A 288,358-nucleotide genomic window follows, 5' to 3' on the forward strand; every position below is an offset into this window, starting at 1 on the left:
ACTAGGGGACATAGGTTTAAGGTGAGAGGGGCAAAGTTTAGAGGGGATGTGCGAGGCAAGCTCTTTACACAGAGGGTGGTGAATGCCTGGAACCTGCTGCCGGGCGAGGTGGTGGAAGCAGGTACGATAATGACGTTTAAGAGGCATCTTGACAAATACATGACTAGGATGGGAATAGAGGGATACGGTCCCCGGAAGTGCAGAAGATTTTAGTTTAGGCAGGCATCAAGATCGGCGCAGGCTTGGATGGCTGACTGGCCTGTTCCTGTGCTGTTCTTTGTTCTTTGTCTGTTTTGCTGTGGACCTCATGTATTGGCTTGTGTTTATACAGGTCTCTAGCACTTTCCTTGCTGCTGTTGCCCTGTTGTCTGTTTGCTTGTGTCCGACTGTTGCTGCTGGCTGTACCTTTGGAGCCAGAATTCCTGCATAAGCGGGCCCAGTGGTTTTGACACTGCATGCCTTGCACAGGTCTCGAAATGCATGGCAATTTCGCTATGAGTGGGAACAACCACACTTACCACACAGCTTGCTTACTCTTTTCAACCTGATTATGATGCAGATACTTTTGGCTGTGCCTAGTGCTTGCAGGTGCTGTTGTCCAGCTATAATGGCCGTAATTTTATGCCCCCCAAAAAAGCAGGCTGGTGGTGGGGGTGGGGCATAAAATGGAGGAGCCCTTCTCGACCCACCCCTGCCTTCAATGTCAATTTATGTGGGGCAGCGGCAGCGAGAAATGGCCCACCTGCCCCAGGCCAATCAAGGCTCATACGTGGTCAATTATCTTCCACTTAAGGGCCTCTGCCTGTTACCATGGCTATTTTATGTTTGGCTGGCGGGCAGCTGGGGTCTCAGCAAACCCGCCTGATAATACTGGGTGGCCTTCTGCGGGGGGGGGGGGGGCCTCATGATCGGGCACCCTGTGCCCCCTGGAGGGCAGCCGCCAAAGCCCCAACCGCTCACAATGCACAACATGCCCCCTGCCCCCTAACCCCTCCACTTGTCTTGCCGGGGCCTGACTGATGGTCCCCAGTGAGGCCCTAAAAACTTACCTTTTCTCCGGGGTCGTCTGTCATCGTCCTCCTACAGCTGGGTGTAGTCCCAGCAGTGGCCACTGCTCCTGGTGGCGCTGTTAGGACTAAGAGCTGCCAGTCCGCTGATTGGCCAGCAGCTCCAATAGGCGGGACCTCCTGCCTCAATGAGGTGCAAGTCTTGCCCAAAACCAATTAAGGGCCTGAGGAACGTAAAATCCGGTCTGGATTCCCAGGCCCGGCAGAGGCGGGCTCACCACTGACTTTTCGGCTGGTGGACACGCTCCCCCCCCCACCCCCCCGGTTTAAGTATGGCCAATGGCTTCGCATTTCCTGCCATCTTCCAGAAGTGCATCAATGCTGTGAGCTTTCTTTTTCCCCAAGAGGTCTTTCTGGAATGCTTCAATGGGTGTTGATACGATCACTAGCCCCATTATTCAGTCTGACAGCTCAGCTTCTGAGAAGTCACATTTGTTGTCCTTACTTCGGTATCTGCTGATGAGCTGGTCTATTGAGTCCTGTGGCTGTTGCCTGTAGGACATCAATTCCAGGCAGTGAATTTTAAAATTCACTTTTAATCTGAGTTGATCTTCTAGCACTTTCCATATCTTTGTGGGATCTTTCTGGTCCTGTTCAGATAATCCAGACGTGTTTATTCTGCGCCATCTCTCATTTCCAATTGCAATAATTATTTTTACAGCTTGCTTTTCTGGTTCTGTAATTATTTGGTCAGTAAAGCAAAATTGCTTTCTCTGGTGGAATAGTTTGAACTCAGATAGGATATCCAAGGCTTTCCAGTTCATGCTGGGAAATAATTTGGTATCCATTTTTCTGCTGCTTTTTTGCTTTAAATCTTGCTTTAAGACCTGGTTCTGTGACTGTACTGTATTGCCTTTAAGAGCCTCTCTTGGCTGATTTGATAGACAAACAGTCAAGCTGCTGCTGTCAATCTTCCATCACTAAGCCTGCCCTGTTTACACAGCTGTGCAAGAGGTATTTCAAGTGCTTTTTTCATGTTTATTTCATTTCATCTTAGTTTGTTCAGTTTGCTTACCCACTGTTTTTTTTTCATGTTTGGACTTGCTGCTGTTCAACCTTCAGTCCGTTAACACCCTATTTGTACTAATGCTTTGTCTTTCGACACACCATTAACATATTGTTTGCCTTTGCTCCATGACCTTTTGGTCAGCTATGTGGCCTTGTCCAATCTACACCTTCTCCTTTGTTATCTCTTGCCCCACCCCGCCTCACTTGCTTATAACCTTTGATATTTCTAATACTTGCTAGTTCCGAAGAAGGATCACTGACCCGAAACGTTAACTCTGCTTCTCTTTCCACAGATGCTGCCAGACCTGCTGAGCGGTTCCAGCATTTCTTGCTTTTTTTGCTAGTTTGTTTCTACAGCCGTTCAATGGGCAATTCTGCACAGTTGAGTAGATTGAGTGTTTTTAAAACTCTGGTTGAGTGAAGTCTCTTCAGGTTCGAATGATTTAATGGGGTTTCTATTTATAGCTGTAGCCGCGAGCTGTGTGAATGGAGGATTCCTGCACTTGTTGCTGTATTGCGCTTCCTGTAATGGTATCTACCACGATCAGCCTAACAAAGGGATTGGGTCTTCCCCATGTTTTTTTACTCACCCAGGGAGCCTTTGAGAGACAAAAGAAATCAATCTTTTGAGGACTTCAAGGCTTCTTGCTTTTTTTTTTAAAACGGGGGTTCCTGTACCGACGGCAGACTGACTCACCCAATCACAGTGATTGATTTGCATCATGCTGTTCAAAGCTCTGCCTTTTGCAGCTGAAGGTGAGTTTTTTTTCTTTATACTGTTTAGGCCAGTGTTTCTTTTAACTTTCTCTCTTCCAGCTGTAGGTATTTTTTAAAGCTGTTTTCCTGTGGTCTTCAAACTTGGATTCTGTCTTCTCACCACAGTTGCCTCCATGCAATGAGAAGCTTCTTTTATGTCATCTGATGCAACATAAAATGAGATGCGCGGAGTTCAGGTAGTTGAAGATCTCTAAACAGATTTATTAAACAGCTAACAACTATATACATTACAGAGCTATCTATTTGCAGGTCTTGCCTCTTGGTGTTATAGTTACAAAGTGGGACTAGCATGTAGTCACATGATTACATACTGGTACATGGCTCATTAGCATACTAAGATCTTAAAAGTACATTACTCTTAAAGGCAACCACACAACAAACCACACGCAGCAAACTGGCAGCTGATTTTTCATCGCGCCCAATATTAGTTTACAGAACAATATTTTAAACACTTTTTGAAGGAACGTTATATGCTAGCCTTTCACTTCTAGACGTTTTATGACTCCTCCATTAACAAGGAAGCCATACATAACATTGCTAAAATACTGTGCTATTTTATTCCCCATTCTCCTTGTGGGCTCTTTACAATGTGTTGCATTCCACACTGAGGAGGCAGGACGGAAACTTGCTTCCAGCCCTCTGCCAATACACTGTGACCATCTGTTGGAAGGTGCTTGAGAGTAACTCACAGGGACTCTCTCTTCCAGTTTTACTTCCTTCCTGTGGAGAAGCTCTTTTTACAATGGTGCTGCCAATTTAATGATGAAGGAATCATGGGCATAAGCATGCACCTAACCATACTGAAACTTCCTGATATAACATGGTTTTGTACAGCCCCTAAATAGAGGATAACTAAGATCAATTAGCTGTTCTTATTTCTCTCCTTATTCTGTTTTGCATGATACTACATTAATATAATCTATTATTCAAACTAAATGCCAAGAAATTCTCCACAGAAGGTATCACTACTTGGATTGGATTCACAGGTAGGATAGTGGAGGCAACAATCTTGGAATCATTTAAGGAACAGTTGGATAATATAATGGGGGACTGTAGAGCTTTCTGGATGGAAGAACTAAGATGGGCCAAATGGCCGTTCCCATCCATATGTATCCTGTGGTTCTGGGGGACAGCTTGTGTATCGAGTGAAATTGCAACCATTGTGCTGGGAAATGGCAATACACAAATTCATTGTTTTGGGTCTTTTAATTTTTACTTTTCTTGTATCTAGTATTTTGTTTATTTAATAAAAACAATTTGCATATTCTATTAATTGATATACACCTTTATTTTACACAATTATATAGCATGATAAAAGATCCTACGTTTTTAAACATTTACAACAAATCCCTTTACAACTGCACATGAAAAATAGACATGAACAGAACACAGGCCTTTTAAGCAGGCACAGACACCACCTGCTATTACTTACAAAAGTCAAATAGTACAACCAGCAGTACAGGCTTTGTTCCTTTAGTAAAACAGTGAGGTAGATATATTTTAAAGATAAAGCCGAACAAAGTATTAAGAACAGAAAATTTACAATCTTAATTGAATTGTTTCTCCAACAGTAATATATTATACAAACATCCAAAGTTACAGAAGGTATATACCCTCTGAAATTCAGAAGTACAGAGCTGCCAACGGTCACACTTATTCATCAGAATGAACCTACCATAATGTTTAAAGTAATCCAACTGCTACCGATTGTTTCAGAAATCCTTCCAACACAACGGTTAGAATCACTAGAATCCTTGAGCCAATGGGAAAGTGAGAAAGCAAAGACAAAAAGGTGTTGTAGGGCATTACATTCAATGATGTTCTTTATGCATCATTATGTTGTAAGGGCAAAATGTATTTTTATATATATATATGTATATAATTCTATTACACAAAAGATTTTACATGCACCTTAAAAGTAGGCTAACACACACTTTGAAAGCATCAAATAGAAGGCATAAAGTCATCCCCTTTGAGGCAGTCAGCCTAACTCCTAAACATTTTAAATTTCTATCATGAAAAGAGAAAAATATCCTTGTAGGGTATGTTTCCAGCTAATTTGGAAAACAGATGAGAAAGCAAAATAATATCACAGTGGCAGCTGCCTGAAAAATGCTAACTGTAATCACCACCTAACATCAAGCCATCAAAAAATGTCATTTTAAAAACTAGTCAGTAGGACATGCCAGGGGCTACTTTATTTTGTGATTTTAGAGAAAATAAGCAAGAGAAATATATTAATGGTGTTACTACATTCTTTACACCCTTTATTCAACTTGCTAGCATGGGTTTAATATAGACTTTTTAGAAAATTAGCAAATTGTGAAATTGCCCTGGTGTGTGGAAAGAAAAGAGAATTAAAGTGCTAAATTGTTTATTCATAGACACTTTTCTCAGAAATGTACTGAATAAGGGAATAAAAATTAGTTTTTTTAATAGCAATCTGTGTCTCTGCTTTAGTGAAATACGTTGGTCACTTTGTCACTTGATTTTTTCAGTGTCATTACATCCACAAATGATTGTGTGCACAATAGATTTTACTAATTTTAATCAACAATTTTGTTGGTACTTTTTAAAAAATCATCTTTGGAATCAGATCTACTTCTAAAGTACTTCAGACAGTTACCAGCCTTGAAAAAAGTGCACATATTTAGTACAATATCTTCAGCTGTCAACAGTTGTCAGAACTAAAGTTAAAATATGACCTTAGTATCTTATCAAAATATATAAGTGGGCCTTCCCAATTACTTTCAATAGGACTGTCTCTGGTTAAACAAATCAACGTCTATTACCCGAACAGAATTTCTGAGGGGAATGAGTAAAAAGCTGGTAGCAAAGTAGGAAAAATTACATTATAAAATTCAATGAAAAATTCACAGTTAGCAAAATTAATACACATTTATATAAAATGAATTTAATTTATGTAACTTTAACAATAAAGGGTAAATTCAGCAATCCTGAGTCCTAGTGGGAAAACCACCTTCAAAAGGGAGTGCAGGTCAGAGATCGGGCTACAATGTCGTAGCTGGCATAGATTATCCCACCAGAACTCACTTTGAGCTTAGCTCCCCACCGGTTGCATGGGATCACTGATTATCCCCTTAGAACACTTACACAGAAATTCAGAATACAATAAAAAATATAGCTTATATGTTACTAAAATACTCTGTACTCTGCTCTGGAGAGTTCTATAAATGTTTATATACAAGGAATACATTATTAATTCATGATGTAAAATACATTCAACTGTACAGTATGCAATAATCAGTACCGTGAAGAACACAGTTTGCTGAGTTGCACAAAATTGGACATTCATGATATGGGACAACTTCAACAGTCACACCTGCTTTTAAAAATACATACAAATAAAGCCAGGAAAGGAATTCAGAGTGTGTTTAAAATGTCCCGCTTGTGTCTTAAAATATTAACTGCTGCCAGATACTTGAAAAATAATCAATTTATTTCTTCAAAAAATACCTGTCCCAAGTCATTTGAGAAAAACAGCAGAAAGTTTGGTTTAGTCTACATTCTTAATTTTAGATCAATTTCCTTCAAAACAAGATTTCCTTAACTAATCTGTTAATTTTCCTGGAAATCTGGTGTCATGGTTAGCAGAATATTATAATAGGGGACTCATAGGTTTTTTCATATATGGTACATTTACAATGTTTCTCTGGAATCTGTTTAACTCATATAGGTTTGCGCTTTGTGTGGTTTGTTTCTGTTATCGGGGATTATGTTTTTGTCTTCTGCTAATTAATACATGGTATTGTCATTTCGACACTCAGCAAGTTGCTGGTGTTTACATAAAATCCAGAAAAAATTAAATAGCTGCATTCTAGAAATAAAGCAGCACTGAAAAAAATATCTGGCACAAATTTCACATAAGGAACCCATAAATGGTTAGCAAGTTCCCAACTCAGGGTAATTAGTAGTTTTGTCACATATAGTGTTATGCGCTTGAGAAAAGTCAGTTTGCCTAAAGTATAAAGCAACTTAGATGAATTCTTGCCTTAGAAATACATCTCAGCTTTCAAAGGCAACTGAAGATCTTCCTTTTATCTTCAGGATACTAACATCAACAATTAGTCACTTTGAACTTTGCCTCTGTACTCCATTTCCTCACAGCTATTTCCCTTAGGGTTAGGCTGTACTGCTGCTTGAACAGGGCGTGCTTTGTGTGCTGCCAATGCTGTGAGCAGTGCTGCTGTTTTCTGATGCTGGAGGAGATGTGGGGACTTGCTGCCTCCCAGCTGTTTCACCTGCAGAAGATAAACAATTGTCAATTTGTTGACTAATTCACCAAATAGATGCAAAGACTCTCGATAGATTTAGCCATGCATCTGTGGGACAATTAACAAGTGAACAGAAGTAAAATCTCTTTTCTTGAAAAGGATCATCATTATGCATAGCAAGATTAGTTCATTAATGGTTAGTATGTGAGATATAAAGTTTAATGCTTTATGTTCATAATCATCTCCTGTATATAATTCCTTCCTCTGCAGTACCAGCCAATACTTCACAGTATTAAAAATTTCTAAATGGACATAGTTATCAAAAGCCATGATGCTCTTTTTTCCCATCCCATTAGTAGAGGTGCTTTTGTTTAATCAGACTCCCCTTTCAAGGCCTCTTTGTTCTGAAACTCACTGCCAAGTAAAAAATAAATAATTCGTCACAGATTCATGCGAAAATCATAACAGGCCACGGTCTCCCGCTGTTAGCCCAGATTGGTAACTTAATTCCACAGTTAACCATTTCCAGAGCCACATTATGCAAATAGTTAGGAGGAAAAATGGCTTTCAGGACTTAACTGGACTCTTTGGGCTGAATTTTATTCTCTGGTGGCGGGTGGAAAAATGATAGCCCGCACGCCGCCATGAACTACCTTGCAGTGACTAAAGATAATACGCTGGTTGGGCCTGTGTGCAGACACTGGTGCCATTTTTGAAAGGCAGCCAGACCTGCCGCTAAATTTAAATATTTAAAACCATACCCCTGCCAGTATACTGCAAATAAAAAAATATTGCCCCTTCCCCCCCAATAACACTTACAGATAATAGTTGTCCTCTCCCCCCATCCAAAGACTTCCATGCAAGATTTGACCTACACCCGCACCAAACTGTTCAAAGTGCACAGGTCACCCCTCTGCCCCCTCCGCTACAGTATTAATGTACATTTGACCCCGTAACCCTCCCCATCACGACACTGAAAATCCTAAGTACCTCCATTCCCCAACTCGGTGGTGCCAGCTTTACCTGGACGGGAAAGTGAAGGCGCGTGAGTGCCGGCTGCTGCTCGGAAGTTACTGGGCAGCAGGTAAGATCACTGTTCCGATGAAGGGTCACTGACCCGAAAGATCACTGGCAATTTTATTTAAAAGTATTCATTTTCTTAATTTACATATTCAAAGTCAGGTCCCGTTGCTGAGCAGCAAGGGAACCACCATAGAGCCTCGCTGTTGTCAGGAAGATCGGGCCTGGCATGCCCGGCATTGGGCTCCATGGCAGCCACTGCCAGTACGGCCACCCCCACCACAGATCCCGATGTTGGGACCTCAACAAAATCCAGCCATATAACTGTAAGAATCAGTTCACCATTCAATAAGGGATAAATTCAGAGTCTGCATCTCAATATATGAAAATAACTGAGTGCTACTAGAATGTCTCCAAAAACAGCAATAAACTGCAGGAATATATATTTACGAACCATTCTATTAAAAGTCGAGATCAACTTTGGAAAAGCCTGGTTAGCAGACCGAACATGGTGGGGTGTACAGACCAGTGAGAGCCTTTAAAAATAATCTGCACACTTTTAAACTGAAACAAATCCAGCTGCCAGCAGTAAACTGCTTTTGTTTTGTCAGTATCTGACTGAGGCATATGCTTATATATTACAATTCCCTGTCCAGGAAATCTAACTGATATTTTTCCATCTGCTTCAATATGATTTGAGTTTGCTTTGTTAGTTTATTTTAATCAGGGCATGTTGAAAAATTTGATAGTCTACAATTTTTCAAGGATTTAATCAATATTTTCTTCCACTAGCGAATGATGAATAACCAGTGCTAACAATTATCACAGGGGGAAAAAAAACACATATGTAGGGACAAATTAACACCAAAACCTGAAGGTAGATGCAGATAATAGGCATGAAACAGATATTTGCTATCTTACGCTAATATAATGGGCTGGATTTTAAGAGCTCGCCAAAAAATGGCAGCCCATGAGCTGCAAGCCAAAGAGCTGCCGCGATCTTAAGTGCGCGGCTCATTTCAATAGCCAGGGTGGCCCGCCTCAATCACGTGGTGGGGACAGGCTGTCCGTTGCCAGAAATGGCGTCAGCAGCCAGTGCACAGGCACTGGTGCATTCTTAAAGGGCAGCCAGCCCTGCTGGCATATTTAAAATTTTAAAGAAAGATCCCCCAAAACTAAATAAATAATTTCTTATGCCCCTTTCCCACAGCCCTCCCAATAACGATTATAATAACTATTTGCCCTTTCCCCCCAAAACACATACCTTTTACATCTGACCTTCCTCACCAAACTGCACAAAGTTTAAGGTTCAACCCTTCCCACCATCCCCTACACAAATTATGTGTATTTGACCCATTCACCCACCCCACACTGATAAACCTACCTCCTCCCCCCTCCCCACCAGTGTGGCCCCTCGTTTCCCTGGATGGGAATTTGAAGGCACGGGAGTGCTGGCCGCCGCACTGAAGATCGTGGCGGACCCTCAAGATCTCAGGTAATTGTATTTAAATTTTTAATTTTATTGATTTGCAGATTTAAATTGTGTTCCTGCCACCCAGCGGTGCGGGTGGGGGAGCCACCCCGGAGCCTTGTCGCCGCCAGGAGGATTGGGCTGGGTCCTGCCGTCGATGAGGTCCGTGCTGGGCCTCATCCGGAGCCATCTTCAGGCCCCCACCCACCCCCTGCCATGGATCATGATGTCGAGGGCTTCTTAAAATCCAGCCCAATGAATCGGAAGCATTTCACAAATGAGGTTCCAAGTAATGCAGGAAGCTGAACACTAATCTTAAAGATTTAGGTGCAAGTTGTTCACATTTTTGAGATGAACACATCTGGATCTTTGGTCATAATTCATAACACGCACAGAGAGATGGAGGAAAACATGAATTAAGTGGAATAATATGCACTCAATGAGTTATACTCAACGACAGTGAACTGAGTTTCCACCTCCAGGGCTGAATAATAGTAATTCAGACAGCTGTTGTATCTTTTGCTGAATTTCAATGGATGTTTAAAAGGCAATGGGCTATGTTCAGTACAACTGCATTACAGTGGAATATTTTGCTATTTCCAGCCTCCAGTACTTTGAGCTTTGCAAGTAAGTGAAAGTGATAACTAGCTATCGTCATTCTCTTTTTCAGGGAAACAAATATTTTTCCTCTGGTGCAGGTTTATACAAGCCTGACTGTTCTCTATAACTTAAGAAATATTTCTGACCTACAGTTGCACAGCTGTTTTGTGAAATTAGTGTCAAGAGAGATGCCACAGTTCATAACTTTTTAACAAGTAACTTAGTTTTGTTGTATGCTCTAAGCAGAATGTGGACTTGCACAGCAATGTCAACAATGTGACCTGCCAGCTGCTTGATCATTTCCCTGAATACAAATTAACGAACAGTTCATTGTTTCCAGTCATCCTTGACAAATACGGACTTGTGCACGTATCTTGTACAAAGGAACACTATTGAATTAATTGATTGCCCCTATTGTTATGAGGCTTCCTAGCTCCTTCATCCATTCATTTTTAAGTTAGAGATCCAGTTTTACCAGCTGCACCTTGAACTGGTACACAAGAGACAATTGGCCATTTTTTGTACTATTCACAGGGCCTTGGATAGTTCAGAAATAAAACAAAATCAACTTCCTTCCATGTAGATAATCAAATACTCAACCTTTCCTCAGGAAATGAATATAGCAAATTCATCAATACCAAAACAAGCCTAACTCCAGGCACTGGGAAGTAAGAGCAAATGAACAGAATCTACAGTACAGAGACACAACCATTCTTACCCAACCGTTTCACTTTAATGATGTGGTGAAAACGATATCTTAGAATGGGGGAGGCAGTGGCGTAATGTTACTAGACTAGTAATCCAGAGTCCAGGCTAATGCTCTGGGGACATGGGTTCAAATCCCACCACAGGCTAATAAATCTGGAGTTAAAAGCTAGTCTCCATGAAACCACTGTTGATTGTTGTAAAATCCCATCTGGTTCATGAATGTCCCTTAGGGAAGGAAATCTGCTGCCCTTACCTGGTCTGGCCTACATGTGACTCCAGACCCACAGCAATGACTCTTAAAATGGCCTATCAAGCCATTCAGTATGGCTGAGCAAACCACTAAGTTCAAGAGCAATTAGGGATGGGCAATAAATGCTGGCCTAGCCAGTGACACCCATATCCTACAAATAAAAACAGGGATGAATACCTAATTATCGCTTCACTAACTTCCTAAAGCAATGGCTTACTTATGTGCAACACATTAAGCAACTGAATGAAATATTCTTGAATCTTAGAACTTTACAGCATGGGAGGCAGCCATTCAACTCACTGTGATCTACTTACTCCATTCCTCCAGTCTTTTCCCATAGCTTTAAAATTTTGATTTTCCCCTAGTCATGCAGGCCCCCGCTGGTCAAGAATGAGGTACACATTATTTCGCCACGTGAACCTTAATACTTAAAATTGTTGCTGGAAAGAAAAGAGGGCCTATCACAAGGAATTGCCAGGCCCCTCGCCGGAAAGACCTTTTAGCATTCTAGCAGACAGTGTTGGAACAAAGGAACCAGGTCCCTGCCTCCCAATACACAGAAGACGTGGTCAGACCAGTTTTGTCATGTGACTAACTGGCTGTTGGGTTTTTTGAATTTGAACTTGCCACAGAGTTATAAAACTCAGAAAGCTCTTTACTCCTGACTGAGAACATCTCTCTCCTGTCTAGGGAAGGGAGTGTAGATAGTCTCGGTCATGTCGTTATCAAAAAGGAGGAGCTTTTGGGCGTCTTGCAAAGCATTAAGGTAGATATGTCCCCAGGGCCTGATGGGATCTACCCCAGAATACTGAGGGAGGCAAGGGAAGAAATTGCTGGGACCTTGACAGAAATCTTTGTATCCTCATTGGCTACAGGTGAGGTTCCAAAGGACTGGAGAATAGCCAATGTTGTTCCTTTGCTTAAGAAGGGTGGCAAGGATAATCCAGGAAATTATAGGCCGGTGAGCCTTACGTCAGTGGTAGGGAAACTATTAGAGAGGATTCTTCGGGACAGGATTTACTCCCATTTGGAAACAAACGAACTTATTAGTGAGAGGCAGCATGGTTTTGTGAAGGGGAGGTCATGTCTCACTAACTTGATTGAGTTTTTTGAGGAAGTGACGAAGAGGATTGATGAAGGAAGGGCAGTGGATGTTGTCTATATGGACTTCAGTAAAGCCTTTGGCAAGGTCCCTCATGGCAGACTGGTACAAAAGGTGAAGTCACACGGGATCAGAGGTGAGCTGGCAAGATGGATACAGAACTGGCTCGGTCATAGAAGACAGAGGGTAGCAGTGGAAGGGTGCTTTTCTGAATGGAGGGATGTGACTAGTGGTGTTCCGCAGGGATCAGTGCTGGGACCTTTGCTCTTTGTAGTATAAATAAATGATTTGGAGGAAAATGTAGCTGGTCTGATTAGTAAGTTTGCGGACGACACAAAGGTTGGTGGAGTTGCGGATAGTGATGAGGATTGTCAGAGGATACAGCAGGATATAGATCGGTTGGAGACTTGGGCGGAGAAATGGCAGATGGAGTTTAATCCGGACAAATGTGAGGTAATGCATTTTGGAAGGTCTAATGCAGGTGGAAAGCATACAGTAAATGGCAGAACCCTTAGGAGTATTGACAGGCAGACAGATCTGGGTGTACAGGTCCACAGGTCACTGAAAATGGCAACGCAGGTGGATAAGGTAGTCAAGAAGGCATACGGCATGCTTGCCTTCATCGGTCGGCGCATAGAGTATAAAAATTGGCAAGTCATGCTGCAGCTGTACAGAACTTTAGTTAGGCCACACTTAGAATACTGCGTGCAATTCTGGTCACCACATTACCAGAAGGATGTGGAGGCTTTGGAGAGGGTACAGAAGAGGTTTACCAGGATGTTGCCTGGTCTGGAGGGTATTAGCTATGAGGAGAGGTTGGATAAACTCGGATTGTTTTCACTGGAACGACGGAGGTGGAGGGGCGACATGATAGAGGTTTACAAAGTTATGAGCGGCATGGACAGAGTGGATAGTCAGAAGCTTTTTCCCAGGGTGGAAGAGTCAGTTACTAGGGGACATAGGTTTAAGGTGCGAGGGGCAACGTTTAGAGGGGATGTGCGAGGCAAGTTCTTTACACAGAGGGTGGTGAGTGCCTGGAACTTGCTGCCGCGGGAGGTGGTGGAAGCAGGTACGATAGCGACGTTTAAGAGGCATCTTGACAAATACATGAATAGGATGGGAATAGAGGGTTACGGTCCCTGGAAGTGCAGAAGGTTTTAGTTTAGGCAGGCATCAAGATCGGCGCAGGCTTGGAGGGCCGAATGGCCTGTTCCTGTGCTGTACTGTTCTTTGTTCTGTCTGCTCCCATCTCTTTCTCACTGAACTGAAGCCCCATTGAAGACACATGAACCCCAAGAGAGAAAAGTCTCCTACAGTGAACAAGGTTTAAGAAGAATACTGGGCCCCAATGAAAAGCAAGATTACCTACAAAAGGACTCCAGCGAGCTCGAAGCGCAGTAACAAGAAACTCTTCTAATATTGCCTCAAGCTTCTCTACTTTTATTTTTTCTTCTGCTCTTTGCTGTCTCTATTTGCATGTGCGTATCGCGTATGCTTGCTAGCGTGGGGTACGGCATGTATCCGTAGGCGTTAACCGAATTAGAGTTTAAATTTTAATAAATTTCACTTTTCTTCTTTAAACTTAAGAAGGCCTGTTTGTGCTTATTTCTTTGCCTTGTAATTGGAAAGTGGTGAACAAGAATTCACGAAGTGGGAGCTCAAAACACCAGTGTGTTTAAAAACAAAACCCAGTTACAATAAGACCAGGTGAAGGCTGAAAAAGACCCCTCGACATCTTTCTCACCTGGTCGTAACAGAAATTTGGGTGCTAACGTCCAGAATTTTACCCACAGACAAACAAGAGAAATTGGAAGTAGGAAGCCAAATTGTTCCCAATCAAAAAAGAGCAAGATTAATACAGGTTTTCTTGTGGTTGTGTGACTGAATACTGACATGTCTGCAACTGAAGCTAGCAGCTCTCCAAACCAGGGTGAAGTAACTTGGGATAAGTTAAAAGCACTGTCTATGGAGGAGTTAAGAAAAATGGCTGAGCAGTGTGGGATCACTGTACGTGGCAAGGCTAGGAAGTCTGAACTCCTAAGGCTAGTGGCCCACCATTTTTCCCTTGAATCTGAAGAAGCAGAAGCAGTGTTAGAAGCAGAATCCGACAGGGTATTGTTGACAAAGATACAAATGGAACAGGGGAAACTTGAATTTGAGGAAAGAGCGAGGGAGAAAGAGAGAAGTTTCCAGAAGGAACGTGAAGAAGCAGAAAGACACGAGAGAGAAAGAGAGAAAGAATATTCCAGAAAGAATGCAAAGAGAGTTGAGGTGACTTGAGTTAACTAAGGGGCGACAGAGTAACCCCAGTGACAGCATGGCCAATATGGATTAGCAGAATTCAGGGCTGGGTACAAAAATGCTAAAACTCGCTCAATTAATTCCAAAATTCAATGAAGAAGATGTGGATGCGTTTTTTGTGTCCTTTGAGAAACTGGCAAGGCAGCTAAAATGGCCAACTGAGACCTGGTCTCTTTTACTACAAAGCAAGCTAACTGCAAAAGCCCATGAGGTGACTTGAGTTAACTAAGGGGCACCAGAGTAACCCCAGTGACAGCATGGCCAATATGGATTAGCAGAATTCAGGGCTGGATACAAAAATGCTAAAACTCGCTCAATTAATTCCAAAATTCAATGAGGAAGATGTGGAAGAGTTTTTTGTGTCCTTTGAGAAACTGGCAAGGCAGCTAAAATGGCCAGCTGAGACCAGGTCTCTTTTACTACAAAGCAAGCTAACTGGAAAAGCACATGAGGTTTATTCCTTGTTGCCCGATGAGAGTTTATCAAATTATGAACGAACCAAAAATGCTATCCTCTAGGCGTATGAATTAGTAGCCGAAGCCTACCACCAAAAGTTTAGAACCCTCAAAAAGCAAGTTAATCAAACTTATCCAGAGTTTGAAAGAAGTAAGTAGCTGGCTTTTGACCAGTGTTGGAGGGCTCTAAAAATACAGCTCTGCTCTGAGACTCTCAGAGAAGAAATTCTGATAAAGGAATTTAAAAACTCTCTTCCATTCTCAATGAAGACCCATGTAGAGGAGCAGCGGGTTCAGGAAGCCCGGCAAGTGGCCGTTCTGGCAGATGAGTTTGCTTTAATTTATAAGTTGGTTTCCCAGGGGAGAATCTTTCAAAATCATCCCCACAAATCCGAAAAGGACGAAGGGTGGGAAGGTGGTATCCACCCAGGCAGTCCTGGGAGAGAAAGGAAAGCAAGAGACACAGGGGGCCCTCCTCCAGCCAAAAAGGAAGGTGCTGCGAGCAAGAGTGAGACCCGGAGACCTGTGTGCTTCCATTATAATAAAGCAGGGCATTTAAAAGCTGACTGCTGGAAACTAACGGGGTTAGTCAGGGCACACCCGCTCAGCTAAGACAGGGACCTGATGCAAAGCACAGCAGAACAAGCTGTGGCTTTAACAGCAGTGAGAGTGCAACCTAGGAAGCTTGCTACAGCTAGTGCAGGAAAGGTTAATAGGATTCCTGAAGGTTATCAGGGCTTTTGTCTGAAGGGAAAGTAACCCCATATCCCTTGAGTGGGGCAAGCAAGGCCATAGTGATTCTCAGGGACACAGGGGCCACTAGATCCCTCTTAGTGGAAAAAGGCCTGACCTTTCCCCCAGAGAGTGGAGTGAACACCAAAATGGTGGTGAATGGTATTGGAGGGCAGTGTATGCCTGTACCTGTATACCTGGAGTGCAATCTAGTTTCGGGACCGGTGACCATAGGAATTATCCCTAGTTTGCCTGTGGACAGGGTTGACCTGCTCCTAGGTAATGATCTAGCAGGGGTGAAGGTGGTAGCCCCTCCAGTAGTGAAAGAGAGACCACAGGAGGTCAGAGAGACAGGCTGTGGCAAGAGACGGTTCCCTGCAGTTTCCCTGAATGTGTAGTGGGTCAGGCCATGATCAAACCAGCTCCTCTAGAGAAAACTGCATTGCCACTTCAGGCAAATGACCATGAGGTCTACCTGCCTGGCCAAGACTTTCTTTGGAAAGTTAGGAGATCCAGGGAATGAATTGAATGGATTTTCCCCAGCTGAGGCTCAGTGAGCCGACCCAGTATTGCGAGAGTTAGCACAGGTTGCCCGGTCAGAAAGTGAAGCTGAGGGAGTCCCTGACTGTTACTGTTTAAAGAATGAGGCACTGATTAGGAAATGGAGTTCTCCTCACAGACCTGAGGGCAAGGAATGGACAGTAGTTCACCAGATAGTGGTGCCATAGAGGTATTGGGGAGAAATATTGAAAAGGGCCCACGAGACTACAGTGGCTGTACGTGCCGGTATACGGAAGACCAAAGCCCGCAAAAGACAGCAGTTTGTCTAAGCAAAACTCCGCAAAGATGTGGTGGAGTATTGCAGGAGTTGCCACATGTGCCAGGTTGAGGAGGAAACCCCAACCTACAGTGAAATCTACACCCCTAAGTCCTGTACCGGTGATAGGAGGACCCTCCAACCGAGGGCTGGTGAAGTGTAAGGGACCCTTGTCGATAACAAAAGGGGACAGGCAAGCACATGGCTGGCAAAAGTTTAGAAAGAGAAGGGGAAAAAGTGACCAAGAGGGCAGGTTAATGGACGTCCAGGAAGAATCCTGGATGGAAACTCCTACTGTCCGGTCAGCCAACCCCGAAAAATGTGAAATATTAGACCCCACATCCTCCTATGTAAATGCAGACTCTAGAATCACCCCACCAGAGTTGCTAACAGCATTTACAGGAACGTGCAGAGACAAAGAGAGACCTCTAGGGGGAACAGAAACAGTGAGGGTAATGCCTCACCTAGTCGAAGTGCCACAGGAGAGTGCAGTCAATTTTCAACACCTGCAGGAAGAAGTGTCCCAAAGAACAAAGGGGAGATTAACAAAGAATCCTCCCCCACAGTCAGAGAAAAAGGAATCACCCATCCCCTGAAGTCAAAAGTCTTGCATAACTCAGAGAATTCAGGATAGACCGGCACACTACTAACTCTCCTGGAAAAAAAAAATGACCTCAACAGGAACAAAGACCCTAGGCAGTCATGGCAATGGGCAAACTGAAGAAAAGTTTCCCCAAAGAACCACATGCGAACTGGGATGCCAAAAAGGGGCAATTAAAGCAGCACTGGCACCCACAAAAGACAACTTTAATAGGCTTTAAGATTGATGAATGAATGGAAATGAATGAGAGAAATGCATGGTTTTTCTTTCTGTATCTTATATTTCTCTCAAACCTTTTCATAAAATGTGCCGTTTCCTTTTCAAATCGCATTTCATTCCCCTGGGTGTGGAGGTGTCATGCAGGCCCCTACCTGCCAAGAATGAGGTACACATTATTTCGCCTCATGAACATTAAAACTTACAATTGTTGCTGGGAAGAAAAGAAGGCCTATCACAAAGAATTGCCAGGCCCCTCGCCAGAAAGACCTTTTAGCATGTAGCAGACAGTGCTGGAGTAAAGGAACCAGTTCCTGCCTCCCCAATACACAGAAGACGTGGTTAGACCAGTTTAGTCACGTGACTAACTGGCTGTTGGGTTTTTTGAATTTGAACTTGCCACAGAGTTTTAAAACTCAAAGCTCTTTACTCCTGGACTGAGAACATCTCTCTCCTGTCTGCTCCCATCGCTTTCTCAGGGAACTGAAGACCCATTGAAGACACATGAACCCCAAGAAAGAAAAGTCTCCTACAGTGAACAAGGTTTAAGAAGAATACCGGGCCCCAACGAAAAGCAAGACCACCTACAAAAGGACTACAGTGAGCTCAAAGCACTGTAACAAGAAATTCTTTGATATTGCCTCAAACCTCTCTACTTTATTTTTTCTTCCGCTCTTTTCTGTCTCTATTTGCATGTGCGTATCACATATGCATGCTGGTGTGAGGCACAGTGTGTATCTGTAGTTTAAGTTTTAATAAATTTCACTTTTCTTCTTGAAACCTAAGAAGGCCAGTTGGTGCTCAATTCTTTGCCTTATGATTGGAAAGTGGTGAACAGGAATTTACGAAGGGGGAGCTCAAAACACCAGTGTGTTTAAAAACAAAACCCTGTTCCAATAAGACCAGGTGAAGGCTGAAAGAGACCCCTAGACACCTTTCTTACCTGGTCGTAACACCCTGTAACAGCTAAGGCTAAGGGAGTAAACCCTAACAGAAAATCCGGAGCGGAACCCCGTAGGCGGTCATGTGTCACCTTTGGCATGTTTCCGGCAGTTCCTGCAGCCATACTGGTGCCAAACATCGTGTCCTGCACTCCTTTGGACCCCACCAGAAAGGCCGAGAGGGGGGTTTTGACGACTGGGCAACTCTCAACCTCCATAAATTTGCCCAGGCATGCGCCATGGAGAGGTCACTCCATAGTTGCCTCACAGCGACTGAAACAACACGGAAGGCAGATTTTGCTTATACAACTGGCATTCCTAACAAAGCTCAGTGTAATAAAAATAATTCTCCTAACCTCTTGTTTTGTTCTTTTGGTGTTGATTGTAAATTTACGCTCATCAACTGTTATCACAGCATTCAATAGAACTACTTTTTCCTGATTTACCTCACCAAAACCCTTCACCATTTTGAACACTTTATCATCTTATACTTTGAACAAAAATGATTGTAGATAAAAGCACACCAATAATTGGTGAGTTTTATGAAGAGATGTGCTTAGAAAATTGTTCAAGTCAATATAGGGCCTCCAGTCTTCAAAAATATTTACCAATGGAGTACTTATAAATATAAAATGGAACTAAATTATGCAGTGACAGAATGAATAAGCTATACTAAGTACTTGAAAATTGTTTTTCTTAACACTTCTTGCTGAGCAATAATGTAAGTCACTGTTGGATTCAAATACTATGAAAGATCTCTCTTAAAACTGGAAACATTTTTATGATACAGATCTTGCCATTTCCTAGAGAGCTTACACAGCTCAGAAGGGAGTACAGTCCACCAATGGAACTTGTAGTAATACAAAAAAAAAATCGTGGATTTATATTTGGTTTGTGAGAGGCAAAATAGTGTTAATATTTCCACAGTTTAGATCTCTATTGCTATGATCTATCACCATAGTTCTACCAGGTGGGAATGTCAATATCATGGGGCTTCTCCATAACTGCCATCAAATCAGCCAACAGGAGCTGAATTTCTGTTGGCTTGTCTGTACTTTTTTGTTCTTCACCCACCCCTAACTCTTTTAAGAGCTCTTTTTTTTTAATGCTCATCAAGGTGGGGCACATCAGTGCTGAGCAATAGAAACTTTTGGGTACCCAACAGGATATCATTTACTCCCAGTCACGTAAAGCATAGCACGGTGTATATATGCCTCAAACTCAGGAAATTACCTCCTATTATACAAGTGAGAATTTTTCTATTATTCAAACCACACTCAGACTACTGGTGAAATGAGATTGCTAACGGTTGAATTATATGCTGTTTTGTGCAGTGGGCTTACACCCACTAGAAACTAGATACAAAGTGTATGATATTAAAGAGCTTACATCCATCAGAGTTGAAAATTTAACCCAATCAGCTGGGTTCAAACCCAAATCCCAAAGGCAAAAGAAACTGTCCTAACGCAATGCCCAGTCCCCTATGAACTATTTGACTGTGTAAGTCAGACAGGTACGGATACGTTTCTACTTGTGACTCTTCATAAATAAAATAAAGAAGTACAATGCTTTGTAATAATGAATTTTGATATATAGAAAAAGGGAACAGTTTAAAAAATTACTACCGTACTTTTTTAAGTTTGGCTTCAGTAAAGAAAAACTTAGGAATGGAAGTCATTTTGTCTGTGAAATCAGATTCGTACCACCATGAACGAGTGAAAAATCAGCATCAATTCCTCTACCACTGAAGTGGTTTGGGTAGATTACTTGATTTGCTTAAGAATTCTATGAATATATAAGAAAACAAGAAACAGGAGTAGAAATAGACCATGTGGCCCATCAAGCCTGCTCTGCCATTCAATACGATCAAGGCTGATCTTGGGCTTCAATTCCACTTTCCTGCCCACTCCCCATATCCCTTGATTCCCTGCGAGACCAAAAATCTATCTATCCCAGTCTTAAATGTATTCAATGATGGAGCATCCATAACCCTCTGGGGTAGAGAATTCCAAAGATTCACACCCTTTGAGTGAAGTAATTCCTCCTCATCTCAGTCCTGAATGATTGACCCCTTATCCTGAGACTGTGTCCCCGTGTTCTAGATTCCCTGACCAGTGGGAACAATCTCTCAGCTTCTTCCCTATCCAGCCCTTTCAGAATCTTGTATCTCTCAATTAGATCGCCTCTCATTCTTCTAAACTCCAGCGAATATAGGCCCAATTTACTCAGTCTCTCATCATAGGACAACCCCCTCATCACAGGGACCAATTTAGTAAATCTTCGCTGCACCGCCTCCAATACAAGTATACCCTTCCTTAAATGTGGAGACCAAAACTGCATACAGTGTTCCAGGTGTGGTCTCACCAAAGCCCTGTACAATTTTAGTAAGACTTCTTTATTCCTGTACTCCAATCCTTTTGCAAGTCCAACATGCCATTTGTCTTCCTAATAGCCTGCTCTTCTTCTTCTTTGGCCTCCTTGTCTCGCCTGGAGGTGGTCAGCGGTTTGTGAAGCAGCGCCTGGAGTGGCTATAAAGGCCAATTCTAGAGTGACAGACTCTTCCACAGGTGCTACAGATTGGTTGTCGGGGCTGTTGCACAGTTAGCTCTCCCCTTGCGCTTCTGTCTCTTTTCCTGCCAACTGCTAAGTCTCTTCGACCCGCCACACTTTAGCCCCGCACTTATGGCTGTCCGCTAGCTCTAGCAATCGCTGGCAACTGACTCCCACGACTTGTGATCAATGTCACAGGACTTCATGTTGCGTTTGCAGACGTCTTTAAAGCGGAGACATGGACGGCCGGTGGGTCTGATACCTGTGACGTGCTCGCTGTACAATGTGTCCTTTTCTTGAGGCTGATGGTTAGGCCAAATTCGGTGCAGGCAGCCGCAATCCTGTCCATGAGTCTCTGCAGACACTCTTCAGTGTGAGATGTTAATGCAGCATCGTCAGCAAAGAGGAGTTCCCTGATGAGGACTTTCCGTACTTTGGTCTTCGCTCTTAGATGGGCAAGGTTGAACAACCTGCCACCTGATCTTGTGCGGAGGGAAATTCCTTCTTCTGAAGACTTGAACGCATGTGAGAGCAGCAGGGAGAAGAAGATCCCAAACAGTGTAGGTGCGAGATCACTGCCCTGTTTCACGCCACTCAGGATAGGAAAGGGGTCTGATGAGCCACCATGCTGAATTGTGCCTTTCATATTGTCATGGAATGAGGTGATGATACTTAGTAGCTTTGGTGGACATCCGATCTTTGCTAGTAGTCTGAAGAGACCACGTCTGCTGACGAGGTCAAAGGCTTTGGTGAGATCTATGAAAGCAATGTAGAGGGGCATCTGTTGTTCACGGCATTTCTCCTGCAGCTGGCGAAGGGAGAACAGCATGTCAATGGTGGATCTCTCTGCTCGAAAGCCACACTGTGCCTCAGGGTAGACACGCTCAGCCAGCTTCTGGACCCTGTTGAAAGCGACTCGAGCGAAGACCTTCCCCACTATGCTGAGCAGGGATATTCCACGGTAGTTGTTGCAGTCACCGCGGTCATCCTTGTTCTTATAGAGGGTGATGATTTTGGCATCGCGCATGTCCTGTGGTACTGCTCCCTCGTCCCAGCACAGGCAAAGCAGTTCGTACAGTGCTGAAAGTATAGCAGGCTTGGCATTCTTGATTAGTTCAGGGGTAATGCCGTCCTTCCCAGGGGCTTTTCCGCTGGCGAGAGAATCAATGGCATCACTGAGTTCCGATTTTGTTGGCTGTACGTCCAGCTCATCCATGACTGGCAGAGACTGGGCTGCATTGAGGGCGGTCTCAGTGACAACATTTTCCCTGGAGTACAGTTCTAGGTAGGAATGCAGACTGGTTTCAATCTCACTTTGAAGAGCTGGAACCTGTCACAGCTGCTAAGCGCATTGCACTGCTGAACTACAAGAAAGCGCCCAGCGAGTTAACATCCGTAGCACTTAAAGCAGCCAGAGCACTGCACAAAGAACAGCCAGGCGCTGCGCAAATGACTACTGGCAACACCTATGCAGTCATATTCAGCTGGCCTCTGACACTGGAAATATCAGAGGAATGTATGATGGCATTAAGAGAGTTTTTGGGCCAACCATCAAGAAGATCGCCCCCCTCAAATCTAAATCAGGGGACACAATCACTGACCAACGCAAGCAAATGGACCGCTGGGTGGAGCACTACCAATAGCCTGCTGCACCTGCATGTTAACGTTGTGCGTTCCTTGTACGAGTACCCCAAGTTTCACACCTTTTAAAAAAATACTCTGCTTTTCTATTTTTAACGACCAAAGTGAACAACTTCACACTTCCCTACATTATACTCCATTTGCCATCTTGTTGCCCACTCACTTAACCTGTCTATATCACTTTGCAGCCTTTCTACGTCCTCCCCGCAGCTTACCTTTCCACCGAGCTTTGTATCATCAGCAAACTTAGATAGATTACTCTCTATCTCTTCATCCAAGTCATTAATATAGAGTGTAAATGGCTGAGGCCCCAGCACTGATCCTTGCGGCACCCCACTATTCACTGCCTACCAACTTGAAAATGTCCCATTTATACCCACACTCTGCTTCCTGTCTGTTAACCAACCCTCTATCCACGCTAATATAATACCCCCAAAACTATGAGCCCTTTTCTTGCCTATTAGTCTTTTCTGCAGCACCTTATCGAATGCCTTTTGGAAATCCAGTATTACTACATCTAATGGTTCCCCTTTATCTACCCTGCTATTTACGTCCTCAAAAAACTCTAATAAATTTGTCAAACAGGATCTCCCTTTATTAAAACCATGCTGACTTGCTCTAATCATACAATGCTTTTCCAAGTTAAGACTTCTTCAATAATAGTTTCCAGCATCTTCCCAATAACTGATGTTAGTCTAACTGGCGTATAGTTCCCTGTTTTGCCTCAACCTCCTTTCTTGAAAAGCGGAGTAACATTTGCCAACTTCCAATCTGATGGGACCATTCCAGAATCTAAGGAATTCTGGAAAATGATGGCCAGTGTCTCTGCAGTAATGTGATTAAGTGCTGCACTGAACTGATGCATTTCCATGTAATCTTTTGAAATTCAATAAAAAAAATCCCATTCCTGATATTACTTTAGATATTCACACTAGAAATATTTAGTAATACATCTGTTTTATGTCTGCCAATCTTGTGAGAATCAAGAGCTCTGTTTGTTTTGTATTTTAATTTCCTATTTCCAACTTTTTCATGTTTATGTGGGTATTAATCTATAGCTTAATACTAAGTTGACAAAACTCAACAAGCGCTGGTAGAATTGGTGCAGTTAGACTAATGCTTCAGGTTAAAACAGAGATGAATTAACAGCGATATGGTTCACCATATTGTCAACATGTCTAATTTCTTTTGCAGACTTTATGCAGTAGCATTTGACTTCAACTATGGGCCAGTATCTCACTTCATAAATCATTTAAACAATTTTCCCCATACTATGTACAGAAGTTTATCATCTGGCAATGATTCTTATATAATACAGTCCATCCTACCTACTCTTCATTCGCCACTCGATTTTGACAGTCCCACTACATTAAACTACTTGTATTTTCAGGCAACCTTCAACAATTTTAAAACTTAAATGGTTTTATTAATGTGCTATGGCTTTTTCCTGATATTAAATTATTCCTTTAGTTATTTATTTCTACATATTCAAGAAATTCTAACAATATACTTTCTACTCAATGATTTGGATTCATTCAAACTATGAATATATATTTTTGCAAATTTAGAAAAAGGGATCAAAACTGTGATTTGCATGCTCATTAATACTTTAACCTCAGCAGGCTTCTATTAATCTTTCCCAATCCAAGCGGATGAAGCTGCTGCAAGGCTATAAGTAAGTAAAGTACTTGACAAGATACATACCTGTGTGGGAATAAATGTACCACAAAGCTCCAGTCAGAAGTGCACCAATCACAAATGCTGCAAATGCAATTCCCACAACTGTTGGGGTATCCAGACCATAAATGATATCTGAAATATAAAAACATATGATACAGATTTGCATGTTTATACAGTGTAGAAAATAAAATAGGATATCTTCTGATAGGATTATCATTTAACAAAAAGATATTGTCACTTGAGGGGGCGCTACCATGGCAATTTATATAGTGTTTAACGCAATATATATATGTCAATTGTTGCGCAATTAACTTGTTTCCAGCCTTGATTTAATTTTCTTGCAGTGTGCTGAATATTTCAATCATCTTCAAACACTTGGATGACTTACAGGGAAGATGGAGAATTAAGCTTTTCTGTTTGCTTTGGTCAGCAAATCTAGTTCAGTTTGGCTTATTATTTGTGCCTTATTTTCTTGACCATAATAATTCCATCTCACCTAGTTATGGGCATTAAAGGAATTACTTTGCTACTTGTTTAAAAAGCTGAGTTTAGCAAGGAATGTCATATTCCACTCAGCACAGAATCACTATACTATTTAAAAGTCTTCTTTGGTCAGTTCTGGTTGCTATTTCAAGGCAAACAAATCAGTAATTAAGACTAGTTAAGGTTATTTGCCCCACTCTTTCTGTATTATCTATCATGCACAAAACCTTTGGTCAGCCTGAATCAGTCAAAATGGGCTGATGCTTTGATCTTCACCCAATATATTGGGGGACAGTTTTACTTACCAACATGCTGTGAACAGGGGGGTGGGGTGCGCAGGTGGGTCTCAAAAGCACACAAAAAACCTGGAAATCTGCTATGGCGTTTTAACTCCACAGTGTGCGTCTTCTGTCGCTGACATATTCCCCTTTTGGAAATTAGCCTGATTGACTGGGGGTGAAGAGGTTGGGGTGGGGTGGGATGGGGAGAGGTGTGGAATGTCAAATTCCTGACTCCGGGATAGGAGATACAGGGTGTTGATGGTGGGTGAGGCTACTGGCTCACAAGGAATGCAGTTAAGGCACTTACCTCCTCCCAGAGGACCACGAAACCCAACTTGTAAAGCAAATTAAATCTGAGGCTTCTGGCTTCATTAACATATTTAAAATGCCAAACCGCGTCCTAGGAGTGGATTGGCTGCCCGTTCCTCAACCTGCCTCGGTAAAACCTGGAAGTCGGCGGGGTTGAGCCAGCTTCCCGACAGGCTCGGAATTTTTTCCCATTTAACCCCCCACCCCAACCCAATCCCACCTGCTCAAGCAAATTAAAATTCCTCCCATTACCTCAGCTGACAATATTAACTAGTCTTGGCAGCAGAGCATAGGCAAGAAAGGTTTGTGGTTTGAATTTGGGCTGGTACTGTACTTAGAAAAACAAAAGAAAGTTTTGTATTTCTGAATACAGGGATGAGGGGACAGGTGAGAGAGAAAAGAAAAAAATGAATGAAATTCATGGACTTATTCTCTGTTACTGAGTTTCTTAACCAAACATTGCATGTAAAATCATTTTTAAAAGATCACATATACAAGTGTTTAAATGGCTGATTTATGTACATTTAAAAATATAAATATTGCTTTGTTAAAATAGTTTGTAACTTAGAATATGCATGTTTCAGAAGTAATTTTCTGGCTTCTGTAATGGAATACAGATTGATGATATCTTATTACACAGGTTCCTGAAAAAGTGCCTGGAGCTTTTAGCAGTTAACTTTTCTCCATATAATATCAATTTGATGGGCTTCCTGGCTTCTAAGTATAGTGAACTGATTTAATTCAATAAAATTATGTCAAAAATATATTTTTTTAATTGCAAACTTGCTTCTCCTATGTTATACATCATTTTTTTGGAAAAAGCTACACCTAAAATAAAACCAGTCACTACAGTGCAAATTCACATTCGCAGGACTTATTCAAAAGAAATAATTTAACAAAAGGATTTTTTGACAGCAAACTACAAATCATACCAAATCAAATTGAATCACTAGAAAACTCGTATTCATATAAACATATCGATTGTAAAGCTAAAACGTTTAATCATCTAACTTACAAGGCCGTGGTATCTCTGCAGGAATCTGACTGTCAGGTTTCACTGAAAAGGACAAAAATAAATATATCAATAGAAATATTAATCGAAACATTTGCTTTTCATGAGCTAAGAGGTATAACACAGTATTAAAGTATATAATTCTATGAAGGAGTAAAGAACAAGTGACTCAGTGGCATAGCATGCTGGTGTACTTATGTACTGTGCCACATTGGGTTTGGTCTGAATTTTTCCTACATTTCCATGTAATTGCTTAAGCACAGTTAGAGCGGTTTCAACAGATGCCTGGAAGAAAAGCTGCCTGTTTTTCCTTGTGATTGCAGAATAGTGTGGGGAGTGAGGGACTTTTAACACATCTGTACTGTAAACAATAAGTGTTAGTTACATTTCAAGACATTGCATTTCTGTTCCCCTTGATTTGACCATTTGTGCACAGCATAGTGTATGGATGGATTTGAGTGATAGGGTTAGTTTAAGATGCTGTTGCATCTTACACCTTACACCTTCAGGAAGGGAGTTTAACTAAATTGAGTTGCTGAGATCACAATGTTCTCCCAATCTATTTAATTTTTCAACTAAACCACAGGAATCTACCATTTATTTATAAATATTTGCACACTGTATAATCACAGGACTGTAACGTGCATTTGATGGACTTCTCTCTTCCTTTCCCCTTTTTACTCTCTGAATAGGACAAACACATAAGTAAGTACTTCAGCAAAATGTTTTCCATATTGAAAGGATGGCTTGTTTTACTCAGAAAACAAAGGATAAACAAAGTCCATGTGTTATGAAAACATGTTGTTTATAAAGGGGTGGGGTTATTCATTCCAGATGATGCACTTTGTGTTTCATTGTAACAGTATGCTAACAAAAAATAAACTTTGTGGGCTACAGAATTGCCTTCATGGGACATTGCAGGATAAGATTCGTGCAGAAAAGTTATGGATGAGCTGAAGTTTAGGAGGGTTGAGGATGGGAGGCTTGCCAGGAAAGTTTTGAAAACTGGGCGGTCAATCTGATCCAGTCAGTGTCCCACCACACAGCTATGGTTAAAGTTACCCCCAAAGAGGGTATGGGGGGTCAGAAGCTCAGCTGAGGTCGTGAATGGTAAGCTTCAGGATGCTAGAGAGTGGAGTTGGCAGCAAGGTTATGGAGTTTGTGGAGGGGAAAGGACAGTCGTGTTGTTCTTCCCAGTGCTTATTTAGAGCAAAGCACGACTCATCTAAGGCTGGATGTCAGACAAGCAGTCTGACAGCATAGAAGCAGTGGAGGTATTGAAAGAGGTAGTGAAGAGGTACAACGGGTGGTGTCAGCATACATTTGGAAGTTAATCCTTTTTCTGTGGATGATATTGCCAAAGAAGAAGAAGAGAATGTCAAAAGGATGGGCCCTTGGGGGTTCCGATAGAGCGTGGGAAGAGAAACCATTGATAGAGATGTTCTGGCTATGCTCAGCTAGGTAACAGTGGAACCAAGCAAGGAATAAACTGGTTCACTCTAATGATGTAATTGGGCTTCCAACTGCAGACAATTTATGACTTTGCTACCGAAGACCCAGGTCATAGTGATTTTTTACTTTAAAACTGGGTCTTCACAGACTTTACTGAAAACCACTGCTCTTTGATATCCATATGACTATTTTTTTATGGAACAGATTTACACAATAACATTCATATGTCCATGTAGTTATAACCATTAATCTTCACTTCATTGGTCCTTTTAAGAAAAGCATGCGATGTCACCACAAACTAATGAAGTCCAAATGTAAATGAAAAAACAAATCGACACTGCAAACCAAAATGGTCGAATTTTCACTGAGGGGTAACACCACAGGCCAATCATTTTTCTTGTGGAAAAATCCTCTCCACTCCTTCTTCTACGTGTTAATAAATATTAAGCTAAATAACAAACTGATTAGCGTTTAATTTGTACAAAGGCAAATTTGCCACTCTGGATGGTTTATACGCATTAAATAAGCAATTGTGTTAAAATAGGTGCAGTTAATGTTAAAAGCATAAATTAGTTCAACCACAGAAGAGCCGGAAATAACTAAAGACAATAAGGTGGATGATTTATCTTACTGAAATTCCCTTAATGTTATTAGAATAATGAAGTAACTGTCATGTCCCCCATCAGCCAAATCCTATTTCACACCTCTGTTTCTTTCATCAAAAAATTGTGATCACCAAGAGACAACTGTGCAAGTCTGTGTCCAGTTGGTTGGAGGCAGGTTGAGCGTACAAAGGTTCATTTTATTCTTGGGACGCGGGTCATGCTAACAAGACCACATTTGTTTGTCCATTTCTACGTGCCATCAAAAGGAAGAGAGAATCAAATAATGTACTTCTGCCAGCTCCAGACTCAAAGGACTGGATTTTATCTGGCCTTTGGAGACAGGCTGGGAGGTGGGGTGGGGCAGACAGAATGATGTGGGGTGGCTTGCCATTAAGGGCCTCTAAGAGCCGCCTCCCACCTCCACAGGCATTTAGTCAGAGAGGCCTGCCCCTGCATGGAGACACCGCCAGGTTTTCTCCTAGTGAGCTCGGGGTGGGGTGGGTGTGGGGGCCTTCTACTCAACCACTCTGTGGCCAATGGAGGCCCCCCCCCACCCCCGTCCCTCAGTAATGAAACTGTTCCCCTCTCACTGGGGCCTGCCGGCATGGCCCAGCAAGCCTGACTCCAATCACCTGTATTCTGGGGCCTCCTCCATGGCTGCTGCTCCAGATCGTCTGCAGCACCAGGCGTGGCCACTACTCCCAGTTGCGCTGCTGGGACTGCTGAGCTACTGGCCCTCTGATTGGCCAGCAGCTCTTTGGGCTGGATCTTGACCCTTCAAGGGGATGGCATTTCCGACAGCGGGCAGTTAATTGCCTGCCTACTGTTGAATTCAGCTGTGGGTCTGATGAAGGGCCGAGGTGAGGTCACCACCCCTGTCTTCCGGCCTGTTGCGGGACCAGCGTCGCCAAAATAAAATCCAACCAAATTGTTCTACTCTCCCTGCTGCAGTGTATGTGGAGACAGTTTAGGTTATTTGCCTATGTTTGCCGACAACTTGCACAAAATTAAGCTGTACGTGTTAGAAAAGACCATCAGACCCATCAATGCTCACCTCATCTGACTTAGCATTCATCAGTTAGAACAAAGGGCTGAAAAATGCACAGAATCGCAGAACACAATATTCAAAACACTGGTAAAAGTCCTGCAAAATCTTTAATCTCATAATAAAAGTGGAATTTGACTTAATAATTCACCATAAACCAATGGACCAATTGCTAACATTGGAGAATGCAATCTCTACACTGGTAAATTTCCTTTCCTCTGGCACGTCCCTCTTCCCTCAAAACCACTATCATTGTCAGATGGAGTTTAATCCGGACAAATGTGAGGTAATGCATTTGGAAGGTCTAATGCAGGTGAGAAGTATACAGTAAATGGCAGAACCCTTAGGAGTATTGACAGGCAGAGAGATCTGGGTGTACAGGTCCACAGGTCACTGAAAGTGGCAACGCAAGTGCATAAGGTAGTCAAGAAGGCATACGGCATGCTTGCCTTCATCGGTCGGGGCATAGAGTATAAAAATTGGCAAGTCATGTTGCAGCTGTACATAACCTTAGTTAGGCCACACTTAGAATATTGCGTGCAATTCTGGTCGCCACACTACCAGAAGGACGTGGAGGCTTTGGAGAGGGTACAGAGGAGGTTTACCAGGATGTTGCCTGGTCTGGAGGGCATTAGCTATGAGGAGAGGTTGGAAAAACTCGGATTGTTTTCACTGGAACGACGGAGGAGGAGGGGTGACATGATAGAGGTTTACAAAGTTATGAGCGGCATAGACAGAGTGGATAGTCAGAAGCTTTTTCCCAGGGTGGAAGAGTCAGTTACTAGGGGACATAGATTTAAGGTGCGAGGGGCAAAGTTTAGAGGGGATGTGCGAGGCAAGTTTTTTTTTTACACAGAGGGTGGTGAGTGCCTGGAACTTGCTGCCAGGGGAGGTGGTGGAAGCAGATACGATAGCGACGTTTAAGAGACATCTTGACAAATATATGAATAGGAAGGGAATAGAGGGATATGGGCCCCGGAAGTGCAGAAGGTGTTAGTTTAGGCAGGCATCAAGATCGGCGCAGGCTTGGAGGGCCGAATGGCCTGTTCCTGTGCTGTACTGTTCTTTGTTCCTCAGAAAAAATACTCTTGACCCATCCATCCTCGCCACCTATTACCTTACGTCTAACTTCTGTTCCATCTCAAAGCTCCTTGAACAAATCCTCACCTCTCTTTTGTGCCCGTCACTCCCAAAACTCCATTTTCAAATCCCTCCTTTCCAGTTTCTGTTCATTGCACAGCAAGACAACTCAAACTAGTAACAAGTGACACTCTCTATGACTGTGATCATGCTGTATTATCCTTTCTGAGTCTTCCTCAACCTCTCAACATGGTAAGCCATTATCCAGCTCCAGATCTACAAAGTTCCACTTCTGACTATCCAGATGTAGCCAGCAAATCTCCACCAATGATTTCTCATACCTACCCTCCCTCTACCCCCCATCATAACCTATTGACTACTGCAAGTATCTACCATTGTGACTTCCTGTTCCTTGTCTATATGGGGTTAGCTTCCAGATTTATGAGGGTGACACCCAACTCTACCTCAGCACTACTTCTTTCGATTGATGCTGTCTGACTGCCCTTCTAACATCATGTCTAGGATGCGTAAGTAATTCCTTCAGCTGAGTATTGGAAAGATCAAAGCCCTCCCTGAAAATTCACTCAAGATGCACAAACTTGTGTAACCTTGATATCATAGTTGACCCTGACCTGAACTTCAAACCTCAGATTCCATCACCAAGACCACTTATTTTCGCCTCAAACCTTACATAAGCCCCATCCCCAATGAAAACCTTATATAAGCTTTTACCACCTACAGACTCAATTACACCAATGCTTTCTTTGCTGGCCTTCTATCGTCCAACATCCATACACTCTAAATTGTTCCACACCAAGACCCACTCACCATCTTCCATGTTGTTCTCCAATGCCTCCCTGCCCAAGATATATCCAATTTAAAACTCTCAACGTCATCTTTAAATCATTCCATGGCCTTATTCCTGCCTACCTTTATAATCTTCTCAAGCCTTACATTGTGTCCTGCACCTTTTGATCTTCTGACTCTAGCCTCGATGCTTCCCGTCTCCTTCTGCCTCACCATAGTGACATACTCTTCTGTCACCTCAGCCCTACTCAATGGAATTCTCTCCCAAATTCTCTGACCTCCTTTTAAAACCTTCTGAGAACCAATTTTTCAGTCACTTCTCCTACCTGGTCTGCACTGCTTTGCATTTGTTCATTGTTATTTTTCTTGGGATGTTTTGTATGTTAAGGGTGTTATGCAAATGCAAATTGTTGTTGTCAGAAACTATATTCTAACGGTGACCACCTATGCTTATTCACACAAAATTAGGACAACTGAAGAATGGCTTCCACTTAACAACAAGTTACGAATTGTTAAACTACATTACCTCTCTTTTTACCAGAGGGACTACTATGCTTAGATTGATGAAAATAATTACCTAAATCATGGTTCTTATCCCTTAATAGTGCAAAGCCACAAAGAACAGCAAAAATGACTTTCCTACTAGTCAATTCAATTATCTGGTTAAATGCACAAGCAAATAATAATAGAAGATCTAAAAGCATATCTGGGCATAATTCCAGCATAGGGCAAGGACAGGACAAGTTTTTTACTGAACAATTTAATTTCTGTAGATTAGTTTCTTACATCCTTAGCACATTACGCAGGAAACAGAAAATGCCTACGACAATCTGCATTTATATAACCCCTTTAATGTAGTAAAATATTCCTAGGTGCTTCACAGGAGCAGAATCAGACAAAAATTGACACGGAGCCAAAGAAGCTTTCATGACAGGTGACTAAAGGCTTGGTCAGAGGAAGGTTTTAAGGAGGAGAGGGAAGTGAAGAGGTGCAGAGGTTTAGGGAGGGAAGCTGAGTTCAGGGCCATGACAGCTGAAGCTACAGCTGCCAATAGTGGGGCTAAAGGCATGGGGGATGCATAAGGGGCCAGAGCTGAAGAAATGCAATTTCTGATTACATAATTCAATGTACACTACTGATTACGTGAACAAATGGACAGGTATTGTATGCTACACATATACATTATGTTCAGAGTTTTAGATTAGATTAGATTAGATTAGAGATACAGCACTGAAACAGGCCCTTCGGCCCACCGAGTCTGTGCCAAACATCAACCACCCATTTATACTAATCCTACACTAATCCCATATTCCAACCAAACATCCCCACCTGTCCCTATATTTCCCTACCACCTACCTATACTAGTGACAATTTATCATGGCCAAGTGGTCTTACCTTGTGTGTTAGGTAGATTCATTTTTCCACGAATAACAGCCAGTGGCTTGGTAAAGGATTGTCTGTTTCTCATCATAGCCATTATTATTTGCAAATTCACATTTATACAGGCTTCATCAGGAGGAATGCACTGCAGCAACAGCAGATAAACAAATCAAGTGAGGTCAAGGATGTGCAAGCCTAACAGCTGTAATGCTGATGTGTTATCAGCAATGCTGAGGTGTTATCAGCAATGCTGAGGTCAGGTTACATTTTAGTAACTAATATGAGTTAAATGTTTTAATCACTGAAATTTGTGAATTGATATATTTGATGCCAATGAATAACTTTTTGATGTTAATGTGTGGCAAGTGATCTACCTGAAATGTTTCCATAACATGAACCTAAATTTATTTCCTTCTATAAAAATAGTAAGCAATTTGTCCGTGAAATATGTTAACTGCACACTTTACATATGTGTTTAGTTAATATTTTTGGTGTATATTTTTATTGTAAAATAGGAATTTAATAAATCACAACATAACCTAAAACAAATCCAGTAAACTTTCTTGTAACACAATGCACACTGTATAACAAATGCATAATTAGCAAAGTTTAAAAACTGATGGAAAAAGAATACTAATTGTAAAAGCACAAAAGACACTGCAGAGATTAAAACATATTTTCCAAACTTTCAGGAAATACATGAATCAGTCTGGTGGTCCAAATTAATCATTTTACCAGTGCCCATCAGCAAACCTATAGTAATTTGTTTAGGTAAAGAGAGTGTTATTTTCAACTGCATAAGTGCCCTAAAACTGTCTAACTTAGGTGTTACGAACCCAGATGCGCAAATTTGATTATTCTGACACTCTAAAGAAACATCTAACTTATGTTAATAGCCTTCATTGTGCACTCTGCTATAACGTATTACATCTCAATTTCTTCAGTTGAGATAATTTTGTATTTAGAAATATGACAAACCTTAGGAAGATTAGGAAATCCTTGGCTTTTAGCATCCTTTTTGATGCACAATGTAATTTCACAGTGAAGAAAAACTAAGGACATGTTGTATACTGGCTTAAACACAAAGCTGAACCTCTTTTTTTCCATTTCTGCATGAGGCACTAGGAAATCAAGCTTCTGGGAATTGTAGAATTTCACAGAATCCTCCTTCGGACAAATGTTTTCAATAATGGTGTAGTCTGAATAGGCAACAGGGTCCGATGATGGAGAAATGTAACAGGTCTGGATAACAAAACTAATTTCTGGATCAGATTTGGTTACAGACACCTAAATCCATGTGATGGAAGAAAATAATAATTTCTCATTAGAATCTTTTTAAATCACACTACAACTTCTTTAAATTGGCAACAGTCAGCCTTAAAGGGCAAGAAAATTCTATAGGGAAAATTTTTTCTCCCTCTTTGTTGAAAAAGACCCACCCTTATTCTATTTCACTCTTTTGCAGAAACATAAGTTTGATTGTCATCATGGAGACCCTTCAGGTGAATATCCCTCACTGCTTGGCTGCTGCTACATTGTTACTGTTGGGGAGAGTTCATGGAGCACCTCTCTCGTGAATAACAGGGCCCAATTTCAGATCAAAAATATAATGCTTTACGCAAAGGGCCAGTGTGTGTGGAATGAAAGCATCTCGCCATCATGTCTAAATCAGAAAACGACTGTTATACTTTCTTAATACTACTGTAAAATTGACAGAATAATGTGGATGACACAAGTTCTTTTGTTGTGATGTCAGAAAGAAATACACAAATGCATCTAGAGATGGCAGCTGGTTTTGTGAAGGTGCAGCTAGCCATTATTTTGGTGCTACTGTCTGATCAGCAACTAGTTTGTTTGATTAGTTCACCATGTCTTTAACATGCTGCTGATGTTAGTGAACTTGTAGATTCATGTCAGACATTTAGAATGATTTTAGTTGTGGTCACCTGTCCAGATCAAACGTCTCAATAGACAACCAAGAGATTGCTGTTCATACATTACTTGAGCAATAATAATTAATATTGATAGCCTGACTATTAAGAACTTTGGAAGCCCAGAAGAACTGCATAAGAGGTACAAGTTTTCCCTGTGTCACTAATTTCTTTTTTGTTTACCTATATCCATGTTGAGATGGTGAACAGGGGCTCTGTGGGGAGAATTGCTTGCATAATATTTAATCAGAGATTCGGTTACAAAGATTTTAAACTTTGTTTTTTTGAACTGTTTAGTGTAGTAAAGGTTTAATGTCATTAAATTCTATATAAATTTGACTTTTTCTGGTCTGAATGCAACAGTCTGACAATGTGCTATTTACCGCTTTTTAAAATGGACAGGAGAATGTGGTGGGCAACCCACGTGATCTCCTGTGCAAAATGTTTTGGTAAGCTGGTAACTGCAGTCCTGCACCATATTATGCCATGCATTAGGATGCAAGTTTTAGTTCATTGGTGATATAGGTTCCCTTATGGAAATTGTGGTTTGACCATTGGGAGAAAGTATGGATTATATGTGTCCTTTTGGCTCTCATTCTCCACTCCTAGAAGCAATGCATAGTCATTCTATCTACAAACACACACCGAAACAACAGAAATTGGCACATTACAATTACAGTAATTAAATTACCTCTTCAGTTTGTGGGGAAAGGGTATCCATTTAAATACAGCATTATCAACAGATCATTAAGCAACTGAGGGCTGAATTTTACATTCCTGCCGCTGTAATCGGCGGCGAGGGAAAACAATGGTGGCCCGCCTTTGCAGTCCGCATGTTGAGGAGCCGCTGCTATCCCAAGTGCGGCAGCTCATTTAAATAGACATGGAGGAGACAGGCTGTCTGTCCCCAGCAATGATGTTAGCTGCCTGTGCGCACGCACTGATGCCATTTTTGAGCCCTACTGTTAAATTTAAAGGTACAGTTAATAAAATTAAATACATTAATTTTACCCCTCTCCCAACCCCCGCAATAATGATAAAATTAATTACTTGTCCTCTCTCCCCCCACAAAACACTTACATTGTCCACCTGACCTTCCCCCCCCCAAACAAAGTGCATAAACTTTAATCTAAAACCCTTCCCACCATCCCCTACAACATTGATGTCACTTTGAACCTGTCCCCTCCCCCACACTAATAAACTTACCTCCTCCCTGCTCCTCACCAGTGTTGTGCCTCGTTTCCCGGACGGGGATCCGAAGGCGTGGGAGTGCCAGCCAGCAGCAGGAAGATCGCACTGGAGCAGAAGGTGGGAACGTAAGTATAATTAATGCATTAATTTTAATTTATTGGCATATGTAAATGGGGGCCCCATCGTCGAGCGGCTGAGGGGACCGCCAAGAGGCCTCGCCGCCGCCGGCAATATCGGGCTGGGCCTTCCAGGTGTCGGGGTGTGTTGCGGCCCTCTCCCGGAGGCATTTTCTGGCTCCCCAGTCACGAACCCCGATGTCGGAGGATCTGTAAAATTCAGTCCTGAATGTTCAGTCATTGCATTAATTTTGTCAAATATGGACATGGGTGTAATTTGGAATGTACATTTCACACCAATAAACAGCTCTGCGAAAGAGTAGGAACGTACATAGTCTATAAACAGAGTATTTTATTAGCAGGATAATGTAACATTTGTGGGATAAATCACTAGTTTACAGGTACTATTATAACACTGGAATGAAATAATGGTCAGTGTCATGCTTAGAAGAATCCCTTTGGTCAAACCCCCAATATAGTTTTTGGACTTATTATCCCTACAATTTTCCTTGTCAAACCAAAGAAATTTAAACCACAAACTAACCATCTGTTCACTCGAATCCATGCACCACTGCCAAAAAAAGAACTGCAACAGTTCAACTAAAACCACAGCCTACACAATTCTTCAGCTCATTTACAAGCGTGCCAAAATCATTACCTCAACAAATAATGGCCGATTCTCCGAAACAGTGTGCACTCCTTGTGAGGGAGTGCGGAATAGATCTGTGTTGTACAGCTCCATGTTCAAAGTTGCATTGTTGAGATGAGTCAGAGAAGGGAAACCAGAATGGGAAGGTATTTCAGATTTTTTGCTAGGTGTGAAGTATGTACAGTTAAACTGAAACAAAAAGGAAGTTATTACTGAAATATCCATGCAAGCTGCCAACAACAATTAAACTGTTTCTACAAATTCTAGGACACCACAGACTCTGGGGTAATTTAGCAACCAAGGAAAATTGATTAAAATGTTCAATTAATCAAATAATCAACTTTGAAAATTCCACAAAATTATAACTGCTACAACTTCTTTAATGTCCCAAGACTGGGAAAATTAAACAATTTTCATCACTATTCAGGGAACCCTGCTGAAAGTCCATGCATGCAGGTCAAGCAAGGATAGGATCAGTCTTGTAATAGGTAGGATTTTGCATTTTGGGTTGGGACCCTGATGTCAGAGTCAAATGGGGGTGCCAACCCTGCACTGTATTGGGAGCAGACACCCCACAGTGATTTTGCCTGAATTAGTCCTTAGTAGCCAGAGGGCACACTCGCCATCCAATTAAGGATGGCGAGCAGGCTCTTGAAGCTGGAGGGCCAATAGGAGGCCCTCCAGCAAGAAAGGAGCAGCAGCCTGTTGTTGCAGGTAAGGGAAAGCAAGGCTGCATCCACCCTGAGGCACCCTCTCAGCAACTTAATTTTTTTTTTACAGCAAAACATGGCCACAGCTGCTGGGCCACCATTGTGGAGAACCCCTCTAAAGGGCGGCTGCAGCCACAGCAAAATTATGCACCCGCCTTCCTCCATTCTCGCCCCCATATCGGGTCGAAAATCCTCCCAAAGGCTCCACAGTTGAATAGTCTACAACACTCAATGTTCAGGTGCACAAATTAAGAAAACCCATTTGAGTGAGGTACCTCTGAAAGTGCACCCTGGTATGAAAGGTAAGTGGATGAAAAATTGAATATGGAGTTCATTTCAAAAAGCTATGTATTAACTCGTAAAAAGGTTATGCTTGTAATAAATTACTCACAACTGATAGTTTGAAAATAATTAAACAAATTATCACTACATATTTTAATAAATATGGAAATTGTCTTATCATTATCATACTATCAATGGAAAAAGAGAAAGAAAATAACCTATTAGATTTTTATTTCATTCTTCATTAACAGACTATTTATGATAGTAATGGCTGCTGAAAACCAAAACTGTAATATTAGTCCTCAATCTGCACAATAAACAGGGGCTGTCTAAAGTTAGAACAAATTCAATGGTCAGCAGTTCAAGGATTAACTGTAATATGAATTTTTATTTGTAGGAATGCGAATTTGAGAAGGCTGTTGGCCTTGCAAATATGCACATTTCTATGAACTCTAACCTGTTCTGCTTATACAAAGTGCTTCAGAATGTAAATAAAAAAATACTATGCACATTGCACAGAGTACCAGAACAGTTTTAGGTCTGTTTCCAATTGGGTCATCGCCATCTCCAGGGAAGCCGTTGTCTCCTGATTCTTCATTATCACTGTACCATCCGCTTCCTTCAATAGGGTCCTCTAGTTGCATCAGGATCTATCAGCCAGGGAAAATTTCAATGGTTTAGCAAAATCATTTTGTATTAGTTTATCTTCCAAAGCACCACTTATAATCACCAAGTTCAGGAAAATGTCTTCCTTTTTCTATAATCTGTTTCAGTCTCAAATTCGTACACTCTCTGTTCATCCAACACCATTCTATTAATTATTTCATGCACATGCCAATCTTCCGTCAGTGGCCACTCTGTCATTATGTCCCTGCCATTTATAACTTGTTCCATCAGTCTTTTTGCCATGCCAACTCCTAAGATCCATGCTTTAAGTCCTCTGGGAATGGGCTGGGGGCAGTGGGTGGGTCTATCATCTTCCCACCTCCATGCCATCTTGCTAGCAGCAGGGAAGGTGGCGGACGCCCCTCCTGCCCATAAGCCAATTAAAGGCCTCTTCCTTCTGCCGCTGGCATTTTAGCCTGGCGACCTCTCAGCAGGATCAGGGGGTGTGGATCCTCCTGGCAGTAATGGCCTGCCCTCACCAAGAACACCTCCCCCAACCTCCCAGATCACTGGGACCTGCCTGACTGGGGTCTGGGGGTGCCAGACCCCACTTACCAGCTTGTGAGGCACTGTCCATCAATCACGCCCGCTTCTTCCAGGTGCAGTCCCAGCAGTGTCCACCGCTCCCAGCGGCACTGCTGAGCTGCTGGCCCTTTGATTTGCCGGCAGCTCCTGGGGACAGGCAGTTGCCCCGTTGGTAGCTAATTAAGTGGCCGCCACTGGCAAGGTGCAGTTCTGGGGTCCTGCAGACCGCCTGTCAGCGGGACCTCCACCAATAATGACTAAATCCAGCCCAGCATCTTTAGTAATCCTCCCCACTTCCATTTATCCTCTTTTTGCCTCCCATTCTGTGTCCATTATTACCCACCATGAAAAGTATTGAGATGCCACTTCATGTGCAGAATGCCGGAAAAATTGTTTTTCACCCGTCTCTCTTTGTTTCTATTTTACTTCTCTCTCTGTTTTCTCACTCAATGAACTTCTAATACTTTCTTTCATCCTCTATGCATCCATTTGTTTCAGACTCTTATACAGTATCTCTGGCATTCTCTTTCTGAGCTGACCTGGAACAACTGGAAAGAAGAACAATAGGGCTGAATTTTCCCAGCACTTTGGAGATGGGCTGCAAGGATGGAGTGCTGGCAATATGGTGGGGGAAGGCATCAGGAAGGGAGCTCGATATCTTCCCGCTGCCATGGCCTATTGCCACTGGCAGGAACCTCAGCATGACGGCCGCCCACTGAGACAATTAATTGCCCAATTAAGGGCCACCTCCCAATCCCACCAGCATTTTACCAGTGTCAGGATGGGCTGCTGCTGTGTGGTGGGAGCAGGTAAACACTGGAAACCTTCCAGCGGATTCCTGGGGGCCCACCTTGCTGGACGCTCCTTGGCGGCAATGACCACCGCCCCCGTACTTAAGGTGCTGCTGCTGGAATAACCTCCCCCACCCAAGGTGATGCTGCCAGAAAAACCTCCCCACACACCAATCACTGGGCCCTGCCTGCCTGGCCTTGGCTTCCCCAAAAAAATACTCGCCTGTCTTCGAGGACACCTCGGCATTGAGGTGCCCTCTCCTTCGTGATGCAGCCTCAGCAGTGGTCACTGCTAGCAGTGGCGATGCCGAGACTGCTGAGCTGCCGGCCCTCTGAATGGGCTGGCTGCTCTGAGGGGCGGGCTGCCATCCTCAATTGGACGGTAGCGGCTTGTTGGTTGGCCACCGCTGGCAAAATGCCGGCCCAGGGTCCCGCCACAGTGGGGTCGGCGCCCCCTTTTGGCCCCGGCATAGGGACTTGATCCTTCTTCCGCAAAATTCAGCACATAGTTTTACCATGTAATGTAGTAATTGCTGAAAATAGAGACATATTGTCGAAGCTTTTTGTCTTGCACTCATCAGGACAATATGCAAGAATAACCAATGTAAGGGAAAACAACAACTTATATTGCATGAGAAGACAGTGCTGATTGGTTGGCAAGTGAACTCTGATTGGTAGAGGCGTTGCCTTGGAGAATGCAGTAGTTTACGGTGACTGACAGTTAACTGCCAAGCTTTGTTTAAAATTTAAACCAGGGAGCTTGACTCTGATTGGCCAAGGCGTTGCCCTGAGGAATGAACCAGCAAATGGCTGTCACTTATTTTGTTCAGCTGAAACAGTTTTGCTCACAATTGTTCACAGTTCTTCTCACTAATAACATCTATGTAGCATATCATTTGAAAAAACAGAAAACTAACATCCAATACATTGGTGAATATACAAAACTGAAGTAAGATTTTTTAAATAATGTTTCCCCAAGCACAAATATTGAACAGTTTTATCTTCAGTGGGAGTTAATAGCCCACTGGTGGATATTTGGAAGAAGAAGATGGGAAATGAATTAAGCTTCAATCATTTGAAACAAATTTAAAATAGGCACATTATCTATTGTTTTACTTACCGAGTTCAAATAAATGGTGGAACCATCTGTAGCAGAGTATTTAGAAGTCTCACAGCTAGTGAGTGAAGACTCCAAGATGTAATGTGTAGAGTTTTCCTTTGCTTTGCATTTTGGATCCAATAGAGAAACTTGCATTATTGCAGACGCATCAATCTACAGGAAAAGGTCACAATACATATGAAAAATACACAATATTCTTGTTGTGTGTTGAAGTTGTAATAATTCCTCCCCCTCCGATTAAACATGTCCATATTATGAATATAATCCAATCCATTTGCACTGGTGTTAGAACAATGGATGCTTTGCACCTGACAATTCATAAATGTTTGATTCTTATAGTATTAGCAGTTCGAGTCTAGTATTGTGGTGTGGTTGATGGGATTGTACAGGGGAATACGGACATCACTAATGTAGCAAGCAGTGAATTCTGGAAGACAACATAACTCTTCTGGCCACAGATAAGACAAAGTTGCAAATGTCATGGTGAACATGATTTTTTTAAAAATGATACTTCCCGAAACGAACTCATTCATTTGAGACAGAGAAGCTGAAAATCAAACTTTTTTTTTAAGCAAACATATAGTACCTATTTAAAAAATGTCATGGGAAGCAGCAGTAATTTATTTCAAGGTGCATGCTCAAATATAACAGCTGCACTAACCATTTTGTGTTTCGGCAGCAAAGAACAAAGTCAGACCTATAATTAGTTAGGATAGCCAAAGACTGTGCCTGAAAATCTACAAACACATCGCAAATGGCAGAAACAATATGCGGCACAGTGGTGCAGTGGTTAGCACCGCAGCCTCACAGCAACCCAGGTTCAGTTCTGGGTACTGCCTGTGTGGAGTTTGCAAGTTCTCCCGTGTGGGTTTCTGCCGGGTGCTCCGGTTTTCTCCCACCTCCGAAGACTTGCAGGTTGATAGGTAAATTGACCATTGTAAATTGCTCCTAGTGTAGGTAGGTGGTAGGAGAATGGTGGGGATGTGGTAGTGAATATGGGGTTAATGTAGGATTAGCATAAATGGGTAGTTGTTGGTCGGCACAGACTCGGTGGACCGAAGGGCCTGTTTCAGTGCTGTATCTCTAAATAAATAAACAAACCTGCAAGCTGTTCTTTTCAATTGCAGCTATCATTCTTTCATCCATACATTGAACAGATAGGACCACATTGTCAATAGTCTGAATCTCTTCCGGTTCAGGTAATCCATTTCTCATCAGTTTTTCAAATGTACTATCCTGGGATCTTTGTGGCAGCTTGTGAGCTGTGTCCACTCTGTCATAATCGTCTCGGTCAAAGGGAAATGGGAATCGAAAGGCTTCTGAAAATCCAGGAAATGGCTGATCAGATGATTGCAATGGCTCTCTCAGAATTGAAAGTTCTGGTGGAAGAAAAGATTCCATCTCCTCTTCTTCAGCTATGGGGGAAAAGAGGAAGGAGTCAATAAACAGTCTTGACTTAAAAGTTTTCACTTTCAAGATCTAATTTACTGCAAAATTATAACTATAATAAAACTGCATCTTCTTATTTCACTCAGAGCACTCCATTGAACACCAAAAATATTTGGTATTCTATAGAATGCTCTGAGTGAAATAAGATTTGCCTCATTTGATTTTTTTAAATAACCGTGTGCCAATTTTCAAATGACTAATAAGCAGTGCCGCCTCTTAATAAATAAAGATTCTGCACAGTTGGAACATAACACTATTGTCCTATTTAATATCATAGTATGAAACAGTAACAATAGCATTACTGTACTATTACAATGCATTTCATAGCGCAAAAATGCAATTTGAACAATGCAGGCTTTCTCCAGTGTTTCTGGTAGACTGGAATGAACCTATGTGGGTTTGCATCACATATGTAGATTGAAATTAAAGAATTCAACATTTAGAATTATTTTAATATCATACTTCAGTCTACTTTAACCCATTCATCTTTCAATTTCATTTTACATAATTGGGTTTTTAAATGGGATTTCAGAAAACCAGTTTCCCTTTTATTCTTCAATGAGAACAGAAAGTGCCAGGAATACTCAGCGGGTTTGGCAACATCTGTGTAGAGAGAAACAGAGTAACGTTTCAGGTCTCTCTACACAGATGCTGCCAGACCTGCTGAGTATTTCTGGCACTTTCCGTTTCAGAGTTCCAGCATCCACAGTATTTTGTTCTTCTTTTATTCTTCTCCTTTTCCTAAGTTAGTCTGTTACTGTATCTGCCCAAGATAGGAGCATGAGATGGTCCAACTTAGGAAATTTTCCTTGAATGGTACCAATGGTGCCTTAGGCAACCTATCAATAAGCTGTGACAAAGAATTGCTAGCTTTCCTCTCCAGATGACTTGGCCAAGAAAAAGGCCAAGTACATGAGTCAGTTACATACGGGATCCAAATTTAAGTCTTCCAGCTAAATGCCAAAGTTCTAATGTTACCAAACCAGCAACAACTATATTTTCACATATAGAAATTCCACTATTTCACAGAATGGCACTTCTAGCATCCATGAAAGCATTCACTGGTGCCGTCAATAATAAAAGAAATACAAATTAGCAAGTTCTGTGCATTCATACTGCCCTGCAGTTATCATGGAGCAAAAAATAAATTGTTTCTCATTTTATTACAAGGTCTCTTGTGCTGGTTTTCAAATGAAAAGCAAGTCTTTGGCAGTTGTATTCTAATTTTTCTGCAAGTACTTCCTGTAGTAGACTTGCACTTGCAATATATTTTCAGTTGTAATACAGGTGAACAAGCTGATAATACCACTATGGAGACTGGGATTGTTGACATAATTTCCTATTGAGCAATTCCTGTGGAGCAAGATTTTGTGCAAGGTGTGAGGTGCTGCGGAAATCAATCAATCACTATGTTTTAAAAAAAAACTGAGCCTCTAACATTGGAATGTTTACAAGCACCAATTCTTTCTGCCTTATTGGTCCTTTATTGATCACTGACTGCTAAAAAAACACATTTTACAATGGAGTAGGTTGTTTTATAGACTTTTCAGTTCTTTCAGGGCACACTTTCTCCAATGCTTCTTCAACAGAGCCTTCCAAATCTGCGACCTCTACCACCTAGAAGCATGGGAGCACTATCACCTCCAATTTCCCTCCAAGCCCCACATCATTCTGACTTTGACCTATATTGCTGTTCCTTCATCACTGCTGGGCCAAAATCCAGGATCTCCTTAGTGTTGTGGGAGCACCTTCACCAGACAGACTGCAGTGGTTCAAGAAGGTGGTCTACCACCACCTTCTAAAGGCAACTAGGGATGGGCAATAAATAAATGCCAGCCTTGCCAGTATCCCGAGAATAAATAAAAAGCTAGAACGTTCAAGGATGGTGCATCATCTCTTAATAAGAAGCAATGTTTGCTTCCACACCTTTTAGGCTTGTTCCTTCTGCTCTCAAGTCCTGATTCCTTCCCCACTTGACCTGTTTATGTAATATTGCCAATAGCCTAGGCATCCTCACTGTAGTGTTGCACAGAAAACGGTCCAACTGCATATGTGCCACTCTTGATATAGGAAGGGTACACTCCCTACCAGCCACATGTGTTATAGACACAAGGTGAAAGAGAGTGTAGAATGTGTACTTTGACAGAAAGAAGCAATTAACAGAAGAAAAATGGCGGCAGGAAGAAAAAAAGCTGGACAACAAGATGAGAATGGACGGGAGAACAGTAAAAGAAAATGCAAAGTCTTAGGCTGAGAAATTTGGCTCCTTAGCACCTAGTTTTTTGGTACTATGAGTGCCATTTTGACACCAAAATGGCATCCATGGCGTGTGTGCACACACTCCTGGTGCGAGCCATGCTGGTTGCCATTTTGATGAGGGCGTTAACGAATGTGCAGGGAGCATCCAGCCATAGTATGCAGAATAGGCAGATCATGACGCCAATCAGTGTGCAGTGCAAACTTGATGCCAGTGTTGCAATTTTGGAGCTCAACACTCCAGCTAATGCCATCTCTTAAACACACGCTCAACAGTAGGAAAGACTTAACAGCAGGAAGGAGCCCACCAACCCCCCAATCACTGCTATTTAAAGGGATCATCGACTACTTTCAGATTAGTCGCTGATCGATTTCTACTGGTTGTTGCTGAGACTGTAGAAGTGTTTGGCGGGCTTCTACATGTCATATGTCTAAAGTTGCTGAAGTCTACAGGGAGTGGTAGGGTAGGTACAGAAGGAATTTGTCCTGACTTCAAGGATTCTGCATAAATCATTTGCTCCAAGACACAGGTGCAGTGGTGTGCATTCTTTCTGGACTACAACATGATGTAAACAATGAGCAGAGGCGACACACAGAGCAGGACAGGCTGCTGGGAGAGAGAGGAGGGGGGTGAAGGGCTCTCAACAGGAGACCACATCAGCTCAGGGTGTTTAGGAAGCAATTCTCCTACCTGAAGCTCAGCAAGGAACAGTGTGTCATATGCTTGTGCTTCAGTAAGATCATTCTCACTGAAATCTGCCACCTGTTGCAGCTACAACTGCAACCTCAGAGCAGAGCGAGGACTGCGTTGCCAGTGGATGTGAAGGTGACTGTGGCTATTAACCTTCATGTATCGGACTCCTTCCAGGCTGGAGCAGGCTATCTTTGCCAGTTTGCCGTCCATTGTTACATAAGGGAGGTCACTGAGGTTCTATATTTGAAGAGAGCTGAACACATTTCATTCCCTGACAGAGAGATGCAGGCGGAGCGATCATGCAGCTTCATGAGGATTGCAGGCCTCCCCATGGTGGAGGATGCCATTGACTGTATGCATGTCAATTTGTGGGCGCCACATGCTAACTCTGAGATGTACTACAACTAAAAGGCGTATCATTCCCTCAATGTGCTACTAGTGCGCGACTATATAGCATATCATACTTGCCAATGCCTGGTACCTTGGCAACAGTAATGATGCCTTCTGTGGCAGTCCACTGTACCATCTGCATTTGAGCCACCATGACAAGCCCAGAGGGTGCTACTGGGCAAAAGAGATATCCTTTGATAACATGGCTCATGACTCCAGTGTGCAACCCACACACTCATGAGCAGCATGCACATAATGAAATAAAATCAAAAAGTGCTGGAAATACTCAGCAGGTCTGGCAGCATCTGTCGAGAGAGAAGCAAAGTTAATGTTTCAGGTCAGTGACCTTTCATCGGAACTGGCAAAGGTTAGAAATGGAATAGGTTTTAAGCAAATAAAGTGGGTGGTGGGGCAAAAGAAAACAAATGGGAAGGTGTTGGTAGGACAGAGGGTCAGAGAATAACTGGCAAGGAGGTCATGGGGCAAAGGCCAAGACAGAGTGTGTAATTGCTGTGTTGAAATACAAAGTGTTAGTGCAGAGAGGGTGTTAAAATGACAGAATAATGAAAGCTCTAGCCAAAAGCAAAACATGAAAAAAGTGGGCAGGCACATGGTTAAAAAAAAGTGTAATGATGAAACCAACTAAAATGAAATAAAAATAAAAAATACAAAGTAAAACTAAAATAAAAAGGTAAAACTTAAAAAAGTGGGGGGGGGGGGGGGGGCCAGTCATGCTCTGAAATTATTGAACTCAATGTTCAATCCGGCAGGCTGTAGTGTGCCTAATCGGTAAATGAGGTGCTGTTCCTCAAGCTTGCATGGATGTTCACTGGAACACTGCAATAATTCCAGGACAGAGATGTGGGTATGACAGCAGGGGTGTGTGTTGAAATGGCAAGTGACAGGAAGCTCAGGGTCATGTTTTTGGACTAAGTGGAGGTGTTCCACAAGTGGTCACACAATCTGTATGTCCGGCCCATTTCCCGTACCTCTGCTCTCACCCATTCCCCTTCCTCTCAGAACCGCGACAGGGTTCCCCTTGTCCTCACTTTCCATCCCACTAGCCTCCACATCCAAAGGATCATCCTCTGCCATTTCCGCCACGTCCAGCATGATGCCACCACCAAATGCAACTTCCCCTTCCCTTCGCTGTTAACATTCCGAAGGGATCGTTCCCTCCGACATCCTGGTCCACTCCTCCATTACCCCCACCACCTCGTCCCCTTCCCACAACATCTTCCCATGCAATCACAGGAGGTCTAATACCTGCCCCTTTACCTCCTCTCTCCTCACTATCCAAGGCCCCAAACACTCCTTTCAGGTGTAGCAGTGATTTACTTGAACTTCTTTCAATGTAGTATACTGTATTCGCTGCTCACAATACGGTCTCCTCTACATTGGGGAGACCGAACACAGATTGGGTGACCGCTTTGCAGAACACCTCCACTCAGTCCGAAAACATGACCCCGAGCTTCCTGTTGCTTGCCATTTCAACATACCCCCCTGCTCTCATGCCCACATCTCTGTCCTGGGATTGCTGCAGTGTTCCAATGAACATCAACGCAAGCGTGAGGAACAGCACCTCATTTACCGATTAGGCTACAGCCTACCGAACTGAACATTGAGTTCATTAATTTCAGAGCATGATGGGCCCCCCTTATTTTTTCAGTTTTACCTTTTTTTTAGTTTTACTTTATATTTTTTATTGCAGTTTGTTTCATCATTACGCTTTTTTTTCATGTTTTGCTTTTGGCTAGGGCTTCATTATTCGGTCATATAACACCCTTTCTGCACACCATTTCACCACACCATTAAAACACTCTTTGTCTTTGCCTTTGCCCATGACCTCCTTGTCAGTTATTCTCAGTGACCCTCTGTCCTATCAACACCTTCCCATTTGTTCTTTTTTGCCCCACCCCCACTTTATTTGCTTAAATCCTATTCCATTTCTAACCTTTGCCTGTTCTGATGAAAGGTCACAGAGCTGAAATGTTAACTTTGCTTTTCCCTCAACAGATGCTGCCAGACCTGCTGAGTATTTCCAGCACTTTTTGGTTTTATTTCAGATTTCCAGCATCTGCAGTATTTTGCTTTTATTTATGCATATAACGAAAGCCAGGCTACTACAAGAAATGTAGGGTGCTGAAACAATGCATCCGTTGCCTGGACCGCTCTGAAAGAAGCCTGCAGTGCATGATAAAGTCCGAGTCAAGATTCACGGCAGTCTGCTTTATGCTTCTCAACCTCACCATCATGAGGGCACTGCCCCTACCATTAGCTATATGGCAACCAGCTCAGCAGTAGGCGGAAGGGAGGAGGTAACTTACACAGCCCCTTTCTGGTCAAGCTGTCTGTGAATGACTCATCTAACTACGATACCAGTCAAAGCAACCCCAACTCCCCATTCACCAAGTCCCACAACTTATCTTCCCCTATGTTACTGACCATTACAGTATCCGCTGGGCACAATGCAAAAATAAAAGCCAACACAAAATAAACATTTCAAATCAAATTTATAAATCAAACCATGCTATATTGCATACAAACGTCAACTGATCACCCATATGCATTTCCTTAGTGCCTTTCTTCCGTGTCCCTTTGCCTGTTCTCGTGTTCCTATACACTGCTGCAGCATGGCTGTTGTCTTTCAGTAGAGGAAACTGCAGATGGCCTTGGAGGATAACCTTGAGCAGCTCTGGGCCTAAAAATCCCAGCTTCGGACTGAACCATCTTGGCTATTTTTTAATTCGTTTGTGGGATGTGGGGGTCACTGGCTAGTCCAACATTTGTTGCCCATCCTTAATTGCCCTTGAACTGAGTAGCTTACCCAGGCCAATTCAGAGGGCAGTTAAGAGTCAACCACATTGTTGTGGGCCTGGTGTCATATGTAGACCAGACCAGGTAAGGATAGCAGATTTTCTTCCCTAAAGGACATTAGTGAACCAGATGGATTTTTACAACAATCAACAACAGCTTCATGCTCCTCATTAGACTAGCTTTTAATTCCACATTTTAGTAATTGATTTCAAATTTTACCTTCTGCTGTTGTGGGATTTGAACCCAAGTCCCCAGAGCATTAGCCTGGGCTCTGGATTACTAGTACAGTGACATTACCACTATGCCACCACCTCCCCATGGGTGGCAACAGTCTGGGCTGGCTGTTTGGCAAGCAATAGCAAGGATCCTGGCTAAATGGCAATGGTGGGAGCATGAATGCTGTCATCCTGAGAGAGGACAGCAGGGTCATACCTCACGGAATCACCGCCATGCCCCTGGGGCGGTGCCTCAGCAATTCTAGTAATCTGTTAGAGGACAGGTTATTGGATTGCTGTGACATCCTGCAAGCCCCTTTGAACATTGGTATCCTTAGCAAAATTGGCAGCAGTCTGAGCTTGCATGGCAGAAAGCTGACCTTAAGTCTGAGCCATCACTGCAGACAGTGGGTGGCTTCTGCTTGTGCTGTAATAGAAGCTGAGACATCAGTGCTGCATCAGGGTTGGGTCCACAAGCATGCTAATGGAGTTAGCCATCACTTCCATGCTGGAAAGGAAGGCCTTCAAGCTTTGCGCAACTCCTTGTGCCAAGTTGGTGTCCTTTCTCTTGGACATTGCTCACAGGCCTTCTGGCTGGACTGCCAATGCACCAAGCATTTCGTTGTGTATACTCATCAGCTTTCTTCTGTAGTTCGCCCATCAAAGTCCTCATTTCTATCCTCTGCAACTGAACTCTTATATGACCTCACCCTCCAGCAAGCAGGCACCTGTGCTACTCTTGTCCCCTGCCCTGACTTCAGGCCACTTGTGCCCAGTGTCTCACTATGTGCACAGCTCGTTTCTATGGTATCCTCTATATTATACACACTGCCAGTTATCTTTTCTGGTGGCAGCGAGTAATGGTGTTTCTTTTCGATCAGTGTTTTGTTGCTCCTGCACTACTGCCTGGCAAGCTTGTGGTTCTTGTATGTCTGAAAGGAGAAAAGCACAAGGGTAGGTTTGTGGTGAGGTGGCTCACACTACCTTCTCAAGGGCGATTAGGGATGGGCAACAAATGCTGGCCTTGCCGTCAACACTCATATTCCATGAACAAATTTAAAAAAAGGACAGGGAGAACTGGGGGGGGGCGAGGGCAAGCAAGAGCTGGATGTTTACACCATCTGCAGTTTGTAAATCAGAAGAGATTGAGGGATGAGGGGCAAGTGGGATGTGAGAAGAGAATTAGAACGAGGATGCCATCATCATTGTGGGCATCAGCCACATTTCAATGACCGTGACCACCATCTCCTCCATCAGGGTAAGGACATGCTGCCGTGCCTGTCCCCCGCCAGTGAGTTCCTTCTGCCTCAGTTTATGTGTAACTTGTCCTGCAAGAGAAGTGGGTAAGTGTAGCGTGATCTACTTGGGTGATGTACCTGGCCTGGTTGAATAACTGGCAGTGTATGCAAGCTGTGAGATGTGAGGCTGGATTTTAAGTAGGCGGCAAGGTTTCCACCACCAGGACCAAAAGTGTGGGTGATGAGGGGGAAATGTGACCCCCGCATCAGCTGGCAGTGGGATGAGGGCCGCAGTTTGTTGGCAGCAGCCAATTAAGTGCCTGCTGCTGGGGCTGCTATCCCCATTAAGGATGTCGGCCAACCCCCAAGAGCTGCCAGCCCAGTCAGTGGCGGCCACTGCTGGGGCTGCACCTGGAGGATGATGGAACGTCGATGGCTGTGCGCCCTCAAAGTTAGGTAAGTGGGATCTGGGAGCCATCGGTGCCAGTCAGACAGGCCCTGGTGCGGTTGGGGGGTGGGGGTGTGGGGGGGGTTGTGGAGGGCAGGTGACACCATTCATCCCAGGGGTCCCCTCTATAGGCCCAAAGAGGAGGCCCCCACCCTGTTGTGGCTGGCCCCCAGCAGCTGGTAAGATGCCAGCAAAGGCAAAAGAGGCTCTTAATTGGCCACTTAAGTGGGTCATTGGGCTCTGGGCGGATGGGTGTCTGCCACCTCTCCCATTGCTGGCAAAATGGCATGGCAGTGGGAAGACGATGGGCACGCACCAGACACCTTCCCTCACCATTTTGTCAGCCTTCCCACCTCCCAGCCCGTCCCCAATGGGCTGGTAAAATTCAGTCCGAGGAGTCAGGCTAACAGCAGTCTAAGTGCTTCAGTGTGAGTTGAAACTATGAATGTCAGGTTGGTGTGATCGATAGAGATTGCAGGTGAGTTATGGAGGTGTGGTGCATTGAGCAGTTTGAGAGATTAGTGGTGAAAATGGTGGGATAAGGCATTTGAAGATGAATTCACTCACTTTGACCATTCATGTGAGGCCATTGAACTTCTTGCGGCACTGCACCCAAGTCCTCAGGGCTTGACTGCTGCCACTCACTGCCACGGATATCTGCTCCTATTGTCTGTCTGAAGGACCTTCTGGACCCCTATAGATAGAGGACTTCTCTCCAGCTCCTTCACCAAGGCGTCCAGTTAATGTTCCTTCTAAGATGCGCGGGTGCACAGCAATCAGGAATGTGCCATGCAGAGAACTAACAGACCATGCACACGCAATGTTCTATTTAAGATGTGTTCATGCGCAGCTGCTCGTCAATCCTAAAGGGGCCGCACAGTGCAGCAAGCTGGCCGTGTACAGGAAACAAAAGTTAGCAGGAACGTTGTATTCAGTGTGACGTCAGAGAACCTTGGAGCACACTCTCAACTGTCATGACATAATTCATTCTTCTTTCCGCTCAGACTCTCCTCCACAAACAGCTCCAGCACCTGCTCCAGCAAGAATACGCACCCCTGCTCCCTTTAAGAGGTGCAAACTATCGTCCTGAAATGCTAACTCTTTTTCACTCCCCACGGATGCTGCCAGGCCTGCTGAGTATTTCCAGCTTTTTCTGTCTTTACTTTAGCTTTAAGTGGTGCTAGCCTCACACAAAATTGGGCCCCCTGCTCAGCTGCTGGCCACTTAATAGCATGTTTAGTGTTGGTTACATTCAGTGATTGTGCAAATTAGCAGGCAATATGAAGTTAGCATGCTGCCTGCACGGACGCAATGAGTACAGGTTAATACCACATCATGGGCCAGACTTTTGTGGCCCCCGCAGGTGTGGACTGGAGGTGTGTGGGGGGTGGGGGGGGGAGGGGTGTAAAATTGAGTGGGAGGTGGGAGGGGGGGTGCCAGGCCAATTAATTGCCACTTAAGGACCTCCTCCCGCTGCTGCTGGAAAATTACCAGCAGCAGGTGACGGTTCAGTAGCTCAGAAAGCTGCGGGCTGAGGGGGGAGGGGGCCTCCTGATCGGACACCCTTTGCCCAAGGGTCCCCCGCAACACAAGCCATTCCCACTAGAGCACCTCCTCTCCCCCCTACACCCCTCCTCCCCCCAACCGCCTCGCCGGGACCCAACCAATTGTCCCTGGCGAGGCCCCACACACTTACCTGTATTCCGGGGCCTTGTCCATGTTGGCCTGCTGATTGGCTGGCAGCTCTTGGATGCGAGACTTCCTGCCTCAGAGGGGCCAATTAAGGGCCTGGGCCACGTAAAATTACAGTGTGGCTTCCAGGCCTGGCGGAGGTGGGCTCGCCACTGACATTTTTACGCTGGTGGGCGGGGCTTCTGACCCGACATAAAATTCTGGCCATGATTCCCGCCCCTCCCCCCGTCTGTTTTCGGGGGTTATTGATTTTAGCCCCCTTAGTTTGGTTTTGCTCTTTGCAACTCCACAACCCCATTAATTTTTGTTGTAGTGGTTAAAGCCACATGTTGTTTTAGCACAAGTAACCTTGGTTCCTCAATCAGCCTCTCTTGCAGCCTTTCCCCTACCTGATTCTTCACTCATGTTATGAGGAAATGACAGGGAGTATTTGTTCGAGGCCAGCATGCAGTCAAATTATTTGTATGTTAACGAGAGGTGGGTTCTAAGGGGCAAATGCAGAGGCTTGTTATATGAATGCATTGTGCAAGCAGTATATAGGTATGAGCTAGGTAACAGAGTAGCTCATAATAAAATAGTGATGAGTGCCAGCCCACACTGAAAGATAATGATTTCAGACTTGGGGAACTAAGTATTGCCAATTTTGGAAGTGACATCAGCTTCAAGGACTCCCAGGACATATCAAATGCAGAGTGAAGCTACATCTCTGAACCCAACATGTTGTGCATTTGAAATCCAACCTCAGGAATGGCAACACAAATGCATCAGTTTGAATGTTCCACTGTTTAGATCAGCCATGAGCAAGACTACAACTGACTTATGCCAATTATTCTATTATATCGCAGTTTCATGCCGTAAATCCATACTTACAGAGAACTGAGTTGAAAGTGTCCAAGAACCTACTAAGAATCAGGATGAAATTGTCCAAATTCATTTCATTTAGAATTCCCACAGCAAGAGAGCAGAGACTTTTACATGACCAGTTTCTGCTGAGCGTGAACCCATTTTCCAGACGTTATAAAACAGTGTGCACAGTCTCCTCCTTCCTCCTCCAAAATAACTTTCTGAACAAGGAAACATCATGCTAACACTCTCGCAATTATGTTACAACCTGGGTCTTTTAAGAAGTCTGATTTTTAGTTACTTCCAGAGACAATCAGGGGAATGTGATGACCAATTTAAAAAAAAACAGCTTCACTCCTTTTAATTAACTATTTAGTCCCACAGGGATAATTTACTCATATAGCATGATAAGTGTCAGATGAACTATGTGTTTCAACAAGTTGACCTACAATTTAAGTTTATAAGGCTCTAATATAAGCAACAGAATTTTGAGTATCTTCAGCAGCCGGTCATATTCTGGCCAACATTTGTTGCAGCACATCAGTGCCTCTTGCCAACTTAATGTTGATTTTCTGTTGAGAGGCAAAGATCATTTTTTTCATGTTGCTATGGTTAGAAGCGACTTGTCTTCTTCTTTGTGAAGGGTTTGCACCTGTTAGTCAACCACTTGTTCCACAGATATTTGAATAGCCGATTTCCCCCGTAGCAGCTGCAATGCGTCTCTTGTCTCCATAAAGAATTTCTGAAACACTTCCAGCACTTCAGTTTCAAAAAAACCACAAATTTTATGTATCTTCAACTTTTAAAAAATGTACAACTGTTTAACTAGGTAATTCCAAGCTATCAAACACGGCCGAGAAATTATCAAAATAACCTTGCATACAAACTGATAGAGTTGCAGGTTCATCACAGCTGTAGTTTCCTTCTCCATTCTTCTCGTTCCCCTCAACCACGGTCAACAGAATTGACAATCTAACTTCACTTAGAAACCATTAAGAATCACTTTACCTACTTACTGTTTGGGTCTCTGCAGAATACTTGCTTCTAGGCTTTTGTCAGTTGCAGTACATATGCAACCAATGGGTCAGGAGTTATTTTGTCATTTGATTTTCCCTCTTGCCTTGTGTAAGAGTGCCTTGTCTTCAATCCATGCCTCCACAAAAGATTTAAGTTTGGAAACTCACAATGCAGGGAGGTAGGCATAAACTTGCATCCTACTAACATTCACAACTGCTCCAATAATGAAACAGCCTACAGCAGGACCTGGACAACATCTGGGCTTTGCTGACAAGTGGCAGGTACCATTTGTACCACATGTGTCAGGCAATAACCACCTCCAAGAAGAAAAAGCACAACCTTTAACGACACCACCAACCACCAATGAGTCTTCCCCACCAACATCCTAGAGGTAACCATTGTCCAACAGCTTGACTGGAACAGTCATATCAACACTGTGACAGCTGGAGCAATGCAGTGGCTGGCTACCCTACAACAAGTGGCTCCTGACCACCTCAATGCCTCACCACTATCTTCAAAGTTCATCAGGAGTGTGAATGAAAACTTACCTGGATGGGTGCAGCCACAACTATACTCAAGAAGCTCAACATCATCCAAGACAGTACATCGCTTGATTGATGCCTGTTACTGAACTAACAACATGTGGAGATAAAGTAAATGTTGCTGGTTCTATCTATTTGGATGCTTGGTCCCTCCATGCAGAAAGTTAGGCATACGCTCTTTCATCATATATACAAAGGAAAACTGAGTGCTCCTTACTGCAGGATCTGGACTTGCATTTACAGTGAAGTGCACTGAGCCACTTATATATAACTAAACTTACATAGAACAGTACAGCACAGTACAGGCCCTTCGGCCCACGATGTTGTGCCGAACCTTTAACCTACTCTAAGATCAAACTACCTACCTACCTTCATTCTACTATCATCCATGTACCTATCCAAGAGTTGCTTAAATGTCCCGAATGTATCTGCTTCTACTACCACCGCTGGCAGCGCATTTCACGCACCCACCACTCTCTGATATCTCCCCGAAACCTTCCTCCAATCACCTTAAAATTATGCCCCCTGGTGATAGCCCTTTCCGCCCTGGGAAAAAGTCTCTGGCTATCCACTCTATCTATGCCTCTCATCATCTTGTACCCCTCTATCAAGTCACCTCTCATCCTTCTTCGCTCCAATGAGAAAAGCCCTAGCTCCCTCAATCTTTCTTCGTAAGACATGCCCTCCAGTCCAGGCAGCATCCTGGTAAATCGCCTCTGCACCCTCTCTAAAGCTTCCACATCCTTCCTATAATGAGGCGATCAGAACTGAACACAATATTCCAAGTGTGGTCGAACCAGGGCCTTATAGAGCTGCAGCATAACCTCGCGGCTCTTAAACTCAATCCCCGTTAATGAAAGCCAACACACCATACGCCTTCTTAACAACCCTATCGACTTGGGTGGCAACTTTGAGTGATCTATGGACATGGACCCCAAGATCCCTCTGTTCCTCCACACTACCAAGAATCCTGTCTTTAAGCCTGTATTCTGCATTCAAATTTGACCTTCCAAAATGAATCACTTCACACTTTTCCAGGTTGAACTCCATCTGCCACTTCTCAGCCCAGCTCTGCATCCTGTCAATGTCTCGTTGCAACCTACAACAGCCTTCCACACTATCCACAACTCCAGCAACCTTCGTGTCATCGGCAAACTTCCTAACCCAGCCTTCCACTTCCTCATCCAAGTCATTTATAAAAATCACAAAGAGCAGAGGTCCCAGAACAGATCCCTGCGGAACACCACTGGTCACCGAGCTCCATGCTGAATACTTTCCATCTACTACCACCCTCTGTCTTCTATGGGCCAGCCAATTTTGTATCCAGACAGCTAACTTTCCCTGTATCCCATGCCTTCTTACTTTCTGAATGAGCCTACCATGGGGAACCTTATCAAACGCCTTGCTAAAATCCATATACACCACATCCACTGCTCTTCCTTCATCAATGTGTTTTGTCACATCTTCAAAGAATTCAATAAGGCTTGTGAGGCATGACCTGCCCCTCACAAAGCCATGCTGACTGTTTCTAATCAAACCATGCTTTTCCAAATAATCATAAATCCTGTCTCTGAGAATCCTCTCCAATAATTTGCCCACTACCAAAGTAAGACTGACTGGTCTATAATTCCCAGGGTTATCCCTATTCCCTTTCTTGAACAAGGGAATAACATTTGCCACCCTCCAATCATCCGGTACTACTCCAGTGGACAGTGAGGACGCAAAGATCATCGTCAATGATAATGAAAATTTTCCTTAAGCTTTTTGCTCCATTTTTGTGGTTTATAGGGCCTCTAATTCACCTGATTATTACTGTGCAGAAGCACCTGGAGAGTCTGCTGTAGGGGACTCTAGGCACAGGGTCATTGCACCTCCCATTCAGAAGGCTACTTTAATAGTTTCCATGGTCTGTATATTTCTAATTGATTTTCAAAGTAACAGTTTAGTACATTGTTGAAACCAAGCTGCATCAATACTTGAATTGGAAGAATGGAATGGAAGGAATTTATAGGGAATCACTTTAGGCACTTCTATATTTAACGTACACGGTCCACGATGAACAGCAATTTCCATGCAGAAGTCCCTTTTCGTATGTTTAATGTTGCCACTGCTTGCAGAAAAGTCTTAAGAGGAAACACATAAATGGAGGTAATAAAAACAAGAAACGCTTGAAACACCCAGCAGGTCCGGCAGCATCCGTGGAGAGAGAAGCAAAGTCAACACCCCAGGTCAGTGACCCCCCCACCAGGACTCATCATTCTGAAGAAGGGTCACCGACCCGAAACGCCAACTCCGCCCCTCCCCCCACAGACGCCGCCGGACCCACTGAGCACCTCCAGCATTTCTTGTTTTTATTTCAGATTTCCAGCATCTGCAGTATTTTGCTTTTATTACATAAATGGAAGACTCTGATCCCATCAGGTCTTCAGAAGTTATCCAACCTTATGTGTCTGGCATCCTCAATATTAAAGTGCCGAATCACTTTTACAAGAGTATAAAAATACTGCTCCTGCAGGCTTATCTCTTTTATAATTTGAGGAAGTAGTTAGCAAATGAATACTTTGTAGTGGTTTATAAAACAATTACAGATGGCCCCTTGTTTTATGAATGCTTCATCTGATGAAGAGACAGCATTGACTGTTCCACAATAGTTAATGGCTGTGCATTCCATCACTATCAAACTAGTCTTTATTGATAAGATAGAAAATTTAGTGCTGTAACTGAAACACTAGTACATTTAAACTCCACCGCGCACTCCTCCTTTAAGATTCTCCTTAAAATTTACCTTTGACTAAGCTTTCAGTCACTTGGTCTAATATCTCCTTCTTTGGCTTTGTGCCAATGCCAGTCTTATTACTCTTGCAAGGCACCTTGGAGATATTCTTCTTTGTTAAGCCGCAATATAAATGCAAGATGATAATTTGTAGGGTTCCAGTAGTTATCAAAGAAAATTATATGAATCAAATTTTAAGAACGGTTTTGTTAATAAACTTCTAAATGTAAGTTGTGTTTGTCCTCATTAAAGTATCTTTGCAAATTTCATGTTTAAATAATTAAGGAATCAGTTCACTATTCCAACCCATTCTGCTTCCATTCAGTGTGCAATTGTGGGCAGCTCACCCCATGCGTGTGGCAACCCATATAAGGGAGCACAATTTTTGGTTCAAAACTGTGCACTTTGTATTTGGCAGATTATTGATAGAATTGCAACATTAGTTGTTCTAATCATCAACAATGTCAATTGAAAGCTCCTGCTGAAGCAAGTTACTTCAGTATTGCTAAAGTATACAATTATATTTCATTATAAATATTAGATTAATCTAATATGTACATAGAAGAGCTGTCTAGGAGTGATTACAAGGCAGTAATCCAAACGAGGGATCTAGAGGACATTAACTCATGGCAGCAAAACTCTAGGAACTTTAACTATCTGAACACATAAAATTACAGGCTTGAAATTATTCTCAGATACTCATCGTTCATAACATAACAGTGCACTGAGGTTTATTTGATTTCTGACCGATTTTCATGCCAGCAGCAGCTTCTCAGTGTGGGCGCTGTTAGTGTACACCATCTTTTTAATGCATCATGACATTCACATGAGAGGATTAGTTAATGTGTCGGTATTGCAGTACGTTTAAAACTGATAGTAGGAGAGGGTGAGTGAGAGGGAGAATTAGAAAAAGGAAGTAGTATAGCATCGGAAACTGGGAGGTAGAAATGCAAATGAAAATAACAATTAATCAATTGCAATTTAGCTTCTCTGAAAAGCACTGCACGAATACGACATTTTTAAAAAGATGAAGGGGAAATACTTGATTAGGCCCAATATTGGGCGCAGGGATAGTGATGTGTGACTACCCTGTACCCAGTCCTGTTGAGGCAGGTGGCATACAAACTTAGTGCAGCCTGCTCATCAACATGATTGCAGCATTCAGCTCAGTGTGAAATGCAGAGAGCCCAGGTGCACGCATAAGAGAGTTTATTTCACAAACTCATCAATGTGGAAGAATATCCACTAACTATTAAATTTTTACAGGTTTGTTTTGAATGCTCACGGACAACATTACTACTAGTTCATTCCAACTTGCTTCGATACGTGTTTATATATTGCGAACATTTATTTTTTGTTGGTAAGGTTCCAGGTGCTCAGAATACAATTCATGGTACATACACTCATTAACACCTACCAGCTTCCTGAAGCCTTAAATGAACTCGGTTAGCAACTGAGGCTTTTGTATATGAAGTGATTGGACTGTGACCACGTTCTTGAGCCCAGCGTATAAGATCAATATGGGTGGATGTCAGATCAGACGATGTCTTTTTCACAACAATCATAGATGCTTCTGTGTCTCGACTAAAGTTGATGCTGTCCCTATCAGAGACCTTGATGTAATGGAAACAAATGTTAATATAAAGTTAATCAAATTAATTAAGGGTGATTACTTCACCTTTTGGCATTTGTATGAATTTATTCCAGAGTTCCATACAATTAAAATTAAATGTCACAGGAATTCAAGTCTTTATTTCAAAATTAATTCAACTTAACAGCAGAGCTCCACATGCAGAGACAAACCACTTTTATCATCAGCTGGAGCAAATGCTTATATGTTATAAATCCACTTTCAGATTTCCAGAATGTGGTAATTGAAATATCATTGAAAAAAATCCTATTTTATCTACAGTTTTAGTTTTGTTTAATATTATTTTACAGACTAATAGTTTGCTACCATAACAAAGGCATTACAAACTCACTGGCTCAAACATATGTATTCTCAGGGTTGTAAGAATTGAAGTAATTACAATGACCAAAGCAACATTTGTAGGCACTTTAGTGTAGTCCCAATCTTAGCTCATTCCCTAATAAACAGAGTATTTGGCATTGTTCTCACTATGGTTCTTCATCCCCAAAAGACACCAGATAGCATCTCTACAGCTGTGCAGATAGGATGTGAACTGTACCAAATATCACAATGGCAGTGTGAAGTAAAATGAGCAATAAGTTTACTGCACTTAAACATGGTTGCATGTAGTAATCCAAAATTATATGTTTTCAACCAAATATACTTCACTGTAGTCAATCTACATGTTTTAACAATCCAGAGCTTTGAGATTACAAGCCAAATCACAAGTAATGTACTGCCTTTCAAAAAAAAAATAGACATATTGGTTTACATTCTGCTTGGCGTCATTTAAAACTGTACTTACACTATTTGGTAATTTTACACAAAATGGCAGTACTGCACCACAGTTAATGTGAACAAACCCATCTTCATAGAGTCATAGAGAGAAACAGCAACAAAACCATCCCTTCGGCCCACCGAGTCTTTGCCGACCATCAACCACCCATTTATACTAATCCTACATTAATCCCATATTCACTACCACATCCCCACCTTCCCTCAATTCACCTACCACCTACCTACACTAGGGGCAATTTACAATGGCCAATTTACCTATCAACCTGCAAGTCTTTGGCTGTGGGAGGAAACCGGAGCACCCGGCGGAAACCCACGCGGTCACAGGGAGAACTTACAAACTCCACACAGGCAGTACCCAGAATCTGTACTTGCAAACCTTCCAATGACAGAAACATCAAAATTTAAATTACAGTATGCTATTTATAATATTATCACTAGAATTTAGGTTCCCAGAAACAAAGATGATTTGGGAAGGGTACCGCTTATCTATTGATGGGGAAACCATGGACAATCTTTTGCACACAAAGTCAGGACGCACCCTAATTATTATTTCACTTCTAAGGTCAAGTTGGTCCTAACTATCTGAAATCTGTGTGGAATTTATATAAAAATCCCAAAGTCCTCTATTAATGAAGTCCTGGTGTCACTACATTTTAAAACTGAGTTTAGGATTTGGACTATAATGGTCCAGGTAAAGGCAAAGGTCCTGGACTAAATTAAGGTACTAGTATAATAGTTTACAAATGTTATAACATTTTATAAGAACAATCTTATTATCTTGAGAGCCTAGCCCATCTACCCACTAATCTGCGAAAGAAAAGAATAATTAGCACCTCAGAGTTAACACTGTTCATGAGGAAATGATACTACCTTCTCAACATTACTTATACTTGTACAAGGAATGCAGAAAGTTAGCATGCAGGTGCAGTAAGCAATTAGGAAGGCAAATGGCAGGTTGGCCTTTATTGCAAGGGGAGTGGAGTACAGGAATAAAGTCTTTCTACAATTGTACGGGGTTTTGGTAAGACCACATCTTGAGTAGTGTGTGCAGTTTTGGTCTCCACATTTAAGAAAGGATATACTTGCACTGGAGGCAGCACGGCGAAGGTTCACTAAATTGGTCCCTATGATGACAGGCTAAGCAAATAGATTAGATTAGATTAGAGATACAGCACTGAAACAGGCCCTTCGGCCCACCGAGTCTGTGCCGAACATCAACCACCCATTTATACTAATCCTACACTAATCCCATATTCCTACCAAACATCCCCACCTGTCCCTATATTTCCCTACCACCTACCTATACTGGGGGCAATTTATAATGGCCAATTTACCTATCAACCTGCAAGTCTTTTGGCTTGTGGGAGGAAACCGGAGCACCCGGAGAAAACCCACGCAGACACAGGGAGAACTTGCAAACTCCACACAGGCAGTACCCGGAATCGAACCCGGGTCCCTGGAGCTGTGAGGCTAGGGCCTATATTCTCTGCAGTTTAGAAGAATGAAAGGCGAGCTCATTGAAACTGACAAGATTCTGAAGGGGCTGGATAGGATAGACACTGGGAGGTCGGGGAATCTAAAACACAAGGGAGGTGGTGGCGTAGTGGTGTTGTCACTGGACTAGTAACCCAGAGACCCAGGGTATTGCTCTGGGGACATGGGTTTAAATCCCACCATGGCAGAAGGTGGAATTTGAATTCAATTAATAAATCAGGAATTCAACGCTAGTCTAATGGTGCACATGAAACCATTGTCGATTGTTGTAAAACCCATCTGGTTCACTAATGCCCCCTAGGGAAAGAAATCTGCCGTCTTTGACTGGTCTGGCCTACATGTGATTCCAGACCCACAGCAATGTGGTTGACTCTTAAATGACTTCTGGCTACTTAGTTGTATCTAACCACTACAGAGTCGATAAGGAATGAAACTAGACAGACCACCCGGCATTGACCTAAGCACCAGAAATTATAATGGCAAACCTGACCCCGAAAAGTTCTCCTTACTAACATCTGGGGGCTTGTGCCAAAGTTGGGAGAGATGTCCCACAGACTAGTCAAGCAACAACCTGACATAGTCATACTCACCAAAACATACCTTACAATGTCCCAGACACTACCATCACCATCCCTGGGTATGTCCTGTCCCACTGGCAGGACAGATCCAGCAGAGATGGTGGCATCGTGGTATACAGTCGGGAGGGAGTTGCCCTGGGAGTCCTCAACATCCACTCCAGACCCCATGAAGTCTCATGGCATCAGATCAAACATCGGCAAGGAAACCTCCTGCTGATTAGCACCTACCACCTCCCCCCAACCACCAATCCACCTCCCCCCACCAGCTGATGAATCAGTACTTCTCCATGTTGAGAAGCACTGAGGGTGGCAAGGATGCAGAATGTACTCTGGGTGGGGGAACCTCAATGTCTACCACCAAGAGTGGCTCAGTAGCACCACTGCTGGCTGAGTCCTAAAGGACATAGCTGCTAGACTGGGTCTACAGCAGGTGGTGTGGGAACCAACAAGAGGGAAAAACCTACATGACCTTGTTCTCACCAATCTGCCTGCTGCAGATGCATCTGCAGAAAGACAGCAGAAGTGACCACCGCACAGTTCTTGTGGAGACAAAGTCCTATCTTCACACTGAAGATACCCACCATCATTTTGTGTGGCACTACCACCGTGCTAAATGGGATAGATTTCAAACAGATCTAGCAATGCAAAACTGGGCAACCATGAGGCACTGTGGGCCATCAGCAGCAGCAGAATTGTACTCAACCACAATCTGTAACCTCATGGCCCGGCATATCCCCCACTCTACCATAACTATCAAGCCAGGAGACCAACCCTGGTTCAATGAAGAGTGTAGGAGGGCATGCCAGGAGCAGCACCAGGCATACCTCAAAATGAGGTGTCAACCTGGTGAAGCTATAACCCAGGACTACTTGCATGCTAAGCATGAGATAGACAGAGCTAAGCGATCCCTAACCAACGGATCAGATCTAAGCTCTGCAGTCTTGCCACATCCAGTCATGAATGGTGGACAATAAAACAACTAATTGGAGGAGGTGGCTCCACAACTATCCCCATCCTCAATGCAAAAGATAAGGCTGAATCATTTGCAACAATCTTCAGCCAGAAGTGCCGAGTGGATGATCCATCACGGCCTCCTCCTGAAGTCCCCAGCATCACAGATGCCAGTCTTCAGCCAATTCGAATCACTTTGCGTGATATCAAGAAACGACTGAAAGCACTGGATACTGCAAAGGCTATGGGACCTGACAACATCCTGGCAATAGTACTGAAGACCTGTGCTCCAGAACTTGCAGCACCCCTAGCCAAGCTGTTCCAGTACAGCTACAACACTGGTATCAACCAGGCAATATGGAAAATTGCCCAGGTATGTCTTGTGCAAGTCCAACCAGGCCAATTACTGCCCCATCAGTCTACTTCCAATCATCAGTAAAATGATGGAAGATGTTGTCAACAGTGCTTTCAAGTGGCACTTGCTTAGCAATAACCTGCTCAGTTTGGGTTCCGCCAGGGCCACTCAGCTCGACCTCATTACAGCCTTGGTTCAAACATAAATGACAGAGCTGAACTCAAGAGGTGAGGAGAGGTGAGAGTGACTGCCCTTGACATCAAGGCAGCATCTGACCGGCTATGGCATCAAGGAGCCCTAGCACAACTGGAGTCAATGGGAATCAGGGGGAAAACTCACCGATGGCTGGAGTCATACCTAGCGCAAAGGAAGATGATTGTGGTTGTTGGAGGTCAATCATCTCAGCTCCAGGACATCACTGCAGGAGTTCCTCAGGGTGGTGTCGTAGGCCCAATCACTTCAGCTGCTTCATCAATATCCTTCCTTCTATCATAAGGTCAGATGTGGGGATGTTCGCTGATGATTGCACAATGTTCAGCACCATACCCTGTAGAAATGCAGCAAGACCTGGACAATATCTAAGCCTGGGCTAATAAGTGGCAAGTAACATTCGCAGCGCACACGTGCCAGGCAATCACCATCTCCAACAAGAGAGAACCTAACCATCTTCCCTTGACATTCAATGGCATTACCATCGCTGAATCCCCCACTATCAACATCCTGGGGTTACCATTGACCAGAAACTGAACTGGAGTAGCCATATAAATAACGTGGCTACAACAGCAGGTCAGAAGCTAGGAATCCTGCGGCAAGTAACTCACCTCCTGACTTCCCAAAGCCAGTCCATCACAAGGCACAAGTCAGGAGAGTGATGGAATACTCTGCACTTGCCTGGATGGGTGCAGCTCCAACAACACTCAAGATGCTCAACACCATCCAGGACAAAGCAGCCAGCTTGAGTGGCGCCCAATCCACAAACATTCACTCCTTCCACCACCAACACAGTGGCAGCAGGGTGTACCATCTACAAGATGCACTGCAGCAATGCACCAAGGCTCCTTCGATAGCACCTTCCAAACCCGCGACCTCTACCACCTCAAAGGACAAGGGCGGCAGATGCATGGGAACACCACCACCTGCAAGTTCCCCTCCAAGTCACACACCATCCTGACTTGGAAGTATATCACTGTTACTTCACTATCGCTGGATCAAAATCCTGGAACTCCCTTCCTAACAGCACTGTGTGAGTACCTACCCCACATGGACTGCTGTGGTTCAAGAAGGCAGCTCACCACCACCTTCTCAAGGGCAATTAGGGATGGGCAATAAATGCTGGCCTAGCCAGCGACGCCCATATCCCATGAACGAATTAAAAAATAGATAAGGGTCCAATCATTTAGGACTGGGATGAGGAGAAATTACTTCACTCAAAGGGTTGTGAATCTTTGAAATTCTCTACTCCAGAGGTTTGTGGAAGCTCCATCGTTGAATACAGTTAAGGCTAGGATCGACGATCTTTGGTCTCTCAGGGAATCAAGGGATATGGCAAGTGGGCGGGAAAGTGGAGTTGAAGCCTAAGATCAGCCATGATTGTATTGAATGACGGAGCAGGCTCAATGGGCCATTTGGTCTACTCCTGCTCCTATTCCCTGTGTTCATGTGTTACTGAATTAATACCAATAAATATTTGTTAAAATTAACTTCTTATGAGGATCTATTACATCTATATCGCACACTTCTCTGCACAACGTGACATTCTGCTGTCACACTGTTGTCACAGTTTGTATGCCAACTTTTCCATTATGAATTCCTGAGCCCATATTTCTAATGATTATCACCAATATAATTTTGCCACTCTAATTGTTCAATGTGGCCACAAGGTTCCCTGAAACTGTTCAAATTGTTTTTTGATTTTTTTCTATCTGCCATCCACCCCCCCCCATCCCTCCACCAGTAATGTACTCTATAATGTCCAAAACAAAGCTTTAAACAAAATAACAAAAATTGCTAGCACTCTCCCCTCTAATTTGGAAGGTTTTTGTTTCAAGTCCCACTCCAGAGACTCGATCACAAAAATCTAAACTGACACTCCAGTGCAGCACTGAGGGGTTGCTGCACTGAGGTGCTGTCTTTCAGACGACAGGTTAAACCAAGGCCCCATCTGCTCTCTCCGGTGTACGTGACCATCCTGTGGCACTATTTCAAAGACGAGTCGGGAGTTATCCCCAGTGTCCTGACCAATATTTATCCCTCAATTAACAGCACTAAAAAAAAAACCTGATTATCACATTGTCACATTGTTGTTTGTGGAAGCTTGCTGTGTGCAAATTGGCTGCTGCGTTTCCTACATTACAACAGTGACTGCACTTCAAATGCACTCCATTGGCTGTACAGTGCTTCAGGACATCCTGAGGTCATGAAAGGCACTATATAAATGCAAGCTCTTTCTTGTTTACTTCACAAATTAAGCCATTGAATTGTCCTTTTGGTTTTTATTACCCTCATTACAGTTTTTATTTGAAAGCCTCAGCTTCTCCCAAAAGCCTTTACTTGGTCTTGATACTGGCGCCCTAAGTTGTGACTCTGTGAGCTGAGTTTGGACTGTGCAGTCGACCTTATTTTCCAGAATGCATTAATACCAATCATCTGTAATGATGGATAAAAATACAAAAGTTTTTAACACTTTCTGTTCAGTCATATTTTTTCAAATAATAGTGAAAGACAAGAGGACAAATTTCAAAAACCAGTAAAATTTACACTGAATTACTTTCTTGAGCAGAAATAGATTACAGCAGGGTGGCACAGTGGTTAGCACTGCAGCCTCACAGCTCCAGCAACCCAGGTTCAGTTCTGGGTACTGTCTGTGTGGAGTTTGCAAGTTCTTTCTGTGACCACATGGGTTTCCACCAGGTGCTCTGGTTTCCTCCCACAGCCAAAGACTTGCAGGTTAATAGGTAAATTGGCCATTGTAAATTGCCCCTAGTGTAGGTAAGTGGTAGGTGAATTGAAGAAAGGAGGGGATATGGGATTAATGTAGGATTAGTATTAGGATGTAGGATTAGTATTAGGGTGGTTGATAGTCAGCACAGAATCAGAGGGCCAAAGGGCCTGTTTCAGTGCTGTATCACCCTATGACTCTAAACTGTGTCCATGTGTATGAAAGTGCAAACAAAAAGTAGTGTTCCTTAAACTATAGAAAGTTTATTCCGTTGAGATGGAGAGAAATTGCAGTGAGAAAGACACAAAGGGCTGGATTTTACATTGGGGGGTGGGGACGGGCAGTCTGACCCGGCCATGTCAATGAGCTGCTGCATTTAATATTGCGGCGGCTCCACGGAGGAAAGCCTGTGCGTGCGGGCCGCCACTTTTCTACGGCCGCCGCCCAAAGAGAGAGAAAGGCAGACAGTTTCTTTCCTCATTCTAATTTTTGTTTGAAAAGGCTTGAATTTTTAAAGCACTGGGACAAAGTAAAGATCTCTAGCTGGGAGCTGGTGCAGGCATTATTGTTTAAATGACCTCCTCCAGTGCTATAAAATTCTGATTCTATACCAGGTGTGACCTATTGGACCACTAACATGCAGTCGACTGTAGTGGAAAAAGTCAGCCTCATGATCTCTGAATCAGAGCTTTGATTTTTAGTTTTCGCAGTGGCAGAAAATGGATGGTAGTGGTCAGATATCAAGTACAGGCTGGATGTATAATGGACGACCGATATTCTACTGGCCACTTCCGACCACTATCGAAACTGAAATTCAGCCTGCATGTTTCTAAACTCAGTCAGGTTATCTGCTGCAGGCACATTATGGGAGAGGGAAAGGGGCAAGAGTTTATATACCCTCTCAGTTGGGGAAATGGTGTGTGACACTGGATCACAAAAGCAGGAGGCAAGAAACCAATTTACAAATTGGAGGGAGGGATTTAGAGGTCATATTGAAATAACAGAGGACTTGGTGCTGTGAAATAATTTTTTATTAATTTTATTTTGGTTGCGGAAGGCAAGCAACTGTGGATCATTTTCATCATAACATCATGGAAATGTGCTGATGATGTGCATTGATACTGTTTACGACTGTATTATGCATTTGTTTTTCTGCATTGAGTGTCTCGTTAAGAAAGCACTTTTGCCAGCCTTCAAAGTTCCCTCAAGAAACCTACACTCAAGATATCACTATTTTAGCCAAGATCTAAATTTACACTGTTCTACGTTTTCTTGCACCAGAAGTTTCTTCAGTTCTCTTCTGAATAAGCTACAGCACATCTGCAGTGCAAAGTTTGCCACAATTTAAATAAATTGTTCAAAAGATGGTTTACTATAGCAAACTGGTAAACACTGAGAAGCTGGTGGTACATTCAGAGAAATGTGCCTGAGAAAATCTGTTATATAATCAAAGTGATCATGCTCTCGAGTTATGTACTAATGATAATCACAATGAAGAACAACATGACAGGTTATGGGCAATACTGTGGTGACAGGTGATGTGAGGTTAACATAGGTTCAAGTTTCTAATCTGAGCTGTGTAGAGTCCTTCTAGGAGGTAGGGAGGATCATAAGGAAGGGAGTCAAACCTGGGTGAAATGATAACTTCTGGTAGCTGGCTGGTGGGAGTGGGGGGTCTGCCTTCTTGGCTACCGGGATGTTATGGTTAGAAAGGGGATAACTTATATTAAAATAAAATACATGTAAAATATAATACATTATTGTCATTGTTAGTATATAAATCTTGCAAAGATTTGGAATCTGAGGTAATAATGAACTTTCATTAAAAGTTGCACATTTTTGTAAGTCAACAGAATACATTTTTAGAAAAATCATTTATATTTCCCTGTTTCTTCAAAGCAATTTTACAATTGGCTTTGAAGATTACATTAATTTTACAGCACAGTTATCGAGTAAAAGAGAGAGGGAAAGAGGCATACACACACAACGTGAGTAATGAAAGTAGGCAGGAAGGAAGAGGTTACAGTGTGAATTCCGACTTACAAATGTAAATTATTTGTATATCATTTTCTGTTTGAAGACGAATGTGTTTATAGTTTCCAACAGTAAAATGTTTTCTAAAACTATCACCAGTTGATAGCATTTGGTAAAATAAATCTGACCATGGGAATATCATGCCAAGCTTTCTCGGATGTTCAGTAGTCTATCCATTTTTAGACAAGAATACACACATTATATAAATTTCATGGTCCAAATGTTTTCTGTTGAAATGTCTGATCATTTCACAGGCATAATGCAGTGTATCTCAGCTAAATTCCCCATTTGTTCCTCATTCTGTTCCCCCTTATTGTGACCAAATTTTAATCCTTTCCCACTGAAAATTCCCACGAATTCATCAATAATCCACTGACACTGCCACTACTATGGTTGTAGTGTTTTTAGGGGCATTGTTTTTTTGTTCTGCTTTTCTGTACTTCGGGAAAAATAATCATGCTTAATTACTCAATTTGACCGTGGATTTCTTCTTAGAAACCTGTAAAGTACCACACTGTCATATTTCGTGGCATGCAATGTCCATCCACCAACTCTCACTAATTTTCGTCAGGCATTAACTCTGCTGATTTTTTGACTCTCATAATTAGCTATGAATTCACACCCCACAGGTTTCTTTTTTGTATTTGCATCTTTGTTGGAATGTTTTGACAAACATTATGTTCAATACCTCTAAATATGCATTTTTAGTTTCATTTGCTAAAGTTTTAAAAACTTTTTTTTTACAAAATAGCATTGCATTAATGTAGGAGTTATTTAATTTCCATCTACGTTAGATTTTGTCAAATGGTCAATTTCATGTATGTTACAAAGAGAACAATTTACGTTTGCTAAATTGTGACTCAAAATCAAGTTTGCCTGATTTCCTCTTCTGCATGATCTTACTGATTTCATGCTGTGGACTGACAACTGAACAAACACTTATTTCAGAACTGCATTGTCATGACGAATGAGCACATGCCCCATTCCAATTCTAAAAGGCATTTTACTCATGTCAGGGTTCATGCATCTCATATCAACTAAAGCTATGCTTTGATATCAAGTTGTTGAATGAATCATTGCTAAAACTTTTCTGAAACAAAGTTATTTGTAAATAATTATTCAAAGAGAGATAATCAATGTTTAGTAAATAATCTTTTATACAAAGGAAGATGTGAAATTGGAGAATGAATAATTATAAAACCTTATAAAATATATATTTAAAATATATATTTCAAAATGTCTTCAGGGTACCTGGCTTTTTGCTTGAACAAGTTAAAATAGGTGTCATTCAGGCTGTTAGTTTTGATAACGGGCTGAATTTTACTAGCCCTCCGACACGGGGGTCCTGGCGGGGAGGGAGGGGCCGGAATATTGTTCCGGGAGAGGCCCGCCTTGACCCCCGACGCCGAGAAGGCCCCGCTGCATTTTACCGGTGTGAGGCCTTGGTGTGAACCCCCCCCTCCCCGCTGTACGGCGGCGGAGCCTTCATTTGCGTATTAAAATGAATTCAAATGCATGTTAATGAACTTACCTGGACTGGGCGGTTGTCCCACTCTTATATTCCGGCCATCGGCTGGAGGTCCCGTGCCTTCAGATCCCCGTTTGGGGAACCGAGGCAAGACACTGGTGGGGACAGGGGAGGAGTGTAATTTTCAGGTGGGGGGAGCGGAGAAAACTGATTCCATTGGCTGAGGGGATGGTGGGAAGAGGTTGAAGGGCAAAGATCATAAAGTTTGGGGGTGAAAGGTCGGGACCGGCAAAAATTGTTTTCGGGGTGGGGGTGGGGGGGTGGGGAGGGAAATAAATTTATTGTTTGATGATGTGGGGGTGTGGGTGTGGATGAGGGTCTTTAATGTAAAATTTACCGGTTTTATTTAAATTAAAGCTAATGTTCCCTTTAAACATTCAAATGATCTGTTAGGGCCACCCCTTTACGTCATCAGGGCGGCTGCTCCACCCCTTCCTCCCTTTAGATGAGCCCCAGTGCAAAATATCGCAGGGGCTCAGCAGCGCACCAGTCGTACATGCGCGCGCCCTTTTTCAAGCTCATCGCTGAGAACAGCAGTAAGCTCATAAAATTCAGCCCCAGATGTCTGTCTTGTAATGGCAAAGGTTTTTTTAAAAAAAAGCAGAGACTTATCCTGCATCATAAACTAAAGCTCTTGTCAGCTTGCACAACTATGAATAGTGGTAGTGAGAACACAAGGTGTTCTCATCTGTCAGCTGAAGACAATGGCAAATTTGAAAGTGACGCACATAGTGGATACTATTGTGGAAAACAGAACTTATGAATGAGGGAGGCTTAATGACTACTTGAACCTTTAAATCTCCAATTGAAAAAAATTATATATTCCATAATGCTCGACTGAATATTGTGTTTGTTTGTTTTATGTGATAATATTTGCACCTATGTTTCTACACCCTGCAGGTGCATAAAATCAAGTTTCACTATACATTACCTAATCCAACTAATGTAAAATAAGATGCTGTAATCTGTCCAGAGCTTGCATTCATTTTTCGTGCATAGGAGAAAATGGATGCATCCAGGTCTTTCTTCTGGCATTTGCTTTTTTAAATTCCGTTTGTCCAATGGGAGATAGACTTTCACAATAAATCACATTTTCTTTTTACAGATTGTAGCCAAAAATTGAACATTTTTGATATTTTAAAAAATCATCTGGGCTATCATACAGTAGTAGGAATAATGTGCTGTAAATACCAGAATTTGCAATTTAGCATAAAAATCTAGGCTTAGGGTCCAGTGCAATAATGACCGAATGCTTCGCTGTTGGAGGTGCCATCTTTCAGACCAGATGTTAAACCGAGGCCTTGTCTGCTCTCTCAGGTGGACATAAAAGATGCTTTGGCACTATTTTGAAGAAGAGCAGGGGAGTTTTCCCCGGTGGCCTTGACAATATTTATCCCATAATCAAAATTACAAAAACAGATTATCTGCTTATTATCACACTGTTGCTTCTGGGTGTTTGCTGTGTGCAAATTATCTGCTGCACTTCCTATATTACAACAGTGACAACATGTCAAAAAGTAGTTCAATGGCTGTAAAGTGTCTTAGGATATCCCAAGGTCATGAAAAGCACTGTATAAAGAAACTGTATAAAATCTGTATACAAATCTTTCTTTATTATTTGCTCAAAGCTAAGCTAGACTTGGTAATCCAGAAGTGAAAAACTGCGCATTCTATTGTATATTTTTTTTTATTCATTCATGGGTGTGGGTGACGCTGGCCAAGCCAGCATTTATTGCCCATCCCTAATTGCCCTTGACAAATGCAAATAACAAATTTTCTGGTTAAATAAAATAATTAATTTAAGTACCACTTTTAAAAATGGACACAATTGAAAAGAGGATGCAAAATTCAACTCCATAGCACCTGTATTTTCAGTGCTACAGGTGCCATTTTGGGTGCAAAATGGCATTGGCACCATGTACACATTTCCAGTGTGGTCTGCGCTGGACGCCATTTTGGCAAGGGCATTAGCACAGGTATTATGAGTATGCACTGGAAGTATGTAAAGTAAGTAAGCAGATTTTGAAGTTAGTCAGCATGTAACGCTGACTAACGAGACTAGCCGTGCCATTTTCGATTTCGCTGCTCCACCCAACACCCTCTCTTAAACATACAAGGCTGAACATGCATTCAGCAACAGGAAGAACCACCCTCCACCAGCGCAATTTACTTCAACGACTTTCATATTCGCTTCTGATTGATTTCTACTGGCTACTGCTGAGTTTGTAGAAGTGATGTGAGTTTTTGACGATTGTTTAAAGTTGGTGAAGTCTGCAGGGAGTGGTGTTGCATGTGGTGAAGGCCTTGTTTCTGACATGAAGGGTTCTGCTCAGACCACTAGTTCCCAATCATGGGTGCTGCAGTTACTATCCCCTTGGCCATGCAGCATGTCAGGGAGATTGAACAGTGGCAACACAGAGGTGGGTAAATTGCTCGCATTGTGAGGAGGAGAGAAGGGCTCTCAGCAGGAGGCCTTATCGACCCAGGGTCTTCAGGCAACAATTTGCTTACCTTAACCTCACCAAGGAATAATTTTTGTGACATCTCTGTTTTACAAAAGAGGTGCTCACTGAAATCTGTCAGTGATGCTGGCAGACCTGCAGCCTCATATAAGGGTACGGACAGCACTGCCAGTGTCTGTGAAGGTGACCGTGGCCATGAACTGCTTCGCGTTGGGATCCTTCCAGGCTGCAGCAGGCGACATCTGTAATATCTCCCAGCTTGCCATCCACTGCAATACAAGACTGATGCTCTGTAGGCCAGGTGAGGGGAGTACATCAGATTTTCTCTGACCAGACAGGAGCAGCAGGAGTATGCATGTGGCTTCGCCAGGCTGGTGGGCTTCCCCATGGTGCACTCATGCGAGCTTCAAGACTTTGTATCCCCTCCTCAGGCCTGAGGCCACAATAGCATGCTTAGCATTAGAACAAGCAGGCAGCACCAAATTTGTGTGCTGCCTTCACTGGAACATATGGGCACTGGTTAACTGCGCAAGACAATTCTTGCGCCCATTTTCGGGCCTTAGCCAGAAAGATTGCAGCAGCTTATTTGCACACAGCAAGTTTCCCCCAAACAGCAATGCGATAGTGACCAGATCATTTATTTTTTATTCACTCGTGGGAAGAGCCTATTGCTGGCAAGGATAGCATTTATTGCCCAGCCCTAATTCCCTTGAGAAGGTGGTGGTGAACCACTCCAGTTCACGTGGTGTAGGTACACCCACAGTGCTGAAAGGTAGGGAATTCCAGGATTTTGATCCAGTGAGGATGAAGGAACAGCGATATATTTCCAAGTCAGGATGGTGTGTGACTTGGAGAAGAATTTGAGGGGGTTGTATTCTCATTTTTCTGTTACCCTTTATCTTTTAGGTGGTAGAGGTGGGAGATGCTATTGAAGAAGCCTTGGCGAGTTGCTGCAGTGCAACTTGTAGGTGATACAACACTGTAGCCACTGTCCGCTGGTGGTGGAGAGAGTCAATGTTAGGGTGGTGGATAGGGTGCCAATAAAGTGACTGCTTTGTCCTGCGATCATATTGAGGTTCTTGAGTGTTGTTGCAGCAGCACTCATCTCACTAAGTAGACAGCATTCCATCATACTCTTGACTTGTGCCTTGTAAATGGTGGAAAGGCTTTGGGGAGTCAGTTGCCACAGAATACCTAACCTGCTCTTGTAGCCATAGTATTTATGTGTCTGCTTTAGTGATGTTGATTGAGGAATAAATATTGGCCAGGGCACTGGGAATAACTCCCCTGCCCTTTGAACTAGTGCCATACAGTCTTTTACATCCATCTGAGAGAGCAGATGGGGCCTCTGTTTAATGTTTCATCTGAAAGACAGCACCTCCGACAGTGCACCACTACATTGGAGTGTCAGCTTAGGTGTTTGTGTTCAAGTCTCTGGGGACATTACTTGTTATTAGCATTCAATTCCATGATCCTATAAAGAAACAAAAAGGTATCTCTTCAAATTTAGCTTTAGGATGAAAGGAAAAATTCTCATTGATGTCAGTACCAGAAAAGCTCTTAAGTATGATAATACTGTAATAAGATGGTCCAAAAGAGTAGCTCTAAAACAGCAATTTACATTTTGAAAGTAATCTGATAATTAGGCTGACATACATGAAATAAATTTAAGTAAAAGAGATAATGTGAGCTTATTCCACAATTATTGCCTATACACGTTGTATAATTTTTTCTTTCATCTTTAGTTAGCTTTTACTTTTTAATAAAATGACTCAATTTATCTTTAATCTAGTGAAAAGAGTTGAGCCAAATAGGACTAATTATACTTTTCCATTTTGGTATCAGTTTTTTTACAGCATTTTTCTAATATTTACATTGAATCAATGCTAGAATGATATTTGAAAGTGCGATACTAAAACAGCACAAAGGAAAATAAGTGCAACTGTGATAAACGTAGCACACACTCACATATTGGGCTGAATTTTACTAGCCCCTCGACGTTGAGGGTTGTGGCGGGGGGGGCCCGTAAAATACTTGCGAGAGTGGCCCAACACAACCTCCAACGCCGAGAAGGTCCCACCGTATATTACTGGTGGCGGTGAGGCCTCAGTGCGGAGGCCTTCATTTGAATATCAAAATTAATTTTTAAAAATGCAGATGAACCTACCTGGTCCCGGCGGCTGTCCCACGGCGAAATTATGGGTGCCGGCCGGAGCTCGTGAGCCTTCAGAACTCCGTACCGAGTTCCGAGGCGAGACGCTGGTGGGGAGGGGAGAGGACTGAAATTATCAGGGCGGTGGGGGGGGAGCAGGGGAACAGGGAAAACTTTTTTTATTGGCTGGGGGGATGGTGGGAAGGAGTTGAAGTGCAATGTTGACCAAGTTCGGGGAATAAGGTTTTTTCTAGTGGGAAAGGCCCAAAAATAAAGTCATTGGGGGGATGGTAGAGAGGATTCCAGCTTTTTTTTATTTTATTAAAATCAATATGAAATCAATTTTTCTTTAAAAATGTAAATTCAACTGAAGGGCTTGATGGCGCTGGATGCCATTGCCCGGGACCGTGCAGTCGCCCTCTTTATGTCAGCATGGGCGGCCACTGTGCCCCCTCCATTTAAATAAGCTCCTGCGCGAAATAACGCGGGGGCTCAGCGGCAGCGCTTCCATGTCAGAAGGCTGCTGAGTTCAAAGCGCGCTGCCGCAATGTGCGGCACGCCAATAAAATTCAGCTCATTACCTTCTCACCATATTATTCTGGAACATAAAAACAATGCAGACTTGTTACTTGCCAGGAAAATTATTTATGGATCAATTTACTTAAATTGCTTCCAATGCCTTTAATGGATCATTGATATACACGGAACTAAATGAGCTGTATTTTACATTCCCGCTGCCGAAATCAGCAGTGGATATAAACAATGGAGGTCCGCACATCATTAAACGCGGCGGCTCATTTAAATGGTATGGGCGGACCGCCCACCCCAATAATGTGCCTTTGCGCAGCCGCTAACGCCATTTTTAAAGGGCTTCGAGCCCTACAATGCAATTTAAATATTTAAAGAAATACTGATTTTTAAAAATTAAATAGTGATCCTGACCCTCTCCCACCCCCCCACAGAAAGCATAGAGGTAATTACCTGTCCTCCCCCACAGCCCCCCCAAAACACTTACCTTGTGCTCCCGACCTACCCCCCCCAAAGTTTATCAACTTTAAACTTTACCCCTTCCCACCACCCCCTGGACAAATGAAATTATTTTGACGTTGCTCTCTCCTCTCCTGCACTGAGAAACTTGCCTGCTCCCCTCTCCCCACCAGTGTTCCGCCTTAGATTCACGGACGGGGATCCAAAGGCACGGGAGTGCCGGCCACCGGCACCAATATTGCGCCGGGACGGATGGTGGGAGTGGGTAAGTAATCAATTTGTTTATTTAAATAAATTAAAATATGTGAATTATGCTCCTGTCGCCGAGCGGCGGGGAGCCCGCCACGAGTCCTCGCCACCACCGGCAATATCGGGCCGGACCTTCCCAGCATCGAGGCCCATGATGGACCTCTGCTGGGGGGGGGGGGGGGGGGGGGGGGCTGTTAAATGCAGCCCAATATGTCTCACAACTGCAGTATGTAACAAAATGGGGGAAAAAATTGTTCTTGAAGATAGTAACATGGGGCACTGAACTGTTCCTAAATCTGAAAGAGCCCCTGGCTTGTGGTTAAAAAAAAACTTGTCGAATAAAGAAATTTAAGCATGCATCAACAAGAATGGAAAGCTGTGGGGAACTGAGAAAAGAAACAACATTATTTGCCCTTGAGTGCAAAACTCAATAAGCTGTAGAGTTATGTTTTGAAGATTTCATGCAAGTATAGAACTCATCAGCCAACAACCTGAGGACAACAACTGCTCAGGACTAACAGAAAAATGCATTCTCAATATTTCATGTCTCATATTACACTCTTCAGTGCCCTAACCTGTTTTGCTAAGTAAAGTTGAGGAAGATAAAGCTTTTGCAAAGAATTAACTTCTTTCTATTATGAACTGTAATCATCAACCAAAAAGTATCAAACGTTTCTCACATTTTTTCAAGTAATTCTTACATGTCAAAAAGGAGAAACAAACTTTGACAAATCAAAGCTTTTCATAAGCTTTTGAAAGTTCACTTCATTATAGTAATTTAACATTTTTAGAAGTCATCTGTTAATTCATCACTACTTTAAATAATTTCTCACAGGCTAATTTAATGCCAAACCCAGTTTTATTAATTTGATTTTGTTTAAGAAGAATTCATTCACTGCATTTAATGCTCAAATACTTACAACCACTTCTAGCTTTCCATTGACATCATGTGAGTTGATTACCCAATTGACTGCTTTCTCACACTTGAGGATCAGCAAAATATTTCTGGAAAGCATGGTGTCTGCATGCACTGGTCGTATGTCAATAATTATGTCCACCTTGAAAATCCTGCTATGGAAGAGTGTAAAAAAAGTTAAGTGAACGCGCCAGAAATTTTACTTATCCTGAACCATTTCCAACTGAACGTGTCTCTAGTGTCTGGCCAGTTGATTAAAAAGTTGGATTTAATCCCAGACAATAGAACATGTGCAAAACAGCCTACAATGCAATATGCATTATAAAATGATTCACAATAACATTCACTTAAAATACTACACATATTTTCCAGTAGTATTTGAAGGATCAAATTTTGAGGAGGGTGGAATTTGACCATAAACACATTTATCTTAACTACAATTTACCTTGCAATGAAAAACACATTATTTTTGTCTTTTGATCTGGCTGAATACCAGTCACAATTTGGGTTAACTCTTCTATTTACTCGACCTGGTCCATGCATCTGACTGAGAGGTCAGTCAACCTGCTCCTAAGCCTGTGCAACTAATACCAAGGGAAGCAAAAATGATTGCAGCTGATCTTCTGTTCTCTGCTTGGCACATCTAAAAAGTGCCCTGGCAACTTTGTGGGTGGAATTTAATTGACTCCCCCGGAGATGGACTAGGAGGAGGGGTAGCCCACTGAATTGTGATCGAAGTCGGTGGGGGGTGGGGTGGGGGGGGGTGCCTGTTGGCTTCCCCTCGCACTGCGATTAGGTTGGGGGTAGAAAGATCGCCTTCCACCCAGAGGTCATTTGAGGCACTTGTGGCCGATCAGTAGCCACTTAAGGGCCTCCGCCATGCGGGGAGGTTGTTCAGTGAAACAAAGCGACCTGCCTGCAGGTTTGGGTGCGTGGTGGGGGGCACCCTCAGTGGGAAATCGGTGGCGCACGGAGAGCCCCCAGTGGCAAAGGCTGCACCTCCGGTAACAAACCCCATTCCCCGCCCTCATCGTCCACCCTTTCCCCCGCCACATCACTGGGGGATGGTCCCAGTGGACCACTGCCAGACTGGTCCCAGTGACCCTGCCTCACTCACCTCTGGTCTGGGGCTCCAGCGCTGGGCCTGGTCTCAAGCTTCCTGTCGTACCAGTAGCGCTGCCAACACTACTGAGCTTCCAGCCCCCTGACTGGTTGGCAGCTCTTGGAGGCGGGATCCCCGTCCTTAAAGGGACAGGGATACCGGCGCTGGGCATTTGTGCCAGAGCGCCGATGAATCATGCCATTTCGTGGGGTGGGGGGGGGGGGACGGTGGCTCTGAAAGGCTGAGGCGGGGTTCCCCTCGTCTTTTCAGCCCCTTGTCAAGTGCCCTGCCGGCATGCCTAAATTCAGCCCAATTACTTGGGTCATAGCTGATCACCATATTGAGGACTGAAGTCAGCATTTTAGACCATATGTAAACAAAAACAGAATCACACAAGTGTTATATCCAATATTCTGCTTTTACTGCAGGTTTAAACATGTGGGAGGCTGAAAAAGGGTTATTAAAATGGGAATCCACAAGAGAAGTTTTAGAAGTCTGTTGCATATGCAATATAACAAAGTGAGCTTGTTAAAGTGTGTGCCAAATGAAACTTTGGCAATGGATGCACGGCATTGACGCAGTGCTTTTGCTGAGAGGTGCTTGCCAGGTGATCTGGAAACTTATTCTGCCTTCTAATCATAGAAATTTGATTCTGTAATTTGGTGCGACAGAGTCCGATGATAGGGCCAGGAAATTTATTGGTATTAATTTTGTCCTGGAGACTGAGAATCAGCATAGCAAAGGATCAAAGGAGCATTTCCATGGAAAATACAATGGAAGAGAAATAATGCCTTAATTATGCACATAAATAAGAGGGCTTGCAGAGACAGTATTTGTACTGGAAAGTATAATTACCGTAGCTGGTGACTGAACTGTTCTAGGTTAAAACGGCTTATTCAAACTACGCAACTAATGAAAATAGAGGTATTCTTATTTTGCCATATCTACATTTTCAGTGCCATTTACTTTGTAACAGTGATCTTTTCTTTAGAAATGCAATATTCATGTTTACAGCAAATGTGAATCTGATAACATCAAATTTAATGCTTGACAAATTGAAAAGTTTCTTTTGGAAAATTTAGGGGCAGGGAAGAGGGAATCATGGGAATTAGCGTATCCTAGTTTAGATGATATATTCGTCATCATGAACTGTTCACTGAAGCTGGAAGGGCTAGTTCCAAGAATCGTGCAATGCAACACGTAGGTGCCCTATTGAATAATGGTCATCAGGAAGTTGTCTGGAAGTATGTTAGTTTTGTCCAAGTAATGAAAGTTTAACCAAGACTAGACAATATATAGTTTAAAAACCTGATTGCAACAGGTCAAAAATGTTAAGTGAGTTTACAAATACAGTATGTTTAAGTGATGGCAAAATAGGTTGCAGTGTTATTTTTCAAGCTTTAAATAATCTATTTATAAAAATGAATTAGTTCATTTTCTTTTTCCGTTCTACAAAATAAGAACTGAGTGCTTTAATAAGGAAATAATGGATACCTGGAGTTACTATGCTTTACATGTCTTCATAAATTCTGAGATTATTTACAGTTTCAAGTGTAACCCCTGGTTGGGAAAATGATAATATTATATAAAAAATGTTTTACTTAAATGCAGTTTTTAAATTTTGGGACATTTGTGACTCTTAACATCACTCCAGATCCTAGGCATTGTCATTTATGTTTACAGGACATATTAGGTGTTATCACACTGCAATGCATGTGACGCCCACATCCCACGAATGAATAAAAAAAGTCAGCATATTCAAGAACAGAAGGCAAATAAAAATATTCATTTACCTGTAAGGACTAGAACTTGGAGATTCAAGTTCAATGACATGAACCTCCTTTTCTTCTGTTGGGTCAGATTGTATACAGCCCTGTGCAGATTGTGTCTTAAGATATGCTGCAAGATAATTCTGGGATAGAAAGTTCTTTTCTATGATGCATGTTGGTGGCAACAGAGGATCTAAGAGAGGTCAGAAATATTGTCTATGATTTTCTTAAAATCGCTATAGTTATGTTTGTTAAAATGTCAATTTTTTTACTAAATGTTATGAAAAATGTTTCAGATACACATTTGGAGGTAATAAAAATTAAACCATTTGGAAAAAAAATCAAAACATTTATTATTCTGCACACGAATAACGACATAACTTAAGTCACATTCCTGGCTATGTGTAATCCAAGTGGTTAATATAGTTTGGACTACTGGGCACAAGCATTCTTCGTTATAAAGTATGATTGACCCACCTTCACCCACTTTAATGTAGATGTTATTAGCCTTATTCAGCTCAGTGAAAGAAGTCACAGACCCATATTTTTTCTGGGTCCACTGCAGTAAATGTTTGCTGTCTTGGGGCAGAGAATGCTCTTCCAATGATCTTGAGGTAAAGTTTACTGTTGGAAACTGAACAGTAGAATTCTTAGATACCTGAAGGAAGAAGAACAAAAACAATTCTTAAAGCTACTTCTGTTAATCAAATCAGAATGCGTAAGTTTTTACATTATGAGTGGCAGGTGATATTGTTGGGTTTTATTTACTGTTAATGCATTCAATGTGTACTAAATGGGTTGCTTTTATATAGCATCTTCCACAACCTTAGGATGTCCCAAAGCACTTTACAGCCAATGAGGTACTGTTGTAATGTAGGAAATGCAGAACTGAACAGAAAAACAACTACAAATGATGGTGCTGAAGCAGCATTAACTCCTTTAAGCACTATAAATAAAGCTCAATACTTGAATTGAGCTGTGAAGGCCAAATATTGAGTGCTAATAAAGAGATCAGGTGTAGAAATGTAAGGCATTGTGAATGGCATAAAGGAATGGGAAATGTGCTCTATGCGTAGAAAAGTAATGGGAAGTTTGTTACAAAAATTTAGAGGTACAGTATTTAAGGAAATGTAACAGCATAGATAGAACATTTGTTGACAGATGGGAACAAATGCCTAGTGTTAATGGGTGATGTTCAGATTGGGGAAGGGTTTGAAATTGGTATATACTACTGATTAGTGCTGAGTCCACTTTTATTCTAAATACATACATAAAGGTGGAATTTCTTATGGGGGCATAATTGGGAAGTTAAGCCCGAGTTTATACCCGGTCATGCGCTCATTTTGTGAATGTCGGTTTACACTTAAATTTCCTGTCATTCTCACTAACACATGCCAGAGCATAAAAATTGACTTAAGCAAGTGGAAATCAGCATAAATAACTTGGGCCCAAAGGAAGTGTGGGGCCCACACCATATATTCCTTCTTTAAGCGCAAAAATTAAAGTTTTATCTAACCATCATGTACATTAATCACAGCATGGTGGAAGCTTTTCAATTTTTAATGTGATTGATGACATTAAAAATGCATTCTAAGAAACAGAATATACAGAGCAGGCCTGAGTGGGGGTAAATCAAAGCCCAAAGGCTGAACTCTAAGTTTGCTATGCATATTTCGCGTGTTAGCCCATAACCCTCCGTACAATATCCAAATAACAGAAATCTGCTCCTAATCTGAAAAATATATGTGTGTGCCACTCCTTATAAAATATAATGCTTCAGATTTTATGGCAAAAATAATGGTGAGGTTATCAGCATTCACGTTTAAGAAAAAATTGGACATCAACTTCCAGCAACTGTACATCTGTAGTTAAACATGGAAATCAGGAAGTTACTGTCCGAGTTACCCTCTATGCTTGAGAAGTTGCGCTCCAACAGTACCTCACTGAAACTCAGCATTGAAACACATGAAAGGTGTGAAGTTTCTGTAATTAATTGATAGGTACTCACTAAACTTGCCAGAAAATAATAGGGCTTGTCTATTTCAGTGTAAGTATTTTTTTTTAATGGCACATTAAGTCTTAATAACTGCCAAACCTCTCAGGCACTGAAAATTAACTTTTATAAGTGTGGAGTCTCATTCCTTTCAATTTTAATTGTTGTTGGAGTTTGAAAAAAAAAATTCCTGTCTCATCTCTCCTCTTAATCGCATATATCTTTCCCTCTCTATTCTTCTTTTTGTACATGATTTGGCAAGAATGAACTATTCTAACTTACACTATCTTGTTCAGACTCTGCATCCCTCAGTAAGAATTTTTCAATCTGATCAGTTAAGGAGATATACAGTTGCTTTCCCTGTTCAGACAGGTCCCAGATACTCTGTACAGTTTGCCACACCAAAATGGATTTCTAATCACCGCCAAGTTCCACTGCAAAAGCCTATAGAAAATCTGTTACGTGTAAATGTAATGAACAGCTGCCCACAAAATCTGTGCCCATATTTTCCCTATTGTCAAGCAGCCACGGCTATTACCTCCTGATCTGAAAAGCATATTTATTTAGTTATAATGTTTAAAATGAGAAAATAATTGAGAAATATAAACAACTGTGCATTAGTGAATGAACGTAGTACAACTGTTACGTTAAAATATAACAATGATTAAAATTTGGCAGCAGACATTAGTATATTTTATTTGATAAACAACATGTGCCCAGGAATCTGCATTTTGATATGTCTACATCTGGTCTAGACAGTCTAGCTGAAATTCTTTTTTCCCTGCAAAACAACACATTGAGTTGTAGAAGATAGAGAATAAGCTTGTAATAGAATTCATTTCATCTACTTATCACTATTCTTTTCACAAGTCACCTCTCTAAACATTGTGCAACTTGTACTTTTTCCGTCTCTAGTTCCCTCAGTCGCAGTGCACTGTTTTCATGGTACTGTATTTTTTTCCCCACTAGTTTCATAAAATGTACATACCGCTACACAAATTTAATGCAGATGAATTGGAGTTCGACATTCCATTTATTGGTGCCAAAAAATTAGAAAGTGGAGACAACAAGCTGTTTAACCTTTAGACATTATCCTTAGGAACTCTGTCTATGTTAATGTGATTGCAATAAAACAAAATAATAAATGCAAGATTCAGTATAGTACAAAGTAAAATAAATCATATCAAGGCGCATTATGGTAATAACAACTTTATATAGCATCTTTAATAAAACGTCTGACGGCGTTCTCAAACAAACTTTGACACCAAACACTTGAGATATTAGGACCGAAAGCTTAGATAAAGAGGTAGGTTTTAAGGAGGAAATCTAGAGAGATGGAGAAGTTTAGGCAGGAAATTCCAGAGTTTAGGGCCTAAACAGCTGAATGCACAGCCACCAATGGTGGGGTGAAGGGAGTCAGAGTGCATGAGAGGCCAGAAGTAGAGGACTGCAGAGCTCTCGGAGGGTTGTAGGGTTGGAGGAGGTTACAGAGATAGAGAGGGGTGAGGCAATGGAGGAACACCAACTGAAGATTTGTAAACAGTTTGGGACATAGTAACAGGAGTAGGCCATTCAGCCCCTCGAACCTGTTCCACCATTCAATTAGATCATGGCTGATCTGTACCCCAACCCCATTTAGCTCTCCTTGATGCCTTTAACCATTGATCTCAGTCTTGAAAGTTGCAATTGAACCAGCATCCACAGTATTTTGGGGTAAGAGATTTCTAGGAAAGCTGCAGATGAATTACTCAAACTAACAATATGAGATTAAGTTACAGTGGATGTTATCTATATGGACTTTAGTAAAGCCTTTGACAAGGTCCCGCATGGCAGACGGATACAAAAGGTGAAGTCACACGGGATCAGAGGTGAGCTGGCAAGATGGATACAGAACTGGCTCGGTCATAGAAGACAGAGGGTAGCAGTGGATGGGTGTTTTTCTGAATGGACGGACGCGACGAGTGGTGTTCCGCAGGGATCAGTGCTGGGACCTTTGCTGTTTGTAGTATATATAAATGATTTGGAGGAAAATGTAGCTGGTCTGATTAATAAGTTTGCGGACGACACAAAGGTTGGTGGAGTTGCGGATAATGATGAGGATTGTCAGAGGATACAGCAGGATATAGATCGGTTGGAGACTTGGGCGGAGAAATGGCAGATGGAGTTTAATCCAGACAAATGTGAGGTAATGCATTTTGGAAGGTCTAATGCAGGTGGGAGGTATACAGTAAATGGCAGAACCCTTAGGAGTATTGACAGGCAGAGAGATCTGGGCATACAGGTTCACAGGTCACTGAAAGTGGCAACGCAGGTGGATAAGGTGGTCAAGAAGGCATACGGCATGCTTGCCTTCATCGGTCCGGGCATAGAGTATAAAAATTGGCAAGTCATGTTGCAGCTGTACAGAACCTTAGTTAGGCCACACTTAGAATATTGCGTGCAATTCTGGTCGCCACACTACCAGAAGGACGTGGAGGCATTGGAGAGGGTAAAGAGGAGGTTTACCAGGATGTTGCCTGGTCTGGAGGGCATTAGCTATGAGGAGAGGTTGGAAAAACTTGGATTGTTTTCACCGGAACGACGGAGGTGGAGGGGCAACATGATAGAGGTTTACAAAGTTATGAGCAGCATGGACAGGGTGGATAGTCAGAAGCTTTTTCCCAGGGTGGAAGAGTCAGTTACTAGGGGACATAGGTTTAAGATGTGAGGGGCAAAATGTAGACGGGATGTGCGAGGCAAGTTTTTTTACACAGAGGGTGGTGAGTGCCTGGAACTTGCTGCCAGGGGAGGTGGTGGAAGCAGATACGATAGCGACGTTTAAGAGACATCTTGACAAATACATGAATAGGAAGGGAATAGAGGGATATGGGCCCCGGAAGTGCAGGAGGTGTTAGTTTAGGCAGGCATCAAGATCGGCGCAGGCTTGGAGGGCCGAATGGCCTGTTCCTGTGCTGTACTGCTCTTTGTTCATACAAACATACATACAAATTAGAAGCAGGAGTTGGTCACTCGGCCCCTCGAGCCTGCTCTGCCATTCAATAAGATCATGGCTGATCAAGTTAGAAAACACGTCAGATAATAGATGTTAATTTCACCACTCATGACGTCATCGTGCATCGCAGTCTTTCAGTCTGCTGGTCTGCGTCCAAACTCAAGATAGCTGAAACAATATTACAAATTCTTTCTTCTTTCTTTTGGGCCTCCTTATCTCGAGAGACAATGGATACGCGCCTGGAGGTGGTCAGTGGTTTGTGAAGCAGCGCCTGGAGTGACTATAAAGGCCAATTCTGGAGTGACAGGCTCTTCCACAGGTGCTGCAGAGAAATTTGTTTGTTGGGGCTGTTGCACAGTTGGCTCTCCCCTTGCGCCTCTGTCTTTTTTCCTGCCAACTACTAAGTCTCTTCGACTCGCCACAATTTAGCCCTGTCTTTATGGCTGCCCGCCAGCTCTGGCGAATGCTGGCAACTGACTCCCACGACTTGTGATCAATGTCACACGATTTCATGTCGCGTTTGCAGACGTCTTTATAACGGAGACATGGACGGCCGGTGGGTCTGATACCAGTGGCGAGCTCGCTGTACAATGTGTCTTTGGGGATCCTGCCATCTTCCATGCGGCTCACATGGCCAAGCCATCTCAAGCGCCGCTGACTCAGTAGTGTGTATAAGCTGGGGATGTTGGCCGCTTCAAGGACTTCTGTGTTGGAGATATAGTCCTGCCACCTGATGCCAAGTATTCTCCGAAGGCAGCGAAGATGGAATGAATTGAGACGTCGCTCTTGGCTGGCATACGTTGTCCAGGCCTCGCTGCCGTAGAGCAAGGTACTGAGGACACAGGCCTGATACACTCGGACTTTTGTGTTCCGTGTAAGTGCGCCATTTTCCCACACTCTCTTGGCCAGTCTGAACATAGCAGTGGAAGCCTTACCCATGCGCTTGTTGATTTCTGCATCTAGAGACAGGTTACTGGTGATAGTTGAGCCTAGGTAGGTGAACTCTTGAACCACTTCCAGAGCGTGGTCGCCAATATTGATGGATGGAGCATTTCTGACATCCTGCCCCATGATGTTCGTTTTCTTGAGGCTGATGGTTAGGCCAAATTCATTGCAGGCAGACGCAAACCTGTCGATGAGACTCTGCAGGCATTCTTCAGTGTGAGATGTTAAAGCAGCATCGTCAGCAAAGAGGAGTTCTCTGATGAGGACTTTCCGTACTTTGGACTTCGCTCTTAGACGGGCAAGGTTGAACAACCTGCCCCCTGATCTTGTGTGGAGGAAAATTCCTTCTTCAGAGGATTTGAACGCATGTGAAAGCAGCAGGGAGAAGAAAATATTACAAATGATGTCCAGCAAAGTAGGTGGAACATTACCTACCCATTTAGTTATACTGCACTAACACTTCTGCTTTGATTCATATCATGCACTAATCTTCCTCAGCATAAAAGTGATAATGGCAACCATTTTAACATATTGCCAACCACCATCTATTAAGATGTGCGCAGTAGGTAGCTTCTACATAAAATAATAGCTCATCTACCTGAGTTCCACAGATTTAAACAAAAAATATTTATGTGTCAAAAGGTAGATAATGTATTTCATTTATGTGATTAATGTTAGACACAGAAATGGCAATTAAGCTTGTTAATATATTAAAACCCATGAACTCAATGAAGCCATATTTCTCAAAAAAAAACTTCCCAATACACAAAGAATCTGGAATGGTTTGTGTTTTGTGAATTAGCACATATATTAGAGCTTCAGAGTTACGTTAAAAGTTCTAGTTATGATTTTAGCACCATGAAAATAGTTCCACAAAGGGTTGTGCTTTATGGCATTAGTACTCCATCTTATGTTTATCTTTAATCCAAGTGTTAAAGAAAGTAAGCTTGAACTCAATATACCGTGACTAGATTGGCATCCATTCTAAACACAAATTCCGTTTTGATGGTTAGATGATTCACTGTGGTTTCCTAATGTATCAAATCTTACCCAGTATAGTTACAACTGCACATTAGTACCAGAGACCAAATTCCACAATCCCAGTGGGAAAACCACGTTTGAAGGGAGTGTGGGTCGAAGATGGGTTCCAACTAACTTAGCCTTGATCTTGGTTTCGTGGTTCCTACCGGAAGAGCAGAATTATGAAATTTACCCCCCCCCATGTGCTATACAATGGAAAAAAAACAAATGCATATATTACCTAATTATTGCAGGTTTTCCATAAGTTAAAATCAAGAAAAAAACCACCCAGGTGATTATCTTTTGCCAAATTCAGTAAAAACAAAAGAAAGCCATACATAAGGGGTGGCACATTGGTTAGCACCACAGCCTCACAGCTCCAGTGACCCAGGTTTGGTTCTGGGTATTGCCTGTGTGGAGTTTGCAAGTTCTCCCTGTGACCGCGCTGGTTTCCTCCCACATGCCAAAGACTTGCACGTTGATAGGTAAATTGGCCATTGTAAAAAAAAAAAATTGACCCCAGTGTCGGTAGGTAGTAGGAGAATTGAGGGAAGGTGGGGATGTGAGAGGGAAAATGGGATTAAAGTAAGATTAGTATAAATGGGTGGTTGATGGTCGGCATGGACTCAGTGAGCCAAAGGGCCTGTTTTGGTGCTGTATCACTCTATGACTTGTATTTATATAGCATCAGCACATCTCACAGGAATCACTAAAATGTTTCACAGACAATGGCCTGGATATTAATCTGAAGACAGCTTCCAAGTGGTGACGGTTGTTGGTGGGGCGGAAACAGCGTGGGCAAAATCCGAAGTCAAGTCGGGTCGAAAGCTGAAATCGCAAATGAACTGAAGCAATTCATTTTGACTTCCGGGTTTTGCAAAGCCAAGGAATGCAGCGGGCATGATGTGCAACCATGTAACGCAATCTCAGCTATATTTAAAGGGACCGTGTACAGATGAAAATTGGAGGTATTCACGATGGATGGTTTGCAAAGAGCAAGAGCAACACTCACATTCAATGATGCATCACTAGAATTACTGTTGGATGCAGTCAAGAGGAGGAGGGATATAATTTTCCCCAGCAATGGGAGGAAGGAACCAGTTGCTCTCACCAAGAAGATATAGTTGGAAGTAGCTGAGGAGCTAAGCAGAAAGCAAGCTGTGCTCAGGTCTTGGTTGCAATATAGGAAGCAGTTTAACAACCTTACCAGGTCAGGAAAAGTCAGGCTTTAAGCCCCTGCTCCCTTTCCCTTTGTCTTGCCAAGGAAACTCCATTTCAACACTCCTTACAGCCACGCAATGTTAAGCAGCACCCAGCATTCACTTTCTACGTACTTCACCACCTCTTCACTTATCCATCTACCACTGCAACTCACCCCAATCCTTATGCAATATGATTCATCTGTCTCATAGTCACCCTCACCAAATGCAATGCATCAATCAGGTGAATACCTGACCTCCCCTTACTCAGGTTTGTTTTATCGCCCCTTGTAGGAGAAGAGGAGCGCAAAATGCAAGGAACGTGGAGAGGACTGGAGGTGGGCCTCCACAAATAGCCCAGCTAACAAACGGCAAGGAGGTGACCCTGGAGATAAGTGGCACGTCTTCGCCCCTTTCAGTCGGAGATGGAGAGGCAGGGACTTGAAGATAACTAGTGACAGAATAACAAATATCTCTGACACACATGTGCTGCCTTTGTTTCATCACCAAATGAGCAAAGAAAAGACCAATTACGGTGATTGTAAAGATTGTGGGCTGCATTTCAAGAGTCTGCTGCCAGGGCACCGTGTCACGGAGCTGCTGCGATTTCAAACACGGTGGCTCATTTGCATGGTCACAGCGCCCAACCCCCGCGATGACATAGAGGGGGTGGGCAAGCTGCCGCAGGCAATGGCATCCAGTGCCAATGCGCAGGCGCCATTTTTAAAGGGCTTACTGCCCTCAATGAACATTTAAAAATTAAAGGGACACATAAGTAGATTTTCCACAAAACAGATTTCGATGAACTTAAAGTGCATTTTCCTACCCCCGTTAATGGCATTTAGCCATTCGTGGCCTTCCTCCACCCACCCCCCCCAGAATTTGATATTGACAATTTGACCTTCACCCCCCGCCCCACAGTTCAGCAACTTTGCCCTTTACCCCTTCCCAACATCCCCCCCCCGACCAATCCGCATCGTTGTTACCCAGCTTTCCCCCTACCACACAGAGAAAAATCCTCCTCCCCCTCTCCACAGGTGTCGTGCCATGTTTCCCCGAACTGGGATTGTTGGCTGCCCGAATGAAGATCGGTGCTGCGATTAAGGAGGCGATAGGATCCTCATTAAATCAGGTATGTTAATTAGTTTACATATTGAAATAGGGGTCCCGTCGCCAAGTGGCGGGGCAGCCGCCACGAGGCGTCACCACCGTCGAGATTGGCACGGAGTCTGTCGCAGTCTGTGGGGCCACCCTCCGCCAACGTTCCCGACAGCGGAGGGGCTTTAAAATCTAGCCCTGTGACTTTGCCATGACTGAATCACATATTCTTTCATCTTTCAGGGCCTTCATGTGCACAGCAAGTGTCGTAGGAAATGCCTGAGGACAATTCCTCACAGGACCTCATTACTTGTGAGGGTATACCATCATAGGACGTACAGACATGCACAATGCAAATACTCACAATTTGGTAGGTTAAGTTAGACAGTTAATAAGGTTTTCACCTGGTGATTCACAACTCGCAAGGAAGCATGAGCAGGGTGGCAGGGACAGTTATAGCCATTGGAGAATGGCCGCCTCCATGAAACTTCAAGCACAGCTCTAAAATGAGTACAAGGAGGCCATGACCATGGTCTTGCAGATATATGCTGCCTTAAAGAGGAGGACAGATACTCTATCCATGGCCTTATAATGCATCACTGGTCTGCAGCAGAATACTAGAGTGATGTGGCGCTGGACCAGGAGAGGGATGATGGTGAAAAGCGACGTAGAAGTAGGGTTTCCAGTAAAAACACTCCCACTTCTAACCCCCGGAACCTGACCTGTTGCCTTGTCTCCTGAAGACAGAGTTTGCCCCTGCACAGGTGAAGGTGCAGCAGTCTCAGAAAGGGCCCTCGGAGGCTCCAAAACTGAGAGGCATAGGCCAAAAGCATCGCAACAGTCAGGGCAGGGATCTGAGCAGCCTGTCTCTGCCGCCGCTGAAACCAGGCGGAATGCATCACGTACAAGTGGTAGGAAGCGCAAGTTGAAGAAACTAATTCACCAAGGGTGTGCACTTTATGTTTGACACAATGTTATATTAATTTCCATTTTTTTGCCAGATAAAATTTATTGATAAGCATCACTTCCACGTCCTGCTCCTTCCTTCATCCCACGCTTTCATTAGTTTCATGAAAAATGTCAGTATATGATGGGACCCATCGGACAAATGTGCAATGGGTGGATGAGCGATTTAAGGTCTGTTAAGTGCAAGGGGAGGTGGTGTGGGGATGGTCTTGGTAGACCACAGGATTTGATTTCTTATATTTTACACCAGACATTAGGACATGCCTGGCAGCAATGTTAAGTGGTTAGTCTGGTGATAGGCATTCTACCTTCATCGTCCTCCTTGTCTTCTACATTCCTCTCATGCCAAGATGAGTGATGAGCCCGTTCATCCTCTTCCACCTTCAATCCTCTCTACCGCACAATGTTGTGCAGGATGCAGCATATTTTGGCCGGGTTACAATCGAGATTAACAGAACCCAATTAGTTTAACTCGCCACCTCCCCACCAACCCACCTGTTCTTGGGGATTAAAATTCCAAAGTTTCCAATGACATCTGCAATATAGTTAAAATTAAGAGAGACAATACAGATATAGCATTCTAAATGGTGTAAAGTTAATGTTAATGGCATTACTTCATTAGGCTACAGAGTGCTGCAAATCATTAAGACAGACATTCAAAACACACTTCATACCCAGTGTTCATGTTTGAATTCAGGCTAGGAAGAGATGAAAAAGATCTACCTCCAACTATAAGCAGTTATTGCACAAGTTTGTTTGATAGCAATGAGGACTCTGCATTCCCAAAGACTTAATTTGGCTCAGATATATTAATATCTACAGCTATACACACTGGTCAGGATTTTGAGCCCCCACCAGGGCCTGGAGCGGAGGTGGGTGGGAGGTAGAAATAGCCCTGCCAGCTGGCTTGCCGGTTCCCTGCCTCCTTCTCACCTCCGGGACACTCACTAACACACGGTGAGCAGGTGACACAGCTCATTAAGGGCCAGTTGACCTCCAAGTTCCAGCAGGCAGCTGGGTCAGTTTAGGTGCTTGGAGGCAGTCTCGAGGTGGGGCCAGCACTCCAGGCAGGCCTAGAGGCCCTCCCTTCCTGCCTGGGAGCAGGAGCAGACACGGGTTCCCCCTCCCCCCAAGCTTTGAAGGCCCAAGCACTGTCCTTAATTGGATGGCAAGCCCGACCTCTGGTCATTGATTGGCCGCCTGGGGGAAAATCACATTGATCAACTGTTTCCCACCCAATGCGGGCTACTGACCCACATTTCAACCTGACTGTGGGGTTCAGAAGCCCGCAGGGAAAATCCTTCCCACTATGTTTAGCAAAGGCACCAATCCTGTGATTAAGATGAATCACTCACACCACATGATTTCCTACAGATAGGTTGCCATGATAATCTGTACCATGTTTGCTGTCAATGCTTCGCTGCAATTAGTTAGCAAGAGTTGTAACTCAGTTGAAGAAAAACGACTTGCATTTACTTGCTTCTACATCCGCAGTTGTTGGGGAGGTGGTGATGTAGTGATAATGTCACTGGACTAGTAATCTAGATGCCTCAGCTAATGCTCTGGGGACATGGGTTTGAATCCCACCATGGCAGATTGTGAAATTTTAATTCAATTAATAAATCTGGTATTTAAAAAAAAGCTAGTCTAATGGTGACCATGAAACCATTGTCGACTGTTGTAAAAAACCCATATGGTTCACTAATGTCCTTTAGGGAAGGAAATCTGCTGGCCTACATGTGACTCCAGACCCACAGCAATGTGGTTGACTCCTAACTGCCTTCTGAAGTGGCCTAGCATGCCACTTGGTTGTCAAGGGCAATTAGGATGGGCAACAAATGCTGACCTAGCCAGCAACATCCACATCCCATGAAAGAATAAAGAAAAAAAAGTTAATTACAAAGAACTTTACATCCAATGAGTTACTTTTTACGTGTAGCCTCTGCTGTTGTGCACCACACTGTCCCAGAAACAGCAATGAGGTAAATTATTTATTTTTAGAGGTGCTGATTGAGAGTAAATGTTGGTCATGGCACTTGAGTATACATGCAACATGTTAATCTTATCAATCTGGTTTTAGTTACTTTTCAGGATTTCAAATAAATAATACAAGATCTACCTAAAAAGCCAGCATCAAATATTAAGCTGCTTAAAATTATTGAACATTAGACAATAGTTATTATACAAATGTTGCAAAAATGCAGAATGAAATTGCTATTAAATCATTATTAGCAATAAACTAAGTTAACAAATGCCATTGATATTCCATTTATCTATTTTACATTATCAATAAGATATGGGAGACAATAATACTAGACTAAACAGATATTAATTATTGTTGAACTCAACACAAAAGATACAGTCCCAGAAAAATGTATCCATTGTTATGTGGACATCAGAGACCAATTTTTAAAAAAAATTCTTTCACAGGATGTGGGCATCACTGGCCAGGCCAGCATTTAATGCCTATCCCTAATTGCCCTTGAGAAGGTGGTGGTGAGCTGTCTTCTTGAACCACTAAAGTCCATGTGGTGTAGGTACACCCAGAGTGCTGTTAGGATGGGAGTTCCAGGATTTTGACTCAGATAGTGAAGGAACGGCAATATACTTCCAAGTCAGGATGGTGTGTGGCTTGGAGGGGATCTTGCAGGCGGTTGTGTTCCATGCATCTGCTGCCCTTGTCCTTCTAGGTGATAGAGGTCGCAGGTTTGGAAAGTGCTGACGATACAGCCTTGGTGGTGGAGGGAGTGAATGTGGAAGGTGGTGGATGGGGTGCCAATCAAGCTGGCTGTTTTCTCCTGGACGGTGTTGAGTTTCATGTTTCTGGAGCTGCATCCAGGCAAGTGCAGAGTATTCCATCATACTCCTGACTTGCAGATGGTGGACAGGCTTTGGAGAGTCAGGAGGTGAATTACTTGCCGCAGAATTCCCAGCCTCTGACTTGCTCTTGTAGCCACAGTACTTACATGGCTGGTCCAGTTTAGTTTCTGGTCAATGGTAACTCCCAGGATGTTGATGGTGGGGGATTCAGCAATGGTAATGCTATTGAATGTCAAGGGGAGATGGTTGGATTTTCTCTTGGTGCAGATGGTCATTGCCTGGCACTTGTGTGACACGAATGTTACCTGCCACTTATCAGCCCAAGCCTGAATGTTGTCCGAGTCTTGTTGCATGTGGACATGGACTGCTTCAGTATCTGAGGAGTCGCGAATGGTACTGAATATTGTTCAATCATCAGTGAACATCCCCACTTCTGATCTTATGATTGAAGGAAGGTCATCGATGAAGCAGCTGAAAATGTTTGGGCCGAGGACATTACCCTGAGGAACTCCTGCAGTGATGTCCTGGGACTGAGATAATTGACCTCCAAAAAGCACAACCATCTGCCTTTGTGCTAGGTATGACTCCAACCAGTGGTGAGTTCTCCCCCTGATTCCACTGACTCCAGTTTTGCTAGGGTACCTTGATGCCAGACTCGGTCAAATGCTGCTTTGATGTCAAGGGCAGTCACTCTCACCTCACCTGCAGTTCAGCTCTTTTGTCCATGTTTGAACCAAGGCTGTAATGAGGTCAGGAGCTGAGTGGCCCTGGTTGAACCTAAACTTAGCGTCAGTGAGCAGGTTATTGCTAAGCAAGTGCCGCTTGATAGCACTGTTGACGACAACTTCCATCACTTTACTGATGGCCGGGTTGGAATTGTCCTGCTTTTTATGTACAGAATATACCTGGGAAATTTTCCACATTGTGGGGTAGATGCCAGTGTTGTAACTGTACTGAAACAGTTTGGCTAGGGGTGCGGCTAGTTCTGGAGCACAAGTCTTCAGTACTATTGCCGGAATGTTATCAGGGCTCATTGCCTTTGCCGTATCCAGTGCCTTCAGCCGGTTCTTGATATCATGTGGAGTGAATTGAATTGGCTGAAGACTGGCATCTGTGATGCTGGGGACCTCAGGAAGAGGCAGAGATGGATCATCCACTCGGCACTTCCGGCTGAAGATGGTTGCAAATGCTTAAGCCTTGTCTTTTGCACTAATGTGCTGGGCTTCCCCATCACTGAGGATGGGGAGATTTGTGGAGCCTCCTCCTGTCAGTTGTTTAATTGTTCAACGCCAACTGGATATGGCAGGACTGATCTGATCTGATCCGTTGGTTGTGGGATTGCTTAGCTCTGTCTATTGCATGCTGCTTCTGCTGTTTGATGTTCATGTAATCCTGTGTTGGAGCTTCAACAGGTTGACACCTCATTTTTAGGTATGCCCGGTGCTGCTCCTGGCATGCCCTCCTGCACTCTTCATTGAACCAGGATTGATCCCTGGCTTGATGGTAATGGTAGCGTGGGGGATATGCCAGGCCATGAGGTTACAGATTGTGATTGAATACAATTCTGCTGCTGCTAATGGCCCACAGCACCTCATTGATGCCCAGTTTTGAGTTGCTAGAGCTGTTTGAAATCTATCCCATTTAGCATGGTAGTAATGCTACACAGCAGTGAGGGTGTCCTCAATGTGAAGACGGGACTTCGCCTCCACCAGAACTGTGTGGTGGTCACTCCTACCAATACTGTCAAAAATGCATCTGCGACAAGAAGATTGGCGAGGACGAGGTTTTTCCCTTTTGTTGGTTCCCTCACCAAACCCATTCTAGCAGCTATGTCCTTTAGAACTCAGCCAGCTCGGTCAGTGGTGGTGATACCGAGTCACTCTGGTGATGGACATTGAGGTTCCCCACCCAGAGTACATTCTGTGCTCTTGCCACCCTCAGTGCTTCCTCCAAGTCGTGTTCAACATGGAGGCGTATTGATTCATCAGCTGAGGCAGGGTGGGGTTGGGGGGGGGCGGGGGTGACAGTAGGAGGTTTCCTTGCCCATCTTTGACTTGATGCCATAAGACTTCATGAGGTCTAGAGGTGATGTTGAGGACTCCCAGGGCAACGCCCTCCTGACTGTATACCACTGTGCCGCCAGCTCTCGGGGGTCTGTCCTGTTGGTGGGACAGGACATACCCAGGGATGGCGATGGTAGTGTCTGGGACATTGTCTGTAAGGTATGATTCCATGAGTATGACTATGTCAGAGTGTTGCTTGACTAATTTGTGGGACAGCTCTCCCAATTTTGGCACAAGCTATGTTAGTAAGGAGGACTTTGCAGGATCAACAGGACTAAAATTGATTTAATAGAAAAGTAATTATTTCAACTTTAATTTACTAATAAAGGTACTTGGCAATATATTTACTCTGCGTTTCAATGAAAATATGTGGTTCACCTAAAGCTGGTCTGAACAATTTGGCAAATTTCTAACAATTAATTGTCAGTGACCATTTAGTTTTGCCAGCTAATCCTAAATGCTTCTTTTGTCGTTTAGAAGCATTTCTGCACTTAACAGTCTGACAACAACTTTGATTGAATAAATATACATTCAAAGCAAAGTTGTTTTATTTTTGAAATAATTGTCATAATTTCTAAGATATATCAAAAAACAGGTGTAATTTAAAAAACATCAAAAACGCAAGGTAAAAGGGTCAAATTCCTCAATTCAGGGCATGATTAAGTTGAAAAGAATAAAATGTAAGGTAAACCAGAAAATAGCAATTCGGCAATGTCAGATTAATTGCTAAACATGACAGTATTTAAGCTTTTGTGCTATTCAGTACAATAATTATTTGTTTTTAAGGAAAAACAAGAGTCATTTGTTGAAACATCTGGAGATGTTTAATTAGTTTACTTTTATTTGACACTGTAAACTTGAGTCATAAATTCAGTAAAACTTCTGTTCATTTTTTCTATAAAATGGGTAACCGACTGTCACAGCAGATGAAAAGTTCACTCATTTAACTCACTAGCATTGCCAATGGCTGCATCTTAAAAATGTAGGCTTTATACAACAACGTGGAAAAACAAAACAATTTTAATCAGAGCATGCTAAGTAATTTTGAGTTACCACCCCACATTTTTCCACAATGACACACTGGAAACATGACGAACCATAACTTTATATGTATAAAAGTTTTAGCAAATGCAACTCTGTCACTGGCACTGGTGTCTTTACAGTGGCACCCACTGATAGAAAGTTAGGCAGGAGAGGGTAAAATAAAGGTCTATGGAATGATTTTTGCTTCAAGTACTCCCCTATCAAGTAGAAAAGAATATTAGGCGAAATAAATGTTTTTTTATTGTAAAACATGGCAATTTGCTTACTAGCATAAAGGTGGGCAACTTGAATCTCCTTCTCTACTAAGTGGCTTGGATGTTCATGGCAGACTCCCTGTAGATCTCAGAGATACAGCACTGAAACAGGCCCATTGGCCCACCGAGTCCGCAGCGACCATCAACTACCCATTTATACTAATCCTACATTAATCCCATTTTCCCTCTCACATCCCCACTTTTTCCTCAATTCTCCTATCTACACTAGGGGCAATTTTTTTTACAATGGCCAATTTACCTATCAACCCCTTTGGCATGTGGGAGGAAACCAGAGCACCCAAAGGAAACCCACGCAGTCACAGGGAGAACTTGCAAACTCCACAGAGGCAGTACCCAGAACTGAACCCAGGTTGCTGGAGCTGTGAGGCTGCGGTGCTAACCATTGCGCCACCGTGCCGTGATTGTATTAGAAATAGTGGGAATGTGAAACCAACCTGAGAGTCATTCCTGTCCCCAGAAACCACATCATCCACCGGAATGGCTTTAGCTTGGAACATGGACTGCAGCAGTTCAAGAAGGCAGCTCACCACCACCTTATCAAGGGCAATTAGGGATGGGCAATAAAGGCTGGCCTAGCCAGTGACACACGCATGCCATGAATGATTAATGAATAATAATAGCTGCAGGTAACAACATGGTTTATCGGGTTCAGAAGCAGCTCCTAGGTTAGTATGATGTTGTACTCCCACTCTTAACAAAGCTACCTCAGGTTGCTTCCTATCAATGATATAATTGACATGGCAGCAAAAGGAAAAGATACAATGAGAGAGCCTCCTAAAAAGAAAATTAAGAATTAAAAAAAAAAATGTACAAAACAAAATGGTGTCTCTGCAGTCCAAGGGCATGGTCAATCTGGCTTCAAGGACCATGAAGAACGGAAAAGAGAGGGTTTTTTTAACCTGTTCTCCCTGTAGGCCAAGATGTCCACAGAGTTTGAAGTACAAAAAGTACTCTCAAAAAACCTTCCTTCCCTTTAACAAAAGAAAAAGGCTGGGCTGAATTCTATTGGGATTAGCCGTACTTGTAGATGCTTTTAGCTTTTTTTGATCTTTACTCTGTAGCATCCAAAGAAGCTTTCCTACGCTTGTTCCTTGAATATTGAATGAATTTCTAGGCAGAGGCAAAAACCATGGAATAATTTAAGAAATGGTTGAATGCCATGATGGGCTGAAGGGAACTGTTGGGTCTTTGTAAATGGATAGTTCATATGGAACAAATAAGATCTCTCAACTAGGTTAATCTTTGAAGCTTGTGGCATTTCCAATTTCTGAGTGGTGTTCACGACAGATAGATTTCTTCAGGTCTCTATATCACATCTGCATCTGCCTGCCTCTTTTGCAGGTGGTATTGAAGTTGCTCACTTGATCTATCTAATAAGATGTTTGATCAATCAGAGATCAAGGGGGGAATTTTATCCTGGCAACGGGGATCTCGATGTCCAGAGAAACCGATGCTGAGATCCCCCCATCGCCTCTTTTCCAGAAGGCCCACCAAATTTAGTGGCAATTAGGCACTTGAGTGGGCAGCAGCGAGCCTTTCATAAGATGGGTCCTCAACAGGCCCCCGCCCTTCCCGATGCTGGGTCCCTCGTTCAGGCACTGTGCCTTTTAACGAGACCCCACCCACCCCGCTCCCCACGGAACCAGGAAGCAGCCTGCACCGTTTATCATGCTGTGCTTCCCAGGTGGCAACAGAGCCGCCTGCCGCACAGCTAATTGTGGCTATGGTGGATGAGGCCCCTACTTAGGGGTTAATTGCCCAGTTAAGGGCCTCAATTGGCAGTGGGGTGGGAAGGCCATTCACAGGCTAAATTTCGGCAGAGGCGGGATGGTAGCAGGAACCCCCTCACCCCGGCCAATGTTCTCTTACCTATTTGGGAGAAAATACATTTTTGCTGAAGGTATAAACCTTCTGCAGACTTTACCAAAATTATATCTGCCTCAGGCTCTATACATATGGAGACTTCTGGTTTAATGATAAAGTGTATGTCATAAGCTTTTAGCGGCACAGGCAAAGTAATTTTGCTTTATGATTAGTACTTCTGAGGTATTGCCTGTGAGAAGACACCAGGGTATTACATAGAACATAGAACAGTACAGCACAGGCCCTTCGGCCCACGATGTTGTGCCGAACCTTTAACCTACTCTAAGATCAAACTAACTACCTATTATTTGCTACTTTTTATAGATTATTGAGAGTTCTCAATTCCTGATCAGTACAGATCCAATTTCCCTGCCTCCTTTTAAAAATGCCACTGGGAGGTTAGTAAGATTTGTCTAAAGCACTTACCCATACAATCCCCTGAATCATTTTCAACACTTTAATTTTTTTCTCTTCCCAGCATACCTCCAGAGCCTGGGGCTTGACTTTTTTCTCCAGGCTTGCAACTCCATTTGTTCAACTGGCCTTTCTACCCCCACCACCGTCCCCCCCACTCTCACAGGTGATGTGTGCTTTTAAAAAAAATTCTTTGCAACACCTGCAAAGAAAAGCCTACAGGACTGGTCTGAGGGTTTCACGAAAGCTGTACTAGGCCCAATGGAAAGTGCACATAACAGCCTTGAAGTGATTTTTCTCTATTTCACTACGAGGAAGTGGGTTCAATTTGGAAACTGATCAATTCATTATGTATGCCAAATTAATCATCAGCTTTCAACTGCTCAATACACCCAGATTTATACTCATGGCAACTTTCCAATTTCTTTATCTTCCAGGTCTCTGAGCTTTGGGGTGGATGAAAGACAAATTGCCTCTGCACTTCTAGCTTCTTTGATCCTAGACCATACATATCAACTCTACTGGAAAGCAAGATAAAATACTTGCAAGTCCTCCAGGCGGGCAAGCTGTGAAAAAGGAAAGAAAACACAGAATATGAGAGACAAAGAACACTAAGGAAAAAAGAGGAAATGAGAAAAGAATGCATTATCATCATTTGTCTGGCTTCCGTGGCTCATGTGACAAATGCAGCTTGCTGCTCTTAGCCAAGGATGTATTTTGGGCTTAAGTGGATGCTTGATATATATGCTTGCAACCAAAAACCTACAATCACCGTTCTGTCACAGCAGTGGTACTCCAACACTCTACAGTCACATACTATCTATTAAAAACGTATCTGTTCATCAATAGTCAGTTCTTTCTAAAACAGAAAACAGGTACAAGACATAAGGCACAATACATGCAAAGGGGTAAAATATACATTGACGATAAATTTGTTTCTCAAAGTAACGGTAACAAAACATTACCTTCATTAAAATTTAAAAAGAAAACTATCTTCTTCCTCTTGAAGAAAGGAAAAATTCATAAACCATTCATTTATTAAAAATGCCAGAATACAGATCATGTAAAAATGCAGAATTGGATTACATGGTGGCCAACAAGATTAAGGTGGTGCACAGCTCTGCATCTTTCTCAAATCAAGAAAAGATTTGCCAAATATTTATTCGAAAAGCAATCCTAATTTAAAGCTATCAATTTTGAGAATACTACTTCCAAGTGTGATGCTGACATAAAATACAGCAGTTGAAACTACAAGAACTCACCCTGAAGAGTTGTAAAAATTAACTTTTTTTTTTAAAAAGTGGACAATTTGCTAAAAAATGGCCGAAGGTCAAAAGACATAACTTGTATATTCAAACAGTCTGGCAAAGTCAAAAGAATACATTCAACGCAAAGAGGTGTCATTTACACCCATCCTGAACCCATCAAGAGATATTTTTGAATTGAATGGGTTCTTGAGAAACAAAGAAGGGGTGAAGGAGCCACATCCTGGGCCATTGTCGGTCACCCCAGTGAAGATCTATGTCTCCCAATAGAGGCAAAGGTGTAAAACCATTTTTGACCCTTAAAAGGCTCTTTGGAGAGAGAGGGAGACCCAGGAAAAAACATCAGCAAAAGCTTGTCCAGCTAAGAACTGGGAGAAAAATCCAACAAGCCAAGAAGGAAGGTGCCCTGTTGTGAAAGCTACATTTTCAACCTGTGCAGCAGTGAATTGGAAGTGATCCTCTGTCTTCAAACTGAACTTTCCACCAACAGAGAAATCTATTCACCCCAGGCCGACAACCAAAGAGAACTTAACCTCAGAGAGAATTCAACAGGTTTACCGTGAACCCCGAAACCCGATCTCACTTAAAAACATTTGCCCCTTTTCCTCTCTATGTGTCTCTTCTTGGGTGTGTGTGCAAGTGAATGCGTGAGTGGATGCAGTTGAGACAATTTCAGGATAAAGGCATATTGCTCAATAAATAATTAATCTTCTGTTTTAAACCTACAAGAAAATCTGTCACTATCTATTTGATAAATAAAACACAACGGGGTTAAAACCCCTAATAAAAAAACACTTGCTGCGGTCAGGTAGGAGTTGAGCAGTGGGAACCACACACACCCCTCATCACATGGCCATAACACAAGAATTGTAAGTTGTGTTATGATGCTTGAAGGAGTAGTAGCTGTAAATCAGGAAGCCAATAAACAAAGCTTAGTCAAATCAAATATGATCTTTCTTAGGAGATTCTGCATTTGGTGTACAACAGTTTGCAGCTGTAGAGTGCTAAACTGTATAGCCCACAAAAAGGGGCACCAGACTGGCTGAACAGCTGGGATTCACCATGTCTGAGAAGAAAAAGAACTCAGAACCTGAACCAGTCCAACCAGCTCAGAACAAGTATGGCTCCACCTCGTAAGCTCGGCGGGATAATCAGCGTGCAGAGTCAATGCAGACAAATCGCAGAGCGGATGACAATGACATAATCTGTGTCACTAACCTTTCGGAGAACACACGAGAGACTGACCTGCAGGAACTATTCAGAACTTTTGGCTCCATTTCTAGGATCTACCTGGCTAAGGACAAGAACATTGGCCAGTCTAAGGATTTTGCCTTTCCACCATCATGAAGATGCTGCCAGAGCCATTGCTGGGGTTTTAGGCTTTGGTTACAATAATGTAATCCTGAATATGGAATAGGCTAGACCGTCAAGCAGTCGAGAGGTCATTGATAAGTTGAACTAACACAGCAACTTCCAGTTATAGTCTAGTTGTTAATGTCACCAAATAAAGTTTCTGGACCAGCAAAAAAAAAGGGTACAAGGATCACAATACACAATTAACCTGGGGCCACTGATTACAGGCCGATAGCATGCTAAATTCGTACTGCCTGCTCATCTGAATGATTGCTGCGTGCAACCTGTGTTATTTATGCTGTTCACTGGCAAGTCAAATCCCATGGACCTGGATACAGTGCCGCAATGAGCTCACAAGTGGTCAAGATCAGTGAATGCATCTTCAAATGTCATATCCTACCAATTGCACCACTATCCTCGAGACACTGCTCAAATCACCACAACCCATCACTTACCTAACAACAATCTCGACTCATAATTAACATTCATAGCTTCACCTCAACCCCACAAACTAAGCACTGCTGGAAACCACGTCTCACAGCTTTCACACTCTGCCAGCTATTCAACCACGACAGCCAATTCAGCTACATGGATTGCCCCACACTCAGTGACACACTTTCCTCCCCTTGCAGGACAAGGTAGCACACAACCAGAGGCAGCAGGAGCTAACTGGAGGGGGACAGGTGAACCTGCAAGTCCTAACCACCACGAAGGAGACAGCATCCGCCATTATTGAGATGCCCGCTGCTGAGGCCATGGCCAACAGTGGGGCTGGAACCATCAACAATGACGGTAATCCTCATACCTAAACATCCTTCTCACACCCACCTTCCCTTTGTCTCTCACTCTCTTCTGATTTGCAAGCTGCAGATGGTGCAAAGACGTGTCTCTTACTTTCTCCCCCTCCCCACACCACAACCTTACCCTTGTGTCTTTTTCCTTTCAGATACCCAAGAGGTACAACCTGGCCAGACAGTAGAGGAACACCGAGAAGAGAGTGATGAAGACGACAGAGCACTGTCACCAGAATTCATACATGCAGCGCCAATTCAGAAACTGACACTGCGTGTATCTTACAGGACAGTGTCATGCTAGGCCCTCACCTGCCAAGAATGAGGCACATCAATTTTGTCATGAACATTGATTTTTAACTGTTGTTGGAGCGAGGAAATGACTTGTTAAACAGATCAGCCGTGGCTGGAAAAAAACATTTACATGCTAACAGACATCGAAGGTGAGGAAGCGCATTCCAAGGCCTGCTAAGGAGGATACAATCCACAAGAGCCAGGACTGGTTAGACCAGTTGGTCACATGACTACCTGGCTGTTCCATGGTTTTCTTTTGAACTGGCCACAGAGAGTTTGAACTCAGAAAGACTTCTTGCTCCTGGACTGAGAAAGTCTCTCCTGTCTGTTCCCATCTCTTTCTCACAAGCCTCTGAAACCACTGAAGACACAAGAACCCCAAGAGAGAAAAGTCTCCTACAGCGAACAAGGTTTAAGAAGAATACTGGGCCCCAACGAAAAGCAAAAACGACCAACAATGAAGGACTCTACAGTGAGCTCAAAGAACCGTACGAACATATAAATTAGGAGCAGGAGTAGGCCACTCGATCCCTCGAGGCTGCTCCACCATTCAATAAGTTCATGGCTGAACTGATTACTCCACATTTCCACCTACCCCCGATAACCTTCCACCCCCTTGCTTATACAAATCAAAACAAAAACTCAACAAAACTCGTAACAAAACTCTTCAGATATTGCCTCAAACTTTTCACTTTATTTTTTCTTCTGCTCTTTTCTGTCTCTATTTGCATATGTGTATCGCGTATGCATGCTAGCGTGGATGCGTCGTGTATCTGTAGGTGAATTAGAATTTAAGTTCAAGTTTAATAAATTTCAACTTTTCTTCTTTAAACCTAAGGAAACCTGTTTGTGCAGGTTTCTTTGCCTTATAATTGGAAAGCGGTGAACAAGGAGAAAATTAAACCCTGCTACGGTAAGACCAGGTGAAGGCTGATCCTCTGCAGTGGGTCTGGAGGCAGGGAGAGCAAATAATCGGGTGGGATGGTGGCGTGGGTGGACCCGGCCACCTTCCTGCCTCAGTTGAAATTGAATCCGGGGCAGGAAGGCCTGTGAACAGCCTTCCCACCCCACCACCAATTAAGGCTTTTAAGTGGGCAATTAATGGTCAATTAAGGGCCTCATCCTGCCGCCGCAGCAATTAGCCGAGCAGCGGGCGGACCTGTGGCTGCATGGGGATGCACGGCAGGAAAATCCATGTGGGCTCGGTTGTGGGTGGGGGTGGGCATGGCCCTTCGTTAAAAGGCACAGTGCCTGAATGAGGGATTCAGTATCAGGAAGGGGAGGGATCGCTGAGAGCTGCCGACCCCCCCCTTCACACCCCTCCCCCGCGAGATCCCTCCTGTCCTGACCTACCTGTGGCCTGCATCCAGCGCCACTCCTGGGCCTCAGGCAGATGCTTCACAGCCAGCAGCCACCACCTCCGAGGTGGCGCTGCTCAGTTAAAGAGCTGCCAGCCTCAGAGAGCTGGTCCTTAATCCTGTGGAAGGCCTGCCGCTGTCCAGTTAAGTGCCTAATTGGCACTTGATTCAGCGGGTCTCCCAGAAAAGGGGTGACAAGGGTTCTTGGCGTCGCTTTTGCCCGACGTCGAGAACCCCGTTGCCCGGATAAAATCCTGGCCATGGAGTCTCACAAGCTTATGTATAATGAAGTATTAGTTAGTTTTAAGTAATAGCTATTCCTAAACTCATACATAACATGCGAAAAGCAGACTTTTATTTGCGTGGGTGTTTTGCATAATCAGTATGCATGTCCGAAACATAATATGTTTAATATAAATTTTGACTCACTTAAACAGATCTGTTATTCATTCTAAGACCACACTGAACTGATTCCAGCTACTTCCAACTTGTTTGGAGTACAAGCTTATGGCTTCAACTAAGTAGTAATTCTCAGTTAACACTGCAGTTTAAATAATACTAAAACTTTATACAGGTAATTTCTATAATATATTTATCTTGTTCCATGGTGTAACTGACATCTGGATCCATTTAAAATACAATGGGAAAGTTCACCTTCTGATTTGCAGATAAATGCTATGCAGCAGAAACAAACAACACTTGTTTTTCAGCAAGTTTTGTCAATTGGCCAAAAATCTGGTGTGAAGCATTAGAGCTCAGTGGTTTAATGGTGTAGACACAGTTTAATGAAGGCCAACATACTGTAACCTTGTGCCAACAAAACTAGAGTCTGGCAAATTGAAAAGAACAGGGGAGTATTTTAAAGCTGTAGATAATGAAACAGTCCATGCCATATGCAGTAAGACCTGGACAACATCCTGGCTGAGCCAATAAGTGGCAAGTAAAATTCCCACCACACAAGTGGTAGGCCATGACCATTTCCAACAAGAGAGAATTTAACCGTCTCCCCTTGATATTCAATGGCATTACTATTGCTGAACCCCTCACCATCAACATCCCGCGGGTTGCCATTTACTAGAAACTCTACTGGACTAGCCAACTAAATGCCACAGCTACTTCAGCAGGTCAAAGGTTGAACTTTCTGCACAAAGTGGCCCAGCTCCTGACTCTCCAAATCCTCGCCAGCATCTAAAAGACATAAGTCAGGATTGTGATGGAATACTCTCCACTTGCCTGGATGGGTACAGCTGCAATAACACTCAAGAAGCTCGACATCATCCAGGACAAAGCAGACCATCTGATCGAGCGTCAATCCATCACCTTAAGCATCCACTTCCTCCACCACCAGTGTACCATGGCTACAGTGTGTACTATCCACGGGATGCACTGTAACTTGCCAAGGCTTCTTGGACAGCACCTCCCAAACCCGATACCTCGATCATCTTGAAGGACATGGACGGCAGGGGGATGTTCCCCTCCAAGTCATGCATCATTCTAACTTGGACATACATCTCTGTTCCTTCATTGTTGCAGGGCCACAATCCTGAAACTCCTTGCACATCAGCATTGTGAAAATACTTACATGCCTTGGACTGCAGCAGTTCAAGAAGGCCCACCACCACTTTCTCAAGAGCAGTTGGGAATGGTCAATAAATGCTGGCCTTGCTAGCGACACCAGAAAATGAATTTCAAGAAAAAAATCCGTATGAAGGATTTTTTAAAACAAAAATAATACATGGAAAATTTATTGCAAAAAATTCCCCAATACTTACTATGATTTGATTTCATAATAATTCGGCGTTATATTAAAATGGTTGCTGCTTAGCTTCAGTTCTATAAACCATCAACTATGCTCATCAATTATTAAGGCCTCTGTTGTATTGGCATCACTATGTTGTATTGAGTTATTTTTTAAATAGAAACAGCAAACATTTATAGCATTGAAGAAGGCCTTTCGGCCCGTCATGTCTGTGTCAGCCATAAAAGAGCAATCCAGCCTAATCCGACTTTCTAGCTCTTGATCTGTAGCCCTGTAGGTCACAGCACTTCAAGTACATATCCAAGTACTTTTTTTAAATGCCTCTACCACCCTTTCAGGGAGTGTGCTCCAGACCCCCACCACCCTCTGGCTGAAAGAATTTCTCCTCAACTCCCCTCTAATCCTTCCACCAATTACTTTAAATCTATGTCCCCTGGTTATTGACCTCTCTGCTAAGGGAAATCATCATCATTTTGGCTGTGTTCATCCACTATAGGATGTAGCCCTCCTCATGCCTTTTCTATTTATCTCTATCCCTTGTTGTTCTTGCCCATGTGGTTCCCATGGTATTATATCATCTTTCCATCTTCTTCTCAGTCTCCCTCTTTTTCCTGTTTTTGGCTGCCACTCCAATAGCCTTTTTGTCCACCTGTTATCATTTGTTCGAGCAACATGCCCAGCCCATCTCCATTTGGCTTCTTTAATAGGTCCTTTCAATCTACTCTACCTAGGCCCCTCAATTTTATACATCTCAGTTAAATCTCTCCTCAGTAAAGAAAAAAGTCCCCAGCCTAGCCAATCTTATCTCAGTTAAAATTCTCCATTCCTAGCAACACACTTGTAAATCTCCTCTGCAACCTCTCTAGTACGATCACATCCTTCCTGTAATGCGATGACCTAATGCTGTGGCCTAACTAGTGTTTTATACAGTTCCAGCATAACCTCCCTGCTCTTTTATTCTATGCCTCTGCTAGTAAAGGAAAATATCCTGTATTCCTTCTTAACTACTTTATCTACCTGTCCTACTACCTTCAGGAATCTGTGGACATGCACTCCAAGGTCCCTTTGTTCCTCTATAGTTCTCAGTATCCTACTATATATTGTGTATTCCCTTGCCTTGTTTGCTCTCCTCGAATGCATTACCTCACACTTCTCCGAGCTGAATTCTATTTACCACTTTTCTGCCCACCTGTCCAATTCATTGTTATTTTCCTGCAGTTTACAGCTTTCCCTCTCACTATGAACCAGACTGCCAATTTATGCGTCATCTGCACACTTCTTAATTATGCCTCCTACATTTAAGTCTATATACACACCATGAAAAGCAAGGGACCCAGTACTGAGCTCTGCGGAACTCCACTGCAAACAGCTATCCAGTCACAAAAACACCTGTTGACTATTAACTTTTGTTTCCTGCCACTGAGCCAATTTTGGATCCAACTTGTCATTTAGCCTTAGATCCCATAAGCTCTTACTTTTCTGACCAGTCAGCTATGTAGGACCTTGTCAAAAGCCTTGCTAAGATCCATACAACAAACGAGCTATCTTCGTCGACCACTTTGTTACTTTCCCAAAAAATTCAATCAAGCTAGTCAGACATGACCTTCCCGTAACAAATCCATGCTGACTGTCTGACTGTCCCTGATTAATTTGTGCCTTTCTAAATGACAATTTGGCCTCTCCCTCAGAATTCTTTCTAATAATTTGCACACCACTGAGATTAGGCCAACTGGACTGTAATTACTTGGTCTATCCTTTTCTCCTGTTTTAAACAACAATGTTAGCAGTTCTCTGGTACCATGCCTGTAGCCAGAGTGGATTGGAAGATGATGGTCAGAACCTCCACTATTTCCTACCTTGCTTCCCTTAGCAGCCTGGGATACATTTCATCTGGGTCTGGCGATTTATCCACTTTCAAAGATGGATATTTCCTCTCTCTCTATGTTTATACCATCCAATATTAAATGCTCTTCCTACTTAATTACAATGTCTGCATGAAAAATATGTTGGTTTGCAAATCATTTTATATTAAGTAGAATCAGTCACATTATCCTTGGGTGCCTAAACACTGCATGAAATGGCACCACCAAGCAACTACTACTGCAGAGATATTTGTGGCGATTGCTACACGTTACAATGCAACTTTTCCAGAGAAGTGTGGAATAGAGACAGCTTAGGCAGAGTCATCACAGCAACAGAAGACAAAATTATTTGCAAACCCATATTTTTCATGTGAAAACATCACTAAATCTAAGGTCTCTCATACATGAGATCAGATAATTGTTTTATAAATTCTACCAATATTCTCCCCTCCTTCCTGAAGGTGTTAATTCCTTCCTTACTTCGATACGCTTCCATGGCCGCCAGTCCCTTGACCTAATCTAAGTGAATATTATTCACATGTGAACCTTTACAGTGAATATAGACAGGCCATTTAACAGAGGAGGACATCATAGCCAAACCAGACTCAGCCTGAGTGGGACACTAGGCAAATTGATAAGAGTAAGCACATAGGCGCTGCCAAAAGCTGAGCAATATGGCCTCAGTTTTACTGATATTGAACTGCAAGAAGTTTCAACTCATCCAGGATTTTATATTGGGCATGCAGTTATATAATGCATCAGCTATTGATAGCATTGTCAGAAAATTAGAATTAGGTGATGGAGTATAGCTGGAAATGGCCTGTGCCTGCAGTTAATGGCCTTTGAGGTAATGTGTAGATAATGATAGGTAGGGGACAAAAGTTGAAAACCCAAGGTGTGCCAAAGACCATGTGAGCATGCAAGGAGTACAGCAAAGTGCAGGACTGGAAAAGACTGTAGTCCATCTGTCTGGTCACAAAAAGTACTAAGTCAATTGCCTACTCACTCAAATACCTCAGCTAATTTACCCTTAAGATTTTCCTACGCTGCCTGCCTCCCTGGATAGTCTATTCCAAATATTCTGCATCAAGTAGTTAAATCTATACTGAAAGAAGGCACACAGACAGTTGAGGATCCGATAGAGATCAAGGAAGGTGCGGAAGAGGAGAGGATGTAAGCTGCATTGTAGTCACAGGGGATCTCATTGGTAAAATAACAACTTGAACTCATATAACGCCTTTAACAGAATAAAGCAGCCCAAGGCACTTCACAGGACCAGTATAAAGCAAAATTTGACACCGAGCCACATAAGGAGATATTAGGGCAAATGGGAAAAAGCTTGGTCAAGAAGGTAGGTTTTAAGGGATATTTTCAAAGGAGGTGAGAAAGTAGAGAGCCAGAGGTGTTTAAGCAGGGATTTCCAGAGCTTTAGGCCGAGGCAGCTGAAGGCATGCCATCAATGGTGAAGCAATTAAAAATGGGGATGCTCAAGAGACCAGAATTTGATGAGTGCAGATATCGAGGAGGGTTGTGGGAGATTATAGAAATAGGGAGAGGCAAAGCCACAAAGGAACTTTAAAACAAGGATGAGAATTTTAAAATCGAGGCATTGCATGACCAGGAGCCAGTGTAGATTAGCAAGCACAGAGGTGATGGGTGAACAGGACTAGGCGTAAGTAAGGACACAGGTAGCAGAGTTTTGGATAACCTCAAGTTTATGAAGGGTAGAATGCAGGAGGTCGGCCACGAATATGTTGGAATAGTCAAGTCTAGAGGTAACAAAGGCACGGATGAGGGTTTCCACATCAGCTAAGCTAAGGTAGGAGCGGAGCTGGGCAATGTTACGGAGGTGGAAATAGACAATCTTCGGTGATGGTGTGGATATGCGGTTGGAAGCTCATCTTGGGGTCAGATATGATACTGAAGTTGAGAGGTCTGGTTCAATCTTAGACAGCTGCCAGGGAGAGGGATGGAGTTGGTAGCTAGGGAATGGAGTTTGTAGCAGTGATCGAAGACAATGGCTTCATTCTTCCCACTGTTAGTTGGTGCAAATTTCTGCTCATCCAGTACTGGATGTCAGACAAGCAGTCTGATAATTTAGCAATAGTCGAGAAAGGTGGTGGTGAAGTGGAGTTGGGTGTCATCAGCATTCATGTGAAAACTAATGCTGTGTTTCGGATGTGGTTACTGAGGAACAGCATGTAAATGATAAATAGAAGGAGGCCAAGGATAGATTCTTGAAGGTAACTGTGCAACAGCAGGAAGGGAAGCAACTGCAAGTGATACTCTGGCTATGAATAGATAGATAAGAATGGAACCAAGCCAGTGCAGTCCCACCCAGCTGGACAACTGTGGAGAGGCATTGGAAGAGGATGGTGTGGTCAACTGTGTCAAAGGCTCAGGCAGATTGAGAAGCATGAGGAGGGATATTTTACCTTTGTCACAGTCACATCGGATGTCATTGGTGACTTTGTTAAGAGCAGTTTCAGTACTGTGGCAGAGGTGGAAACCTGATTGGAGGGATTCAAAAATGGAGTTCTGAAAAAGTTGGGTGCAGATTTGGAAGGTGACAACACTATCAAGGTACCTTCGACCAGTGGGATCATGGTGCTATGTATTAATTAGAAACTGGATTGGAAACACTTGAACAGGGAATGGAGAGACAGCTAAGTATATTTTACATTGCAATCAAATGTTCAAGTTTTTTGAAAAAAAGGGGAAGGTTAGAGTTAAGGTAATCATTTTACAAGGATAGGAAAGGTCAAGAGCAACAAGGATAAATGCCACCGTCAGCCCAAGGACTGAGATAGACTTTGCATGTAATCCTACAAATATGACGATAAGGATGCCAGCTGCTTCTGAATGCCAAGTAAGCATTTCTCTGTCTGTGAGACTAGTACTGAAACTGTCTAGAACCTGGCTCCAATTGAGGAGATATACTGAGGAAGGTTCTATTTAGAAATTTTCCATGTTTACAAAAGGCTCATAAAGTCTGAAAATGCAGCCTATTACCTAGCTCTTCTGGCTCTGTTTTGTGTGTTCTCATCAGCTGGTTGTCTGGAAAGAGCAGAGATACAGTCCTTTCAGACTCAGGTGTTCCACTTCTGAGAAAACTAAAGAGGGATTGGAAACCAGTATTCTGTACTAGTATAACGTGCTTACTACCTAGAAACTTTTTTTTGTGAGTCTTACAAATGTCTAACTGAAAGGACTAGTCTTCTATATCTGTGATTCCTTGCCAGGCCTTTGGGCATACTGCCTGAATGATTGTGGGCAACATGTCTGCCTTGAATTTTCCTTTTTGAGAAGCTTGTCCAGAATATGTTGCAAGTCCTGCCCATTTGTGAACACAAAACAGCATGACTAGGGACGTTTTTAATACTGACTTGCTGAACTAAATCTATAATACAACATAAAAAACATCCTTCTTAATACACTGCACTGAGACTGTAGGCAGTACCATGCCAAGATGACCACTGGCAAAATAATTTAAATCTCCTTGATTAGGTTGCAGAGAAGGAAAGTAACAGAAAGCTTTGGGACATTCTTGAGAAAACAGGTATAGCACTGGGTGTGAATGACATTTCAGAGTCTTGGAGTGCTGTGGCTTTCACTAACTGAAGGAAACCGGTTTTAGTTTATGACGTAGGCAATCTAGAGCACTTGATTCATAAAGGGTTCCCATATATCATCCATGGTCTGTTGAGCTTGTCTGTATTTGGTGAACCTTTCCCCTATTTGATCCCCAAATAGCTCGCTATCAAATGAGAATTTCTGCAAGCTATCATAGTTGAAGCTCAGATATCTATATTTCAAACTCAGTGAGGGGAAACATAGTTACCTGAGGCAGTATAGACTTCTTACAATAATGTAATTTCATATTTGATGCTATAAAACTATACTTAATGAAGTTGCTAAATTAAATGAGGATCTGCAAAATTTAGGCCTGGACATTTTTCTGTGCAAAGTGAGGCTATGGTTATTAAGAATTATTTTTGTATCTTTGGCACCCTATTTCAGCATGTAGCTGGATGCAGAATAGAGCCCATTACAGCTTCCCAAACCTCTGAAGAGCACCTTGTCAACTTGGCAGCATTCTTGTTTCTCGAAGTCATAAGGCTGCAGGTTCCGGTCTCACTTCTGGACTTGAGAACATAGTCTGGACTTACACTTCAATGCAGTACTATCTTTGCGCAGACATGAGATCCTACAGCATTTTTTACAGAAGAGCAGATCATTCCCATTGTCGTTGCCAACATTACCCCCTCAACCAACACCAGCAAAAACAGATTAACTGGGCATTTATCTTGTCATGTACACGAAATGTGCAGCGATAAAAAAAAAACAAATTGAAGAGTTCTAAAAAATTGACTTTTCCTTTTAAAAAGTGGACAATGTGCTGCAAAATGGCTGCCAGAGGTTGGCTGACTTGGCCTGTATATTCAAAGTGTCTCAATGTCGGTTAAGGACAAAAGGATACATTCCAAACTAAGAAGCGTCAATTACACCAATCCTGAAATCATCAAGTGACATTCCTGAATTGAATGGGTTCTTCTGAAACAAAGGTGTGAAGTAGCCACATCCTGGGCCTTTGTGTGGTCACAACAGGGAGGGTGCCATGCGTCTCCTAACAGGTGCTAATGTAAGAGATTTTTACCGTAAAAGGTAGCTCTCTGGGGGTAAGAGAGAGAGATCACAAGAACATCACAGAAAAGAAGTCCAGCCAATAGCTGTAGAAAGGCTATCCAAAACAAGAAAGGAGCCCTGCTGTGAATTCTACACTTCAACTTGCTGCAGCAGAGAAACAAAGTGACCGCTGCTTCCAGTCTGAAGTCTTAACCACCAGAAAAATACAAACACCCAGGTCTGCAACTTTAAAAGAGAAACTGTTGGATCCCATTAGTTACACAAAGAGAGACGAAGTCTGACTGTAGCTTTAAGAAACTTTATTGCAGTACTTCTTGGTTACATTATCAGCAAAACAAACAACAACAACACCTGGGCTCTTCTCTCCTCTCCTGCCTGAGCAGGGAAATCAAGCCTTTCTTATAGTTCTTCATACAAATCAGTGACACCTCCTTTATGTTCCCAATTGGTTTACAAACTTTGCAGTTTCTTGGTGTCATGGCCTGATTGGGGTACTGCCTTGTCACCTTCTCCTCTGGCAGTTTCTCATCCCCCCTATCTCCTTGGACCGTTAGGCTGATTGCTATACAATGGGGTACTATGAAGCAGCTTGCAGCTGTCCTGTTACATTTTGCTTGTTAGTCTACTTCTACTGATAAGCTGTCTGTGCAGCCCTGAAACTATGAAGTCAATTCTGATAAGCTGTCTCTGCAGCTCCGAGGTTAGTTTGTTAGTTTATTATTTCACCTTAAATGTCCCCATATTATTCTGTCCCCACAGTCCCCCCTTTGATTCTTCAAACACTTTTAAGAATCATTCCCTTGATCCCACCTAGGTGCCTTTAATGGTCTCTACTTGTCTAGAAACAGCCCTCAACACCCGGAGGGGTCACACTCAATATGTTGCCTGCTTGTGCCACAGAAGGGGCCTGCAGGAGCTCTGTAAAGGCATAAGTTTTGCTGGGGCTTCAGTTTCTTGTTTACAACAACACTTAATAAGCAAAAATGTAAAATACAGAATTACAATCATCACTAAAAAGAAGCAATTAATAATTAGCAGCAATTAATAATTCGGCGTTCAATCACGGGTCGCTCGTTTTACGTGAGAGGCGTGTATCCAGGCTTTCTTTCCTTCACCTTTAACTGCTGACTGGGTGGTCAGTAGCACTTGGAAAGGTCCCGCCCACTTGGCGCCCAAAGGTTCTTTGTGTATTTTCTTCACGTAGACCCAGACTCCCGGGACGATGTCGTGCCCTCCTTCTGGTGGGTCACCCCAAGCTGCTGATACCTGTGATGCGACGGGTTTCTCGGTGTCCCTTTGTCTCCAGATGCTGCTTGTTTAGTTTAGTTTAGAAATACAGCACTGAAACAGGCTCTTCGGCCCACTGTGTCTGTGCCGAACATCAACCACCCATTTATACTAATCCTACACTAATTCCGCATTCCTACCACAACCCCACCTGTCCCTACATTTCCCTACCACCTACTAGGGGCAATTGCTAATGGCCAATTTACCTATCAACCTGCAAGTCTTTGGCATGTGGGAGGAAACCGGAGCACCCAGAGGAAACCCACGCAGACACAGGGAGAACTTGCAAACTCCACACAGGCAGTACCCAGAATTGAACCCGGGTCGCTGGAGCTGTGAGGCTGCGGTGCTAACCACTACACCACTGTGCCGCCCCTTCACATACCTTCATCCCTGCTTCTATCCTGGTCCATTTTTCCTCTTTGGAACATTCACTCTGCATCACTTGTAGGTCTTGTGTCAGATGGGACGTATTCAGTTTACATATTTGCGTCCGTGCGTCCGGGGGATCACCTTGCGAGGCGGCTTCCTTGGCTGCCTTGTCGGCTAGGGCATTCCCCTTTGCCTCTATGGTGTTGTCTTTTGTATGGGCTTTACATTTCAAAATGGATACCTTTTGTGGCAATTGCATCGCCTCCAGTAAGTCTCGGACCTCTTTCCCATTTCGAATAGGTGTACCAGCAGCAGTGAGAAATCCTCTTTTGCGCCAGAGCTGACCAAAGTCGTGAGCGACTCCAAAAGCATACCGTGAGTCTGTGTAAATATTAGCTGTCTTCCCCTCTGCTATTCGACATGCTTCCGACAGGGCTCACAGTTCAGCTTGTTGGGCCGACGTCCCTGAAGGCAGGCATCCCACTTCCACAACTTCATGTAGGGTTGTAACTGCCCATCCTGCTTTCCGTGTACCGTTGTCAACAAAGGAGGATCCGTCTGTAAAAAGGATTAAATCTGGGTTGAGCAATGCTTCCTCTGCCGCTAGGGTTACCTCCTCTGTTTCCTCCATAATCTCCACGCAATCATGTTCTTCTTCCTCCATCTCTTCAGGCCACGGGTGCATATTCGCTGGATTTACCGGGCTGGCCCGGACGATGTGGAGATTGGGAGCCTCTAGGACTGTTGTCCATCGGGTCCATCTGGCTGCTGTCACTTGGGATACTCTGTTCATAGATAGCAATGTGTGGACTGTGTGCGGACCCTTAATGGTTAACTTTTGATCGAACACCAAACCTGCAGTAGACATTACTGCTTGGCATGTAGTTTCCATAGCTCTTAAACAACTGCCCCATCCTAGGGCGATGGTGTCCAGTCTTTTCGAATAGTATCCAATAGGTCTCTGTTTGTCCCCGTGCTCCTGTGTCAGTATGGCAGTCATATATCCCTCTTTTTTGTGTACAAACAGGGTAAACGGTTTCCCGTTGTCGGGGATTCCCAGGGCTGGTTTTCGAAAGCTTCTTGTTGTTGTTTGGTTAGGGTAACTGATTCTTTAGAGGCCCGCTTTTCCTTCAAGAGATTGGTTCATGGTTGAGCCAGCTGTGTGTAGGAGTCAATCCAGTTTCTGTTGAAGTTACACAAACCCAAAAAGGACCTAAGCTCCTGGATAGTGGTGGGCAGTTTGACAGCTCGAATGGCGGCGGTCCTGTCCTGGGTGAGTTCTCTCTTTCCTTTCGAAATCTTTTGTCCCAGGTACACGACCTCTCCTTCTGCTATCTGTGCTTTGTCGATACTGGCCTTGTGTCCTCTCTGATGAAGGTGGTCCAGCAAGGTACGCAGATCTTGTTCGTGCTGTTCTTCTGTATCAGAGGCTAACAGAATGTTGTCCACGTACTGGATGACCGTGGAGTACATGGAAGGTAACTCCCTCAAATGGTTTTGTAGGGCCATATGAAATACCGTAGGGCTGTTGTGGAAACCCTGTGGCAACCGTGTCCAGGTGTACTGTTGTTGTTGTACAGTAAAGGCGAACCACGGTTGGACTTCGGGTGCCAGTGGCACCGACCAAAATCCGTTGGCCATATCGATAACAGAGAACCATTCGTATTCCGGCTTGAGGGCATTAAATACCGTAGAGGGGTCAGCTACCAGAGGGGCCATTTGATCAATACACTGGTTAGCCTTTCTATAGTCGACAGTAAGCCGCCAGGTCCCGTTTGGCTTCCGTACTGGCCACACAGGGCTGTTTGAGGTACTGTGTGTTTTAATCAGCACACCTCGCTCCTCTAGCTGTCTAATTACGGGTAGGATTCCTGCAACAGATGTTTGACTGATGGGGTATTGCCTAGTACAGGGCGGAGCGTATCCCGTAAACGTTGCCGGTTCCATGTGAAGTAGCCCACAATCGTTCTTATCCTGGGCCCATATTGGGTGCTCCCTCAGCTGCTCTTTCTTCAAACTTCTGATAGACCAAGTTACCTGGCCGCCTTCGAAATGCAACGAGGAGTTCAGCTGAGTGAGAACGTCCATACCGAGAAGGGCTTGGTCCACCGGACCTACCCAGACCGGTGTTATCAATTCGTGCAGACCAAGACCGATGCGTATGGGCTGGGTCCTCTAAATGGTCCCATGGCCCCCAGCTGCGTAAGCTCTTTTAGTCTTACTGTCCATCGGTAGGGAGCTTTTTGTCGCATCGAGTAAGGAGGACATCTCCTTCTGTTGCTGGGATGTCAACCGTTTGAACTTCTCAAAGAGGTTGTTGGCATCAGGGGAGCGAGCTGGTTTGGGTGCCAGGTTGCGTCCTTGGCATCCTCTGCCTCGTCCTCTCGCTCTACACGCCTTAGCCCAATGGCCTTCCTTCCCGCAGTAATAACAGGGGCCGGGTCGCCTATCTTGCTCTTTGTCAGGCTCTTTTGGTCCGTCTGCACAGCTCGAAGCTTGACTCCCATATCCCTGTCCAGCTGAGCACATCTGTCAATTAACTCAGAGTATTTCACTCTTACTGCGTCCCAATCCGGTAGGGTGGCCTTCAGTATTTTAGACAATTCTGGCTTTAGTCCAGCAACAAAAGCGGTTTTTAAGGGTCCAAAATTGGTGTCGTCCAGCTCCTCTGGAGCAGGGTCTACTATCCCTGAGTATTCCACCCAGGTAGACCTAAACCTCTCTTCGTACTCCCGCACTTCCTCCGAGTTCTTCTGCTGACAGGCTGCAACTTTGCCCCAGTCCGTTTTTGCAGGACAAAACTCTCGCAACCACTTGTTAATCGCAGTCCATCCGGTGTCAAGTAATTGACCATCTTCACCCAAAGCAATTTGGACCTCTCTCCTTAGCTTTCGGCTCGCTCGTCCGGGCACCATTACGGTCAGAATCTGTACCCCGTCCCATGGATGGAGATCATAAATTCCCTTCAATCGTTCCAGCTGCTCCCACATTTTCAGACCCCCTTTCTTCGGGTCGGGCAATCTTGTGGACCACTTGCCGATTTTCTCAGGGGAAGCCGGGACATGTGTCTAGTACGTGTTGTACTCGGCCGTGGTGACCTCGCTACCGTCCACAGTCTTCTTTTCCGTCTTGACCTTAACGCGTTTCTGTTTAAGGGGAGCTAGTCGCGGAAACGGTAACCCATCATCATTGTCACTTTCTTCACTGGAAGACTCGGCTAGACCTGCTTCACGCAGTTGGATCTTCCGTTGTTCCGTTTCTAACAACTTCAAACTCGGATACAAGTTAGTTGGAGGTAGCCGGCGGGGTTTGCAGAGCTGTCCCGCTTCCTTCGGTTGGGTCGTCTGCTGGTCTTGTAGTTGTTTTTTAAGCTCTTTAATTTCAATCTCTAGCCTTTCCTTTTCAGATTGTTTTTCAGCGTCTAGCTTTTCCTTTGCAAGCTTTTCAATTTTCAGTTGTTCGCAGACCGCCTTCAGTTGATCCTTTGCACTCGTTAGGTCGCGATCACATTGAGCTTGTCGCACAATCTCATTACGCTGCCGAATCTGGCCCATTACGGCTAGGGACCATTGGGTCCATTCTTTATCCTTTAAACGGGTTGTTTTTCCCCAGACTCTCTTTATATCTTCCAGGGACCACTGTCCCATGGAGGTGCCATATTTTTGCCCAATTTCGGTGTACGTTTTAGCCAGATTAAACTGTTGCTCTGCATATTCTTTCAACTGCCAAAGTATTTCATCTTTGGGAATGTCAGGTGGGGCCCGCCCACCTTTGACGGTAGTTGGTAACTGTCGGTTGCCTTCGTCTGTCATTTTATCCATTCAGGTAGGGAAGTAGGTCTTGAGCCGTCAGGCTTTTCGCGCCAAGTAGGTACTTCGTCAAATACCGCCAAGTTAGACGTCTATAAAGGGAGTCTCGAGCCGCACAAGAAAGGGTATTTCCGTCAAATACCGCCAAGTTCGGGATCGTGTGGCAGGGAACCGAAATTTAGACAACGACCAAGGACTTTTAACATAAAGAGGAGTCCTTACCTCTGGGGCGCCGATAGGTCCGATCTCTGTGGCTTCAGTCTTAATCCTCCAGCGATCCTGCCGACTATGCCAAGTTGTTGGATCCCATTAGTTACACAAAGAGAGACGAAGTCTGACTGTAGCTTTAAGAAACTTTATTGCAGTACTTCTTGGTTACATCATCAGCAAAGCAAACAACAACAACACCTGGGCTCTTCTCTCCTCTCCTGCCTGAGCAGGGAAATCAAGCCTTTCTTATAGTTCTTCATACAAATCAGTGACACCCCCTTTATGTTCCCAATTGGTTTACAAACTTTGCAGTTTCTTGGTGTCATGGCCTGATTGGGGTACTGCCTTGTCACCTTCTCCTCTGGCAGTTTCTCATCCCCCCTATCTCCTTGGACCATTAGGCTGATTGCTATACAATGGGCTACTATGAAGCAGCTTGCAGCTGTCCTGTTAGTTTTTGCTTGTTAGTCTACGTCTACTGATAAGCTGTCTGTGCAGCCCTGAAACTATGAAGTCAATTCTGATAAGCTGTCTCTGCAGCTCCAAGGTTAGTTTGTTAGTAGTACATGATTGATTAATTATTTCACCTTAAATGTCCCCATATTATTCTGTCCCCACAGAAACTGTCCGCCAAGAAGATTCAACACCTACCTCACTTCAAACCACTTACTCTTTTCCTCTCTATCTATTCTCGTGTGTATGCGTAATGTGCGTGTATGTGAGAGAGAAAGAATGCAGGCATGGGTGCGGTTCCGGCCATTTCGGGAATGAATATTGTTCAATAAATAGTTAATCTTCTGTTATAAACCTACCAGAAAACCTGTCACTGCCTGTTTATTTTACAAATAAAACAAAAGGGGTTAAAAACCTAGTAACAAAAACACTTGCTGAGGTGAACAGTGGAAATAAGCCACGCCATCACCTACCTGGTCATAACAATCTCATTCCTGTTTGAGGGACATTTCAGTGTACAAAATAGTATTGTATTGAAGTGTTTTATGACATTCAAGATATGATGAGGTGCTATATAATTAAGCTTGGCATTTCCATTTCCCACATCATCTGGCTTCATGTAACTTGAGTATGTGAACAATTTTGTCTCCCAAACTTATTCACATAGAAGCCTTGCGGCTAATAGAAAAATGAGAGTTTCATTTGATCAGTTTGCATCGGATTTAAATCCAGGACCTGAAAATGAAAGGACACCAATTCCCCAAAGGGTACCTCATAGGTACCAATCCTGGCTTGAACCCTACAAAATCATGGACTCAGCTTTGAGACTGGTAAACATCTCAGAATTAAGCCATTGCAAATTGCGGGATTGGATTTTCTCAGTAATTCTTTATTATGCCCAAAGGGATTATATTGTTATAACACAATAATGGTATACCTCACAGTCTCAGTCACAAAGCTTAGAGGATAGCTTGAAATTAGTGAAGTAAAGAAAATAAAAATATCACAACAGGTAAAAATCACTCAATTAATCCTTTGAAAAGAAAACTGGAAAACCAATCTTGTCCATGCTTACTTTGAAAACAATGGAGATCATTTTTTTCCCCCAAGTACAGACCAGCAGCACCAGACTTTGCACAGGACAGAATTTTGGAAAATTGTGGCTGGACTGCCCAATATCAGCTGGCAATGAGCAAGGTACCCACCACTTGTACATACTCCAAAAGTGACCCCACGTAGAAAATTTTGCAGGAGTTCAATCACCTTAACCTGACACCAAAAGTTATTTTTGGCTCTTGTGGAACTAAAGGCAAAATCATTTCTATTTAAACATGCCAAACTATTTGTAATAGTATAAGCATGTTTTTCTATTCATTGTTCTGCATCATACTAGCATCTATTTTCTTCCAGGGACTTGTTTACTGTCATGTGCAATGATTTACTGTGCTTGCTTTAAAAGTCCATCTTCATGACAATTGCAGCCATATTTAGAGGAATCTTTCCACTTACATGGAACAAACGTTGTACTCCCGGTGCCAGCCTTTCTGCCTTTATAATCCACATCACAGGTCTAGGGGAATTCAGCACAAAGACCAAAGGCTTCTGATGGACATCAACAGAGAAAATGGGTCTCAAATTCAGTGTCACCTTTGGGGAAGAAATGAAAAAGTACCATCACCTATTTTGCCCAAAAAATTGCACAAACTATACATTCTTTCATGTAGGCATTCTTTACACAGTTTTCTGCTGCTTTCATTACTAATGCCATAATGTACTTTTAGTGAACCAGAATTGCTATATGTTGCCTTCCGACTAATTGTTAATTATCTTTTTAAATTGTTAATAGTCAAACACAGTTAGACCCGCATTTATGTAAGATCAATGATATTTGCAAACAGTACCGTCTATTACAGAAATTTTAGGAAATAAAAAACTTCAAGCCACTTAGCGGTAATATTTTGAGGATGTTTTTCTGCTCTCTGTTAAAGGGTTACATTGTACTTCAGTGAAAAGATATTTCTGGCTCAGTTACTTCAACTAGGAGTCAGAATAATGCAGAGGGTGTTTATGTAAATTAAGCATCATAGCTCACTAGTAACTTCCTTACACATATATTCTATAACCTGTAATAAAGATAAATTAATTTAAAAAGCCTATAATGCAGCTTGCATATTTAAGAACACAACTTGCATTTACATAGAGGCTTTAATGCAGAAAAACATACCAAAATGCTTCACAGGGGTGTAATCAGACAAAAATGGATGTCCAGGAAAAGGAGATAGTAGGATGAGTGACCAGAATTTTGGGTTTCAGGGAGGGCCTTTAAAAGGATGAGATGAACCTGTACGCAGCTGGGTTTAAGGAGGGAGTGTAGGACCTCGATGGCTGAAGGCACAGACTCAATTTGTGGGTTGAAGGTAGAGAAGATGCACGAAAGACTAGAGTCAGAAGAACAGAGAAGTTCAGATTGCGACGGGGTGGGGAGTTGTACTGTTGGAGTAGGCTACAGAGATAGGGAGGCTTCAAGAACAGAAGAGATAAATGAGCAGAACTTGGTGTGGAATAGGATACGGGCAGCTGAGTTTTGGATAGTCTGAATAATGGAGAATGGGAGGCTGCCCAGGAGCACTGAAATAGTTAAGTATGGAGGTGATAAACAGAAGCTTAAGAGTTTCAGCAACAGATGAGCTGATTCAGTGATGGAGGTGGAAGTGAGTGAAGCTCAGAAAAATCCAGCAGCAGGCTTTTAAGAGAATGGAAATAGTTTTGTAAGTTTTGTTTTTTCATACTTAAATACAGCTGTGTCATTTTATACACTGTTTCCTCAAACAAATAAGTTATTAAAAATATACTATTTCCGCCCTGTTTTTAAAAAAAATCTTAAGACAGTTGTACAATGGTTTTTTCACACAATTGTAGATGGATGAACTAGGCAAATCTTATTGCAAAAACATCCTATTTAAATTTTAATCACATTTGGTAAACCACATTTAAATGATCAAGAATGTCAGATTCAGTATTATATTTCTAATGAAGTTTATTGTGAACTAATTTTTCCTTCTCATCGGGTTGCCTCAACACTTCACACCATTTCTTTTGGGCCTCCTTATCTCGAGAGACAATGGATACGCGCCTGGAGGTGGTCAGTGGTTTGTGAAGCAGCGCCTGGAGTGGCTATAAAGGCCAATTCTGGAGTGACAGGCTCTTCCACAGGTGCTGCAGAGAAATTTGTTTGTTGGGGCTGTTGCACAGTTGGCTCTCCCCTTGCGCCTCTGTCTTCTTCACACCATAGACAAAGCAAAATGAATGTCACTGCTCCAAGATTTCCTGCCATGGCCAACACAATTCTTTCACCAGGTTTACTGCTCTATAAAGAAGTTTCCTACCTTGATGACCAACTCACCAGGTAGGGAACACATTATGTGGCAATAGTGAATGTGAACTGCATTCTATCATTCTGTGGTACAGTCGTGTGCAGCACCAAGAATGCATTCTTAACATATAAAGCCAGCTTTATTTAAATGCTGTTGTTGAAAATGGTAATTGAATAATTATATTTAGAAGTTTTAACTTGTAATTATGATATTAATATACAATAACTATGATGTGTCACTGGCAAATGTCTAAGTTTTTGAACTAACAACCACATTCAGGAAAGCTTTGCTCTCAAACTAATATGTTGAAAACTCTATACTATAGCGCTGGTCATCTGGCACAGGCTGCATTGTTCTGCTGCTTTTAGTTTTCAAAGGCCTCCCAAAGGGAACTGTCTGAAAAGCCTCCATTCATCCAGACAAGGTCTGTCATCTCAGATAACCATTTTCACTGCCAGTTAAATGGTATTTTAGTGAATCAGAGAAGAGTGCATTATGCACTGCAAATTAAGACACACAACAAAATCAAGTTCTGTAGTGCCTACACCCCTATCAGGCACTCCCCTAATATGATGTTTTTGTTTACTTGATCATAAAGTTACAACCATTTAGATGAAACAGTTTCAGATCACAATACTGTCACCTTAAATTACATGTTCACAAGGAATAGAACTGCTGTAGGTATTACAGGGTGCGCTTATTGGGGAAATTAAGAGATCATGACATAAAAAGGCCCTATAAAAATGTTTACTTGCTCTGTTATTTAACAGAAGGGAAAGCAGCATTAATAACCTTGCTTAAATGTAGTGTATCACATTACTCTATAAAGGCATCAAAATTAGTGCCAATCACTTAAGGATTTGTGGCAATTTTCTGTTATTTCCTACTCTCAGTATAGATTCTGTTTGTCTATTCTACTCAGATAATGGCAACAAAACCAGAAGAAACTTTTCTTCAGAGGCCCCATAATAGATATATTTGATGTCAATAGGCCAAAGACAGCTGCACAAGTTTCTGTTTCCCAGGAGACGATGGTTTCATGGAAGGCTGAGAATTGCCACAGCAACCGGACTATAAAAACAATTCTCTGATTCAGGCCTCCAGATTCTGTTAAAGCAATTTGTATAGTATCACAAAGCAGAACAGAAATGTTGAAAATGATCAAAGTAAAAAAGGCTATTAAAATGTCATTTTGTTTCTACCTTAAAGGTGACAAGTCACAACCTGGAATTCAGTTACAACAGATGAAAGCAAGTGCAACCAATCTGTAAACTGACTGAACTGTTTCCACCGAGTCTAGTGATAAACCCCTTGGTAGATTATTCATAACAACTATTCCAAATTTACATTAATCGGCCAGCATGGAAACATTCTTGGTTATATCAAGTTTCACTGCAACATAAGCTGTCTACACTTCAACAGCTGTTGTATGCTGAACGACAAAAACTTATTTTCAGACAAATATTCCTTAGGAACTATAAAGAATTAAAATGTTTTAGTCATGTGGTAATGATACAAAATATCTTGCAAGTGTAAATGGTAAGGTAAATTGATATATGTATCAAAAATGGTAAAACATATTTTCCTAACAATGTAATATTATAGTTTAAAGGTATCTGACAAAGTTGGTTCATGATACCAACAGGAATACTGCAAATTAAAGTTTAGAGTGAAATTTTACTCTAAGGATTTAAACCCATTACAATACATCATTTATACATAGGTATACAGAATAATCTAATTTTACAATCTGAAGGTTTGCTGCAGCCCTGACACAAACTGTAATTTATTGTTCTTTACTTCCAAATATATGTGGTGGCATGTTTGAAAGTCCAGATTTTCAAACTCACATTGTTTAACCTATTTTGATAGATTTTCTTGCTGCTTCAGGATCTGGTTTCTTTTCATCTTCCTTCCAGCATTGTGCCTGCTCTCCTTTTCTAATGTCTCATTTCCTTGCAGTCCCCTGAGACAACTCCTCCAGTCTTTTCCCTCCCCCAAATGGGTCTCCTTTCTTTAGCTGCTAACGGTCCTTTCTGGGTAGATGGACAGATTGAGGAAAGGCATCCTATAACAAAGGCACTGGATTGAATTTGTAACTAATTGGAAACTTGATTTTCCTAAACTCCAAATGTCACAAATGTTTTTCAATAAAATAATTCAATACAATTGATAAAAATAGAGGAGAGAAGTGTGGCCACGAACAGAGGATGGAGCAGCTGTGGACAACAAAGGACTTTATAAGAGGCTATTTGGCTTATCGGGGAATTTGACCGCAATATCTATTTACTAAGGGTGGTTGTGGGGAGGAAGTTCTGTGTGTGCTTTAAAGGTTACTGTCAGGCAGGAATTATTCCTAGTCTATTGCCTGGTGCTTCACTTCAACCTTATTTTATTGTTGTCTTTCCTTATGGGCTTTCCTGGTCCGACGCAGCAATGCACCTGTTCGTTAAATGAGTGGAACAGTTAATAAACGTGTCAGTTGGTTTCTCTGCAGGATTGTTCCTTCTTTTACTATCCTTTCTCGTTACTCAATGGTCACTTCCACAATTAATTCATTTCATTTGCTGGAAAAAAATGTTTTGGGCTTTTACTCATTCAGCCTTTCTACGTACAACTGTTTATCTGTGCTTTGTTTTGAGGTTGTCAGCTGGTGAATTTTTAATGGTTCGTTTGCTTTCATGATCACTGTTTCAATGCTATTCGATGGGGAGCATTTTCCGATCATTTTAATCTTTTAAAACTTTCTCACTTGCATAAATTTTGGATACATGAGACTGCAAAAAGGAGATAGCTTGGAATTTCTGATTGAGTAGGAATGCAAAATTGGGTGCTTCAAGTAATGTTACATTTACACAGCCACCTTTAGGCACAGTTCCCTACAATCTTGAGACCACTCTCTATTTGGAATTATATAGTTAATAATGAGTTTCCTAATTTTCTTTGTTGTCACAATGTTTAACTGCATCTTATGTTCAAATTGGTGTGTAAAGAGAAAGATTACCTCTGGCATGGTAATAAATGTTACTCACTAATATTTTTCTTAAAGGAGAAATACATTTTATTCAAAGTACGGACCATTTTTTAATAGAATATAATGATAAACATGACTAGATTTGACACTTTTGAAACAAAGATTTCCTGCTAACATGGAGATCTTCAAGCAAGGTCTTCCTCCTGGGTTAGTCAGTGATACCAATTATAGTCCATCCAATTTAGGGTTGCCAGCTCTGGTTAGACATATTACAGGAGGTTTCATCACATGATCCCCAGCCTCCAACCCCCATGCTAACGGCATAGGTCGCTGACACGTCTACCTTCACAACGCTTTATCTTTCCATGCCAACTTGGAAGGGGCTAAACTCTTGTTACTCAACTGGATGAATCTTGATTGTCAAGCAGTCTTTTATCCCCATTTTCAATATTTTTATAAGTAATAAACAAACGCAACTCAAAGAAGTTATCAGAACTACTTCCAGATAATAATGTCACGTCCTAAATAATTTACCTTAGTCAATGAACTATTCAGCAGTTTTCAGCCAGATAATTGTTTTTTTTTTTAAAAAGAATTTACTGAATTAGCATTAACTAACTTTGATGGACTTCTGTTACACAAATCAACGACTCGGTAAGGTTTCAAAAAGATACATATGAATCACTATCACAGTTTGAGTGAATTATGCTTGTTTGTGAACTGGAGCTGCAAGCACTGACATTAAGAAAAAAAACTCCCAGCAAGCCTTCTTAAATTTTACATGGTCACTTATTATTTTAACGATTCTGTTGTCACAAAATACAGGTTTCAGAATTTAATATCAACAACAATATAAAGCAAGAAGTTATTATAGGATGTGCTTTTTGTCAATTTGTTGCTAAAATCATGTATCTTTGTATCGGTAAAGTAATGCACGTGAACAACAGCTTATCAACAGTATTCAAATTTGTACTTTAACATTACTTATATCAAATCTTTACCTATATGGAAACTCTTCTATTTAGGTCACCTTTTAACTTGTTAGGCAACTGTTCATACTCTGCACATCCCAGTAGTAGCAACCCTTCCTAGGGTCATGCAATACCAGACACAACGTCAGACTGGTACTCAAGAGTTGTTTTTTGACAGTGCACTGTTAACTTCATGGATTGGCCTAGCAGCAAGGAGGAGATTCGCCCTGGGAAACTCCATTCAGGTAAAGCTTTGAGGGGTAACTTTCTAACTTGCTGCCCTTGGCAAAGAGCCTCACCCAACAGGAGTGAATATTGTGTTACGCCAACGTGCTTTGTTGAATGATAATTTTCTTTAATCCACTGACTGGAGATTGGAATTTTTTTTTTTAAAAAGACAAGCTGCCAGCAATGTCATCCTTTCAGCTTAAGATGATCACCTAGTTTGCTACACTGTATCCTACATTGCAAAGGACTGTGAGGAGAGAGACGAAATGTCTGCTCAGTCTCCAGCAAGAACCAAGACCCAGGAAGTTTAAAGGAACTACCTGTTCTCTCAGCAAGCAGAGAAATACTGCTAACTCCTATGTTTGAATCACTGAGTGACTGTCATGTGACAAGCCCCTCCCCATCTGTGGTTTTTACGCTGGTGTTTTTCTCTGCAGCAGAGGAGAAGCAACTGGACTTTGATATGAGCATACCCTAAGTGGGGGTCCCTCTCTTTCTCCATTCTAGCTTGAATGCTTGTTGAATGTCCACCATTGCATACTCCGGCTACAATCAGAAACTCCATTGGAGGAAATCATCTGCATCACTAACTCCAAGAGACTCACCGAACCAGTCATCTACCTCTTCAAACTAAAAGCCTTAGGATCACTGAATTCAGCTAGAAGCCAGCCAAATCACCAAACTTCACAGACTGTATACATTTTTTTAATGGACTTTAACTCAACTAATCTTCCTTTCCCCATTCTGTAACCTATTCGTGTGTGTGTGAATCTCCAGAGTGTATGTGTGCATGAAAGCTGGCACATTGTTTATTATTTTTATTAGTTCAGTTTAGGTACAATAAAGTTAACTCAAGAAAACCTGTCTGATTGGTTCTTGTTATGATCATAGCAAGTGGGTAATCAAATACCTATTAAATTGGCCAGTACATCCACTTTAAGAAAGAATTAAACCTGTTGTGATAAAACAAGGAGAGGGAAAAGAAGGAAGCCCTTTGATCCCTCCTCACTTGACTGTAACAATTGGAAATTCTGGCACAAGAAAATAATTTACCACTAAAAATTAAAATGTGCATCCAAATTTCCATTACACAGTCCCAGAGAGGAAGGCTCACTATCTGAAGCACAAAAATCACAAAAATACTCCATAGATATTTTGAAAAATTAACAAATAATTTTTGAAGATATATATTTTGAATTAAAAATGGAGAAGTTCTTGGAATAAAAATAAATCATCTTAGACTTTCCTTTTCCATTGAATGCACAAAGTTAGTGAAATTATTTTATTACTAATTATATGTTGAAGTCATTTCCTTAAGTTTCCTAATTAATAATTCCTTGTATGGGAAGGTATTTTTTGCCAGTTTCTAGTAAATTCAGGTTAAGTGTCAAAAAGACGATGGGCTGGATTCTGTAGAGGCCTCGATGTTGGGATCTGTGGCGAGGGGGCATGATAGCCCCAGATGAGGCCCGCCACGGACCTTGATGCCGGCAGGGCCCGGCCTGAGACTGCCAGTGGTGGCTAGGCTTCATGGCAGCCCCCCTGCCGCTCGGCAACGGGACCGCCATAACATATTGTTATGATCCTGTAGTTTTTTGGGGGGAAATATGTGGTGCATCTTTAAGATAGCAAAGGATCTGTACTGCTTTAAGAATAAGCAGGTCTCGGGAGTTACCGAGAAGGTGCATTCTCGTTACCTTGGATACTGCCATTCGGAGACTGCGATTCAAAGGGTACATTCTCGTTGCCTTGGTATAGCCACTGGGACTGAGCATCGAGAGATACATTTGTTACAGTTCAATTTTGAATTGCCTTATAAGGCAAACAGACTGTTCTAACAGAGGACACAGACAGGCAGCTGGTGTTGGCACCTGAAAGAAGAGCTCTCAGCCATTTAAACTGAAGGAAGAGAATTTAGTCTGTTTATTTATTATCTCTCAAAATTCTAAAAAGTCAAGCCAAACAGAGATCTCTGATAAATTTAAACTGAAGGAAGGGAAGTTAGACTGTGACAATCTTTTATCCCTCAAAAATTCTAAAGCTAAATTGATTAATTTAAAAAGTGTTTGCAAGTCGTTAATTGTTGAAATTCATCACTGGAGAAGAAAAGCATCACTTACTGCTGGAATTAGACTGCAGACTGTTCTACTGCTGAAAAATCTTTTTTCCCCAATCGGAAGGATATGAGGACTTCAAACAACATTGGACTGTAAATTTGCAAGGACTCTAATTTTTTCTATTTTAAATGTTGTTTATATCTTCATAGTGCTTAAGAATTTAGTTTTTCTAATTAAACAGTTAATTTGTTGATTTAAAGCCACCTGGTTTGGTTAGCCTCATTCGGGGGTTACTACATGGTACAATTTGGCTGGGTTTTTCTTTAATTTGGAAAGTTTTAAATGATATGTTAGGCGATCTGTGGAGGGACGGGATTGAATTAACAGTGCGCTGGTCCCACTACAATTAGAATTGTATAGTTTGATTGGGGTGTTGACTGGAGCAGTCGGTCATAACAATATTTAAATAAATTAAACTACCCGAATTAATGAGTCTCCTATTGCCTCCTGAAGTCCCACCACGATCTTCACCCCGGCGGCCAGCATGGCCGCGCATTTGGATCCCCTTCCGAGGAAACGTGGCGCAACATGGTGGGGAGTGGGGGGGGAAGGAGGTGATGGGGTCAAATGGACTTCATGGGTGTAGAGAATGGTGGGAAGGGTTATTGTTTAAAGTTTGTGAAGTTTGCGGGGTGGGGTGGGGGGGGTGGGGAAGGTCAGATTGTGAAGGTAAGTGTTTTGGGGGGGAGGGCAAATAATCAATTTAGTTGATATTGGGGGGGGTGGAAGAGGAGCTAAAGAAATGTATTTATTTATTTTATTTCAATTTCACTTTAAATACTTAAATGTTCCAATAGGGCTGACAACCCTTTAAAAATGGTGTCAGCGCCTGCACACAGGCAGCTGATGACATTGCCGGGGACGGACAGCCAACCCTCTCCACATGATTGGTGGGGGGGGGGGGGGGGGGCGGCCCGCCCCAGCTGTTTAAAAGAGCTGCCGCACTTAGAATCGCGGCAGCTCTTTGGCGTGCGGCCCACGTAGGGGGGCCACTATATTTTCATGGCGGGCTTATGAAATTCAGCCCGATGTGGCCTGTTCTATGTAGATTACAGATATCTTGCTCATATCCATAGTTACAAGGGAAAAATGTGAGGCAGCTTCATATTTAATAGCAAAAAATAACTTCACTGGCAACTGTCATAGCATTTTGCATGTATACAAAATAAAGTAAAATGTTTAAATTTTAAAAAATAAGGAATGGCAATAGAATATTTGATTTGTAAATATATCCCCTGATAATGCTTCAAACATTAAATGTGTCCTATTGTAAAAACCTGTCACGCTTTTCTGACCGACTCAAAACACCAAGACTTATTTAATTCTCTCTGAACATATCTCTCAAGATTGGTAATTACTGCTGGCTTTGTATCAGACAAATGTTTAACTCATAAGAGCTTCCTCTCTCTGCTACCTTCGTGGAGGCAGCAACCCATTTAAAACAAACAGGTTAATTAATGCTTCTTTTAAAAAGGTAGACCAACAGACATTTTATGAACACATTATACATTGGTCTGTTAACGTCACCAGTAATTTCCAGGCTAAAATTCTTTCCAAATCCTTTCAGCGGTCACTTTTCTTCAGCCCCTGAATAATTTTGTGGGAGATACACTAATATTATCACAGTTGTTATGACCGAGGCAGGAGCAGTGCACTGTTTATTCTAGTCCCACGTCTCCACAGGTCACAACATATATTTAAGTTTTCCCACTTATCGATACAATCATATACTCTATTTTTCCCAGAATAAAACACACCAAACCAAGTTTCTTTAATAAACAACAAAATTATCAATTAATTATAAAAGTCTTAACCAGTAACAAAGTAAAACATACACACACACATTGATATTTTAAAGTTCCCTTTTTTTTTTTAGCTTAGCCACACACATACACACATGTTAACTGGAAAAATAAAAGGAATTTTTGTTTTAGAGATCTGTTACAAAAAAAAAGACAAAAAAAACCCCACTTAGGCTGAATACTTGCTCATACTTGTTTTGTTTTGGTTTGGCATCCCAAATGTATATAGACAGCTGTCACTGGGATCTGTCTAGAACAGTTCTTTCCAGGAGATGTTGAAGATCAGTTTGGGTAGGCTTTCCAAGAAATGCAGCAACAGATGTTTAGGATAGGCCTTACAGCAGAAATGCGGCAACAGGGGTTTCAGTTCCCACACATTCGACATGCAGGGTTTCTTCAAATACAGCAGGAAAGAGGAGACAGACACACTGGATATGCAGGGTTTCTTTCCAAGACAGAGAAAAAGATGAGCTGTGTTTCCTTGGCAGGCAAAACCAACTGTCTTCCAAACAGTTCACCCTCCAACTCACTGTCCAAAGTGAAACCAAACACTGTCACAAGAATAAAGCCTCCTGACCCCTATAAATCTTGACTTGTCATTTCGCTGTAAACATCAGGCTGCACTTTACATTTCTTCCACCAAAATCGGTAGCGGACGTAAACAATGGCAGTCCGCCTGTGCGGACCGCATGTTGCGGAGCAGCACTCCTTCAAATGGCAGGAGCGGACCACCCTCCCCGATGACATGGAGGGGGTGGCTGTCCATCCCCGGCAGTGGTGTAAGTAGCCTTTGCACAGGTGCTGACACCATTTTTAAAGGGCTTCGAGTGATTTAAAATTGATTCAGAAAAGTTAAATTAATATTTCTAGCCCCTCTCTCACCACCCCTCCAATAACCATAGAATTCATTCCTTGCACTCTTCCCCCTCAAAATACCTTGTGCACCTGACCTTCCCCTTCCCCCCCAACACTTCAAAAACTGTGAACTTTACACCTTCCCACCATCCCCTAAACCAATCTGCTGGGACCACTGTTGTTTGTGATATACATTAATGATTTGGAGGAAAGTATAGGTGGACTGATTAGCAAATTTGCAGACGACACTAAGATTGGTGGAGTAGCAGATAGTGAAGGGGACTGTCAGAGAATACAGCAGAATATAGATAGATTGGAGAGTTGGGCAGAGAAATGGCAGATGGAGTTCAATCAGGGCAAATGCGAGGTGATGCATTTTGGAAGATCCAATTCAAGAGTGAACTATACAGTAAATGGAAAAGTCCTGGGGAAAATTGATGTCCAGAGAGATTTGGGTGTTCAGGTCCACTGTTCCCTGAAGGTGGCAACGCAGGTAAATAGAGTGGTCAAGAAGGCATACGGCATGCTTTCCTTCATCGGACGGGGCATTGAGTACAAGAGTTGGCAGGTCATGTTACAGTTGTATAGGACTTTGGTTCGGCCACATTTGGAATACTGCGTACAGTTCTGGTCGCCACATTATCAAAAGGATGTGGATGCTTTGGGAAGGGTGCAGAGGAGGTTCACCAGGATGTTGCCTGGTATGGAGGGCGCTAGCTATGAAGAGAGGTTGAGTAGATTAGGATTATTTTCATTAGAAAGACGGAGGTTGAGGGGGGACCTGATTGAGGTGTACAAAATCATGAGAGGTATAGACAGGGTGGATAGCAAGAAGCTTTTTCCCAGAGTGGGGGTTTCAATTACTAGAGGACACGAGTTCAAAGTGAAAGGGGAAAAGTTTAGGGGGAATATGCGTGGAAAGTTCTTTACGCAGAGGGTGGTGGGCACCTGGAACGCATTGCCAGCGGAGGTGGTAGATGCGGGCACGATGGAGTCTTTTAAGATGTATCTAGACAGATACATGAATGGGCAGGAAGAAAAGAGATACAGAAGCTTAGAAAATAGGCGACATGTTTAGAGAGAGGATCTGGATCGGCGCAGGCTTGGAGGGCCGAAGGGCCTGTTCCTGTGCTGTAATTATCTTTGTTCTTTGTTCTTTGTTCAATCAGATGCTTTTGACCCTACTCCCCTGCCTCCTGCACTGAAAAACTAACCTGCTCCCCCCTCCCCACCAGTGTTCCGCCTCGGATCCCCGGACAGGGATGCAAAGGTGTGGGGTTGCCGGCCACCCGCAGCAATATCGCTGAGCGGATGGTGGGAGTGGGTATGCAATTTATGCGTTCATTAACATTATTTTGAAAATGTAAATTCGCCTTCCGTTGGGGGGGGGGGGGGGGGGCGCCATGAGGCCTCGCTGCTACCAGCAATATTGGGCCGGGTCTTCCAGCCATTGAGGCTTTATCCGGCCTCCCCACCATCCCCCCACCCCCACTCCGCCACCACCCTCAACGTTGGGAGAGCTGTAAAATTCAGCTTCTCCAAGTTAAAACAACAAGCTCCCTGCTGGTATTTTATCTGAAAACAGGTGCCTTTCAGTAAGGGCTTGTTTACAAGCCAAGTCCAGGAAACCTTCTGATGACCGCTTTTAAAAAAACTCAAAGTTCAGCATCTTTTCAAGCTTCCAGATGAATCAATGTCCATAATTCAACTACAAGTCCTTAAAAATATATTTTACAAAAAATAGAAGCACTCTTGTAACACAGTTCACCATAAGTAGTATAGCTATATTAATTTTAGTTCAATTAAAATTCTGTCACATAGGTTCAATTCATACTTCAAACGCGGTGTTAAATATCAGGAAATTCAAATACAACCTCTTCTAAAAAGATACAAAAACTTGTACTTTTATACAGTTATTAAAATATTAACAACTTTGCATGATAGTGAAAATATATAAGCATTAGAGATTAGATTACAGCACTTAAACAGGCCCTTCGGCCCACCGAGTCTGTGCCGAACATCAACCACCCATTTATACGAATCCTACACTAATCCCATTTTCCTACCAAACATCCCCACCTGTCCCTATATTTCCCTACCACCTACCTATACTAGTGACAATTTATAATGGCCAATTTACCTATCAACCTGCAAGTCTTTTGGCTTGTGGGAGGAAACCGGAGCACCCGGAGAAAACAGACACAGGGAGAACTTGCAAACTCCACACAGGCAGTACCCGGAATCGAACCCGGGTCCCTGGAGCTGTGAGGCTGCGGTGCTAACCACTGCGCCGCCCTATTGTGAAGGTTTGGCAAGATATGTGCTTTCCATTCAAGTTTTCTAAGGAACAGAAAGTTATTAAACTCTGGAAGTACACACTTAACATAAAAAGCCTTCTTATATACAGTTTACCGACTGACTCTTTCTCAAACGAAAGTATAGTTCCAGAATAGCCATTCAGGTGCCATTCTTCGAGATCATCATTATATTATTATTAAGCAAGGTTAACTGTTAAATTTACATTTAGTAAGTATTTAATGGTCTTTCTAACTTGTTCAACTCTATTGACAATTTTTCCAAAGTACAACGATGATTCAAATTTACAAAACACCTGGGGCCAAGTTTTCAAACGGCTGTGGAGGCAGGACCGGAGGTGGATGGGTCCGCAATTTCCCCCTTTGGTCCCACCTCCGGGCCATTTTCATTACAGAAGGATTGGTGGTGGTGGTGACAGCTACCCGCCCACAAGCAGTGGGTAGCCTATTTGGCCAATTAACAGGCCAGCTGGCAAGCATGCACCCCACTGAAGCTGAAACACAGCCAAGGGATGAAGGCAGCCCACTGACGACAGGCTGGGGTGGGAGCAAGCTCCTTTCAGCTAGGGAATACCCCTCCTCCACTCTTGCCCCTGTCATAGCCATTGGGCCACAGCTGCGGCTGCTGGTCGTCCTCTGGAGGGGTCGCCCCTCCATGATGACAGCTTGGCAGCCATGGCCTTTTTAATGTTAAAATCTCTTTAGAGGGCACCTCCATCTTGAGGCACCCTCCCTCTCTTACCTATAATCAGCAGCACTTACCTCTGACGGTGCGGCTGCTGATCTATCAGTGAAGAAGGGCTTCCTATTGGCTCTGCAGCCTCAGGTGCCTGCCCGTCATCCTTAATTTTACAGCAAGTGCGCATCCTGACCACTAACTGGCCTGCTCGCCAAAAATTATGTCAGGTGTCAGGCACCTGGGATCGGGACCTGGAAATGCACTTGAGGTCAGGGTCCTGACCCCAAAACAAAATTCAGTCTCTGGTGTCTTTTCATCAGCATTTTTTTCAACTGCTATTTAAATGCAGTCATCTCTTCGGCACTACTTTGGATATACTAGAGCTAAACTAAATGAAGATCAATTCTCTACCCTGAGAATGAAAGTTACAAGGGAGAATAACAGTCGTTTTTGTTCACCAACATTCAAATTTCATTTCCTTAAGGGCCTGGGAGCAGGGCAAAACTGTCAGCATTAAAAAAAAAAATTTCAACATTGATCTTCCATGTTATCTTCTAAAAGAGCTGTTCAGGAAGAGATTGGAAGTGCGATTTTGCAATATGGTGTGACCAGTAGGGACCACATTTAGGAAACTGTAGGCAAACTGTATCTAATCTTCCAAACACTTCCACAGAAAGTCAGGAAGTGCACACCTGCAATTACCAAAGATAGATAACCTGAAAGCACCAGATCATAGAGCCATCCTTATGTTAATTTTGGCAAATGTTACAAACAATAATGCTGATAGGTTTTCCTAAAATTCTTTTTTCCATTTTCCATATCAAATATACACTACTCAGAATTAGTTATACTTGATCAAAATAGCCACCCATTTACCTATGAGTACCAAAGTCATATCTCAACAGATAGTCCTTACAATTATCGCTAACTATCCCAAAAGATAAAAAATAACCTGTTCTCTCCTTTTCCCCTCCTCAGAAACAATGCACATTTGCAACATATGGCTGCACAATGCTTTTACATTCACATGCACAGGTACAAATGAGCAATATATACGAGAGTTATTTTCCTGGAATGGCTGTATGTACTTCCAAAACACATGATATTTAATGAAAGTTACAAGGGAGATAATGCCTCTTTTTTTGTTAACTTTCAGATTTCAGTTGTGGACAAACTGCATTCATTAAAACTGGAATTCCCTCACATGATTTTCAAACCCAAAAATTTGTTTAAAAACTGTTTATTGATTCCAATGTAGAATTCCAAGTAGAAAAGTAGAATTCGGAAGTTCGGATACATTTCACAGAAACCAAGTATAAGAAATACATGGTGATATGCCTGTGATGATTTCCACATTAAATCTCATGTTTATATCCGAAGTAGCAAGATCTTCTGATGGTTCAAATACATACTTAATCTTAAATGATATATCCAATAAGTAACACGCCTGCCCTGAAGAATTACCTGAAGACTGCAAATTTGAAAACACCCATAAGTTCATAACATTCTGTTCAATTATACAAATGGTTTTAGACTGTTCTGACAAAGGGCCATCAACCTGAAATGTTAACTCTATTTTTCTCTCCATACATGCTGCAAGACCTGCTGAGTATTTTCAGCATTTTCTGTTTTTATTCCAGATTTCCGGAATCTGCCATATTTTGCTTTGGTTCGATTAATGATTTAGGACTGTTGGGTCTGCACTATTCAACTTAAACTATGCAACCAAACTGATACATGATGGCAGTAAGGTACGAGGGTCAGCAATGTGTCCGTACACGGACACCAGTTTCCGTGGTAAAAATAATTGAGGTCCGGACTGGCAATTTCAGGGATGAGAAATTTCCCATTGGCTTCTTCTTTCTGACCAGACTGGCTTTAAAAAAAAACTGCAAGTGTTGGTTTCACAGCTGAATTGGAATTTCTAAGCTCAGATCTTTACCTAATGCACATTCACACTCCTTACCATATTCACAGCTGACAGGTGCTGACAGCAGGAACAGTGGTTTCCGAACTTCGGAAAACCACGAAGCTGAAGGAAGTTCGAAAACTGTTTATCCCGCATGCGGCAGAGAGAGGGCGAGGGGGTGGGGGAGGTGGGGAGAGAAAGAGAGAGCAATGCAGGGGGGGCAGAGAAGGACGGGGAAGAGATAGAGAGAGGAAGGGGGCAGAGATAGAGCGAGAGGGGGACAGAGGGAGAGAGAGGGTGGATAGAGAGAGACTGGGAGAGACAGAAAGGGGGAAACGACACTGATAGGGGTGACCAACACAGAGGGGGAACAACACAGAGAAGGGGGACACAGAGAAGGGGCTGAATTTTCTTTCTCCCCGAAATAAATGGTGGCCCGCATGCCACCACGTTCTAGCACACGGCAGCTCATTTAAATATGCAGGGCGAGCTGCACCATCTCCCAATCACGTGGTGGGAACAGCCTCAACGGCGCTGGTGAACAGCATCAACTGCCTCTGTGCAGGCCATTTATAAAGGGCTGGCAGACCTGCCACAAAAATTGCTGAGTTGAACCCTGTACCCGCCCCCCTCCCCGCACCCACTACACCACAAATAAATTCTCACCCAGTTTCCCCCCCCGCAACCAAAACACTTAAATTGCAGAGTTGCCCTCACCACCCACCGCACCCCCCCTCAAATCCTTACATTTCTGAGTTAACTTCCCCTCCTTGACTACAGAAAGTGCAGAGGTCACCCCTTCCCCCCTCTACACTAGAAATACAGAGTTGACCGCGTTTCCCCTCCCCCACCTACCCCCCCCCCCCCCACCCCAAGAACAGTAAAAATCCTAAGATCCCCCCTTCCCCACCTCAGTGGCGCCAGCTTTCCCTAGACGGGAAAGTGAAGGGCGGCACAGTGGCGCAGTGGTTAGCACCGCAGCCTCACAGCTCCAGGGACCCGGGTTCGATTCCAGGTACTGCCTGTGTGGAGTTTGCAAGTTCTCCCTGTGTCTGCGTGGGTTTTCTCCGGGTGCTCCGGTTTCCTCCCACAAGCCAAAAGACTTGCAGGTTGATAGGTAAATTGGCCATTATAAATTGTCACTAGTGTAGGTAGGTGGTGGGGAAATATAGGGACAGGTGGGGATGTTTGGTGGGAATGTGGGATTAGTGTAGGATTAGTGTAAATGGGTGGTTGATGTTCGGTACAGACTCGGTGGGCTGAAGGGCCTGTTTCAGTGCTGTATCTCTAATCTAATCTAATCTGAAGGTGTGTGAGTGCTGCTCATCGCACTGAAGAGCATGAATTGCAGGTAAGATTGCAGGGAATTGTATTTAAATGTATTCTTGACCTTTATTTAAATATTTAAAGTCAGGTCCCATCGTCGAGCAACAGAGGTGCCACAACGGTGCCTCGCCACCGCCGGGATGAACAGGTCTGGCAATCATGGCGTCGGACGCCATGGCAGGCCACTGCCACTCCGAGCTTTTGGCACTTCCCAGCTACGGAGCCCAACATCGGGAGCTGAACAAAATTCAGCCCAGGGAGGGGGAGACAGACAGACAGAGAGACAGAAAGGAGGTAGAAAGAGCGATCCGATCACTCCTGACAGATGGACATCTATCCGCTCACATTGGGAAAGGTGGGGGAGGGGTGGATGGAGAGGAAGCAATCAGGAGAACGCCTGACAGATGGACATCAATCCAGACTACTCCACATCGCTATAGAAGTGTGTGTGGGCGGTTACTGTACACTTGCACAAGCAGAAAAATGCCAGGCATCTCACTAAATCAGTGTCCAACATAGTGACGAGAAAGTAAAGCTGCTTAACAAAAATGCACATTAGTTGTTGCTTTGACTAATAGCAAGATAATTTTTTTATGCCTTTATCTTTCCAAAATTCTCTCACCGGCCCCCTATGTAAGACATAAATTATAATGTGACTCCCCACATGAAAAGGTTGGACACCCCTGTCCCAAGCCTTTAAACTTGTGTTTTAAAGTAATCTAGCAGCTAGGTTACTGTAAAACACAAGTTTAAATGCTTGTGTTATGTAAACTCATCTTAAACTGTCAAAAGTCACTTGGGGAATGTCTTGATTTCTATGCTCTGGCATGCATTACTTTCACTTGGAACACAAGTGACATGTTGAAGGTTGCTGGACTTTTACTTCAATGTAAATGTCACAATTCCGCTGCTATCCATTTGGAATCACATTGTTCCAGAACTTGTATTGAGGGGAAAACAGGCAGGAAAATCCAATGAATCCCAAGAATGCAGCACTGTATGTTCCTCATGAATACAGGCTCACAGTGTAATAGGGCAGAGTGATATTGGCAAAAACAGGATGCTGCTGACCCATATACAATAGTTAGTAACTACAATACAACGGATAGCTTTAATAAACCTCATTCGATGATGAACGGTCTATGATTCCTTAACAAAATCCATGCTGCATTTGCAGTTTTAAAACTGTCCGGGAAGACAATAGTAAAAATTTATTATGTTTCCATGACCATGTTAGAAACAGTCATTAACTGATTTTTTTGCTGTGAATTGGATTAAAGGACAAGTTTTACAAGTATGTCAAAGATCAGTAACTACAATGTGCATCATTTACTATCCAGTTTGAGGGCAGATAACAATAGTGGCCAATGTCATTTGAAAGTTGTCTGTATCATATAATTATATAATGTTAAAAGTGCACCTTTGCTAACAGATAAGAGATTTGGCTTGGACATAAATTGGTTAGTATGGAGTACAATCTTACAGATAGTGACTAAACATTTGCAATTAAATAATACATGCAGTAACAACACTCAACCTTTTGCAGAAAAGCTTTTTGTTAATAATTATCTTGTCAGAGCTGAACTGGAATCGACGTTGACAGTCATAACTGAATTTAAGACAATCGTGTTACAAAAGTGCTTCTGTTTTTGTTAAAAATATTTTTTGAGGATTCATAGTCAAACTAAAGAAATGTTGAACCAGTTTTTTTTTTCAAGAGGGTCATCACGATGACACTGAAAGGACTTGTTTGACAACAACATTTACTGGTTGTCACGTGACTCAAGTTAAAAATAAAACAGAAACCTTTGGTAACTGGAGAAGATGTGTGCCGAGAAGTGACAGGTCAGAAGGTGGACTTTCTGTTTCTGACTTCACTTTTGAATTCACAGAATCATAGAGAGATACAGCACTGAAACAGGCCCTTCAGCCCACCGAGTCTGTGCTGACCAACAAACACCTAATTATACTAATCCTACATTAATCCCATATTCCCTCACATCCCCACCTTCCCTCAATTCTCCTACCACCTACCTATACTAGGGGCAATTTACAATGGTCAATTTACCTATCAACCTGCAAGCCTTTGGCTGTGGGTGGAAACCGGAGCACCCGGTGGAAACCCACGCGGTCACAGGGAGAACTTGCAAACTCCACACAGGCAGTACCCAGAACCGAACCCGGGTCACTGGAGCTGTGAGGCTGTGGTGCTAACCACTGCGCCACTGTGCCACCCCATTGTTTGGAGATGGGAATGAACTGTTTAAAAGGGGTTGAAGTTTTAAAAAATAAAACTGAAGGACAGGACCCCAGCTCAGCCCAGCTTGTTCCATCTCTTTAAAAAGCCTGTAGAAGATGAAGAGAACTTCCAAGGACAGAAGAGAATTCCCAAGGAAGGTGAGAAGACCACAACTCAGCTCAGCTTTCCTGCAGCTCTCTAAAAGACCTTGAGAAGTCCACTCATCTCCAGTCTTTGAAGAAAAGCCTGCTAAATTAATTCCCATCTCCGCCTGAAAAGAACTGTTCTAGAAGATCCCAGTGAGCTGTCTACGTGTACTTGTTGGCCAGATTGCATGCCACTTTTGGAACACAACATATCTCATCTGCGGTTTCTTGAAGAATGAGCAAGTATTCAGCCCAAGTGTTTTTTTTTGTTTGTAACAGACCTCTAAACAAAAATCCCTTTTATTGTTTCCGGTTAACCGGTGTATATGTGTGTGTGAGGGGCTAAAGTAAAAAGGGAACTGTAATATTTCAATCTGTGTGTTTATGGCTTTACTTCATTACTGGTTAAGACTTGTTTTATAATAAACTGATAATTTTGTTGTTTATTCAAGAAACCTGGTTGGTGTGTTTTATTCTGGGAAAAATAGAGTATATAATTGACTGTATTGGTAAGTGGGAAAATTTAAATATATGTTGTGACCTGTGGAGAAGTAGGACTAGAATAAACAGTGCACTCCACCCACCTCGGTCATAACAATTGCTTTATTGGAGGAACTAAAGAGCACTTTATATTTGTAATTGTGTTTATCTAATTTTGTCAATAGCTTTGGTGAGCAAATGACATTTTGTCCATGAGAGATTCTGTTGTTTTTGTATTTTAGAATCCAGGACCTAGTTTAACAGCCTGTCAAGGTAAATAAACTAGTCTTGGCTACCTACAGTTAATCTCTCTATCCCTTCCTGTCCCACTCTGCTTTTCTGTTTTACGTTACTCTTCTGAAGTACTATCTGCTCCATCCTATAAAATTCTCATGATTTGGAGATCACGGCCCTTTTGTTTGCTGCCCTGTCTTCAGACACATATTACAACCTGGTGGAGAAGGTGCACAAACATTGACAATCATGGGTCAAACTGTCTTGTGATAATAGCAATGCGAAAAATGGCCCATCTTCCTATTGCTGATTTTTCTACTGTCTCACCTCAACAAGCACAATAACAATCCTCTCCTTGAGTTTTAGGGATTATTGGATGAATTTACACTCTTGACACAGTGTGAATCCACAGAGGTCATCCGTTAAGGTCCATCTACCACTCCGTGACATGGTGTAGCTAGCTCTAATCTGTCAACAAAAGTAATTCGCATTCGCATTGCATACTATGTTGCTTGCTAGCTAGCTAACACAGTTGTGCTGCTCTCCATTTTGATGTTTGTATGTTTAACTACTTTATTTATAGGGAAAAATGCATTTTAAATAAGACTGTGTTTTGATGGCATTAGATTGGTTATACACTTTATATTCAGATTAACTGCCCCATGTCCATGGTTGAGTCAATAATTTGGTCAAATGTCCACGGTGCAACATGTCACTGCCTATCCCTGGTAAGTTCACTGCAACTCAAGTAGGGTTCTATACATTTGTATAGCTTCAAACAACAATACTGAACTGGAACACAAATATTTTCAGAGTCATCACCCCAATCTTTTCTAATTATATATGACTTTTACGGCAACATCTCATCACTAACACATGCAATAAATATTTCAAAATGAATTAAAACCGATTCATTCAAACAATAAACTAATACAAAACAATTATTTTCATCAGTCACAATTTTGCTTACTCATGCCCCCCAAACTATTCAGCCTCGGCAAATATGTCAGCCTCTGTATATTTTCAGAGGGAGAGGTTTTGAAAGATTATCAGGAAAAAGTAATTTTTTTTTTAGATTTATTTTAAATTTAAGTTGTCACCTTTATCAGGCTGACACATTAAATTCGAAATACATCAATCCACAGCAGAGAAAACCAAAAACTTTCCAGTGAATGACAAGACTTACTGTTTAAACTAATACTGAGATGTATCAGCTGCTTTTTCCTGGCTTACATTAACAAAGGAAGAAACAAATATCAATGATTTTCATGTGGGAAACAGAAGTGTGGAAAGGATTCTGTCAGCACAACTAGTTCAACAATATAAATGCAAAGAAAAGAATTCTATTTGGAATAGATCCACCAAAAAAGAAACTGTACTTGCATTAAATGCTGTGCCACGTAAGAAAAGAAAGATCTGCATTTATATAGTGCCTTTCACGATGACTGAACATCCCAAATCGCTTTACAACAAAGCACTTTTGAAGTGCAAACGCTATTGTAAAGTAGGAAATGTGACAGCCCATTTGCACAGCAAACTCCCACAAACAACAATGTGATAATGACCAGATAATCTGTTTCTGTTAGGTTGATTGAAGAATAAATATTGGCAGGACATCAGGGATAACTCCTTTGCTGTTCTGATGAAAGGGCGCAGACCTGAAACGTTAACTCTGCTTCTCTCTCCATCGATGCTGCCTGATCTGCTGAGTATTTCCAGCACTTTCTGTTTTTATTTCAGATTTCCAGCATCTGGAGTATTTTGCTTCTATAACTCCTTTTGCTCTTCTTTGAAATAATGCCATGGGATCTGTTACATTCACTTGAGAGGACAGGTGGGACCTCAGTTTAACATCTCATCTGAAAGACTGCAGCTCTGACAGTGCAGTACTCCCTCAGTACTGCATTGGAGTGTCAGCTTAGATTGTTGTGCTCAACTCCTGGAGTTGGACTTGAACCCACAACCTTGTGACTTAGGTAAGAGTGCTACCAAATGAGCCACAGCTGACACATATCTGGAGTGTCGTTACAAACTATTATTTACAACGTAACTAAAAAATGTGCCCTTCGTCAATACATAGTGTTGGCAATGAAGGGCAGATACATCGATCAGGCAAAATAGAGATGGACAACTTATTAAAGTTACTTGCTTCGACTGGATGAATTGAGCCAGTTTTCTACTAAATGTCCAAATAAAACAGTACACAGAGGCGGTAGTGGATTTTGCATTTATACTGTACAGCCTTGCCTATTTTTTTAAAAATTTGTTCCTGATACGTGTAACACTGCCAAGACCATATTTATTGTCCAGTTCTCAGTGCCCTGAGAAGGGAACTGGAACTTCTCAATGAACTGCTACATTCCTTGCAGTGATGAGTTTTCATAATGGTGACAGGCAGAGAATACCAGGAGAAAAGCAAAATACTGCAGATGCTGGAATTCTGAAATAAAAAACAGGAAGTGTTGGAAATACTCAGCAGGTCTGGCAGCATCTGTGGACAGAGAGAAGCAGAGTCAAATTTTCAGGTCTGTGACCTTTCATCATGGGAATACCAGGATATTGACTCAGTGACGATGAAGGAACAGCAGCTATGTCCAAGTCAGGATGCTGCATGACTTGGAAGGGGATGTGCCACTAACAGGATTCTCAGCATGTTGCAGCTCTGGTCCCTTCGATGGTAAAGGTCACAGGGAAAGGATGCCCTGGCAAAGTAAATGTGCCAGCGGTATAGGGGATGGATATTGAATTCAGTAGCATGGGCACTGATCAAGTCGACTGCTTTGTTGAGCTTCGTGAGCACTGTTGCAGCTATCCAGGAAGTGTTAAGTATTCCATCACACTCCTGACATGAGTCTTGTAGACAGTGGAGAGGCTTCTGACAGATTAAAAGCAATGTTCCCTCTAACCTTTGTAGGTGCGCTGGCATGCAGCAATCCAGAATGTACCAACAGGTCACAAAAACCAACATTCCATTTAACGTGTGCATGCGTAGCCGCATAACATCTTAAATTGACCATGCAATGCAACAAACTGGTTGCGCACAAGAAAATTTAGAAGGAACATTGGTCAAGAGGTGAGCCATTTCTCACAAAGTACCCAGTTTCTAACGTGCGCCTGTAGGTACAGTGTTGATGTCACTGGCCCAGTTATGCTTTTGTCAATTGTGACCAATAAGATGTTGATGATAGAGGATTCAGCAAAGATGGTGCCATTGAATTTCAGAGGGAAAGCTTTGGACCTTTCCTTTTCACTCATTACCAGGAACTTAAATGCTGCATACCTAAATTGACACTTGTCAGCCCAAGTCGGGATGCTAGCCTGGCCCTGCTGCAGGCAAGCACAGGCTGTTTTGTTATCGGAGAAGTTGTGAATTGAGCTAACAGTGGAAAATTATCAGAGAAAAAGCTCTACTTCTGACCTTATAACAGAAGGATATTCATTGATGAAGTAGCTGAAAATGGTTGATCCAGGGACTCTGCCCTGAGGAAATTCAGCAGTGATGTCCTGGAGCTGAGGTGATTGACTTCTGGCAACCACGATCATCTCGCCATGTTAGGGATCCCTGACGCCATACTCAGTTGGATGCTGCCTTAATAGTCAGGGTAACTACTCTCACCTCTTGTCACGCATTCAGCTCTTTTGTCCACGTCTGGGAAGACTGTAATGAGGTCAGAGGTTAAATCTCTTGTGCCCCACGGAGGGCCCCCTGAAGCCCCAACTGCCCCCACTAAACGGAAGAGTCCCCCCCGCCTTCCCAACTGACCCCCCCTTGCCTCGCTGGGGCCCAGCCAATTGTCCCCAGCGAAGCCCCAAAACTTATCTTTCTTCCAGGACTGGCGTCCCTCTAGCTGTCAATGCTGGGTGCAGACCCAGCAGTGACCACCACTCCCAGTGGCACTGCTGGGACTAAGAGCTGATGGCGCTCTGATTGGCCAGCAGCTCTGGGAGGCGGGACTTCCTGCCTCACAGAAGTGGAAGTCCCGCCCAAGGCCAATTAAGGGCCTGGGGAGCATAAAATCCCGGCATAGCTCCCCAAATGCAGGCTCGCCCCTGACTTTTTGGCCGGTGGGCGGGGCCTCTTGCCCAATGTAAAATTCAGGCTCTGGAGTGTATCAAATTGGCTGGACATTGTCATCTATAATGGTGGGGCCCTCATGAGTAGAACGCATCGAATGCCCAATAGTCACTTCGGCTGGAGATGCATGTAAACACTTTAGCCTTGGCTCTTGCACACATGTACTGGGGCTCAATCATGAATGATGATGAGGATGTTCATGGAGTGTTCTCCTCCCATTTATTGTCTGATTGTCAAACACCATTTTCAACTGCATGTGGTAGGGTTACAAAGTTTTGCACTGATCCATCGGTTTTGGAACAATTAGCTATGATTTTTTTGTTTAGCATGCCTATAGCCCTGTGTTGTGATTTCACTAAGTTTGTGTTGTTACGGACAGGTGGAAAGTGATGAAGGTGGCTCCCACTGTTCACCTCCCAACTGACTGCAATCGGCTTTTGTTAAAAATGGTGCGTTAGTCCCCAAGTGTTTTTCTGGTCAAATAAGCAGACAAACTATTGATGTTCAGAAGGATTTGGGCGTCTATGTATAAACAACACAAAGTTAATATGGAGGTACAGCAAGCAATTAAGAAGGCAAATGGCATGTTGGCTATTGGAAAGGGATTGAAGTGCAAGAGTAAGGAAGTCTTTCTGCCATTGTACAGTTTTGGTCTCCGTACTGTCATGCAGGCCCCCCCCCACCCCGCCAAGCATGAGGCATATGAATTTTGCTACATGGACATTAAATTTCAAACTGTTGTTGAAGTGAAGGACTTGCTTTAAAAAATTGCCAGATCTTGGCTGGAAAGACATTTGTTTATTAACAGACAGTGATTGGAAAGGACAAAGGACCATTCCCTGACACATTCAACCCACAATGCACTTTTGATCACCAGACACTGAAGGTGGGGGAGCTTCCATTCCAGGCTGACTGCTAAGATAGCCGAAAACACAAACAGACATGATCAAACCAGCTAGTCACATGACTAACCTGCTGGGCAACCTGAGTTTTTTTGAATTTGTACAAAGTTTTTGCAGAAAGCTGAATGCTCCTGGACTGAGATCTCTCCTGGCTGGCTCGCCACAGTCTCTCCTGTCTGCCTGCTCCCATCTCTTTCTCACAAGCCTCTGAATCCACTGAAGACACATGAACCGCAAGACAGAAAAGTCTCCTACGGCGAACAAGGTTCAAGAAGAATACTGGCCCCAACGAAAAGCAAGATCTACCTGCAATCAAGGACTCTACATTGAGCTTGATGACCCGTAACAAAAACTCTTAAGATATTGCCTCAACCTTTTCCACTTTATTTTTCTTCTCTTTTCTGTCTCTATTTGCATGTGTGCATTGCATACGCATGCTAGTGTGGGCAGGTCGTGTATCCACAGACGTCAACCGAATTAGAGTTTAAGTTTCATAAATTTCAACTTTTCTTCTTTAAACCTAAGAAAGCCTGTTTGTGCTGGTTCCTTTGCCTTATAATTGAAAAGCCAAATTTAAGGGGGAGCTAAAACAGTGTGTTTAAAATTAAACCCTGTCACGGTAAGACCAGGTGACGACTGAAATGGAACCTCTTTCTCACCTGGTCCTAACACTATTTTTACACAATTCCCGAAATGGTCGCAACCTCACCCACACACACACACAAGAGAGAGAAAAGGGTAGGATGTAGTTTGATGTGCAAAGTGAGGTAAGTGTTTGTAGTTTACAGTAAATCTGTTGAATCTTCCCTGGAGGCAAGTCTTTTTAAAAGGTGCAGGCCTGGGTGTTTGTAGTCTTGAACTTGTTGAGATGTTGCAGTGTTGTAGAGTTCTCGTGGTTACAACTCAGCACAAAACTGGTGGTGTGGATTTTGTTACCTTCACAGATGGAGGGCTGAATTTTACCGGCCTCTCAATGCCGCAGGTTGTGGCACGGGGGCCGATAAAATTCTGCAGGGAGAGGCCTGCCTCGACCCGCGATGTCGAGAAGGGCCTGCCGTATATTACCGGTGGTGGTGGGACCTCAGTGTGGCCCCACCCACCCCCCCCCCGATAGCCTAGCGGCAGACCTTCATCTCCATATGTAAATTAACATTAATGATATTCAAATTGTACTAAACTGCAGGCAGCGGCCATCCCATGTTGATTTTATGGCGTCCGTTTGGCCTTCGCGCGCCTTTGGAACGCCGTATGGAGTTCTGAGGCGCGACCTAGCTGGGGGGGAGGAATAAAATTTTCAGGGCAGGAGGGGTGGAGGAGCAGGGAAAACAATTTTGATTGGATGTGAGGATAGTGGGAAGGGTCTGAAGTGCAAAAGATCGAAGGTTGGGGGGGAAGGTTCGGGTATATGAGAAATCAATTGTTAGTCATTTCAGACAATGAAATGACCTTGGGATGGGTGGGGTTGGAGAAGGGTCTCCATCACTTAATTTTACATTTAAAAATTACAACTGATGTCCCTTTAAAAATTAAAATTGTAAGGGCTTAAAGCTTTTTAAAAATGGCGGTGGCGCTGGACGTCGTTGCAGGGGATGCAGCAGCTGCCCTGCATCTCATCTGCACCCCCACTATTTAAATGAGCCCCTGTGTGAAATATCACGGGTGCTCCTCGGCAGCCCTTCCATGTCGGAAGGCCGCCGAGGAACGCGGCGTGCAATTAAAATTCAGCCCGGACAGTCTCGGTCACTTTGTGATGTCTCTTCTTGCTTGGCTGGATCTCTTACATAGCATCTGGCTGGACTGGCTTTCTGAGTTGTTGGCTTGATCCTCCCTCTCTCTCCATAGGACTACCATGTTAAGGTAAAAATCTATCAAATTAGAGTTTCTGTTAGGAGATACATGGCCCTCTCCCCTGGTGTGATCACAATGGAACAGGCTGTGGAAACCATGGCTATCGATTGATGTCCAAATGGGCACAATTCCATTAGCATGGTACAACTTCACACCTATTCATTTTGCTTTGGGTTGTGATTCAGTCAGTCTCTAGAACCCTTTGTTAGTTCATTCACATCAATAGGGCTCATCAATATGCAATAGTGCTTTCAACTTCAACAGGGTTCTCTCCAGAGCTATTTCAGACAAGGCTAATGAATTTCATCTCTACAGACAGGTTTTTTGATTTCCAGTACAGGAGAGGGTCACGTGACCAATACTCCATTTTGACGGTGGTACAAGTGTTCATGTTCTTGTGGTTTAGTTTAACAGTTTACTTTATTAAATTCATAATTCTTCCATTTCATTGTTTATTTCATCATGACTCCTTCCGTGCATGAGTGTATTTTGTCAAGGTATGACTGCTGCTGCTCCTAGCATGCCCAACAACACAACGAATCAGGGTATTTTTTCATGTGGGATGTGCCAGGCCATGAGGTTGAGGACTGCGATGGTACATAATTTTACTGCTAATGAGAGGCCACAGTGCCTCCTGGATGTCCATTTTTGGGCTGCTAGAACTATCCCTAATCTGTCCCACTAAACACAGTGTAGTGCTACACTTCACAATGGAGGGTGGCTTCACTACAAAGATGAGATGAGGCAGGATATTGCCTTGCAATGGCTGTGTTTAATGACTGCATCTCTCAGGTGTTTACAGAATATGAGAGTGTGTTCAGCAGAACTCATAAACCAATTAAAAAATGTTCCAAACTGCACAAACAAGATCAAGTGTACAGAATAAATTTGACAATTTTGACTAGTCCTAATACAAGAGATACACTACATTCTAAACTCCACTAGAGCTAAACTTATCTTTAAAAAAGTAGATGTCTCTTTGAAATAAGGATTTTGAAGTGACCTTGGCACAGTTCCATATTGCACCATGCAATTTTTGCAGGTTTGTACCCACAACTCCCCACATGGTAAACAAGACTGCAGGAAGCTGAAGTCTGACCAATGTGACTACGTCCTCTGAAAAACCTGATGTACATAGCTGGAGTAGATGCCAAACTAAGCAAAATTCAGCCACTGGCAACTTCTGAAGTGACTTTGAAAACGCTTCTTTAAGACTCTACTCCAGAACAAACACTGACACATTAAAAGCGACTGAACCAAGATGTGGCCAAGCTGTCTTAAATAGTTAGCTGTACTATGAACTGAAAGGTTCTATTTACAATGTATCCTGGTATTTTGAAAAACTGAGAAAAGCACTTGGAACTTTTTCCATTTAATAGTGCATCCAAATTAATTTACCACAAAAATTGTGACTTCATAGGGTGGTAAAACAAGCTAAATACTGCTCAAATTCCTACATAGTAGTCTGAAAACAGTAACTTTTTTTTGAGTTCAAGCTGCAGATGACAAAGTTGCAAGATGGGTACTTATTAAAAATCTTACTCATTTCCTGTACAAATTAACCTCAGTTCCTGTGTCATGATTTTATCATGGAAGATCTTAATATCAAAATGTCACAATGAAAAGTTGTCAATATTTTATAATAGGAAAACTGTTAACTTTCACCGAAAGACTTGTTGATAAATCAATCGAATCACTCAAGGTTATTTGAAAAAAAATCACTTTTTTTCCTTAGTAACTGAAATTTCTGTAGTCCAAAATAAGGTAGTAATCAAAATACATAATTCAAAAAGTACATATTTCACAATAACATGATCACATTTACCACAATTGTTTCATTAAAGTTTTTATTGAAATCTCAGGATCTCCCAAAAAGCCTCAGCTTGGACTTGATATTTATACCCAGAACAGTAACCTGAAGGCAGGTTCTGCAGCCTAACCACCTGCTGTGTACAAAATTATTGCAAACATCAGCAGCATATAGTTAGCCAAATAATTTATAATTAGAATTAGAATATTACAGCGCAGTACAGGCCCTTCGGCCCTCGATGTTGCGCCGATCATCTGACCTACACTATTCCATTTACATCCATATGTCTATCCAATGACCACTTAAATGCCCTTAAAGTTGGCGAGTCTACTACTGTTGCAGGCAGGGCGTTCCACGCCCCTACTACTCTGAGTAAAGAAACTACCTCTGACATCTGTCCTATATCTTTCACCCCTCAACTTAAAGCTATGTCCCCTCGTGTTTGCCATCCTCATCCGAGGAAAAAGACTCTCACTATCCACCCTATCTAACCCTCTGATTATCTTGTATGTCTCTATTAAGTCACCTCTCCTCCTCCTTCTCTCTAACGAAAACAACCCCAAGTCCCTCAGCCTTTCCTCGTAAGACCTTCCTTCCATACCAGGCAACATCCTAGTAAATCTCCTCTGCACCCTTTCCAAAGCTTCCACATCCTTCCTATAATGCGGTGACCAGAACTGCATGCAATACTCAAGGTGCGGCCTCACCAGAGTTTTGTACAGCTGCATCATGACCTCGTGGCTCCGAAACTCGATCCCCCTACTAATAAAAGCTAACACACCATATGCCTTCTTAACAGCCCTATTAACCTGGGTAGCAACTTTCAGGGATTTATGTACCTGGATACCAAGATCTCTCTGCTCATCTACACTACCAAGAATCTTCCCATTAGCCCAGTACTCTGCATTCCTGTTACTCCTTCCAAAGTGAATCACCTCACACTTCTCCGCATTAAACTCCATTTGCCATCTCTCAGCCCAGCTCTGCAGCCTATCTATATCCCTCTGTACCCTACAACACCCTTCGACACTATCCACAACTCCACCGACCTTCGTGTCATCCGCAAATTTACTAACCCACCCTTCTACACCCTCATCCAGGTCGTTTATAAAAATGACAAACAGCAGTGGCCCCAAAACAGAACCTTGCGGTACACCACTAGTAACTAAACTCCAGGATGAACATTTGCCATCAACCAGCACCCTCTGTCTTCTTTCAGCTAGCCAATTTCTGATCCAAAGCTCTAAATCACCTTCAACCCCATACTTCCGTATTTTCTGCAATAGCCTACCGTGGGGAACCTTATCAAACGCCTTACTGAAATCCATATACACCACATCCACGGCTTTACCCTCATCCACCTGTTTGGTCACCTTCTCGAAAAACCCAATAAGGTTTGTTAGGCACGACCTACCTTTCACAAAACCGTGCTGACTATCGCAAATGAACTTATTCTTTTCAAGATGATTATAAATCCTGTCTCTTATAACCTTTTCCAACATTTTACCCACAACCGAAGTAAGGCTCACAGGTCTATAATTACCAGGGCTGTCTCTACTCCCCTTCTTGAACAAGGGGACAACATTTGCTATCCTCCAGTCCTCCGGCACTACTCCTGTCGACAATGACGACATAAAGATCAACAACAACGGCTCTGCAATCTCCTCCCTGGCTTCCCAGAGAAGCCTAGGATAAATCCCATCTGGCCCAGGGGACTTATCTATTTTCACTCTTTCCAAAATTGCTAACACCTCCTCCTTGTGAATCTCAATCCCATCTAGCCTAGTAGGCTGTATCTCAGTAATCTCCTCGGCAACATTTTCTTTTTCTACTGTAAATACTGACGAAAAATATTCATTTAACGCTTCCCCTATCTCCTCTGATTCCTCTGAAGATAGGTTAGAAGAAATATTTCAAGTACTTCAGTTAGATAAAAATGATGTTGAATGCTTTCTAAAGAAAAACCCAGACAGTTTGTGCAGGTAAGACAGTAAGTGAGATATAGAGAAAATGCATAATGGGCTGCACTGATTATAAACTCCTTATAACATTAGTCATTTGAATTATAATCCATACATTTTAGAAAGTGCATTAAGCTGAGAGGAGGGGGGAGCGAAAAGAGAGGGCAAAAGCGAGAGGGACCCAAGAACAAATCACAAACGCTAAATTTTATATTTGTAGAGATCTCTTGGAAAATTACAACCAGTGCCACAAACCCATAACCTCCTCTCCCTGCTGACTGACATCAGGAACCAGCAATGAGCCCCAACATTCCTCCCCTTTGGTGAGGCACTGAAAATTATTTTTGAATAAAAAATTCAGATATCTTATTAGTAACTAAGGGCTGGATTTTGTGCTGGAGGCAGGGCTCCCGGCGCTGGGCAACCCCACCTCTGCATTTTCCCAGCTCCCTGGAGCGATCCTCCAGTCTTTTTAAATCAAAGTTTCAGGAAGCGGGATCCCAAGGGACGGGGATCCTGGCTTCAAGAGCTGCCGGCCAATTAGAGGGCTGGCAGCTCAAGAGTTTCGGCAACACCACCGGGTGCAGTGGCTGCTGCCAGCACTGCAGAGGCCTCGGTCCCAGGCCCAGCACAGGAACCCTGGAACAGAGGTAGGTGGGGTTGCCAGGACCAGTCCAGAGACCCTGGCGAGGGGGGGTGGGGTCTGGTCGTTCAGTCGAGGGGGAGGAGGGGTCCCGGGGAGTAAAGTTGTTCCTGGTGGAGGTCCTCCATGGGCCACATATTGCCCACAAAGGAGGAAGCACCCCCCCCCCCCCCACCACATGCCCACAGGGAGGGCGCCTCGTTTTACAATAAGATCCCAGCAGCGGCCGCAAAAGGCCCTTAATAGGCCACATAAGGGCCTCAATTGGCCTCTAGGCAGGAAGGTCATCGTCAGCCTATCCCACCCCTGGGAAGATCACTGGGCGACGGGGAGGCAATGGGCGCTCCATCCCACTGTCCCTCGTCGTGATACTCCATGCCTCCACCACCACCATCACCCCCAGCCCCCCACACACACACAGCCTCTGATCCCATTTCAGGGGGCCTCATAAAATCCAGCCCTAAGCGTTCTAATTACCAAGAGAAGGTTTTAATCAAAACAAAAATGTCAAAAACACATTGTACAAGAATAGTAAATCTAACCACTTAAATGGTCTTTTGTCTGTTTTCATACTTCAATAAACCTTTTAATGCAAGGCCTCAGTCTGAAGGCGGGGCTTTGATTGGATATTTTTTTTACAGACAACAGCTGGAGAAAGCTTTCAACCACATCTGTATTTTCTGTACATGTGAGGATTACGGGTTATGTAATCTATCCTGCAACAGGAATTGAACAGGGGGAAACGGCATGGCCCTTTATCTAATGAAGATTTAAAAGTTGCTTTTCTTTTCCAAAGGATTTAGATAGAATTTCAAAATTGAATTCTCAATAATTATGATCAGCTTTTAAAATAAAGCTTTAAGAATTAATTATGAAGCTGCTTTTTATTAAGGAATACTCAAACACCTATGATTAGCGACACCCTTAATTGTAGTTTCTTTGTAAAAAAAAGATTGTTCATCAAAAAGAGATTTTTTTCAGACACTCATCTTTATTTGATTGTGTATTCAGTTAAGAAATGTCTCATTAGAATCAGTATTGAGATGTGATGCTTGTTTATGGAAATTCATATTGAAAGACCAAATGAGTCAGCAAACTCATTAAAACTGCACTAAAGGTTACGTTTTCTGTTTCTGCATTCCTGGCGCAGGCTGAAAGTTCACATTGGGAGATTGCAACCCACTAGCCTGTGGTTTTCTGTCCAGTAAATTTAAGGACACTCAGTTGAAATTCGTGGGAGTCATAGTTAAATATGAAGACTGGACTCTGATGCCACTGGGGCACAACTGGTATTTTAATTAGAGGCCTGCATGGTGAAACAATTGTGGTTTTCCAGTTCATTCCCGATTTAACAGATTTCACTATTATTGTGCTTTCTTCTGATTTATATCAAAAACAGTAACCCGTCTGGTTTTCAACCTAACCCTAATATTACCAAAATTAACTGTTCTCTGCTGGCAGAGCAGAGTTGCACAAAGACATGGGGCTGAATTTTACGCTGCCCCAGCGAGTTGGATGCTGGCGTGGGGGCAGTGTAAAATTGAGCGGGAGGCTCCGTGAGGCCTACCTGCCCCGCTCCTGTCTCCAGTCAACTTTACGGCGGTCGGGCGCAGGGGGGTGGGGGGTGGTGGCGGAGGGTGTGGGGAATGGTCCACCCGCCCGAGGCCAATCAAGGCCCTTAAGTGGTCACTTAACAGCCACTTAAGGGCCCTCGCCCGCCTCCACGTGTAATTTACCCATGGCAAGTGGGCGTGCTGGGGACGTGAAAGACCGCCCAGCGATAGCCGCCAGCCTTTCCGTGCCCCAGGGGTGAGGGGGGGGGCATGGCAGTCAGGCACAGGGTTCTCAATTGAGGGCCACCCCCGCCTCCCAACCCACCCCCGGGACCCTAGATACCCCCCTCCCCCCAAATGACCATTCCAGTCTCACAGGGGAGGACCGATCTCCCTGGTGAGGCATGCCCAACTTACCTGGACTCCTGGCTCCATCTGGTCGGCTGGGCTGCAGTCCCAGCAGTGGCCACCGCTCCCCGTGGTGCTGCTGGGACTAAGAGCTGCCAGCCCGCTGGTTGGCCGGCAGCTCACTGAGGCGGGACCTCCTCCCTCAAGTGGGTGGAAGTCCCACCTCGGGACAATTAAAGCCAAGGAATCTGTAAAATGCAGATACCCGGGCTAGGCAGAAGCGGATTCGCCACCGACTTGTACGTCGGTAGCGGATTCCCATCTGCCCAAGGTAAAATCCAGCCTATGGACTTAAAATGCGACTTATGATGGATGCAAGCTGCGCTGATTGGCAAAGTTCAGCAAGAACCTGCCATTAACTTTTCTTAAATTGTTTATAGAATTTTTGCACTCCGCTATGAATGAGCAAATCTATCTGGTGAGTAACTATACTATAGAAGCCAGAAATGTCTTAGGTTCCATATCTATGCTGAATTAGTTGATTTCAGCAGAGGCTGAGGTAGGGCCAGTACAATAGTTCTCAGTACACTTTGGATGAGAGGATGGAGGAAAACTACTAGGCTTCAATGGTCCCTGGTGGAAATACATCCACATCTATATTGGATATGGTTGGAATAAGGCTTGGCTGTGATGCCTCAGGTCTGAATAGCTTATCAACATTCATTGTCAAGGGAGGCAGAAAGAGGCTGGAAAGTAATGAGTAGGTTAACAGTGATGTGTGTTATTGTAAGTTTGTTTGAAATACAGACTGTGACTTCTACACAAGTTCTCAAAGAAACAGAGGCAAAGTTCATTTGAAATTTGTTCTTCTCAGACAAAAGGATAGCCAGAATTCAGAGCTTTGCACTTTAAGTTGAAATAACAATGTTAATGAGCACGTGGGAGATGCAAGTGCACGATAAAATGTTAAAGTTTTTTAGTAAGAGTATCATCTTATCCATAAGAAAAGCTCATTATTTCCACAGAAATTTAAGACAGAGTGCTTCCTGTACTGTGATGCAATAGTAGAAAATGGATACTTGCGCAACTAAAAGGGATTCTTTTTCTCTTTCCCTTCATCACAACTGGGCTTCTCTTTTGGAACAACAGGATTTTTCCTCACTCCCTCCTCTCCCTAGTAAACAGACAGTCCATCTCTCTTTCTCTTCCAACACCCATTACCCCACCACCTCCCGCCACACCACAACCCCTCCCCCCCCCCGCCCCACTAGGCACGGATAAGGAACGGAATGGGAAAAGGAAAGTCAGTGGTATACTCTGCATCCCCTTGCTGGGGATACATGTATCGTTAATATTGCTGTATGTCATGCCTTGCTAATCATACCAGTAGCACTGCCTGTTGGGAGAGGCACATACGGATCAGCAAACATATTGGAAGTGAGAGGGGGGGGGAGGGGGGGGGGGGAAATGGCATGCATAAACACTGCAGGGAGAAATGAGAAGGGAGTCACTGCGATGAATATAAATTAGCAGAAACACATTACAAAGGTTAATATAGAGGCAGAGAGACCTGAAACTACCTATGAAGTCATAAATTTGATTGCAGCACTATCAAGTTTTCCAAATGAATTGCATTGCTAGGTGAATCACCAATTTTCATTAATTTTAGAAGCTCTGCAGGACTTTTGCTTAATTTTCAAGAGAAAGCTTCTAACCATTCCACCACCCCCCACCCCCCCCACCAGTGCTCTTGAAAGGGTAGGGTACACCGGTCACCCATTTACTACCAGCACTTCAAACGGTTTGCGAAACAGATCAGTGATATTAGCTATTTGTCACTTCCTTTTAAAAACATCTTATGGGGCTTTATTGCTAGCTTAATCTAGTGTTAACTTCACCTAGCATTAGCTTCAATTACAGAATAGTGTTTTTATATTGGACAAATCAGATCACAAAAGATGAGGGGGAGCGCCAGTCTTTTTCACAAATAGGTTCAGATAGAGCAGAATCTGGAACTTTTAAGATGCTTTAAATTGAAAGCAGTTAATTATTTAGTTTTGTTTACAGAGTGAACAGATGCACTGTAAAAACTTGGCTCATCATCAATGGGCCTATTAAGTTTTCCTCATTGGTTAAGTCACTAAAAGCTTTATCAGTAATAGCTTAGAGGAGTGGACACAGACTTTCAGGACATTTTCTCATGACTTTTAAGCTTACCAAATCTTATCATTTGTGCAGCAAGAACTGTAAGAACCACTTATCATTTTGTCACAATATAGTCACTTATGTGATACAATGATGCATTCCAGCATTATTTACATTATCGATTTGCATGATGGTTAAAAATAAAGTTTTTTTTAATCTAATCATATTCTGTACTGTTACACATTTGAAATGTAGGTAAATTAGAAAAGCCAACATTACCACTATTAGAATTGCAATTCCTCTATTCCTCTTAATTAAAATGTTAAATTTTAAAGTACTAGTTCTCACTTTGCTCTGCTGTGTACATTGCTTAATTCAAATTATTGTACAATTCATCATTTGGTCCAAAAAAAACTTGAAATTATCAATGGAATGTAAAAAAAACTTCTTTTTAATTTTAGCAGGTGTCACATACCTGCTTCAATCAATACAGATATGCAATGAGGATGACATCCAAGCTATACATTGTTGAGCCTGAGAAGACTATTGGCTGTGACTACGGAAATCTGGACACATTGGGCTGGTTTTCAGTAAGGGCGTCTGCTTGGTGTTTTTCTAGTTCTATGTACAGCCTCTATATCATCCATTTGATCAGCATACATCCCGCAGGCGCTTTATCCACATATTTGTTGTGGATATGGTTGCACTTTGTTTAAGCATTAGCATGTATTCATTGTTTACCTGAATTAATCTGTAAAGCTTTTGCTACCACTTCTGTTCCAACCAGCCTTCATATTTTGGTGCTGTAAGTGTGAAAAGCTTACATTTATTTTGAACATCCAAGCTGATAGTGCAGATTAGAAACAACATGATGTGTGGGAGAAGAAATAGTATTGATATTCCTTGAGAGGTTTAACAACACCAGTATAATGATGGAAGCATGTAGAAGGTACAAGACAAGCTAAAACTTGTTATCCAACATCACTACATTCTAGGGCTATGTTACAAATGAAATCCAGTTATATATGGGAGGACAGTTAGGAAAAAAAGCACATCTGCACGTAACTGGAGTGGCATATGACAGGTCTATGTCACAAATAAGCCTGTAATTTAGGAGGAGATTTACAAAAAGTTGCTTTTCACCATCTTAATTCTGTTACCTACTGCCTCATGAAGATAAACAGGAAAATATATTTTCACACACAAAGCTATGCTTTGCACCTTCATGCATTTTACAAGAACCAGTTTTCACAAGTCAACAACTCCCTCTGAACTGGCTGGTCCAAAGGCATACAAAAAATAGATTTCTGGGATGTCAATCAAGCATGGGAGTGCCCTGTTGCAGGTCCAAGGTCAAATTAGGTATTCTTGGTCCAGTTTGCATAGATGCGTGTCTAAAAGCACCATTACACCTTGGGATCCAATATTATTAGGCACTAATCCAGAAAGCTCATTCAGTGGTTCTATATATGTGAAAATAGACATATTTTAATGGTGCAGGGATTATAGTTGCCATATGTCTAGTTTTAATATGAGCAGTCAGGGTTTTTTGAGTGAGCTATTCACAAGTTTCTAAAATATTTAACAGCAGATATAAAGTCTGACTTTTAGTCGAGTAGTAAATTTACAATACTTATATCTTATAATGTGCAGGAATAGTTATTAAGCTTAATAACAAGGGTTTTATTAGTAGCAATACGAAAATAAGAGCTCCAAGACTTGAGCCTAACCATCTGTCTCCTGTTTGATATGGATATGCCAAGAAGTGGAAATCCTAACTGCAAGGGGAGATATTGTAGAAATGAACTGAAGCAATAGTTTGCAGTACCAAGCATAATGTCAACCCATACCATTTGGCTCACCTCAACTTGTCTATATTCATTACTCTTTTTTGCGAAGAATTTTATGGCATTAGTCCTAAATTTGCCGTTTACTAATTTTAACACTATAGAAAACCCTGAGGAGGACAGCAGCAGACTTCAGGAGAATATAAATCAGTAGTTAGGATGTGGAATGCACCACCCAATAGTGTGGTGAATAGAAACTGAATCTTCTTCTTTGGCCTCCTTATCTCGAGAGACAATGGATAAGCGCCTGGAAGTGGTCAGTGGTTTGTGAAGCAGCGCCTGGAGTGGCTATAAAGGCCAATTCTAGAGTGACAGACTCTTCCACAGGTGCTGCAGAGAAATTTGTTTGTCGGGGCTGTTACACAGTTGGCTCTCCCCTTGCGCCTCTGTCTTTTTTCCTGCCAACTACTAAGTCTCTTCGACTCGCCACATTTTAGCCCCATCATTATGGCTGTCCGCCAGCTCTGGCGAACGCTGGCAACTGACTCCCACGACTTGTGATCAATGTCACAGGATTTCATGTCGCGTTTGCAGATGTCTTTAAAGCGGAGACATGGACGGCCGGTGGGTCTGATACCAGTGGCGAGCTCACTGTACAATGTGTCTTTGGGGATCCTGCCATCTTCCATGCGGCTCACATGGTCAAGCCATCTCAAGCGCCGCTGACTCAGTAGTGTGTATAAGCTGGGAATGTTGGCCGCCTCGAGGACTTCTGTGTTGGAGATACGGTCCTGCCACCTGATGCCAAGTATTCTCCAGAGGCAGCGAAGATGGAATGAATTGAGACGTCGCTCTTGGCTGACATACGTTGTCCAGGCCTCGCTGCCATAGAGCAAGGTACTGAGGACACAGGCCTGATACACTCGGACTTTTGTGTTCCGTGTCAGTGCGCCATTTTCCCACACTCTCTTGGCCAGTCTGGACATAGCAGTGGAAGCCTTTCCCATGTGCTTGTTGATTTCTGCATCTAGAGACAGGTTACTGGTGATAGTTGAGCCGAGGTAGGTGAACTCTTGAACCACTTCCAGAGAGTGGTCGCCAATATTGATGGATGGAGCATTCCTGACGTCCTGCCCCATGATGTTCGTTTTCTTGAGGCTGATGGTTAGGCCAAATTCATTGCAAAAAGCCGCAAACCTGTCGATGAGACTCTGCAGGCACTCTTCAGTGTGAGATGTTAAAGCAGCATCGTCAGCAAAGAGGAGTTCCCTGATGAGGACTTGGCGTACTTTGGACTTCGCTCTTAGACGGGCAAGGTTGAACAACCTGCCCCCTGATCTTGTGTGGAGGAAAATTCCTTCTTCAGAGGACTTGAACGCATGTGAAAGCAGCAGGGAGAAGAAAATCCCAAAAAGTGTGGGTGTGAGAACACAGCCCTGTTTCACTCCACTCAGGATAGGAAAGGGCTCTGATGAGGAGCCACCATGTTGAATTGTGCCTTTCATATTGTCATGGAATGAGGTGATGATACTTAGTAGCTTTGGTGGGCATCCAATCTTTTCTAGTAGTCTGAAGAGACCACGTCTGCTAACGAGGTCAAAGGCTTTGGTGAGATCAATGAAAGCAATGTAGAGGGGCATCTGTTGTTCACGGCATTTCTCCTGTATCTGATGAAGGGAGAACAGCATGTCAACGGTCGCTCTCTCTGCACGAAAGGCACACCGTGCCTCAGGGTAGGCGTGCTCGGCCAGCTTCTGGAGCCTGTTTAGAGCGACTCGAGCAAAGACTTTCCCCACTATGCTGAGCAGGGAGATTCCACGGTAGTTGTTGCAGTCACCGCGGTCACCTTTGTTTTTATAGAGGGTGATGATATTGGCATCACGCATGTCCTGGGGTACTGCTCCCTCGTCCCAGCACAGGCATAGCAGTTCATGTAGTGCTGAGAGTATAGCAGGCTTGGCACTCTTGATTATTTCAGGGGTAATGCTGTCCTTCCCAGGGGCTTTTCTGCTGGCTAGAGAATCAATGGCATCACTGAGTTCTCATTTGGTTGGCTGTATATCCAGCTCATCCATGACTGGTAGAGGCTGGGCTGCATTGAGGGCAGTCTCAGTGACAACATTCTCCCTGGAGTACAGTTCTAGGTACTGCTCAACCCAGCGGTCCATTTGTTTGCGTTGGTCAGTGATTATGTCCCCTGATTTAGATTTGAGGGGGGCGATCTTCTTGATGGTTGGCCCAAGAGCTCTCTTAATGCCATCATACATTCCTCTGATGTTTGCGGTGTCTGAGGCCAGCTGAATATGACTGCATAGGTGTTGCCAGTAGTCGTTTGCGCAGCGCCTGGCTGTTCTTTGTGCAGTGCTTCTGGCTGCTTTAAGTGCTACGGATGTTAAATCGCTGGGGGCTTTCTTGTAGTTCAACAGTGCAATGCGCTTAGCGGCTATGACAGGTTCCAGCTCTTCATTATGATTGAAACCTGTCTGCATTTCTCTTCGCACTTTTGCCGTAGGTGGTCAAAGCTGACGTCTCTGATGTGGGCCCACTTGGTCTCAGCAACCCCTGTGGGAGTGTTTTGAAGGGCTGTTACAAGTGAATTTAGAAATTTTTATAACAGCTGTGGGTGAGAAATTCTGCTCGTGTTGATGCGCGGGTGGCCCTTCTGCTTGGAATGATGCAACTTCTTTGGTCTGAGTCTAACCTTGCTGCACACCAGGGAGTGGTCGGTGTCGCAGTCCGCACTGTGGAAGCTGCGTGTGATTTGAAATCTGTTTAAGGCGGCTCGCCTTGTGACAATGAGGTCTAGCTGGTGCCAATGACGCGATCTTGGGTGCCTCCATGAAACCTGGTGACAGGGTTTAGTGTGAAAGAACGAGTTGGTGATGCAGAGGTTATGATAGGTACACAACTCAAGCAGTCTCTGCCCGTTCTCATTCATCCTTCCAACGCCATAGCGCCCAAGGCAGGAGGGCCATGAGTCATGGTCGGCCCCAACCCTGGCATTAAAGTCCCCCAGCAGGAATAGGTGTTCGGTGTTGAGGATGCTGCTAATGATGTTATGGAGTTCCTCGTAGAACTGATCTTTAGCTTCAGGTGAGGAGCAGAGTGTTGGAGCATAGATGCTGAGTAGGTGTACTGGACCAGAGGTGGTGAGCAGTCGGATGGACGGTATGCGTTCCGAGCCATTTGAGGGAGGCTCTATCATGCTGAGCAAGGGGTTTCTGATGGCGAAGCCCACTCCATGCTGTCTTGGTTCTTCAGGATCCCAGCCCTGCCAGAAGAAGGTGTAGTCTTGCTCTGCTAGAGATCCACTCGCGGGGAGGCGAGTCTCCTGAAGTGCTGTAATGTCTACATTGAGTCTACTGAGCTCGTTGTTAATGATGGCGGTCTTCCGAGAATCGGTGATTTGTGTAAGGTCTACCGACAGGCCAGGACACATAGTTCTGACGTTCCAGCTTGCAAAGCGAAGGGCTGGTACCTTCTTTCCTTTTCTCGTGTTGTTTGGTGCGGTGTATCAGTCCACCTTTCGGGCAATGACCCTGAGCTCCAAGCACCCATTGAAGCAGGTAGACTGTGGCGGGACAGAACCTTATTGACTGGGGGCTGCCCGGTTTGAGGCAGGTGGTAGCTGTCCAGTGAGGTGCGATGACCTCTCCCACCGACAAAGGCAACCCGTGGCGCCCAGTTTCTACGCCAATTTATCTGGACTTATAACCCGTAACTGCTGCCTTCCGTGTTGTTTCAGTCGCTGTGAGGCAACTATGGAGTGACCTCTCCATGGCGCATGCCTGGGCAAATTTATGGAGGTTGAGAGTTGCCCAGTCGTCAAAACCCCCCTCTCAGCCTTTCTGGTGGGGTCCAAAGGAGTGCAGAGCACAACGTTTGGCAACGGTACGGCTGCAGGAACTGCCGGAAACATGCCAAAGGTGACACATGACCGCCTACGGGGTTCCGCTCCGGATGATCTGTTAGGGTTTACTCCCTTAGCCTTGGTCTCTCCCGAGACGCCCACAAGGCAGTGGGGTTGTTAGGGCCCCTACACAGGTGTACGATGATGCCGGTGGGAGGAGGGGATGCAAGGGGGAGCTGGGAAGGGGGCTGTAAGGGGGTGGGGGGTGCAGGGGGAAGATGGCGCGAGGTGGGGGCTGGGACGGGGTTGTGAGGGGGTGAGCTGAGAGAGTGGAGCAGGGAAGGGGACGGGGGGGGGGGTGGTGGTGGTGGTGGAAGTGGGGGGGAAGAGGTGGGGAAGGCGGGGGAAGCGGGTGCAGGTAATAAGCCATTTCCTCAGTGCCCACCATCGACGTCCGGAAAGCTCATCCACGTCCTTCGGGAGGTGAAGCATCTTTTGGCAGACTTACAGAGGTGATTACATTCGCTAAGGGTTTTTTGATGTAGTTTATATAAAGGCATACAGCATTGCCGACAGTGCGCTGCAGATGCTCTCCGAGCCACCTCCCGCGGGCGCTTTGAAGTTCCGGCCGGGGGGCCGTCCGTGGATTTTTTGGGTGTTCGGGGCACCTTTTCTCAAGACTTCCCTAGGGTCCCGCTGCTCCTTCTTCACCTCAATGGACTTACTGCACGCTGAATAGTAGCCTTCAAAAGAGAATTGGGTAATACCTGAAGGAGAAAAATTGCAAGGATCTGGGAAGAGTGAGACTAAATAGATTGCTCTTTAAAAGAGCCGGCACAGACTTGATGGGTTGAATGGCCTCTTTCTGTGCTGTGCTATTCTCTGATTCTATAGACAGACTGGTGAAATGGGCAGACACATGGCAGACAAAATTAAATGCAGAGAAGTGTGAAGTGATGCATTTTGGAAAGAAAAACAAGGAGGCAATATAAACAAAATGGTACAATTCTCAAGGGACTGCAGGAACAGAGGGCCCTGGAGGCTGAACATGGCAGGATAGGGGCGGCACAGTGGCGCAGTGGTTAGCACCGCAGCCTCACAGTTCCAGGGACCCGGGTTCGATTCCGGGTACTGCCTGTGTGGAGTTTGCAAGTTCTCCCTGTGTCTGCGTGGGTTTTCTCCGGGTGCTCCGGTTTCCTCCCACAAGCCAAAAGACTTGCAGGTTGATAGGTAAATTGGCCATTATAAATTGTCACTAGTATCGGTAGGTGGTATGGAAATATAGGGACAGGTGGGGATGTTTGGTAGGAATATGGGATTAGTGTAGGATTAGTATAAATGGGTGGTTGATGTTCGGCACAGACTCGGTGGGCCGAAGGGCCTGTTTCAGTGCTGTATCTCTAATCTAATCTAATCTAATAAATTGGTATGGCTGTTAAAAAGCTTATGGATTCCTGGGCTTTCTAAATAGAGGCAGAAAAACAAGGAAGTTATACTAAACCTGTATAAACACTGGTTAGGCCTCAGTTAGAGCATCGTGTCCAATTGGGGGCACCACATTTTAGGGAGGCTATCAAGGTCCGAAAGAAAGTGCAAAGGAGATTTACTACAATTAAACCAGTGATGAAGCACTTCAGTTCTGTGGAGAGACTTTGGAAGCTGGGACTGTTCGCCTTAGAGCAGAGATGCTTAAGGCGAGATTTCGTACAGAAGATTGTGAAGGATTTTGATAGAGTAAATAAGGAGAAACTGTTTCCACCGGTATGAGGGTTGGTAACCAGATTTAAGCTAATTGGCAAAAGAACCAGAGGAAAGATGAGAATGTTTTTTAATGCAGCAAGTTCTGATGTTCTGAAATTGACTGCCTGGAAGGGCAGTGGAAGCAAATTCAATAGTGCCTTTCAAAGTGGAATTGGATATGTACTGTCAAAAGGAATGTGCAGAGCTATGGGGAAAGAGCTGGACAGTGGGGTTAATTTGACAGTGGGGCCAATAGAAGCACAATGAGCCAAATGGCCTTCTCTTCTGTATGATTCTGTGATTTGAAACCGTCTTTCTTTTTCAGTTTGGCTTAAAGTAACATTCCAAATCACCTTTTCTACATGACATAGTAACGTATGTTAGTCTCAGTTGCTTCCTTTCAAAGTTATATAGACCAAGTTTTCCCTCTCTTTCCTCATGACTGTTCTGAAGCTAGGAATTATTCTTGCCACATTGGTTCTAGAAAGTGAAAGACTCCCTTGTTTTGTTGTTGGACCAGCACTGGCTCAAGGTAGGCTCTAACCGTCTTGGCTATTTACTTCAACATCATAAGAACACTGAGTGCCTAAGATAGAAACCACTTCATTGTCCAGCACAAACTCCCCTCACCTAGATCAACACTAAATGTTGTTACAAAGGTTTCCATTTTTTGTTAAGACTTGAGAAACTATATTTTTAAAAAACAGATAAGCATTTCATGGCTGCTGGAATCTTGAAGAGGCTAAACTGTGGGTGTTTTTTTTTTAAAGGAAGGTCAACAAAAGGTTGACCAGTAAACACGTTTTTACTGGAGGGAACATGTTTGCAAAGAACCCAGCAGGGGGCTGTGTTCTGACCTGAAGGGACAGATGTTTACAAGGAACTGACAGACCACAATTTATGGCTGTCACAGGATTGCTGCTGAATAGTTAGTTTCATTTTGAACTGTTAAATAAAAACCAGTTGGTTTGGCTAAACACAGGCAGTTAGAGTTTGCTTACTGACCTGCTGAGAGAACAGAAGAAAATCCAGACAACTGTTACCTCTCTTTGAAGAATCCCTGCTCTTGAAAAGCAAATCCTGTATCAAGTCATACTGTTGCCTCCTGTATTTTGAAGAAATCCCGCATGTTTGCAGAAAACCTTGCATCTTTGAAGGAACTTTACATTGAATGTGTGATAATTGAAACCTTTGTTGCTGCACACCTGATGTAAGACCTATGTGAAGCCTTCTGTGCTGAATATCTTTGAAAGCCTACCCAGACTGTTCATCAACATCGCCTGGAAAGTACAGTTTTAGGAAGATTCCTAGTGGCAGCCACCTATTCGCCTTTGGAACACCTCGCCAAAACAAAGGACTTCCTTTCATATCATCTATTCAGTATAAGTTTTTGTTTATTCCTTCTACTTCTTTGTAATAGCTGTAAACAAAAATCCTGTTTTTTTTCCTGGTTAACTGGTTATGTGAGTGTGTGTGAGGGCTAGGGTAAAAATAAGGGGCTTTAATATTTCTATCTGTGTGTATGTGTATTTTATTATTGGTTAAGTCTTGGGGTATAATAAACAGATAATTTTGTTGTTTGTTAAAGAAACTTGGTCGGTGTGCTTTATTCTGAGGGAAAGTACAGCATCTGACTGACTACTTCGGTAAGTGGGAAACTTTAAAATATATGTTATGACCTGTGGAGAAGAGGGACTGAATTAACAGTGCACTCCTCCCTCCTCAGTTGTAAAAATGTATCTGAGGAAAAAGAATGGATGGCAAATCATGATGCTCATTGTTTCAACACAAAGGACAATGAAAAGGAAGCACAGTTCATGTGTCTTCTCTTTCCCCAAAAAAACTCTGGCAAACACTTTTCCATGTACATTGCTTTTTAAAATTACAATAGCCTGATTTGAATTGTAGATGGCACCAAGGCTGCTCACACATTCGACTGCATTCCTTGCATACCTTCTGCCTTAAAGACACCTAACCATGGAAGAAATCAATGCAGCAGCCTCGCCAGGACCACTTACCCTCACTGATCTGAGCAAGTGATTGATGCGCTTGTGGTACTGTACCCATGGTCTAAGAGTTACCCCACAGTTTGAAAGCTCCTCCGCTACCTCCATCCAGGCCACCTTGGTGAGGTTGGAGAGTCTTTGGACTCCATCTGCAGTGAAGTGGACCTCCTGCCTTTCCCTGACGGCCAGGAGGAGAACCTGCAGGGAGGCATCACTGAACAGTGGGGCAGGTCGCTGCCTGCTGGCTGTCATGTCATTCAATTTGGCTGCATAGAACATAGAACGTTACAGCGCAGTACAGGCCCTTCAGCCCTCGATGTTGCGCCGACCTGTGAAACCATCTGACCTACACTATTCCATTTTCATCCAATGACCACTTAAATGCCCTTAAAGTTATAGAACATAGAACATTACAGCGCAGTATAGAATAAATAATAGGAAGTCTGGTAAGGAAGGCAAAAACATTTTGATTTAAGTGAAAGCTTCAACTAAGTTATTCTTACTTATTACTTACATGAAAGGAAGGCTGCTACTCCTTGAGGCTGAAAGCACTGAATATTCTATATCTGTAGCAATCATGGTGCTTGGGGCAGTGATGGCGGGTTCCACCAATGAAAGGCCTCCTCTGCCGCATGATCCCTCGTGCTCCCCGTGCCCGTTGCCGCATAGCTAATTTAAATACAAAATCGCGTGGGAAACAGGATTTGCGGCGGGAGCGGAAGTTATGACAACTTCCAGTCCCACAGTTGGGAACGCCATGGCATTCATAAGATTCCACCCGTGATCTCTACCAATATTTATGGTACACTTTCTAGAATAAATGAGTGGTGCAGTACCTCTGATGGAGTATATAGTATATGTTCTGTGGGAGGAAAGGACAAAATGGCCTTTGCTCTTTCCGTATTTTTATGTTGATGAGCACTGCTGGTGATATTAAACAGCTGTAGGTGGGCATTGACTGCGAATTAGTGGAATCGTTTTTACATTCCTTTGGTAGCTGTCCAGATGTACATAACTAGTACCACATAATAGACTTGTGAGCAAAACTAAAGCTCATGGGATTAAAGTGACATTGGCTGCATGGATACAAAATTGGCTAAGGAACAGAAAGCTGAGAGGAGTAGTGAACGGAAAGTATACAGTGGTGTTCCCCAGGGGTCAGTATTAGGACAACTGCTCTTCTTGATATATATCAATGACCTGAATTGGCTATAGAGTGTATAATCTCAAAGTTTACAGCTGATGCGAAACTTGAAATGAAAATTATTAAAGAAAGGGTGTAAAGACAGTCCGAGCAACTACAGGCCAGTTAGTTTATCAGAAGTGGGTAAGGTTTTAGAAACAATAATCAGGGAAAATATCAGCGGACACTTGGAGAGTTTTGAGTTAATTAAGGATAGCCAGCATGGATTTGTAAAAGGCAGATCATGCTTGACTAATCTAATTGAATTTTTTGATGAAGTAACAAAGAAGGTTGATGAAGGGAATGCGGTGGATGTCATTTATGTGGATGTTAATAAAGCATTTAATAAGGTACCACATAAAAGGCTGGTTAACAAAATTGAGGCTCATGGAATAGGAGGATAAGTGTCCAATTGGATAAAAAACTGGCTTAAGGACAGAAAACAGCGAGTCATAGTAAATGTTTTTTCAGACTGGAGCATGGTAGACAGTGGTGTTCCCAAGGGTCAGTGCTGGGACCACTGCTTTTTTTTGCTATATATAAATGACTTTGATCCTGAAATACAGAGTCGCTTCTCAAAATTTGCTGATGACACCAAACTTGGAGATGCGGAAAACATTGAGGATGATATGAACCGCCTACAACAGGACATAGACAGGCTAACAGAATGGGCAGATAAGTGGCAGATGGAATTTAATACAGATAAGTGTGAGGTGATGCATTTTGGCAGATAGAATAAGGAAAGGTAATATATACTTAATGGCACAGTTCTAAACAGTGTCCAGGAACAGAGGAACCTGGGGGAGCATTTGCATATATCTTCGAAGGTGGGAGGACATATTGACAGAGTGGTTAGTAAAGCATATGGGATCTTGGGCTTTACAAATAGAGGCATTGAGTACAAAACCAGGGAAGTTATGCTGAACCTTTATAAAGTTCTGGTTAGGCCCAAACAGGAGTGTTGCATTCAGTTCTAGTCACTGCACTTCAGGAAGGATGTGAGGGTCCTTGAGAGGGTGCAGAGGAGATTTACCAGAATGGTTCTAGGGATGAGGGATTTTAGTTACAAGGTTAGGTTAGAAAAGCTGGATTTGTTCTCCTTAGAACAAAGGAGATTGAGGGGAGATTTAATAAGCGTACAAGATTATGATAGACTTAGATAAATTAGACTAGGAATAACTGTTCCCATTAACAAATGCCGCAAGGATTAGGGGACACAGATTGAAAGTTTTGGGCATGAGACGCAGAAGGAATTCGAGGAAGCACTTTTTCACACAGCGGGTAGGAATGACCTGGAAATGGCTGCCCACGAGGGTGATGGAAGTAGAGATGATAAATGAGTTCAAGAGGAAGTTGGATGGCCACTTGAAAGAACAGACTTGCAGGGCTATGGGGATTGAGCGGCAGAGAGGGACTGACAGCATAGCTCCATGGAGAGCAGGCAATGACCCGATGGGCTGAATGGCCTCCTTCTGTGCCATAAATGACTATATAGAGAGCAAAGAAAGGAAGACTTATAATATTTCAAATTGGGATTAATGGATACACAAGGATATATCAGATCTCTTTTTTTCTCTCCAGTTGTTGACTAAATGCCACATGACACTTGTTCGATTTGTCAATAAGAAATACTTCCTGCAATAATAGTACAACTTTCCTTTAGTAGCTGACATTTGCTTTCAGGAGTTCGGTCAGGAAAGCCTAGGAGTGTGTCAGTATTGGTAGGGACTCTCAAAACTGGGGCAATATTAGCAGCAGGTTCCCAATACAGAAAAATTTGAAAATCTCCATCTGATATATGTACTTTGTCCAGCATATTAATTATAATGTAATTTCCTATTCTGCATGATAGGGACAACAATGATGAACTTCTATTTGGAGGAGATTCATTTTTTTTTTAAAAACATCTTTCCTCTCTTCTCAGCAAATGCCTTGAGGATAAGTAACCCACATAACATCAGAAAAGAGTCTGACAAATATTGGCCACTTAGTATAATACAATCAAAACAGATATTTCTATCCTGATAACTTTGTAGGGAAAAATACATGTGAAGGGTAAAGATAAAGTTTAAAAGTACAGCTATGAAGTTTTAAGGCTGTTTGCATTCTTTTAACAGGTGCAGAAACCTGCCAGCACTCAAATCCTTGGCAATCCAGAAGATGTGCAATCTCATGGGAAATAATACGACAGTAGAGCAGCAGACAAGTAAAGCCATGTTGTTAGCGTTCTTGGCATTTTTTCCCCTTCTCAGACACAAAAACACAGTACCCCCAAGTTCAAACTTTTAATCATTCTACAAACCCCAGTGCTTAAAAACAAAATATTCTTGCAAAGGAACACTTGCATTTGTATATAACACTTATCATTTTTGAAATGTCTGAAAGCACCACACAATAAATGGCATTCAAACACTGAAGTGCAGTGACAGTTATATGAGCAATTATAAATATTACATAAAAGCAGAGCAAGTGATTAATGGCAGTTTTTCAAAATTCCCTTAGCCTCTTTGTTACCATTCTATTTCCCATGTAGGGAAACATGGTTCACTCCATTGTGTAGTGTGTTACAGCTATACAATCTGATTTTTTTTTTTAAGTGTTTTACCCTTTTGAATATTTATTTCTCCCAAAATGCAATGTACGCATCCACTCAACCTCTGTCTGCATGACTCAAATTAGGAAGAAATCTGGTCAGGCATTGTTGACTGAAGTGCAATCACAGAATGCCATTTGGGATCAGGTCAACAGAAAGGAAGCATTTCAAATTGATGGCTGGTTGTAAAGAGAGGCTGGGTTGGCTTCAGTGTGCAGCCACATAAGGAGGAACATTTGAGTTGGGTAGAGCAGAGAGGTTAAGTGGGTCATGAGAAAACAATATAATTAGAGAAAACATTTTTTTTTTAAATGAATAAAAAGTAGAAGTTGAAATCTGACCACATACATGTTCTTATGGGGGTATGGGTGGAAATCACAGGAGAAGAATCACCACTACAGCTACAGTATCACATGTAGTGCAATGGATCACAATTGCAGACAGACCCAAAACTAACCGTTACCAGTTCTCCTCCCCTCCTGGGTTGAGACCTCAGATGCCCAACCTTTCTACAGATAAAAAAAATTATTTCAAAAATTGAAAAGGTCAGACAATATTTTCTGCTGCCAACCTATGTTGATAGAGGATTTAGCCTTAGGATATGCCTAGTTAAAGCAATTACACCTTGTGGCTTTAAAAGGCAGAGGCCATCTTAACCAAAGTGGTACCTCAGTAGTCCAGCACTACATTGTAATGATGCGATTCTTAAAAAATAGAATATTCTTAGACTTGCTGTGAATACCATCATAGAAGGTCTGACAAAATAATATATATCAAGGAACAGGTCAAAGACTGAGTTTGAGCAAAATCAAAAACTTGCAAATGCTTCAGGTTGCTTATTCTAAAACCAATTTCCAACAATGATATTGTACAACTTAGTAATTTGTTTTATTTAAATGTTTTACAAGAATAAGGAAACCGAGGAGAATTTCTCTCCCTGTCCTTTACTTCTCCTTTAAATTCAGTTTAACTACAAAAAGGTACTTCTGTAGCCCCCAAGGAACGTGCATTTCAGATTGCCTGAAATATAGAAGGTAAATGTCAAAGGCCACATCCAACACACAGGCGGTGCAGTGGTTAGCACCGCAGCCTCACAGCTCCAGTGACCTGGGTACTGCCTGTGTGGAGTTTGCAAGTTCTCCCTATGACAGCGTGGGTTTTTGCCGGGTGCTCCGGATTCCTCCCACCGCCAAAGACTTGCAGGTTGATAGGTAAATTGGCCATTGTAAATTGCCGCTAGTGTAGGTAGGTGGTAGGAGAATGGTAGGGAATATGGGATTAATGTAGGATTCGTATAAATGGGTGGCTGATGGTCGACACAGACTCGGTGGGCTGAAGGGCCTGTTTCAGTGCTGTAGCTCTGTATCTCTCTAACAAGAAAAAGCCCAACCATGTCAGCCCGACCTCCAATGGCATCACCATTTCTGAATCCTCCATCAACGTGGTGGCCACTATTGACAAGAAGCTTAACAGTATGGCTAGAATAAGATCATAAGAAATAGGAGCAGGAGTAGGCCATTTGGCCCCTCGAGCCAGCTCTGCCATTCAATAAGATCATGGCTGATCTGATTGTGGCCTTAACTCCACTTTCCTGCCTGCAGCAGCCCCCTCCACCCCGTCCCCCCATAACCCATTACTACCTTGTCGATCAAAAATCTAACTCAGCCATCAATATATTCAAGCATCCAGCCTCCATTGCTCTTTAGGAAAGAGAATTCCAAAGATTAACAACCCTCTAAGAAATTCTTCCTCATCTCCGTATTAAATGGAAGACCCCTTATTTTTAAACTGTTCTCCCTAGTTTTAGATTCCCCCACAAGGCGAAACATCCTCTCACCATCTACACTGTTAAGCCCCTTCAGAATCTTATGTGTTTCAACAAGATCACCTCTCAGTCTTCGAAACTCCAATGACTATATGCCCTACCTGCTCAACTTTTCCTCAAAAGGCAACCCCTTCATCCCAGGAATCAGCCTAGAAAACCTTCTTTGAAGTGCTTCCAATGCAATTATATACCTCCTTAAACATGGAGACCAAAACTGTACACAGTACTCTAGGTGCAGTCTCACCAATGCCCTGTACAGTTGTAGCAAGATTTCCCTATTTTTATACTTCATCCCCCTTGCAATAAATGCCAACATTCCATCCGCCTTCCTGATTACTTGCTGTAGCTGGATGCTAACCTTTTGTGATTCATGTACAAGGACACCCAGATCCTTCTGTACCGCAACATTCTGCAGTCTCTATTTAAATAATATTCTGCTTTTCTATTCTTCCTGCCAAAGTGGACAACCTCACATTTTCCCACATTATACTCCACCTGCCACATTTTTGCCCACTCACTTAACCTATCTATATCCCTTTGCAGGCACTATGTCCTCCTCAAAATTTGCTTTTCTACCTATCTTGGTATTGTCAGCAAATTTGGTTACAATACACACTGTCCCTTCATCCAAGTCAATATGGATCGTAAATAGTTGAGGCGCCAGCACTGATCCCTGTGGCACTCCACCAGTTACAGTTTGCCAACCTGAAAATTCCCCATTTATCCCGACTCTGTTTCCAGTTAGTTAGCCAATCTTCTATCCATGCTAATATATCACCCCCAATGCCATGAGTTCTTATCTTGTACAGTAGCCTTTCATGTGGCACCTTATCGAATGCCTTTCGGAAACCAAAATACACTACATCTACTGGTTTCCTTTTATCCACCTTCTTGTTACATTCTCAAAACTCTAATAGCTTTGTCAAACACAGGGCTAGAATTTATACTACGAAAACAATGGCGGTCCGCCCGTGCGGCGGCTCATTTAAATAGCCGGGGCAGACCGCCCACCCCGATGACATGGAGGGGCCAGGCAGTCCATCGCTGCAATGGCGTCAATCGCCTTTGTGCAGGCGCTGACGCCATTTTTAAAGGGCTCCGAGCCCTAACATTCAATTTAAATATTTAAAGCCAACTTCAATAAAAAAAATTTAAATCCATGTAAATTGCCCCTCTCCCACCCTTCAAAAACCTTAAAATGAATCACTTGCCTGCTCCCCTCCAAAAAAAACTTTTCCTGCCCACCTGACCTTCCCTTCCCCCTAAAGTACATAAACTTTACACTCTAACCCTTCCCACCATCCCCTACACCAATGATATTATTTTGACCCCGCTCCCCACCCCCCCCACACACAGAGAAACTTACTGCTGCCCCCTCCCACCAATGTTCCATCTTGGATCTCCAGACAGGGAAATTCAGTAAAATTCAGCCCACAATTTCCATTTCATAAAACATGTTGACCTTGCCTTATTGCATTATGATTTTCTGAATGTCTTGCTACTACACCTTAATAGATTCCAGCATTTTCCCAATGACAGATGTTAGGCTAACTGGCCTATAGTTTCCTGCTTTCTGTCTCCCTCCTTTCTTGAATACAGTTGTTACATTTGCAGTTTTCCAATCCACTGGTAACTTTCCAGAATCTAGGAAATTTTGGAAAATTACAACCAATGCATCCACTATCTCTGCAGCTACTTCTTTTAAGATGCTAGGATGCAGGTCATCAAGTCCAGAAGACTTGTCAGCCTTTTGTCCCATCAGTTTTCATAGTACTTTTTCTCTAGAGATGGTGATGGTTTTAAGTTCCTTCCTCCCTTTTACCCCGTCTCAATCTCTAAGGGGCCAATGCTTACTGTAGGTACTCTTTTCCTTTTTATATACTTGTAGAAGCCTTTACTGTCTGTTTTTATATTTCTTGCTATATCTCATCCTCTAATTTCTCCCTCTTTTTTTTAAGCTATCCTTTGCTGGTTTCTAAAATTTTGCCAAACTTCTGGCCTATCACTATTCTTTGCAGCATTGTACACCTGTTCTTTCAATTTGAGACCTTCATTAGTTCCTTAGTTAGCCATGGATGGTGCATCCTTCTCGTAGAATCTTTAATTCTCAACGGTATATATCATTGTTGAGAGTTATGAAATATCACCTTAAATGTCTTCCACTGCTTTTCTACCGTCTTACCTTTTCACCTATTTTCACAGTCCACTTTAGCCAACTCGTAACTGCCTTTTATTTAAGTTCATTTATTCGCTCACTGGACAATAGTTTCAGACCCAAATTTCTCACCCTCGAACTGAATGTGAAATTTTATCATGTTATGATCACACTTGCCTAGAGGAGCCTTCACTACGAGGTCGGTAATTAATCCTGTCTCATTACACATTACCAGGTGTAAATCAGCCTGCTACCTGGTTGATTCCAGAATTTTTTGTTCTGACAAACAGTCCCGAATACACGTTATGAATTCATCCTCCAGGCTACATTTGCCAATTTGATTCGTCCAATCGATATGAAGATTATTGCAGTACCTTTCTTACAAGCCCCCATTATTTATTGATTTATACTCTGTCCTACAGTGTAGCTACTCTTTGGGGGGCCTATAAACTATTCCAACCCATGACTTCTTTCCCTTGCTATTTCTTATCTCTACCCAAACTAATTCTACACCTTAATCTTCTGAGCCAAGATCATTTCTCACTATTGTACTGATCTCTTCCTTTATTAACAGAGCTACCCCACCTCCTTTTCCTTTTTTTAAAAAATTCGTTCATGGGATGTGGGTGTTGCTGGCTGGGCTAGCATTTATTGCCCATCCCTAATAATTGTTCCTGAGCGGTCTTTTTGAACCACTGCAGTCCTTGAGGTGTGGGTACGCCAACAGTGCTGTTAGGAAGGGAATTCCAGGATTTTGACCCAACGGCAGTGAAGGAATGGCAATATAGTTCCAAGTCAGGATGGTGTGTGGCTTGGAGGAGAAAGTGCATCTGCTGCCCTTGTCCTTCCAGGTGGTAGAGGTCACGGGTGCTGTCGAAGGAGCCTTGGTGAGTTGCAGCAGAGCATCTTGTAGATGGTACACACTGCTGCCACTGGTGAACGGAGTGAATGTTGAAGGTGGTGGATGGGGTACCAATCAAGCAGGCTGCTTTGTCCTGGATGGTGTTGAGCTTCTTGAGCGTTGAAGCTTTTTTTTTTTTATTTGTTCACAGGATGTGGGCATCGCTGGCATTTATTGCCCATCCCTATTGCCCTTGAGCAGGGTGTGGTGAGTTGCCGTCTTGAACCGCTGCAGTCCATGGGGTGTAGGTACACCAACAGCGCTGTTAGGGAGTTCCAGAATTTTGACCCAGGATGCACCCATCCAGGCAAGTGAACAGTATTCCATCACACTCCTGACTTGTGCCTTGTAGATGGTGGACAGGCATTGGGAAGACAGGTGGTGAGTTACCTGGCAGAATTCCCAGCCTCTGACCTGCTCTTGTAGCCACATCGTTTATGTGGCTGGTCCCCAGGACGTTGATAGTGGGGGATTCAGCAATGGTAATGCCATTGAACATCAAGGGCAGATGATCAGATTCTCTCTTGTTTGAGATGGTCATTGCCTGGCACTCGTGCAGCGCGAATGTTACTTTCTTCCTAACCTTCTGAAATGTCAAATACCCTTGAATATTCAGTTCCCAACCTTGGTCAACCTGTAATAAAGTCTCTGTAATGACTATATCATATACTCATGTAGTACTATTTGTCTCATCAATTCATCCATCTTATTATGAAATTCTGCGTGCATTCAGATAAAGAGCCTTTAATTTAGTTCTTTTTACCATTTTTTCCTAGTTTGACCTTATTTACTGGTACACTTATGTTTGTACGCTCTGTCCTTCCTGTCACACCCTGGTTATCATTACCCGTATTGCTACACTGCACTACTGCCTTGTCCTTTCTCTTTAACTTTCCGAATCTCCCCTCACATGAGCCCGTCCTCCCACTATTTAGTTAAAAGCCCTCTCTACAGCTCTAGGTATGCGATTCGCCAGGACACAGATCCCAGCAAGAACAGCAAGGCTGGATACTCTGACAAGTGGCACACTTCATGACACATCAAAGTCTCCCCATGGTCTACATGGCCAGTAAAGAGTATGGTGGAATGCATACCAGTTGCCTAAATGGATGCATCTGCAACACTGCTCGATCAAAAACTAAACAGGACAGAGTAGTCATTTTGATTGGTACTGTGCCACTGGGCTCTATATCCAGTCCTCTCCATCACTGCAGTGCCACGTACTACCTACAGATAAATGGCAGCAATTTGCCAAACTGACCTGAACACATCTCCCATAATCTCGACCACCAAAAAGGACAAAAGCTGCAATCCCCAGGAACACCATCAACTGCTAATTCCCCTCCAAGTTACACATCATCCTGACCTGCACATATTGCTGTTCCTTTATAATTGCTGGGTCAGTATCCTGGAATTCCCTATCTGACATCATTGTGGGTACACCATCATCACAAGGACTGCAGCAATTCAAGGAAATTGTCCATCACTAAGAGTGGCTTGGTAGCACCACTATTGACTGAGCTGGCCGAGTCGTAAAGGACATAGCTACTAGACTGGGTCTGTGGCAGGTGGAGAGGGAAACAACAAGAGGGAAAAATGTACTTGACCTCGTCACCAATCTGCCTACTGCAGATACATCTGTCCATGACAGTATTGGTAGGAGTGATCACTGCACGGTTCTTGTGGAGACAAAGTCCCATCTTCACATTGAGGATACCCTGATCGTTTTGTGCAGCACTACCACCGTGCTAAATGGGATAGATTTCGAACAGATCTAGCAATGCAAACTGGGTATCCATGAGATGCTGTGGGCCAGCAGCAGCAGCAGAATTGTACTCAACCTCAATCTGTAACCTCATGGCCCGGCATATCCCCCACTCTATCATTACCATCAAGCAGGGGGATTAACCCTGGTTCAATGATGAGTGCAGGAGGGCATGCCAAGAGCAACACCAGGTATACCTCAAAATGATGTGTCAACCTGGTGAGGCTACAACACAGGACTGCTTGCGTGCCAATTAGCGTAAGCAGCATGCGATAGACAGGGCTAAGCGATCCCACAACGAACGGTTCAGATCTAAGCTCTGCAGTCTTGCCACATCCAGACGTGAATGGTGGTGAACAATTAAACAACTAACTGGAGGAGGTGGCTCCACAAATATCCCCATATTCAATGATGGGGTAGCCCAGCACATCAGTGCAAAAGACAAGGCTGAAGCATTTTCAACAATCTTCAGCCAGATGTGTCGAGTGGATGATCCATCTCAGCCTCCTCCCCAAGTCCCCAGCATCACAGATGCCGGTCTTCAGCAGTTCGATTCACTCTGCGTGATATCAAGAAATGATTAGAGGCTATGGGCCCTGACAACATTCTGGCAATAGTACTGAAGACCTGTGCTCCAGAACGTGCCACACCCCTAGCCATCTGTTCCAGTACAGCTACAACACTGGCATCGACCTGGCAATGTGGAAAATGGCCCAAGTATGTCCTGTACACAAAAAGCAGGACAAATCCAAACCAGCCAAATACCACCCCATCAGTCCACTCTCAATCATCAGTAAAGTGATGGAAGGTGTCGTCAACAATGCTATCAAGCGGCACTTGCTTAGCAATAACCTGCTCAGTGACGCTCGCTTTGAGTTCCGCCAGGGCCGGTCAGCACCTGACTTCATTACAGCTTTGGTTCAAACATAGACAAAAGAGCTGAACTCAAGAGGTGAGCTGAGAGCGACTGCTCTTGACATCAAGGCAGCATTTGACAGAGTATGGCATCAGGGAGCCCTAGCAAAACTGAAGTCAATGGGAAACAGAGGGAAAACTCTCCACTGGTTGGAGTCATTCCTAGCGCAAAGGAAGATAGTTGTGGTTGTTGGAGGTCAATCGTCTCAGCTCCAGGACATCACTGCAGGAGTTCCTCAGGGTCGTGTCCTTCAGCTGCTTCATCAATGATCTTCCTTTAATTATAAGGTCAGAAGTGGGGATGTTCACTGAAGATTGCACAATGTTCTGCACCATTCGCGACTCCTTGGATACTGAAGTAGTCCATGTAGAAATGCAGCAAGTCCTGGACAATATCCAGGCTTGGGCTGATGTGTGGTGCGAATGTTACTTGCCACTTAAGTGCCAGGCAATGACCATCTCCAACAAGAGAGAATCTAACCATCTCCCCTTGATGTTCAATGGCATTATTATCGTTGAATTAAAGGCCTGCTCAGGTCGAGAAAAAAGAACCCAACCTGACCCCAACCGAACTACAGCAGACCCAAGCCCGACCCAGCCCGAGTCCCTCCAATTTTGCCCCAAGCCCGACCCGACCCCGCCCGACTCGACCCGATCCGACCATCCCTTTACATAGCTTCCGATTGGGAAGCTGCACGAAGCTGCAGCGCATGCGTGATGACGCCATAGTGACTCGCTCACTGTGCAGACTCAGTTCCGTCCCGGACTCTCAGCTCAGGTAAGTTTTTTAAATTTCAATACTTGCCAGCAAAGCACTTACCGTGTATGTCCAGCCAGACCTGACCCGAGCCCGACCTGGACCCGGCCCGACCCAAGCCCAAATGGCGTACCCTGAAGATGGGCCCGACCTGACCCGAACCCGACACGTCGTCAGGTCCCCTTGGGTTCGGGTCAGGTAGCAGGCCTCTACGCTGAATCCCCCACTATCAACATCCTGGCGGTTACCACTGACCAGAAACTGAACTGGAATAGCCATATAAATACCATGGCTACAAGTGCAGGTCAGAGGCTAGGAATCCTGAGGCGAGTAACTCACCTCCTGACTCCCCAAAGCCTGTCCACCATCTACAAGGCACAAGTCAGGAGTGTGATTGCATACTCTCCACTTGCCTGGATGGGTGCAGCTCCAACAACACTCAAGAAGCTCGACACCATCCAGGACAAAGCAGCCCGCTTGACTGGCACCCCATTTACAAACATTCACTCCCTACACCACCGACGCACAGTGGCAGCAGTATGTACCATCCACAAGACATACTAAAGCAACGCACAAGGCTCCTTAGACAGCACCTTTCAAACTCATGACTGCTACCATCTAGCAGGACAAGGGCAGCAGATGCATGGGAACACCACCATCTGCAAGTTCCCCTCCAAGCCACACACCATCCTGACTTGGAACTATATCGCCGTTCCTTCACTGTCGCTGGGTCAAAATCCTGGAACTCCCTAACAGCACTGTGGGTGTGCCTACCCCACAAGGACTGCAGCGGTTCAAGAATGCATCTCACCACCACCTTCTCATGGGCAATTAGGGATGGGCAATAAATGCTGTCCTGGCCAGCAACGCCCACATCCCTAAACGAATAAGACAAAGGCCCACCATCATCTTTTCAGGGCAAACATACCCCGACAACAATTTTTTAAAAACTCACAAGGTGCAGCGGAGCATACTAGGGTACAAGGTGCATTAAGAGCACCTATAGTCTGCATGGTCAATATCTTTTAACTGATAAAGACTCCAGACCTCAACCTCCATACCCCTCCCCCCATCCCACTGAACACTCTACTCAATAAAAAAACACTACAATGGACAGTACAATGGTTACTACAATATCTTTAAATTTATTGCTTATGATCACTGACCCCCCCCGCCACCCCCACAGTCACTGCCCAGTCCCCTCCAAGTGTTCTGTGTTAGTAAATGTACAGACAATAAGAGCTTGGCTGATCAATCTTACATTTACTTAGGCTGCAATTATTTTGCATTTACTGATATAACCCCAGTTTACAGACACCTGACACCCAAGTTCTATTACCACACAAAAGTGGCAACACAATACAACCCAATATAAATTTGCCATCAGAAATGTAACAGCAGTATTAGATCTGCAACGCTTACAAGTTACCCTATCAATAAGATCAGTGAGTTTTTTTTTAAAGGGGCATTATTTTTATGCTTTAAGTATCTAACAGACTTCTTTTCAATTTATTGAACTAATTCTGTCATCAGTTAGACAGACTTCAATCACACAAGGAAAAAACAAAACTATAAATGTTATTTTTTAATCTCTTTGTAGTAATGAAATCTATCATATTTACAACACAGAAGCTTTCAACATCTGACAGATACAGAAACAAGTGTCTGCTGATTCCTTACATCAGTCCCTTTGCAACAACCATCTCAGATCTGAGAAAATCCATGGGGTATATGACATTTGAGAGTACTTAGAATCATAGAGAGATACAGCACTGAAACAGGCCCTTCGGCCCACCGAGTCTGTGCCGATCAACAACCACCCATTTATACTAATCCTACATTGATCCCATATTCCCTACCACATCCCCACCATTCTCCTACCACCTACCTACACTAGGGGCAATTTACAATGGCCAATTTACCTATCAACCTACAAGTCTTTCGGCTGTGGGAGGAAACTGGAGCACCCAGCAGACACCCACGCGATCACAGTGAGAACTTGCAAACTCCACACAGGCAGCACCCAGAACTGAACCCGGGTCACTAGAGCTGTGAGGCTGCGGATCTAACCACTGCGCCACTGTGCCGCCCTACTTCTGGCCTCTTTACAGGAGAGGAAAACAAGGTTTGGCATTGGAACCTCTAAGTTTATATATAGCCCTGAATTCCAAATTCATTTGGGTTTCAGACCAAGTTCTGAGGTGGATCTTGGCTAAATCGACTCTCAGGTTTCATGTTTAGTTTCTAAAGTAGAGTTTGCATTCAGTTGAATTAAACATCCTCTTTGAATATTAAACAATGCATTCCACTTAAATCGTAACAAAATTGGATTTAATGTCTTAGTTTATGCAGATGTACAATAAGTATGCAAATATTGCAAAGCATTTGACCACACTGGCATTCTGTAACATGGATTAGCAAAGCTGAAACAAAGACATGCTTTAAAATGATTCAAAATCCTGAAATATATTTTTAAAAATGTCTGAAATATAAGCATGATTAATAATGGATACCATCTTTGAGACAGGGTGGAATTAATTCTACTGGCAAATCAGCATCACTGGTCTGCATCGCTCAATTACTAGCTAAAAAAGCTCAAGTTTTTGTATTAGGCACAAGTTCCTATTATCAACATAAACTTTCTGAATTCAGGAATTATGACTGTTCATTTAAACATATCAATCCCAAATTGGTTTCACACTTTTATTCATCTGCAATAATCACATAGGTCTTCTGAACTTATCACGTGCAAATTTATTCATCAGGGAAGGAGATAGTGAACTAAAAAAATTCCTAGATGAGTTTCAACCTTTATTCCTCCTGACATTGCTCATTTACACAGGTACCTCATTTAAACTTGGATCTGAGCCTGGATTAAGCATGATGAGCATTATTTTCTCCTGATGAAACAGGTGGAACAAACAAAAGCTGCCACCAGCCAATCCCCTCCCCACAACTGTCCCACTCTCCTCAATGACTTAATGACACTTACCACAAGTTAGACTCCACTTATCTTCTGAAAATGTTGTTTAAGAAAAAAATGGAAAATATTTTTAAAACTGTACAGAGATGTACAACACATTTTTACAGCATGACTAAGCATACACTTTTTAAAAAAATCTATCGTATAGTGAGAAAACATGTTGCACTTGAGACACGGGGCTGAATTTTATAGGGGCCTCGAGGTCGGGATCCCGTGGCTGGGAGGGGCAGGGGTGGGGGAGGGGGGCAAGAAGATTGCTCCAGACGAGGCCCGCCACGGACCTCAATGCTGGCAGGGCCCATCCCAATCTTGACAGCAGCGGCGAGGCCTTGTGGCAGCCACCCTGCCGCTCGGCGACAGGACCTCAATTTACATATTTGAATAAATTAATTTACCTGAGTTAATGAAGTTCCCATCGCCTCCTGATGTGCCACTGCGATCTTCATCCTGGCAGCCGGCACTGATGCGCTTTCAGAACCCCGTCCAGGGAAATGAGACGCAACACCTGTGGGCAGGGGGGAGGAGGTATTTTCTCAATGCGGGGGGGGAGAAGGCAAGGAGGCGAAGGGTAACAGGGTCAAACTCTTTGGATTGGTTGGGAGGGGATGGCACAAAGGGGTTAAGGTTTAGAGTTCATGGACTTTGGGGTGGGGGGGGTAGTCACGTAGTCATGTTAAGTATTTTGTGGGGTGAGTGGGCAAGGAATTAAATGTAAGGCTAATGGGGGTGGGAGAGAGGATGGAAAGATTTATGTAATGGTTTGTCATACTTTTAAATGCAATGTGTCTTTAATATTCCAAATTGTCATTTAGGGCTCTAAGCACTTTAAAAATGGCACCGGCGCCTGCGCAGTGGTAGCAGACTCCATTGGCGGGGACGGCTTTCCTGCCCCCTCAACGTCATCGGGGGCGGGGGTGTCCACCCCAGCCATGTGCGGGCGGGCCGTCATCTTTTACAGCCGTCGCCGTACTTGGCGGCAGCAACATAGAATCCAGCCTATTAGCACTAAATCTGATGGCAGGAATGGCAGAAAAGTTACAGAAAGCAAGTAACCATTTATATCAAAACTCAAGTTTACAGTGTTCATCAATGTCCAGTGTGGAACTGCACTTTTAGTTCACTGCAGCCCAAACAGACAACATTTTTTGTTTGATGAACGGACCAAATTTGTGCTGCGGATGGAAGCTAAGTCAGCTACTTTTATGTTCTGAACAAAGCATTCTAGATCAATTGTTATGCAATGCTACAAACGCATTCTGCAGTCACAAAATATCCTCATGAGCAACACTTCCAAATCCTGCATCAGTATCTTGAAAAGTGAACTCAACTTGTAAACTGAATTAATAGCTACTCCACAGTTCATTAACATACTATTAGTATGTTCAACTCTCTCAAGAGGACTGCTGTCAGTTAATAACCAAGTTACATGATGTAGATGAAAAACAACATTTTTAAAATGCTTATGTCTGACTTCAAATCTAGACATTCCATATACTTTTTATGTAAAAATGAATACAAGTAATTCAAGGTGTCCAAAATAAAGTACATTTCTGGTCAAGAGAGAAACTGAAAATAACTTTAATGTTTTAATCAATATAGTTGATATTTAGAGCATTGTTGACATTAAAGATCAGAGTTGTGAAACTTTGTTTACCACTCAAACCTTAAAGCAAAATCTGATCTCCTTACTTTGTTTACAATCCTCTGCTCTGTCCAGTTGCCAACATCCAGCTCCACAATTTCCTGTTCATTCTAAGGGCAGGAACACCAGCCATTCCAAACTATGTTATTACAATGGTGGAACAAAGGAAGCAGACAAGTGACGCCAAGTATCGCAATATTTTACAATGAAGAAGAGAACCATGTTACAAAGTGGCACTGCCAAATCTTGAATACAATGGACAGCTTAGCTTAGAAGCTTTGTTTGGCTACATATCGTCAGAAGGACTAAATATATGCCCTGCTAAATTTAGAAGAGAAAACAATTTCAATTATGTTCAAGACCGCTTAAAATGACACAGCAAGTATATTTGGACCATGCAGCAGTCACCAATAAATTTAATACAGAATTCAAGAGAAACTTCTTTACCCAGAGGGTGGTGAAAATGTGGAACTTGCTACCACATGGAGTAATTGAGGCAAATAGCCTAGATGCACTTCAGGGGAAGTTAGATAAGTACATTAGGAAGAAAGGAATAGAAGGATATGCGAATGGGGTTAAATTAATTAAGGTGGGAGGAGGCTCGTGTGGAGCATAAACACAGGCACAGACCAATTTGGTCAAATGTCCTGTTTATCAGCTGTAAATTTTATGTATGTACTGTGGATTAGGCCGAAATGTAACAAAATAATCTATTATTTCCAGTTAATAATACTGTACCAGCTAAAATCCTTATTCAGGGATAGCCTCTGAAGGTGACATAAATATTGGTCAATTTCCTACATTTAGGGTGTATTAGTGAAAATACAATTATGTCATTGCCAACTTAATATAGTCTATGAAACTACAAAGTAAAAAAGAAAAAAAGACACAGGTTATCGCCTGTGTAGTTTTTATTATAGTACAAAAATGTTTAAAAATGAGGGCCAATGTGGCTAGGCACAAACTTGCCACTTTGCCCTGTGTTCATTCAAACCAAATTCTAATAAGTATTCAGCATACTATCTCCACCATGCTTCACTCTTCACAGACTTGCTACAGAAGGGAAAAAGATGGCTAAATCCTAAGTTGTTGAATTTACCTCAAATCTATATATTTTTTAATGATCTGTAGAACTTACAAAATAGCACTTGTTGATGTGAAATGGAGGAGATCAATTGGTGAGCAAATGAAGCAAAAATAGATGATCTGCACAAACATGTCTTTTAAAAAAAAAACAACAACTATGACTTGCATTCACTTACCTGTTGCAGACTGGTTCCACACAGGGCAGAAAAACTATGATGGTGCACTCAAACCTCCATGGGATGGAAATTGGCTTTGGCAGTAGTGTTAAATGGGCCATATCACATCAGCCAACTGTTACATGCCCCACACAACAATCAGTTCTATTGAAATCAACGGAACTATCGAGAGGGAGAAATAACAGCAGGCCCATCCTATACAGCCTGTTTTGCTTTACCATCCAAGTCAAATTTGCACCCCCATTTCTCTTCAGCCCTTACTGCATGCCCCTTCCTACTCAGACAACAAGCTAACTAGAACGGACATCAAAAGAGGTAACACAACCCAGTGATAATGCAGTATAATGCTTTCAATATTTTTTGATTGAACTTCCATGGTAGAAACTTTTGGGTGAGAAGTATTGCATTTAAGAGTTATGTATTTACATATATTTAAAAATCACCTCAGCTTGCATGAGCTCCAGTAAGCAAGGTTGGATGGTCAGCGGTAGCAGTTTCATGGGAACGAGGAAGAGGTCAGTTCCATGGGCAAGAAGAGCTCAGAGAGAACATGAGGGGATATAGAAGAGAAAGTGGTGTATTACAGTCAGGGGGAGTCTTTGGCGAGGTTTGCCTTGACGGGGAAGGCGAGAGCAGCAAAAGTGGCCGAACAAATAGTCTCAATCTTAGTCACATTGGAGTCTCTGAGTTCCTTTTGTTGAAAGTAATGTTGAAGGGAGAGAAGGAAGCTGGAAAATGAGGTTTTATGAGATGGTTGGTAATGTAAAAAAGAACCAGAGATCCTTCTCCTGGGACACCGAGTGGTCTTGGCATAGGAAAGTGAGATCTGTTAGGACTTGATGCAGCCAGATATGGTGATGGAACGCTAAACCAGCTGTGTGTGAGTGGTTGAGCGGATTGATAGCTGCAGCAATATCAAATGAAGGAGCAAGGCTAGACAGTTGGGACTTTAAAAGTGCAGTTTTAAGTGGCTTGCTGTTGATTTTTTACCATGGGCAGATGCAGAAGAAAGTAGGATTGGAAAGGGTGCGGGATGTGTAGTAGGAACATAGCAACAGCAGTAGGTCAATCAGCCCATCGAGCTTGCTCCGCCATTCAATACAATCATGTGAGAGATACGTAGTCAGAAACCATGATTGTGAGTATGGGAGTAGACAGCAAAATGATCGAAGGGGTGGCCACAAATAAGGGTAGAAGAAATTATATGGAGGGAAAGGTTAAGGGAAAACTGCAGAGCATCAGATCAGAAGATAAAGCAAGTGGAATGAGTTTGAGGTTGAAATCACAAAGGATGAGGAGTTGCTCAGTGCACAGGCTGAGGGAGGAAAGGAGAGGGGGTCATGGTGAGAAACTCAGAGTCATAGAGTACAGCACAGGAGGCCATTTGACCCATCGAGTCCATGTCGGCTCTCCACGGAGCTATTTAGTCAGTCCCACTCCTTGGCTCGATCCCTGCAGCCCTGCAAGTCTATTTCTCTCAGGTGGCCATCCAACTTGCTCTTGAAGTCAGTGATGGTCTCTGCTTCCACCACCCTTGTGCGCTGCAGGTTCCAGGTCATTACCACCCACTGTAAAAAAGTGCTTCCTCATATTCACCCTGCATCTGTTCCCCAAAACTTTCAATCTGTGTCCCCTAGTCCTTGTACCATTGTACTCAGGGTGGGGTTTGGGGATGGTAGGAACAAGGAATTAACTGAGTCTGATTATAACTGTTGCTTGGTATGTTTATTTATTGTAAAATAAAGTTGCACCCGCCTCATCTTACTGTGTGTTTTCTTGGTCTTCCTTTGAAGATAGAGGTGCATGAAATGACTATGCAATTCAGATCACAAGGGAACACTATTGTTACACCTGTTATGCTATTGTATAGATGGATATTGAGCAATGCAGGCACACTAAACACAAGATTCTCAGACTGCTTACAGGTGTAACAAGCACTACTCAATCTGACAGATGGGTTAAGGAGGTACAGAGTTGCTTGTCCTGTTCACTATGATCCCAGATGCCTGATTTCCCTCACTGTGATGTTATCGCCTTGCATTTTCAGCCAAATTGTCACAAAAAAAATTTTAAGAACCTAAACATGCAGGAGCAAGTTTAACCAACAACAGATGCCATTTCGTGCCCTACCACAGCAAATTGTCACTCATTGTTAAAATATCCAACAACTTGCATTTATATAGCACCTTTAACATAGTTAAACGTCCCAAGGCATTTCACAGGAGCATTATCAAATAAAATTTGACACAGAGACACATAAGGAAATATCAGGTCACATGACCAAAAGCTTGATTGAGTAGGGATGTTTTAAGGAGGTTTTTTTTAAGGTGGAAAGAGAAGTAGAGGCGCAGAAGCTTAGGGAGGGAATTCTAGAGCTTAGAACCTAGACATCTGAAGGCACAGCCACCAATAGCAGAGCAATTAAAATTGGGGGTATGCATGAGACCAGAAATAGAGTACAGAGATCTCAAAAGGAGCAGGTTACAGAGAGAGAGAGGGGTAAGGGCATGTAAGGATCTGAAAACAAGGTGAACATTTTAAAATTCGAGATATTGCTGGACTGGGAACTAATGCATAAGCAAGCACAAGGGTGATGGGTTAATGGGACTTGGTGCAAGATAGGATACAGGGAGCAGGGCTTTGGATGAGCTCAAGTTTATGAAGAGTAGAAGATGGGAGGCTGGCCAGGAAAGCATTGAAATAGTCAAGTCCAGAAGTGACAGAGGGAAGGATGAAAGTTTCAGCAGCAGTTAAACCGAGGAAGCTTATCTGACATCTCACATTATGCACACTATAAATTACTTTACTGGTAACCACATCCTTTAAAATAATTTATTGTACAAACAGAAACTGGGACAGAAACTTAAATAGATTAGAATGAAAAAAGTGCTACTTCAGACATTTTTCACTTTTCCATCAGTGTTTCTGTCAATATTATGATTTACCTCATCCTGATGGTTGGTGTCAACTCCAGTACTTTTTCCTTTGTCATGGTGGTTGGGGTCTGTTCCAGTACTTTTTAAATTGATGATATGCACCTCCCGAGGGAGACCTGTTGTTCCTCCACTTGCACAGCCTGATGATACAGTAAAGCTCTCCAGCAAAGTTTTAACTGGATGTGATTCACCTACTGGTTCAAGTATGCAGTCACTTCCCACTAGAGGACCTGTAGACAATATTAATAAAAACAAGTTTACTCAGAAAAATAACTGCAAAAAAATTGTTTTCTTCTAACTGTGAACAGCTAATTATCCTGGCAACATGCACATGTATGAGCATGCACAGCACAATACAAACTGTACCACCCCTTGCCCCACTAGTTTAAACTGTTGGTATAACTCAACACCTACTACTCGCGTGGCTGTACAGAATGTTATATTGGCATGACTATTCCAACAAGGATATTAGAAAATCTACACAGAATCCAATTATCAAAATATCACACTTAAAATAACTACTGTGACTCTGAAGATCCACCTATATAAATCTTTACAGGTTGTTTTACCTAGATCAACTAAAGATATAAGTTGAGGAATGATTGGATAACATTAAGTGCTGATAACTCAAAATATGCTGGCATGAAGCATTAACATCTTTAGCTGAACATGTTCATGCAGAAATCCAATAACTGATGTGCTAGAAACTAGGCACTCAAATTTTATACAAAAGCATTTCAAGAAAAATAAACCCACAAGAATAATGGAAACAAAGGGGAGGGGATTTTATGCTCTTTCCCCATGGCAGGTTTGGAGGCGGGGAGAGCATTTAATCGGGCAGGATGATGGCAGGTGGGGACCCCGCTACCTTCCTGCCTCCATCCCAATTAAGCCCATGGTGGGAAAGCCTGTGAAGAGCCTTCCCATCCTGCACCAATTGAAGCCCTTAAGTGGGCAATTAATGCCCAATTAAGGGCCTTATCCCACCTCCAACGGATTTAGCCCAGCAGCGAGACGGCGTGTCGCCACGTGGGGAGCATGCCAGACAAAACCGTGCTGGTCGCTTGCCAGCACCCAGGGGTGGGGAGAGGGGGGTCTCTCGTTCAAAGGCACAGTGCCTGATTGAGGGAACAGACATCGGGAAAGGAGGGCCTGCTGAGAACCACCCCTGCCCTTGCTGCCAATCACCCTACTGCTGCTCCCCCGCGACCCCCACCCCACAGCACCCCTCCCACCATCACTCACCTGAGTGGGATCCACCGCCAACCCGGGCCTCCAGTGGGTGTCCCTCCACGGCGGCGCTGCTCAGTAAAAGAGCTGCCAGCCTCTGATTGGCTGACAGCTCTCAGTGGGCAAGACTTCCGTCGCCAGGGTCCTTAATCCCGGGGATGGCCCGCCATGCAGTGGGCCTTCCCCAGAGGAGGCAACACCGGGCTCTCGCCAGCTCTTCAGTTGGTGGCCAAGACCCCTGTTGCCTACAAAAAATTCCCCACTGCCCCCAAGTAGCAGATTTTTGTGGATTAAACTTGCACCTCTGATCCTGGGTTTGAAGTCAAAGTTATCTAGACAATTTAAGCATCTTCCCACTAATGGCAGGGGAAAGAGATAATGGACGGAGTTTTACCAGCCCTTTGGAGATAGGCTAGGAGGCGGTGGTGATAAAATGGCAGTGGAAGACATCGAGAGGGAAGCCCGACTTGTTCCCAGGGATATTCCCAGCAGCGGGAACAGCAGCGGTTCGGCTGCCCTCCAACCGCATGAGGAGTCCGCCTGCTGCATCAAGGCAGCGCCCCAGTGGCTTCTGGGCGGGGGGGGGGGGGGGGGGGGCCTTCCTTTCCTGAGGCTCCGTGGGCCACAGAGGGGCCCCACAGGCAGCCATGGCCACCCCAGGGCCCCAACGCTACTGCTGGAGAACTCACCCCTCCAATTGCCGGGGCCAGCCTACCTTGTCCCAGCACATCAATATTTTCCTGCTGGCCCTTTGAGGGCACCTGAATAAGGAGGCGCCCTCTCTTTCCCCTTGCAGCCTCAGTAGCTCAGAGCCAGCTCTACTGGTGGTGCTGCCGAGGCTGCAGACTTGCTGGCCCTGTAATTGGGCTGGCAGATCAAAGAGGTAGGCCACTGTCCTTAATGGGACAGCGATAAAATTGCCATGGCAGTCCCTCCATTCGCCCGCGTGGGCTCGGGACCCACATTTGGTCCCGATGTTGGGACTCACGGCATGCCGATGAATATCTGGCAAATGTTTGGACAGTTTCAGCCAAGTTCTTAATGGGCAAGAATACAGAAAAAGTGCAGATTTCATACTTTGTCTTCTACCACAAGAACTGATGTCAGAAATGTCACACTTATTACAGTAGAAAGTGTTCATCTATGATTGCAATAAGTGTACTTTTTTGGAGTAATGAAGGTGTAGGAGGGGGAGCCTGATGTTGCATACATCATTGGTGACCTGAATGTATACGATGCAGTCACAAGATGAAAGAGGGAGGGTAAAAGTTGCATTCGTCATCCTGAATCTAGCTATCTGATTTACACTAAAAAAAAATATGCAATTTACTTCCAAAAGTTAAATTTCTAAATGCTATTTTGTTTATATTTGGGAAAGATAGATATGTGGAAGGGACATTCACTTTAATCAACAACATGCTTATTACCAGCCTGTTCAAGTTCACCCTTAACAGTTTTTGGACGAATAGGGAATCTGATTTCATGACAGAAGTTTGTGTTGGTTCTTTGTAGTTCTTGACACCAGCCCATGACAAAAGGCTGGAATTAAACAGCTAAATGTGGTAACATGATGGGCTGAATGGCCTCCTTCTGTGCCATAAATCTTTCTATGTTTCAACTGTTTACTAAACAAGTTAACTGTGATGCAATCTATAAGCAACACAGACCTGGGAGCTTCTAAATTTTTCTATATTGGAACACCAATGGGCGCACAGTAGGCTTTAGTATTCTTAGGCTACAGGAAGTGAAGTATGGTGGAAATTCAACCACAGCTGACTCTTCTGCATATGTTAAGTAAGGATTAGACTTGGCTTTGATGGCACCCATTATTAAAAAATCATCATGGCAGACAACGTTAATGTAGGAAGGCATCCCAAGGCACTTTACAGACCGGGGTAAAATAAAATAATGAACGCCAAACCATGGTGGGAGAGTTAGAAATGACCAAAAGTTTAACTGAAAAAATGGGCTGGAAGATGGCTTTTAAAAGACAAGTGAGAAGTAGGGTGTTACAAACAGCTGGATGGAAATGGATCAAGATAGGTTGAAGGGATGAGAAGGTGCACAGAAAGCCAGAGCTGGAGAACCAATGGATATGAAAGGGATACAAGGCTGGTGGAGGATTCAGAGGTGTGTTGGGGTGAGTATATTGATGGACTTGGAGATGAGGATTTTGAATTCACTGCTTTGACAATCGGGAAGCCAGTGAGATAAGCAAGGGAGTGATGGACAAGTGAGTCAACATTCTGTGCTAGGCTCAGACATCAAAAATAGTAACTGGGCCTGTGGAACCATCCAACATCATGATACCCTTCAGGAGAGAAAAGGGGAAACATTTAAGACTAGCAATTTCAAATACAGAAGTATCTGTATACTGGATAAATACCGACTGCATCTGTAGTTCCAGAATAATTCTTAAAAAGGATAGATTTTAATGCTAAATACTCTCCACCTAGGCAAGATGAAAACATTTTATTCTAAACAAGTAACCTTCAAGCCTGTACAGGACTTGAGTTGCCACTCCAGAGTATTAAAAGAACTGGGTGAGAAAATTATTCAGGCATTAGTCAATTTTCAAAAGCTAGATTCAGGAATTATTCCATCGGTTTGGAAAATTGAAAGTGTCACTCCATTATTTAAGGAGGAAGAGAGGGAGAAACCAGGCACCAACATCCTGTTAGTTTGACATTAATTGATGTTACCAAAATTTATCTTCAGAGAAAGAACTTCTGAGCATTTGTACAAGTATTAACTGGTCCAAGAGAGTCAGCATGGACTTATGAATGGTAGGTCATGTCTGATTAATCCAGTTGAATTTTTAAAGACGGTTATAAGTATGGTGTATAGGGAAGTGTCTACGGATACTGTCTATATGGATTTCCAAAAGTTGTTTGGTAAGGTTCCGAAAAATCAGGAGTGCACAGAATTAGAGGTAACTTGTGACGTGGGTCAGTAATTGGTTGGGAGGTAGGAGACAGTGAGCAAGTATAAAAGATTCACTCTCCAGTTAGTGAAATGTAACAGTTATAAAAATAAATGAAAAGGGCTAATTGAATGTTAGCTTTCACCTCAAGATTAATTCCTTATATTGAATTCCAATCAATGCTTCATTTAAACAAAAAATTAGAGCTATGCCATTTTGCAGTGAAAGCAAGAAGCATTTTTTCCACACAAAGTGTAGTGGTAAATCTGCAACTCACTTCCCAAAAGGCTCAAAATGCTGGGTCAGTTGAAATTTTCAAGTCTTAGATCAATAAGTTTTTCTTAATTACAGGTATCTAAGGATATGGAATAAAGGCAGGTAAATGGAGCTCGGGTACAGATCAGCCACGAACTAAGTGAATAGTGGAACAGGCTCGAGGGGCTGAATGGCCTACTCCCATTTCCATGCTGCATTACATTTTAAATCTTACTGCAGTAGGTTTATCAATTCCACTGCATATTTTGGATCGAGTCAAGGTTAGTTTACCAAATCTTTTGTGTAATAAAAATACATTCTTCTTTAAAATCAGAGCAATTGTACTTACAGTTCCCTGCCTTTTCATGTTCTCACTCCTATCACATTTCCTCCTAAGGCACCATTGTTTGCAAACATCAATTCTGTTTCTTAAGCAGAAGGTATGCAACTCTGGACAGGCCCAGTCCTGCCAACTATTCTCCCCCGAGATAAAGCACTCTAATGACTTTGCTAAGAACTGCCCAAACTTGTCCAATAAAGACAAGTTTGAATGTTGATGGATTTAGGTTCATACATCGGGAGCCCAATAATTTAGCACTCCAGTTAGCAAGCCACTCCAAAGTATTAAAAGAACTGGGTGAGAAAATTATTCAGGCATTAGTCAATTTTCAAAAGCTAGATTCGGGAATTATTCCTTTGGATTGGAAAATTGAAAGTGTCACTCCATTATTTAAGGAGGAAGAGAGGGAGAACCCAGGCACCAACATCCTGTTAGTTTGACATTAATTGATGTTACCAAAATCTATCTTTAGGGAAAGAACTACAGAGCACTTGCACAAGTATTAGCTGGTCTTAAATTTAAAGAAAATAACTGTAGCTGTACAATACAACTTTTAGTAGGGATAAGCACAGCACTGTGCTTTTTGATTAAATGAAAATCTGTCTGCAAAAGGTCAGTTGAAAGACTGGAAATTTAATCAAAAAGTATTTAATAAGGGTATAAACTAAAGCTATCACAAGAACATGAAGTACAAATACAAATTAACATGCTTTACAAGGTTGCATATTTTACATGCAACAAAGGAAGAAATATAAATGTCCGTTGCAAACAACTGTAAAGGGCACAGTAACCTTGGATTACAATCAGACCAGCAAGATGCAGTAAAAACTCTTAATACCAAAAGCAGCAGGTTAACCTGACTTTTTACACTCAACTGGTGAAAAATTCTCTCAACATGCAGAGTTCAAAATTTGCTATGGCAACCGTGCATGTTTTGCTTCTCTGAAAGTTAATTTACTTCACAATATCAGCCTCTTGGGGAAAAATAATAGCTTGGATTTCTAGAACTAGATCCAATGTTAAAGTTTGAGTATTTTAAAAGACAAACACGAGAACAGATTACCATCAAAAAGACAAGCCCAGTTGGATAACATCCAGTAGATGTCTTAATTTTCTAAATAGTATGAATCAAAAAACTAAAAATAACAAAAATAATAGTTCACTTTCAGGCAGAGTCATAGTCGCTGATTTTACCATAAATCAAACTATGGGCAGGAATCTGACAAAATCAAAATAAAGCTAACCTGAATGCAACCATATTATAATAAAAACAAAATACTGCGGATGCTGGAAATCTGAAATAAAAACAAGAAATGCTGAACCACTCAGCAGGTCTGGCAGCATCTGTGGAAAGAGAAGCAGAGTTAACATTTCGGGTCAGTGACCCTTCATAGGAATGCAACCATTATGGCAATGCCTTAGGTTATTACGCTGCCGCACTCTGCAACTCTAGACTATTACCTGGAATGGGCGGGTTGTCTTATGAGGAAAAGATGGACAGACTAGGCTTGTATCCGCTGGAGTTTAGAAGAGTAAAAAGCGACTTGATTGAAACATATAAGATCCTAAGGGTCTTGACAGGGTGGATGTGGAAAGTATGTATCCCCTTGTGCGGGAATCCAGAACTGGGTGGGGTGGGGGGGGGGGGGGGGGGTCACTGTTTAAAAATAAGGGGTTTCCCATTTAAGACAGAGATGAGGAGAAATTTCTTCTCTCTTAGGGTTGTGAGTCTTTGGAACGCTCTTCTTTAAAAGGCAGAAGAAGCAGAGTCTTTAAATATTTTTAAGGCAGAGGTAGATAGATTCTTGATAAGCAAGTGGGTGAAAGATTATCAGGGGTAGGTGGGAATGTGGAGTCGAGGTTATATCGGATCTGCCATGATCCTACTGAATGGCGGAGCAGGCAAGAGGGGCCGAGTGGCCTACTCCTGCTCCTGATTTGTATGTTTGTATGTTCCATTTTCAAAAGCTTCCGGAAAATCTATTCTTTTACTGTATCTTCAGTCACCTTCAATCAATGACTCTATGACCTTCCAAAAACATCTTTCAAACCCCTGCTCAATAGCCATTTCCATCGCTTGGTGAATCACCTCTGTGAGATTTTGCTTTATTAAAAGAAGTGAAAACTATTTTTGTTATGATGTGTATTTCACATATTAAAAAACTAAACAACATAGAATTACATAGCATCTGCAGCATAAAAACAGGCTATTGGCCCAACTGGCTAATGCTGGTGTTCATACTCCACACAAGCATTCGCCCACTCTAATTAAATCTTCTCACTCTGCCCTCAAATCCCTGCTCCATCATGTATCCATCAAGCCTCCCTTTAAATGCATCAATGCAACGCTTCAGCCATGAAGCAGGGCATTTTGCATTCTCGCCATTCTGTGTAAATTGCTCCTAAATGTTTCAATTGATCTGTTAGTGCAGGGTTGTCCAACATACGGCCCGTAGGCCAGGATTTTGGCCGGCTAAAGGTTTCCATCCAGCCCGCGGATGTATTTCAGAGATGAGAAATTTTCCATTATCTTCTTTCAGAACAGCTTTTTAAAAAATTCACGCTGTCAGTTTCACAGCTGACAGGTGCTGCATGAGAGGGGGGACAGACAAGGGGGGGACAGACAAGGGGGGGGGCAACACAGAGGGGGGGGGGCGACACAGAGGGGGGGGGCGACACAGAGGGGGGGCGACACAGAGGGGGGGGCGACACAGAGGGGGGGGGCGACACAGAGGGGGGGGGCGACACAGAGGGGGGGGGCGACACAGAGGGGGGGGGCGACACAGAGGGGGGGGGCGACACAAGAGGGGGGGGGCGACACAGAGGGGGGGGGCGACACAGAGGGGGGGGGCGACACAGAGGGGGGGGGGCGACATCAGAGGGGGGGGCGACACAGAGGGGGGGGCGACACAGAGGGGGGGCGACACAGAGGGGGGGGCGACACAGAGGGGGGGGCGACACAGAGGGGGGGGGCGACACAGAGGGGGGGGGCGACACAGAGGGGGGGGGCGACACAGAGGGGGGGGCGACACAGAGGGGGGGGCGACACAGAGGGGGGGGCGACACAGAGGGGGGGGCGACACAGAGGGGGGGGGCGACACAGAGGGGGGGGGCGACACAGAGGGGGGGGCGACACAGAGGGGGGGGGCGACACAGAGGGGGGGGGGCGACACAGAGGGGGGGGGGGCGACACAGAGGGGGGGGGGCGACACAGAGGGGGGGGGCGACACAGAGGGGGGGGGCGACACAGAGGGGGGGGGCGACACAGAGGGGGGGGGGCGACGGGGGGACAGAGAGGGGGGGAAGGGGGGGAGACGGGGGGCGCAGATATGGGGGAAGGAGAGGGGGTGTGGACAGAGTGGGGGGGATAGAGAGAGGTGGGAAAGAGCGGAGACAAGAAGTGGGGGACCGAGAAGGGAACAGAGAGGGGGGGACAGAGAGGGAGAGGGGGGGCAGGGAGGGCAGAGAGAAGGGGGAGAGAGAGAAGGGGGAGAGAGAGAAGGGGGAGAGAGAGAAGGGGGAGAGAGAGAAGGGGGAGAGAGAGAGGGGGACAGAGAGAAGGGGGACAGAGAGAAGAGGGGACAGAGAGAAGGGGACAGAGAGAAGGGGACAGAGAGAAGGGGGGAGAGAGAAGGGGGAGAGAGAAGGGGAGAGAGAAGGGGGAACAGAGGGGTGGGACAGAGGGAGAAGGGTCAGAGAGGGAGAGAGAGGGGACAGAGATGGGGGTATGGGGGGGGGGAAGAGAGGGGAAGAGGGGGAGGGTCAGAGAGACGCGGGGGGGGGGGAGAGGCTCAGCGAGGGGGGGGACAGAGAGAGGGGGGGAGGCAGAGGGGAGGATGGTGGGCAGAGAGGGGACAGAGGAGGGGGACGGAGTGTGACAGAGGGGGGGGACAGAGAGGGGGGCGGAAGAGAGGGGGATGGGGGAAAAGGGAGGGGAGGGCACAGAGAGGGGGAGACAGAGAGGGGGAGACAGAGAGGGGCGGCGACAGAGGGGGGGCTACAGAGGGGGGGCGACAGAGGGGGGGCGACAGAGGGGGGGCGACAGAGGGGGGCGACAGAGGGGGGGCGACAGAGGGGGGGCGACAGAGGGGGGGCGACAGAGGGGGGGCGACAGAGGGGGGGCGACAGAGGGGGGGGCGACAGAGGGGGGGCGACAGAGGGGGGGCGACAGAGGGGGGCGACAGAGGGGGGGCGACAGAGGGGGGGGCGACAGAGGGGGGGCGACAGAGGGGGGGCGACAGAGGGGGGGCGACAGAGGGGGGGCGACAGAGGGGGGCGACAGAGGGGGGGCGACAGAGGGGGGGCGACAGAGGGGGGCGACAGAGGGGGGCGACAGAGGGGGGCGACAGAGGGGGGCGACAGAGGGGGGCGACAGAGGGGGGCGACAGAGGGGGGCGACAGAGGGGGGCGACAGAGGGGGGCGACAGAGGGGGGCGCGTAAAGAGAAGGGGTGGGACGGGGAGGAACAGAGGGGGATGGACAGAGAGGCGAGGGACAGAGGGGTGGACAGGAGGGGGTTGGGGGGGACAGAGAAAGAGGGGGAGTGATTGGGGGACAGAGAGAGAGGGGGAGAGAGAGAGGAGGGGAGAGAGTGGGGGTGACAGAGGGGGTGGACAGAGAGGGGGACAGGGGGTGACAAGAGGACTGAAGGACAGTGGCAGGGGACGAAGGACAGAGGGGTGGACAGGAGGTGGGGGACAGAGAGAGGGGGAGAGAGGAGGAGCTGAGAGAGAGGGGGGTGACAGAGGGGGTGGCGAGAGAGAGGGGGGCAGAAGTGGGGGTAGAGGAGGGGTCGAGGGGGGGGGGAGGGGGAGGACAGAGGGAAGGGGAGAGAGGGTGGGGGATCGTGGGACAGAGAGGGGGGAGAACGTGGGGAAATGGGGGGGACAGAGAGGGGGGATAGAGGGGGGTGGACAGAGAGTGGGGGACAGACGGGTGGGACAGAGGGAGGGACGGGGGATGGGGGGGCAGAGAGAGAGGGTGGGACAGAGAGAGAGAGAGACAAAGAGAGGGGGGTCAGAGAGAGCAGGGGGGGGGGGGGGGAGGAGAGAGAGAGAGCAAGAGAGCGAGAGAGAGAGAGAGAGAGGCGACACAGAGACAGAGAGAGAGCGCGGTAAGAGAGAGAAAGAGGGGGAGCGAGGAGGGAAAGAGAGATGAGAGAGAGAAAGAAGTGGGGGCAGAGAGAGAGGGGGAGACAGAGGGGGGGACAGAGGGAGGGGACAAAGAAAGGGAGAGACAGACAGACAGACAAACAGAGACAGAGAGAGTGAGACAAAGAGAGAGTGAGAGAGAGTGATCAAGATCACTCCTCACAGATGGACATTTTTCCCGAATGCTCCGCATCACTACAAGAAGTGTGCAGGGCAAATACCGACTACTTGTGCAAGCAAAAAAATGCCAGGTATCTAACTAAATCAGTGTCCAACACAGTGACGAGAAAGCAAGTCAATAAATTAATCTTCTCATTTAAACCTTCTTCACAAAGTTGCACATTGTTGTTGTATTGATTAATAGTAAGATTAATTTTTAATGTCTATATCTTCCCCAAATTGTCTCATCAGCCTCCTATGGAAGACAATAATTGAAATGTGGCCCTCCACACGAAAATGTTGGACAACCCTGTGTTATTGGCTATATTATATATATGACCCCTGTTCTGGACCTACTGACAAATGGAAAACTGTCTCTCCACATCTACCATATCAAGTCTCTTTATAATGCTGAAGACATTTATTAGATCTCCTCTTTGTCTTTTTTCCAGACAAAAAGAGCCCCAACCTGAACAGTCTTTCCCGAGAGCTGCACCTCAAATCTGGTTACGTTCTTGAATATCTTTTCTGCACTTTGCAAGTGCTTCATTATCCTTTTGAAGAGACTTAGCAGTTGGCAGGAAAAAGACAGAGGCGCAAGGAGAGAGCCAACTGTGTAACAGCCCCGACAAACAAATTTTTCTGCAGCACCTGTGGAAGAGTCTGTCACTCTAGAATTGGCCTTTATAGCCACTCCATGCCCTGCTCCACACACCACTGACCACATCCAGGCGCTTACCCATTGTCTCTCGAGACAAGGAGGCCAAAGAGTATGCAGACCAGAGCTGTGCACAGTACAAAGTGTGATCTAACCAAAGTGGTACAAAAATTTAAAATTATCTTCTTGCTTTGTATTCTATACCTCTGGAGATGAACTCCAATACTTTGCACTTTTTCTGGCCTTACCAACATTTTTTGTTACTTTTAGTGATTTGTGTATCTGTATTCCAAGATCTTTTTGCTCCTGTACCCTATGTAGTTCCGTACCTTCCAGAGAAAGTAAATGGCCACCTTATTCTTACAATCAAAATGAACCACCTTCACTATATGGACTAATGTTGCTGTTATCTCGTCCCCAGTTTCTTTGCGTATCCGGAAGGAGCAATCTACCTGGACCTGAAGAATGGCAAAACAGGCTGAGGGGCCATACGGTCTACTCCTGCCTCAATTTCTTATCATCTTATGTTGATATTTACATTCATGATTCCACTTTGCTTTATTAAATAGGAGGAAAAGGGTTCTGCAAATAATCAACACACTAATAGCAACCTTGTATGCTAACAGCCAAAGAATAGCATCAATTACCTAAAGGAAAACTTGAACAATTACTGTGCTGGTAAATCAATCCTTACAGAAAAAATACAGCAAATCTACAAGACACTCAGTTCATGGTGCACAATATGCCTCATCCAAGATGGCAGAAATCTGCTGACCCCAACCCCCATTCCCAAGAGGAGAATTTTAAATCTGAGCCACTAGGAGATCAACAAGCACAAGGCACATTATATAGGCAGCAAGCAGAGGTACGGATGAGGTTAAGTTTATTGTGGGGGGGGGGGGGGGGGTGTGGAGGATGGGGGTTTTGGCAGCAGATGTGCAACAATTAAGGAGATGGAAGTAGGCAGCCAAAGCAAATGGAGCTGATAGGCAGTTGGAAAACTCAGTTCAGGGTGAAAATAAGATGCTGAGGTTGCGAACAGTTTGATTCAACCTGAGACAGTGGCCCAGGAGGAGGAAGGATCAGTGACAAAGGTAGTATGTTGTGGGGGCCAAACACTATGGCTTCAGTCCTTGCCAATGTTCAACCAGAGGAAATTATGGGCTTATCTAGGTCTGGATCTCCAACAAGCTATCTGACAATGTCAAGGCAGTGGAGGATCCAGACAGGTGGTACAAAGGTAGCGCATCAGCAGACATGCGAAACCTGACCCCATATCTTTACAAAATGTTGCAAAGGGACAGTATGTTGATGAAGAACAGAAATAGAAAGACTGAGTTGGACAACAGAGGCCTGGTAGCTATGTCCTTCAGAATTCAGCCAGCTTAGTCCAAATTCATTTTATCATTAAAAGTGAATGGATCTTAAAAGTATTCCCTTGCTGGATATCAATAAAGCACATTCACATCCCACTGTTTTAATGTAGAGTAGGAATGTTAGAGTTCCAATCCTTTAGATCATTTTAAAAAGAATGACCCTATGAAGAATAAAATTTGCGACACATATGAAAGGGATACCTAGCAATGAAAATAATTTTCCACTTAGGCTTCTCAATATACCTTCCAAGAAACCTTTTCAAATCCTTAAAAACTCAATTGCACTCTGAAACTTTGAAGGAATTTTAATCTTGATGATCACACTTCAAAAAACTACTGATAAATTAAATTCTTCCCGATTATCTACTTGTTGCTATGAATAAGACAAACATTTCTGTTACAGGACAAAACATTGACATTTATCTAAGAAGTGTCATAGCCTGACCCAGTTCTGTCTTCATTTCCAGCAGCAGTCACTGAAGTTCAATATCCACTTCCCTAACCCAGGGTTAATAGGTCAATTGTAGAGCCCTTACTATTGACTCTGTTTATTTAACAAAACTGGACTTTAGCCATGGTCCTTTTCAACATGTTGCTCAGTGAATACACCCACGGAGCCGCCAGGAGAGAACCAGAATTATTTTTATTCACAAGATTATTTCTTTTAATTTTGAGGGGTCATGTGACAATCATGTATGATCAATCACAGTTGCTTTGGAACGAAGATAGCAAGCTGCTTTTCACTATTGTTGTCAACAATGGTTTCAACTATATTTCGATCCAGAAAGTAATTTCTCTCTCCCACCACCAGCTGCTAATCTGATCACAACCTTGGAAAAGATCCAATAATTAGTAAGGCATGTGCTCCTGCTCCAAAATCCACATTCATTAATCATATTAGTTTTTTCAAAATGATTCCGAGTATCCCATCCAAAACTCAAGTGCATGCGTCCCTTCAAAGAGGAGCTAACTGGTACATAATCCTGATGCTAAATTATCTGTCACAATGCCAGCCTGCACATATGCACAATCATCTTGCAAAGGTCACAGCGATTGCATACCACTTCTGACCAAAGTATAATAGTGACTTTTGAGGTCAGTTCATTTTAGTTTATTAATGCCATGCTAAGCATCTCACCAACTTATGTTCCTAGTTCACAATCAAAAACATAAGAGATATCCAATTAACTTCTAAGATACATTTTAGTGGGCATTATAAAACTGTGCTACATAAAAACTATGACTAATTGTGTACTTCAGTTACACCACACCAATTGAGTAATTGACCACTTAGGTATCTTATCCACATTGATTAACTGTATCTACTTTTCGCAGAGTTTCTCTAACTTCTACATGTGAACTGAAAAAAGACTGGCACTGTAGTTTTAATCAGATGCTAAAACAGACTAGTGGTTTGATAGTGACAATATTTGGAACATGTTACTTAGATTTATGTTAGAGACTTAGTCCCACCCTATTCCAGGCAATGAGATCCAAAACAATGAGGACAGTGAAAAAAGGTGGAAAGCACAAGGAAGGCCACTTCTGACTCCTGAGGACAGTTGCAGGAGTTTCAAGAGTTTATGTTGAGAAGCTCTTATGCAATTTTAACTGATAAATATTGAGTATAATACAGACTGAAACGATAAATATTAATAAAAGTATCAGCCTGGATTTTGTGGTCAGTGGCGAACAAACTGTGCTCACTCTCTATTACTCTCACAGCTGGTCACAAATTTTTTGTGGGCTTTTGAGTGGCAACTTATAGTCATTGGGTGTCTAATGCAGCACAGTGCCCACAGGGGATCTGGGACCTTTGTAAATAGGGCAAGCAGCAGCGTGTCCTATCAACCAAACAGATTGAAGAATCATTACTGAGGCACGCAGAGCCTAAACCACAATGTTGAAGTTAGAATATTTAATTCAATATAAAATCATGTACAGGAAAGACAATAAAGATAAAAGATGGGATTAAGAAAGAGAGATTAAAAGGACAAAAAGAAAAATAATTTTTAAAGCTTTAACATTTTCAACAGTAATTAGAATCTACACTTGTAGAAGTTAATTTTATATGCCAGATAGGTTGTTTGGCAGCAATTAAGACTTTACACACCGTTAAAAAATTAATTTATACTTGAACAAACAAGCCCTTTTTTGCCATGTTTATTGGGTATAAAGTGGGCAATATCACAACTTCATACTGTTTGTGTACTTCAATGCTGAGTCTTTCAGCAAGGTACCAGTGTAGTGAAGCTTGTGAGGGAGCAGGGAAACTCAGGACAGCAACTTCTGTGTGTTTTACATGCAGAGCTGGTCTTTATGGGCCCCCCTGAGGGGAGGTCAGAGGCGGGAGAGCCCATAGAATCACAATGGGTGGCGTAAGGGTGGAAGGCCTGTCACTACCTGGTCGCCAAGCGACCTTCCTGGGGGCAGAATAGGCCAACGACAGCCTTCCCACCCAGAGGCCAATTGAGCCCCTTAAGTGGGCTATTAATGGCCATTTAAAGGCCACCTTGCCGCCGCTGGGATCTAACCAGCGGCAGTAGCGGGAGGGGGCGGGGGCTGCCTCCACCACGCAGGGAGGGTTCCTTGTAACATGAGGTGCCCTTGCTGTGGGTTTGGAGAGGGGAGGGTTGTTTTCTTCTCCGTGGGCAATCTGTGGCCTTGGCCGGGAAACAATGTACCTCCCAAGACCCCCTCTCCCTGGACTTTACAACCACCCGCCTATACCCCCTTGCCGGGGCCTTTCGGATTGCCCCGGCAACCCCACCTCACTTACCTGAGGTCCTGGATTCCAGCGCTGGGCCTGGGTCCGAGGACTCTGCAATACAGGCAGTGGCCACCGCTCCCGGTGGTGCAACAGATACTGCTGAGCTGCCAGACCTGTGATTGGCCTTTAAAGGGACGGAGATCCCAGCGCCGGAAATTTCGCCTCTGGAACAATGGAGGGTCAGACAGGGGTGGAGGGCACGAAAAGGCCAAGGCAAGGATCCCCCACCTTTTCGCCCCATCTACTCCACCAAATCCAGTCTGCAGACACCAGAAGTTGCTGTTTGATTTACTCCACAATAATGAACACCAATAGCCTCAACATTATTATTGTTGCAAAATCCAGGTCGAAAAATGAAGAAGGGAGGAAAAAAAATTAGGAATGATGAGGTGGAGATGGAAAATACTGGCAGTCGACAAGATTCTCTTGTAAGAAGGGGCAGAAGCACTTAAAAATGCATTTGAGAGTGAGGGAACAGTGGAGATGCTTAATAGGTTCCTTACAGGTTTTTACAGAACAAATACTGTAGGAGTACCCAAATGGGATCTGAACAATTGAAGAATTTTAGCTATGAGGAAAGATTGGATAGGCTGGAGTTCTTTTCTCTGGAATAGAGGAGGCTGAGGGGCAATTTAACCGTGGATTATAAAATTATGAAGGGCCTAGATAGAGTGGCTAGGAAGGACCTATTTTCCTTAGAAGAGTGGTCAATAATAAGGTGACATGGATTTAAAGTAATTGGTAGAGGATTAGAGGGGAGTTAGAGAAATGTTTTCACCCAGAGGGTGGTGGGTGTCTGGAACTCACTGCTGGAAAGCGTGGTCGAGACAGAAACTCTCATCACACTTACAAAGTGCTTGGTTCTACATTTGAAGTGCCGTAACCTACAGAGCTATGACCAAGAGCTGCAAAGTGGGATTGACTGTAATGTTCTTTTTGGGCTGGCACAGACATGATGGGCCAAATGGCCTCCTTCTGTGCCGTAAATTTCTATGATTTCATTTGAGTTTTTGGATCATATTTATTTTGTGAAGGAATGACTGAATTTGTTTTCAGGCCTTTGAAAAGAAATAATCCTATTAAATTATGCTGCCATCTCTCCAGAATGCAATTAATATTCTGGCGTAGGAAATTAACAATCAGCAAATAGAGATGTGCTTGTTAATGATGAATAAAACACCCTTAACTGAAAGTATAGTGACATGAGAAGAGACCTTTTTGGAGGAAAGCAATTTTTGTCAAGGCTTTGAGGCAGTTGGGAGTCCTGTACAAAAGTACTGTTTGTTGGAAAAGGGGGTGTGGGACATGAATCTCTGAAGGGCTCTAAGCAAAAAAAAAAAAAGCATGGTGACTCTGAAATAAGGGAATGGCAAAGAGAAAATGCAGGAGACTTTGAGAAGGTTTGTTGAGTGACAGATAGCAGATGCTGTTCAATATACAAACATGCGTAGTAATACATTCTGTGAAGAAAAGTACTGAAAGGAGTGTAAATTAGACAATAGTATTCTTAACAAAGCAGAGGAATAAAGAACGCTTGCAGGGAAGGGTTGGGGGGGAGGAACACAGATTAAAGGCCTGCTCGGGTCTGCAAATGAGACCCGACCCGGGCCCGACAGAACCCCATCCAGCCCCGAGCCCGACCCTGCCCGAGTCCTTACATTTTTTCCTGCACCTGAGCCGACCCGACCATCAGTTAACTTACCTTCCGTTTTTCACTTTGTTCCTTATCTGCACAAGCTTAAAATAACTGTAACAAAACCATCTTTAAAGACCAAAAAGTAAATTAACATTAGAGTCACTTACCTGAGGTTGTGATAGAGTGTGTCTGACCCAACCCGACCCGACCCCATATGCCGAACCCGGAAGTGCAACCCGACCCAACCCGAACCCGACACATGTCGTCGGGTCCCATAGGGTTTGGATCGGGTAGCAGGCCTTTAACACAGATAGGTAGATCAAAAAAGGTGGAAGGCTATAAAAAGTTAAATGGGATCTGGGTTATATCGAGGAAAGAGATAGAGGAAATTAACATAAACGCAATAAAGTGATGTTGAATTTGTACAAGACGTTGGTCAATTGGTCAGTTGAAAGTATTATGTGCAATTCTAGGCACCCTGTTATCAGAAGGATATTAGACCATGGCAAAGGTATAAAAAGAATTAAGGGGAATATTAGAAATAAGAGATTATAGTTAAGAAGAAAGTTTGAAAATTTGGAGGGGGGGGTCCACTGGAACAGAGATGGTTAAGAGGGAAATGTAAAGCATTTAAAGGTCTGACAGTATAAATTGTTACAGCTGGTTGTACTGGTTGAGAAATCGGTGACAAAACACATAGATCACAAATACCATAAAGACAACAAGGGAGAATTTAGAAGAAATTTTTTCATGCACAAGGTTGTTAGAACATGAAATGCTTTACCACAAGCAGCTACTGAGGTGAACTATACAATTTAAAAAGTAATTGGACAAGTATTTGAAAAGGAGAATACAAAGATTACAGAAATAGGATTAACGTAGATAGCTTCAATTGAAGAACTAACACTAATTACGTACAGACACACAGAAATTACAGCACAGAAGGAGTCTAAGTTGCTGCATTACAAAGAAATAATCAACAGACACGTTCTAGCTGTTCTGTAATTTACATCCGTTTAACCTGCCTTTATAATGGTTAATTGGAAGAGAGTGAAAGAAAATTAAGGTTATCATTAGCTTACAAAGCGAAAGAATTTTACAGTACAGATGTTCATCATCAAAATGCCATGATAAACAAGCTGCATGAAATGCCGTTATATGGAACATTGCTTATACTGAACGTCTGAATAAACCAGGATATTCATCTGGCTATTTTACGTAAACAGCCCACCAACGAAGAATACTGCTTTTCCAGTTTGTCATATATCTGTGCATTCACATAAGAAGTTTATTTTAAGTGTTTTTAAGGGGAGATAATCAGAATTTTCAGAATGCTGCAAGGAAAAGAGATTCCACTTTGATTCACCTCACAGGAGAAATTCTATGTTGATTCAAGTTAATTATATACACACAGAATTTTGAATGATAAATGGTTCAAGGTTTTTTCTACATTACCTTTTTCTCACCTATTCGTGTGAAGGTGGGGGATGATAGCACTGATGGCAACAATGATTTGAACAAGGATATTTGGACAAGATACTTAAGTTAGTGTCAGCACATCTTTTGGCTGTGGGCAGGATCACATCTAACTTACTGCCCTTTCCAGCAAGGGCCACTTGAGGGCAGGTATAAACCAAGCCTGTTTGACTGCTACCACACTAGTCCAGGGATAGATGGGTCCATTTCAGTGCTCTTGCTGAATGTGCCAATTCAAGCAATAGTCTGGCAAGGAAGAAGGTTGTAAAAATTCTAAAAACAAATTTTTAAAAACTAAAAAGAGCAAAACAACTGCTGCATTGTTAAAAAAAAGTCATAGTAAATAATTTTTCAAGAATAGAAGGTAACATTGCTCCGCATAAAATTAGATTGGAAGCTGCTATCTGAGGATTAAGAAATGTAGATTATAAATTGAACTGAATCATCCTTACAGAGCAGCAAATTAGGGATTTGCATGGATCAGATTTCCAAGGACAGTGCAAGAGGAGTTGGGCATTATGCAGAGAACAATGGAAATGGGTAAGAAAAAAAAACAAAGATTTTCTTAAAGCAGTCCAAACACCAGGTGGAGACAGCATGGGCTTGATTTTCAAATGCCCATGGGGGCGAGCTCGAGTGCAGGGGCACTTTGCAAACAGTCCTCCTTGATGGTGTGTCAGTCTTCTGACGCCTCCAGAATGCACTATTTTCAAAGTGAGGGCATGAGGTGGGTGTAGTGGTAACCCTGCTTGCCTCCAATTAGCAGCCTGTTAATCTCCTTAATGGGCTGGGGAGGGCCAGAAGGAGATTTTCAAAGTGGAGACCAGAAAAAGCAACTAGTCTGGTGCATGTAAATGCTCAGCTGTCAGGAACAATGCAGGGAGCCATTATATGATGTGTCTGATGAATAAAAGTAATGGAAAAATAGTGATTTAAACTGAGCAGGTTAAGTATCTTCCGATTGACCATTTGGCCACTTCTTTGCACCATGATGTTGCTGGCCCTCTGATCTCCTGCCTGCTCCATTCTGCAAGGCAACAGCAAGGCCTGTCATGGCTGCCGTCTTCCTTTGAGCATTGCAATCTGGAGCTGGTTCCAGCCTCCATGCAGCACCGAGCACCACGAATCGGGCACTGAGCTTGCCTCCAGCCCAATCAGTGGCTTTCCATTTCTAAGTAGAGTCGTGTCAGCAACACAGGCGCAGCACAGGGTCGGGACCCGGAAATGGTCGGGGCCCGGAAATGATCTGGGCATCAGGTTCCTGACCCCGGATTGAAAAATCAAGCCCCATATGTCTACTCAAATAAAAGGAACTAGGAGTTACAAATTAGCAAAGTATGTACTGACATTTTTAGTATTCAAGAATGTGTCTGAAGAATTAACAAACATAGTTCCAGTTTTATTTAACAAGAAGGTCAACAGACATACCACAAAGTACAGACAGATTCAGCAGTTTATAGAATGAGTAAAGGAGACCCTACAGGATAGATATCAAGATTTCAAAGATTCATTTTACTATATTGCAGAATGCAAGAAAAAAAGACAACTAAATCATCTAAAGGCCTTTTTCTGGTTAAGTCCTTGAAGGAAATGTATTTCCAGTATCTAAGTATAAAGATGAACATTGCTTGTGTAATAATTATAAATGATTTGAACAAATAGTATGCAAAAATATTTTAACAAAATCATATAGCACTTGCAAAACATCTTTAAAGGGATGGGGCAAGGAACACCTGGAGAAATAGTTTGAGAAAGGATGCAAGCATATCATCAGGAAGGCAAGTTAGCTAACTTACTGGTTTTGAAGACAATATTGTGGTGATCAACAAATAAATGCAATGTACTTAGTGCATTTCAAATCACAAACAAGTCCAGATAAGTTATGTTCGGAAGTATTAAACAAATTTCCATTAATGTAGTTTACATCTGCTTCACATGATCTGTAATCTTTATGCAACATAATTTTTTAAATACTTCTGCAAGAACCCCGCTTTATTGACAGACAGATGCAATTGTGGGCTGGAATTTATATTGCGGCGGACAAAAACAATGGCGGTCTGCCCATGTGAACTGCATGTCATGGAGCAGCCACGATATTCAGCGCAACAGCTCATTAAATGGCCAGGGTGGACCGCCCACCCTGATAACGTGGAGGGAGAGGGCTGTCCGTCTCCAGCAATGGCGTCAGCATCCTTTGCGCAGGTGCTGACACCATTTTTAAAGGCCTTTGAGCCCTTCCATTCAATTTAAATATTTAAAGAAAAAGGTTACAAAAATTTTTAAAAACATTTAATTTGCCCCTCTCCTACCCCCCTCCCCCCCAACAACCATGCAATTAAAGTCTTGCACTCTCCCCCACCCCTAAACACTTCCCTTGTCCACCTGACCTTCCCCACCCCCAAGTACATAAACTTTAAACTCTAACCCTTCCCACCATTACCTAAACCAATGATATTAGTTTGACCCCACTGCCCCGCACACCCCTCCCCACCAAACTGAGAAACTTACCTGCTCCCCCCTCTCCACCAGTGTTCTGCCTCGGTTCCCCAGATGGGGATCTGAAGGCATGCAAGTACCGGCCACCGGCATTTTCCGCACCCCCTCCCCCATGACCCAAGACATCGGGGGAGAGTCTGTAAAATTCAGCCCTTTATGTTTATGTGCAGAGACCCCAGTTTCACATATGTAACAAAATGATCCATCTTATTTCTGAAATACAGGCTGTATTGAAAATACTACCAAATCTAACCAAAAGTAATTTTTCTTACAAAATGTTTTAAGTGCTTTTTGATTGCAAAAATATTTTTGCTTATTGTGGGTGATTATTGCACAAGCAATGTTCATCTTTAGTTTAATCCAAAAATACAGTTTCTTTAAGGGCTTAGCCAGAAAAGGACCTTCAAATGATTTTAGTCATGTTTTTCTTATAATCCACAATGTAGTAAAATGAATTTTTGAACTAGATATCTATCTTGTAGGATCTCCTTTACTTTACTCGTTCTATAATCTGCTGGAGTGGAATAGTTTCATGGAAACTACATGGTGGGAAATGGCATCTACTGTTTGTATTGTATGGTTACAGAACCCAAGGGAGTTCAGTTTCCACACAGACTTGCAAAATAGATAAATGTGTATTCTCTATTGTTTGCAGCACTTTTGCAGAAACTCCAATGGGTCAGAAAAAAACTACCCTGCCCATTTTATAACTCCTTCTTGAACATCTTTGCAAAAGGCATCCAACAAATAATACTCATGCATGGTACCGACTCATGTGGCAAATATACTTTGACAGATGCAGTAGCAGTTCATTTTTATCTGCCACCTAAAATCTACAAAACAAGCAAGTAGTACGGCCCTGCATACCCTGTGGTGAATGGCTGGATAGGAACATGGTGTGGGAGGATGTTTCTTATTTGTGCAAGCTCAGCTGCCCGACACAAACTGCAATGATTATAAGTGTTTCAAAAACACCCTGCGGCAGAGAAGAGAATCCTTGAGATCCTTTCTGGCAAGCCAGTGTCTTGGTGAACTGCCTGAATGAACTGAAGCATTGTTACAGTGATGCAGGTCTATGTTTTTTTTTACAAATCTATTCAGTGCTTGGAGTCCAGAATGGGACAGAGTCTTCCCCAATTTTATGGGGGCTGTGAAAACACAAAATGCCATAAACTAAATAATTTCTTCTTCTGAACCCACTCAAATCACCATAGATGACTATTTCAGCCACCACCATATCAACCAGTCAATGGTTCCACAGATGATCTGACAGGGCAATTGCAAAAAGCAGGAAGAGGCACTTCCCAGTTCGGTCCCCTTCTTGCCAAATTGGCCACATCTAGAGCTTGACACACCCTCTCCCTGCCCGCGCACCACCCCTACCACTCAGTCAGCCAAACCTAACTCCAATACTGCTGCAAACCATCCAGGTACATGACGGATTTGAAAGGGAACTTCTGGAAAGGTGGGTTGAGACCAGATTCGCAAGTAGCAGCAAGAACATCACTGGCCTGGTCAGAGAGAAGTAAGAGCTAAAGTAAAGGCTGCAGAAGGGTGAGTAACTCTTTCACTGCAGCAAAAGTAACTCCCTCGATATGACAAAACCAGATGCAAGGCTCAGTGCTGCCATAACTGTAGCCTTAGCCTCCTTAACTAGGATGCCACTTTCACGGATGGAGCTGAAGAAATGGTCAGCACTAGCAGGTGGAAAGTGTGTAGGCAGCCAACATTGTTTTGTATTGCTGGTTCTTCTCAGTCTTTTATTGCAGGATACTACACACTCACTGGAGCTTTTCCCAAAGGGTACACAGAATAAAACCAAGCAAATACAGCATCATAAAGATATCATGCTTGGAACATGGTACTTCAGAAATCTGCTCTAACATCAGAAACAGTGAAGACCTTTCTGCACTTTGAGAAGCATCTAAAGCCTTTTAGTTGACTGATGGAGGATGTTGTGTTGATTGGTACTGAATTACTTAAAAAGTAGAAACTTTGTGTTGTCTGATGCAACTGTGATCGGCATTGGTCAGTGCTAAAGCATTGAAAGGAGCAACAGTATCATCAGGCCATCGACTTTTACTAATAGAACATGCTAAAAGTATATCATAGCACTGGCCAGTGCAGCCACAACTGGCACAGAAGAAAAAGCGATAAACTAACAATAGGTATTGATCAAGTGGCAGAGTTTATATTTCATTCGCTATATTAAATTAAAATCCAGAAAAAATTTTGTACTAATGAACATTTGAAGATGTTTTTGGATTAACTCAAGCTAGTGGAAATATTCCCAGGGTGAAGATCATAGCCCTGCTGAGGAAAAAAAATTGACCATTGTTCCATTGTGTCAGGACCTTTTAGACAACGTGGTAGCGGAAGGATACCATGGGCTGGATTTTGTGTAGGAGGCAGGGCTCCTGATGCCAGGCTGTAAAGGCAGGGGAAACCCAGCCTCTGCATTTTAGTGCACCCCCCAACCCCACCCCAGAGCGATCCTCTGCTGTTTTTAAATGCAATTTTCAGGAGGCGGGATCTACATCCCTTTAAAGACGGGGATCCCACCTCCATGAGCTGCTGTCCAGCAGCTCAGTAGTATAAGCAGCGCCACCGGGAGTGGAGCCACTGCCAGTGCTGCAAAGGTCTCGGACCCAGGCCCAGCAGTGGAACACTGGATAAGAGGTAAATGAGGTGGGGTCACTGGAGCCAGTCCGCAAGGGTCCAGAGGGAGTGAGGGCCGGGAGCAGTGGGGACCGCATGGGGGGGGGGGGGCAGGGGGGTGAATTAGTTTTCGTTGGGGGCCCTCCTTAGGCCACAAGTTGCCCACGGAGGATGAACCTCTCCCTCCCAAGCCCGTAGGGAAGGTGCCTTGTTTTACAAGGCGTGCTCCCCGCATGGCGAAGGCCCGCACCCCCCGCCACTGGTAAGATCCCAGCGGCAGCGGGAAGAGTAGCCCTAATTGACAGTTTATAGGTCACTCAAGGGACTCAACTGGCCTCTGGGCCGGAAGGCCATCATTGGCATATCCCGCCCCTGGGATCAACACGAGCAGAATTACTCACCCACAGCTGTTACAAAAATTTCTAAATTCACTTGTAACAGCCCTTCAAAACACTCCCACAGGGGATGCTGAGACCAAGTGGGCCCACATCAGAGACGCCATCTACGAGTCAGCTTTGACCACCTACGGCAAAAGTGCGAAGAGAAATGCAGACTGGTTTCAATCTCATAATGAAGAGCTGGAACCTGTCATAGCCGCTAAGCGCATTGCACTTACAAGAAAGCCCCAAGCGAGTTAACATCCGTAGCACTTAAAGTAGCCAGAAGCACTGCACAAAGAACAGCCAGGCGCTGCGCAAACGACTACTGGCAACACCTATGCAGTCATATTCAGCTGGCCTCAGACACCGCAAACATCAGAGGAATGTATGATGGCATTAAGAGAGCTCTTGGGCCAACCAAGAAGATCGCCCCCCTCAAATCTAAATCAGGGGACATAATCACTGACCAACGCAAACAAATGGACTGCTGGGTTCAGCACTACCTAGAACTGTACTCCAGGGAGAATGTTGTCACTGAGACTGCCCTCAATGCAGCCCAGCCTCTACCAGTCATGGATGAGCTGGACATACAGCCAACAAAATCAGAACTCAGTGATGCCATTGATTCTCTAGCCAGCAGAAAAGCCCCTGGGAAGGACAGCATTACCCCTGAAATAATCAAGAGTACCAAGCCTGCTTTACTCTCAGCACTACATGAACTGCTATGCCTGTGCTGGGACGAGGAAGCAGTACCTCAGGACATGCGCAATGCCAATATCATCACCCTCTATAAAAACAAAGGTGACCGCGGTGAATGCAACAGCTACCGTGGAATCTCCCTGCTCAGCATAGTGGGGAAAGTCTTTGCTCGAGTCACTCTAAACAGGCTCCAGAAGCTGGCCGAGCGCATCTACCCTGAGGCACAGTGTGGCTTTCGTGCAGAGAGATCGACCGTTGACATGCTGTTCTCCCTTCGTCAGATACAGGAGAAATGCTGCGAACAACAGATGCCCCTCTACATTGCTTTCATTGATGTCACCAAAGCCTTTGACCTCATCAGCAGACGTGGTCTCTTCAGACTACTAGAAAAGATTGGATGCCCACCAAAGCTACTAAGTATCATCACCTCATTCCATGACAATATGAAAGGCACAATTCAACATGGTGGCTCCTCATCAGAGCCCTTTCCTATCCTGAGTGGAGTGAAACAGGGCTGTGTTCTCGCACCCACACTTTTTGGGATTTTCTTCTCCCTGCTGCTTTCACATGCGTTCAAGTCCTCTGAAGAAGGAATTTTCCTCCACACAAGATCGGGGGCAGGTTGTTCAACCTTGCCCGTCTAAGAGCGAAGTCCAAAGTATGGAAAGTCCTCATCAGGGAACTCCTCTTTGCTGACGATGCTGCTTTAACATCTCACATTGAAGAGTGCCTGCAGAGTCTCATCGACAGGTTTGCGGCTGCCTGCAATGAATTTGGCCTAACCACCAGCCTCAAGAAAACGAACATCATGGGGCAGGACGTCAGAAATGCTCCATCCATCAATATTGGCAACCACACTCTGGAAGTGGTTCAAGAGTTCGCCTACCTAGGCTCAACTATCACCAGTAACCTGTCTCTAGATGCAGAAATCAACAAGCGCATGGGAAAGGTTTCCACTGCTATGTCCAGACTGGCCAAGAGAGTGTGGGAAAATGGCGCACTGACATGGAACACAAACGTCCGAGTGTATCAAGCCTGTGTCCTCAGTACCTTGCTCTATGGCAGCGAGGCCTTTCAACGTATGTCAGCCAAGAGCGACGTCTCAATTCATTCCATCTTCGCTGCCTCCGGAGAATACTTGGCATCAGGTGGCAGGACCGGATCTCCAACACAGAAGTCCTCGAGGCGGCCAACATCCCCAACTTATACACACTACTGAGTCAGCGGCGCTTGAGATGGCTTGGCCATGTGAGCCGCATGGAAGATGGCAGAATCCCCAAAGACACATTGTACAGCGAGCTCACCACTGGTATCAGACCCACCGGCCGTCCATGTCTCCGCTTTAAAGACGTCTGCAAACGCGACATGAAGTCCTGTGACATTGACCACAAGTCGTGGGAGTCAGTTGCCAGCGTTTACCAGAGCTGGCGGGCAGCCATAAAGGCGGGGCTAAATTGTGGCGAGTCGAAGAGACTTAGCAGTTGGCAGGAAAAAAGACAGAGGCGCAAGGGGAGAGCCAACTGTGTAACAGCCCCGACAAACAAATTTTTCTGCAGCACCTGTGGAAGAGCCTGTCACTCTAGAATTGGCCTTTATAGCCACTCCAGGCGCTGCTCCACACACCACTGACTACCTCCAGGCGCTTACCCATTGTCTCTCGAGATAAGGAGGCCAAAGATAGGTCACTTAAGGGCCTCAACTGGCCTCTGGGCGGGAAGGCCATCATTGGCATATCCCGCCCCTGGGAAGATCGCTGGGCAATGGGCCCTCCACACCACCGCACCCCCCCCCCCCACCCCACTCCCACCACCATACTCCTTGCCCCCCCCGCCTCCGATCCCATCTCATGGGAGCCCGTAAAATCCAGCCCCATGTGTTCTGGCAACTGCTGTCCGTTAACATTACTAATTGAGTGAATGCCAAAAGTCATCATAGAAGGGTGTCATCTACGCATCGATTCCAAGGACATGGGACCAGTTCTGGGGAGGCGGGACCTATACAGGCAGGACGGGTTGCACCTCAACAGAGCCGGGACCAATGTCCTGCTAGTGCTGTTGGGGAGAGTTTAAATGAACTAGGCGGAGGATGGAACCCAGGATGTAACATTAGAGAGGAAAACGTGTACAAAGAATTGGCAGAGACAGATGGCACTAGTGTAAGAAACGTATTGTATTAGGTGAGGTCAGAGTAAGAGGTCTAAATTAGGTTTACAATGCATGTGTCTAAACGCACAGAGTTTGGTAAATAAGGTTGGTGAGCTGCAAATGCAGATAGTCACATGGGATTCTAACGTTGTGGCGATAACAGAGACCTGGCTCAAAAAAGGGCAGGATTGGGTGCTAAATATTCCTGGATATAAGGTGTTCAGGAAAGATGGGGAAGGAAAGAAAGGAGGAGTGGCAGTATTAATGAGAAAATATAGTGCTGGAGATGATGAGGGAACACAGAGGGTCGAAGAGGGCAATGCTCTTGATGCGGTGTACATGGACTTCCCAAAGGCGTTTGATAAAGTGCCTCATAACAGGCTCGTCAGCAAAGTTAAGACTCATGGAATAAAAGGGACAGTGGCAACATGGACACAAAGTTGGCTGAGTGACAGGAAACAGGGTGTAGTGGTGAACGGTTGTTTTTCATGCTTGAGGAAGGTATACAGTGGAGTTCCCCAGGGATCAGTATTCGGACCACTGCTTTTTTTGCTTTTATTAATAACCTAGAGTTGGGTGTGCAGGGCACAATTTCAACATTTGCAGATGGCACAAATCCTGGAAGTGTTGTGAGCTGAGAGGAGGACAGTGATGGACTTCAAGAGGACGTAGACAGGCTGGTGGAATGGGCAGAAACATGACACATGAAATCTAATGCAGAGAAGTGTGAAGTGATACATTTTGGTAGGAAGAACAAGGACAGGCAATATAAAATAACGGGTACAATTCTAAAGATGGTACAGCAGCAGAAGGTCCTGGGGGTACTTGTGTACAAGTGGTTGAAGGTAGCAGGACAGGTTGAAAAAATAGTTAAAAAGGCATACAGGATCCAAGGATTTATAAATAGAGTCAAAGTATAAAAGCTAGGAAGTTATGGTGAACTTTTATAACTTCAAATGGAGTATTGTGTCCAATTCTGGGCACTGCACTTTAAGAAGTATGTGAAGGCATTATAGAGGGTACAGAAAAGATTTGAGAATGGTTCCAGAGATGAGGGAATTCAGTTACGTAGATTGACTGGAGAAGCTGGGGCAGTTCTCCTTAGAGAAGAGAAGGTGAAGAGGATATTTGATAGAGGTGTTCAAAATCATAGGGGATTTGGACAGAGCAGATAGGGAGAAACTGTGCCCATTGGTGGAAGGGTTGAGAACCAGAGGACACCGATTTAAGGTGGCGAATGACAAAAAAACCAAAGGCGACACAAGGAAAAACTTTTTTTATATGTAAAAACAGCAAGTGGTTAGCATCTGGAATGCACTGCCTGAGAGTGTGGAGGAGGCAGATACAATTGTGGTTTTCAAAAGAAAAAACTTGCAGGGCTACGGGGAAAAGGGAGAGGAGTGGGACTAGCTGAGTTGCTCTCGCAGACAGCCGGCACAGACACGATGATCCGAATGGCCTCCTTCTGTGCTGTAACCATTCTATCATCTATCTACCCAGAATAGTTGATCTGCCAGCTCAGTGTTGTGGAGAATTTGCATGAATAAAACATGTGGGCAAGAGAATTAAAACCTGCTGAAAATTCCAACATTTAGTATCCTGGTTTTAACTTTAATAAACCACATCATTTGGGAAACAGCTATCTTTAGTAACAAATATGAATAGAAAACACACTTTCACACAGTTTCAAACAAGACATTTATCATTTCAGTTACATAAATATAGAGTCAGTACTCCTCCATGTTGAACACCACTTAGAGGAAGCACTGAGGGTAGCAAGGGCGCAGAATATGTTCTGGGTGGGGGACTTCAATGTCCATCACCAAGAGTGGCTCGGTAGCACCACTACTGACTGAACTGGCCAAGTCCTAAAGGACATAGTTGCTAGACTGGGTATGCAGCAGGTGGTGAGGGAACCAACAAGAGGGAAAAACCTACTTGACCTCGTCCTCACCAATCTGCCTGCCGCAGATGCATTTGTCCATAACAGTATTGGTAGGAGTGACCATCGCGCAGTCCTTGTGGAGACCAAGTCCTGCCTTCACATTGAGGATACCCTCCATCGTGCTGTGTGGCACTACCACCATGCTAAATGGGATAGATTTCGAACAGATCTAGCAATGCAAAACTGGGCATCCATGAGGCACTGTGGAGCATCAGCAGCAGCAGAATTGTACACAACCACAATCTGTAACCTCATAGCCCAGCATATCCCCCACTCTACCATTACCATCAAGCCAGGAGACCAACCCTGGTTCAAAGAAAAGTGCAGGAGGGCATGCCAGGAGCAGCACCAGGCATACCTCAAAATGACGTGTAAACGTGGTGAAGCTACAACACAGGACTGCTTGTGTGCCAAATTGCATAAGCAGCATTCGATAGACAGAGCTAAGCGATCCCATAACCAACGGATCAGATCTAAGCTCTGCAGTCCTGCCACATCCAGCTATTAATGGTGGTGGACAATTGAACAACTAACTGGAGGAGGGGGCTCCACAAATATCCCCATCCTCAATGATGGGGAAGCCCAGCACATCAGTACGAAAGATAAGGCTGAAGCATTTATAACAATCTTCAGCCAGAAGTGCCGAGTTGATGAACCATCTCAGCCTCCTCCTGAAGTCCCCAGCATCACAGATGCCAGACTTCAGCCAATTCAATTCACTCTGCGTGATATCAAGAAATGACTAAAGGCACTGGATACTGCAAAAGCTATGGGCCCTGTCGCTGGATCAAAATCCTTGAACGCCCTTCCTAAAGGCATTGTTGGAATACCTCTGCCATACGGACTACAGCAGTTCAAGATGGCAGCTCACCACCACCTTCTCCAAGACAATTAGAGATGGGCAATAACCTTGCCAGCAATGCTCACATCTAATGAACAAATACTAAAAAAACTCAAAATTCTTACAAATGGTCTTAGCCAACAGTCAACATCAATAACTCATACTCTGAATGTACATAGGATGCCAAAACCTTTCTGTAGTTACCAGATATTTAATTAACTGGTATCTTGCGGAACACATAGGCTTCCTAAACAATAATGGTCTCACCTTTGTGGCAAAGCAACAACTTGTTTGCCTGTTGTAACCTGTACCGTAAATAAGAACCCATGCATTTTCAGAGAAGCACAAGCTAAAGCTAATTCCTATTTGTAACACAGGAAAACAGCCAATTATGGATCCATGCCCAACTGATACAACTATGTGAACAATATTTTTTGGCAAGAACAGGTAACAACTCCTCCACACTCTCGTTGACTAAACACCACATTTTTTTTTAAACAAGAAGCTCTTGTTAATGAAACACTGGTAACAACTCAGTACAAGATTATGGCTCCAAAGAAGTTTCTGCAGAACATGAGTTTTTTTCTTCAATACTATCACTGCCAGAGATACCATGAGCTATGATTTTGATGAGTGAAGATCATCACAGATAAGCCTTTTACCCAATGAGAGACAGTTTTTTTTTGTATTCCACAGACAAAAACCTTATTATTCAATTACAACTTATGCAGATTATTTTCAAATGCTAAGCCATCTCTTCCAATTGAACAAACTGTGCGTAAGGGTCTGTTAAGGAAACCCGACTGAGCCCGAAAGCTGGACCCGGAAGTGCAACCCGACCCGAACCCGACACATGTTGTCGGGTCCCTTCGGGGTCGGGTCAGGTAGCAGGCCTTTACTGATTATCAGTACATGGGTAAAGGCCTGCTACCCGACCCGACCCCAACGGGACCTGACGACGTGTCGGGTTCGGGTCTGGCGCACTTTCGGTCCGGCATTCGGGCTCGGTCAGGTTTCCTTTGCAGACCTTTGCATAAGGCTATCCAACATGTCAATGCAGTGCTTTACTATGAAGAAACCATCTTACATCAGTGCATTTCTGTATTATGGTTTGAAAAATTAGATATCAGATATCTGAAGCGATTTGCAGCACTCAAATGGAAAAGATATGTTGTGAAATTTTAAACAGCTGGTTCAGGCAACACATTCAGAAATATGTACAATTCTGATCAACAAATGAGAAAATGTTCAAACCAAGACAGAGGCCAACATTGAAAACAGTAAAGATGATGAGATAAAGGAGTTAGTAATTAGGAAACTCAATGGTTGGATTTTAAAAGACTTTAAGAGAAAGGAATGCCTGAGGAAATCAAGCAGTTGCAGAGTTTTGAGGTCCTATAAAAGAATGAGTTTGAACTAGAAGAATATGCGAGAAGTCTTCAGTTCAACAAAGCAAGTAGGTAGAGAGGAAGAAAAACAATTGAATATATTTTTGGGCCTTAAGCAGAACAAAGGAACAGTCAAAGGAGAATTGACGATAAATATTACAGTGCAAAACATTGCCATTCAGTCCACTGCATCTATGCCAGCATTAGCTCTTCAACTAGAGCTATCTACTTGAATTCCATTTCATTGCTCTTGCCCTATCATCTTTTGGAGCATTCCTTTTCAAATAGTAATCCATTTCCTTCTAAATAACATGACAGACTTTACATCAATAGCCACCTGCAGTAAATCATTCTGCTTTCCAATAACCATCCATGTGAAAATGTTTCTTCCAACTTTTCACTTTGTTCTTCTAAAGAAAATCTTGACTCTCTGTCCACTCATTACCAATTCATCAACCAGTGAAAACAATCTCAGTTTACCTTCTCAAAACCTTTCAGAATTTTGAAAGCCACCTGGAGTAACCCCCTAAACCTTCTCTGTTCCCGCTGAACCAAGCTTTTCATTACAGTTATAAACTCTCATAGTAATATCAATAAAAGATAAATACAAGACCTATGGAATGGTTCACATTAGGAGTCTAAGTTATGAGGAAATGTCAAGGAGGTTGTAGTTTTGATCTTAGAAGAAGGGCAACTTCAATTTGACTCAAACTTTTTTTAAATTCTTTCATGGGATGTGGGCGTCGCAGGCCAGGCCAGCATTTATTGCCCATCCCTAATTGCCCTTGAACTGAATGGCTTGCTAGGCCATTTCGAGGGCATGTAAGAGTTACATGTAGGCCAGACCAGGTAAGGACAGCAGATTTCCTTCTCTAAAGGACATTAGTGAACCAGATGGGTTTTTACAACAATCGACAATGGTTTCATGGCCATCATTAGACTAACTTTAAATTCCAGATATATTAATTGAATTCAAATTCCACCTTCTGCTGTGGTGGGATTCAAACCCATGTCCCCAGAGTATTACCTGGGGCTCTGGGTTACTAGTCTAGTGACAATACCAGTACGCCACCGCCTTCCCATAAATTTGAAGAATTTATAAAAGGACAAAGTTGATCAAAGTAACACAAAAGCAAAATACTGCGTATGCTGGAAATTTGAAATAAAAACAGAAAATGCTGCAGGTCTGCCAGCATCTGTGGATAAGTCAAAGGGTAACAGACATATCTGGAGTGAGAAAGAGTTAAGAAATGTGCAAAGAATGCAAGCAGGTAATGGTTATAGTTAGCACAAAGGCACAAGTGTTGAGCCAAATTCTGGTTCCTAAAAATCAATATGAAATACAGTAATATGAAAGTTAACGAGTAAAATTCAAATATAGCTATGTGAATCAAAAAGTAATCAGAGTATACAAGAATTGCTGATCATTTCTGTATTTGAAAATTTTAGGGAAATGAGTAGCACAGTGCATGAACGTAGCACAAAAGTTTTACTTCCAAAGGATGGAATAATGAGGGTTAACAGAGATAGAATATGAACTTTACTCCACATGTGGCCTATACTATAATTAATCCTGCCCTTACCTTGACAAGCACAATGTTAAGTTCACTATAAAAAAATCCAGTGTCCCAAATGTCATACTCTCATCAGTGACCTCAGATTCCCCTCATTACTCTTCTACAGAATGGTGTTCATGGACACTTCATTTTCAACAATAAACCAAGACATAAATTCTTGTGGTAGAAACTTTTTTGTTTATATGGGATTAATTTTACCATTTAGTTGTATCAAACTCAGGGCACAAAGGGATAGGCAATAAGTGTCAGCCTTGCCAGTGACACCGACATCCCATGCAATTCTCTCTCAGGCAACATTTAAAAATGTAGACATGCAGCGCTGTTCAGTTAGCCTCTCAATTTTGTACCAATTCTCCAGTTCATCACACACAAACACTGGAAACAAATTTGCACCAAGTGAATCACATCTCTCTTACATGAAAGGTTCATACAAGTATTAACTGTATTGACTCTAAAGAATGGCACTCTTCCAAAATGCAGCTGAGATTACAGGCATCCACACCGCAGACTCTGACAGTTCCAGTAATTATTATTAATGAAAAAATAAATCCAGTTTTCAGTATTCAACTTAATTTATTCAATACTGCTTGTAGACAGAGATCTTTCAGAAGACAGTTTCTCCAATAAATTAAGTTATTAATGGCTTACACAAGAAAAGCAAAACTGACAATGAAATCAAAGAATTCACCTTAGCTGATCATTTCTCAATTGTACTTAGAAACATATAATAGAGCAGTGCACATGAAAGGCAGTTTTATACTGCTGCAAGCCATTCATCTAGTTTTATTTTCTTTTTGAATTCCATTGCAAATGATATAGATTTCCTGAATTTATATTTTGGCATAATTTTATATTTACTTCTAAACTCTTGTATGAAGTTAAAAACATGAATCAAACATTTTAGATACCATCAAAAATAACATTAACATTTTAAATAAAAACAAGAAATGCTGGAACCACTCAGCAGGTCTGGCAGCATCTGTGAAAAGAGAAGCAGAGTTAACGTTTCGGGTCAGTGACCCTTCTTCGGAACCTACAAATATTAGAAGAGTCACAGGTTATAAGCAAGTGAGGTGGGGGTGGGGCAAGAGATAACAAAGGAGAAGGTGTAGATTGGACAAGGCCACATAGCTGACCAAAAGGTCATGCAGCAAAGGCAAACAATATGTTAATGGTGTGATGAAAGACAAAGCATTAGTACAGATTAGGTGTTAACAGACTGAATATTGAACAGCAGCAAGTGCAAACCTGAAAAAAAAGTGGGTAAGCAAGCTGAACAAACTAAAATGAAATGAAATAAATGCAAAAAAAAGGATTGTAAAAAATGAAGGAAGAAAAAATAACTAAAAATGAAAGTAAAATGGGGGGCTGTCATGCTCTGAAATTATTGAACTCAATGTTCAGTCCGGCAGGCTGTAGTGTGCCTAATCGGTAAATGAGATGCTGTTCCTTGAACTTGCGTTGATGTTCACTGGAACACTGCAGCAATCCCAGGTCAGAGATGAGAGCAGGGGGGAGTGTTGAAATGGCAAGCAACCGGAAGCTCAGGATCCTGCTTGCGGACTGAGCGGAGATGTTCCGCAAAGCGGTCACCCAGTCTGCGCTTGGTCTCCCCAATGTAGAGGAGACCACATTGTGAGCAGCGAATACAGTAAACTACATTGAAAGAAGTACAAGTAAATCGCTGCTTCACCTGAAAGGAGTGTTTGGGGCCTGGGATAGCGAGGAGAGAGGAGGTAAATGGGCAGGTATTACACCTCCTGCGATTGCAGGGGAAGGTGCCATGGGACGGGGACGAGGTGGTGGGGGTAATGGAGGAGTGGACCGGGGTGTCGCGGAGGGAACGATCCCTTCGGAATGCTGACAGGGGAAGGGAGGGGAAGATGCGTTTGGTAGTGGCATCATGCTGGAGGTGGCGGAAATGGCGGAGTATGATCCTTTGGATATGGAGGCTGTCCTCCATTACCCCCACCACCTCGTCCCCGTCCCATGGCACCTTCCCCTGCAATCGCAGGAGGTGTAATACCTGCCCATTTACCTCCTCTCTCCTCACTATCCCAGGCCCCAAACACTCCTTTCAGGTGAAGCAGCGATTTACTTGTACTTCTTTCAAAGTAGTATACTGTATTCGCTGCTCACAATGTGGTCTCCTCTACATTGGGGAGACCAAGCGCAGACTGGGTGACCGCTTTGCGGAACATCTCCGCTCAGTCCGCAAGCAGGACCCTGAGCCTCTGGTTGCTTGCCATTTCAACACTCCCCCCTGCTCTCATCTCTGACCTGGGGTTGCTGCAGTGTTCCAGTGAACATCAATGCAAGCTCGAGGAACAGCATCTCATCTACCAATTAGGCACACTACAGCCTGCCGGACTGAACATTGAGTTCAATAATTTCAGAGCATGACAGCCCCCCATTTTACTTTCATTTTTAGTGATTTTTTCTTCCTTCATTTTTTACAATCCTTTTTTTTGCATTTATTTCATTTCATCTTAGTTTGTTCAGTTTGCTTACCCACTGTTTTTTTTTTCAGGTTTGCACTTGCTGCTGTTCAATATTCAGTCTGTTAACACCTAATCTGTACTAATGCTTTGTCTTTCAACACACCATTAACATATTGTTTGCCGTTGCTCCATGACCTTTTGGTCAGCTATGTGGCCTTGTCCAATCTACACCTTCTCCTTTGTTATCTCTTGCCCCACCCCCACCTCACTTGCTTATAACCTGTGACTCTTCTAATATTTGTCAGTTCCGAAGAAGGGTCACTGACCCGAAACATTAACTCTGCTTCTCTTTTCACAGATGCTGCCAGACCTGCTGAGTGGTTCCAGCATTTCTTGTTTTTATTTCAGATTTCCAGCATCCGCAGTATTTTGCTTTTATTAAAATTTGAAAGATGGTCACACTTCACGACTACAAACTACAAGGGAATAATGAGCATACGCTAATTCGGGATTATGTTTAATGAAGTCAAAGTTTCTCTAAAGCCTTATGATGACAGATTTTATGACAAAGAAACTAGCTTTTTAAATTATACATAACACTGGATGCTATTCTGTTTAAAAGCAAAATTATCCAATCCTTTGTCCACCTTAAGAAGAAACTGGAATGCAAGTGATTGAAAAACAGTCTTACAGACACTGATGTCATCCTATTGGAAAACTTTAAAGCGTTATTGATGGAGGAGATATGAAGAACCTCATCAACAGTTTAATGACTGCAGCAGAGAATTTAGTTTTACTTATAACAGATGTTGTGAGTTAACCATTTTCTAACAATCCCCTGTTTGTATCAATGTTTTGAACTCTGTGGGAGTATTTCCAAAATCAGACATTAAATTTGACTGACGAATACCAAAGCAAAATAGCCAAACAGAACTCATTTTCCTCTAACATATGATATTCAATTTTTATTACCAAGCATAGTTTATCTAAAACTAAATAATAGCCCTTTAATTATAAAGCATCTGGGTGTAAAAATCAATGGTTTACTTTAACATCACAGCAAAAAAGTGCTGGGCAGCCAAACCTAAACTCTAAGCGCAGCTCAGAATCCTACTATCCAAATTCTGATATATTCAGCCCCCTCTTACAAGACCATTTTTGAAAGATTTGTGGTCTTTAAGCCATGTCTTATGTCCCAAATCCAGCTTTTTCACAATTTGAAGTACTTCATTAACATGTTTATTATCCAACCTAGTGACCTTTGAGCTCTGTCTCAATATTCAATTACATCAATGCTGAAAAGCACAGATGCATCTGAAACAAATTCAGCATTCACTGCTTAATATTTTACAGTAATTTCAAAAATGGTAAATATAATTTTTCATTATCATACAAATCAAAGCAGTATTCTTGCAATTCTGAGATTCCTGGGCTCCATGCTAGCTGACAGTGTCAATGGTTCCTTCTCCTCATGCAAATTTCTTTTCTCCTTCAAAGCCATTATAGTCAGAGTATCTCGAACAATGGCTTCTTTTCCCACCCCCGAACCATCATGTCTGGAATTCCCATAGAATATATTCTTGGTTCCTTCCTCACTGTAGACTCCAGAATGATATCAATGGTTTGGTTGAGTGGGTGGAAAAGTGGCAAATGGAAGGAATTCAATCTGGAGAAGTGTGAGGTAATGCATTTGGAAAGAGCAAATAAAGCTAGGGAATACACAATAAACGGAGGACACTGAGAGGGGCAGAAGAAGTGAGACACCTTGGAGTGCATGTCCACAGGTCCCTGAAGGTGGCAGGACAGGTAGATAGAGTGGTGAAGAAGGCATATGGAATGCTTTCCTTTATTGGCCGAGGTATAGATTACAAAAGCAGGGATGTAATGCTGGAACTGTATAAAACACTGGTTAGGCCACAGCTGGAATATTGCATACAGTTCTGGTCACCACATTACAGGAAGGACATAATTGCTCTGGAGAGAGTACAGAGGACATTTACAAGAATGTTGCCAGGGCTTGAAGGTTGCAGCTATGAGGAAAGATTAGATCGGCTAAAGTTGTTTTCCTTAGAACAGAAGAGACTGAGGGGTGACTTAATTGAGGTGTACAAAGTTATGAGGGGCCTAGATAGACAGGAAGGACCTGTTTCCCCTAGTGGAGAGGTCAATTACCAGGGGGCACAGATTTAAGGTGATTGGTAGAAGGATTAGAGGGGACATGAGGAAAAACTTTTTCACCCAGAGGGTGGTGGGTGTCTGGAATTCACTGCCAGGAATGGCGGTGGAGGCAGAAACCCTCAACTCATTTAAAAGGTACCTCGACATGCACCTGAAGTGCCGTAACCTGCAAGGCTACGGACCAGCTGCTGGGAGGTGGGATCAGATTGGGCGGCTAGATTTTTCGGCCAGCGCAGACACAACGGGTTGAATGACTTCCTTCTATGCTGTAACTATGGTTCTATTCAATGTTGTTTCTTAGCTATATCATCAACAAACAGAGTCCATTTCTACAGGTATGCCAATTACACTCAGCTCCACCTCTCCATGATCTTCTCCTGACTCCTCTATTGCCAACAGCTTGTCTGACATCCAGTTCAACATTGGGAAGACCATAGCCATTGTCATCTGCGCCTGCCACAAATTCTGCTCGCTTGCCACTGATTTCATTCCCTGCCCCAGCACTCTTCGGCTGAGCCAGATTGTTCTCATCCTTGCCATCCTATCTAACTCTCAGCTGAGCTTGAGAACCAATATGATCTCCGTCACACAGAAATCTGTGTTTTCAGTGCTTATTTCCAACCTCTACAAAATTGTCTGCCTCAACCCCTCCACTGTTGAAACCCTCATGTCACCTCCAAACAATTCCAATTCTTTCTTTGCTAGTTTCTCTTCTCCACCTTTCATAAACTCTAACTTGCACAAAACGTTACTGCATGTATCCTTTCCCACACTAAGTCCCACTCAACAATCACCCTCAGAACCTAGAAGTGGCATTCTAAACTCATTTGTCCAATATTTCTCCTTTCCACTGGCACTGAATTTCCCCAACTCAAATCTTAAATCCTTGTCTTTTTGGTATTCAAGTCCCTCCATGGCCTCCGCTAACCTCAACTTCATTATACTGTAATTTAAAAAACAATAAAAACTGGTCCATTGGACACATGGATCTATATATATAGAAAAGTGAAAATGCTGGAAATAAGCACTTCCAGCAGCATGTGTGGAGAAAGAAAGTTAACATTAACTCTTTCTCTGGACAGATCCTGCCTGACCTGCTGACTATTTTCAGCATTTTTTGTTTTTATTTCAGATTTTCAGCATCCGCGATATTTTGCTTTTGTATAAAACCCAAACTCTGCCTAAAGTCAGTGTTTTTTGACTGCATGCTTTAATCATCTAAATATATTGTACTTTGACTTCAATTAAAAACCAGCCTATAATAAACCACGAGAACAGGAGCTGCACAGCAACATAACATGTGCTCTATGCTACAGAGTAGGGCACCATAATTCAAATTCAAGCCTCTGCTAACATCAGTACTTGTGCTTGATTATCTTGGCATCAGTGCCAGCACCGTACCAAGGTGCCTTGTGCCTGGACCGGAAAGAAGGGGGTGAAATCAATGCATCAATTTATCCACAAAAATATCCATCTCAAGGTAAAATGGAGCTAGGTGCTATGAACACTATCCATAATAAAAATGATGTAAACAATTTAATTATATACTATATGGTTATTACAATAAAAATAATTTCAAACAACAATCGACAAACATGTGCAAGTGATTAGAAATGATGAGGCAGCTGTTGGGTAGGATCGCCCACTCAGTTACCTTTCCAAAACCAGTCAATCGTTTACTGGAAGAAAAAAATGAAAACCACACGAATTGTTCGTTGTATATATTTTTGTAATTCTGTGTTTTAAAGCCGAAAAGCGGGAAACAAAACTTCCAAAGTCACAAAAATTCTGTACAAGATGCAAGATTTTTTAAACACATACTGTTAAAATAAGAAGAAACATTTAATTGCTAGTAAAATCTTGTTACATTATTACAGTGCTTGGAATAGAACCACATGCATTGCTTTAATTTGGGAATCTACCGTGTTTTTTAAATTTAGGTCCTCAAGACCCTGTCCTCAAAAGTGACATTCTAAACTTTGATTTTGATTTGATTTTGATTTAGAGATACAGCACTGAAACAGGCCCTTCAGCCCACCGAGTCTGTGCCGACCATTAACCACCCATTTATACTAATCCTACACGAATCCCATATTCCTACCACATCCTCACCTGTCCCTATATTCCCCGACCACCTACCTATACTAGGGGTAATTTATAATGGCCAATTTACCTATCAACCTGCAAGTCTTTTGGTGGTGGGAGGAAACCGGAGCACCCGGAGAAAACCCACGCAGACACAGGGAGAACTTGCAAACTCCACACAGGCAGTACCCAGAATTGAACCCGGGTCGCTGGAGCTGTGAGGCTGCGGTGCTAACCACTGCGCCACTGTGCCGCCCACAGTCCACAAACTTGTATGTCCTCTGTTTCTCCTTGTCACCCCTTTCATAGTTCAGCATTTCTTTTAATCCTTTGCATTTCATTAATCTTTTTCTTTCTTTTCGGTCCTCTCTTTTTCCTTCATATTTTCCTTTCACTCATCTTTTCTATTGCATCACTTTCATAATTTCAGCAACTTGAGTTAGTATTTTCATTATTTTGCGCAGCTCTTTTTCAATTGTCAGTGAAATTCTAGAATTTCATTCATTTTCACTATTAGTTTCATTCTGGAGCCTTGCATTTTTCAAAGCAATTATTTATTTCTCTTTACTGTTCTTTCAACCCTTATATAACACAGCCAGGAAATATCAGAACAAGTTCATTTTCATGTTCTTTTCCCAATGTTTTGTTTTTCTTTTTCTTCTCTATATTAGCCTTGCTTCCATAATCTAGCCAGTAATGATAAGTTAACAAGTTGAATTTTGAGGCACTGCTAGGATCTATGACAGCTGATCTACTTGACAAATTGATCAGGTTAAAAGGAAAATGTCATAAATATTTGAAGATGAAGATACAAAAGCCATGATGAGAGTGTGGAGGAGTAGGATAGTTTTGGATTGCTCTGGAAGACAGCTGACAATGGGCCAAATAGCCTCCTTGTGTGCTGGAAATTTCTATACTTCTACCTATAAATCGTGATTTGATGACACCAAGGTTGGGTTTTAAAAGCTGTGGTTGGAGGAAGTAGAAGATTAAGGGGAGGTAAGGAGTTCACAGTTTTGAGGTTCTGCAAGAATAATAGATCCTGTGGTGAGTCTTAATATGAAAAGTGAAGACAACTAGGTTTTAAAACTGTTTTCAAAACATCTCTGTGACAAAGCACTCACCTGCAGATACTCCACATAGCAACATAATGAGCAATGTTGTTTGAATTCCATTCGAAGTCATGTTTAGAATACAATGCAGTAAGGTGTTCTGTATTACACAGTCCACTGAAGATACTTTTATCTTCTGATACAGCCAAAGTCGTCTATTGTAACTGGTAAGACTTTACCACAGTTCTCAGCAAGATAGAATGATTAAGACTTCTGATCTTCCTGCCTTCACAAACCTAAAAGGGAAAAATGTAGAGAATGTAAATGATTAGTTACATTTTATGATTCAAATGTGACTTTACTTAAACTCAAACAGACAATGTTCCCGTTAAGTTGTGCAGATGCGCAGCCCTGCAGTAGTCGGACAGGTACCGTGCAGGCCTTGTTCTAGGATAAATAACACGTGTGCGTGGTCTTGCAAAGAAATATAAAAGGAATTGTGCACTAAAACAAAAAGGGCTACACACAGCAACTGAATTTTAAAGGGAACATTGATCAGAGATCTTATGGACATTAGGGTACCAGGGTCATTTGAGACCTCAGGGAGTGGTCATCCTTGCCCTTTTGCGAGTCGCCCCAAGCCCAGGCAAGGGTCCCATAATCAGGATTACAAGCCTTGGTCAATGGCGGAGCCAGCGAATTTTCAAGACTAATACAAATATTCACTAATTTTCTAAATATTTCAATTCCGAGCAGAGGCCTTTAATTTCAAGCATTACAATTTTAGTCACTTCTGGAACAATAGAAGCAATAGACAGTATACGCCTACAAACTTCAACTATGGACAATATTAACAAAAAAAACGCATTCAACTAATAAGGAATAGATTTGTGTAATAACTCCAACCCAAAGACCCAAATGGAATGCATGAAAGGGAATAAAAAGCTGCAAAAATACATATGTGCAAGAAGTGACGGCAAATATGCGTTTGATGGACGTGCAAGATCTGTTTTTATCTGGTGTTTTCCAGAAAGAAAATTGGTCAGGTTAAAAGGAAAATGTCATAAATATTAGAAGATGAAGAAACAAAAGCCATGGTGATAGTGTGAAGGAGTAGGATAGTTTTGGAAGACAGCTGACAATGGGCCAAATGGCCTCGTGTGCTGGAAATTTCTATATTTCTATCTATTAATCGTGATTGATGACACCAAGGTTGGATTTTAAAAGCTGTGTTTGGAGGAAGTAGAAGATTAAGGGGAAGTAAGGAGAATGCTGGAAAGTAGCATGAGCTTCTGAAAGAATTCTAACCCCCCAATAGCTTCAGGATAGCAATCCAATGCACCCACACTGAGCAAAGGTGCAAGATTATAATCCACCACTCCTTTAGAGAGCTGAAAGAGAACCTGACCCCACTCTGCCCAACGTAGGACCACAAACACACACCAATAATACCCAATCCCCTGCCGAATGAGTTGAAGATCAACATCATCCTCTTCCTCATCTTTCCTCTTCCCTCCCTTTTATCCAAGTCACTGGTGTGATGGAATACTCTCCATTTGCTTGGATGGATACAGCTCCAACAACACTCAAGAAGCTCCACAGCATCCAAGACAAAGCAGCCCGCTTGATTGGCACCTCCTTCAACATTCACTCCCTCCACCACCGACACACAGTGGCAGCAGTGTGTACCATCTACAAGATGCACTGCAACAATCCACCAAGGCTCCTGCGACAACACCTTCCAAACCCGCATCCTCTACCACCTAGAAGGACAAGGGCAGCAATCGCAATGGGAACACCACCACCTGCAAATTTCCCTCCAAGCCACACACCATCCTGATCTGGAACTATATTGTCATTCCTTCACTATCCTGGAACTCCCTCTCGAACAGCACTGTGGTTGTAACTACACCACATGGACTTGCAATGGTTCAAGGTGGCGGCTCATGACCAGGTTCAAGGGCAATTAGGGATGGGCAATAAATGCTGGCCTTGCAAGCAACACTCAAATTCCAAGAACCAATAAAAAAAATCCCCTCTCCCTTTTATCCCCTCTCCTCCCTTTTAAACCCTCTTCTCATTTGTGTTCCTCACCGTACCGATCTACTGCTTTGCCCAAGTTTTTAGTCACCTGTCAGAACATCTACTTCTTTGATTCAGTATATTCCTGATTATTCACCTTGGAATGTTTTACTATGTTAAAGGCGCTATATAAAAACAAGCTGAGTTGTACCTCTCCCCTCCTTTCCCTCAACCCCTTCTGTTGTACTCTCATCATCCTATTTGCCCTGAAACTCCTCCCATTCTTCATGGGATTCAATTATCCCCACCCTCTAACCTTGCTTGATCCAAATATTGTAGCTGTTCTTGATTTAGATTATTGTTGAAATACAGCTTATCTCAATGCAATGTAAATATTGTCACCATAATTTAAGTTAGAATGAAGTTGCATTTATGTAGTATTTATCACATTATCTACAACACTGCACATTCAATGAATTATTTTTTGAAGAATAGTCACTGGTATGAAAGTAAACACTGCAGCCAAATGGAGCATCGCTGAGTTCCGGAGTTAATTTGTTTTTTATATTGCTTGTTGAGGGAGGAATATTGCCCAGCACACCAAGGAAAAAAAAAAGAGAATTTCCTGCTCATCTTCAAATAGTAGCAGGACAAATCAGCCCGCTTGATTGGCACCCCATCCACCACCTTCAACATTCACTCCCTCCACCACCGACACACAGTGGCAGTAGTGTGTACCATCTACAAGATGCACTGCAGCAACTCACCAAGGTTCCTTCAACTTCACCTTCCAAACCTGTGGCTTTAACACCTAGAAGGACAAGGGCAGCAGATTCAAGGGAACACCACCACCTGCAAGTTCCCCTCCAAGCCACACACCATCCTGACCTGGAGCTATATCGCCATTCCTTCACTGTCTCTGGATCAAAATATTGGAACTTCCTTCCTAACAGCACTGTGGATGTACCTGCATCACATGGACTGCAGCGGTTCAAGAAAGCTACTCACTACCACCTTCTCAAGGGTAATTAGGGATGGGCAATAAATGCTGGCCTAGCCAGTGACGCCCACATCCCGTGAAAGGAAAAAAATAGAATTTTCTGCTCTTCTTCAAATAGGAATATAGGATCATTTCCATCATTTTAAACCACTAGAACAGGAAGACACGGCACGGTTTTAACATTTCATCTTAAGGATGGTATCTCTAATATTGCAGCATTCCTTAAGAACTACATTGAGGTGTCAGCCTAGTTTATGTACCCAAGTCCTGGAACAGGGCTCCAATTCATACCTTTCAGACATGAGAAATGACAGTGCTACCAACTTAACCAAGTTGATGCTTTTTATGCCAAATCATGTATGTACAAGCTGAATACAACATGGAAAACATACCTTTGGCATGAATATTGGAATGCTCAATTAAAATGAACATTGAACATTTTGGTCAGAAATCTACACAGATCAGAAAAGCCCAAATTCAGCTTTTTGGTCTATTAGTTGATCTTAGCTGAAGCACCAGTTGGGATCCTATACTTGGCCTCAAGCTCTCACTCCTAAATCACTAACCAGTGACCTTCACTGTAACTTGCACACATACAGAACATGAGGTGAGAACAGGATTTGCCTCAGTTGCCCACCATGGCCAAATAATCTGCCAAAACTCATCATCTGGGTGAACTACCATTGGGATGACTTGTCCATGTGACTTTATCCTTGCAACAGTCAACACCTTCTTGGCAGGAGAGAGGAAAAATATAGAAATGGTTTAACAATGACCAAACAGAATCACTGGAGTATTAGAATAAAAATGTGAGGTTATCCACTTTGGTAGGAGAAACAGATGTGCAGGGTATTTCTTAAATGGTGAGAGATGAGAAAGTGTAGATGTACATAGGGACCCGGGTGTCCTTATCAATAAGTCACTGAAAGCTAACATGCAGGTGTAGCAAGCAATTAGGAAGGATAATGGTATGTTAGCCTTTATCGCAAGAGGATTTGAGTACAGGAGTGGCAAAGTCTTGCTTCAATTGTGTAGAACCTGGGTTAGACCGCACCTGGAGCACTGTGTCCAGTTTTGGTCCCCTTACCTTAAGAAGGATATTATTGCCATAGAGGGAGTGCAACGAAGGTTCACCAGAGACTTGTTCCTGAGATGGCGGGACAATCCCTATAAAGAGAGACTGGAGAAACTGGGCCTGTATTCGAGAGTTTCGAAGAATGAGAAGTAATCTCATTGAAACCTACAGAATACTTCAAGGGATAGACAGGATAGATGCAGCTAAGACGATTCCCCTGGTTGGGGAGTCTAGAACCAGGGGACACAATTTCAAAATAAGGGCAAAGCCACTTAGGACAGAGATGAGGAGAAATGTCTTTACTCAGAGGGTTGTGAATCTTTGGAATTCTCTACCCCAGAGGGCTGTGGAAGCTCAGTCATTGAGTATGTTTAAAGCAGAGATTGACAGATATCGAAATAAAAATAACATAAAGAGATATGGGGATAGTGTGGGGAAACGGCATTGAAGTGGATGATCAGCCATGGTCATACGGAATGGCAGAGCAGGCTCGATGGACTGAATGGCCTACTCCTGCTCCTATGTTTCTACGAATCATCCCAATGCAACAAACTAATAGCAATAAAAATTTAAGCATATTTGTCATGAACTTAGCCATACTGCTATCTAGAATTTTGCAATTTATTTGCTGTTGAGAACAGATCACAGCTGTGCCCTCCCCCAAGTTTCATTGCAGGCAAGAGTGTAAAAATGTAAAATTACTAGTAATTCAGCCCATTAAATGAGCATTAATAAAAAAATTAAGTTCACCAAGAACAATCCAGAACTGTAACCTCAAAAGGTTCAGTACCAGTTGATACAAACCTAAATCTTGGCTCTTTTATTACTTAAAATTATTCATAATTATTTTGTCAAAAGGTCTAATTGTATTGTTCATTCAATATCTAATTCAAAGAAGCAAATAAGAAAAGCGTCCTCTAAATTAAACATCTACCTCTGATGTTTAACATTTTACTAATGAAGTAAAAATATTAGTTTTCAACTGAAGCACTGTGGCAATGAAATGAAGAAAACCAGTTGCTCAAAGGAGACAGAAGTAACTAGTTGGCCCAGGGAGAAAGGAATGATTTGAGGTATTTCCTACTGCAATATATAAGAATGCAAATGATAATACTAAAATGTACATTTTGTATACAAAACTGCAATTTAGTTATATAATGGTAAATACTCCACCTGGGTTATGTCCGGTTATTAATTATAGGAATATTACTTACCTCTCATTGGTTACTAAAAACAACTGTTCCTGAATTTTTTATTAATTTTTGGTAAACTGTGATATTCAGTAGCCAAAAAATAAAGCTACTGTTCTAGATAGATAGAAAGGTAGATATACAGACAGACGGACAGAGACACACGGTCAGATCATGCATTAAATTAATTTTTACCTTTATTGGGTAGGGTTATGTTTCTACTACAAAATCTTTGGATGGTCGTGCCAAATATACTACATCTAATCTACTACACATTTTCTGTATCATTCCATCATCTAAAAACTATTTTCTACTATGAAGGACAAATTTGAAATTCCTTATTGTTCGTTTGAAAAACAGAGACTTTAAAGTTTGGTTCACTACAGAACACTGGAAAAGGAAACCAAAGTCAACATGCAGATCAAAACAAACAAAAATTTTATAAAACATTGTGTGCAATCGCACTTTATTTTCTCCAGATCTGACGCTAACCCACAGCTGCCACTGAACTAATTTGAAACATATGTCAAACCATTAAAAACAAAAAACACAGGTCTGTACCCCTGATGTGCTGTTACATCATGACTAAGAGTGCGAGTAGCAATTTCTTAAAAGGGAAAGTCCACTGACCAACATTTCAAAAGCCAGAACTATTTTACTGGAAGCACTCTTTTTTGTGAATACTATTGATTTTAATAAAAATACATATGAATCCTACAACTTAAACAAAAACACAATAATAAACTCGATGTTTCTAGTTATAACAATCCTTTTGCAAACAAACTTTTAAAAAAATTGCTGTTTGCAGAAAGAACTTTTCAAATTTATACACTAAACAGAACAGCAGTCAGCAAGGAGGAATTTTTCTGCAGATAAAATGACTTTATACATTGCACGCAAGCTGCTGATGTGGTAACACGCAAAGTTATCATTGCAAATGCTCATACCAATTTCACCAGTGTCACTCAAAATTTCCAACCAGAAGTATTGTTCCATCATTTTCACTACCAGCAGATGGCACCCAGAGCACTGTAACCACTGACCAGTTTAAGTATAGCATTGAAAAAAAGGCAATGTCTTCATGCAAAGACGTTTAGTCGATTTTGTTGATACAGGAAGATGAACCAGAACAGTCCTGTAGCATTTTGCATCAATGACATGATAGTAAATTTATATCAATGTTTTAACTGTAAAGCAAAGGCTTCATTGAATCCTTTTACCAAGATGGTGCCCTTTTAAGATCATCTCAAAGAGCCAAGCAAGAGGTATCCTGTGTACCTTCAAGTGAGCAGCTGGCTGAGTACTGGCAAACGTATGACATATGATAACAACCCAATCCTTATTTTCACACATAGGCATAAAATCCAAATTCAGCATATTCCTCTTTTTAATTACACCCACTCACCTCAGTTTTATGGACCATCACAAATTGAAGCTGTTTTAGGTGCAGACATGAAAATGGTAGAATAACTGACTCCCAATCACACTGTACTTTTCCCAGCTTACATTAAATGACATCCTAGGGACAGCAGCTTTGCTTATATCCACGTGCAAGTTTTCTTTACACTGACCTTAGTACTATCCACATTGCTGTGCAGTTGACAGTATTACTGTTCTACCAGCTGCACATCACAAACCACAGACACTACCGTGAAGGCAGTAGCTGCAGTACAACTACAGGCCACAACTCTCCTTAGTTTACAGCTGATCTAATTTGTATTACTGCATGGAGCAGTTCCAACAAATATGCTTTTGGTACTTGAAATCTATTACATGTAGTGCTACAAAGCAGCAACCCAACAAATATTCACAAAGCCATTTTAATCCTTTTCTAAAGCACTTCAGTAATCGTGTGCCAGAATGATAATGAGACAATATTGTTTCCTATAGGCGCATGCTTCTGTCCTCCATAGCAAGGTCCTATGCTGCATCATTCTTTCTCTCTCCCCGTCAGGCTCTGATCCCACACAGCATCATCACACTCTCAGGTTTTGGTCAGATTAAGCATGATTAATCTCTCTCGCTCTCAAGATCTAATTTCACCATCTTCCTTTCTGCACAACCCTCTCTTGCAGGCTAAGTCCCACCCAGCAGTCTCTCTGAAGCAACAGAACTCCTACATTGAGCATGAGACCAGGTGGATTACAGTATCTCACACTGTTTTGTCTTTAGAATTGTGGCAGATTAATTGTAGCTCGTGCAATGCCAACTTTCTCAACATTTACTAAGAGTCCAGATGATCTGCTGGATCTTAATATATCTTACCACATGGACTGCAGCAGTTCAAGGCAGTCCCTCACCACCACCTTCTCAATTAGGGATGAGCAACAAATGCTTGCCTTGTCAGCAACACTCACATCCCATTGAACTTTTAAAAACTTAGTCCTTTTCAAAGATTAAAAGTTTCACGAGCCATTACATGTCATTGAGCAAGGGTTCTGCACATGTGTTTAAGTGTGTATGTGTAGAAAACTTCACTTTGTGAGAGTCTTCACTGGGTGGTTGCTGAATCCCCCACTATCAACATCCTGGGGGTCACCACTGACCAGAAACTGAACTGGACCAGCCACATAAATACTGTGGCTACAAGAGCAGGTCAGAGGCTGGGAATTCTGTGGTGGGTAACTCACCTCCTGTCTCCCCAATGCCTGTCCACCATCTACAAGGCACAAGTCAGGAGTGTGATGGAATACTCTCCACTTGCCTGGATTGGTGCAGCTCCAACAACACTCAAGAAGCTCGACACCATCCAGGACAAAGCAGCCCGCTTGATCAGCACCCCATCCACCACCTTCAACATTCACTCCCTCCACCACCGACGCACAGTGGCAGCAGTGTGTACCATATACAAGATGCACTGCAGCAACTCATCAAGGCACCTTCGACACCACCTTCCAAACCCGCAATCTCTACCATCTAGAAGGGCAGCAGGTCCATGGGAACACCACCACCTGCAAGTTCCCCTCCAACCCACACACCATCCTGACTTGGAACTATATCGCCGTTCCTTCACTGTCGCTGGGTCAAAATCCTGGAACTCCCTTCCTACACCCCAAGGACTGCAGCGGTTCAAGAAGACAGCTCATTACCACCTTCTCAAGGGTGACAAGGGATTCAATAAATGCTGGCCAAGCCAGCAACGTCCACATCCCATGAACGAATAAAAGTCATAAGGCCATGTGTTCAATCCCACTCCAGAAACTTGAGCACAAAGTCCAGGCTGACACTCCAGTGCAGAACTGGAGGGAATGCTGCACTGTGGGAGGTACTGTCTTTAGGATGAGTCAATAAACTGAGGTCCTGCCTGCTCCTTCAGATGTGTTCTCCCAGTGTCCTGGTCTATATTTATACCTCAACCAACTTCATTTAAGCAGAGTATCTGGTCATTATCTCTTAGCTGTTTGTGGGAGCTTGCTGTGCGCTAATTGGCTAACCCATTTTCTACATTGTAAGTGACGACACTTCAAAAAGTATTTAATTGCCTGAGAAGCGCTTTGGAACATGTTAAAGGGACCACGTAAATTCTGGTATAATTTTAGACAGCATGGCACAGTATAACTCGTCACCGCTTGCTTGCATTTCAATTGAAAAATCATATAGATATAAATAGGTAGAATATGACTATGCCATCTGTCTCTACTGCTGCCAAGGTTCCTCCTCCATCTATTGCTTAGTTTCATCATTGCCATGTCTCTCCAGATCGGATATTATTAGTGACATTAGGGCTGTTTGACCATTTCAGAACTTGCAGCACAACTTTTTAAAAAGATAAACTCACCACCTGTAATTTAAGAGAAAACAGCAATTCTCATTCACGATATTCCAGTCAGTAACACAAATTGATTCCGAACAATCACAGATTTCCTATCTGATGCACTTAATTTCAATTCATGCTTATAGGACATATAAAGCCCAATATTACGACTATAACCCTAATATACATTAACATAATGACTGCCATCGTTTTAGCTGTGCTATGAAAATTCAAAGCAAGCGACAACCCATCATCCGCTACTCCATGTGTCCGGATCCCTAAACTGATACTACATGACTCCTAATTCCCGCAGCTTAATATCCTGAAAATCGATAAATTAACTTGTTTCTTAAAGATAATATTTTCTGTTTAACCCCTCAATTGTTATTGCATAACAGTCCCAACTTAAAAATCATGTAGAAGAAAATCATTCGGGAAACTGCACTCCTACGTAACTGAAAGAAGACAAAAAGTTGCTTTTCCAAAAATAAAATTGTATCAGGAGCCACCTGCAACAATAACTTACAGGGCCGAAATTACGACCTGACAAGTATATCCATGCAAAAAGTGCTGGAAGATCAAATACACCCACATAGGAATACTATTTTACGCACTATTTTCCTCTACGATGTTCAGCTTTCAGCTCGTATGCCTCACAACCAATGCTTAAAAACTTGCCACTGCAAATAAAAAAATGCAACGGATTTCATTCGATTCTCTTACAAATGCGAACGTTGGGAGATGAGCCAAGTGAAGAATACAACTCGCCAAAACCACCAAAAAACTCAGTGGCACCCATGTAAAAATAAACTGCAACATGTCCACACACACATATTCTTTGCAGATTGTTAGTGCTCTGAAAACAATTGGTTCTGCAGCTTTTTTGCACTCTGCAGACCAGTTCAGATCCAGTCTCTCCATCTGCTAAAAGTTGACGGACCATGTTCGTACCTCGAGCTGTCAAAGGGACACCGGACGCAGCGGAAAACACTCTCACAGGCCCGAGTTTGAAGCCCACGATTTAACTCTTCAACTCTGGTATCGGAGAGTTTTTCTGGGCTGGTGTGGGTGCGGTGTCCCGTCCCGACACACGGCGTGATTTTGTCAGCTCCCCGGCAGCGACACTCACTACTGGACTGGGAACTCACCGACTCAGCTATAACCTCCCGCTCCGACTCTGTACCAAGCAACGCTAAATCCGCCAGTGCGCATGCTTCGCTACCCGCTCGCGGGCGACGCAGCCCCGCCCCCTCCCTCCGACCCACGCCCCGCCCCCAATCCCCACCCCGAGCGGCTGCGTGACTACAGCCAGGCCACTGATTGGGCGATGCGACTGCAGAGGGCGGGCCCGAGCGCGCGCCGCTGTGCCAGTTTTTTTCCCTTCTGTGTTGGAATTTGGAACGCGGTGTTGCAGAATCGAACCCCGGGACAATTTTAGCCAAGAGGGAGCTTTGAAGTTAATATTTTATATGATATATTAAAGGGGGAAAACGGAGTTTGGGGTTAAGCAATGAGTTCGGTCGGAGATGAGAAAGGAAGGGGAGGCGAGGGAAATAGCCACAGGAAAAGGGCTGGAGAGAATACTTGGTAAACAAACCCCAAGGAGTGAAATATCTGCAGCTGATATGCTTGCTCTCTCTGTTGTGAGAACTTGTTCCGTCCTGTAGCAAAGGCACGAAATGTGAGCTCCTTGAAGCGTGTACCTAAGGAGTGATGTTCTTGTCAGTGTTGGGGGGGGTTTCCCACTGCACATTTGGTATATCCATAAAGTCAGTAATTATCAGTCGGCAAGAAACTTGCACCGGTATTGTGCTGTGCTCAAATCTCAGTGAAGCAGCACTTGGAAATAATTAAGTACGTTAGCATTTTTTAAGTGCAGAAATTTTTTTTATTTCTAAAATATACTTTATTCGTAAAAAATACATTACCAAACAGTTTCAAACAGCACAAAAGACATCTTGGACCGCAATATGATTGCTTAAGCAAAACGTAATCTAACAGACTTCTCAACGGCCCCACATTGATGTAAGACTGGCACATTTTGATTTTAAAATATCGCCTGTATGTCCCACTTGAAAATAAAAACTCCGCGGGGGAATATTTCGCCGTTATCTTTTCGTGCATTTTCATACACGCATTTAAGTTTGTAATGAGCAGGAAATCTACTAACCACAAAAGACATCTTGGACCGCAAGAAGATTGCTTAAGCAAAACGTAATCTAACAGACTTCTCAACGGCCCCACATTGATGTAAGACTGGCTCATTTTGATTGTAAAATATCGCCTGTATGTCCCACTTGAAAATAAAAACTCCGCGGGGGAATATTTCGCCGTTATCTTTTCGAGCATCTTCATACACGCATTTGAGTTTGTAATGAGCAGGAAATCTTTCTGCATTAAATTTTATTGTTCTGCCCATTTTAATATTTTGTTCAACTCATTCTGTTATTTCTGAGCTCCCAGTCCACTGCCACTTCCAGTTTGGTGTTATCTTCAAATTTGACCAATTTGCATTGAGTTTCTGAATCCAGGTCGTTGATTTAAATTAGAAACAGTGGTTCCAACCCTGGTCCCTTGCCACCACACTCGTTACTCACCTCTCCCACCCTGAAATAATTTCTCGAACAAGTACCTGTTGTTTTCCACACCTTTCAGCCAATTTCCTATCCATTTCTAAAATTTATCTTGAACACCAGAGCTTTGAGCGTAACTAATTGCCTTCTCTGTGTAACTTTGTCAAATGTTTTATAGAAATCCATGTATATCACATCATAGAGATTTCCAAAATCCACTTTAGTTGCCATTTCTTTGAAACCAAGGAGGTTCGTTAGTCAGGATCTTCTGCTTCTGAATCCACAATAACTGTTTACTGGGTTAGGATAATCTTTGTTTACACTTGATAATTGATCCTATTCTGTTACACAGAATTAAAATGAAATCAATGGGTCTGTAGCTTCCTGTGTCTCTTTTGTTACATCTTTTAATATGGGCTATTACATTAGCCTATTTCCAATCTATTGACGCCTGCCCAGTGACTCCCCCATAAGGTTTATTAAGGGCATATAAATCTGCTCTAAATGTACCATCTATTCCTGAAAATTTATTTCTTTTGAACCATTTTTTGCTAATCTAAGATTTTCATCTCATTTATAAAATGTTGTCTCTAGGGAGGGCATGTTACTCATGTCTTCTGTTGTGAATACAGGGAGAAAGTAGTCAGACCTGGCTGAGAAGGTTGTACATTCAAGTCGCACTCCAGAGACCTGAGGCTGACATTCCAATGCAATACTGAGGGAGTACTGCACTGTTGTCTGTCCGATGAAAGTTTAATTGGAGAATCCATCTGCCCTCTTGGGTGGAAGTAAAGCAACTATGACACTATTACCAAGCAGATAATTGGTCATTATCGCATTGTTGTTTGTGGGATCTTGCTGTGCGCAAATAGGTTGTCACGTTTCCTACATTACAACAGTCCCCACACTTTTAAAGTACTTTATTGATTACAAAGCGGCTTGGGATGTCCTGAGGTCACGAAAGGCGCTGTATAAATGCAAGTTTTTCTTTCTTTTAATAGTATCAGTCATCCTCTGTTTCAAGTCCATAAAAATCATTTATGGTTCTTGCGTCTTCTGTTACTGCTGAAGTACTGAAAGTACTGCAGTACCATTATGTTTTGCCTCTACAACTATTGTTTAGACCTCTGCCCCTCTAATCCTGGCGACACTGGAAACAACGCTGCTGACGGGATACAAGTGCATTATCCTGACATTCTGGGGTTTGGGCCTTCCATTTAGCCAAAGTACTGCTGCATTTAAAATGTAGGGCTCCACGAGGACTCAGGTACAAAATTAAAACTTATATATCCAAGCAGATATTTTTTAAAGATCAAATTGGCAAAGAAATATCTAACAAAGAAAGTACCCTCTGGAACCACCCGACCCCACCCCTTGTCGATTAAGCACTGAAAGAGAATTTCCAGATTCAGCTTTCTTAGCTGATCTGTACAACTCTGAGTTGATTACCCAATGGGGCATTCTTTGAGCCTTTACAATAATGCTGGGTGTTTTCTTAGAACTGTGGAAAATAATCCAAGATTAAAGCAAAATACTGCAGATGCTGGAAATCTGAAATAAAAATAGAAAGTGCTGGACCTGCTGAGTATTTCCAGCACTTTCTGTTTTTATTTCCAAATAATCCAAGGTTGGTCTCACCAGTGATTTATGGAGTGCCTGTACAACCTTGTTAAACTTGAGCTATATACTTTACATTCTAACACTGATAGTTGCTGGCATGCTTTTCAACATCTGGTTAAGGAGGACGCTGAGTATTTTCCTCCAATTTCTTAACTTTTAGTTGAAATAGGAGTGACTATGAAATGAGCGTTAAAGAAGTACGTTAAAGAATCCATTCTTCCCAAAAACTAAGAAAAGGCATACATATTGGCACAACACACGCTGTTTTTGATTGAATTTTTGATGTCCCTACAACATAGTGACCAGAGCAAATCGCACCTCAAATATTAAGTGGAAGGGGGTGGGGTGGGGTGTAGGAAGAAAGAGAGAGAAGGGGAGTCGGTGGCGCAGCCGGAGCACAGCATACAGTTTAACCGCTTTGATGGTTAAAAACAAATATCCCAAGTCACGTGGCGAACGTTGAAATTAAGAGCAGAAGACTGTTTAGCTGATTTGTCTAAAAGTATTCTTTCCTGGGCAATTCATGAATGCGATAGTGGCCTCACCACATGAAAAATGTTCAGAATACATCTAGCACCACACTGCGTTTTGGAATTGAACTCGGGGTTGTTATTGGCTTTTCAGGTTAATTAACAGTTGACATTTAGAAAGTGTACTAACCGCAAACGGTTGTACCTTTTCAGTCTTGGTTTTAAGTAAGTTGCGCCAAAAATTTTCGAATACGATGTAGATTTAACACGCATCGTTAAATGAAATACATACTTTATCCGTGAGGGAAATATTTATTGAAATCAAAAGTGCACTGCAAGTCCAGAGATCTTTGAAAGTTCTTCACACTGAAAGTTGTTAGCAATTTTTTCTATCTCTCCAAAGTACGTTCACTCTCACAAAAAGGAAGCGATTTAGTTCTGTTTTGCATCCGCAAGAATTGAATTGTTGAACGTGTTTCCGAAATTAACCAAGGAAGCAACGCGCGCCCAGACAAACCATATACAAGTGAACAAAACACACATTGAGAACAGTTACAAGAAGGATCAATACATTATTTTAACAACATGCACTGTCTAAACTAATGGAAAACATCAACTAAAATGATCTCGGGCTGTACACGTTCACATTGTATAGTTTTCCTAACTTGCTTGCCGAGTGTTTCGGTTAAAAAAGAAAAATCCTGGATTTCTGAGAATTATAAACGTGGTTACAGGATCTTCCTTCAGTAGTGTTAAGTAATATTTAACATTATTAATGTAACTTGAATAAGTTCACATGCATATTTTACGATTTAATACAGAAAATCAAACCGATAATAAAAAGCAAAACAAATATACATAGCCATAAATCATGATTTTAAAATCACTGGAACTAATGCCCCAACAATTAAGTTTGTCGCTATATTAGTTTTTAAAAAAATATTAATTACCTATAAACAGTTGTGAAATCCGGGTTCCGGTTGCAGCTATTGAGCGTATATTTATGTTATAAATTTTAAGCAGCTCTTTATACAAGAGCTGCTAGAAGAAAAAAAATTCCACAGTTGATGTCACTTGGTGGTTTGGACAAATCAGTGCAATCAAACAACATTACACCGGACTGTTGAGATATGGGGGCGTGGGTGGGGTAGAGGGTCTTTAAGAGAGCTTGTTGGACTAGTGTTTAGCTGCCATCTGCTGGAAAACAAACGCCATGTAACACCAGTTTTTTGCTGGATAGTTACCATCCACTGACGCACATAGAAAAAGGCGCTAACTATTTGAAGAACCCCGGCCGAATTTTGTTTGTGTCCGCGATGAAGATTTTCCACCAACTGGCTCGAAAAATATAATTGATTGATAAATAATCTATCCAAACTCAGCGAACGCCACTAGTGTGAAGAGTACTTCCGTTGTAAAAGAAAACGTTTATTAATGTCAATATTTATGTTGTTATTTTTATAGTTGCATTTCTTGTTTTGTGGCATTACCAAACGTACATATTTGGGAACGAAAAGACAATTATTGTTTTGCCACCATTAAAATGTAAATATTATAGATATTACAATTGCTAAGAATGTACTGTTAATTAATATTTTGTTCGTAATCCATAATTTAATTTGCTAATTTCATTAATACTGCGAAATAATACCACAAAACAAGCATCAGTTTATGAATATTGATATTGATATGATGATAAAGGTTTTCCTTTACAACAATAACATACCTTTAAGCTAATCATATTTGTTGGAGGTCTGTTTTATTTTTAAGGTGAGGGAAAAGTGGAAATAGGAATAAATGTTTTTGCATGTATATAAGTGAGAGGTAGAACAATGCATGCATTTGTTTCATACTGAATCCGTTTTTCATGCTTCTGCTGCTGCAAAAATCCTTAAGGAGGAAAGTATGGCAATAAATTGAATTCACTATGGAACACTATTCTTACAATTAAAATAAAACCTTGCATTAATATACTGTATCCCCCTTACAGTCAAAGAGGCATAATGGGACAAATAGCTATCAAGCCACAGAAGGAGGTATTAGCACATGTGAGCGAAAGTTTGGTCAAGGAGGTGGATTTTAAGGAGGGTCATAAAGGAAGAAATGGAGGTGGTGAGGTATAGCAGGTGGAATTCCAGAGTGTGGAGCCTAGATGGTTGAATGGTGTGGCTGCCAATGATGAAGCAAACTGTCCAGAGCCAGAAGAACCGAGATGGGTAATAGGTGAAGGTTGCTGAAAAAGGGAAGGGCGAGGCCGTAAAGGCCTTTGAACACAAGAATGAGAATTTTAAATTGGAGGTGTAGAGCCTCCAGGAGCCAAAGTAGATTTTTTAAAATATTTGTTTCATGGGATGTGGGCATCCCGAACATAGAAACAGGAGTAGGCCATTCAGCCTCTAAAATCTGTTCCAGCATTCAGTTAGATCATATCTGATCTGTACCTCAATTCCATTTACCTGCTTGTAATCCATATCTCTTGATACTGGCCAGGCCAGCATTTATTGCCAATCCCTAATTGCCCATGAGAAGATGGTGGTGAGCTGCCTTCTTGAACCCCTGCAGTCCATGTGAGGTACACACACCCACAGTGCTGTTAGGAAGGGAGTTCCAGGATTTTGACCCAGCGACAATGAAGGAATGGCGATATAGTTCCAAGTCAGGATGGTGTGTGGCTTTGAAGGGAACTTGCAGGTGATGGTGTTCCCACGCATCTGCTGCTCTTGTCCTCCTAGGTGGTAGAGGTCGCGGGTTTGGAAGGTGCTGCCTGAATAGCCTTGCTGCTTTGCTGCAGTGCATCTTCTAGATAATACACACTGCTGCCACTGCATCAGTGGTGGAGGGAGTGCATGTTTGTGGATGGGGTGCCAATGAAGCCGACTGCTTTGGCCTGGATGGTGTCGAGCTTCTTGAGTGTTGTTGGAGCTGCACTCATCCAGGCAAGTGGAGAGTATTCCATCACACTCCTGACTTGTGCCTTGTAGGTGGTGGACAGACTTGGGGGTCAGGAGGTGAGCTACTCGCCGCAGTATTCCTAGCCTCTGACCTGCACTTGTAGCCACGGTATTTATATGGCTTCTCCAATTCAGTTTCTGGTCAGTAGTAGCAAATGGATCAGCAAGTGCCAGATTGATGGGTGAGTGAGAGAGACATGAGCAGCAGTGTTTTTAATGAGATGATGTTTATGGCAGGTGGACCTTGGAAGGCTACAAGGAAAGCATTGGAATAGTCAAATTTGGAGGTGACAACGGCATGGATGAGTTCAGTAACAGTTGGACTGATGAAGGGTCAGATATGGAATTGACAGTCTTTGTGATGCAGTAGACATGGGTCAGAAACTGAGCTTAGAATTAAATAGGATGCTGTGGTTGTGAGTAGTCTGGGCCAACCTGAGACATAGGAACATAGAAACAGCAGTAGGCCATTCAACCTCTAAAATCTGTTCCAGCATTCAGTTAGATCATATCTGATCTGTACCTCAATTCCATTTAACTGCTTGTAATCCATATCTCTTGATACCCTTACCTAACAAAATAGATCAATCTCAGTCTTGAAAGTTTCAATTCAGCCACAGCCTTTTGAGTGAAAGTTCCAGATTTATACTACCCTTTGTGTGAAAAAGTGCTTCCTAAATGGACTAGCTCTAATTTTAAAATTATAACCTTTTGTTCTGTATTTCCTCCACCAGAGGAAATACCTAGCAAATCTATTTATTACTTTAAATACCTCAATTACACCACCCCTCAACTGTTTAAACACAAGAGAAAACAAACCAAAGTTATGTAACCTGTCTTCATAATTTAACGCTGGTATAATTCTGATGAATCTGAGCTATTTGCCTTCTAAGATCAATACATCTTTCCTGAGGTTCGGTGCCCAAAATGGGATGCAGTGCTCCAGATGGACAGAGATATTGGCCAGGGAGAAAGTTGGAATTGATAGCAAGGATACAGAATTTGTGGCAATGGGGCAAAGTCAATGGCTTCAGTTTTCCCAATATTTAACCAGACAGGTAAGAGTGGAACAGACAGAGGGCAGTGCCAATCAGCTACACACCAGAGGATGGTGTGGTCAGCCTTGTCAAAAGTTCATAGTAGAGAAAATGCACCATCATCAGAGAAACTGATTTGTGACTGATCAGGGCCATTTCGATAGTGTGACAACACATTAAAAAACTTTGCCAAGGAAAGGAAGTTTGGAGATGGGTGAAAGTTAGCAAGGACAGAGGGGTTGAGGATGGTTTTTAAGGAGGTGTGGTGATGGTGGCAGTTTTGAAAGTATGCGGACAGTTACTGAGGAGAGATAACCATTCACAATGTTAACGAGCATGCATGCCAGATTGGGAAGCTAGGTGGTTAGCAGTTTGATAGGAATGGGGACAAGAAAGCAGAAGTTGGGTCTCATGAAAAGATGAATGTTGAGAGGGCATGAGAAGAGATAGGAGAGAAACTGGATATAGGATCAGGGCTAGGGGATGTGGGAGTCTAGGGGGAGGTTTTGTTTGTTGAGCTAGGGGAAGGGAGATGCAGTTAAAGGGATGGCCTCAATCTTAGTGACAAAGAATACTATTAGCTCCTCCCCCTTGTTATCATAAATAAGGGTGAAGGGGGTAGGAGAGAGAGGTTTAAGCAGATGGATGACAAAGGAAAAAAAGATGTTGGGGTTATCTTTGCTCTCCAGGATGATTCTGAAGTGATGGGTGATTTTGTCAGAGGAGAGTGAGGTCTAATAGCACTTGATGTCATCCAGCCAAATCTGGAGATGGAAATGTTAAACTAGCTGTGTGCCAGATATGCTGAAGTTTGCACTCTTGAACATGAGAGTGGAAGATGAGGTCCATTCAAGGAGGAACATGCAGAATTTGAGAGAGTAGAGGTCTTACAGAGACAAGGGCAATTGGAGTTTCTGCTCATAGGGAGGCAGTGACGAATACCTTGATGGTCTCTTCAGAGAATGCCAAGATAGGCATAAAGGGTAGCTATGGACATATCTATGGAGAGCAGGAAAATAAGAAGTAGTTATGGGTTGGGATAGGAATTGGAGGTACCCAATTAACCTAAAGTACCCAAGAGGGAAGAAAGAAAAGATGGCATGACAGTGCCAAGAAGGGGAGGAGAGAAGGGCCCAAAAGGGGTTAGAGGAATAAAAGGGAAATAGAAGTATCAGACTTGAATCCAGAGTGGCAGCCAAAATGCACACACGAATAGACACAGAGTGAATGCAGATTACATAGGCATGGCAGATAGTAGGAGAGACATATCCTGAACATAAATAGAGGACAGGGAGGAGATGACATGAAATAGTCCAAAGTTAAAGTCTGAGGCCCTGTGATGAGATCACAGAATCACAAAATAATTACAGTGCAGAAGGAGCCATTCAGCCCATTGTGCCCACATTGACTCTCTGAAAGAGCATTTCCCTCAGTTCCATTCCCCCGTCTTCTCCCCGTAACCCTGCACATTCTTCCTTTTCATATAACTGTCTAATTCCCTTTCAATTGAACCTGCCTCCATCACGTTCTCAGGCAGCACATTCCAGACCTTAACCACTCTCTGCGTGAAAAGGTTTTTCCTCAAGTCACTTTTACTTCTCTTACCAAATACTTTAAATCTGTGCCCTCTTGTTCTAGATCCTTTCACAAGTGGGAACAATTTCTTTTTATCTACTCTGTCCAGACCCTCATGATTTTGAATACCTCTATCAAATCACCTCTCAGCCTTCTCTTCTCCAAGGAAAACAGTCCTAACTTCTCCAATCTATCTTCATAACTGAAGTTCCTCAACCCTGGAACCATTCTCGTGAATCTTTTCTGTACTTTCTCTAATGCCCTCACTTCTTTCCTAAAGTGTGGCGCCCAGAACTGGACACAATACTCCAGCTGAGGCCAAACTAGTGTCTTATACAAGTTCAACATAACTTCCTTGCCCCTATCAATAAAGCCCAGGATACTGCATGCTTTATTAACTACTCTCTCAACCTGTCCTGCCATCTTCAATGACTTATGCACATATACACCCAGGTCCTCTGCTCCTGCACCCCCTTTAGAATTGTATCCTTTATTTTATATTGTCTCTCCATGTTCTTCTTACCAAAATGAATCACTTCACATTTCTCTACATTGAACTTCATCTGCCAATTTGTCTATGTCCTTTTGAAGTTCTACACTATCCTCCTTACAGTTTACAATACTTCCAAGTTTCGTAACATCTGCAAACTTTGAAATTGTGCCCTGTACCAAAGTCTAAGTCACTAATATATATCAGGAAAAGCAAAGGTCCCAAATATATATCAGGAAAAGCAAAGGTCCCAACACTGATCCCTGGGGAACTCCACTGCAAACCTTCCTCCAGCCTGAAAAACATACATTAACCACTACTCTTTGTTTCCTGAAATTGAGTTGTAGACAGCTTGAAGCATCGACAAACAAGTGTCCACATTTGAGCTAATTATAGAAAATGAGTGAATCCAGGAGATGTTTGAGGGAAGGAATATCAATGAGTGCATTGCTGCAGATTGTATAGTGGAAACAGAGAGCTGAAGAAAGAAGAAAGAAAGACGTGCATTTATTTAGTGCCTTTCAAGGCCTCAGGGCACCCCAAATTTTTTTTATTAAAGGGACATCACTCTTAAGCCGATCATACAACAGGGATGTCTGAGAACAGAACATGTTGCAGCACTGGGATGGTTATGATTATGGAAGGATCAGATAAAATGGGCTGAAGGACCTCTTTCAGGCCTATCTTGTGGTGTCAAAATCTACGGGTTGGATTTTGAAAGCCCACCGGGGGTCGGCAGGCCCAGAATTTCTTGGCATTGGCATACCAATCTCTTCCCACCTCTGGGCCATTTTTAAGAAGGCAGGTTGGGCGAGCTGGGGGTGGGGTGGGGGGGCGCAGGGGTGGGGTGACGCTACCAGCCCACAAGTGGTGGGTAGCTTGTTAACAAAACTAAAAGGCTTCTTTAGGCCTCCCATGGTGTATGGAGCCCCATGGTTGCCTCGAGGCGGTCTCCCAGCAGCAGACTGGGGTGCCAACACTCCAGGATCAACTTGAGGTTCCCCACTCCCAGCAGCTGCCATACCTATATGGCCACAGCTGCAGCAGCAGCCCGTCCTGTGGAGAAACCCCACCTCCACAATGGTGGTCCAGCTGTGTTCATTTCTTTTTTTAAAGTTTGTAAAAAGTGCTGAGAGCGCCTCCATCTTAAAGCGCCCCCTCTCTCCCTTACCTACATCAGCAGGCTGCAGCTCCTTCAGTGCTGAGGGCCTCCTATTAGCAACCCATCTGCTGTCCTTATTTGGACAGCGTACATACCCTCTGGCCATTAATTCGAGTTTCATTCAAAAATTGTGGCGTGCATGTCACACCGATGCTGTGTGGGGTTGGGTCCCGGAAATACGAACATAAGAAATAGGAGCAGGAGTAGGCCATTTGACCCCTTGAGCCTGCTCCACCATTCAATAAGATCATGGCTGATCTGATTGTGACCTTAACTCCACTTTCCTGCCTGCCCACCCCCCCCCCCCCCCGCCCACCCCGCCATTAAGCTTTACTCTCTTGTCGATCAAAAACCTGTCTAGTTCAACCTTGAATATAGTCAATGATCTAGCCTCCACTGCTCTCTGAGGTAGATAGTTCCAAAGATTATTGACATTGAGAGATGAAATTCCTCCTCATCTCCATCTTAAATTGGAGCCCCCTTGTTTTGAAACTGTGCCCGCTAGTTCTAGATTCCTACATGAGGGGAAACATCTTCTCAGCATCTACCCTGTCAAGCCCCCTTAGAATCTTTTATGTTTCAATAAGATCACCTCTCATTCTTCTAAACTCCAATGAGTATAGCCCAACCTGCTCAACCTTTCCCCATATTGCAATCCCTTCATCCCAGGAATCAACCTAGTGAACCTTCTCTGAACTGCCTCCAATGCAAGTATATCCCTCCTTAAATAAGGAGACCAAAACTGTACGCAGTACAACCCTGTAAGTTGGAGCAAGACTCCCTACTTTTATACTGTATTCCCCTCGCAATTAAGGCCAACATTCTATTTTCCTTCCTAATTACTTGCTGTACCTGTGTGCTAACATTTTGTGATTCATGTACAAGGACACCAAGATCCCACTGTAGAGTCAAAGAGTTATCTATGGCATAGAAGGGGGCTATTCGTCTCATCAAGTCCATGTTGGCTCTCCGTGGAGCAATCTGGTTAGTCCCTCTCCCCTACATGATCCCAGAAACCCTGCGAGTTGATTTCCTTCAAGTGTCTATCCAATTTCCTTTTGAAATGATTGTCTCCACTTTCACCACCCTCGGGGGCAGCGAGTCCCAGGTCATTACCACTCAATGCTTTAAAAAGTTCCTTCCAACATTCTCCCTGCATCTCTTGCCCAAAACCTTCAATCTGTATCCCCTAGTCCTTGTACCTCAGTTAATGGGAACAGTTTTTCCTTGTTTAACTTATCTAAGCCTGTCATAATCTTGATCACCTCTATCAAATCTCCCTGCAATCTCCTTTGCTCCAGGAGAACAACCACAGCTTTTCCAACCTAACCTTGTAACTAAAATCCCCCATCCCTGGAACAATTCTGGTAAATCTTCTCTGCACCCTCTCAAGGATCCTCACATCCTTCCTAAAGTGTGGTAACCAGAACTGGATGCAATACTCTAGTTGGGACCTCACCAGAGCTTTAGAACTGTTCAGCATAACTTTCCTGATTTTGTACTCTATGCCTCTATTTATGGTGCAAGATCCCGTATGCTTTACTAACTACTCTCTCAATATGTCCTGCCATCTTCAAAAATCAATGCACATGCAGTCCCAGGTCCCTCTGTTCCTGCATACTCTTTAGAACTGTGCCATTAAGTCTATATTGCCTCACCCTATCCCTTCTGCCAAAATGTACCACCTCACACTTGTCTGTATTAAATTCCATATGCCACTTGTTTGTCCATTCTGCTAGCACTTCTGGCTGAAGATGGTTGCATACACTTACGCCTTGTCTTTTCCACTGATGTGCTGGGTTCCGCCATTATTGTAGATAGAAACATTCATTGAGCTACCTCCTCCCATGAGTTGTTCAATTGTCCATCACTATTCATGACTGGATGTGGCAGGACAGCAGACCTTTGATCTGATTGATTGGTTGTGGGATCAATTAGCTCTGGTTATAGCATGCCTCTGCCACTGTTTAGCATGCCTATAGTCCTATGTCGTAACTTCACCAGGGTGACATCTCATTTTTTAGTACGATGGTGCTACCCCTGGCATGTTCTTCTACACTCCTCATTCAACCAGGATTGATCTCCTGACCTGATGGTAATGATAGAGTGAGGGATATGCCAGGCTAGGAGGTTACAGATTGTGGTGGAATACAATTCTGCTACTGATGGCCCACAGTTCCTCTTGGATGCCCAGTTTTCAGATCTACTCTGAATTTATCCCATTTAGCAAGGTGGCACTGCCACACAACATGATGCAGGGTGTTCTCAGTGTGAAGATAGGACTTTGTCTCCACAAGGAATATGTGGTTGTCACTCCTACCAATACTAGCATGGACAGATGGATCTGTGACAGGTAGCTTGGTGAGAACAGGTAGCTTGGGGGTCAAGTAGGTTTTTTCCTCATGTTGGTTCTCTCACCAGTTGCTGCAGGCACAGTCTGGCAGCTATGCCTTGAGAACTCAGCCAGCTCAGTCGATATTGGTGCTGCCAAGCCACTCTAGGTGATAGAAATTGAAGTCCCCTACCCAGAGTACATTCTGCACCCTTGCTATCCTCAGTGTTCTTCCAAGTGGTGTTCAACATGAAGGAGTACTGATTCATCCCACAAGCATTCCCACAACCAATGGATCAGATCTAAGCTCTGCAGTCCTGCCACATCCAGTCGTGAATGATGGTAGACAATTAAACAACTAATAGGAGGAGGAGGCTCCACAAATATCCCCACCCTCAATGATGGGGGAGCCCAGCACTTTAGTGCAAATGACAAGGCGGAAGCATTTACATCCACATTCAGCCAAAAGTGACAAATGGATGATCCATCTTGGCCTCCTCCTGAGGTACCCAGCTTCACAGATGCCAGTCTTTAGCCAATCCGATTCACTCCACATGATATCAAGAAATGGCTGAAGGCACTGAATGCTGCAAAGGTTATGGGCCCTGACAACATTCCGGCAATAATACTGCAGACTTGTGTTCTACAACTAGCCGTGCCCCGAGGCAAGCTGTTCCAGTACCTCTGCAACACTGGCATCTACCCGGCAATGGGGCAAATTGCCCAGGTATGTCCTGTACACAAAAGGGAGGACAGATCCAATCTGGCCAATTACCGCCCTATCAGTCTACTTTCGATCATCAGCAAAGTGATGGAAGGGGTTGTTGACAATGCTATCAAATGGCACTTGCTTAGCAATAACCTGCTCAGTGACGCGTAGTTTGGGTTCTGCCAGGGCCACTCAGCTCCTGACCTCATTACAGTCTTGGTTCAAACATGGAGAAAAGAGCTGAACTCCAGAGGTGAAGTGAGAGTGACTGCCCTCGACATCAAGGCATCATTTGAACGAGTATGGCATCAAGGATCCCTAGCAAAACTAGAATCAGGAGGAAAAAGCTCTGCTGTTTGGAGTCATACCTAGCAAAAAGGAAGATGGTTGTGGTTGTTGGAGGTCAATTATCATAGACCCAGCATATCACTGCAAGGGTTCCTCGGGTAGTGTTCTAGACCCAACCATCTTCAGCCACTTCACCAATGACCTTCCCTTCATCATAAGGTCAGAAGTGGGGATGTTTGCTGAAGATTGCCCAATGTTCATCACCATTCCCGACTCCTCAGATACTAAAGCAGTCCGTGTCCAGATGCAGCAAGACCTGGACAACATTCAGGCTTGGGCTGATAGGTGGCAAGTAACATTCGTGTCACACCAGTGCCAGGCCATGACCATCTCAAACTAGAGAGAATCTAACCATCTACCCTTGATGTTCAATGGCATCACCATCGCTGAATCCCCCACTATCGACATCCTGGGGGTTACAACTGACCAGAAACTGAACTGGACTAGCAACATAAATGATGTGGCTACAAGAGCAGGTCAGAGGCTAGGAATTCTGCAGTGAATAACTCACCTCCTGACTCCCCAATGCCTGTCCACCATCTACAAGGCACAAGTCAGGAGTGTGATCGAATACTCTTCACTTGCCTGGATGGTGCAGCTCCAACAACACTCAAGAGGCTTGACACCATCTTGGACAAAGCAGCCTGCTTTATTGGCACCCCATCCACCACCTTCAGCATTGACTCCCTTCACCACCAATGCGCAGTGGCAGCAGTGTGTACCATCTACAAGATGCACTGCAGCAACTCACCAAGGCTCCTTTGACAGTACCTTCCAAACCCACGAACTCTACCACCTTAAAGGACAATGGCAGCAGATGCATGGGAACACCACCACCTGCAAGTTCCCCTCTAAGCCACACAACATCCTGACTTGGAACTATTTCACCATTCCTTCACTTTTGCTGGGTCAAAATCCTGGAACTCCCTTCCTAACAGCACTGTTGGTGTACCTACACACCAAGGACTGCAGTGGTTCAGGAGGACAGCTCATTACCACCTTCCCAAGGGCACTTAGGGATGGGCAATAAATGCTGGCCTAGCCAACGACGCCCACATCCCATGAATGAATTAAAAAAATCCACTGATGGAGGGCCATAGGTGACAATCAGCAGGATGTTTCCTTGCACATATTAGACCTGATACTTCATGGGTTCTGTGCTCGATGTTTAGGACTCCCAGAGCCACTCCCTCCTGACTGTCACACGCTGCTGATGGGACAGGGAATATCCAGGGATGATGATGGAGGATTCCGGACATTGGCTGAAAGGTATTCTTCAGTGAGAATGACTATGTTCACTGCTGCTTGACTATTCATTGGGACAGCTTTCCCAGTTTTGACATGTCCCCAGTTGTTAGTGAGGAGGACTTTGCAGGGTTGACTGAGCTGGGTGAGCCTTTGTTGTGCCGATGTCTGATTTTACTCTTACTATAGTTTTGCATAGCGGTTTGATACAACTTTTTGGTCATTTCAGCAGGGCAGTTTGTGGGTCTGGAGTCACATTTAGACCAGACCAGTATTTCTTTTATTCCTTCATAGGATGTGGGTGTCACTGGCAAGGCCAGCATTTGTTGCCCATTCCTAATTCCCCTTGACAAATGAGTGGCTTGCTAGGCCATTTCAGTGGGCCAGACTGGGTAAAGATAGCAGATTTCCTTCCCTAAAGGACATCAGTCATAAGGTCATAAGGTCATAAGAACTAGGAGCAGGAGTAGGCAATTCAGCCCCTCGAGCCTGCTCCGCCATTCAATACAATCATGGCTGATCTCATCTCAGCCGCAACTCCACTTTCCTGCCCGTTCTCTGTTGAGAAAAATTGAAACAACCTCTATACCCTCACGAGATTCCGTCAGTCCCTTGATCCAAAATCGCCCTGATTTATTTTCCGTGAATGACAATGACTTTATCTTAGTCACCGATTATTTCTCCAAATTTCCAGTTGTCAGACAGGTCTTCAAGCGCGGTTGTCGCAGACACATTGAGTGCCATATTCAGTCTATTCGGGGCACCTGAAGAAATTATTTCTGACAATGGGCCACAGCATATGGGGAGACCTTTCAGGGATATGTGTGCCAAATGGGACGTAAACCATGTGACGTCCTCACCACATGACCCTAGATTTAATGGTCTTGCTGAGTGAATGGTTCACACAGGGAAGTCACTTATCTTGAAGTGTAGGACAACAAAACAAGATTTTCATGTTGCCATATTGGTTTATGGACACAAAATAATGGTTCCTCTGAAGCTCATCAAAGACAGGTTCTTAGAACAAAGGAATGCATCTTCGATACTAGACTCTGTGTCTGTGTTCCAGGAAAGGCTCAAGAAAGCTTGCAATGTGGCTCAGGAAAATCTTAAAGCATCCCAAGCCAATATGAAAAAATGGGCAGACAAGAACGCAAAGACTCAAAATTTTCAGCCAGGGGATGAAGTATTAGTATTATTACTGCTATAGGGTGAACCATTTAAAGCACAGTTCAGTGGTCTGTATGAAGCGATCAAAAGAGTGGGTAAGATAATTTACTTGATTGACACCCCTGATCACCGTAAAAAGAATCGACTGTGTCATATCAATGTGTTAAAGCAATATCGCAGCAAGGAGGATGAGCCAGTACATGTATGTCAGGTAACGGGGACTGTTGAGAAGGAAAAGGATAGTGAGGATGAGGCAGAAGGAGGCCTAGACAATTTTCAAATTGAACCTCCTATTTCCGGTTAGCTGACAGAACAGTGAGGAAAATTGGACAACATGCTTTTGTACTTAAATACAGAACAACGGGAAGATTTAACAAGGCTTCTCATAGCATTTAAAAGAGTCTGTAGGGATAAGCCAGGATGTACAACCTTAGCCACACACCATATGGATGTAGGGGAATCCATTCCTTTAAAATAGCATCCTTACTGCTTAAGTCCAGACAAACAGGTCCATTTAAAAGCAGAAATCCAATACATGCTGGAAAACAATTTAATTAAACCTAGTCAAAGCAGCTGGAGTTCACCAATAGTATTAGTGTCTAAACTTATTGCTTAACCTGATTTTGCATAGACTACAGAAAAGTCAATGCAGTAACAAAGGCAGACTCCTACCCAATTCCTTGCTTCGAAGACTGTATTGACAGAGTGGGCAGTGCCATGTGTCTTACAGAGATAGATTTATTAAAGGGATACTGGCAAGTTCCTTTGACACCTTGAGCTAAGGAAGAATCAGATTTTGTCACACTGGACAAGGTTTTCCAGTGTCAAGTAATACCACATGGGTTAATGGATACTCGAAAAACTTCTCAAAGACTAGTGAACTCAGTAGTGGCCAGTGTTCCTAACTGTACAGTTCACCTTTCTGAGGTACTAGTTTAAAGGGACACTTGGAAGGAGCACATGTAACAATTGGGAGACTATGTTTGGAAGGTTGCAATTGGCTGATGGGATCAATCTTTGTGGGAAAAATTTATAAAAACCAAAATGTCAAAATATTCAGATGGAATTTATTGTTACAGCCTTTTACTTGAAAATTGTACACATTTTGGGGAAAAAACAATGTTATTGTAGATGCTTTAGCACGAATTTAACTTTATTGAGTTACATGAGTAACCATGGTACAAAGAAAAATTATGTTAGTAGAGTGAATGAGGGGCATGAGTGCGAAAAATGTTGAAAATGTTTTCAATTTCTGTTTTACATTGTAATGAAACGCATTCAAGAATGGCATTTCATTTTGCCAAGGGCAAAGGTGTCACAAAAGGTTTTATTTTTGTACTAAAATCTTGGACTTCTATGTATGTTTAAAAAAAAACTGAAAAAAGGATTTTGCTCAGTGAAAGACACCTGCAAAATAATTAGAATTCCTGCAATGTTTTGAAAGGAACAAGAGTTAAACTTTATGGGTGTTTTGAAAGGAAGTTAAACTTGTAAAAGGACAGGAAGGCCAGTAGTTTCAAGGAAGCCACAAGGGTTTGACCTTTCTTCAGAGCAGCTTGAGTGACAAAGGGGAGACATACAGTTTTGGTCCCTATATTTAAGAAAGGATATACTGGCATTGGAGGCAGTTCAAAAGAGATTCACTAGGTTGATTCCTGGGATGAAGGGGTTGACTTATCAAGAACGGCTAAACAGATTAGGCCTTTTTTCATTGGAGTTTAGAAGAATGAGGGGTGATCTTATTGAAACATATAAGATTCTGAGGGGGGTAGACAGGGTAGATGTTGAGAAGATGTTTCCACTAGTGGGGGAGTCTCAAATTAGGGGACATAGTTACAGAATAAGGGGACACTCATTTAAAACTGAGATGCAAAGGAATTTCTTCTCTCAGAGGGCAGTGAATGTCTGGAATTCTCTACCCCAGAGAGTTGTGGAGGCTAGATCACGAAGTATTTAAAGAGGAGGTAGATAGATTTTTGAAATATCGGGAAGTTGAGGGCTATGAGGAGCTGGCACGAAAGTGGAGTTGAGGTCTGGGGAAGATCAGGCATGATCTTATTGAATGGCGAAGCAGGCTTGAGGGGCCAAATGGCCGACTCCTGCTCCTATTTCGTATGTTCTTATTTCAATTTGGAACCTTTAAAAAAGTGTGTGAATTGGACAAAGGGCAGGCATTTGAAATCTTTGCTTGACCTGCTTGTAGCAAGAGAGAAAAGACCCAGAAAAGTGCTAACTCTCTTTGTAAATGAGACTTGCATCGCTTGAAAAATAATCCTGTATTTGAAAGGTGGTAGATTCTTGTTGCCTCCGGTCTCTGAAGAATTTTTGCATTCAGTGAGTTTCCTGCTGCCTCCTGTGTTCTAAGAAATAGTGAAATCTGGAGAATTTGTCTACCGCAAGACTGCTGCTTCAAAACCCAAGCAGATCTGTTGCTACACCCCTGATGGAAACCTATGTGATGCCTTCTGCAGTGAATTTGCCATGAACACCTACCATCACAGATAGTCATCAACCTTGCCTGGAGAGAATTCAAGTGGCATCCTAATATTTGACTCTTGGACACCTCACCATACTGAAAACATTCTACCAGAAAATGAACCTCAATTATTTTTTATGATTCTTTTTATTCCTAAGAAACGGTTATAATCCAAAACAACCTTTTGAAACTGGTTAACTGTTTCTTTTTGAATGTATGTGTGTGTGCATGAGGGTTAAAGAATTAAGGAGTTTTTTTCATGGATAGATTTATCTCATTAGTAGTTAAGACCTATTATTTATTTTCTGATAAATTGTTAATGTTGTTGTGGTTTAAAGAAACCTGGTTTGGTGTGTTTTATTCTGGGGGGAAAATACAGTGTTTAATTTGGCTATTCTTTGGTAGGTGGGAAACTTTATTTGATATGCTATGACCTGTGGAGTAGTGGGACTGAATGAACAGTGCATTACTCCCACCTTGGTCGTAACAAAGGAGACCAATACTGTATACAGTACTCCAGATGTGGTCTCACCAATGCCGTGTATAACTGAAGCATAACCTCCCTACTTTTGTATTCAATTCCCCTTGCAATAAACAATAAAATTCTATTAGCTTTCCTAATTACTTGCTGAACCTGCATACTAACCTTTTGCGATTCATGCACTAGGACACCCAGATCCTTCTACATCTCAGAGCTCTGCAATTTCTCACCATTTAGATAATATGCTTCTTTTTTATTCTTCCTGCCAAAATGGACAATTTCACATTAAACTCCATTTGCCAGATCTTTTCCCACTCACTTAACCTATCTATATCCCTTTGTAGCCTCTTCGTATCCTCTTCACAACTTACCTTTCTACCTATCTTTGTTTATTTTTTTAGAGATACAGCACTGAAACAGGCCTTTCAGCCCACTGAGTCTGTGCCAACCAACAACCACCCATTTATACTAATCCTACATTAATCCCATATTCCCTACCACATCCCCACCATTCTCTTACCACCTACCTACACTAGGGGCAATTTACAATGGCCAATTTACCTATCAACCTGCAAGTCTTTGGCTGTGGGAGGAAACTGGAGCACCCAGCAGAAACCCACGCAGTCACAGGGAGAACTTGCAAACTCCGCACAGGCAGTACCCTGAACTGAACCTGGGTCGCTGGAGTTGTGAGGCTGCAGTGCTAATCACTGCGCCACTGTGCCGCCCTGTGTCATCAATAAATTTAGCAACCATACCTTCAGTCCCTTCATCCCTGTCATTTTTATAAATTGTAAAAAGTTGAGGTCCCAGCACTGACCCCTGCGGCACAGCACATGTTACATCATGCGAGCCAGAAAATGACCCATTTATGCCTACTCTCTGTTTCCTGTTAGCTAGCTAATATTCTATCCATGCCAATATGTCACCTCCTACACCATGAGCTTTTATTTTCCACAATAATCTTTGATGTGGCACCTTATCAAATGCCTTCTGGAAATCTAAATATAATACATCCACCAGTTCCCCTTTATCCACAGCACACGTTACTTCTTCAAAGAACTCCAATAAATTGGTTAAACATGATTTCCCTTTTACAAAACCCATGTTGATTCTGCCTGATTACCATGAATTTTTCTGAGTGCCCAGTTATAACATCTTTAATAATAGCTTCTAACATTTTCCCTAAGACAGATGTTAAGTTAACTGGCCTGTAGTTTCCTGCTTTCTGTCTCCCTCCCATTTTGAATAAAGGAATTAAATTAGCTATTTTGCAATCTAATGGAACCTTCCCTGAATCCAGGGAATTTTGGAAAATTAAAACCAATGCATCAACTATCTCAGTAGTCACTTCTTTTAGGACCCCAGGATAAAGTCCATCAGGATACGGGGATTTGTCAGCCTGCAGCTCCAACTATTTGCTTAGTATCACTCCCTGCTGATTGTAATTTTCTTGAGTTCTTTCCTCCCTTCCATTTCCTGATTTACAGCTATATCTGGGATTTTACATGTGTTCTCTATGGTTAAGACCGATGCAAAATACCTGTTCAATTCGTCTGCCAATTCCTTATTTTCCCTTATTAATTCCCCAGACTCACTTTCTATAGGACCAAAGCTCATTTTGTTAACTCTTTTCTTTTTTAAATATCTATAGAAACTCTAACTATCTGTTTTTATATTTCTGGCTAGCTTTCTTTCATACTCTAATTTTTCCCTCCTTATCTATCTTTTAGTCATTCTTTGCTATTTATATCCTGTGCAATCTTCTAACCTGCCACCCATCTTTGCACAATTTTTTCTTTAAGTTTGATACTATCTTTAACTGTTTTAGTTAACCACGGATAGTGGCTCGTCCCCTTGGAATTTTTCTTTCTCGTTGGAATGTATCTATTCTGTGCATTCTGAAATATCCCCTTAAATGTCTGCCACTGCATCTCTATTGACCTATCCCTTAATTTAATTTTCCAGTTCACTTTTGCCAGCTCTGCTTTCATACCCTCATAATCCCGAAAACATTCTATGAACTCCTCATCTAGGCTACCTTTGTCCATTTGATTTTTCCAGTCTATATGTAGATTAAAATCCCCCATGATTATTGCTGTACCTTTCTGACAAACTCCCATTATTTCTCCCTTTCATATTCTGTCTTACTGTGTGGTTACTGTTAGGGGGCCTGTACACCACTCCTACAAGTGACTTCTTGCCTTTATCATTTTTCATCTCTACCCAAACTGCTTCTACTTTCTGGTTTCCAGAACGTAGGTCATCCCTCTCTAATGTGCTAATACTATCATTAATTAAAAGAACCACCCCTCCACCTATTCCTAGCATCCTGTCCTTCCTAAATGCCATGTACCCTTCAATATTCAGGTCCCAATCTATGTCATTCTGCAGCCATGTATCTATAATGGCTATCAGATCATACTTATTTATTTCTATTTGCACTATCAGTTCATCTGTTTTGTTTTGAATGCTACGTGCACTTAGATACAGAGCCTTTAGTTTAGTTTAGTGATACAGCACTGAAACAGGCCCTTCGGCCCACCAAGTCTGTGCCAACCATCAACCACCCATTTATACTAACCCTACACTAATTCCATATTCCTACAACATCCCCACCTGTCCCTATATTTCCCTACCACCTACCTATACTAGGGGCAATTTATAATGGCCAATTAACTTATCAACCTTTGACATGTGGGAGGAAACCGGAGCACCCAGAGGAAACCCACGCAGACACAGGGAGAACTTGCAAACTCCACACAGGCAGTACCCAGAATTGAACCCGGGTCGCTGGAGCTGTGAGGCTGCGGTGCTAACCACTGCGCCACTGTGCCGCCCATTTAGTTTTGTCCTTTTATTATTTTTGCAATGTCTAACCTTGACTGCTAATTTACTCTTAGATTTGTACTTTCTATCCCTTCCTGTCATGGTCTGTTTATCATTTCCCATATTAATACCTTTCTCTCTTGCCTTGTCTCTAATCTTTGATTTACCATATCTTCCCAAATTTGATCCCTTGCCCCAACTATTTAGTTGAAAACCATGGTGATGCATTTTGGCAGAAGGGATAGGGAGAGACAGTATATACTTAATGGCGCAGTTCCAAAGAGTGTGCAGGGATAGAGGAACCTGGATGTTCATGTGCAGAGATCTTTGAAGGCAACAGGCCATATTGAGAGACTAGTTAGCAAAGCATATGGGATTTTGGGCTTCATAAATAGAGGTATTGAGTATAAAAGCAGGGTAATTATGCTGAACCCTTATAAAGCTCTCGTTAGGCCACACTACAATATTGCATCCAACTTTGGTCACCACACATTAGGGAGGATGTGAAGGTTGAGAAAGTGCAGAGGAGATTTACCAGAATGGTCCAGGGATGAGAGAATTTAGCTACAAGATCAGGTTGGAGAAGCTGGTATTGTTCTCTTTGGAGCAAAGGATGTTGTGGAGAGATCTGATAGAGATGTACAAGATTATGACAGGTTTCGATAAGGTAGACAAAGAAAAGTTGTTCACATTAGCTGATGGTACAAGGACTGGGGGACACATATTTAAGTTCTAATGAAAGGTCATTGACCTGAAATGTTAACTGTTTCTCTCTCCACAGATGCTGCCAGATCTACTGAGTATTTCCTGATTTTATGACACATATTTAAGGTTTTGGGCAAGAGATACAAGGGGAATGTGAGGAAGAACTTTTTTACGCAGCAAGTGGTAATGACCTGGAACTCACTGCCAACGAGGGTGGTGGAAGCGGAGGCAATCAATGATTTCTAAAGGAAATTGAAAAGGCAGTCAAGGGAAATAAATATGCAGGGCTATGAGGAATAGAACAGGGGAATGGACTGACTGGATTGCTCCACAGAGAGCCGGCATGGACTAGATAGGCTGAATGGCCTCCTTCTGTGTCTTAAATGACTCTGACACTATGACGTGCTGTATGACAACTGTGATTGCTTTAACTAGATCCATCTTTATTTGCTCTCCCTTCACACTAAAAGCTAACATTTATGCTTCTCTTTCACTTCACATGATAAAAATGTGGAAAGGCACCTGCTGTCGTATCTCAGAATGACAACACACCTGCTCGCCCCACCCACTCCACTAGAACCCTTGTTAGTGCCAAACAGCCAATTGGGTCAAACTGCCCTGGCCCAAAACAAGATGCCAAGCCCTCATAGCCAGGAGCCGCTCAAAGTTACCCAACATGGCCAGCTGAAGTATCCTCAACGGAAGCTCATTAAACTTCTTTGTCCTAAGCTGTAACCACTGGGGCTAAACCTCATAGCAGCAAAATGCTGATTCTTAATTATTCTTGTTCAATATTAGACACAGATGGAATTGAGTGGTTGGATAATTTTCTTTTTGTTCTGGATTTGGTGTTGACGTTAATATTTGTACTGAAGTGAGGGAAAGACCCATAAGGCTGGGTTGAAGGAAAGTAAAGATGGTGGTGATAAGGATTGCAGGACTGTTGGTATATTGGGGATGGCAAGAAAGGTTAATGTCAAGTGCTGTTGGATGACCTGCTGTTTGAGAGCTGTTGCACTTAGGGACACTGGTGGTCAAAGCTGCTCTTGCTCTTCCTCCTCCTCTGGCTGCACTTCTTGCTGCCTGAGTGGTGATAAAGGCTGATCCTTCATGTGGGCAAATGTATGTAGCATGCAGCAGATGATCACAATTTGATATACGGTTGGATGCAGGGCTGTACTGCAAAGTTCCTTCCCAGTGGTCCAGGCAGAGAAAGTATTGCTTGAGCATGTTAACTGTCTGCTTGATGATGTTTCTGATGGCAGCATGGCTCCCGTTGTAGGACACTTCTGTCTGGATTCCTGACAGGGCTTATGACCAACGTCTGAAGGGGATACCTCTTGTCAAGTAGTCAGACTGTGATTGATGGCCTGGTTAGAATAAAGACAACATAGAAGACTGGCACAGCAAGAATGCTGCCAGGAAATCAGGCATAGACCTGCATGATGCAGAGCCTGTGATCACAAACAAGCTGTGGACATTGAGGGAGTGGAATCCTTTTCTATTCAGAAAGATGTCAGGATGGTGATGGAGAGCATGCAAGGCAATATGGGTACAGTCTTTGGCATATTGCCTCCTAGGGAAGCCTGAAATGTGGGCAAATCCTTTAGCTCCCTCGTCTTACTTTGCTCTGCTCCTTCAGGCAGAGACCTTTGTTGACCTTCCTGACACAATAGAGGTTTGAAAATTGGGAGATGTCTCGGATGTCACCTGCTGCAGCCTGTTGCATAAAAGTTAAGGGCCATGGTAACCTTGACGGCCACAGGCAGTGCTGCCATGCCTCGATTCAAGACTTGAGTTGTGGTGGCAGCAGGTGACAGTTTGGTGATAGCATCCTTTGTGAAGCAAAGGCAGCTAAGACATTGATCCACAGTGAAGTTCATCTAGGATAGAGGTTCTCAACCTTTTTACTTCTGAGGCCCCCTCCCATGTTGTAAGAACTCTGCAGACTGCCAGTACACAACATAAGTATCTTTTCTGTATAAAAATTGGTTACACAATTAGCATATATTTTTATTATTTTGTTTTACTTACTTGGTGTAAAACTTACTGTTGGCGCCGAGCGACAATTTTGTCAAAAAGTGGTTATCGTCAACAAGCACATGCAAGTGTCATAGTCAATGTTCATCCTGGCTAGATACTTTGTTTTCATTGATATTGTTCAAAATCCAGCTTTGCTAAGTAGGTTGTAGCAAATAGGACCACACCTTCAGTGTTGCAGGAGAAGCTGCGCTGTACTCACTGGAGAACTTACACCAAAATGTCTCCAGTGGTATTTCATTGAGCTTGGTTCTGAGAAAGCTCGCTGATGAAATGTCAATGAGCTCTTCGAATAGCTTTGATGGAACAGAGTGGCAGTTCAGTTTCAATATTCTCACTAAAGGAATCTGTAGTCCACAGTTGTGTAGCAGATTGTTCCATTGTGAATTCTGAAAAATAAATATTAAATTTGTTATGTATACCTGAAAGATGTGCTACCAACTGTGGTTTGATTATGTCAAAGTAAACGTTCTTTTCTTGAGTGAAAGAATGTAACAGTTCAAACATATCCATAGTCCCTCACAGACATGAATTTTCTGGACTTGTAGTGTCCTTTTGAATGCGTCAATTCTTTTACACTGAGCTAAAAAAATGTGTTCTCCCACCTTAAATAGCTTTATTCAGTTTATTTATTTCACTGAATATATCTGCAAGGTAATCCAGTTTCGCTATCCACAAGTCATCATTCAGAACTTTGGCAAGTTCAGGTTTCTTATCAACTAGTACATACCTCTTCCCTAAGATGAAATATATGGGTAAGCATTCTGTCTCGAGATAGCCATCTCACCTCTCTATGCAAAAGCACAGAATTATGCTGTGCACCCATTGCCTCACAAAGTGCAGCAAAACACGTGGAGCTTATTACTCTGGATTTAATAAAATTAGCTAGTGTTGCTAGACCAAGAACACCGTGAAGACCTGGTTCAATATTTTTTGCAGCAAATGCCTCTTGGAATAAAAAGCTATGTGTTCAAATAGCGCAAGGTGTCTCCGCTTTTTTTTTTGCGCAACACCAGAATGCTTTCTGGTCATTGCTGAAGCCCAGTGCAGACCACAATCCAATTTGTCCAGCTGATTTCTGTTGAGGTCATGAAATCAATCAACAATTTGAAAACATTGTCTGATCTTGTTATTGTCTTGAGCTCCTTAGAGTCATATATTCATTTACGGCATAGAAGGAGGCCATTTGGTCCATTCGCTGGACTCTGGGGTAGTCCCAGTTGATTGGAAAACAGCAGATGTGACGCCACAGTTTAAAAAGGGACGTAGACAAAAGATGGGGAATTATAGACTGATTAGCTTAACCTCTGTAGTGGGGAAGATGCTTGAGTCTATTATCAAGGAAGAAATAGCAGGGCATCTCGATAGAAATTGTCCCGTTGGGCAGACGCAGCATGGGTTCATGAAGGGCAGGTCATGCTTGACAAATCTTTTGGAATTCTATGATGACATTACGAGCAAGGTGGACAATGGGGACCCAGTGGATGTGGTGTACCTAGATTTCCAAAAGGCCTTCGACAAGGTGCCGCACAAGAGGCTGCTGCATAAGATAAGGATGCATGGCGTCAGGGGTAAAGTATTAGCATGGATAGAGGATTGGTTGACTAACAGGAAGCAGAGAGTGGGGATAAATGAGTGCTATTCTGGTTGGCAATCAGTCACTAGTGGTGTGCCTCAGGGATCGGTGTTGGGACCGCAATTATTTACAATTTATATAGATGATTTGGAGTTGGGGACCACGTGTAGGGTGTCAAAGTTTGCAGATGACACTAAGATGAGTGGCAGAGCAAAGTGTGCAGATGACTGTGAAACTTTGCAGAGGAACATAGATACATTGAGTGAGTGGGCAAAGGTCTGGCAGATGGAATACAATGTTAATAAATGTGAAGTCATTCATTTCGGTAGGAGTAACAGTAAAAAGGATTATTACTTGAATGGTAAAAAGTTGCAGCATGCTGCTATGCAGAGGGACCTGGGTGTCCTTGTGCATGAATCGCAGAAGGTTGGTCTGCAGGTACAGCAAGTAATTAGGAAGGCAAATGGAATTTTGTCCTTCATTGCTAAAGGGATTGAGTTTAAAAGCAGAGAGGTTATGTTGCAGCTGTATAAGGTACTGGTGAGGCCGCACCTGGAGTACTGTGTGCAGTTTTGGTCTCCTTACTTGAGAAAGGATATACTGGCACTGGAGAGGGTGCAGAGGAGGTTCACTAGGTTGATTCCGGAGTTGAGGGGGTTGGCTTATGAGGAGAGACTGAGTAGATTGGGATTATATTCATTGGAGTCAGAAGAATGAGGGGGGATCTTATAGAAACATATAAAATCATGAAGGGAATAGATAAGATACAAGTAGAGAGGATGTTTCCACTGGCAGGTGAAGCTAGGACAAGAGGGCATAGCCTCAAGATTAGAGGGAGCAGATTTAGAACTGAATTAAGAAGGAACTTCTTCACCCAGAGGGTTGTTAATCTATGGAATTCCTTGCCCAGTGAAGTAGTTGACGCTTCTTCAGTAAACATCTTTAAAGCTAAGGTAGATATCTTTTTGAACAATAAAGGAATTAAGGGAGACGGTGGGAGCGCGGGTAAGTGAATCTGAGTCCACGAAAAGATCAGCCATGATCTTATTGAATGGCGGAGCAGGCTCGAGGGGCCAGACGGCCTACTCCTGATCCTAGTTCTTATGATCTTGAGTCCATGCCGGCACTCCACAGAGCAATCCAGTCAGTCCCACTCCCCCACTCGATCCCCATAGCCCTGCAAGTTTACTTCCTTTAAGTGCCCATCCAATTTCCTTTTGAAGTCATTCATTGTCTCTGTTTCCACCACCCTCAGGGCAGAGTTCCAGGTCATTACTGGCTGCATAAAAAAGTTCTTACTCACATTCCCCCTGCAACTCTTGCCCAAAACGGCACAGTGGCGCAATGGTTAGCACCGCAGCCTCACAGCTCCAGCAATCCGGGTTCAATTCTGGGTACTGCCTGTGTGGAGTTTGCAAGTTCTCCCTGTGTCTGCGTGGGTTTTCGCCGGGTACTCTGGTTTCCTCCCACCACCAAAGACTTGCAGGTTGATAGGTAAATTGGCCATTATAAATTGCCCCTAGTTTCGGTAGGGGACAGATGGGGATGTGGTAGGAATATGGGATTAGTGTAGGATTAGTATAAATAGGTGGTTGATGGTCGGCACAGACTCGATAGGCCGAAGGGCCTGTTTCAGTGCTGTATCTCTAAATAAAATAAATAAAAAACCTTCAATCTGTGTCCCCTAGTCCTTGTACAATCAGTTAATGGTAATAGTTTTTCATGATCTGACTTATCTAAGCCTGTAATAATCTTGTACACCTCTATCAAATCTCCCCTCAATCTCCTTTGCTCCATCATTTCCAATCTAATCTTATAACTAAAATTCCCCATCCCTGGAACCATTCTGGTAAATCTCCTCTGCACCCTCTTAAGGATCCTCACATTCTTCCTAAAATGTGGTGAACGGAACTGGATGCAGTACTCTCGTTGGGCCCTAACCAGAGCTTTATAAAGGTTCAGCAGAACTTCCCTGCTTTTGTACTCTATGCCTCTATTTATGAAACCCAAGATCCCATATGCTTTGCTAGCCACTCTCTCAATATGTCCTGCTACCTTCAAAGATCGATGCACATGTAACCCCAGGTCCCTCTATTTCCTAATAAAACAAAAAGTTCTCTTTTATTTCCTTATTCCATACATATCAAACTTTGGCGAGTAAATGCAACACTTTAGAAATGTCTGTAAATTCATCAAGTTGTATAGTAAAGTCATGGTCACCCAGCTGATCAATACACTGCAAAACTATGCCTTCTGACATTAAATCAAACCGTCGGTTGACAGTGTCATTTGACATCAGTATTTTTTCCAGCACCTTGGCCTTTTGCTCTCCAAACATTTCCCTTACAATTCCAATGGCACATGGTATTATCAACTCCTCAGCAATCATACGCAACTTTTTTGCTTCAGCAATTTTTTGTGCCATTACATAAGCCGAGTGTCAGGCAAGGCCCCCACCTGCCAAGAATGAAGCACATTAATTTTGTCATGAACATTGATTTTAAACTGTTACTGGAGTTAAGAAAGGACTCAGATTTTAATTTCAGGAAGAGAAGTTAGAACTCCCACTATTTTATTTAATAGTTAGAAATGGTGAGTAATTTGTGAAGGTGGAAGAGAATAGGGCTGGATCAAAAAATAATGTACCAAGAAAAATACTGTTGTAAAAGTCAGTGACACAGAAAGGGACTTATCTAACAGTATAGTTCCCAAAGTTTTACATCAGTGGGGGTTTTCCTCGCATCATCTCTATGTCTGTTGAAGACGAATTGATACAGGTTGAACGTGATGATCAGTCGGCATCAACTTTAGTATAGCAAAACGTTCCAAGGCACTTCACATGAGCATTATTAAACAAAATTTGACACCGAGTCACATAAGGAGATATAGGAGTCAGGAATATGATGGAATACACTCCACTTGCCTGGATGGGTACAGCTCCAACAACACTCAAGCTCAACACCATCCAGGACAAAGCAGCCGGCTTGATTGGCACCCCATTCACAAACATTCACTCCCTTCACCACTGACACACAGTGGAAGCAGTGTGTACCATCTCCAAGAATGCACTGCAGCAATGCACCAAGGCTCCTTAGACAGCACCTTCCAAACCTGCGATCTCTACCACCTAGAAGGACAAGGGCAACAGATGCATGGGAACACCACCACCTGCAAGTTCCCCTCTAAGTCACATACCATCCTGAGTTGGAACTATATCGTCATTCTTTCACTGTCTCTGGGCCAAAATCCTGGAACTCCCTTCCTAACAGCACTGTGGGCATACCTGCTTCACAACGACTGCAGTGGTTCAAGAAGGCAGCTCACCACCACCTTCTCAAGGGCAATTAGGGAAGGGCAATAAATGCTGGCCTAGCCAGCGACGCCCACATCTCATTAACGAATATAAAAAAGTCCTCAGCAGCTCAGCTGCCAAAGCTAGAGCAATTAAAATAGGAAATGTGCAAGAGGCCAGAATTGAAGTTGCGTTGATGTCTCAGAGGGTTGTAGGGCTGGAGAAGGTTACAGAGATAGGGAGGGGTGAGGCCATTCTCTCTCTCTCTTTGGCCTCCTTGTCTCAAAAGACAATTGGTAAGCACCTGGAGGTGGTCAGTGGTTTGTGAAGCAGCGCCTGGAGTGGCTATAAAGGCCAATTCTAGAGTGAAAGACTCTTCCACAGGCGCTGCAGATAAAATTGGTTGTCGGGGCTGTTACACAGTTGGCTCACTCCTTGCGCTTCTGTCTTTTTTCCTGCCAACAGCTAAGTCTCTTCGACTCGCCACTCTTTAGCCCCGACTTTATGGCTGTCCACCAGCTCTGGCGATCACTGGCAACCGACTCCCACGACTTGTGGTCAATGTCACAGGACTTCATGTTGCGTTTGCAGACGTCTTTAAAGCGGAGACATGGACAGCCGGTGGGTCTGATACCAGTGACGAGCTTGCTGCACAATGTGTCCTTGGGGATCCTGCCATCTTCCATGCGCCTCACATGGCCAAGCCATCTCAAGTGCCGCTGGCTCAGTAGGGTGTATATGCTGGGGATGTTGGCTGCCTCAAAGACTTCTGCGTTGGAGATATGGTCCTGCCACCTGATGCCAAGGATTCTCCGGAGGCAGCGAAGATGGAATGAATTAAGACGTTGTTGTTGTATCATGTATTGTTGTTGTATCATGTAACTACTAAGATGGCAGAAGGTCAAGTAGATGGACCTTGGTCTTTTCTTTGTCTAGTAATTCCTGTTTCTAATTCCAGCAATTTAGTTTGATAAATGGTACTGAAACCTGGGATACTGATGCACTGCAACCCTAAATCTTTGAATATTCCTCTGTCCCTTGTTACGTCTTTCCGTCGTCTCACTGATGTACAGCATCATGTAAATTTTCCATTAAGCAGTTTGCAACTCATTCAATCCATTAACTGCCTGTGATTGATATCTATTCGTTCTCAACTGTCATTTCCTCCCAAGTGCTCACTAATGTATACAGAATTTACAATACAGAAATGCACATATGGCCCAACTGGTCCATGTCGGTGTTTATGCTTCACACAAGCCTCCGCCCACCCTGCTTCATCAAACCACATCAACATTTCTAAATATTTCTCCCTCATGTACTTATCTAGTTTCCTCTTAAATGCACTATACTATTCACCTCAATGACTCAATTTACTGTGCATTTTGGTTTTATTTCATATTTTTATCTTTCTCTCTGCCCATCTATTGCGTGTAGTATTACATTCAGACTAGATTCTTTTTACTCTTCTAATCTAATACCCCAGGACATGCGCGATGCCAACATCATCACCCTCTATAAAAACAAAGGTGACCGCGGTGACTGCAACAACTACCGTGGAATCTCCCTGCTCAGCATAGTGGGGAAAGTCTTTGCTCGAGTCGCTCTGAACAGGCTCCAGAAGCTGGCCGAGCGCGTCTACCCTGAGGCACAGTGTGGCTTTCGTGCAGAGAGATCGACTATTGACATGCTGTTCTCCCTTCGTCAGATACAGGAGAAATGCCGTGAACAACAGATGCCCCTCTACATTGCTTTCATTGATCTCACCAAAGCCTTTGACCTCGTCAGCAGACGTGGTCTCTTCAGACTACTAGAAAAGATCGGATGTCCACCAAAGCTACTAAGTATCATCACCTCATTCCATGACAATATGAAAGGCACAATTTCAACATGGTGGCTCCTCATCAGAGCCCTTTCCTATCCTGAGTGGTGTGAAACAGGGCTGTGTTCTCGCACCCACACTTTTTGGGATTTTCTTCTCCCTGCTGCTTTCACATGCGTTCAAATCCTCTGAAGAAGGAATTTTCCTCCACACAAGATCAGGGGGCAGGTTGTTCAACCTTGCCCGTCTAAGAGCGAAGTCCAAAGTACGGAAAGTCCTCATCAGAGAACTCCTCTTTGCTGACGATGCTGCTTTAACATCTCACACTGAAGAATGCCTGCAGAGTCTCATCGACAGGTTTGCGTCTGCCTGCAATGAATTTGGCCTAACCATCAGCCTCAAGAAAACGAACATCATGGGGCAGGATGTCAGAAATGCTCCATCCATCAATATTGGCGACCACGCTCTGGAAGTGGTTCAAGAGTTCACCTACCTAGGCTCAACTATCACCAGTAACCTGTCTCTAGATGCAGAAATCAACAAGCGCATGGGTAAGGCTTCCACTGCTATGTTCAGACTGGCCAAGAGAGTGTGGGAAAATGGCGCACTGACACGGAACACAAAAGTCCGAGTGTATCAGGCCTGTGTCCTCAGTACCTTGCTCTACGGCAGCGAGGCCTGGACAACGTATGCCAGCCAAGAGCGACGTCTCAATTCATTCCATCTTCGCTGCCTTCGGGGAATACTTGGCATCAGGTGGCAGGACTATATCTCCAACACAGAAGTCCTTGAAGCAGCCAACATCCCCAGCTTATACACACTACTGAGTCAGCGGCGCTTGAGATGGCTTGGCCATGTGAGCCGCATGGAAGATGGCAGGATCCCCAAAGACACATTGTACAGCGAGCTCGCCACTGGTATCAGACCCACCGGCCGTCCATGTCTCCGTTATAAAGACGTCTGCAAACGCGACATGAAATCGTGTGACATTGATCACAAGTCGTGGGAGTCAGTTGCCAGCATTCGCCAGAGCTGGCGGGCAGCCATAAAGACAGGGCTAAATTGTGGCGAGTCGAAGAGACTTAGTAGTTGGCAGGAAAAAAGACAGAGGCGCAAGGGGAGAGCCAACTGTGCAACAGCCCCAACAAACAAATTTCTCTGCAGCACCTGTGGAAGAGCCTGTCACTCCAGAATTGGCCTTTATAGCCACTCCAGGCGCTGCTTCACAAACCACTGACCACCTCCAGGCGCGTATCCATTGTCTCTCGAGATAAGGAGGCCCAAAAGAAATTGGTCATTAACTCTAATTAATCAAATAAAAGTGCTCCCCTTTTTGTTAAAGAGGCACAAACAAAAAACACCCAAATCATGGAAAAAATGTACCAAAAGGAAACTTAGGTGTCTCTTTCTAACTGAGTCATGGTGAATTAAGCCTCCATATTTGACTTTTTATTTTTGGGCTGTAAATGCCTTCCCCTCCTGCTTCTGCCTTTTGGAACCCACAGGGCGCACTTGCGCAAGGTCAGTACTTTAAGCCGTTGAAAAGGTCTTCATTGCATGCCCCATCCCACCCCCCACACCCCGCCCCCACCTTCCCTCCTCAACAGTTTACAATAGGTTTTCCTATGCAAGTTTCCATAATGGTCCATAATATAACAACTTATATTTACATAGTGCCTGTAACATAATAAAACACCCAAAGCACTTCACAGGAGCAATGGGTTGGCATCCATCCATCTACAAAAGATGAAGGACTTGCAGCAAACAATCCATTTAGGTGGGTGTCTTCTCTTGGTACACCTTTGCTGTGAAGGCCAATCCTTGAGAGACAGGTTGTGCCACAAGTGAAGCTGCCAAGTGACTGTTTTTGACATTGGTGCCTGTTACCAAGCTGCTGTAGCAACTGGTCGTCATGATAGTGCACACCAGTCCACAGGATGTTCGCCACTTTCCTCATTCACCAGCTAGTGACTCCCAGGTGTGATAGTCGACATTTAGGGGCTTCATGTCATACTTGCAAGCATCCTTGAAGCAGAGTTTTGGGCACCCCACTGGTTGTCTGGTCCCGGATACCTCACCATACAGAAGGTCCTTAGGCATGCGAGCGTCTTCCATCCTGTGGATGTGTCTGATACACCAAAGCTGCCTCTGTTTGATTAGTGCCAACACACTTGGGAGCTCTGCCTTTGAGAGGACTGCCGCATTTGTGATTTTATCCTGCCAGGATATACCCATAATAGAGCAAAGATGGAAATTATTGATCTTCTTTTCCTGGTAGCTGTAAGTTGCCCATATTTCACAGCCATACAGCAAGATGCTAAGAACACAGGTCTTATAAACCATCAGCTTGGCTCTAAGGGTCAGCTTGGTGTTTTCCCTTGCGCATTTTGCAAGTCAGCCAAAGGTGGTGGCTGCTTTCCCATTATAAAGCAAAACATGACACCGCCACTTAAGGAGACATTAATTCAGATGACCAAAAGCTTGGTCAAAGTGGTAGGTTTTAAGTAGTGTCTTAAAGGAGGAAAGCAAGCTAGACAGGCGCGGTGTGGAGAGGGATTTCCAGAGCTTAGGGCCTAGGCAACTGAAGCACAGCCACCAATGGTACAGCGATTAAAATCCAGGATGTACAATAGGCCAGAATTAAATGAATGACGATATCAGTGGATTTTGGAGAAGATTACAGATATAGGGAGGGGCTGAAACCACAGAGGGATTTGAAAACAAGGCTCAAGGGGCCCAATGGCCTACTCCAGCTTCCTATGTTCCTAAAATCAAAATGTTGCTTGACCGTGAGCCAAAGTAGGGTAGCCAACACAGGAATGATAAGTGAATATGACTTGGTGCAAGTTAAAATACAGGAAAAGTTTCAGGCTGACCTCAACTTCACAGAGCTGCCAGGCGTGAGCTGGAATAGTCAAATCTAGAGGTAATGAAGACATGAATCAGGGGTTCAGCAACAAACAAGCTGTATATATATACCCACATTTACTAAACATTCTCATTCAAAACTGAACTACTTCAAACGCTCACAAGAAAGTTCTGGAAACAATCGTCGCAGTTTCTCCACTGCAGGGGAAGGGGCGGAGCGAGACCTTGGAAACGCCCCAATAAAAAACAGGCAGCGCATCATCCGCTGACGTAGCTGGCGTTCTACGCCTGGTGCTGGGCGGTGCGGTTTGAAGTGCGAGCGTTTAACGGTCTTTGTGTGCGCGCGGGTGTCACCGCTTTAACCAGAAGGTCAGTCAAAGAAGTAGATTAACGGCTTAGCACAGCTGAAAGGAGGGTTCCCTCGGGAATGTACTGGGGTGGGAGGGGAGAAAAAGTGCGAGAACTAAAATACACACACGCACATGTATGTGAAATGTACGCAAACATTTTTCATGATTTTTCGAGATGTTTTTGTTTCGTGTAGGCTCATTAGAAATGATGGGACTGTAGGAGTTTAAAGTGGACAGAAGGATGTTGAGGGTTTATTTTTCTTTTCACTTACTTTGGTTTTGGTGCGAGGCATAAACGCCATGTAACCCCACGGAGGAGTGAGTGAGAACACTGCCTATTGAATAAATCTAATAGCCCCCCCCCACCACCCCGTCTCTTGCCCCTATTCCTGCGTCGAGGTAAAACAAAAATATGTTTTGAGTTAGTAGAAGCTTATTTCCTGCCGGCATTTTTAATTTTTTTATATATATAGAAGCATTTCACTTATTAACGGGCAACCGATTTTAATGCAACGAGCAATTTCTTTCGGATTGAACAGCTCGGAAAGTTAAGTTTTACGTTCAATTGACGAAACAAAACGCAGTTGTATAACCCACAAGTAGGTAATAAATACAGATGAAAACGCCTGGCACTCATTAACATAACGTTTGCCTAGTTAAGCAAGTCGCCTACCAATTCCTGGAGACTTTTGTTTAAAATGTGTATTCTGCCGAAAATAATTGGAGCTCCAGATTGCAGTTTAATGGATAGTGCAGTGAAAGGGCTAAACTGCCATCCCTCCTTTGTTTATACCATATTACTGCACATGACATTCGAGTTTTCCAAAATATTGTACGTTCCTTTTTTTTAGACGCGCGTCTAGTGAGGATAGTGTTGGCAATAGCGGTTTCTAATCCTAATCTCTAACCTGAATTGTGCAGTGTCAGTAGCGCGATGCTGCTCAAAACTGTGACGATAACTTGATGTGAATCAAGCTTGTGCATTTGCTGCCGCTCTTGACCCGTTAAACTTCCTGAAGCATGGTGGCACTGCCCTATACACCAAGTTCCATGAGCTTTTCACAGCCTGCTGGGAACAGGGCAGGATTCCACAGGAACTTTGTGATGCCATTGTCATCACCTTGTCCAAGAACAAAGGAGAAAAATCAGACGGCTCCAGCTACTGCAGGATCAAGCTTCTTTCTATTGCCGGGAAGATCCTGGCTAAAATACTTCTGAACAGGCTTGTGCCTAGCATGGTGGAAGAAAACTTACCAGAGAGTCAGTGTGTTTTCAGAGCAAACAGAGGCCCCACAGACAATTACAAGAAAAATGTCGTGAGCAAAACAAAGGCCTTTGTGCCACTTTTGTGGACCTCACCAAGGCATTCGACACTGAGCAGAGATGGACTTTAGAAAATCTTTGAAAAACTTGCGTGCCCATCCAGGTTCCTGGCCATGGTGAAGCAGTTTCATGAAAATCAGTACGGACAAGTCAAGCAAAACAGCGACCTCTCGAGTCCCTTCCGTATCTCCAATGGTGTGAAGCAGGGATGTGTGCTGGCCCCGACCATATTCACCATCTTTTTCTGCATGATGCTGCAACAGGCAACGGAAGACCTTGAGGAAGTTTATGTACGCTTCCGGACTGAGGGAGGCCTTTTCAACCTCTGTCGTCTTCAGGCTCACACAAAGACACAAGAACAACTCATCTGTGAACTACTTTTTGCTGATGAGTGTGCTCTCCTGGCCCACAGTTAGTCAAGCCTACAACGTATAACACATTTTTCCAAGGTGGCACAACTCTTCGAACTAAAAATCAGTTTAAAGAAAACTAAAATCCTGCATCTGCCTGCACATCAGGAAGAATATAGACCACCAAGCATTGTCATCGAGGGAACCGAGCTGAATGCCTGGAGGACAAGAATAATTCACAATTTCCATTTCTTCCTTTTTACCAGTTTTCTCAAACAGCAATCGATTCCTGTTTGTGCTATTTTGTGGGTTCTTTGAAATTTGTTTGTCTTGGGTTTCTGGTTTCTCCTTATTTCTGCTGTTGCTGCCAACCACCCTTCAAGCTTGCACTTGTAATATCCCACCCCTTTTAACTTTGCCTCTTATTTCCCTTCCTCTCCTACTTTTTCCTTTTTTAAAAAAATAAATAAATAAAAACCATCTTCTGTTTTTCCTTCCTCAACTTTCTTTGCCATCTCTTGCTCCTCCCCGCCCGCCCCCGACTCCCCTGCAAAATTCTTGACCACGCAGCAACTTGTTCTGACCCCAGTGCTTGCTGGCATTGTCTAAAAGCTTCCTGTGTTTGACTACTGTCATTCAAATCAAAATTGGGATCATCACTCTGTCTTCATAAAGCCCATCAATGACCTATCTCCTTCCTCTATTGCCAATCACTAAAGTTTTTTTTTTAAGATCCTTCAATGATTTTGCCTCCAAGCTGCATCCTTGCATCTCCTCCTGCAGGTCCCTCTTAAGAGTCCCCTCGGACTGGTTGACACCTGGCCCATGGCACTCCCTTAAGTGAAGATTGCTCCAGTTTGCTCTTGCTCTCGCCCCGATCAGGTGAGAATGCGGTCTAGGGTTCCCTGTCCGTCATCACCTTGGTCTTCCTGTAACAGGGTTTAATTTTAAACACTGTGATTTTAGTTCCCCCTTGGTGAATCCTTGTTCACCGCTTTCCAATTGTAAGGCAAAGAAACTCGCACAAACAGGCTTCCTTCGGTTTAAAGAAGAAAAGTTGAAATTTATGGAACTTAAACTCTAATTCGGTTGATGCCTACGGATATATGCCGCGCCCCACGCTAGCATGCATACGCGATACACGCAAATGGAGACAGAAAAGAGCAGAAGAAAAATAAAGTGGAACGGTTTCCGGCAATATCTGAAGAGTTGTTGCAGTTCTTCGAGCTCACTGTAGAGTCCTTGATTGTAGCTAGTCCTTGCTTTTTGTTGGGGCCTAGTATTCTTCTTAAACCTTGTTCGCTGTAGGAGACTTTTCTCTCTTGGGGTTCATGTGTCTTCAATGGATTCAGAAGCTTGTGAGAAAGAGATGGGAGCAGACAGGAGAGATCTTCTCAGTCCAGGAGCAAACTGCTTTCTACCAAATTCATAAAAAACTCAGGTTGCCCAGCAGGCTAGTCATGTGACTAGCTGGTTTGACGATGTCTGTTTGTGTATTCCGCCATCTTCGCAGTCAACCTGGAATGTGAGCTCCCCCGCCTTCAACGTCTGGTAATCAAAAGTCTGTGTGGGTTGCATGTGTCAGGGAATAGCTGCTTTGTCCTTCCAAACACACACACTGTTAATATGCAAATGTCTTTTCCAGCCACGGCTGATATGTTTTAAAAAGTCCTTTCTTCGCTCCAGTAACAGATTAAAATCAATGTTCATGACAAAATTAATGTGCCTCATTCTTGCCAGTTGGGGGCTTTGCATGACACATTAACTGTTGATCATGGCAATGAAACTATTTTAGTTTTATTTTGCACTTGGTTTGATTGGACTATTTGAAAGTGTTTCATTAGTGCTGCCCCCTTCAGATTAAGGGGGCATTTAGCATAACTCATGTCTGTGGCACTGGGTTACTCAGTGCCACCTTTTATGGTCCAATCAAAACAGTCCTAACTCTTGCCCAAAGTCATAATGCCCACTTCTTTTCTCTGTGGAACTTGAACATTAAAGGTGTTATAAATAAAATAAAAGTCCGTTTCCACCTTGATTAACTTGTGCAATTCGCTCAGTTGTATAAATTGTTACAAATTTTAGTAAATAAACCTGATATTTCTCAAAAAAAAACTTGCATTCTTTTTTTTTCTCAACTGTAAGTGACCATGAATAATTGACGTCTAGCCAGTTGGTAGTTGCTCCCAACCTTTAAGTAAGTTTGACTTTTTAAAAAAAATCATTGTTACTTAAGTTTTTAGATAAGTATTTCTAGGTTTCTGCCTTTTCAATGTAAGGGAAATGTTGATCGTTGGCTGCTAGTGACCTTCAATTTATGAAATAATTATTACATGACTTAATGTGGCTTTATTGGTACAGGATTCCTGCTGTGAGCCATGATTGTACTTTTGCATGTAAAGAATAGACTGCATCTGTATTACCAATTTCCTCTAGCCTGATTTGTTTGTACCCAGCAGTATGTAGTACAGTGACTGCAACCTTGTCTTGCTGTTAGTTTAGAAGAAATAATCCTATTTATCAATGCGCTTTAATTGCTAAAATTCCAGTCCATGGTATCTTTTGAGCAGCAGGGTATATTTTTAAACAACATTATTAATCATGCTTAGTTATTGTACTTCTAATGAGCACTGCTGCAGTAAAACTGGTACTTGGTTCCTCATTACAGACTAGCAATATTCCATAGAGTGCAGTTTGATGGTTCATAAATAATGGGGAAATACCAATGGAACTAAGATCTCACAAAGTAAAAAGTGATTTGTCTTTGGGTATAAAAATGTTTGGATGGAGAGGAAAAGAACCTGGGAGCATTATGGGGGAGTATGTCTCAGGAATTCAACCTTCTGATTGACTTCTGTGAGCTGATTTTAAACATGTGATTTTGTGTTCATCACCAGTCTCTTATAAAAATGTTCACATTAGGTCTGTCTATATAATGACTTCAGTTTCTTCAAACAGAAGTTGGCATCAAATTACTTAAATTTCTAGTTTATTGTGGTAATTCATATACAGTAGTTCTCAATTAATCTTTTGGTTAATTGTTTTTTGATTATGAATAAATGCAAGTGCCTGAATAGGAAGTAATTGCTGTGAGCTGGAAGCTGACTGGGCAGTTGTAACTTTCAGTGTGGATCAAAAGGTCTACAAAAGTAGATTATTTCCGTTGGAGCGCAGAGCGTAACCACTGATCGCAATATTAACTGAGTGGATCGTGAACAGTGGGAAGTTAAGAATTTGGTAAGTTGTGGGAATCTGGCTCGGGGGGAAGGCGGTGCTTCTTTTTAACACTTGTCATTTTGTGCAAGCTTGAAGTAATAAGTATTTTAAATTTTCAGTGTTACAGTACTTGATGCAAGGTTGTTTAAAAAGGAAAAGAAAGACTAAAAATAATTACCAATAAATTACCTACAATGTTGTAAACTAGGATCCTAAAAAAAAACTAAAATTTAAACAAATTAATTAAAAACTGAAAAATTAATTATGTAAAACTTAATTGAATATACAAAACAACGTTAAATAGAGATGGCAGCCCAGGAGGTGTGCTGTATCTGCAGCATTTGGGAGTTTGTGGAGAGCAGGCAACCCTATCTGCAGCAAGTGTCTGCAACTTAAACTATGAGTTGAGGTGGAGTCTGAGGTGCAGATATTGTGATGCATCAGGGAAGGAGTGAGTTACCTGGACACTGAGATTCAGGGGACAATCTCACACCCCTTGGGTTAGATAGTGGTTTTGATTTGGTTAGTGGTCAGTTACAGGAGGATGTGTCTGAGTCTGACAAGGGGATCTCAGATGCAGCAGTGGAGGACACTCGGCTCTCGCAATTGTTCAACAGGTACAAGATATTTGCTACTGGTATGGATGAGAACAAAGACTGCAGAGAGGATGGGAAAATTGACCATGGCATTGTGGTACAGGAGGCCATTCAAGTTGGGGGAGCAAGAAGGAATGTGGTAGTTGTCGGCGATAGCATAGTCAGGGCAATTGAACACTCTTCTCTACAGCCATGACCAGGAGTTCCAAGGCTGTGTTGCCTACTCGGTGACTGGGTTAAGGACATTTCCTCATGGCTGGAGAAGGAGGGAGAAGAACCTGTTCTAGTCTACCTGAGCCACATGCAAATTGGCATGGGGGCAAACAAATTAGAGGTTTAAATGCATAGCTGAAAGAGTGGTGTGAGAGGCAAGGATTTCAATTCATGGGGCACTGGCACCAGCCCTGGGAAAAAAAAGAGTTGTTCTGTTGGGATGGACCGCATTAAACCAGGCTGGGACCAGTGTCCTGACAAATCAAATAACTAGGTTGGTAGGTAGGGCTTTAAACTAAAGAGGGAGATTGAGTTCAGGTAAGGTTAATGTGAAGAGAAAATTCTGTAGAGCAGAGTAGTGATTTGGATAAAAATCCAGGAGCTTGTGTCAAGAAGGAACAGATTTTAACAATAGTAATAGAAAATGAACAACTAAGGCTACATCAGGGAAAAATAGGTGCTCTATATAAATGCACAAAGCACGCATAACAAGATAAATGAATTAATGGCACTAATAGAGATATAGGGGTTTGATCTAGTAGCCATTATGGAAACATGGTTGCAGGGTGACCAAGGTTGTAAACTAAATATTCCAGGGTATTTTTCTTTTAGAAAAGATAGGCTAGTGAAAAAGAGGTGGGTAGCCCTGGTGATAAAGACAATAGTCCAGAAAATCAGGATGTAAACTCTGTATGGATGGAGCTAAGGAATAACAAAGGACAGAAAATGTTTGGCAGAGTTTATAGATTCCTTAACAGTAATCATAGTGTTGAACAAAATTTAAATTGGCAAATTTAAGGAGCATGTAGCAAGTGTAATACAATAATCCCTGAGGGACTTTAAATTTCATATAGACTGGGAAAATGGTAGCTGGGGGAATGCATTCCATGAATGTTTTCTAGTAGTTTTTCTTTTTAGAACAATATGTTAAGGAATCAGGTGGGGAAACCGTCTGTTTTAAATCTAGTATTGTGTAATGTTGACAGGGTTAGTTAGTAAGCTTATAATAAAGGATTGTCTGGGGAAGAGTGATAATATGATATAATTTTATATGACCTTTGTGTGGTTAAGTCCAAAGTTGGGATCTTTTAAATTTAAAACGAAGCCAATTATGGAGGTATGAGGTGAGTTTGCTGAAGTAGATTGGAAAATTGGATTCAAAAAAGTACAGTAGGTAGGCAAAGGCAAACATTTAATAATTCATAATTCTCAGTGAATGTACCTTCCCGGAAGCAAGTGAGGCACTTGCAGAGGTTTGAGTTCACTAGGAGAGCCAGCATGGATTAGTAAAAAGCAGATCATGCTTGACTAATTGAATTTTTTGATGAAGGGAATGTGGTGAATGTTGTCTGTGAATTTTAAAAAAGCGTTTGATAAGGTACCATATAAAAAGCTGGTTACCAAAATTGAGGCTTGTGGAATAGGAGGGTCAGAGTACAATTGGATTTTTAAAAACAATTGGCTTAAGGACAGAGAACAGCAAGTTGTGCTAAATGTTTTTTTCTGACTGGAGTTGGTAGATTGTGGTGGTCCTCAAGCGTCAGTGCTAGGACCGCTTTTTTTTTTGTTGCTACATATAAATGACTTGGATCTTGGAATACAGAGTAGAGTTTCAAAATTTGCTGATACTAAACTTGGAGTGGCAAACAGTGAGGATGATACGAACTGCTTCCAATAGGATATAGATAGGCTAGCAGAATGAGCAGACAGATGGAATTTAATACAGAGAAGTGTGAGATGATGCATTTTGGCAGAAGGGATAGGGTGAGGCAATATAGTTCTGAAGAGTGTGCAGGAACAGAGAGACCTGGAGGTGCATGTGCATTGATCTTTTGAAGGTGGCAGGACATATTGAGAGAGTGGTTAGCAAAGCATATGGGATCTTGGACTTCATAAATAGAGGCATAGAGTACAAAAGCAGGGAAGTTATGCTGAACCTATGTAAACCTCTAGTTAGGCCCCAACTAGAGTATTGCATCCAGTTCTGGTCGCCATGCTTTAGGAAGGATGTGAGGGATCTGGAGGGGGTGCAGAGGAGATTTACTAGAATGGTTCTGGGGATGGGGGATTTTTACTTGTTAGGTTGGAAAAGCGGTAGTTGTTCTCCCTGAGGGGAGGTTTGATAAAGGTGTACAAGATTATGACCGGCTTAGATAAGTTAGACATGGAAAAACTGTTCCCATTGCCTGATGGTACAAGGACTAGGGGACACAGTTTGAAAGTTTTGGGCAAGAGATACGGGGGAATGTGAGGAAGCAATTTTTTACGCAGTGAGTGGTAATTTCCGGGAGGTGGAAGTGGAGGCGATGAATGATTCCAAAAGGAAATTGGATGGGCACTTGAAGGAAACAAACTTGCAAGGATATGGGGATTAAGTGGGGGAGAGGGACTGACTGGATCGTTCCATGGAGAGCTGGCATGGACTCGATAGGTCAAATGGCCTCCTTCTATGCCGTAAATGACTTTGACTCTAATAAAAACTCCACTGGAGAAGTAGTCCAACCATGCTAACGAGAAGATAAGGATGGGATTAGATTAAAAGAAGTGGATTACAATGTTGCCAAAAAGAGTAGTAAGCCTGAGATTTGGGGCTGTTTTAAAGATGAATGAAGGATGACCAAGAAAGTGATAGAGGGAGAAAATTAGAATGAGAGTATAAACTAGCAAGAAATATAAAAACAGATTGCAAGAGCTTTTATAAGTATGTATAAAGGAGAGTTTAGTGGAAGTGAACATTGGTCCCTTATAGGCAGAGACAGGAGAAATTATAATGGGGCAGTAAGTAAATGGCAGAATATTTTCTGACTTCACAGTAAAAATTGCAATGGACATATCAGAAATAATGGGCAACCAAGAATTGAATGAGAATGAGGAACTTAAAGTAACATTAGTAAAGAAAAAGTACTGGAGAAATGAATGCAAATAAATGTAGACAAATCCCCTAGACCTGAGGGCCTGCATCCTGGAGTTTTAAGAGGTGGATGCATTGTTTTCATCTTTCAGAGATCCCTAGATTTTAGAAAGGTCCCTGTGGATTGGAAGGTAGCAAATGTAATTCTGCTGTTCAAGGAAGGAGAGGAAACAAGGAATTATAAGCCAGTTCGCTTGACAGTAGGGAAAATGCTGGAACCTACTATTCAGGACATTGTGACGTGGCACTTTAAAAAAAAAAAAAATAAATCACTAATCAGGCAGAGTCAACCTGGTTTTACAGAAGGAAAATAGTGTTTGACAAATCTTAGTTTTTTTGAGGATGTAATGAGTAGGGGTGATGTTCACTGGTACCCCAGTAGTATATTTGGATTTTTGAAAGCCTTCAATAAGGTTGCACACAATAGGTGTTGCACAGATTAGGGCTCATGGGATTGAGGACAATATTTTGGCATGGATTGAGGATTGGATAACGGACAGAAAACAGAGTACGAATAAACTGATCATTTTCAGGATAGTAGGATGTAACTATGGAGCTCTGCAAGGATCAGCTATTTTACAATCTGTATCAAAGATTTTGAGAGGACCCAGCATGAGATCCAAATTTTCTGATGATGTAAAGCTAGGTGGGGAAAGTAAGCTGAGGAAGATGTAGAGGCCGCAAAGGGACATAAACCAATTAGATGATGAGGCAAGAAGGTGGAGTATAATGTGGGGAAGTGAAATTATCCACTTCAGGATAAGCAGGAATTTCTTTTATGATACTTACAAATGTTGGGATTCAGAGGATTTGGCTGTCATTATACACAAATCTGCAGGTACAGCAAACAATTAAGAAGGCAAGTGGTATGTTTGCCTTCATTGCAGTATTAGAATTTTGATCCAATTATGTAACGTTTTGGTCCTGTTACCCATGAAAGGGTCATACTTGCCTTAGAGATGATGCACAGAAGATTCCCTGGATTGGTTCCTGGGATGAGAGGGCTGTGTTGGAGAAGGAATTGAGTGGAATTGGCCAATATTCTCTGGACTTTAGAAGAATGAGGGGTGATCTCATTAAAATGTATATAATTCAGAATGTGGGATTGACAGGGTATATGTGCAGAGGCTGTTTCCCCTGGCTGCAGTGTCTAGAACTAGAGGTCTCAAGATAAGGGGTTGGCTATATAGGACTTGAGATGAGGAGAAATGTCTTCACTTGGAGGGTTTGTGAATCTTTGGAATTCTCTACCCCCGAGAGCTTTGGGTGCGCAGTCATTGAGGATGTTCAAGACTGACAAAGATTTTTGGGGCACAAGATTCAGGGGGTAGGGTAGGAAAGTGGAGTTGAGGTTGAAGATTCACTTGAGGGGGCAATCCTATTCCTATTTCTTATGTTCTAATATTTGGAGAAATATATTCATCCTGTTAAATCCATCTGAGGAAATGTAAATTGGAAACTCATTGAATAAAGCATCTATTTAATACCATCCAGCCAAATAACTGCAGATTATATTTCATGGAAGTAAATGACTAATGGTAAGAATGGTTTCAAAAATAGGAATACAAATGGAATGGATTAAGATTGTTCAGTATGCCATGACATCCTTTGGAGCAATATAAATTCTTGGTTTGGCCCAAGTTGTGCTCTGAACGCAAGGATGCCTTTAACTTGTTTGGGTCCTGTGCTCATTAGGAGTTGCCAAGAACTTTGTGTGTGGGTGAATAAAAGATTGTTTTAAACGGGAAGTTGCTTAAACTTGCTTAAAATGGAAATGGTTCTAGAAAAATCATACCTTATGGGCTGCATGATATAGTCTGTGTATAGTCTATATTTGACAATCCAAATGTTATTTGTAAATGAATTGAGAGGTTGCTAGTCTTTTAGCTTAGCTTTTCCTGATGCATTTATAACTTTAAGCTGCAAGAACTAATGTTTTTCAAACATTTTATGAAGGCTGATTGACTCAGTAATGCGATGCACCAACTGGAACTTTTGAATGCCACTACTTGAGAATGGTTGTAGTGCTGGGACAGAGTTCCTCCATCTGCTAAATTAGTAAATCAAATTTACATTTCAGTTGACAAGCTCCTAATTTAGTTAGTGACTCATTTCACAGATCCAATTTGTACATAGTTGAGTAGAACCATTAGTCAATTTTGATCCTCTTGAGCACAGTTTTATTTTCTCCCATTTGACTATATCTGTAAAAGAATTTTTTATTTCCTGGAATACTGTGGTTCTTATGGAATGTTTCACAATTTGGTTTATGTGACTTTTTAATAAATCAGTACAAAATGCTAAACAAACCTTACTTACCAGACAGCATATAGTGGAGGTGCTTGAAAGAGTTTTCAAATCAAAACTTGAATTAATCAACTCTCTCTATTGCAGCCGTGACTTGCTAATCATATATGCACTTGAATAACCCAAGGGATTGATTAAGAAGGGGAAAATACAGTACGCGAGCAAGCTTGCAGGAGACATAAAAGCTGACTGTAAAGGCTTCTATAGGTATGTGACGAGAAAAAGATAGGTGAAGACAAATGTAGGTCCCTTACAGTCAGAAACAGGGAAATTTATTATGGGGAACAAAGAAATGACTGACCAACTAAATGCATACTTTGGTTCGGTCTTCACAAAGGAGGACAAATATCATACCAGAAATGTTGGGGAACACAGGGCTTAGTGAGAGAGAGGAACTGATGGATATCAGTATTAGTAGAGAAATGGTGTTGGGGAAATTGATGGGATCGAAGGCCGATAAATCCCCAGGACCTGATCGTCTGCATCCCAGAGTACTTAAGGAAGTGACCCTAGAAATAGTGGATGCATTGGTGGTCATCTTCCAAGATTCTATTGACTCTGGAACAGTTCCTACAGATTGGAGGGTAGCTAATGTAACTCCACTATTTTTAAAAAGGAAGGTAGAGAGAAAGCAGGGAATTATAGACCAGTCAGCCTGACGTTGGTAGTGGGGAAAATTCTAGAGTCCATTATCAAAGATTTTATAGCAGAGCACTTGGAGAATAGTGGTAGAATCGGGCAGAGTCAGCATGGATTTACGAAAGGGAAATCATGCTTGACAAATCTACTAGAATTCTTTGAGGATGTAACTAGTAGAGTTGACGAGGGGGAGCCAGTGGATGTGGTGTATTTTGACTTTTAGAAGGCATTCAACAATGGGATTGGAGATGGTGTATTGCGATGGATAGTAAATTGGTTGGGGGACAGGAAACAAAGAGTAGGGATAAATGGGTCTTTTTCCAAATGGCAGGCAGTGACTAGTGGGGTACCGCAGGGATCGGTGCTAGGACCCTAGCTATTCACAGTAGATATTAATGATTTTAGATGAGAGAACTAAATATGATATCTCCAAATTTGTAGATGACACAAAACTGGGTTGGAGGGTGAGTTGTGAGGAGGATGCCGAGGTGCTTCAGGGTGATTTGGACAAGTTGAGTGAGTGGGCTAATGCATGGCAGATGCAGTATAATGTGGATAAATGTGAAGTTATCCACTTTGGTAGCAAAAACAGGAAGGCAGATTATTATCTGGCTATAAACGGAGAGAGAGGAATATGCAACGAGACCTGGGTGTTCTCGTACACCAGTTGCTGAAGGTAAGCATGCAGGTGCAACAGGTGGTTAAAAAAGGCAAATGGTATGTTTGCCTTCATAGCGAGAGGATTCGAGTACAGGAGTAGGGATGTCTTGCTGCAATTATACAGGGCCTTAGTGAGGCCACACCTGGAATATTGTGTGCAGTTTTGGTCTCCTTATCTGAGAAAGGATGCTCTTGCTATATAGGGAGTGCAGCGAAGGTTTACCAGACTGATTCCTGGGATGGCGGGACTGATGTATGAGGAGAGATTGAGTCGGTTAGGATTATATTCACTGGAGTTCAGAAGAGTGAGGGGGTTCTCATAGAATTTTATAGGTTTCTATCAGGACTTGACAGGGTAAATGCAGGAAGGATTTTCCCGATGGTGGGGGAGTCCAGAACCAGGGGTCATAGTCGCAGGATACGGGGTAAACTATTCAGGACTGAGATGAGAAATTTCTTCACCCAGAGAGTAGTGAGCCTGTGGAATTCGCTACCACAGAAAGCAGTTGAGGCCAAAACATTGTATGTTTTCAAGAAGGAGTTAGATGTAGCTCTTGGGTGAAATTGGGAGCAGGTTACTGAGTTGGATGATCAGCCATGATCGTAATGAATGACGGAGCAAGATTGAAGGGCTGAATGGCCTACTGCTCCTATTTTCTATGTTTCTATGATTCTGTTAAAGGTATTACATAAGAACATACGAAATGGAAGTAGAAGCAAGCCATTCGGTCCCTCGAACCTGCTCCGCCATTGAACTAGATTATGGCTGATGACATGCCTCAATACCATTTTCCCACACTATCCCCCATATCGTGTCTTCTCTTCTTTGGCCTCCTTATCTCGAGAGACAATGGATACGCGCCTGGAGGTGGTCAGTGGTTTGTGAAGCAGCGCCTGGAGTGGCTATAAAGGCCAATTCTAGAGTGACAAGCTCTTCCACAGGTGCTGCAGAAAAATTTGTTTGTCGGGGCTGTTACACAGTTGGCTCTCCCCTTGCGCCTCTGTCTTTTTTCCTGCCAACTACTAAGTCTCTTCGACTTGCCACATTTTAGCCCCATCTTTATGGCTGCCCGCCAGCTCTGGCGAACGCTGGCAACTGACTCCCACGACTTGTGATCATTGTCACAGGATTTCATGTCGCGTTTGCAGACGTCTTTAAAGCGGAGACATGGACGGCCGGTGGGTCTGATACCAGTGGCGAGCTCGCTGTACAATGTGTCTTTGGGGATCCTGCCATCTTCCATGCGGCTCACATGGCCAAGCCATCTCAAGCGCCGCTGACTCAGTAGTGTGTACAAGCTGGGGATGTTGGCCGCCTCGAGGACTTCTGTGTTGGAGATACGGTCCTGCCACCTGATGCGAAGTATTCTCCGGAGGCAGCGAAGATGGAATGAATTGAGACGTCGCTCTTGGCTGACATACGTTTATTTATTTATTTAGAGATACAGCACTGAAACAGGCCCTTCGGCCCACCGAGTTTGTGCCGACCAACAACCACCCATTTATACTAACCCTACAGTAATCCCATATTCCCTACCTACACTTGGGGAAATTTTACAACGGCCAATTTACCTATCACATGCAAGTCTTTGGCTGTGGGAGGAAACCGGAGCACCCGGAGAAAACCCACGCGGACACAGGGAGAACTTGCAAACTCCACACAGGCAGTACCCAGAATCGAACCCAGGTCCCTGGAGCTGTGAGGCTGCGGTGCTAACCACTGTGCCACGTTGTCCAGGCCTCGCTGCCATAGAGCAAGGTACTGAGGACAAAGGCCTGATACACTCGGACTTTTGTGTTCCGTGTCAGTGCGCCATTTTCCCACACTGTCTTGGCCAGGCTGGACATAGCAGCGGATGCCTTTCCCATGCGCTTGTTGATTTCTGCATCTAGAGACAGGTTACTGGTGATAGTTGAGCCTAGGTAGGTGAACTCTTGAACCACTTCCAGAGCGTGGTCACCAATATTGATGGATGGAGCATTTCTGACGTCCTGCCCCATGATGTTCGTTTTCTTGAGGCTGATGGTTAGGCCAAATTCATTGCAGGCAGCCGCAAACCTGTCGATGAGCCTCTGCAGGCACTCTTCAGTGTGAGATGTTAAAGCAGCATCGTCAGCAAAGAGGTGTTCCCTGATTAGGACTTTCCGTACTTTGGACTTCACTCTTAGATGGGCAAGGTTGAACAACCTGCCCCCTGATCTTGTGTGGAGGAAAATTCCTTCTTCAGAGGACTTGAATGCATGTGAAAGCAGCAGGGAGAAGAAAATCCCAAAAAGAGTTGGTGTGAGAACACAGCCCTGTTTCACGCCACTCAGGATATGAAAGGGCTCTGATGAGCCACCATGTTGAATTGTGCCTTTCATATTGTCATGGAATGGGGTGGTGATACTTAGTAGCTTTGGTGGGCATCCAATCTTTTCTAGTAGTCTGAAGAGACCACGTCTGCTGACGAGGTCAAAGGCTTTGGTGAGATCAATGAAAGCAATGTAGAGGGGCATCTGTTGTTCGCAGCATTTCTCCTGTATCTGACGAAGGGAGAACAGCATGTCAACAGTCGATCTCTCTGCACGAAAGCCACACTGTGCCTGTGATGTCTTTTAATATCTAGAAATCTATGGATCTCTGTCTTGAATATACTCAATGACTAACTGAGCCTCCACAGCCCTCTGGGCTAGAGAATACCAAAGATTCACCACCCTCTGAGTGAAGACATTCCTCCTGCTCTCTGTCCTAAATGGCTTGCCCCTTATTCTGAGGCTGTGTCCCCTGGTTCTAGAAGGCCCCTCCCCTCCACCCCAGCCAGGGGAAACCTCCTTCCTGCATCTACCTTGTCAGGCCCCGTAAGAATTCTGTGTTTTAATAAGGTCACCTCTCATTCTTCTAAACACTGGAGAATAGAAGTTAGAACTTTAAAGTTACTTTACATTTTAATTAACAGTATTAACCACAATATCATCACATGAAATAAAACCAGAATATGTTTGATTTGTGCAGCAGTGCAGTCAACATTATCTGAAAGAGAAAGATAGCTTAAGCTTTCAAGTGTGATCTTTTAATTCTGATGAAAGGGGAATGGTAGCATAGTGGTAATGTTACTGGTCTAGTTATCCAAAGGCCCAGAGTAATGCTGCAAAGACATGTGTTCAAATCCCACCATAGTAGTTGGGGTATTTTAAATTCAATTAGTTAATTAAATCTGGAATAAAAGCTAGTACAGTAATGGTCATGAAACTACCAGATTGTCGTAAAAACCCGTCTGGTTCACTGATGTCCTTCAGGGAAGGAAATCTGTTGTCTTTTCCTGCTCTGGCCTACATGTGACTCCAGACCCACAAGAATGTGATTGCCTCTTGACTCTTAACCCTCTGAAGTAGCCTAGCAAGCCACTCAGATCTATCAAACTGCTATGGAAAAGTCTAATAACAAAACAAAACCAGACAGACCACCTGGCATCAACCTAGGCACTGGAAATGACAAAGGCACACCTTGCCCAGTCAATTCTCCTCACACTCATCTGGGGAAATTGTGCCAAAATTGGGAGAGCTGTTCCACAGACTAGTTGACAGCTTGACAGTAATATTCACTGAATCATACTGTACAGCCAATGTCCCAGACTCTTCCATCACCATCCCTGGATATGTCCTGACCCTACAGCAGGACAGATCCACTAGCGGTGGTGATAGTGGTGTACAATCTGGAGGGAGTGGCTCAATATTGACTGGACCCCATGAAGTCTCATGGCATCAGGTCAAACATGGGCAAGGAAACTTCCTGCTGAATACCACCTACTGTTTTTGCACCCCCACCCCTGCCCCTTACTCAATCTATACATGTTGAACACCACTTGGAAGAAGCACTGAGGGTAGCAAAGGCACAAGATGTCCTCTGGGTGGGGGGACTTCAATGTCCATCACCAAGAGTGGCTTGATATCACCACTACTGACCAAGCTAGCTGAATCTTAAAGAACACATCTGCCAGACTGGTCCTGCAGCAGGTAGTGAGAGCCAATATGAGGGAGAAACCTACTTGACTTCGTCCTCACCAATTTACCTGTTGTAGATGCTTCTGTTCATGACAGTATTGGTAGAAAGTATGGAGACACAATCTTGTTTTCATACTGAGGACACTCTTCTTCATGTGTGACACTACCACCGTGCTAAATTTAAAAAAATATATTCTTTTCATGGGATGTGGGCGTCACTGGTTAGGCCAGCATTTATTGCCCATCTCTAATTGTCCTTGAGAAGGTGGTGGTGAGCTGCCTTGAATCGCTGCAGGCCACGTGAGGTAGGTACACCCACAGCGCTGTTAGGAAGGGAGTTCCAGGATTTTGACCCAGTGACTGTGAAGGATTGGCGATATAGTTTCAAGTCAGGATGGTGTGTGACTTGGAGGGGAACTTGCAGGTGGTGGTGGTCCCACGCATTTGCTGCCCTTGTCCTTCTAGTTGGTAGAGATCGCAGGTTTGGAAGTTGCTGTCTAAGGAATGGGATGACTCAACAGATCTAGCAGCTCAAAACTTGGCATCCATGAGGCACTGTGGGCTATGAGCAGCAGCAGAATTATATTCAACCACAATCTACTGTCGAGGTCTGGCATATCCCTTACTCTACCATTGCCATCAAGCCAAAGGACCAAACCTGTAGAGTAGGAGAGCGTGCCAGGAGCAGCACCAGGCATACATGTAGTTGCTTCACCAGGTTGGCATCTTATATGTATGCTATAAATAGCATAAGCGATTCCCACAGCCAACCGATCAGATCAAAGCTCTGCAGTCTTGCCACATCTAGTCATGAATAGCGGTGGACATTTAAAAAACTAACAGGAGAAGGAGGCTCCACAAACATTTCTATCCTCAATGATGAGGGAGCCCAGCACATCAGTGCCAAAGACCAGGCTGGAGCATTTGCAATGCTCCTCAACCAGAAGTAGGCCTCCTCCTGAGGTCCTAAGCATCATCGATGTCAATCTTCAGCCAATTTGATTCACTGCACATGATATCAAGAAATGGCTGAAGGTGCTGGATACAGTAAAGGCTATGGGCCCTGACAATATCTCGGCTATATTTACTGAAGACATGCTCCAGAAATAACTCTGCCCCAGCCAAGCTGTTCCATTACAGCTACAATACTGGCATCTACCCAACAATGTGGAAAATTGCCCAAGTATGTCCTACCCACAAAAAGCAGGTCAAATACAATCCAGCCAATTACTGCCCCATTAGTCTCCTCTCTGATCAGCAAAATGATCAAGCTATCAAGTGGCACTTATTCAGCAATAATCTGCTCATTCATGCTTAGTTTGGGTTCTGCTAAGGCCACTTGGCTCCAGACCTCAGTACAGTCCTGTTCCAAACCTGGGAAGAAAGAGCTTAATTCCCAAGATGATGTGAGAGTGACGGCCCTTGACATCAAGGCAGCATTTGACGGAATGTGTCCTTGAGGAGCCCCAGCAAATTTGAAGTTCATGAAAATCTGGAAAACTTTACACTGGTTGGAGTCGTACCTAGCATAAAGGGAGATGGTTGTTGGAGGCCAATCATCTCGGCCTCAGCCAATTGCTGCAGGAGTACGTCAGGCTAGTGTCCTAGGACTGACCACCTTCAGCTGTTTCATCAATGACCTTCCCGCTGTCATCAGGTCAGAATGGGGATGTTTGCTGATTTATACCCTTTGCAACTCATATCCTGAAGCAGTCCATGCCTGCATGCAACAAGACCTGGACAGTGTTCAATCATGGGCTGATTAGTGGCAAGTAATCTTCATGCCACACAAGTGCCAGGCAATGGCCATCTCCAACAAGAGAGAATCTAACCATCTCCCTTGACATTCAGCAGCATTGCCATCACTGGATCCCCCACCATCAACATCCTGGGGGTCACCATTGACTAGAAACTTAATGAACCAACCATATAAATACCGTGACTATAAGAGCAGGTCATAGGCTGGGAATTCTGTGGTGAGCAACTCTCCTCTGTCTCCCCGAAGCATTTCCACCATCTACAAGGCACAAGTCAATCATGTGATGGAATACTGTCCACTTGCCTGGATGAGTGCAGCTCCAACACTCGAAGCTTGATGCTATCCAGGACAAAGCAGCTGACTTGATCATCGCCCCATTGACTCCACCACTGGCTCGCAAAGGCAGCAGTATGTATCATCTACAAGATGTACTGCGGCAATTTGCCAAGGATCCTTCAACACCTTCCAAATCCGCAACCTCTACCACGGAGAAGAACGAGGGAAGCAGCACACGGGAACACCACCACCTGCAAGTTCCCCTCCAAGCCCCACCCATCATCCTGACTTGGAACTATATCGCCATTCCTTCACTGTCACTGGTTCAAAATCCTGGAGCTCCCTTCCGAACAGCACTGTGGATGTGCCTACACCAGATAGACTGCAGTGGTTCAGGAAGGCAGCTCGTCACCACCTTCTCATGGGCAATTTGGGATGGTCAATAAATGCTGGCCCACATCCCCAAGAACAAATTAAAAAAAAAAAAAATTGAAGGAACTTATTTTGAGTTGCTGATTTGCCTGTCTGGAACGTTCACAATTTTCTGGTTTTACTTTCAATATGTCTTGTTAGTTGTCTGCTGCTGTTATATGTCTTTGACAATATTAATTTTACGTTTTAAAGCATTCCATACAAAATGGTGTAATTGGAAATACTAATGCACAAGTGAATTTTGAAAGCTTTTGGGGCAGAGGAAGTTATGTTGCTCAAATCTAGGAAGAGATCTTTAATGGTTTGTAGTTTGTGACGGAAGCCACACCTGCCATATTAATTTCGTCACATGGAACATTATTTTTA

General features: G+C 43.1%; 1 protein-coding gene and 1 long non-coding RNA gene across 6 annotated transcripts; both read right to left on the bottom strand.

The window, feature by feature from the left end:
- Positions 1-4,116: 4,116 nt before the first annotated feature.
- Positions 4,117-238,954, bottom strand: tgfbr3 (transforming growth factor, beta receptor III). Of its 5 annotated transcripts, none has more exons than XM_068036762.1 (17): positions 238,822-238,954; positions 224,240-224,463; positions 184,320-184,540; positions 118,586-118,723; positions 79,402-79,582; positions 78,949-79,117; positions 76,058-76,208; positions 58,399-58,594; positions 41,709-42,022; positions 40,608-40,760; positions 38,030-38,155; positions 36,523-36,702; positions 33,605-33,913; positions 32,642-32,771; positions 26,261-26,302; positions 24,197-24,304; positions 4,117-7,114 (listed from the first exon to the last, which is right to left on the bottom strand). In XM_068036762.1, exons 2-17 carry the CDS (start codon positions 224,298-224,300, stop codon positions 6,996-6,998), a joined length of 2,598 nt encoding a protein of 865 aa, XP_067892863.1. In that variant the 5' UTR covers positions 224,301-224,463; positions 238,822-238,954; the 3' UTR covers positions 4,117-6,995. The 5 variants fall into 5 exon arrangements, with proteins under 5 accessions (XP_067892863.1, XP_067892864.1, XP_067892865.1 ...); XM_068036763.1 differs by lacking the exon at positions 238,822-238,954 and adding an exon at positions 234,357-234,435; XM_068036764.1 differs by lacking the exon at positions 238,822-238,954 and adding an exon at positions 234,160-234,350 and having other exon boundaries at positions 76,058-76,205.
- Positions 238,955-259,431: 20,477 nt separating this feature from the next.
- Positions 259,432-269,173, bottom strand: LOC137372484 (uncharacterized). Its single transcript, XR_010975437.1, has 3 exons — positions 269,139-269,173; positions 268,985-269,028; positions 259,432-259,810 (listed from the first exon to the last, which is right to left on the bottom strand). It is a non-coding gene; the product is annotated as an uncharacterized lncRNA (long non-coding RNA).
- Between the last annotated feature and the right edge of the window lie 19,185 nt (positions 269,174-288,358).

Source organism: Heterodontus francisci, chromosome 8, assembly GCF_036365525.1.
Source record: "Heterodontus francisci isolate sHetFra1 chromosome 8, sHetFra1.hap1, whole genome shotgun sequence".
Taxonomy (NCBI): Eukaryota; Metazoa; Chordata; class Chondrichthyes; order Heterodontiformes; family Heterodontidae; genus Heterodontus; species Heterodontus francisci.

Bases quoted from the DNA above. Each gene is read 5' to 3' on its own strand.
- tgfbr3 (XM_068036762.1), bottom strand. From the start codon at position 224,300: ATGACTTCGAATGGAATTCAAACAACATTGCTCATTATGTTGCTATGT. The intron at 76,209-78,948 runs GTAAATGAATAT...ACTCTTCCATAG, and splicing joins CCAAGTTCTAGTCCTTACAG to CAGGATTTTCAAGGTGGACA. The intron at 24,305-26,260 runs GTAAGTTAGATG...TTTATATTTCAG, and splicing joins TGCAGAGATACCACGGCCTT to ATATCATTTATGGTCTGGAT.